The sequence below is a fragment of the Schistocerca nitens genome, chromosome 1, assembly GCF_023898315.1.
Source record: "Schistocerca nitens isolate TAMUIC-IGC-003100 chromosome 1, iqSchNite1.1, whole genome shotgun sequence".
Taxonomy (NCBI): Eukaryota; Metazoa; Arthropoda; class Insecta; order Orthoptera; family Acrididae; genus Schistocerca; species Schistocerca nitens.
The window spans coordinates 1,178,660,554-1,178,931,571 of NC_064614.1; the positions used below are offsets into that span (position 1 = coordinate 1,178,660,554).

At 43.8% G+C, this 271,018-nt stretch overlaps 1 protein-coding gene across 1 annotated transcript; it reads right to left on the reverse strand.

The window, feature by feature from the left end:
* Nucleotides 1-27,432: 27,432 nt before the first annotated feature.
* Nucleotides 27,433-201,989, reverse strand: LOC126233235 (sodium/potassium-transporting ATPase subunit alpha-like). Its single transcript, XM_049942852.1, has 9 exons — nt 201,829-201,989; nt 185,221-185,584; nt 148,052-148,882; nt 135,063-135,398; nt 92,822-93,366; nt 68,299-68,516; nt 59,530-59,684; nt 38,457-38,729; nt 27,433-27,840 (listed from the first exon to the last, which is right to left on the reverse strand). Exons 1-9 carry the CDS (start codon nt 201,987-201,989, stop codon nt 27,433-27,435), a joined length of 3,291 nt encoding a protein of 1,096 aa, XP_049798809.1.
* Nucleotides 201,990-271,018: the final 69,029 nt, after the last annotated feature.

Sequence of the window (271,018 nt, forward strand, 5' to 3'; positions counted from 1 at the left end):
GCAATTTCTCATAGAAGATGGGTTAAGGAAAGGCAAAATTAACGTTCATAGCATTTGTAGACTTGAAAGAGAAAGCATTTGACAATGTTGACTGGAATACTCTGTTTCAAATTCTATAGGTGGCAGGATTAAAATACAGGGAGCGAAAGGCTATTTAAAATTCGTAACCAGAGGGCAGTTATAAGAGTCGAGGGGCATGAAAGGGAAACAGTGGTTGGGAAGGGAGTGATACAGGGTTGCAGCCTATCCCCGATGTTATTCGATCTACATATTGAGGAAGCAGTAAAGGAAACAAAAGAAAAATTTGGATAAGGGAATAAATGAAAACTTTAAGATATGCTGATGACATTGTAATTCTGTTAGAGACAGCAAAGGACTTGGAACAGCAGCTGCCCGCAATGGACAGTGTCTTGAAAGGAGGATATAAGATGAACATCAACAAAAGCAAAACCGGCATAATGGAATGTAGTCGAATTAAATCAGGTGATGTTAAGGAAACTGTCTTAGGAAATGAGACACTTAAAGTGGTTTGCTGTTTGGGCAGCAAAATAACTGATGACGGTCGAAGTAGAGAGGATATAAAATGTCAAAAATGGCTCTGAGCACTATGGGACTGAACATCCATGGTCATCATTCCCCTAGAACTTAGAACTACTTAAACCTAACTAACCTAAGGACATCACACAACACCCACTCATCACGAGGCAGAGAAAATCCCTGACCGATGTAAAATGTCGACTGACAATGGCAAGAAAAGCATTCCTGAAAAGAGAGATTTTTTAATATGGAGTATAGATTTAAGTTTCAGGAAGTCTTTTCTAAAAGTATTTGTATGGTGTGTAGCCATGTATGGAAGTGAAACATGGACGATAAACAGTTTACACAAGATGAGAATTGAGGCTTTTGAAATGTGGTGCTACAGAAGAATGCTGAAGATTAGATGAGTACATAAGTAATTAATAAGGAGATACCGAATAGAACTGAAAAGGCAAGAAATTTGTAGCACAACCTGAGTAGAAGAAGGAATCGGTTGATGAGACACATTCTGAGTCATCAAGGCATCACCAATTTAGTACTGGAGGGAAGCGTGTGGGGTAAAAATCGTAGAGGAAGACCAAGAGATGAATACAGTAAGCAGATTCAGAAGTAAGTTGCAATAGTTACTCGGATGTGAAGAGGGTTACTCAGGATTGAGTAGATGGAGAGCTGCATCAAACCAGTCTACAGACTGAAGACTACATCAAAAACACTTAGAAAATCATTAACATACAGATTAAAATGTAGTGGTCCCACGATACTGCTCGTAGTTTCCGTCTCCTGGTAACCATGAAGTGCTGACATTTGGCCCTACATGTACGTCGTGAAAGTTCCGTCCGTTAGGTATTAGTGTATGGGACGTCAGAGAACCCACCATCGATTTGCTTGCCTATGAGACCATTATGTATGATAGGGTTTTGTTGGCGTAGCAGGTATGTATTACGTTCCAATTCTAGGAGACGTTTTGCTGTGGAATGGTGGTTTCTGAATCTGAATCGTTCCAGCTTCAGGATATCATAGTTGATACAGTATCTGGTGAGCTGCTCAGAGTATTTAGTGGGCTGATGGATCTATAACTACATCTACATCTACATCTACATTTATACTCCGCAAGCCACCCAACGGTGTGTGGCGGAGGGCACTTTACGAGCCACTGTCATTACCTCCCTTTCCTGTTCCAGTCGCGTATGGTTCGCGGGAAGAACGACTGTCTGAAAGCCTCCGTGCGCGCTCTAATCTCTCTAATTTTACATTCGTGATCTCCTCGGGAGGTATAAGTAGGGGGAAGCAATATATTCGATACCTCATCCAGAAACGCACCCTCTCGAAACCTGGCGAGCAAGCTACACCGCGATGCAGAGCGCCTGTCTTGCAGAGTCTGCCACTTGAGTTTGTTAAACATCTCCGTAACGCTATCACGGTTACCAAATAACCCTGTGATGTAACGCGCCGCTCTTCTTTGGATCTTCTCTATCTCCTCCGTCAACCCGATCTGGTACGGATCCCACACTGATGAGCAATACTCAAGTATAGGTCGAACGAGTGTTTTGTAAGCCACCTCCTTTGTTGATGGACTACATTTTCTAAGCACTCTCCCAATGAATCTGAACCTGGTACCCGCCTTACCAACAGCTGCCCTTTCCTGTCTTCCTGAGAATCAGAACCTTGGCCGCCTTCCAAAAGACAGGAAGGTGTTGGCGTCAGCATTCATGAAGCTTCTAAGATAAGCTAATGATTTTTCAGTGAACTTCTTGAACACTCGATTTTGAATACCGCCTGTGCCAGAAGCTTTTCTGGCATTTTCTTTTTTTTTCTTTTTTGATAGTTCATATGATTTCATGTATTGCGGCACCTCTAAGGTCTTCTTGAGTTACACTAAATGTATTCACAGTTGCGAATACAAACAGCCATCAGCTGTATAAAGGAATGAGACAATCAAAATTTGTGGCGGACGGCGACTGGAACCCATACGTGCCGCTTTACTCGAGCAATCACCTTAACCTCTTTTTTTTTTTTTCCTCTTCATTTTGTTCGTTATTGTTATCATTATTTGATTTCGGTGGACGTCACATAACACTCTGTCAGGTTTATCGTTGATAATTTCAGTAAGTTTTTTTAATGCACATGGTATCCAGCCCTGTGACTGAACACGCTGAGCTACCGTACCGCCGGGCGGGGTAGCGGTGCGGTCTCAGGCGCTTTGCCGCGGTTCACGCGGCTTCCCCCGTCGGAGGTTCGAGTCCTCCCTCGGGCATGGGTGTGTATGTTGTCCTTAGCGTAAGTTACTTTAAATTAGATTAAGTAGTGTGTAAGCCTAGGGAGCAATGACCTGAGCGGTTTGGTCCCATAGAACTTAGCACAAATTTCCAAATAGCTACCTTACCGAGTGCACTACTCACGGCCATACCCTAACTTCCATGTGTCATCGTTCAATCGTCGTCACAACCTGAACTCCTAAATATTATGTAATTCCTCTACAGGGCTTAGCTAGTTGTCGCTGCCTGGCGTCGGCGGATAAATATGATATTGCATTGCCTGAGTTGTTAAGACGTACGACGCAATGTTCCTTCGGACACGCATGCATGCCCGAAGGAACCGGTACTGCGGTGACTACAGCTGTCCGTATTCGCAGTTGCGTATACCATCACGATATACGCTGAGGTGACAAAAGTCGTGGGATACTTCCTTCTGCCCGCGTAATGCAGCAACTCCACGTGGCATGGACTCAGCAAGTCGTTGGAAGTTTCGTACAGAAATACTGAGCCACACTACCTCTATAGTCGGCAGTCGTCCATAGTTGCGAAAGTGTTACCGGTGCAGGTTTTTGAGCGCGGTTGACATCTCAATTATATCCAATGAATGTTCGATGGGTCGTCATATATTCGTTCGAGTTGTCCAGAATGTTCTTCAAATCAATCGCGAACAGTGGTGGTCTGGTGACGTGGCTCGTTGTCATGCATAAAAATTGCATCGCTATTTGGGAACATGAAGTCCAGAATGGCTGCAAATGGTCTCCAAGTAGCCGAACATAACCATTTCCATTCAAACACGAAACACAGCCCACACCATCATCCACTTGTACAGTGTCTTGTAGACAAATTGGGTTCATGGCTTCGTGGGGTCTGCACCACAGTCGAACCCGACCATCAGCTCTTACCAACTGAAATCTGGACTCATCTGACGAGGCCATAGTTTTCCAGTCGCCTAGGGTACAACTGATACGGTCACGAGCCTTTTTCTTTTTGTCATCAGTCTCATCCTGTCCCTTCTCCTTATCAGTGTTTTCAAAATATTCCTTTCCTCTCCGATTCTGCGTAGAACCTCCTCATTCCTTACCTTATCAGTCCACCTAATTTTCAACATTCGTCTATAGCACCACATCTCAAATGCTTCGATTCTCTTCTGTTCCGGTTTTCCCACAGTCCATGTTTCACTACCATACAATGCTGTACTCCAGACGTACATCTTCAGAAATTTCTTCCTCTAATTAAGGCCTGTATTTGATATTAGTGGACTTCTCTTGGCCAGAAATGCCTTTTTTGCCATAGCAAGTCTGCTTTTGATGTCCTCCTTGCTCCGTCCGTCATTGGTTATTTTACTGCCTAGGTAGCAGAATTCCTTAACTTCATTGACTTCGTGACCATCAATCCTGATGTTAAGTTTCTCGCTGTTCTCATTTCTACTACTTCTCATTACCTTCGTCTTTCTCCGATTTACTCTCAAACCATACTGTGTACTCATTAGACTGTTCATTCCGTTCAGCAGATCATTTAATTCTTCTTCACTTTCACTCAGGATAGCAACGTCATCAGCGAATGCCAAATTTCGCGGCACTGTCCTAACGGATAAATTCTGCCAACGTCCCGCACTAATTTCCACAGTTACTTGACGCAGTGTTGTTTGTCTGTTAGTACCGGCCACTGTACACAAAGCCACTGCTCTCGATCGTTAACCGAAGGCCGTCGGCCACTGCGTTCTCGGTGGTGAGAGGTAATACATGAAATTTGGTATTCTCGTACACTCTGGACACTATGGATCTCGGAATATTGAATTCCCTATGGATTTCCGAAATGTAATGTGCCATGCATCGCTCACTACCATTCCTTATTCAAAATCTGTTAATTCCCGTCGTGCGGCCATTATCACGTCGGAAATCTTTTTCCACGAATCACCTGAATATAAATGACAGCTGAGCCAGTGCACTGGCTTTTCATACCTTGTATACACGATACTACCACCATCTTTATACATGCATATCGCTATCCCATGCGTTGACTCCGCGTTCAACGCGCCCAATTCAGACCCACAATCGCTGGGCTGGGTCCCACGCCCCGCTGAGTTGCATGCTGCCATCTCCGTTACGGATGTTGTTAGTGATTTTTAACTCGATAGCTTCTTCACCTGCACAGTACCAGATGCTGTTAGTCGGAGCGAAGTCAGAGGTTTCGTCGAATCTGATCCAGCGACTGTATCTAGAACATGCTTAGCTCAAGCGGATTCTTCTGGGCAGCGTTGGCGATAAAAACCTCTCATGCTCCTTCCCGTTTGTTCTACACGTGACAATGGCCGCGGTTTGCTTGATCATAAGCTCGGGGCATCACAAGCCCGAGAACATTTTATGCCGGTATTTGCCTTAAACATTTAGGGAAATCTCAGGAAACCTATATCTGGTTGGCTGCACGTGTATGACTCATAAGTCCGCCGTCTTCCCGTATAAGTGTCGAGTGGTTTATCATTGCACCGCCTCAGTTGGTGCAGTTTTGAGGGTAGCCAGTTTGTTGTTTTGGCTTTATCACCCTCAGTGCTTCCTTTTAGTTGGTACATTATGTGGTACATCGTGACTGATTGTGAATGGGTGTTCGCGTCCCGTGACAGAGGGCAAGAAAGATAAATACCGAAAATGTTGTTTAGTGATAAAACTATGTAACAAGTCTATTATATTCTACTGAGAGTACGAACACTAACAGTCTGTGCTGCGCGCGTCAGTATTCTGTGCTGATACGAGTCGCGGAATCAACAAAGGTAACAAGCTACTTCTGTTTGAGATGTCAGGGCAGACGAATGTATTATAGATACGCGGAAAACGGGAATCTTAGGTTTTTAACGGCAGACATGTTGTACTTTTCAGTCACTGATATTTGTTAAAATACAGTATATACAGCAGGAAGAGTAATTTACGATTGTAAAAAGAAGACTTAAATTGTAAACAACGAAGACAATATAACGAAGTTTATTTAAAGGAATTAATGGTTCGCTGGTGTTTCATTTCACTGATCACTAAGCACGCAGCTCGCGTCCTAGTACAACTCGCATAAAATAACCGGACAGATGTGTATTGCAAATTTTTGGAGAACCTGCAGCTTACACGGTCAAACTCATTTTTGAAAATAAATTTCTAATAATTATAATAATTGCTCTAGACGTGATTCCTTGACCTCCAAAATCCAATGGGCAGTTCAAGAACAGACGCCGTGAGGTTTACGTAAAGACTGATCGCATTTTTTGGATTCTCAGCTTAATCATCAGACAAGTCAATCAACTACCGACTAATGAGCTCATCCTACACCGAGCTGGGCAATATAGTAATATGTCGACCTAGCACGAGGCCACGAGAAAGGAAGAAGTGTAGCTGAAGTAACGACCAGAAAGGAATTGAAGGATGACAGAAAAGAGAGAAATAAATAAAAAAGTACTGCTATTAAAAGGAAAGAGAAGTTAACGATTTTCAGTGTATTCTACACATATAAGGTATATGTACTAATACATGTGTGTTTTTTTTCATATAACCATCTGGTGGATGCAAAGAGGAAGTCGCTTTGCAGCCAGGTCCATCACAAACGAATTTCAGTCGCAGTGATCATCAGAAAGGCAGGCACATGCACAGGAATTTTTCTTCTGTAAAATCTGAATCGCTTGAACAGTTACGCTTTCAGCATTGAGCAGGAAATATACTTGCCATCTGTAGTTCCCACAGAACTGCGTTATAAATTTCATACTTCTTTCTGTGGATTAATTTAAGTGTTATTAGATATTCATGTTTGATCTGTGAAAATTTTCAGGATTATCTTTGTTTATCTCGGTACTAATTACACCTGCCTAATATGGTGTAGGGCCCCCGCGAGCACGCAGAAGTGCTAGAAGATGACGTGAGAAGGACTCGACTAATGTCTGAAGCTGTGCTGGAAGGAGCTGACGCCATGAATCCTGTAGGACTGTCCATAAACGCGTAAGAGTACGAGGGGGTGGATATCTCTTCCGAACAGCACGTTGCAAGGCATCCCAGAAATGTTCGATAATGTTCATGTCTGCGGAGTTTGGTGTCCAGCGGAAGTGTTTAAACTCAGAAGAGTGTTCCTGAAGCCACTCTGTAGCAATTCTGGACGTGTGGGGTATCGCATTGTCCTACTGGAATTGCCAAAGTCCATCGGAATGCACTATGGACAAGGATGGATTCAGGTGATCAGCCAGGATGCTTACGTACGTGTCACCTGTCAGAGTGGTATCTAGACGTATCAGGGATCCCATATTACTCCAACTGCACACGCCCCACACCATTACATAGCCTCCACCAGCTTGAATAGTACCCTGCTGACATGCAGGGCCCATTGACTCATTAGGTTGTCTCCATACCAGTACACGTCCATCCGATATAATCTGAAACGAGACTCGTCCGACCAGGCAATATGTTTCCAGTCAACAACAATCCAATGTCGGTGTTGACTGGCCCAGACGAGGCGTAAAGCTTTTATGTCGTGCAGTCATCAAGGTTACACGAGTGTGCCTTCGGCTACGAAAGCCCATATCGATGATGTTTGGTTGAACGGTTCGCACGCTGACACTTGGTGAAGGCCCAGCGCTGAAATCCTCAGCAATTTGCGTAATGGTTGCACATCTGTCACTTTGAACGATTCTCTTCAGTCGACGTTGGACTCGTTCTTACAGGATCTTTTCCCGGCCGCACCAATGTGGGAGATTTGATGTTTTACCGGATTCCTGGTTTTTATGGTACAAGCGTGAAATGGTGGTACGGAAAAATCCCCACTTCATCGCTACCTCGGAGATGAAGTGACCCATCGCTCGTGCCCCGACTATAAAACCACGTTCAAACTCACTTAAATATTGATAACCTGCCATTGTAGCAGCAGTAGCCGATCTAGCAAGTGCGCCAGACACTTCTTCTCGCATATAGGCGGTGGCGACCTCAGCGCCGTATTCTGCCTGTTCACATGGTTCAAATGGCTCTGAGCACTATGGGACTTAACATCTGAGGTCATCAGCCCCCTAGAACTTAGAACTACTTGAACCTAACCAACCTAAGGACATCACACACATCCATGCCCGAGGCAGGATTCGAACCTGAGACCGTAGCGGTCGCGCGGTTCCAGACTGAAGCGCCTAGAACCGCTCGGCCACTCCGGCCGGCCGGTTATGGTATTAAATAGACAAGAATATAAAATGGAGAACGAAAGACAAGCTAACATACAACCAATAGAAAAAAGGCGTAGCTTCGCAACCATTCACAACTAGTCAAGGAGAGGCAGATTCTTTGACTACCATTTTATAAAAGTTATCGCTTCTAGTATCTTAAACGAACAAACAGCAAAGTAAAAAAAACAAACAGAAGTGTCTTCTCATGTCGCGAGTAATTCAATTCAAATTACAGAAGTAGTGCAAAAGCTAGAAGAGATTTCTAAGCAGCTACCTGAACTTAAAAGAGTGCTGCGGAGATTTTCCGCAGGAAATACAGAAGATAAATCAAGAAATTTCAGACATTAATTCAAAGCAGGATGATGTCGAATCAGACTTAGGACAGAAACTATAAAGTATTTGTCTCAGGGAAACAAAACGCCAATAGAACAGAAGGTCAATGGACTTAAGCACACTCTTTCATAGCTGATGTCTGCTTGGGCTAGGACAAAGGAAAGCCAAGTTATGCATTCCGTAAATAAAAGCATATCTGAAACAATCGTGAATTTGTCGGCAGAAAATTTACCTGCTTATAGTTACACAAAACGCGAACTACAAGAAGTCAAAAGCAAATTAATTCCGATTTCTTGCCGTGGAAAACGCGGATATCAAATTCGATAGAATACGCGAGCAGAGAAGTGTAAGAATGACTGGGGGATAAAGGAAAGTCGCATTTCATTACGGTACACCGAGCAGCAATAGATTTCGCCCCACAGTTCGAAAACAAGTGAGGCGTCGTCACATCAGGTGATGGCAATAATCAACAGTTCGCGCAAGTTACACTACCTCCACAAATATTTACGCGGCAAAGTTAACGGGAGCGGAGTTAATAAAACACAGAGTACCAAACGTTCTTACCGGATGGAAAGAAAATGAATTCAATCGGGTTTATAGGTTGTTTTCGCAGTGTATTACCGAGATCACGGAATGAGAGACAGAAAATCAGTTACGTTCCCGGATGCTTACAAGGCGATAGTGCTCTGTGGGCAACAGATACCATAGATTGATGCGAAATTTAATGAGGAATTTGAGCGAGCTTTCCTCGCAGAATATTGGTACAGAGGAGTTCAAGAACGTGTCAGAAAAGGTCAACTGACAACAATTTTCATTTAGGAACGGCACATTACGTCGGTATCTCAATAAAGAAAGGTATTGGGATGATCCACTTCCACAAAGGGACATTTTACGAATTTTGAAATCTAAATTATCGTTTGATGTAAGAGCAAAATTTATTAATATTTCAGAGGAGAATTTATAAGATATTCTCTTAGTTCCTGATTCTATTGATTTAATACAAGAAAATGTCAGGAACAGGTCAGGCTGTAACAATCATCATGGACAGGGAAATGTGTACAATAACAACAATTGACAAATGAACCAACAGATACAGAACTCTAATGGAAATTTCTCTTCGCGGAAATCTTATAAGAAATCAAATGGAGAAAACAATCAGTTTAGTGTAAATCGTAATCGTCCAAATGGAGGAGAGAGAAGGTATAATCCAGCCTATAATTCAAATAATAATTGTCAGTAGTGGAATAAAACTAATAATGGTACTCCACAGTAACATTCATGACAAATAATGAGACTGATTGGAGAGCTCATCCCCCACCAATAATAAGCGAAGTAGTGGAGGAGGCAGCTAGGAATATTTAGCAAACACCATTAAACTTAATTCGACCGACTGGTGCCCCGAAGAAGCGATCGTGGGGAGAAGTAGGGGCTATGCTTCGAGCGTAAATTTTTTGAGATTCAGTGAGGGAAAAGATATCAGAGAGCAAATGTCAGATAGGATATCCAGCTGTACCTACATCAGGAATTAGAGCACTAGTTGAAGGTATACCAACAGTCATTACTTTGGACACAGGAGCGTCGATAAATGTGTTATCAGAAACATTATTCAAGAGGATTATGCTGATAAAAGATTAGTCTGTATTGGCAGCACAGAATTGCAGAATTATTGGGGCTGTTGGCACACTATCGCAGAATATCCAAGTACAAACGGAATCAAATATAAAGCTAAGAAATGCAGCATTGAAAGGCGTTCTTAGTACTAAAGTAATTATAGGGCCGACTGTATTTTGGAAGTAGAAGGGATCCGTGAGAAGGACGAAAAATAGACTTCCCAACGGGGAAAGTAAGATTCCGGATCGAGGGAGCTATAATTTCAATAGATTTTGTAAGAAGAGGTGGTACAAATTGGAAATATTGCCGAGATGAAAGGTATATACACTGCTCAACAAAAGTTTGGAATACTATCGTAAAATGTACTCTGCAGTACTACACGTCTCAATGACATAGACACTTAAAGCATTATTCAGTTTGAGCCCATATAGTGGACGGCGTTTACTACTGGCATGCTTTCTGGACATGTAAAGATACCGATGCGTCAGCGACAAACCGCGAGCAGTCCAGTGTCAACAACAACTTCATTCAGCTTGTGTTCAACAATGCAGTAACATACCACAGCAGTTTGATAGTGAGGATAGTGGCTTTTCTTTCAGCACGTCATACACAGCAAAATGTTGCCGATCGGTTACACGTCAGTCAAGCTGTGTGTCTAAGGTGTGGAGAAAGTGCAAAGAAAAGGGGAATGTGAACGACAGACCTCGCAGGGGTCGTGCTCGTATGACAGCAACAAAGCAGGGTCGTTTCCCTCCAGCTGTCGCGGTTCACAGGCGCCTAACATCAACTGCCAGAAATATTGGAAATGACTTCCACCGGGCAGTGAGGAATCGTATCTCAGGCGCAAACAGTGCGTAAAAGATTGCACCAGGGTGATCTTAATTGTAGAAGACTATTGAGAAGCTTTGCACTGAACCAACGGAACCGACGCAATCGAAGGACCTGGTCTCTTGCACATCGACATTGGACAATTGCAGAATGGAGTAATGTCATGTTTACTGAGGTAGGCTAGGATTGGTTCGTGACCGGACACGCTAGGGTTTGGAGAAGCGCTAGACGACACCAGGAACACCGATACGTTCAGGAAGGCCATCCGTTTGCTATAATGTTGGGACGAAAAATCCCTCTGATTCCTATCTACAACAATTTCACTGGTCCCCGATACCTCGTAGAGGTCCCACAGACGATTGTAAGTTCCTATAAACGTGAAGTCGGTGACAATTTCATCTTAGTCCATGACAATGCAAGACCTCACCATACTCTAGCAGTGTCCCGGTATCTTCAAAGATCGAACATCAACCGACTGCATTGTCCAGCACAGTCCCCAGGAATAAATGCAATTGAGCATGCGTGGGACCTGTTGAAGGTGGCCACAGCAGAGCGTCCAAATCCACCTGACAATCCTCTGGACTCACTGCAGCCGCCGTTGAGGAGTGGGATCTCATACCCCAAGGCAAACTCGTGATGGTCTTATCCAGAGGATAAGGAACTCATCCGTGTGCGGAGAGGACATACTCACTACTAAAGGCTGATAATCATCATCATGAGATTTTCACTGTTTTTGTTTTTAAGATGTACAGTTAGGGGAAATCCTGCTTTGTTTTGTAATGACTTTTTGTAACTAACCAAAATCGTTTCTGTTTTCAGAAGGAATTGTTTTCATATCGTTGATAAGATATTGTAAAAACCTCAGTGGGTGTATTATAAGAAATAATTGTAGTAAACTCTATGATATTCGAAATTTATGTGGTGGTCTGCACAAAAAAAATTGTCTGTAGCATAACACAACAAAAATTGTCTGTCGCACAGAAACAACAATTAAACCATCTTCTCTCAGAATACTCCACCGTTTTCGAGGAAAGACCAGGAACAATGAAGGAAAATACCTGTCTTTTCGATATTTTTCCCCGTGAACGATTTTGTCACAGTATCTATAGAGTTCCTTGGCATCAACGACCAGCAGCCATATTATGTTTTGGTCTCTAGAGTCCTTACTCGGCATGGACAGGTTATGAATTATTTCCCTTATTGTACAGTGATTGCGTTTCTGCGTGTAAATAAATCAGAGAATTCATCGAGTCAGCGAAGAATCTTCAGTGGGGGCTCGGCAGAACGAGTGATTGCACAATCGTACATTTCGTGTCGTGAGCAAAACTATCTAGAAATTTCTGGAGGGCACAGCGACAACTGGAAGTCTTCATGCGAGTGTCTCCAGTACTTTCTGTCCACTGAATGTGCTCATCCAAAGTCACACCACGTTCTTTACTATTTTCAGCTACGGTTTTGGGATGCCATGAAGAAAATTAAGAGGCAGTTTATTGGACACCTCCTCGCATTTACCTTATACCCTGAGTCTTCAACCGTTTAGATACTAAAGACAGATCATCATTTATGTGGATGATAGCAGTATTGATACACCAGGTATGACACTTATATAAGGACAGAAGTGTAGTAGAAGTGAAACTTACGGGAGGGCAGACTCGACAAAATGTCACTGACAGACAAGGAGAACTATGGCTGGTCCTGGACCGACCCCTGTGGAACTCCTGGGGAAACATCATTCCAGGACGACTTTTCATTCCCACAGAACTTACGCTGCTTGTTTCTCAAGTAGCTTCCAACTCAATTCAGTTAACTATCTGAAAATCTATTTTTATCATCATTACGTTAAAGTTGGCTGTAACAAATGATATGCGTAGTCTAGTTGTGTTAATTTTCTGGACTCACGGTTGTCTGTAATACAAAGGGCGTTCAAAAAGTTTTGCACAATCGTCTCCAATTTTTTTTAATTTTTTGCAGGAGGGGAATGAATTTTTTTATGAACATACTTGGAACATTTAGCTATAAGTTGGTGTATAAAAGTATTTTGTTTTATTTACAGGTGAGTCATAGTGGACCGTGAAGTAGATATCAGGTTGCGACAACGGTCGGTGACGGAGTTCCTCTTCAAGACCGGTGGTGACCCTGCCACATCGATTCACAGGAAGTTGCTCCCTGTTTATGTGGAGGACACAGTGGATCGCAGCAGTATTCAGCGGTGGTTGCATAGGTTTAAAGAAGGTGATTCTCTCTACTGGACAATCCACGATGTGGTAGACCATCGACGGCAGTGAGTGATGTGAATAAGGAGACCATTGATCAAATCATCTAAAATGACAGATGCGCGGGTTCCCGGGTTCGATTCCCGGCGGGGTCAGGGATTTTCTCTGCCTCGTGATGGCTGGGTGTTGTGTGCTGTCCTTAGGTTAGTTAGGTTTAAGTAGTTCTAAGTTCTAGGGGACTTATGACCACAGCAGTTGAGTCCCATAGTGCTCAGAGCCATTTTTGACAGATGCGTCACGACACGTCAGTTTGCTGAAATGACTCGTTTGTCATTGAGCAGTGTGGTATCAGTGGTACTGTCACTTTCTTCTTCAGTAGTGGTCAATCCAAGGATTGGTTTGCAACAGCTACAATGGCAGCTTGTCTCCATTCTGTGCGTCTTTCAGCTTTTCTCTTCATTTCTTTATAGGTGTTACATCCCACATCTTTCACGATTTGATCCATGTACCTCAGTCGTGGTCTTCCTCTTGGTCTTTTTCCCTCGACATATCCCTCTATGATTGTGTTCAGGAGTCCTTTATGTCTTAATAGATGGCCTGTAAATTGCACTCTTCTTTTAACAATGAAACTCCAGAAGCTTCTCTTCTCACCTGCTCTTTCCAGAACCACTTCGTTTGTGACCTTGTCGATACATTTTATTTTGAGCATGCGTCTATAGCACCACATTTCAAAAGAATTTAGCTTCTGGTCTTCCTCTGTCCCGAGAGTCCATGTTTCACACCCATAGCATTCCACACTCCACACATATGATTTAAAAAATGATTTCCGAAAAATCTGTACACGTTGGGTGCCTAGATTATTGACAAGAGAAATGAAAACGATGAGGAAGAATGTGTGCGAGGGTCTCGTAAAGACCTTTACTGAAGAGTGGAAACAGTGTTTGGCGGTATCATAACCCAGGATGAAACACGGTTGTTTTTGTCCGAACCTGAGAGCAAAACCCAATCCATGGAGTGGCGTCATCCGGGTTCCCTCGGAAGAAGAAACCAAGACTTTCAAGAGCAGCAGGCCGAAAGGTGATGGCCTCATTTTTCTGAGATCAGTGTGGTGTCATTTTCATTGACTTTTTGGAACCTGGCTGCACAATTAACCGGGACCGTTATTGTCTGTCATTGGCCAAGTTGCGACGTGCCATCAAGACCCACAGATCATAGCTTCAGGGTCAGCTCATCAAACTACACCATGACGATACCAAACCCCATACAGCCCTTATGACGCAGGAGAAAATCAGGAAAATGGGTTGGAAAATTGTACCTCATCCTCCCTACAGTCCGGACTTGGCTCCGTTTGATTTTTACCTCTTTGGTCGTCTGAAGGTCCACCTGCGCGGTAAAACATTTGATAGTGAGAAAGACCTTATTTCCTGTGTCAAGCGATGGTGTAAAAGTCAATCCCCAGAATTTTACCAAACTGCAATTACATCATGGAAAGAACGTTGGGCCAGATGCGTCACAGCAGATGGAGGCTACATTGAGTAGACTCAATGTACAGCTAAATGTTCCAAGTATGTTCACAAAAAATTCTACTCTACTCCTGCAAAAAATAAAAAATTAGAGACGACTGTGAAAAACTTTTTGAACGCCCTTTGTATATTTTAGGTCGCCAGTTACTTTAATTAGTGCAGTGTTTGTGCATGAAAACTGAACTGTATTTGTCATATAAACTGAATTTATGTAAGCATTCACTATTTGCTTAGATCGAACACGTAATAGATAATCTACACAAATACACACAAATCTTAAAAATGCATTATGTATGTATGTTCCACTTCTCCTCCTAAATCACTGGACTGATATCAACTAAATTTGGTACACATATCATTTACCGTCTGGAAAGAATCACTCAGAGAGAAAGGAAACCACCCACTTGTCAAAGGGACGGTGGGGGAGAGGGGGTTGGGTGAAAAGCAGACTACCTATATTTTAGTAATCCAGAATCTGAGGATGGGAGCTTACAGACGTGCAACAAACTTCGCACATAATTTCAAACGAAACTCTCATACGACCACCACAAAATTATAAGAGGAAAAGCGTTTATCGCTTACTACATTTTCGCTGTTCGCAGTAAAACTGCCACATGAAGCATAACGCTGTGATTTATTATTTCTTTGCTGTTAACTCTATTTGCAACACATTTTACGGAGGGTATCCACATACTCCACCGAAAGCACCTACAAAAACATATCATTGTACGACACATAGTTCAGGAGAAAATGGTTCAAATGGCTCTGAGCACTATGGGACTCAACTTCTGAGGTCATTAGTCCCCTAGAACTTAGAACTAGTTGAACCTAACTAACTAACATCCATGCCCGAGGCAGGATTCGAACCTGCGACCGTAGCGGTCTCACGGTTCCAGACTGCAGCGCCTAGAACCGCTCGGCCACTCCGGCCGGCTACCAATGGGTGTACCTGTGAAATTATATCACTCTACAGCACATAATTCATAAACATTGAGCTGCGTGAAAAAGAAACTGCAGGGCGGAATTCGCTAGACATACAAGGGAAATATTTGTGGGAATACGGGTGAAATAGCTTAGATATGTGTGAAATGTATTTCACACGTGCATATGCTGGCAAAGCTATGGATAAAAACTCATTCTGAACCTCTGGAACGATTTCAAACAAATTTGGTACACATATTAGTTACCGTTTGGAGAGATATACTGTAGGAGTATGAACCACCAATTTCCAATTTCCTATTGCGGTTGATAGTGTGGAGTGAGGAGGGAGGAGGAGCAGAAGATGGACAGAGAAAGCAAAAAGGAAAAAAAAATGGTTCAAATGGCTCCAAGCACTATGGGACTTACCATCTGAGGTCATGTCCCCTAGGCTTAGACCTACGTAAATCCAACTAACCTAAGGACATCACACACATCCATGCCCGAGGCAGGATTCGATCCTGCGACAGTAGCAGCAGCGTAGTTCCGGACTGAGGCGCATAGAACCGCTCGACCACAGCGGCCGGCAAGGGAAAAGGAGAATATGGATAGAAACAGTTGCAGGAAGAGGCAGACAGAGAAATGGTGGATGAGGAGATGAACAGAAGAGGGGGAGGGGACGAAATGGACAGAGAAATGGGAAAAGAGGAAATGCACAGAAAGAAGAAAGAACAGGAGATAAACAAAGAAAGGACAGGGAGGAGATGAAAAGGGACAGAGGAGGAGGAGAGAGACAGAGACAGGGGTTGGAAGAGATAGGCACAGAGATGGAGGAGATGAACAGACAAAGGGGGAGGAGGGAATGGACAGACAGAGGCGAGATGAGGAGATGGACAGACAGAGGAGCAAGAGGAGGTGGACACAGGCTAAATGAGGAGGACACAGAGTGAGGATCAAGAGGAGACGGACAGAAAGGCGAGATGAGGAGATGGACAGAGAGATGGGGGGGGGGTGGAGGATATGGAGTTAGAGGGAGCAGTAGGAGGTGGACAGAGGGGGGAAGGAGTAGATGGACAGAGTGGGAGGACCAAATTGGTAGAGAATCAGGAGGAGGTGGACAGAAAGTGGCGAAGGGGGTGGAGAAAGTAGCAGAGAGATGAGGTGATGGAGTTTGACAGAGAGAGTGGGAAGGAAGAAATACGTACCTCGGCAATAGCGTGTATTCAGCTACTAATCCATAAAATAAAATTAAATCTTACTTCACTTAACGTACTGTAGCAGTTTCCTTACTGTTGCAGATGACTACTCTTTAACAGCAGCCACATAGATTCAACTAGTGCTGCAAGTACAGTATGACGACGTTATAGTCATGTTTCACAGTAAAGTCTGTAAACTTCGTCAGGAAAATGGCAGTCGCCACACAGCTTGGCTTCGTAGACTTACCATCGAAACAGCTATTTCAACAGTGAACGTCAATTATGATACTAACGTAAGGACAAAACAACACCCAGTCTCCGAACGGGGAAAATCTCTGACACAATCTACTGCGCTGTCTTCGCAGCTTCCCAAGTGGACTCATTACTTAAATTTTGTAGCGTGTTGTCGTCACACTACACAATCTCTTTTCAGTCACTTCCATGATCTTCGTAGGTTAAGCTATTATTATTACCATTAGTAATAGTAGTAGTCGTCAGTTTTATTATTGTTGTTTTTATTCCTGGCTGGATGTAGCTCTGCATTTCAGGCTGTCCTGTGAAAACATCTTCATACATTTAAATCTGCTGACTGTAGTGAAGCCTTGGTCTCGTCGAAAATTTTTTCGCTCCTCCACCCTCCTCTCTCACTCACTCTCTCTCTCTCTCTCTCTCTCTCTCTCTCTCTCTCTCTCTCTCTCTCACACACACACACACACATTTCTCTCCATTGCCAAACTGACGACTTCTTGATGAGTAATTATACATCGTGTCAGTCGATCCTTTCTTTTTCTCAAGTTGTACCTTACCTTTATTTTCTCCGCAATTCGATATTCGGTGCTTCCTTATTATTAGTAGATCTGTCCATCTAATCTTCAGAATTTTTCTGTAGCATCACATTTCAAAAGATTCTATTCTCTTCTCGTATGAAATGCTTATCGTCGACCTTTAACTTCCGTACATGGCTATACTCTAGAGAAATATGTTCAGAAGGACTTCCTAGCAGTAAAATTTAATTCAATGTTAATAAATTTGTCTTTTCAGATTATCTTCCTACTATTGTCAGCGTATTTATATCCCCTCTACTTCGGTCATCGTCTACTGCATTTAGTGTGATTTCCTAATCTAATTCCACTGATAATCACCATGTTGAATGGCATAAAAAAACAACAACTACTTCCTAATCTAATTCCTCAGCACTGCCTAATTTAATTTCGCTAACTGCTATTGCCCTTGTTTTATATTTGATGTTTCTTTTATAATGCGTTGCAAAACACAACTAATTCCGTTCAACTGCTTTCCTAGTCCTTTTCCGTTCCTGACAAAATTACGATGTCATTGGCATAACATAAAGTTTATATTTTCACCCTTACGTTTCCGCATTTCTCTTTAGTTCCTTCACTACTTGCTCAATGTACAAATACAGTAACGTCATGGACTAGAAAACAGTCTGACTCTGTTCTGAACCACTGCTTCCGTTTGATGTCCATGTCCTTCAACTCTCTTAACAGCAGTCCAGTTTGTGTACAAGTTGCAAATAACCTTTCGCTCCCTTATTTTATCCCTACCGGCTTCGGAATATGAAAGCGTGTATTCACGTCAACATTGTCAAAATCTGTCTCTAAGTCTACAAAATCTGTAAACGTAATTTTGTCATCTTAACCTTTTTTCTAAGTTACGTCGTAGGGTCGGTGTTGCCTCGCGTGTTCCTGCATGCCTCCGGAATCCAGACTGATCTTCCTTGAGATCGGCTTCTACCAGCTTTTCCATTCTTTCGTAAAGAATTCGGATCAGCAATTTGTAACCGTGAACTATTAAACTGACGGTTAGGTAATATTCACAGTTAAGATACTACATCTGTTACTTAATAAACTTTTCTTATTTTAGCATGTCCGTACTTTTCAGTCGTCATTGCAAAAAAGTATATTTTTCTGACCTACGTTTATCAAATATTACGCGTTTAACAGAATAACTTAGGTCCTTTTCTTTCACATAAGCTCATGCGCGCTTATAGTTCTTACGTAGCATATACAATATGTCCAAATTTTATTTTTTGTATAGCTCAAGGAATAAACCAAACTCCCTGTGTCTGATAGCTGCATATACTTCACACTATATGTTTTCAGTACATTACTTCTTTTCATATCTGCATGTTACCAGTAGATGGCAGCATCTGCTTAGAGAAAGCAACATGTCTTAAGGTAATTTATGTTTGTTTTTGGTAATTTTGAATTAGGATGTGTTTGCAACACGCTGTGATACGCTAATATATCATACACTGAAGAATGATTGTTTACTTTATCACAACAATACAGCTATACAGGGTGAGTCAGAAGGAAAGGTACATGCTTTCAAGGGTTATAGTGGTAGCGTCACATGAACGTATGTCCTGTTATTAAAAGCTTACGAGGAAAATAATGAAAACAGGTGGGAACAAGACAAGTGCAGGTGACGGCAAATGAAACAGTGTTGTCTCACAAAATATGTTCCGAAGTCCACCGTGAACGCAGATGCATTTTGCAGCTGTTGCAGAGAACTGCTCATCTGAGCTCATTCTTATGGTCCTTTACTTGAGCTCACGCATGTAAAATACGAAGGAGAATTTCCTCCTTTGTTTCCGCTCTGCTCTTATAGACTTCGTTCTTAAGCCAAGCAGTGATCTAACGGAGTAAGATCGGGTGACCTCAGTGGCCACGATATGACGCCATGACGACCCAGGATACGTTTCATACATACATACATACATAAAACCTTGTTCCTTAGATCATGAATACGACATTTCGTAATGATGTGGAACGTGTCACTTTGATATAAATTTTCTTTACACAAAATAATTAACTAATTAATTAATTTTTTTACAGTTACCACTTCATATCTAAGAATTCATCTATTGAGTAGAAGGAGTTGTCATTCAGAAATTCTTTTAATTGGCTTTTAAATGTTGGTTGGCTATCTGTCAGACTTTTAATACTATTTGGCAAATGACCAAAGACTTTTGTGGCAGCATAATTCATCCCTTTCTGTGCCAAAGTGAGATTTAATCCAGAATAGTGAATATCATCCTTTCTTCTAGTGTTGTAGCCTTGCACTTCGCTGATGTTTTTGAATTGGGATGGGCTATTAATGACAAACATCATAACTGAATATATGTATTGCGAAGGTACTATGAATATCGCGAGTTCCTTAAATAAATGTCTGCAAGGTGATCTTGGGAGGGCTTCAACTATTATTCTGATTACACGCTTTCGTGCAATGAATACTTTCTCTCTTAATGACGAATTGCCCCAAAATATGATACCATATGAAAGTAGTGAACGAAAATAGGTATTGTAGGCTAATTTACTAATATGTTTATCACCAAAATTTGCAATAACCCTGATAGCATAAGTAGCTGAACCTAACTGTTTCTGCAGATAATCGATGTGTTTCTTCCAATTCAATTTCTCACCAATGCATACACCCAGAAAGTTTGAGTATTCTGACTCAGCAACAGACTTCCGTTCATAGTCTATATTTATCAATGGTGTTACCCATTTACTGTACAGAATTGTGTAAACTGTGTTTTCTCAAACTTTAGTGCGAGTCCACTTTCAGAGACCCACGTAATAATTTTCTGAAATACGTTACTTGCAATTTCCTCAGTTGATTCTTGCTTCTTGGGTGTGATTACTATACTTGTATCATCAGCAAAAAGAAATAGCTCTGCATCTTCATGAATACAGCGTGGCAAGTTGTTAATATACGTTAAGAACAATAAGGGACTCAAGACTGAACCCTGTGGGACACCATTCTTCATGACTCCCCACTTAGAGGACTCTGCTGGTTTTTGCAGACTATCTGTACTCTTAATTTCGAACTTCTGCATTCTTCCAGTTAAGTATGAATTAAATCATTTGTGCACTGTCCCACTCATACCACAATACTTAAGCTTATATAGAAGAATTTTATGATTCACTCGATCAAATCCTTTGAGAGATCACAAAATATCCCAATGGGTGATGTTCAGTTATTCAACACATTTAACATTTGATCAGTAAAAGCATATATAGCATTTTCTGTTGAAAAGCCTTTCTGAAAACCTAATTGACATTTTGTTAGTACTTCATTTTTACAAATGTGTGATGCTACTCTTGAATATATTACTTTTTAAAGAATTTTGGATAAAGCTGTCAGAAGTGAGATTGGGTGGTAGTTGTTAGCATCAGGTCTATCCCCTTTTTTATGCAATGGTTTGACAATAGCGTATTTGAGTCTATCTGGAAAAATGCCCTGTTTCAGTGAGCTGCTCCATATGCGGCTGAGAATCCTACTTATTTTTTGGGAACAAGCTTTTACTACTCTGTTGGAAACGCCATCAATTCCATGTGAGCTTTTACTTTTGAGTGAATTTATTATTTTCCTAATTTCAGTAGGAGAGGTGGGCTGAATTTCAGTTTTACCAAATTGCATAGGTATTGCCTCTTCCATGTACTGCATTGCATTTTCTAATGAATAGCTGGATCCTATTTTCTCTAAAACACTTAATAATTATTAAAAATGTTTTCTACTTCTGACTTCTTGTTAACAAACTTTTTATTGTGTTTCATAGAAATACAGTCTTCCTGTGCTCTCAGTTGCACTGTTTTCCTTTTCACAATATTCCAAATTGTTTTAATTTTATTATTAGATGTGCTAATCTCAGATATAATGCATATACTTCTGGGCTTTTTAAAAACTTTTTTATACAGTGCAGTACTTTTTATAATGTTTTACTGTTTCGGGATCATTACTCCACCTAGTTATAAGATACATTTCCCTTTTCTGTTTACAAGATTTTTTATTCCTTTAGTAAGCCATGGCTTTTCACATGGTTTCTTACAATTACATTTCACTGTTTTCTTAGGGAAACTGTTTTCAAATATACTCATAAAGGTATCATGAAATAGGTTAAATTTTAAATTAACATCATGTTCCCCGTGCACCTCATCCCAGTCTGATTGTTGCAAGCTTTCCCTAAAATTTTGAATTGTTAAATTGTTAATGGGAAGCACTATTTTGGAACACTGTTTTGCATTACTGTATGGAGCTATATCTTATATTGTAACTAGCTGTGCATCATGATAAGACAGACCAGTCTTAACAAGAAAAGTTCTGTGAGGTTCTGTGTCACTGGTCGCATATGCAAGATCTCTATTGTGCTGAGAGTGCATACGACGTCGTGTTACCAAAAGGAATTTCCTCCACACATTTTGAAGGAAATGAAGATACTGTACCCCATGCAGACCGTCATTTAAAACAACTGGACCGATGAGTTGGTCATCAATAATACCATTCCACATGTTCACTGAGAAACGTCATTGAAGGTTTGTCTCCATGGACAACTCTTCATAGTGTAATGTCGCTTTGTTTACATTCGCACGTAAGTGCTGGCGAAGGACATGCGACTTATGCTCGTGATTTTCAAATATATATATGTCGGTTACAGTTAAGAAAAGGGCAGATGCTCATTTGAAGTTTTTTGTTCGCAATCACGAATACTATCACCCCTCAAACCACGTACCTTTCCTCCTGACTCACCTAGCATATTTTTTTCGATGTAGCGCTGGGGCTGCGATTGGCATAGACCTATTCTTTCACATTCCTGTGGCACTGATTTGTCAATTTTTAGATGTTCATTAATCAGTTTTCTCAGTATTGCACATATTTCAGCTATTTTCTAACACAAAATACACTCAGGTTTAGAATAAACAGAGTGGCTTGAACAACTAGAGGTAGGGCGTTCATATTCACAGGACATGCACATTAGTATGTCATGCAGACATGATTAGCATTTGAATACTGTGGGCCTGTGAGTTCAACATCGATATCACCACCCATCGGTAAAATGTGCCTGCGACTCTCGTCGCTATAAATCGAATATAATGGATGAGTATTGAGCTGTTGTACTGCTAACCACAGCTACTCAAAGCTCCCAGGAAGCTAGGGATCTTTGCTGATGGACAAACTTCTCTTTGGTACATAATTTCAATTTCAACTAAAGAACAAATTTCAGAATAACAATATAAAATTTTAATTCGGACCTTTGTCCTCTTAGGAAAATATACAACTGGCTTTCACAAATGGCAGATGCTTCTACTAAAAATTCTAAATTATTCATACCCGTTAAGCTAATGAATTTAACAAATGTAAAAGCAAACAAATTCAGAATCTTAAAAACTTTGATTTAAATCAGTTGCTAGCTGCATCAACAAATGAAAAGGACAGCTCCTAAGAAATGACTGGATGTTGCCTTGTAAACATATTCATGAGAAAGGTTATCAACACCAACTGAAATACAGCAATAATAGAACGTTTAAGCGAATTGCTTAGTTGGTAAGGGCTCCGCATGGACGCACAGTGAGGCTGCTGTCAAGCAGGACGCCAGCACCACTGCCAGGGAAGCAACGGCCGGGTCCGCGCGGCAAGGCAAACTGACAGCCGGCCAAACAAGAAAGAGCGCTTCCAAAATCTGTAAAAAAAACTAAAACTAAAGTTAGAATACGCAATGACAGACCAAGTACACAAAAAGGAATACATTAGTACAGGATCCAAAGAGGGCGTGAAAGTAAGACGGGCTGGCTCAAGTGACAATGTCTAATCCTACAAAAGACCTTTTAAGGCTTATCGGTGGTCACAATGAAACTGACTTAACACAAGCTCTGCCCGTCATATCTAAAACCAAAACTGGGAGAGGAGCACACTAAGTAACATACTACATCAAATTAACACTGCATGGAACCTTTAAAAACAAGCAGTAAAACTCTATTCCCTTTAGCATTTGCCGAAATACTTAGACACTTGGAAGCCTTAGACTTCGTAACTTCAGTGTAACACTCTCTTATTCAGAACCATCCTTAACTATACCCGGCAGATACAACATGAAACCATAAGTTTCACAAATCTTCACAGGATAACAGCAGAATACGAATCATACGTAACTTAATGCTTCCAGTTACGCGATGAGAAGATGTGCAGCCTGAGATGACGGACTCGACACCGTTTCGCACGCAAACGCGCCGTCTAATCAGCGCCGTCCACCCGGCGCACGGCAAGGACGGCGAGGCCCAGGCACAGCGGATAGAGACGAGGGTCTGTCTAGAAAACATGTTGAGTCGTTGAACGCCGATCGGAGACGGAGCACTCGGCCACGCCAAGCCGGAAAACCAAAGGCGGAACAGACGGAGATACAAGACCAGGCGAGTGTCGATATCAGCGACGCAAGTGGAACATAACTAGCGCCAGTCGCGACGGCTCAAGTATGAGTTGGGAAGACGTGCGGGATGTCTCGCAGACGTATACGCGAACGGTACCATCAAATCAGTGAGTCTGAAAGAGGGCGCATTATTAGAATGAGAGAATGTGATGCATCCATCCTGGAAGATGCTGCTCTTGTAGGATCAAGTGTTTCGGTAGTGCATTGGGTGTGTGCAGAATGGTTAACGGAACGCCATAGAACATGACGAGATGGGCCAGGTCGCACCACCCAGACCACCTCCCGAGAAGATCGTCACCTCATTCGAAAGGCATTGCAGGAGAGATCTGCGTCCTCCACGGTTCTGGCGTAGTAGTGGAACAGTGTAACATGTCGTACACTATCAGGGATGAAAGTACGTCGCCGTTTATTACGTCTTGGGTTATATGCGCGTCGTCCACATCTCCGCCTACCTTTGAAGAATGTAGAGAAGCATGGTAGAGGGCAATGGTGTATGGAACGTCGTCATTGGCGACAGGATGGCATCGTGTAGCGTTTTCGGACGAATACAGGTCCTGTTTGTTTGAAAATGATGGCCCCATTTTGGTTCGACGCAGACAGGGGACACAGGATCACAATGACTGCATTCGCACAAGATGCACAGCACCAACTCCAGAGCTTGTGGTTGTCGTGTCCCACTGACGAGTCCTGAGAGGGAGTGGAAGGATTGTTAGAATGCGCGTCAAAGAACTTACTTGGCAGGAGGTCTCGTGGTTGTGGTCTGCTTTCTGTGCACTTGCGTCACTGAACAGAGGGCTGTAGGGTGAGTTAGAATACGGAACTCGGCTGGGATCTCGGGGTACACTAGATGCAATCATAAATCATTGCATGAGGACATGTACACTGGAAACACCCCTGGCACATCCGTTTTATAAATAGTTCTATATATAAAGTCTACTAACTGCCTTCTTAGTAGTGTAACTTCTCATAGCGTCGGGCATGGATGTGTGTGATGTCCTTAGGTTAGTTAGGTTTAAGTAGTTCTAAGTCTAGGGGACTGATGACCTCAGATGTTAAATCCCATAGTGCTTAGAGCCATTTGAACCATTTTGAACCCAATATAGCTGAGGCAGGCGCACCAGACTAAGTGTTGACTACTTGTAAATGAGTCTAAGTCTCCTCGTGGTTACGCAGCACTGCACTACAATCTCACAGCATCATAGCTCCAGCTAAATCATAACTGACCAGCTGCTCCATCACTGCCTCAACAGCATCGCGGCTAGCCTTTTTATAGGCGGCAGTGCACCCGGCACGACTTGTTCTAGAAGTTTCCAGTACTCTCGAGCATTTCATGTGTGTCACGCAGTAGCACGTGATGCCTACGTGATGAACAGGCTATGTTCGCTGTGTCCAAGGGTTGTGGCTTGGAACGGCTCTCGAGCCTCGTGATGCGGCATAGTCCATTCTTGTTAACAGAGTAAACATTACACATAAGCTACGTCCGGTCACGTCCGCCTCGCTGATAGCAAGAATTTCCAAGCCTACATCTTACTGGGTTTTTAACCCTGTTTTCTATCATTCGCGACATGGTGTGGGATGCTATTTGTTACAACCACAAATCACTGTTGGTGCATGTCCAGGGCACTGAGACCAGTGTGGCGTACGTGAATGACATGCTGCGACCCGAAGCCATACCCTGCCAGATGCTATTTTTCAGCAAGACAATGCAGGACTACACGTTGCTGCACGGACACGTACCTTCTTGATGTCACAGGATGTCAGTCCTTTCTTCTGGCCCGCGAGATCACCAGACTTGTCGCCAATCAAAAATGTGTGGCATATGGTGAAATGACGGATGAAGTGTTGGGACCCAGTGCCAACCACCACAGATGAACTTTGAAACCAGGTGAATGCAGCATGGATGGCTATACCACAGGACACCATTCGCGCCTTATACGCGTCGATGCCATCACACACGGAACAACTCACTGTAGACCCTGTGCCTACTAGGCAACAGACTCGTGCTGGACCGAGGTGACTCAAGTGCTAATCGTTTGTGCAGAACATACCAATGTACATGTTCTAACGTGCCTGGCTGAATCCTTGTATTAGTGCGTCTTAAAGTTCACGTCACAACCGGATGTAGTGAAACATTTCCTCACCCAGTAGTGCGCAGTGTTCCTGACCTACCTTGCTTTGCTTATTCAATATTGTCTTCCCAATAGCTGCGTCCGTCTAACCCAAATCACACTGCAATTAAGAAGCCAGGATCCTACATTATGTTTTCCAAAATCAAAAGTCAAGACCGTATTCATTGTTGAACACTTATGACAACCACAGTGCGATTTATTTATCACTCACACACACAATATTCATGTGACCAGGCCTCTTACACTTAATAATCGTCACATTAGGTAGGTCAAAAACTTCCAGTCTTTAACAATGTTCACAATACGCGTTAAATGTTCAAAGCCGAATACAATTACACTTTTTTGGTACCGACCGGAAAAGTTAACCAACTTACCGCACTTTTGCTCCATGAGAATCTGACCGAGAACTAACTGAGAACTGCACCAGCTCGGACCTTATATGTCTTGTGCTTGAGTATTTGACTGTTTCTGTTAATATATTATAGTTTATAATTTCCCAGGGTTAAAATTATCCTTTCTAATTGGTTTTGAAGTTAACTATTGGGTTTTATTACTTAAATAACATGAATGAGCTGTATCAATTTAAATACGCAGAACTAACTTATGCATCCGCAGTGGGAAGTCCCGACTTATAACCATGGCAGCCCTCTTGAACAATAATTTTTACTTGTACTTAATTCTTGATTAATGCACTTAAAAAGTTGAGACTGGAGTTATTTTACGTAGAAAAATGAAGGTAGCAAAAGTATCAAAACAGATCTCGGAATTATTCAGTAGTTTGGTCACAACTGGCACTGAAAGTCATACAGGCTACAGATTTCAAGTCTTAATATCTATTTAAATAACAGACTTTAGGTTAATTTAAATACTTTGCTGGAATCAGTAAAATTTAAGCTTTCTTTTGGATGCATTCTTATAGCTGAATTCGATCTATCAGCTCACTCGAATTTTACTTAATATGTATTGCACAATATACGTCATTGTTCATAACTTTTTATAGGATGCATTTTCAATAAAACTAATTAGCTCATTACTTTCAGAACAGACATTAGAATGTACTGAAATAATAGATTTTACTAGGGGAATTTTATTTAAACTATTTCTGAATTCTGTGCTATGAGGCTGAAGGCCACAGAATCTGTAGTCGGAATCTGAGTAGTGAAAATGAAAAAAAAAAAAAAATAAAAGTTCATCGCTTAACTAAGTTACTGAAGGAGTGTAAAAGCAAAACAGGATAGCAGTGGGCAACCCTGCTTCGTTACAATGTCCCTTGAATATGAACGCCCTGTCTCCAGTCGTGCAAGGTGTTCTGTTTTTCTGAATATGTGCCAATTTTTTTTCAATCAAACAAATTTTTAATTTAGAGTTTTAATCTTATTTTTACCAAAATATTGCATCGAGATCTAATACAAAATGTTCCTCCATAACTGGCTAGGATAAGTAATGAAAACATTAGAATGAATAACGTTATGTGTTGTCCCCGCGGCGTCAGTAGTAGAACTCGCGGTCCACCCAGCCGCCCGGGTGCTTGCGGATGAGGTAGCGGCGCACCTCGTCGTAGAAGAGGATGAGTAGCGCCCAGGGCACGCCGCACAACCACAGCTCGGGCCGCAGCGGGCGCAGGCGCAGCGTCGTGTTGACGCCGGGCGTGTACACCATGAAGCACGCCATGGCCGAGCACACGAGCAGGCCCAGGTTGAGCGGCCAGTTGCGCATGCCCTGCTGCAGCAGCGACACCTTGCGCGTCTTGCAGATGAGCAGGTCGGCCCACTGCACCACCACGATGGCCACGAAGAACGCCGTGTGGCACATGTACTCCAGGTCCTTGCGCGCCTCGAACGTCCACTCGCGGCCCCACGAGTCCTGCAGGTCCTTGATGCCCTTCGCGTTCCACTCCTGCCGAACAAATTTTTTTCTGTATCGTAATTTCATCCCCCTCGCCCCATATGTAAAGGAAATAAAGACAAAATTTGGGGCTGCCTTTTATTTTAAATTAAAAATCAAAGACTAACAGCTACAGCACTTCGAGCACTGCATTTTCACGTAAAAAGTGAATGAACTGCACAAGACTGAGAGATATTGCTTGAATTACGTAACCATTACGGCACCTCAACTCAACCTCTCGATACCAGCAATATTCTACTGTGTTTCTTCAAAGTAGTTGACATATTTCTGAGACAACATTCAGATTTGATTTCATTAATGTAGAGGTACTTTGATACATCGATGTGTTTGTATTGCAATGATATTATTCTTATGTGTATTCTTTCTTTTGTCACTATGATCTTTGACGTACTTGTAACTCTTGATTTTTGGGCGCGTAAGCAGAGAGTTAGAGACTGGAGACTTGGAAAGTCAAGTCTTGGACGTCATGTTGGAAAGACGCATATTGTAGTCAGCTTATAAAATGTGAACTTTAACAGTGAGGAAGATATTTTCGTTTTGTATTGTGAAGTGATGTTTTGTGTGTTACGTGATATTGCAATAAAAGCAATAAAAAGAAAGTGTAACTTAAATTCGGACTGCTGATTACTTTTTTCACATCACCATTGTCCTGCAAAAGTGTAATCAACAAGAATGGTTTGTGAAATACATCTATAAAACTTTTGAATATCGCAGAATAAAAACCTAGGCCTCTTTGCATCCGAGCTTGGAATCATCACCACCTAGATTTTCGACGATTGAGCCATGATTTTACAACGAGACCAGCGTGGGAAATACGAAAAGATGTGTGCCTAGTTTATTTATTCTTACATGAAATGACTTTATTAACTGTCCTCAATGACACCTGCCACATAATAACTTTGTTGTTGCCCGAAAATGCAGTATTTAGCAGCGTAAGCTACACAACGATCATTATTAAATTTTGACCTTTGTTGTGGTAGGGTTGTTAGATGCTGTAGCAGAGAGTATATTCTATTGGTTTGAGGGCTATGGGTAGGAAGATAGGGGTGTGTTACAGAGAGAAGCAATGGAGAAGGGATTTAGGAACCGAAGTGGATGGTGAGAAATACAGTCTGTGGGAAACGCAGAGGATGAGGCATACTGTCATGTAGGTGGGGCAGTGGTTGCAAGAGGAAAGGGATGGGGTTGGATGGAGACGGAAAGGAGAGAGGAGCCCAGACGTGGATTGGGAGAAAAGAAATGATAGTTAAATCGAGATCTTAAGCTGTGGACACGCGTTGCTATACATCAAGGGGGACAGTTGAAAATGTGTGTCCAGACCGGGACTCGAACCCGTGATCTCCTACTTACAAGGCAGACGCTCTATCCATTTGAGCCACCAAGGGACAGAGGATACAGCTACTGCAGGGATTTATCACTTGCACACTCCCCGTGAGACCCACATGTCCGAAAGAACAGATATCATCTTCATATGGATTGGGACAGGTCGGGAAAAGTTAAAGTTCCTGGGAGGGATAAAGATCAGGGCGGATCTCATTCTATGGGAGAGGGAGTTCGTTGAAATTGCGTTGGAATAGGATATGGAGTGTGTGGAGGTGTATAGATGGAGGGATGTGTTTGTGAAGACGTGGTTGCGTATTATGGTTGCTAGAGAGGAGACAATGGGGTTATTGGAAACTAGTGCGTGGACAGTATAGGAGATGCGTAGGTATTCGATATCGGTGAGGTGGGGTGGGAATTTGATGAGACGGTAGAGGAACCATGTGGCATGTGGGGGAAGGTAAACGGACGTGGAAAATGAGACGGAGTGCATGGTGGAGGGGTGTAATCCCGAAGTTCGGCCTGTTTTAGTAGTTTCAGTCTATTGTGTGCTTTCTGTTTGACGATCAGTAGGTGAGTGTTCCACGTTAGTTGACGGTCGAGGGTTAGTCAAATGGTTCAAATGGCTCTGAGCACTATGGGACTTAACATCTGAGGTCATCAGTCCCCTAGAACTTAGAACTACTTAAATCTAACTAACCTAAGGACATCACACACATCCATGCCCAAGGCAGGATTCGAACCTGCGACCGTAGCAGCCTCGTGGTTCCGGACTGAAGCGCCTAGAACCGCTCGGCCACCGCGGCTGGAGAGAGGGTTAGTCCAAGGTGTAAAATTAGCTGGATAGGACGGTTGTAAATGGTGAGGTAGAAGCTGCACAAACCAAACGCATCGAGTTATAAGAGCTGTATCCGATAGTCGGCGAGGTACTTCCACATTCTACGGAACACGTTGGCGATATTTCGCTATGACATGCAACATGTCAATCTCTTTTTAAAAATCGTGTGTTTTATCGTTCAAAATATAGCTAAATTATTATCGTTCTCAAAATATACACTGATTATATCATTCAAAGCATCGTTGAACATACTTGATGTTCTCGGAACACTTATCGCTTTCATTCTCTACGACTTTCGTCACGAAAGCAAATCATTGTCAAAGAAGTAAACAGAAATATGGAGGCAGTAGTGTCTCGCTGCAGTGGATACTGTAACATCACAGTTGTATTTGTTTTAGAACCACAGTTTCTTATAACTTCTCAAATGACTCCAAATTCGCCACCGACGATTTCGAATTCAACATTACGTCATGCAATTAATCCCATGGGTTATATAGCTGTAAAATTTGGTAACGCTTCTGCATTTATCTGCTTCTTTCACAATATCTTCTCGCAACGAGATGGTGTACTGTATACGTTATACAGATAATGTATCTGACGAATGATGATGCCAACGCAACTTCAACCGACTCTCCCCTCCCAGGTAATGAAATCCGCTCCGATATTTATGCATCCTACCAGCTACAGCTTTTCCTGCTAATTTCATCTCCCTTTCCATTTCCCCTCTCCTGATACCTCGGTCCTGCCCACTCACCGGTCTGATCCCTCCTTTCCGGCTTCCCTAGTACACACCTTACCAATTACCCTCATTGTATAGATACCACACAACGGCTTATAAATTTATTCCCACCATAATCCAAACGCTTGATCTCCCCATAGATTCTTCACCATGCAAAGGTCTTTCAACTGTGAAGGGAAAGTGATGCGAAATGCTTCATTTTAACAAACGTTGGCGTTTCATTTTCATTTTGAAGTTTTAAATGTCCATTTTTGTATTTTTATCATTATCTGTAAGACTTTTTATTTTACTCTTTAATCTTTAAACTAAATAAACGACTCTGTATATTTGTAATCAACTCTACATTCAATTTGAAAATATTTTTAACTTATTGCATCTATAAATATGTTTTCTCATTTCTTTATTAACTTTTGTAAATGCTCCAGGCTGAAGAGTTGGGTGGACACTGCTGGCAGCCCCCCCCCCCTCCCCTCTTCCCCCATCCCTCCCATATGTAACGAGGGGAGATGAAATAACAAAAAGGAAAAAAATGCTTACGTGAGCCTTAGAGCTCACATCTTTCTTACTCAATTCATTTTTGACAAGTGCTGGCGTCTCAACACGTGAGCGCTTTTCGATTAATTATTAACCCGAACTATTCATGGATTTACTGCGAAACACATAAGTATTTTGTAAGTGGTATGTGTAACTTTTAAGTATATACTCATTCCAGCTTTGAGCAGTTAATATGACTTAATGCCCAAACTGAAATCTTGGAAATTGCAGTAAATACTTCAGCCAATGGTGAATATGACGTAATTTAAAAAATTTCACGACGCTGTGATTACACAATAAATACAATTGTGATGTTATAGTGCCTACTGAAATGAGGTACTACTACATCAGTGTCTTTTCGTTACTTTTACAAAAGTTAGTTGCATTCCTGTCGAAGGCAATTTTCGATATTGATAAAAGTTCAGTCTTTCATAGAGAATCGACGCAACAAAATGGTTCAAATTGCTCTGAGCACTATGGGACTTAACTTCTAAGGTCATCAGTCACCTAGAACTTAGAACTACTTAAACTTAACTAACCTAAGGACATCACACACATCCATGCCCGAGGCAGGATTCGAACCCGCGACCGTAGCAGTCGCGCGGTTTCGGACTGAAGCGCCCAGAACCGCTCGGCCACCGCGGCCGGCTAATCGACGCAACAAGCTCACTGCGAGCAGTTAATACAACAAGGGCCATTCTCAACTCGCAGCTCAATAAAGATCTCATCTACACTATTTCATGCATTACACTCTTCAGATATGCGATATCACATTGTTTCTTCATATTTTGTGGTGTCATCTTCTCACGTTGCACAAATCTCATCTCAGAATACATAAAATAATTCCCTTGTTCCTACCACAAATTCGCTGAGCTACAGTTTCTGCTCACATCCTTGCATTTCATTTATAATTCACTCACGAAACAGGTAGCTTCAAAACCCTCGTTCGATCGTTCTTGAATACAGTATAACAGTGTGGTACTGTTAACAGATAGGATCAATGAAGGACACGGAAAATGTCGAATAAAAGCTTGTTTCGTGGTATGGGTAAAGTAAGTATCACAGTTTCGCGGAAATGGTCGCCCAGATGCACTTGCCCAGTTCGTAGACGTCCGTTTAGCTGGAGTATAGCCATCAGTGGACTGCTGATTTCTCTTCCCCATCGGTCGCAAAGCCTTGGCCTGCCAAAAATTTCTTCATGGGAACAAACAAATGAAAGCCCAACGGTGCACGATGCGAATTGTATGGTGGACGCTGGAGCACCTCCCACCAAATTTGGGCGATTTTCTCACGAACTAGAGCAGCAACATGGGGGCGAGCATTGTCTTGAAGAAGTCTGATATCATCAGCATTAATGTTGTGGCGTTTGTCATGAATGGCACGACGCAACTTAACTGAAGTTTTAATGTAGGTTGTGGCATTGACAGTGGTCCCGCATTCAGCAAAGTCCACCAATAACACGCCACGCATATCCCAGAACTCTGTCACAAGGAATTCGTAGCAGGTTAAGGCAATTTGAATTTTGTTCGTCCTGGGGAGCCAGCACGTTCCCATTGCATAGAAAGGCCTGCTTGTTTTCGGGCGTGTAGTGGTACGCCCACGACTCATCACCAGTGATGAAGTCCACACCGATAGCTAAGTGGTCAGCGTGACGGATTGCCGTCCTATGGGCCCGGGTTCGATTTCCGGCTGGGTCGGGGACTTTCTCCGCTCAGGGACTGGGTGCTGTGCTGTGTTCATCATCATTTCATCCATTTCCGGCGCGCAGGTCGCCCAATGTGGCGTCAAATGTAATAAGACCTGCACCAAGGCGGTCGGACGTGCGCTGCAAGGGGCCTCCCGGCCAATGACGCCAAACGCTCATTTCCATTTACCAGTGATGATTCCTTTCATAAAGTCACGCCCTTCCGGGGCATAAACGAGTTAAGTGATCCAAGCTTGTCATCGTTCGCTGGCCCTTGTAATTGTCTGTCAGGTTCATGGGCACCCAGCGAGCACAAACTTTACACGAAATTTCAGCGTATCATTAACGTCATCGTACACCGCACCATAGGAAATACTGAACTGCTGCGATAACGTGCGCAGCTGCAGACGGCGGTCGTTCAAAACTGCTGCCTCAATGGCTCCGACAGTCTGCGGGATTGCAACTACACTCCTGGAAATTGAAATAAGAACACCGTGAATTCATTGTCCCAGGAAGGGGAAACTTTATTGACACATTCCTGGGGTCAGATACATCACATGATCACACTGACAGAACCACAGGCACATAGACACAGGCAACAGAGCATGCACAATGTCGACACTAGTACAGTGTATATCCACCTTTCGCAGAAATGCAGGCTGCTATTCTCCCATGGAGACGATCGTAGAGATGCTGGATGTAGTCCTGTGGAACGGCTTGCCATGCCATTTCCACCTGGCGCCTCAGCTGGACTAGCGTTCGTGCTGGACGTGCAGACCGCGTGAGACGACGCTTCATCCAGTCCCAAACATGCTCAATGGGGGACAGATCCGGAGATCTTGCTGGCCAGGGTAGAGCACGTTGGGTGGCACGGGATACATGCGGACGTGCATTGTCCTGTTGGAACAGCAAGTTCCCTTGCCGGTCTAGGAATGGTAGAACGATGGGATCGATGACGGTTTGGATGTACCGTGCACTGTTCAGTGTCCCCTCGACGATCACCAGTGGTGTACGGCCAGTGTAGGAGATCGCTCCCCACACCATGATGCCGGGTGTTGGCCCTGTGTGCCTCGGTCGTATGCAGTCCTGTTTGTGGCGCTCACCTGCACGGCGCCAAACACGCATACGACCATTATTGGCACCAAGGCAGAAGCGACTCTCATCGCTGAAGACGACACGTCTCCATTCGTCCCTCCATTCACGCCTGTCGCGACACCACTGGAGGCGGGCTGCACGATGTTGGGGTGTGAGCGGAAGACGGCCTAACGGTGTGCGGGACCGTAGCCCAGCTTCATGGAGACGGTTGCGAATGGTCCTCGCCGATACCCCAGGAGCAACAGTGTCCCTAATTTGCTGGGAAGTGGCGGTGCGGTCCCCTACGGCACTGCGTAGGATCCTACGGTCTTGGCGTGCATCCGTGCGTCGCTGCGGTCCGGTCCCAGGTCGACGGGCACGTGCACCTTCCGCCGACCACTGGCGACAACATCGATGTACTGTGGAGACCTCACGCCCCACGTGTTGAGCAATTCGGCGGTACGTCCACCCGGCCTCCCGCATGCCCACTATACGCCCTCGCTCAAAGTCCGTCAACTGCACATACGGTTCACGTCCACGCTGTCGCGGCATGCTACCAGTGTTAAAGACTGCGATGGAGCTCCGTATGCCACGGCAAACCGGCTGACACTGACGGCGGCGGTGCACAAATGCTGCGCAGCTAGCGCCATTCGACGGCCAACACCGCGGTTCCTGGTGTGTCCGCTGTGCCGTGCGTGTGATCATTGCTTGTACAGCCCTCTCGCAGTGTCCAGAGCAAGTATGGTGGGTCTGACACACCGGTGTCAGTGTGTTCTTTTTTCCATTTCCAGGAGTGTATAACCGGCCGCCTGGAGCGTGGCGAATCACTAAGTTTCACACGGCCCTCTTTGAAGAATGCACACCACATCACTTAAAATTTCCAGGATCATAATGCACACCACCTGGAGACATTGCTACCGTCCGTACAGACGTCTCCATACACGTAACGCATGTCCCAGTGAATTTAACTCGATTTATGCCCTTTGGTCCATAAATATCGAACTACACGTCGCTGCTCTTCACATGTTGACGTCAGTAACATTTGCGCCATTTTCGTTTCGCAGTTCAGGCTTCTTTCGTTAGAGATACTTATGAAAACAAAATATCCTCTGTAGCGCAAACTTCAGACTGTATCGTCGTGAAATTTCAAGACTCCACATGGAATACCAGGAGAGAGAAAAATGCGTATTTGTGTGTTACTTTCCGATCCTACCTCGTATTTATTCTAATCTCCTTTCAGCCCATCTCCTCCTCCCCCTATCTGCGTCCATCTCTGTCTTCTCCCTCCCGTTTTCTCTCCACGTCGTGACCCCTACCCCATAGGAGGCGGCTGGTTCTTACCCTCTCAGTACTTCCTTCCTGACAATAAGTGGTAAGAAATCGATCCGGGGGTTTAGGAGGAGCTTTTCACCGGTAGCTTTTCCCAAGTATGCACGTGTCACATATATTTATGTATATTTAATATATTCACACATACTTGTACACATTGTTCACCTGTACCTCCAGCGAATTTCACCCTGCAGTTTCGTTTTCACTCAACTCTATGATTATTACGTCAAATCTTTTCAACTATGTGTCATACAATGATATAATTTTGTAGGTACATTCAGCGGAATATGTGGATACTCCTGCGAAAAGTGTTGTGAATAGAGTTAATGGTAAAGTAGTAATAAATTTGAACGTCATGCTTGATGCGATAGTTTATCATGCATTCAGTTGTATCACCTGAACTTTGTGTCACATGCAGTGGTATGTGTGAATCCTGCCTGCAAAACATGTCACGAATACAGCCCTCTTAGAGCTGTGTTAAATCAAACATACTCCCATCCTGTAATGTTTGTTATGCTGTTGAGGTATACAATGTGGGAAGCTGAGTAGAAATGCACTTCTGGAGTTATTTTCTGCCATGGTCTTGCAGATATTATTTCAAAACTGAATAGGTACTGGTTAGAAAGATAGAATTAATCAGATAAATATAGTATTACGTCACGTCAGAGCTGAGTTTTACCTATCTTGTGGAAGTGACGTCTTTCGAGTTTATAAGGAAACGAAAAAAAAGAGTGAAGCATCTTTCAATATTTCACATTGATGGTAAAGGATCAATTAAACTGAAGTAAACCACTTTAGTGGCAAAGCTTTCTTTTCGTGAATACAATGTTCTCAGGCTTCCAGCTCCATCAAGTGGTTAAAACACCGTGAGCTTTCGTCTAAGCACTTACTGGCACCCCGTCGGAGGTTCGAGTCTTCTCTCGGGGATGGGTGTGTGTGCAGTCCTTAGCTAAGTTAGTTTAAGTAAGATTAAGTAGTGTGTACGCTTAGGGACCGATGACCTCAGAAGTTTGGTCCCATAAGACCTTACCACAAATTTCCATTTTTTTACTTATTGGCAGTTGTCAAGTGGAACGATTCCTGATTAAGTTTCTTTTCCTATATTGTTATTCCCCCCACCGCCACATGTGTGGGGAGGGGGGGGAGGGGACTGGCAGCAGTACAGTCAACACACTCTTCAGCCAGTAGACATTATTCTCTAACTCAGGCGCTGAACATAAAGCAAGGATAAATATTTACCATGAATTATTTTAAAAAATGATGTTAATGGGAGAAAGTACGAAATAATCTGTCTTCAGAAATAGTTTAAAAATAGTGATGAAAATGTGGACAGACAGCACAGTTAAACCAGCTGAAGAACACCTGAAGAAAGTTGAAGACCTGAGAAAAACACTTGAAAAACACTGAAAACAACAGAAGAGAGAGAGGCGGTTGAAAACGAAGCACTGTAGACGTTTCCTAAAACTGGAAAAGGACCTGCCCTGGGATGGTTGATTATTGATGAAAAGAAATGTTGGTATGGAGGGAGATACGAGAGTGGTAGTGATGATGACTGAGAACTGGTGAGAGGTGATGACGAGACAGGGGTGGCTGTGGAGGACAAGAAGAGAGGTGTAGCTGGTATTGGGTTCCATAAATTTGAGGAGAACAGATAGTGGGGATGACAGGGAAAAGGAGGAGTCGTATCGGGAGACAATGAGAAGGGAGCCTTTGGGAGAGGGGGGTTGGATAGGTTGCCGTGGATTCGGAGTTGGTAGGACGGGAATATGTCAGGGTAGAATTTGTGATCTGGGAGAGGGAGCAGTCGAAATTTCTTTGGGAGAGGCCGTGGAGGGTGTGCAGGTGGAGGGTTGGTGGGATGTGTGTGTAGAAGCGCGACAGCGAAAGGAGAGGTAACAGAATAGGACTGCTGGAGTCGAGTTTATGCATGGTGTAGGTTGTTCGTAGGTGTTTGATGTGTGAATAGAGGTGGGAATTTGATGAGTTGGTAAAGGATTCTTGTGGGGGAAGCGAGGCGGAAAACTTGGCGTTGGAGGATATGGAGAAACTTGTAGAGCTTGAGTGGAGCGGATATCGATTCAACATTTCCTGATGAGCCGCTGTGCAGTCTACAAGGACTCTACGAGCTTCTGGCTGTGACGCAGCGATTGCGAGGTTGAAGCAGGCGCAGTAAACACGTTTGCTTATGAGTACCACTGACGTCACATCCGGCAGCTAGAGAGTATATGAGGGCGTACAGCCAATCTATCAGCAGTTACTCCACTTGACAACGACGAAGAAGCGCTTGCTCGAAAACTGGTCGTATTTTAACCACTTGACGCTGCAGGAAGCCCAAGAACATTTTATTAAATATTACCCCCGCTGCATTCGTACATTTTCTTTTCTTGCTTCTGGTCAAAGGCGCACACGACAGCGTCAATGACTCAAAGATTCATTTTTTTTATTGGATTTTGACTTGTAAGACACAAATATGAAATTGTAGACTGTGGTCTTGCTATATTGTCACATGTTATTCATCTAGCGAAAGGTAACATTAGCATTCTTTTTATTTTTTCAATAAATCACTGCACACGGTGTATGGCGACAGCTTTTAGCTTCCACGAAATTCTCTTGCTTGTTGTCTAGGCGACAAATCTAACAACGTTGAATCTGCACTGCAGTTAGCGGTTACATTAATACAACTCACAGTTTGAAGCGTTAGTTCCTTTCACTTTGTTATAGGCACGATCTTGATGGGAAAATCAGGGAAATCCGAGCCCATTCTGGCACTTGCTAACTTTCATTCTTCCCGCACACTATTCGCGATTGGAACAGGACAGGTAGCAATTGTGAGTGGTACTACAGGTATGAACCCTCCGCAACACACTGTCGGGTGAGTAGCAGAAAACTGGTGTATTGCCGGCCGCTGGGGCCGAGCGGCTCTACGCGCTGCTGCTACAGTCGCAGGTTCGAATCCTGCATCGGGATGTATGTGATATCCTTAGGTTAGTTAGGATAAAGTAGAGGACTGATGACCTCAGATGTTAAGTCCCATAGAGCTCAGATCCATTTTGAACAGGTCTATTCCGAGTAGCGGAGAGCGGTGTTACCTCGAGGAGGCCGAAGAGGCGGCAGGGCATGAAGCCGTTGAGTGCCATGACTGTGAAGTAGGCGAAGAAGCCGGCGGCAGCCTGCAGCTGCCCGATGTGTAGGTATGCGATGCAGATGAGGCGCGAGTTCACCAGCTTGTCGTGCACCGGGTCCCGCGGCCGGCGCGTCATTATGTCCTGCTCCGCCTGCTCGTACGCCAGCGAGATGGCCGGCCACAGGTCGGTGCCGATGTTGATGCACAGGATCGCCATTATGCCCAGAGGCAGCGGCACCTGCAACCGACACATCTGTACGAATCGAGACATAAAGGAATTAGTAACATTAGCTGGCAGTGGGCACTGGTTTGTGTCAATGTGGCAAGTTGAAAATTTGTGCCAGACGGTTTCGAATCAGGTGTCGTATCCGCGGACCCAACCGAATAGCGCGCGCGCCCTGCCGTCGCATCGCTCGCCACAGTTTCCAGTCGCGACCGCAGGCGGCGCATGGCGTTGCCGCCGACCGAAGACGTCGCGCCATTGCCGAGCTGGGGCGTACAGCGCCCTCTGGCTACACGATATAACAGGAGCGCTGGCCCCGAATCAGGGAGTTGCAGACAACTCTTTGCAGTCGTCAGTAACGTCGTTCGTTGTCTGGTTAGCTAGCTCGCTGTGTGATTCAGTATTGTATAATGACTTAGGCCACGAATCGGGAATATTCTTTGGACACTCTTCGCTGTCAATAAAGCTAACAAGGGAACCTCCCCATCGCACCCCCCTCAGATTTAGTTATAAGTTCGCACAGTGGATAGGCCTTGAAAAACTGAACACACATCAATCGAGAAAACAGGAAGAAGTTGTGTGGTAATATGAAAAAATGAGCAAAATATATAAACTTAGTAGTTCATGAGGAAGATATTTAACGTCAAGGCTAGCGTGACCTCAGGAGCGCCGTGGTCTCGTGGTTAGCGTGAGCAGCTGCGGAACGAGTGGTCCTTGGTTCAAGTCTTCCCTGGAGTGAAAATTTTAATTTTTTATGTTCAGTTTATGTGACAAACTACTATGTTTTCATCAGTTTTTTGGGAGTGATTATCACATCCACAAGAAAACCTAAATCGGGCAAGGTAGAAGAATCTTTTTACCCATTCGCCAAGTGTATAAGTTAGGTGGGTCGACAACAAATTCCTGTCATGTGACGCACATGCCGTCACCAGTGTCGTATAGAATATATCAGACGTGTTTTTCTGTGGAGGAATCGGTTGACCTATGACCTTGCGATCAAATGTTTTCGGTTCCCATTTGAGAGGCACGTTCTTTCGTCTACTAATCGCACGGTTTTGCGGTGCTGTCGCAAAACAGAGACACTGAACTTATTACAGTGAAGAGTGACGTCAATGAACGAATGGACAGATCATAACTTTGCTAAAATAAAGAAAGTAAATTTTTCACTCGAGGGATGACTTGAACCAAGGACCTCTCGCTCCGTAGCTGCTCACGCTAACCACGGGACCACGGCGATACTGTGCCTATGCTCTCCTTGATATTGCTTATGTTGGACATGGACTACTCTGTTTGTATATTTTGCTTATTTTTTTCATAGTTCCACACAACTTCTTCCTGTTTTCTCGATTGATCTTTGTTCAGTTTTTCAAGGCCTAGCCACTGTGCCAACTTATAACTAAATCTGAGGGGGGTGCGATGGGGAGGTTCCCTTGTAAGTAACTGTTTTATACTAGCTTGCGCTTATTTGTCACTAATCGTTTTCCTGCCACCAGATTTTAGTCACAAACTGGTCACGTCGTACTCCATATCCAAATTATGGTTGCCACGCCCGGGCAGCCATAAAACCAGGATCTCCTGCTTAACAGGCAGATGCGCTGACCACTACGCCTTCCGGACAGAGTGGTCACCAAAACCACAAAGACTGCCCTAGCACCCTCCCGTTAGACCGAAATTCTCAACTTACGCGACACACTACTCACTTAGTGCCGCTGCTCATTAGCCGAAGGAACAGATACCACATACGTAATTAAGGCGATGATGGCCAATGATCTCCTCAGTGCCGATGCGCACCAGGCTCGAACTCTTACGGTAATCGGCGGAGCCGGCCGGTGTGGCCGTGCAGTTCTAGGCGCTTCAGTCTGGAACCGCGCGACCGCTACGGTCGCAGGTTCGAATCCTGCCTCGGGCACGGATGTGCGTGATGTCCTTAGGTTAGTTAGGTTTACGTAGTTCTAGGGGGCTGATGTGCTCAGATGTTAAGTCCCATAGTGCTCAGAGCCATTTGAGCCATTGAATCGGCGGAAATGCCGCGGGTAATGAGAATAATGGCTAAGGGACTCTACATCAGGAGCGTGTGGCATAAGTTGAGTATTTGGCACTGAGGGGAGGCGTCGTAGGGTAGTCCATGCATTTACCATTTCAAGATGCTACTCCAGGAGGGTGTAAAATGAATGTGCGCAACGGAAAATAATAAACGCTAAAATGAAGATTTGGCCCTGTCTGACTACCCCCTGAAGCAGATCTTAGGATCTCTTAATTCTATAAATTACAATGTAAACATAAATAAAAGATGAAGGCAACTAATCCTACTAAATGATAAACGTTGTTCCTGCTTATATATTTATTGTAGATTAAAAAAACCTTTATTTTACAAAGTTAACATTTCCTAAGTAAAATTACTGATCAGCTCTGCCCCTTATTATGACTGCGCGGTCTAATATCAGTAACGCGAAATGACTGTCATCATCTACGTACCAAACACTAGAAGACACTACTTTCAAAGATGATCTAAGGTGGTGTGGAACCTCAGTGATCACAGCTGCTTAGCTTTTATAGCCATAATAAGCCGAAGCAATTTGCGATATCACCATATGTACTGCGTGAGCTCTGTCGAAGTGATGGTTATCGTACTCGTCTGCAACGATGGAAGAACTCCAGCCTCAAATAAACTCTTTCAAACACTAGGACGGCAAAAGGCGGTCCTCTGACTAATATAGTCTAGTACTGTCTTCTCCTTTCTGTGTTCTACAGACGAGAAACGCGAACTCGCAGCCACAAGGACGGAATTCAGATAACGTGTCAACGTTCTCTCAATTAGTGAACACTGTGTACTCAACGACGACTTCCAACACTCACATCAAGTCCAGAATCGTATAGGTTCGCCTTCACTGAAAGTTTGCGAGGAAATATCTATACTCGTACAATGGTACGCTTCTGAGTAAAAACCCTTGGAAATAACCCAGCCTGCGTGGTTTCCGAGGTGCCGCTTCTTCGCTCCTCTCACCTGCATCCAAGATTTGCAGAGTTCGGAAGTATTGTCGTGTTATCCTTCCGGCCCTGCTACAACAGCAGCCGGTAGCGGCCGGTCGCCACTGTATTGTGTCGTCGCGCTCCGATATCCGGACTGTCCCTCTCGGCGCTTCCTGTGTGGAGCTGAACCACCACACCTGTGTGGGCCTTCCACCCAGGGCTTCAGTTCCGCCTGCCGTTTCATCTCCACTGGCGTTCCAACCTCCACTAGTATAGGCAATCGTTCATTACGCCATTCTGTAACAAAGACACTCCGCCACCTTTCATGCAATAAGCGTTAACAATTATTTACAAGGCGTACGTGACAATGTCAGTCTCCTTTATATATTCATATATACGATGTACAATCTATCAAATGATGTCTAGTTGTGGTTGTAGTTCATGGCAAAGTATGTGGATGAGTTCTTGTGCGAAATTATAGCCATCTTAGGCGATGACCGCTGTGTCTGTATGGCGTAGTAGTCAGCGCGTCTGCCTAGCAAACAGGAGACTCGGCTTCCAATCCTGGTCTAGCTCAAGTTTTCAACTTGCGTCATTGATGAAACTTCCTGGCAGATTAAAACTGTGTGCCCGACCGAGACTCGAACTCGGGACCTGTGCCTTTCGCGGGCAAGTGCTCTACCAACTGAGCTACCGAAGCACGACTCACGCCCGGTACTCACAGCTTTACTTCCGCCAGTACCTCGTCTCCGAGTCTCGGTCGGGCACACAGTTTTAATCTGCCAGGAAGTTTCATATCAGCGCACACTCCGCTGCAGAGTGAAAATCTCATTCTTGCGTCATTTATATATAAATCAATTACCACTGGTAGTTAATGTCATTAATTTCTTTGTGTCCTGATTCATAGTGGCTGCATGGATCAAAATGGTGTTTGTTCCACAGTGTTCTCAAAATGATACACCTAACGTGGTGAACAGCAACATTTCATTCCCGAAGGTTGGTCTCCGACAAAGGACCCCTAGTTTTAAAATGAAGCTACATGAAAAGAAAGGTCGGCAGAATAATTCTGTAAAGTCACTTTTTAATTTTTTTAAGTAGAACTCCGAATTCAATAATACGAGATAGTTTCATTTTGTCGCCGTGCTACGACGGAAAATTAAGCTGAGACAATAAAAGACCCAGAGACATCTAAGGACAATCATTTTATAATTACTAACAAAGAAGAATATGTTTGTCTTCTTGAGTACATAAAAAGAATTATGTCTATTTGATGTTATTTTATTATTCTGTTGAATGTCGCCCAACTTTACGACAGTTGTATACAACGTTCTGAAAAATAATAATCCTTCTAAGCATTGATCATGTCGTGATAACTACTCGAAAAGTACCTTTCAAAAAATATTAGCGAGAAAATTAATTCGGTAATGTTAAATGTGGCCGTCTGTAAAAGGGAACCGATTCGAATCGTGTAGAAATTTAGAGCAGCATTTAGCTCTAGTTAATTCACTACCATTTTTAAAACAGAACCTGCAAATTAAGAAACTAAGTCCGAATACAGCAAAAAATGGTTCAAATGGCTCTGAGCACTATCGAAATTAACATCTGAGGTCATCAGTCCCCTAGAACTTAGAACTACTTAAGCCTAACTAACCTAAGAACATCACACACATCAATGTCCGAGGCAGGATTCGAACTTGTGACTGTAGCGCCCAATATAGCATTAAATGAGATTTTCATGTAAGGAATACCGGTCACGCAGATATTTAATGGATCGATTGCATAAAGATTATGAGCCTAGTTGATATTATATAATTTCAATATAACTCAATGATACCTCACTGCCATTTTAAAGAAGTAATATCCACTGCAGCCATTGCACCTCGATGAAGACAAGGATCAGTTTCATTTTTTTTATATAGCCTAAAGTTTCTATCGTAAATTTTGACTCAGGAATGGTGGAAACTAATTATTCAAGTAACAACAGGCTATATTAAAATGCAACAAATGGTATGCTTAGTGTGAAGGCTGTAACTATTTTATATAGACAAATCGTCCGCCCCCGGTAGCTGAACGCCGGCACGGTAGCTCAGCGTATTCGGTTAGCTACTCTCTGTAATAAACTGAGTGAACGAATCAACGAAGAACCTAAACGGGTGTCATCGCACGTCTGCCCCGAACAAATTCAACGAACAATATAGAACAAAATGAGATCAACGAAAAAGAAATGGTCAGCGTGACGGATTGTCAATCCTCTGGGCCCGGGGATGGGTCGGGGAATTTCCTCCGCCCAGGGACTGGGTGTTGTGCTGTCCTCATCATCATCCTATCATCCTCATCGACTGCAGGTCGCCGAAGTGGCGTCAAATTGAAAGACCGGCACCCGGCGAACGGTCTGCCAGACGGGGTGCCCTAGCCATACGAATAAATAAAACAGACATTTCGAAATAGTCACTACGAAAGCTGCTAGCAGATAGCACGATACGCTGTAAAGCTCCTATAGTATCAGTATGTATGAATAAGCTCGTCCTCTAAAAGCAATTTCTTGCGGTCACATCAGAGCTTTTCACAATGTGCACCGCTCTCAACAGAGACGAGGTGCAAACTAACAGTGAAATTTGGCATTACATCTTATAAAACTTCCTGGCAGATTAAAACTGTGTGCCCGACCGAGACTCGAACTCGCGACCTTTGCCTTTCGCGAGCAAGTGCTCTACCATCTGAGCTACCGAAGCACGACTCACGCCCGGTCTCACAGCTTCACTTCTGCCAGTGTCTCGTCCCCTACCTTCCAAACCGAGTTCGAGTCTCGATCGGGCACACAGTTTTAATCTGCCAGGAAGTTTCATATCAGCGCACACTCCGCTGGATTACATCTTATAGTATCTGGTCCGAAATGGATTCAGTTGACACACACATCAACGACTGAAGTCCGCTCAGCGTGGTGGAATAGTTCCGGTAGACAACATCTTTCGATGTATCCCACAAAACGTAGCGACAAAGCGTCAGGTATGGTAGGATGGAGCCCAATCCAAGCATGCGTCAGTAAATTTGCGATAATCCAACGCATGGACTCAATTTTCCGAAGTATACATCAGGAAACCACGCGTTCGATGCGATGTGGTCGGGCCCCACCTTGTATTAAGAGCACTCAGTGCCTCGTCGATCCTTCAACGCTTGCTGTATGGCGAGGCGTTGTTCCTGAACTTCTGCGGAAAGTTTTGCTACTTATCGGTTCTCATACGAAAATTGGTTCGATAATGGTTCTGATGCATACCGAAGTCCAAACAGTAACTTTCGGGGAGTGTAGTAGTTCCACTTCTCCAAACAGATGGGGCTTTTCGAAAGGCCAAAATTTCCATTTTGGGGGATTCCATTCAGGTGGAAGTGTGTTTCGTCTGTGAACCAGATGTAACCGATACGAAATCTTTCATAACAATGACTGTGAAAATCTGGTTCGCAAAGTCTGTCCTTGGAGGGCAAAGGCGCGACCTGGTGACTCTTGTATGAGTGCTGGCCTGCCGGGGTGGCCGAGCGGTTCTAGGCGCTACAGTCTGGAACCGCGCGACCGCTACGGTCGCTGGTTCGATACCTGCCTCGGGCATGGATGTGTGTGATGTCCTTAGGTTAGTTAGGTTTAAGTGGTTCTAAGTCTAGGGGACTGATGATCTGAGAAGTTAAGTTGCATAGTGCTCAGAGCCATTTGAACCATTTTTATGAGTGCTGAAACGCTTCAAACCATTGCCTGTTGTACTTCTTCGGAAGGAAATACCGATGATTGTGGCAGTGTGGGATCTACCATACTTTTACTTCTGGACCGGAATTTCCCCCTGATACAGATCTATTCGTAAAAACCAGTACTTACATATGTACACAACGGATACTAATTAATTAAATTTTGGCCCTAAAGTGGATCTGAAGTTGGCACTCCGACATAAATCGATATATATCATGTGCAATATTCCACAAATAAAAGTGAAAACGTATATGTCGTGTGACTAGGGCCTCCCGTCGGGTAGACCGTTCGCTGGGTGCAAGTCTTTCGATTTGACGCCACTTCGGTGAGGTGCGCGTACATGGGGATGAGATGATGGTGATTAGGACAACGCAAAACGCAGTCCCTGAGCGGAGAAAATCTGCGACCTGGCCGGGAATCGAACCAGGGCCCTTAGGATTGACATTCTTTCGCGCTGACCACTCAAATACCGGGGGCGGACACAAATAAAAGTAGAACTGCAAAATTAAGTGACTAGAGGAAATATTAATGTTAAAATGAGAGAAGTTTCACTATAGCAGATAACTTTATTTACACTCCTGGAAATGGAAAATAGAACACATTGACACCGGTGTGTCAGACCCACCATACTTGCTCCGGACACTGCGAGAGGGCTGTACAAGCAATGATCACATGCACGGCACAGCGGACACACCAGGAACCGCGATGTTGGCCGTCGAATGGCGCTAGCTGCGCAGCATTTGTGCACCGCCGCCGTCAGTGTCAGCCAGTTTGCCGTGGCATACGGAGCTCCATCGCAGTCTTTAACACTGGTAGCATGCCGCGACAGCGTGGACGTGAACCGTATGTGCAGTTGACGGACTTTGAGCGAGGGCGTATAGTGGGCATGCGGGAGGCCGGGTGGACGTACCGCCGAATTGCTCAACACGTGGGGCGTGAGGTCTCCACAGTACATCGATGTTGTCGCCAGTGGTCGGCGGAAGGTGCACGTGCCCGTCGACCTGGGACCGGACCGCAGCGACGCACGGATGCACGCCAAGACCGTAGGATCCTACGCAGTGCCGTAGGGGACCGCACTGCCACTTCCCAGCGAATTAGGAACACTGTTGCTCCTGGGGTATCGGCGAGGACCATTCGCAACCGTCTCCATGAAGCTGGGCTACGGTCCCGCACACCGTTAGGCCGTCTTCCGCTCACGCCCCAACATCGTGCAGCCCGCCTCCAGTGGTGTCGCGACAGGCGTGAATGGAGGGACGAATGGAGACGTGTCGTCTTCAGCGATGAGAGTCGCTTCTGCCTTGGTGCCAATGATGGTCGTATGCGTGTTTGGCACCGTGCAGGTGAGCGCCACAATCAGGACTGCATACGACCGAGGCACACAGGGCCAACACCCGGCATCATGGTGTGGGGAGCGATCTCCTACACTGGCCGTACACCACTGGTGATCGTCGAGGGGACACTGAATAGTGCACGGTACATCCAAACCGTCATCGAACCCATCGTTCTACCATTCCTAGACCGGCAAGGGAACTTGCTGTTCCAACAGGACAACGCACGTCCGCATGTATCCCGTGCCACCCAACGTGCTCTAGAAGGTGTAAGTCAACTACCCTGGCCAGCAAGATCTCCGGATCTGTCCCCCATTGAGCATGTTTGGGACTGGATGAAGCGTCGTCTCACGCGGTCTGCACGTCCAGCACGAACGCTGGTCCAACTGAGGCGCCAGGTGGAAATGGCATGGCAAGCCGTTCCACAGGACTACATCCAGCATCTCTACGATCGTCTCCATGGGAGAATAGCAGCCTGCATTGCTGCGAAAGGTGGATATACACTGTACTAGTGCCGACATTGTGCATGCTCTGTTGCCTGTGTCTATGTGCCTGTGGTTCTGTCAGTGTGATCATGTGATGTATCTGACCCCAGGAATGTGTCAATAAAGTTTCCCCTTCCTGGGACAATGAATTCACGGTGTTCTTATTTCAATTTCCAGGAGTGTATATAAAAACATGTGAGAATAGTGTTTTTGTCGTAAGCAAAATAAAACGAAATTAGTTCACATATTGGCTGCAGTACATGCAACAGCTGATCGGCTGCTGCTGCTGAATTTGAGGCAGGCTACGATGAGAGTTAATAGCAAAACTGTGGAATTCCCTAAAGCCACAGCTGCGAGTGTATTTACCACAGCCCGTTACCGTCGTGTGGGCTTAGTGCTCACATCCAAACCTCCAGATGTCAGCCTCTCGCAAGGGAACCTCCCCATCGCACCCCCCTCAGATTTAGTTAGAAGTTGGCACAGGGATAGGCCTTGAAAAACTGAACACAGATCAATCGAGAAAACAGGAAGAAGTTGTGTGGAACTATGAAAAAAATCAGCAAAATATACAAACTGAGTAGGCCATGCGCAAGGTTGGCAACATCTAGGAGACTGTCAGCTTGCGAGCGCCATGGTCCCGTGGTTAGCGTGAGCAACTGCGGAACGAGAGGTCTTTGGTTCAAATCTTCTCTCGAGTGAAAACTTTAATTTTTTATTTTCAGACAATTATTAAAGTTCAGGCACTCACACATAATCAACTTCGCTCTCCAAAATTCCAGGACATGTTTAGATTTGCTTAGACATATGCAGGATTTGACGGTCTACACACGGAAACATCTGAAAACGTAAAAAAACATATGTTTTGACAGAGCACAGGGAAAACTGTGCGACTGTGAAACTGTTGCACTCATTTGTTCAGTTTATGTGACAAACTCTTATGTTTTCATCAGTTTTTTGGGAGTGATTATCACATCCACAAGAAAACCTAAATCGGGCAAGGTAGAAGAATCTTTTTGCTCATTCGCCAAGTGTACAAGTTAGGTGGGTCGACAACATATTCCTGTCATGTGACGCACATGCCGTCACCAGTGTCGTATAGAATATATCAGACGTGTTTTCCTGTGGAGGAATCGGTTGACCTATGACCTTGCGATCAAATGTTTTCGGTTCCCATTGGAGAGGCACGTCCTTTCGTCTACTAATCGTACGGTTTTGCGGTGCGGTCGCAAAACACAGACACTAAACTTATTACAGTGAACAGAGACGTCAATGAATGAACGGACAGATCGTAACTTTGCGAAAATAAAGAAAATAAAATTTTCACTCGAGGGAGGACGCGAACCAAGAACCTCTCGTTCCACAGCCGTTCACTCTAACCACGGGACCACGGCGCTCCTCGGCTCACATTGTCCTTGATGTTGCCTATCTTGCACATGGACTACTCAGTTTGTATATTTTGCTTATTTTTTCATAGTTTCACACAACTTCTTCCTGTTTTCTCGATTCAGCTGTGTTCAGTTTTTCAAGGCCTATCCACTGCGTCAATTTATAACGAAGTCTGAGGGGGGTGCGATGGGTAGGTTCCCTTGTCAGATCGATACCAAACGTTGTATGTCGATAGAGTATCAACCAAAACTCCGATTGAGTTTGTACTGTGCGCTTTCATCCAGCAGAACGGCCGCAAATATTAATCAAAAGTAAAACCAGAACTACGGTCGACAGGAACAGCGTAATTGTGAGTAACTAACGTGTGTAGCTTACATGGGGAATTTTGTAGAGCGTTGGATCGTCGTGCCAAGAATTCCGGGTTCAAATCTCAATAATGACAATTTTTTTACTGTAGCGTCATTTGGGGCAACATGTGTATGACATATAAAAGGGATGTTTGCAGTTTACAGCAAAGTTCTCTTGGCATTTTGCTTTCGCTTCGTTTCTTTGAAACTGGTAAACCTATAGAGTACATTTATAATTTCGCAAAATATATACTCAGAACAGAAAAATAACGAAACACACATACATACACACACACACACACACACACACACACACACACACACACACACACACACACACAGTCTCGTTCATTCAGGAACAATGGCTTCACAAGAATGGTTCGATACGAAGAAATGTGTGAAGCAAATTACATATAACAATTTCAAGCTTAAACAGAAAAAAAAAATCGTCAGTGGGGTTAGAACGCTGAATCTTTGGTACGACGACCTCACGCTCTGTCAACTCACCCACACGAGATCTACGAACAATTACTCACAGATACGCTTTTCTTGTGCTTCGTAGTTCTGATGTTACTTTCAGCACTTTCCCGTCCGCACGTCTCGTACAAATTTATTCGCTTGGCGCCGGCAGCGCTAACTCGGATTACTTGGCTTGTCGCCGGCCGCTTGTCACCTTTCCGTTGATGACAAGCTTCAAACACATTGACTTTTGCGCGCTTTAATTTTCCGGAAATCCTCTATTTTGCCGTATCGTTCCATAAAGTCGAATTTTCTTTTCAAGTAACTTCTCTGCAAGTTCTACACTGTTATAATAATTATCCATTCAGAGGTGACGCCACTTTCCATCAGAAGGTGTTAATAGTTCCATCACTGTTCTTGCTAAAGATTGTCCAGCGTCGGAATATATCTTGAATGAGGAAAAGTATTCTGTAATCGAATCACACAAAATTCAAATGAGTATGCCGTATTTCGTAATTTTCGACGGATTGTTAACTTTAAAATTTAATCGTCCACGCCATCATCAATTGAGATGTTTTGACTTAAATTAAAAATTTCTTTAAACTTTTGCACTTTGACAAGCCGGTCGGTATTATCCGGTTTATTGTTGCTGTCGGAAAAATTTAAAATTGATAATATTTGTCTGAATCGGTTGCGGGATATGGTTTTGCGAAATATCGGTGTGTCTATCAACGGATTCGTTGACCAATAATCATCGATTCTTGCTTTTTTTACAATTCCCATAAGGATAGCAAGCCCAAACCATTTTCTAAGTTCGGGTTCCGTAACGTCGACAAATTTGTCATTTTTTAAAATCCAGTTTCCTTCTATTGCAATTTTGACTGTAGTACTTGTTGGTTTCGTTGCTAATACACTCCTGGAAATGGAAAAAAGAACACATTGACACCGGTGTGTCAGACCCACCATACTTGCTCCGGACACTGCGAGAGGGCTGTACAAGCAATGATCACACGCACGGCACAGCGGACACACCAGGAACCGCGGTGTTGGCCGTCGAATGGCGCTAGCTGCGCAGCATTTGTGCACCGCCGCCGTCAGTGTCAGCCAGTTTGCCGTGGCATACGGAGCTCCATCGCAGTCTTTAACACTGGTAGCATGCCGCGACAGCGTGGACGTGAACCGTATGTGCAGTTGACGGACTTTGAGCGAGGGCGTATAGTGGGCATGCGGGAGGCCGGGTGGACGTACCGCCGAATTGCTCAACACGTGGGGCGTGAGGTCTCCACAGTACATCGATGTTGTCGCCAGTGGTCGGCGGAAGGTGCACGTGCCCGTCGACCTGGGACCGGACCGCAGCGACGCACGGATGCACGCCAAGACCGTAGGATCCTACGCAGTGCCGTAGGGGACCGCACCGCCACTTCCCAGCGAATTAGGAACACTGTTGCTCCTGGGGTATCGGCGAGGACCATTCGCAACCGTCTCCATGAAGCTGGGCTACGGTCCCGCACACCGTTAGGCCGTCTTCCGCTCACGCCCCAACATCGTGCAGCCCGCCTCCAGTGGTGTCGCGACAGGCGTGAATGGAGGGACGAATGGAGACGTGTCGTCTTCAGCGATGAGAGTCGCTTCTGCCTTGGTGCCAATGATGGTCGTATGCGTGTTTGGCACCGTGCAGGTGAGCGCCACAATCAGGACTGCATACGACCGAGGCACACAGGGCCAACACCCGGCATCATGGTGTGGGGAGCGATCTCCTACACTGGCCGTACACCACTGGTGATCGTCGAGGGGACACTGAATAGTGCACGGTACATCCAAACCGTCATCGAACCCATCGTTCTACCATTCCTAGACCGGCAAGGGAACTTGCTGTTCCAACAGGACAATGCACGTCCGCATGTATCCCGTGCCACCCAACGTGCTCTAGAAGGTGTAAGTCAACTACCCTGGCCAGCAAGATCTCCGGATCTGTCCCCCATTGAGCATGTTTGGGACTGGATGAAGCGTCGTCTCACGCGGTCTGCACGTCCAGCACGAACGCTGGTCCAACTGAGGCGCCAGGTGGAAATGGCATGGCAAGCCGTTCCACAGGACTACATCCAGCATCTCTACGATCGTCTCCATGGGAGAATAGCAGCCTGCATTGCTGCGAAAGGTGGATATACACTGTACTAGTGCCGACATTGTGCATGCTCTGTTGCCTGTGTCTATGTGCCTGTGGTTCTGTCAGTGTGATCATGTGATGTATCTGACCCCAGGAATGTGTCAATAAAGTTTCCCCTTCCTGGGACAATGAATTCACGGTGTTCTTATTTCAATTTCCAGGAGTGTATATTCAAATACGCTCTGTGTATCTTTGGGAAATATGTTTGGACCCGGGGATCCTTCAAATTTATTATTGGTCCTTGGTAAATCAAAGTATGACCACTCTACACTGCCTTCTTCATCTGATTCAGCAGAATCAGTTGGCAACCGTAGCGTTCGCCGAATTATTCTTTGACGTATTTGACTATCTTCCTACGATTCTGCTTCACTTTCATTTTTTTGATATCCAATGTCTTCTTCCCAATCGTCCAAGTCGTCTGGAACGTCAGATAAGACGTCCGAGAATTCATCGCAAACAACTCCTATTGTCTCTCTCGTCCACCATGATGAAAGGACACAAGTACTTACAAAAACAAAACACTTGCTGACGTGTCTAACTTATTGTTACCTAAACGAAACACCAACAGAATGCAAAAGATACTAACGTGCTGTCGCCGGCCACTGAGAGATACTATGCAGACGACACGACTGTGGTGTCGCCGGCCACTGAGAGATACTATGCAGACGACACGACTGTGGTGTCGCCGGCCGCTGAGAGATACTATGCACACGACACGTGGTGTCGCCGGACGGCATAGTGTTAATGATCGTCTACTGCCTTTCTACTGGACGACAGCACAGAACACGATCAGTGTTTTGGTTGATACTCTATCGACGTACAACGTTTGCTACCGATTTGAGTATCTGACATCTGGAGGTTTGGGTGCTCTACGCTGTGATGAGTTGCAAATCAGTGACGAGGACTGCCTGCGTTCTGTCACAAACGCCGGACCCTGTCGTCACTAAGGACTCTCCGCCTCGGCTTCTCGCCACAGACTCTCCTCTCTGAATCTCCTCAGCGAGCGCATTGCGCTTCCAAATTACTCCATGTTGACTTCCAACAACGTATATCAACCAGTAGCAAGCAGCGATAAATTTCCATGCCAATCACATAAACGAACATTCCCAGCTTCTTTGCCTCCAGCTGACGGGCAGAAGCCTCTCTCCCGAAAGAGTTGCTTGCCGCCATAGAGGTGTCTCGTTGCGTTTTCTGACGTCACCATCTGATTTCCAATCACGATGCTCGCTTCTTGCGCGTTCGGGAAATAACTAGCCGTGAGAACCAAAACGAAAACAGAAAAATATTCTGTCTACGTGCGGGACATTCTATCGGCCACCCCGCTGTGCGCGTGCAGTAATTACTTGGAAACGGAATGAAGTATGTTTCGCAGGACAGAGCGGATCATGTTGTGCAAAGGAGCCAAGGTCAATTACTGCTAGTTATACAAAAACACACAACTTTATTGCTCAAACCAATGCACAGTTTTCTCTTTAAAATAACAAAGATCAGTTCACGTCCGAGGGCCCAAGTAACATCTCCAGAATAAGTTTAAATAATTGCTTTTAAAACACCAGGATTTAGAGTAACGGTTGAAGGCCTTACTTAAGTAAAATTACAGTATCTCCTCCGCTAAAGGCCGAATTAATATTTCAGATCAGCCAAGGAAATTCTTTAAAAGCCAAGCATTGACAAATTCCGGCTAAAGGCCACATTAAGGAAAATTGAAGTTAATTCTTCGGCTGAAAGCCCAATTAAAAAAGTTTCTTACATAATAAAAGAGAGAATTTAAAGGTAAGCCTTTACACAGTACAACAGAAAATAATCTTAAGACAACTTGAAGTATATTGTTGGCTGAAAGTGCAAGCAATTACTCAAGAATAATTGAAGACAACCTTACGATAAACATTTACAGAAAACAGGTGAAGGCCGTTTCAAGAATTCAAAATAAATAAAGAGAAACCTTACAGACAAGAATGCTAAAGCCACAGATTCTGAAACAAACACGGATGAAGGCCTAAATACAGATCAACAAGAATTGTAAACGAGATACGGCTGAAGGCCTAATGTTAAAGTTCGGCTCAAGGTCATATACTAAACATAAAACAAACTAATTTAATACACAGCTGAAGGGCTGGCACAGTAACTGCGACCAAATAAAATGACAATCACAAACAACAAACAGTGGTGCTCAGAAGTGTTCCAAGGGTCGGCCTGGAGAGGAAACTCTAACCACAGTTTAGGTGAGACAGACAGCCAAACATAACACTAAACAATCGGGTTGCAGCACGACCTACAGACGGCTGACGAACCAACCAACCGCCTAATCAATTCCCTTCTACCCAACCAACAGCACGACAACCAAAGGTACCAGCGAAGACGAGGATCGCAGCAGGATTAAGTGTTCATAATTAGCGTGTAAACACAGTCAAGGCAGAATAAACACTCAAAGAGAAAAAGAGAACAACACCAAGCTGTCGAACTACACGCTGTGCCGGATAGCATCAACACGGCGAGGAAAACACACAGCTGCTCAAATGGCTCTGAGCACTATGGGACTTAACATCTGAGGTCATCAGTCCCCTAGAACTTAGAACTACTTAAGCCTAACTAAGCTAAGGACATCATACACATCCATGCCCGAGGCAGGATTCGAAACTGCGACCGTAGCAGCAGCGCGGTTCCAGATTGAAGCGCCTAGAACCGCTCTGCCACACGGGCCGGCACACACTGCTGCAAAACTACGCTAATGACCAGGGCAGGTAACCGGAACGTCAACGGCTACAAGGCAGAAGATACCGCTGGTGCACTTCACTAATAAATTATAATCATTTCAAAGGTTAAACACCACACAGGGAGACGGCTTGCAAAATTTTGCCGACTCCAACACCATCACGTTGCTGCTTGCGGGGACAGCCCATGAGACAACAACCAGCGGTCAACGAAGAGATGTCACAACGGTCGAGCTTTCACGATAGGTCTACTGATTACTCAACTCCAGTATGCAGGTGCGGTGGGCGACGAACTTAGCAGTTCCCGCAGCTAGTGCCGCACAACTCCGACCGCGCGTGCACGCCGCCAGCGGCCCCTGCCTGAGCACACGCTACAGAGACTTCCTCGCTGCTCCTCCGTAACCGACCAACTCCACACACACAATGACACGGAAATATAACTGCCACACCAAAGAAGTTACAGCAGTACCAGTATCGATAAACGCTTCTACTGCCATTCATGGTGGCAAGTGAGTAATTCGTTCAGATAGTAACTGAGGGAGGAATAAGACGCCACTCGATGGTGACAAAATGCCCAAAAGGAAAAACGGCATTAACGGGAGCCGACCACGGCTCACGGAACTTTCACAATGGCTGTAGATGCGGATATCTGAAGCCAGGTGTTCGTCCATTCAGCCCACAGATGCCGAAAGAGTCTGAAAACAGTCGTCTTCTGGCATAAAACATTTTGGATGGCTCCTGCCCAGCACAGGGCGCGACCCCTGCGGCTTGCTGTACACACTGACAGGCTATTGGACGGACAGTGGAGCCTGCCGGCGCCGCCCTACCGCAGCCAGGTCCCGTTGGGCCAAGCTGCTGACTGTCTCCCCCCCTCTTACGGAAAGAGCCGCGCAACCTTCAACTGGTGTACGGACGGCCGGTGCTTCTGCGAACACCTTCCTGGCCGTCGCTTTCCGAAAACACCTCACGGTAACGCCCTTCCCCCTGCACATAGCAGCAGCAAGACACTCCCAGGGAATAATAGACAAACGAAGGAAGGATGCATAACCTCGTGATTAACCAGAGCAACTAAATACGAACCCTCTAACTGTGCAGTCACTGTTACACCAAACACACCTCATCACAATACTGATAAGCAACCCCGTAATGATCGCAATTATGAAAGAGCCGTAGTCCAAATGGACCTGCCATCTTTCAATTGGTTTTCCCATCAGGTTGTTTTGCAACATCAAATCATCTTTGAAAACTGCGTCTTGTTGCTCTAATATGATGTTCTAATCTGTGTCACCCTAAGACCAGAAAAGCACATTGTTTAATGCAAAACATGCGTCTAGTGTCTTCTTTCCATCTGTTAGCCTCATTCCACATTTCATCTGTGGGAGTGATCCTTCTGATCTTAGGAATCCTAATTATAGGAACTACGTTGTTGGTGATTGCAGCGCCATCTGTTTGTAGATTTTGTAACTACCATTTCGAAACTTGTATATAAAAATTTTATAGCTTTAATAATAAACATGCCATTTGTTACATTCTTCTATTGATCATTGTATTCATATTATCTAGTTTTAAAATCAGGGAGTCCTTTGTTGGACAAATTGTAAACGAACCTGACACCAGTGAAAGTACATGACAGTACAAGTATAAAGGTTCCAGTAATCATGGGTCCACAAACCAGACGGAGACTTTGTAAGTAGGCTGTTTGTTTTCTTATTGGCAACGTTACGTAGCGCTCTGTATGAAAATCACTGGCTGTGCTGTGTGCAGTCTGTGGCTAGTTTGCATTGTTGTCTGCCATTGTAGTGTTGGGCAGCTGGATGTGAACAGCACGTAGCGTTGCGCAGTTGGAGGTGAGCCGCCAGCAGTGGTGGATGTGGGGAGAGAGATGGCGGAGTTTTGAAATTTGTAATACTGGATATCATGAAGTGCTATATATATATTATGACTATTAATACATTTTGTTCTCTATCAAAATCTTTCATTTGCTAACTATGCCTATCAGTAGTTAGTGCCTTCAGTAGTTTGAATCTTTTATTTAGCTGGCAGTAGTGGCGCTCGCTGTATTGCAGTAGTTCGAGTAACGAAGATTTTTGGTGAGGTAAGTGATTTGTGAAAGGTATAGGTTAATGTTAGTCAGGGCCATTCTTTTTTAGGGATTTTTGAAAGTCAGATTGCGTTGCGCTAAAAATATTGTGTGTCAGTTTAAGCACAATCATGTATAATTGTTCAAAGGGGACGTTTCATAACTTAATCGAAACGTTTGCATTCCAAATAGATTTGTATTAGCTAGGACAATGTTTCGTACGGAACTCAGTGAAAACTCGTAACTACACATGCCCAATTACTTCCTCGATGACTCATATCTGAAGCTATGTTTATTACAACATTTTTCTTTCTATTATCATCTATTGTAGTAGATACGCACGGTATGAGATGACCTTCACTCTCAGCACCAGGCTGCACATCTGGGGTTAGGCTAGTTATCCTCAAGGTCACCCCCGGTCCCCTCCCAACCAGGGAAGCATGACACATGTGAGGTATACTCAACGTCACCCAGGGGAATCTCCATTCTACCACCACACCTAGGGAAATTGCATGAGGGATATTAATGCTATATTCAAGGTCACCCAAGGGATCCTCCATCGTACCAACACACTTAGGGTAATTGCACCGGATATATTCAAGGTTATAACGTAACTTGATACTGGTCACCTTGAATATACCTTGTACAATTGCCTAAGATGCTTAGGCAGGATGGGGGCTCCCATGGGTGATCTTGAATATAACTCACTTCGACTGCGAGGTGATTCCCTGGGTGGTGGTGGTGGGGGGGGGGGGGGGGGAGGATGGGAGTGGAGGGTGACCTTGAATTTTTTAACTACCCTCAGAGTATAACATGACACCAAATGAGTAGCGTGAGACCAGATGAATAACCAGATACTACTCAAGGTCAGGGTCATCTAGTGCACGCCCTGCATATCTACACTCCTGGAAATTGAAATAAGAACACCGTGAATTCATTGTCCCAGGAAGGGGAAACTTTATTGACACATTCCTGGGGTCAGATACATCACATGATCACACTGACAGAACCACAGGCACATAGACACAGGCAACAGAGCATGCACAATGTCGGCACTAGTACAGTGTATATCCACCTTTCGCAGCAATGCAGGCTGCTATTCTCCCATGGAGACGATCGTAGAGATGCTGGATGTAGTCCTGTGGAACGGCTTGCCATGCCATTTCCACCTGGCGCCTCAGCTGGACCAGCGTTCGTGCTGGACGTGCAGACCGCGTGAGACGACGCTTCATCCAGTCCCAAACATGCTCAATGGGGGACAGATCCGGAGATCCTGCTGGCCAGGGTAGTTGACTTACACCTTCTAGAGCACGTTGGGTGGCACGGGATACATGCGGACGTGCATTGTCCTGGTGGAACAGCAAGTTCCCTTGCCGGTCTAGGAATGGTAGAACGATGGGTTCGATGACGGTTTGGATGTACCGTGCACTATTCAGTGTCCCCTCGACGATCACCAGTGGTGTATGGCCAGTGTAGGAGATCGCTCCCCACACCATGATGCCGGGTGTTGGCCCTGTGTGCCTCGGTCGTATGCAGTCCTGATTGTGGCGCTCACCTGCACGGCGCCAAACACGCATACGACCATCATTGGCACCAAGGCAGAAGCGACTCTCATCACTGAAGACGACACGTCTCCATTCGTCCCTCCATTCACGCCTGTCGCGACACCACTGGAGGCGGGCTGCACGATGTTGGGGCGTGAGCGGAAGACGGCCTAACGGTGTGCGGGACCGTAGCCCAGCTTCATGGAGACGGTTGCGAATGGTCCTCGCCGATACCCCAGGAGCAACAGTGTCCCTAATTTGCTGGGAAGTGGCGGTGCGGTCCCCTACGGCACTGCGTAGGATCCTACGGTCTTGGCGTGCATCCGTGCGTCGCTGCGGTCCGGTCCCAGGTCGACGGGCACGTGCACCTTCCGCCGACCACTGGCGACAACATCGATGTACTGTGGAGACCTCACGCCCCACGTGTTGAGCAATTCGGCGGTACGTCCACCCGGCCTCCCGCATGCCCACTATACGCCCTCGCTCAAAGTCCGTCAACTGCACATACGGTTCACGTCCACGCTGTCGCGGCATGCTACCAGTGTTAAAGACTGCGATGGAGCTCCGTATGCCACGGCAAACTGGCTGACACTGACGGCGGCGGTGCACAAATGCTGCGCAGCTAGCCCCATTCGACGGCCAACACCGCGGGTCCTGGTGTGTCCGCTGTGCCGTGCGTGTGATCATTGCTTGTACAGCCCTCTCGCAGTGTCCGGAGCAAGTATGGTGGGTCTGACACACCGGTGTCAATGTGTTCTTTTTTCCATTTCCAGGAGTGTATTTACTTTCGGCCTTGTCAGTTTCCCGCATTAATTATGTTACACACTGTATATCTTTGTTTGTGATGTAACTGGCAACCTATCTTTACAAACAGTCTTTCACTCTACAGTGGACTGGGAACTGTATTGAAATTTCCACTCCAGACCGGTTCTCAAACCAGGAATCTCGTCTACCATACAAAAAGTTCACTTTGTCTGAGCACCACTCACGAACCGATATGGCACATGGTTTTTTTTTATCTGAAAGTAAGTTGCAAAAAAGTACACACTCCGGCTGTGGCTAAGACATTTCTTTATAGTACCCTGTGTTTAGGAACGAAAGTTGAACAAGGTACGTAGCAGAGCGCCTCTGGAGTTTAGAAAGTAGCAGAGTGATACAGGTACAACGAAAGTTACAAAAAGGAGTGAAGTGTTCTTCCTGGGTAGCTCAATCAGGTAATAGCACAGTTGACCAAAGACAAGAGTGAGAGTCTGACTGCTGCTGTGGCAAACAGTTTTACTCTGACTAGAAGGCACTGTTGACGTAGGGAAAGAAGATTAGAATTTAACATCTAGCGAACAGTGAGAGCCATCAAGGACTGAACACACCGTCAGACTGGAAATGAAATCGATCGTATTCTATTGAAGGAACCATCCCGACATTTTCTCTCAACGTTTCAGAGACACCACAGAAAACCTAATTCTGGATGACCCAATGAGGATTTTAACTTACTCCTCCCAAAAGGGAGTCAAGTGCATGCTACGTTCCGATTGACTATACATCTGAGAGCAGTAGTAAGAAACACACAGAAGTTTAAGAAGTGAGCTGGACAGAAAAAAATATTACCTTGGCGAGGACGCTAACGGCGAAAGGAAGCATCTCTGGCGTGTTGGAGGTCAATGTGTATGCAATGGATTTCTTGAGGTTGTCAAAAATCACACGACCCTCCTCCACGCCTGTGACGATGGTAGCGAAGTTGTCATCAAGCAAAATCATGTCTGCTGCCTGGTGAGACAGAAAATAATTTTCTTTTTACGAGCTTATTCCGGCACATATTAGTATCTAAGTCTAAAGTAAACTCTATTTTCTCTTAATTGATATAGATACAGTAAGTACGAAGAACTCGAGCAAGGAATAAGTTTCGGACAGCAGCAAAAAATGTTTATCTTGAGAACAATGATAAAATTAACGTTTTCTTCCTCATACTTACCATCTGTTTCTTTACTATCTTTTTGTTTTAAATAATTACTTGAAATATTATCCCAAGATTGATGTCAGTAATTGTGGATCAGACAGAAGGATTATCTGTCTTCATGAATGTAACTACCTTCTCGCACTAATAACTGATTCCGAATACGGATTTAATTTCATATAAGAATTGTTTTTAAGAGCTTTCACATTTTGCGGTAAAGTAATTTCTTCAATTTTAACTAACATGAATTACCATCAACAAAAGTTTTTCAATATATAACTATCGATTCTGAAAATACATATTAACTTCTTAATTTTGTTTTTATATTTTCGTAAACATGACCTGTAGCATTTCGATTCCTGACGACACATCTGTGGTACATCAGTTTTCATTAAGAAATTCTATTGTTTTATGTTACTCAACTAATATTAATTCATTTCAGTAGTGTAGTAAACGGAAAAATTCCCATGAACGACGAGATCTTCGGAATAAGTGGGAATTTAAGTATCTTTGTTTTGAATCAAATTATCTGTTTAAAATGTATTAATGGTACTGGTGTGCAATTTTATAGACCAACAATCGTAATTACGAACAATACAAATCAAAATATTAAGATTATTAATTACAATTAACCACTCTTAATTATCATATAGTGAGTAATTTGGTTAATGTTGTATAAAACTGGTACACCATTAACATTATTATATTTTAAGCAGATTACTGTATTTCATGGTTCACAGTAAAAGTACTTTGTTTCATACTTTTCTTGGAAATTTTGATATTCACAAATAATTTTTCGTTTACTGCTACCACGACGTCGGGAGTCCAGTTCCCAAGACTGCACCCAGTATCCGATATCACCGCCTTCTTGATGTTCAGAAGACTGTTCACCGCCTGTCCATATCCTGATATCCAGTTTAATTTGCTTTGCATTTCATGGGTGGAATGAACCAGCAATAGCAGGTTGTCGGCTTACACTGTATACCAGAAAGTGATGTCCCACAGTGTGATGCCAGATAGCCTGAGGTTTACACCACCGAGGACTGGCTCACGCATGATTGCATAAAGGTAGGCAGAAAGGGGGCAATTTTGTCATAGAGACCGCTCAATGAGTATTGGGCCCACCGTACATCTGTTGGCCTGGCTCTGAGAGCTGGCAGCTCCCAAAAGGGTCCACAGGATCTTGATGAGGCTTTGAGGAAATACCATCTGATCCATCTCTTAACAGGAGGAAGTTATGGTGCATCCTACTGAAGGGCTGATCGAAATCTATGGGGACGATGGGCGCTTTCATGGAGCACACCGAGGCGATCACTATTAAGTTCCTGTAGTTGCGGGTAGCCATTTATGTGGTGCCATCTCCCCTCTACGACGTCCGATTTGGTATGAGTATCAACGGCAACGTCGTCTTAATGCAGCTTGCCAAGAGTCTGGCGAACATCTTACAGTCGGAGTTCAACATTGTAAGTGGCCAATAGTCATTGACTGATTGCCTGCCTGTTGGCTTCTGAACCAGTACCTCAAGTCCTTAAACAAAAGTAGGTGGTACACTGCAGTCCAGGGGCACGAGTCTGCCGAACATTGAAATCCACTGGGGCGTCATGAAGCAATGAAAGGTCTGGTAAAACTCGATTGGTAATCCATCAGGCCCTCAACATTTATTAACTGCACCCTGGTCAAAGAGTCCCACGCCTCTTCAAGCGAGATTTCCTTCGTTAATGAAGTCACTGTCGGCCTGTCAATAGTGTGTGTCACTTACTGTAACACTTCCACAGTGGCTTCATCTTCTATGGTTCTTTCCCAATAAAGATGACGAAAATGATCCTGTATGCCTTTCACAATGGTTGCTTGTGTTGTATAGAAGCGACCAACTCGCGCTGTAAGGCATGTGATTAACCAGCAGCGATGTTAGGGCATGTCCACCACGATGTGGTGCATAAGTGGGTACCCCTGTGACCGTTCGGTTGTGTCGCCGCGAGCGAACTTAGGCGCCTTGTAAACAGCATTTTGTCTATATAGTATGTGAGCCCCGATGCGGTGTCGGTTTCGTCGTCTGTCCGGTGATGGGAGTAAAGTGTTGTATGTTCCTGAGCAATGCACAGTAAAAATCCAGGATCTGTCGGTGACACGCAGCCGTGTCCTTCGCAAATGGCACAAGTGTCTTGCAGATTGCTAGTTTGGCGCAGAGGAGCAACCGCGCCAAAGTAGAGAGGCATCGGGAGTGACGTTGTTAACTGTTGGCCCAAAATGTAGCGACGTGCTGACGGCAGTCCATGTCCTGTAGGTGAGACACTGTGTTCAAAAATGGTTCAAATGGCTCTGAGCACTATGGGACTCAACTGCTGAGGTCATTAGTCCCCTAGAACTTAGAACTAGTTAAACCTAACTAACCTAAGGACATCACACACATCCATGCCCGAGGCAGGATTCGAACCTGCGACCGTAGCGGTCTCGCGGTTCCAGACTGCAGCGCCAGAACCGCGCGGCCACTTCGGCCGGCGAGACACTGTGTTCAAACCGTCCTAGGAAAAAGGGGGCAACTTAGAATATTTACATTATAATTACAATCAATTATATACAGTCAGAAATGAATACGCTATTACAGATTAAATATAGTTCTGCAATGAATCTTGTTGTTGTTGTGGTATGCAGTCCTGAGACTGGTTTGATGCAGCTCTCCATGCTACTCTATCCTGTGCAAGCTTCTTCATCTCCCAGTACCTAGTGCAACCTACATCATTCTGAATCTGCTTAGTGTATTCATCTCTTGGTCTCCCTCTACGATTTTTACCCTCCACGCTGCCCTCCAATGCTAAATTTGTGATCCCTTGATGCCTCAAAACATGTCCTACCAACCGATCCCTTCTTCTAGTCAAGTTGTGCCACAAACTTCTCTTCCCCCAATCCTATTCAATACCTCCTCATTAGTTACGTGATCTACCCACCTTATCTTCAGCATTCTTCTGTAGCACCACATTTCGAAAGCTTCTATTCTCTTCTTGTCCAAACTATTTATCGTCCATGTTTCACTTCCATACATGGCTACACTCCATACAAATACTTTCAGAAACGACTTCCTAACACTTAAATCTATACTCGATGTTAACAAATTTCTCTTCTTCAGAAGCGATTTCCTTGCCATTGCCAGTCTACATTTGATATCCTCTCTACTTCGACCATCATCAATTATTTTACTCCCTAAATAGCAAAACTCCTTTACTACTTTAAGCGTCTCATTTCCTAATCTAATCCCCTCAGCATCACCCGATTTAATTTGACTACATTCCATTATCCTCGTTTTGCTTTTGTTGATGTTCATCTTATATCCTCCTTTCAAGACACTGTCCATTCCGTTCAACTGCTCTTCCAAGTCCTTTGCTGTCTCTGACAGAATTACAATCTTACTTATTCATAATCAGAAGTACAGTACAAGGCATCAACGAATATTATACATCGAAAAAATTTGGATGTTGCAGAAGGTATTTCCCCTGCATTTTCGGTGTTACACAAGCTGAAGATTAGTATTGGAGTGGGATTCGAACCCAGGTTTCCTACTTACTAGGCAGATGTGCTGACCACTACGCCATCCAGACACAGTGGTCACAGGAACTGGACGGACTACCCTAGCATGCCTCCTGTCTGACCCAAATTCTCAAGTGATACCATTCACTCCTGATGCTGTGCTCCTTCTCACTAGCCTCATTACTTGCGGCATTTCGCCGATTCTTGTAAGAGTTCGGGCCTGTTGTGCATCTGCTCTGAAGGGACCATTGGCTGCCATCAAAACTGGAAATTTTTGCTAAGGACTATGGGACCAAGCTGCTGAGGTTATCGGTCCCTAGGCTTACGTACTACTTAATCTAACTTAAACTAACGTACGCTAAGGACAACACACACACCCATGCCCGACGGAGGACTCGAACCTCCGACGGAGGAAGCTGCGCACACCGTGACAAGACGCCTCAGTTCGCACGGCTAACCCGCGCGGCCGGCTGCCATCACCTGAATTTTATATGTGGTGTCTGTTCTTTCGGACATTTGCCGGTCTAGCACAAATTTTCAACTTGGCCCATTGATATAAATAAATGCCCACTGTTAATTCGTTTTTGTCTTGATTCAGAGTGGCTGGAGGATCAAAATTGCGTTTGCTGTTTTGGACATGTCCAAAATAACTAACAACACGTATATAAATAATTATGATTCGGCAAGCTCTTATTTGGAGGTGTGATGGTACTTAATGTTGGAGTACAATGGGCAGCTGACGTACTTTGTTGAGGACTGGATACCTCATAACTTAGATCCATTTTTTTGCCACATGTTTTCCTTAACACATTTCTCATTGTCTTTGAGAGTTGCTTTCCATTAGACTGGTCTAAATGGGGTACTAGGAATAGTAGTCAGCCTGGTGGCTGACTAGTGGAATAAGGATATCATGTAGAACAAAGCGGGAATTATTAGACCGCTCAGCTAATCCCGCGCGACTGCTAGGAAGGCAAAGAGTATGTGGTATGCAAATAGAATAGATAAGTCACAGGGTAAAATTAAAATCATGTGGTCAGTTGTGAGGGAAGTGTCTGGTCAGCAGCACAAGATCGACGATATAAAGTCAGTTCGTAGTAAAAACATTTCTGTTGCTGATAAATCGGATATATGAACGGTATTTAACAATCACTTTCTGAGCATTGCTGGAGAATTAAATAAAAATTTAGTTTCTACATATAACTCTCGTGGCAAATGCCTTTCCGCGATTGATGTCTGAAATACTCCTATGTGATACAGACAAGGGGGAGACTGAGTCAATAATTAAATCACTGAAGACTAAGGAGTCTCATGGATACGAAGGAGTGCCCTGCAGATTATTAAAGTACTGTGCTGCACATGTTAGCCCTTTACTTAGCCATATTTGTAATTTTTCCTTTAGGAGTGGTCAGTTTCCTGAACGATTAAAGTACTCAGTAGTAAAACTGAGCCGGCCGGTGTGGCCGAGCGGTTCTAGGCGCTTTAGTCCGGAACCGCGCGACTGCTATGGTCGCAGGTTCGAATCCTGCCTCGGGCATGGATGTGTGTGATGTCCTTAGGTTAGTTAGGTTTAAGTAGTTCTAAGTTATAGGGGACTGATGACCTTAGATATTAAGTCCCATAGTGCTCAGAGCCATTTGAACCATTTTTGAAGTAAAGCCGCTTTATGAAATGAGGGAAAGGGAAACGTAGATTTAGACCTGTTTCTATGCCTTAACTGTTTGCTAAAGTTATTGAAAAGGCGGTGTATGTAAGGATAATTGATCATTTTATATCACACGATTTGCCATTAAATGTACAGTTCGGCTTTAGAAGTCGTTTAACAACTCAAAATGCTATATTTTCTTTTCTCTGTGAGGTACTGGATGGGTTAAACAAAAGGTTTCAAACGCTAGGCAATTTTTTTGATTTAACTAAGGCGTTTGATTGTGTTGATCACAAAATATTGCTCCGGAAGTTGAACCATTACAGAATACGGGGAGTAGCTCACGATTGGTTCACCTCTTACTTTAACAACAGACAGCAAAAGGTCATTATTCACAGTGTTGAGAATAACAGTGATGTGGGGTCTGAGTGGCGTACGGTCAAGTGTGTGTGTGTGTGTGGGGGGGGGGGGGGGGGGGGATGCCCCAGCGCTCTGTGTTGGGGCCACTCCTGTTCCTTAGTTATATAAATGATATGCCCTCTAGTATTATGGGTAACTCTAAAACATATGTTTCCTGATGACGTTAGCTTGGTAGTAAAGGATGCGTGCAAAATTTGCTCGGTTTCAAATAGTACAGTTCATGGCATAAGTTCATGGCTTGTGGAAAATAAACTACGCTAAATCACAGTAAGACTCAGTTTTTACAGTTTATAACACACAATTCACCAAAACCCGACGTTTTAATTTCACAGAATGGGCATTTGATTAGTGAAACTGAACAGTTCAAATTTCTAGGTGTTCAGATAGATAGTAAACTGTCGTGGAAAGCTCACGTTGAGGATCATTTTCAAAGACTTAATACTGCCATTTTTACTATTCGTACGGTATCTGAAGTGAGTGATCGTTCGACACGAAAATTAATCTACTTTGCTTATTTTCATTCGTTTATGTCGTATGGTATTATATTTTGGGGTAACTCTTCCCATTCTAAAAGCATATTTTTGGCTCAGAAACGGGCGGTTCGGGCAATAACTGGTGTAAGTTCACGAATCTCTTCGCGACCCCTGTTCACGAGTCTGTTTATTTTGACATTAGCATCTCAATATATATATTCCTTCCTGTCATTTGTTGTTAACAGTATTAGCTTATTCTCAAGAATAAGCAGCTTTCACTCAGTTAATACTCGGCAGAAATGAAACCTGCATTTGGATCGGACTTCCTTAACTCTTGTGCAGAAAGGTGTGCAGTATACTGCTGCATCCATTTTCAATAGGCTACCACTCGAATTCAAAAATCTTAGGAGTAATTCACGCGCTTTCAAATCTAAACTGAAGCGTTTCCTCATGGGTCACTCCATCTATTCTGTCGAGGAGTTCCTTGAAAAATTAAGTTGATTCTTGATGTATTGTAATTCTTCAAGCTTTCCCGCTGAGGCGTTGTCATGTTGATTAATCGAGTTTCTGCCGGTTATTCGCGTCTTTCCTGCACGATATTTCAACTGCGCGACTCGCAGTCTTCTTCAGGTGTTCTCTGATACTGATTCCAGTGTGTAACGAGTCCGGTATTTATGCCTACGTTGTGCTAGGCGTTCCCTCTGCCGTCCGCTCCGCGTCTGGCGCTCTGTCCGTGGTGTGCGCCGACCAATAGCAACGGCTGTAGCATTTTCCTCTAGCCGCGGCTCTTCCGAACGCTGTACGCGTACTTTGTGGTTAATATCCATTGTCAATATAGCTGAGTTAAGTTCTGAATGGCCTCCACGCTGTGCTAGACGTTTTATGTTCCGATTGTCGTCGTTTTAGTCCTCCTGTGAATTAGGACGTTATGTTACCGTGGTGTGTCGTGTTAGGCGTTCCGTCCGTAGTTCTTGCCCCCCAGGAGCGGCTTTAGCGTCATTTTCAGACCGATTGTGTTCAAATCGTGGCTCGAGACTAGTAAGACCGTCCTCCGATACTTTGTTGTCTGAGGTGCCATTTCATGTACGTCCTTAGTTACATGTACTGGGCTGTCATCTCTAATTCCATCCTTATTCTTGTGTCCCTTGGGGTCAGGATGTTGTCTTCAGAAGATCGAGTGCTTGTTGTATTAAAATACTAAAACCCCGCCTCGATTGCGAAAAAAGTATCTAGTGTAAAGTGTTAACCCAGGTTTCGGCGTCGATAACTACACCTTCTTCAGAACAACAAGAAAACCCACAAGTGCCTAAGAAGATCTTTGTCAATGATTAAAAGAACACCATAGCTCTACACTTATAAACGAAAAAGAAAAGGAAAACACAGACAGTACATATGTACAAAGACAAAACCATTACTTAACTTAATGGTGTACGCTTCACCTCACACCGGCCTATGTTCGATGGGCCATGACCCGCCATAAACTGCAGCTACAAACGGTCGCTCACTTACAAGCCTGACCCGCTATGTATGCACATTCGCAAGACAAGGGAAGTTACTTGAATGCGCATGCGCATACGAATACGAGAAAGTTTATACATGGGTCGGGGCTAAATAGCTAAATAGCTTGCGCATGTGCATACATAGCGGGTCAGGCTTGTAAGTGAGCGACCGTTTGTAGCTGCAGTTTATGGCGGGTCATGGCCCATCGAACATAGGCCGGTGTGAGGTGGAGCGTACACCATTTAGTTAAGTAGTGGTTTTGTCTTTATAGATATGTACTGTTTGTGTTTTCCTTTTCTTTGTCGTTTATAAGTGTATAGCTTTGGTGTTCTTTTAATCATTGACAATGGTCTTCTTAGGCACTTGTGGGTTTTATTGTTGTTCTGAAGAATGTGTAGTTATCTACGCCGAAACCTGGGTTGATACTTAACACTAGGTACTTTTTTCGCAATCGAGGCGGGTTTTTAGTTTTTTAACATATTAACCAACGATTGCTGGCGCGCTGCGATGTTGAAGGTTCTTAAGCTTGTTGTAATGTTGATTGCGTTTACTTAAACTTATGGACTGACTTTTTTCGGTTTCATAAACATTTTATTTTTCTCTGTTTTTACTTTTATGTTGTAATTTCATGTACTGACGCGTTCCATGACCTTGGAGATTTACTCCTCAATTTGGTCCTACGAAACTTGACGTGTAAATAAATACATAAAGAGAAGATATTTGGGGAACTTTTGGATACCACCTAACGTGTATTCCACACTGTCTGAGCAAGTGCTAATTAAGCTGCACGTGTAGAGGGCGCACAGACATCTACTTGGTACGCCTGGCGTTCGTTTCTAGGGCTGGGCTGGCTGCGGTGCTGTCACCTGCCTGCTTGGCGACGTCTGAGCCGGTGATGCCCATGGCGACGCCGATGTCGGCCTGCTTGAGCGCGGGCGCGTCGTTGACGCCGTCCCCGGTGACGGCCACGATGTAGCCCAGGCGCTGGCAGCTCTCCACGATGCTCAGCTTCTGCGTGGGCGACGTGCGCGCGAACACGAACTCGTCGTACGTGCTCAGGATGTTGTCCAGCTCCTCCGACGACCTGTGCGCCACGGCACACTGTCATGACGTATGCCCATCACATTCTCACAAATCTTGCAAACTAGAGAAAACTGAAACGCACCTTCAAGCAATAGCATAAAATGTATGAATTTTTAATCATACACATTGACGGAAACAGATGTCACTAGTTCGATTACAAAATTTAAAAAAAAATGCATCTAACAATGAATCATAGCATAATTGACCGTATCCGTCGTGTATCCGAAAAATAAATATTTTAAATGTGAACCAACTCTGTTTTTATCGAACGATGTAAGAGCACCATTACTGAATCAGTTACATTTTCTTGATGATGTTGTTGTGGTCTTCAGTCCTAAGACTGGTTTGATGGAGCTCTCCATGCTACCCTATCCTGTGCAAGCTTCTTCATCTCCCAGTACTTACTGCATCCTACATCATTCTGAATCTGCTTAGTTTATTCATCTCTTGTCCTCTCTCTACGATTTTAACCCTCCATACTGCCCTCCAATACTAAATTGGTGATCCCTTGATCCCTCAGAACATGACCTACCAACCGATCCCTTCTTCTAGTCAAGTTGTGCCACAAACTCCTCTTCTCCCCAGTTCTATTCAATACCTCCTCATTAGTTATGTGATCTACCATCCAGTCTTCAGCATTCTTCTGTATCACCACATTTCGAAAGCATGTGTTCTCTTCTTGTCTAAACTATTGATCGTCCATGTCTCACTTCCATACATGGCTGCACTCCACACAAATACTTTCAGAATCGTATTGCTAACACTTAAATCTATATTCGATGTTAACATATTTCTCTTCTTCAGAAACGCTTTCCTTGCCATTGCCAGTCTACATATTATATCCTCTCTACTTCGACCATCATCAGTTATTTGCTCCCCAAATAGCAAAACTCCTTTACTACTTTAAGTATCTCATTTCCTAATCTAATTCCCTGCGCATCACCCGACTTAATTCGACTACATTCCATTATCCTCGTTTTGCTTTTCTTGATGTTCATCTTATATCCTCCTTTCAAGACACTGTCCTTTGCTGTTTCTGACAGAATTACAATATCATCGGCGAACCTCAAAGTTTTTATTACTTCTCCATGGATTTTAATACCTACTCCGAATTTTTCTTTTGTTTCCTTTACTGATTGATCAATACGCAGATTGAATAACATAGGGGATAGGCTATAACCCTGTCTCACTCCCTTCCCAACCACTGCTTCCCTTTCATGCCCCTCGACTCTTATAACTGCCATCTGATTTCTGTACAAATTGTAAATAGCCTTTCGCCCCCTGTATTTTACCCCTGCCACCTTTAGAATTTGAAAGAGAGTATTCCATTCAACATTGTCAAAAGCTTTCTCTAAGTCTACAAATGCTAGACATGTATGTTTGCCTTAACTGATCTTCCCCGCGGTCAGCTTCTAATAGTTTTTCCATTCGTATAACCATGTATTCACCTGACCGAAAGTCTTGTTCCTCCTGCCACCGAACTTCACTAATTCCCACCATATCTAACTTTAACCTATCCATTTCCCTTTTTACATTTTCTAACCTACCTGCCCGATTAAGGGATCTGACATTCCACGCTCCGATCTGTAGAACGCCAGTTTTGATATCACAAGTATATTTTCTTTGAATTTTTATACACATCAAAAAAAGTTTTGCGTCACCCCTGTTCCTAGAACTCCTGAAGATAGACGTTGACTTTGGATATTTTATCACATACACAGTCCCTTTGACTGTTCAGAGATGTCACTAAACCTGCCCAAAGATGTACACACCGTGCATGAGCAGCGCCTATTAGACGGAGGGGTCCGACAGCCTATTAGTTACAGTCAACAGACAACACGTCGGAGAGAGAATGCTGATCCAGGAGAATCAGATTTGGGCAACGAAACGGGGAAGATCCCAGTAAATGATACAATCAAAAATCTTGAGTTTTCAGGAACGAAGGAAAACTTTCAGAGGGTAAGTACATGGAACGGAAAGGACGGGCTTTTTGGTGTTTGAAGAACAGAATGAAATGGACATTTTATCATTACTGCAGTTGCTAAGTTTTACAATCTGCTTGAAAAAAATAAGTGAAAAATCTTAGAATAAGGTCTTTTTTCTTGAGAAAGCAACAAATATGCATGGTAAAGTTATGTATTTAGCAGAGTTTTTAGTTGTTTCGTTTTTAACTCATACATTACCACAGTATTGTCACACTAATCAAAGTACCAGAATGGTTTCTTGACGATCAGCAGTGCGAAAATCAGTAGCAGGAGCAGTACTGCGTACAGGATATTTCATCAGATCATCATAGGAATACCTGCATTCATAAGGAACATAATGAAGTAAACGTTTAATGCCTTACACTTCGTTCCTGTTAGTAGCCACTCGTCCAGTGTACGCCCTTCAAAATTAAAAACAACAGACACTTCCGGAAATAAAAGATCAATTGTATGCTTTTGTAATCCCTTGTATTCAGAACCCACCACACAATGTTTAGAATACATAAAGGAACATGGATGGAGCCTGGCTATCAGGAATAACAACAGTTGAACATCAAAAAGCGAAACGGAACACGTAGTGCATTAGGCATTTTACAGATGGCACGCGAAGATGATCACCATTGAATGGGAATTATTGCAGTAGCAAAGCACTTTCAAAAATGTCGCCGCTGTAAGGAAGTCGCAAAAAGACATTTACAATGTGTGGAACGAAGCTGTTGTCAATCAGAAGATGTATCTATCTGTATAGAATCTGGTACAATTCTTAACTCATGTTCTTAAAATTTGAAGTAAGGCCGTTTCAAAAATGACAGTATCAAATATTGTTGCTATCCCGTTGCATCTCGAAATCCTCACGATCGCCAAGCGAAAGAAATGGCGCTTGCAATCGGGAGACATTACTAAACTGTTCGAAGTAATTGTGGTGAACGCCTACAGCGAAACCCGGTCGGGACGAAGTGGCTGTTCTGAAATCTCACAGAATGAGGCTGAAATGATTGCGCTCAGTAGTTTTAAAGATGAACTGGCGCCACTCTCCAGTAAACATATGGCCTCCAAAAAAATAGTGTCGTTGTGAAACTGGTGGTTGGGGAAACGGTTAGATCTTGAAACGTCCCCTTTGAAAAATTATGTGTGACTGTGCTGGTAAACTTTTACGTTATTTGATGTTCAAACAGCTGAGCAAAACTGAACGTACTCAAACAGTTTTCTCTTTACTTATTCTGATCATCACTAAACTGACACAATATTTTTAGCGCAACGCAATCTGACTTTCAATAATCCCTACAAAATAATGGCCCTGACTAACAATAACCTATACCTTTCATGAATCACTTACCGCACAAAAATCTTCGTTACTCGAACTACTGCAATACAGCGAGCGCCAATATTGCCAGCTAAATAAAAAATTCTAACTGCTGAAGGCACTACTGATAGGCATAGTTAGGAAATGAAAGATTTTGATAGAGAACAAACAATGTATTTACCTTAATAGTGTTCAATAGTCATCATATATATATCTATCAATTCATGACATACATCTTTACAAATTTACTCTTTCTGATGGACACACGTCCAGATCATCCGCTCTTAAAATTCTGCCATATCTCTCCCCGCATCCACCACTGCTGGCGGCTCGCCTCCAACTACGCAACGCTACGCGCTGTTCACATCCAACTGCCCAACACTACAATAGCAAATATTCTAACAATGCCAACCAGCCACAGACTGCACACAGCGCAGTCAGTGATTTTCATACAAAGCGCCACGTGGCGTTACCAACATAAAAACCTAAACAGCCTACTTACAATCTTATCTGCAGGGCCATGTAAACTGACCGCTTCCCTTATGTCCTAGTGATTTCCTACGCTGGTGCAGCCTCAAAACCGTTGGAATAGAGGACTTTCCTTCATTCATGTACAACAAATGACCTAGAGAACCCTCGATTCATACTTAAATCTTCTTTTTCACGTTTCTTGCCACCTTGAGCAAATTATCATCTGCTCTAAAACTTACAGCAACCGAAACCTGTTTACCGACTTCGGCCCTCTGTAAGTCGGAAATTATTATTATAAAATTTATTTTTCCTTTGGAATTTCTTTACCGATTTAATTCACAACTGATTTTTTTATGTGATTTGAAATAAAATTCCAGTGTACGTTATGAATACAGTAACGGTTTCAGAATGAGATTTTCACTCTGCAGTCCGCAGCTTGTGGTCGTGCGGTAGCGTTCTCGCTTCCCACGCCCGGGTTCGATTCCCGGCGGGGTCAGGGATTTTCTCTGCCTCGTGATGACTGCGTGTTGTGTGATGTCCTTAGGTTAGTTAGGTTTAAGTAGTTCTAAGTTCTAGGGGACTGATGACCATAGATGTTAAGTCCCATAGTGCTCAGAGCCATTTGAACAATTTTTTCACTCTGCAGCGGAGTGTGCGCTGATATGAAACTTCCTGGCAGATTAAAACTGTGTGCCGGACCGAGACTCGAACACGGGACGAGTCCCGAGTTCGTGTCTCGGTCCGGCACACAGTTTTAATCTGCCAGGAAGTTTCACAGTAGCGGTTTTGTTCAAAAAAACTGATTAAACAGTTTATTATTTCGAAGGTAATCTCCGTAACTGTGGTAGATTTATTCCACCGTGGGACAAGCAGATCAGTCCTTTCACGGAAAAATGTTTTTGATTGCCTTCGGTACCGTGACTGTACCCGAACCCAGGAGTGCAGCTCTTGGTCTGAAGCAAGTCGGCTGCGACCAATGTCTTTCTTCGGTGTTCAGAAAATATGGATATCGCATGAGGAGAGATAGAGACTGTATGCAGAGTGGTAAACGGCTTCCAAGCATGGCCCCTGTAGCATTGTCGAAACAACCTTTGCCAGACGTGGATGGGCATTATTCTGCAACACAATGATACTGTCTGTTAGAATCCCTGGATATGTGGACTTAATGGTGCGCTTCACTTCTTGCACAGAGTGCAGTGTTCGCTATTCGTTAATTGTGGCGCCGTGTTCCAGAAATTCAATGAGCAGTGGGTCCTTTCAGTCAAAGCAATAGGCCATCGTCACTTTCCCAGAGTTGGCGTCCTTATTGTTTCGACTACGCTACAAAAGTTTCGCTGGGAAGGCTCTGTATATACTCTGTTCCATACAGGCCCGATCTCTCCCCATACGATTTTTTTTTTTTTTTTTTGAGCTCTTAAGAAAGACATTCGTGGCCGTCAATTTGCTTCGGACGAGGAGGTGCAAGCTTGCGTACGATCATGTTTCTGTAGGCAACTGCAAACGGGTTTCCATGAAAGCAATGGCCATCTTGTCTCAAAGTGGAATAAATGTATTAACAGTTATGGCGTTTACTTTTCAAATAATAAACAGTTGACTTACTTTCCACCTGTTTCGTTCTCATTTGACTGCCCCTTTTACTTACTGATTACTCTTCGACTTATCCTTTGTCGTCAACTCATCCTTCGTTCCTGCAACTGTGCATTCGCCACAGCCAGTGATGTTCTTGGGAGGTTGTTACAGTGTATTCGATGGTCCATACTTGATTGGACTGAGTATTATGCTGCCATTTGTCTTCCCATTTAGCCGGCCGCGGTGGTCTCGCGGTTCTAGGCGCGCAGTCCGGAACCGTGCGACTGCTACGGTCGCAGGTTCGAATCCTGCCTCGGGCATGGATGTGTGTGATGTCTTTAGGTTAGTTAGGTTTAAGTAGTTCTAAGTTCTAGGGGACTGATGACCACAGCAGTTGAGTCCCATAGTGCTCAGAGCCATTTGAACCATATTCCCATTTCTTCATTATGTGACGTCAAATGTGTTTCCTTAAGTCAGGGAGTGGAATATATTATCCTAGCGTTTCCATCCTCGTTGCTTCTTTCGCTAGTTTTTCAACTCATTACGTGGAATGCTCATGTGCCTTAGCGCCCAGAGAAAACTTGTGGATATCCCTGTGCTATGGAGGGCATAATTTGGTAATGTATGGTAGAGACCAGTGGATGCTTTGTCTAGCACCTGTGTGTTGTTTGTAAAACACTCAGCCGGCTGGAGTGGCCGTGCGGTTCTAGGTGCTACAGTCTGAAGCCGAGCGACCGCTACGGTCGCAGGTTCGAATCCTGCCTCAGGCATGGATGTGTGTGATGTCCTTAGGTCAGTTAGGTTTAATTAGTTCTAAGTTCTAGGCGATTGATGACCTGAGAAGTTAAGTAGCATAGTGCTCAGAGCCATTTGAACCATTTAAACCATTAAAACACTCAAAACTTCGCTGCGTATAATGAAATTCTATCGAAGGAAAGTCATTATGTTTTGCAGTGCTCTATGGATGACTGTTCACTTAAATGGTTTAAATGGCTCTAAGCATTATGGGACTTAACATCTGAGGTCATCAGTCCCCTAGAACTTAGAACTACTTAAACCTAACTAACCTAAGGACACCACACACATCCATGCCCGAGGCAGGATTCGAACCTGTGACCGTAGCGGTCGCGCGGTTCTAGACTGAAGCGCCTAGAACCGCTCGGCCACACCGGCCGGCGGCTGTTAACTCAACAGTACAAATTTTGCATGACATACGCATAACCAACTCGTTTATTATCTATGCATCCGTCGGTGTAAAGGAAATTCAAATATGAATATTCTCGGATGACTGAATAAACTGCACAGCGATGAAAGTTGGGAGCTACGTTGTATATGGTCTTTGGTATCGTACCATTAGTCCATTGTCATTGCTAGTTGATGAACATACAATGTACGTGTTTGTGAGTGGGAGTTCTGCAAACAGATAATCCGAGGAAGTTAAAAACGTCGGAGGTCTTGCAGCCGTGACTGTTGCTAGCCGCTCTGTTCGAAGGCCATTCACGAGGAAGCGGGTCACTGGATTGCGTAGTAAAACAGGATTTGCGTTTGGCTAGTCGTGACTGCGTAGTTAAATGAATTTTGTCGCTATGATATTTTTGCTGGTGGTCTTCCCCCGTCTACAAGACGACTACAGACTCGGCTCGTTCTGGAATCAGCAGTTGTCAACTGGACGCCATCATGGTGGACAGGGTCTAATAGTTTACGAAAACGCCGCCCACAGAATCGCGGTTTGGGGAACTCTAGGTGCTCGGTTCCTAATTGAATTAGCAAAATGGGGTAATAAGTTTTTGATTTAACCCAGACCAGCGGCCATTTGTACAGCCATTCGACCGTGTTATTGTACCTATTTTACAGTGTATTAAGCGTCCGGCCCCGGTAGCTGAGTGGTCAGCGCGACCCAGTGTCAGTCCAAAGGACCCGTGTCCGATTACCGGCTGGGTCGGAGATTTTCTCCGCTCAGGGACTGGGTGTTGTGTTCTGCTAATCATCATCATTTCATCTCCATTGACGCGCAAATCGCCGAACTATCGTCAGATCGAAAGAGTTGCACCCGGCGAACGGTCTATCCGACGGAAGGCCCTAGTCACACGACATTTACATTTAGTGTATTAAGCAATGTTTGAACGACGACCTGTACCTGGCGCCCAAACAAATCGTGTAAAACGATTAATTCATTTTGCAAAAAAATTTTAATTAGAAACTAACGCTCAGTTAATGGCACCATTTTTATGTGCGCCGTTCGGATTTTACGTACAGAAGGAGTCACCTTTAAATAACTCAGAATTGGAGCGTGACTGATAGTTCAAAGATGGTCCAACGGTGTATCAGACCTTGGTCTAAGATAAGCTTTAACCGTTTGAAAAAAAACCTCTCGGTTCATTTGGATTTACCCTGAAAAGAAAAACGTCTTCCTGGGAGGCTTTTGAAGGGCACCTCTTGTATGATTCATGTCTGTGCGAATTTGTTCAGATTTTGTAAGAATGTACAAAAATAGATATAATCACGACATTTAAATCAAAACATCTTGACACTTTCGGGCATTAGTCAACTCTAATTCTCCAGCGCAGTGAGCTCTATTAGCTGCAGGTGTTGGCGGAACTGCATTTAGTAATTTATAGGCTAAATTCCTGATCCTCTGTTCAAAATCCAGGAAGACTCCCCAGTCATGATAAACAATACGTTGTATATAATATCATATGGCTGAAGAGCATGTAAGTTTTTCTGGGAGTGTAAAATTCCTGGGAGTAGATTTATTGCTTGGGGGGGGGGGGGGGGCGAAGCTGAAACAGTATTTTGACTTTCAAGTGAGTTGGAGTTGATTTTTTCCCCTAGTGGACCATTTCTCCCTCAAGCCCATCCCCTGTTACATGTATGGTGAGGGATGTAAGAAGAGGAAGTATCAGAGAGTGTGGATGCATGCATCCTAAACTTGAAAGACACATTTTGTCATAATTGCACGTCATCATGATATATCGCATGTCGAGTGACGTGATGGCAAGTTTGACGTCGGATGACACACGACAAAAGAAATATTTTTTCATGTGACATAATTACGTTCCGATTTTTTTCCTTTCCTTGTACCGCTAAACCTAACTTGTTGCCAAATTTCGTGATTCTGCGTCAATGGGAGGTATGGTGTGGATTTTAATGAGTGAGGTTGGAAATATTAAAATGTGCGACATAAACGGCCTTGGTTTTGATTGCACTGCCTTAGAAGCTTAACTTTTTTACACCACCAAAGGGCCATAGTGCCTAATATGTGATATAAATTTCAACTTGATGCGTCTACCCAGTCCTGGCAAAAAGTGGTCTTACCATATGGAAGAACAGACAATCTGATAATAATTGACAAAAAAATATGTTTCGCGTGATGTAATTACACATTAACAATTTTCCAATTTTATCCTTTGGTTGTACAATGAAACCTTATTTCTTGCCAAATTCCGTCATTCTAGGTCAACAGGTTCTGATGAATGAGTTTTCGAGTATCAAAATATGCGACGTGAATGGCCGTATTTTTTTACTGCGTTACTTACAATCTTACATTTTTTACACCGCTAAGGGACAATAGGTGTTACTACGGGACAGAAATTCCAATTTGATACGTCTACCCCTCACAGAGAAAAGGGACTTTAACAATCAGATAGAGAAAGAGCGACAGACAGACTGACGGACAACAAATTAATACGATAAGGTTTCCGTTTTTACCGATTGAAGTCCGAAACTCTAAAAAAGCGTGCATATGTCAAGGTATTTGATTTAAACGTGTTTGAAGCTGGCAGATAAGTCGAAAAGTTAGTTACCTTATTTTTACATCCATAAATCTCTCCAGGAAATATTCGTCCTTTTTTAGGATTCCGTGTCTCAGTCTGTAAAAACGGAACCTTCATAGCATCACTTTGTTGTCCGTCTGTCTGTGTGTCTGTCTGAGCGACTGTTAGGAACGATTTTTCTCTGCAGGAAGTAGACGTCTTAAGTTCAAATTTGTGTGACGTAGTAAGGTCAGTGCTCCCTTGGCTGTGAAAAATTTTAAGCCTCTGAGTCAATGCAGTCAAAAGATACGGTAATTTATGTCACATATTTTCACACTCGCAAACTGACTCATCAAAACCTACAGGGTACTTCCCGTTGACCTATAATCATAAAGTTTGGCAAAAAGGAAGATTTCACAGAACAACCTAACGAAAAAAATCTGAAAACTGTAAATCTGTAATTATATCAAACAAAAACGTTTTTTCTCATTTCTTATATGACCCTCTGTGTGCTGTCCGGGTAGACCTCTGAAGTTGAAATTTGTGTCACATACGAAGACCTACGGTCTCTTAGCGGTGCAAAACATTGATCTCCTAAGCCATTGCAGTCAAAAAATGCGGCCATTTATGTCGTATATTTTGATACTCTCAATCTCACTCATCAAAACCCACAGGGCGCTTCCCGTTGATCTACATCTACACATCTACATGGTTACTCTGCAATTCACACTTAAGTGCTTGGCAGAGGATTCATCGAACCATTTTCTTACTACTTCTCTACCATTCCACACTCTAATGGCGCATGGGAAAAAGGAACACGTAAATCTTTCCGTTCGAGCTCTGATTCCTCTTATTTTAATTATGATGATCATTTCTTCCTACGTAGGTGAGTGTCAACAAAATACTTTCGCGTTTGGAAGAGAAAATTGGTGAGTGAAATTTCGTAAATAGATCTCGCCGCAAAGAAAACCGCCTTTGTTTCAGTGACTGCCACCCCAACTCGCGTATCGTATCAGTGACACTCTCACCCCTATTTCGCGATAACACGAAACGAGCTGCCCTTCTTTGCTCTTTTTCGATGTCCTCCGTCAATCCTACCTGGTAAGGATCCCACACCGCTCAGCAATATTCCAGCAGAGGACGGACAAGTGTAATGTAGGCTGTCTCTTTAGTGGGTTTGTCGCGTCTTCTAAGTGTTCTGCCAACAAAGCGCAGTCTTTGTTTCGCCTTCCCTACAATATTATCTATGTGGTCTTTCCAATTTAAGTTGCTCGTAATTGTAATTCCTAGGTATTTAGTCGAATTGACACGCCTTGGATTTGTGCTATTTATCGTATACCCAAAATTTATCGGATTTCTTTCAGTATCCACGTGGATAACCTCGTACTTTTCTTTGTTTAGTGCCAATTGCCACTTTTCGCACCATACAGAAATTCTCTCTAGATCATTTTGTAATTGGAATTGATGGTCTGATGATTTTACTAGACGGTAAATTACACCGCATCTGCAAACAGCCTAAGGGGGCTGCTCATATTATCACCTAGATCATTTATGTAAATCAGGAACACTAGAGGGCCTGTGACACTACCTTGCGGAACGCCAGATATCACTGTTGTTCAACTCGATGATTTACCGTCTATCACTACGAACTGTGACTTCTGAGAGGAAATCACGAATCCAGTCACACAACTGAGACGATACTCCATATGCACGCAATTTGATTAATAGTCACTTGTGAGGAACGGTATCAAAAGCGTTCTGGAAATCTAGGGATATGGAATCAATCTGTGATCCCTTGTCGGCAGCACTCATTACTTCATGGGAATAAAGAGCTAGCTGTATTGCACAAGAACGATATTTTCTGAATATGTGTTGGTTATGTATCAATAAGCCATTTTCTTCAAGGTGATTCATAATGTTCTAGTACAGTATATGCTCCAAAATCCCACTACAAATTGAGGTCAGTGATATGGGTCTGTAATTCAATGGGTTATTCCTATTTCCTTTCTTGGTGTCAGTGATATGGGTCTGTAATTCAATGAGTTACTCCTATTTCCTTTCATGGTGTGACCTGTGCTACTTTCCTATCTTTAGGATGATATCTTTCGTCAAGTGAGCGGTTGTATATGATTGCTAAGAAAGGTGTTATTGTGTCTGCCTGGAAGGAACCTGATTGGTATACCATCTGGACCGGAAAACTTGCCTTCCTTAAGTGATTTAGTCATTTGAGTTGTTCCGCAACATCTAAGGTATCTACTTTTATGTCACTCACGCTGACTGCTGTTCTGGTTTCGAATTCTGGAATATTTACTTCGTCTTCTTTCGTGAAGGAATTACGGAAAACTGTATTTAGTCACTCCGTTTTAGTGACACCATCATCGGTATCATTTCCAACGCTATCGCGCAGTGACGGTATTGACTGTTTTTTTGCCACTGGTGTACTTTATATACGACCAGAATCTCTTTGGGTTTTCTACCATATTTTGAGACAATGTTTCATTGCGGAAACTATTAAAAGCATCTCGCATTGACCTCCGAACTAAATTTCCAGCTTCCGTGAAACTTAGCCGGTCTTGAGGATTTTGCGTTCTTCTGATTTGGCATGCCTTTTTCGTTGCTTCTGCAACAGTGTTCTGACGTGTTTTGTGTGCCGTGGTGGATAAGTCCCGTCTCTTATTAACTTATGCGGTATGAATCTAGCTATTTCTGTCGATACTGTTCTCTTTGAATTTGAGCCATATCTGGTCTACACTTACATATTTAACTTGGAAGGAATGGAGACTCTCTCTTAGGAAGGTATCAAGCGAATTTTTATCTGCTGTTTTAAATAGATATGTTTTGCGTTAATTTTAGTGGTTTTTGTTGAAACGGTTTTGAGCCTCGCTACAATGACCTTGTGTTCACTAATCCCTGTATCCGTCATGACGCTCTCTATCAGATCAGGATTATTTGTGGCTAAGAGGTCAAGTGTATTTTAGAAACCATTTACAATTCGTGTGGGCTCATGAACTAACTGTTCAAAGTAATTCTCAGAGAAAGCATTTAGTACAATTTCGGAAGATATTTACTCTCTACCACCGGCTTTGAACATGTACTTTCGCCAACAAATCGAGGGTAGATTGAAGTCTCCACCAATTATAAGTGTATGAGTGGGGTACTTATTTGTAATGAGATTCAAGTTTTCTTTCAACCGCTCAGCTATTATATCATCTGAGTCGGGAGGTCGGTAGAAGGAGCCAATTATTATTTTGGTACGGCTGTTAAGTATAGCCTCTACCCACAGTAATTCGCAGAAACTATCTATCTCAACTTCACTACAAGATAAACTACTACCTACAGACACAAACACACCACTACCTACTTTATTTAATCTATCCTTTCTGAACATGGTTTGCGCCTCTGTAAAAATTTCGGCAGAGTTAATCTCCGACTTAAGCCACCTTTCTGTCGCTATAACGACTACAACTTCAGTGCTTTCTATCAGCGGTTGAAGCTCTGGTACTTTTCCAACATAGCTACGACAATTTACGACTACGATACCGACTGTTGCTTGGTCGATTCTCGTCGTTTCTTTTCCCTGTACCCTTTGAGGCTGGAGCCCTTTTTGATCTTTCCCGAGACTGTCTAACCTAAAAAATCGCCCAGTCCACGCCACACAGCCCCTGCTACCCGTGTTAGCCACCTCCTGTGTGTAGTGGACATCTGACCTATACTATTGGCCATTAAAATTGCTACACCAAGAAAAAATGCAGATGATAAACGGGTATTCATTGGACAAATGTATTATACTAGAACTGACATGTGATTACATTTTCACGCAGTTTGGGTGCATAGATCCTGAGAAATCAGTACCCAGAACAACCACCTCTGGCAGTAATAACGGCCTTGATACGCCTGTGCATTGAATCAAACACAGCTTGGATGGCGTGTACAGGTACAGCTGCCAATGCAGCCTCAACACGGTACCACAGTTCATCAAGAGTAGTGACTGGCGTATTGTGACGAGGCAGTTGCTCGGCCACCATTGACCATACGTTTTCAATTGGTGAGAGATCTGGAGAATGTGCTGACCAGGGCAGTAGTGGAACATTTTCTGTATCCAGAAACGCCCGTACAGGACCTGCAACATGCGGTCGTCCATTATCCTGCTGAACTGTAGGGTTTCACAGGGATCGAATTAAGGGTAGAGCCACGGGTCGTAACACATCTGAAATGTAACGTCCACTCTACTAAGTGCCGTCAATGCGAACAAGAGGTGACAGAGACGTGTAATCAATGGCATCCCATACCATCACGCCGGGTGACGAATACACACTTCCAATGTGCTTTCACCGCCATGTCGCCAAACACGGATGCGACCATCATGATGTTGCAAACAGACCCTGGATTCATCCGGAAAAATGACGTTTTGCCATTCGTGCACCCAGGTTCGTCGTTGAGTACATCATCGCAGGCGCTCCTGTCTGTGATGCAGCGTCAAGGGTAACCGCAGGTATGGTCTCCGAGCTCATAGTCCATGCTGCTGCAAACATCGTGGAACTGTTCGTGCAGGTGGTTGTTGTCTTGCAAACGTCCCCATCTGTTGACTCAGGGATCGAGACGTGGCTGCACGATGCGTTACAGCGATGCGGATAAGATGCCTGTCATCTCGACCGCTAGTGATACGAGGCCGTTGGGATCCAGCACAGCCTTCCGTATTACCCTCCTGAACCCACCGATTCCATATTGTGCTAACAGTCATTGGATCTCGACCAACGCGAGCAGCAATGTCGCCATACGATAAACCGCAATCGCGATAGGTTACAATCCGACCTTTATCAAAGTCGGAAACGTAATGGTACGCATTTCTCCTCCTTACACGAGGCATCACAACAACGTTTCACCAGGCAACGCCGGTCAACTGCTGTTTGTGTATGAGAAATCGGTTAGAAACTTTCCTCGTGTCAGCACGTTGTAGGTGTCGCCTCCGGCGCCAACCTTGTGTGAATGCTCTGAAAAGCTAATCATTTAGATACCACAGCATCTTCTTCCTGTCGGTTAAATTTCGCGTCTGTAGCGCGGAATCTTCGTGGTGTAGCAATTTTAATGGCCAGTAGTGTACTTAGCGGAACCCGGTACCCCACCACCTTATCGCGTAAGTCGAGGAATGTGCAGCCTACACGGTCACAGAAACGTCTGAGCCTCTGATTCAGACCCTCCACTCGGCCCTGTACTAAAGGTACGCAATCGGTCCTGTTGACGATGCTACAGATGATGAGCTGTGCCTTCATTTCGCTAGCAACACTGGCCGTTTCACCAACTCAGCTAGCCGCCCGAAACCAGAGAGAATCTCTTCCGATCCATAACGACACACGTCATTAGTGCCGACATGGGCTACCACCTGCAGTTGGCTGCACCCTGTACCCTTCATGGCATCCGGAAGGATGCTTTCCACATCTTGGATGACTTCCCCCGGTATGCACACGGGGTGCACATTGGCTTTCTTCCCGTCCTTAGCTGCCATATCCCTAAGGGGCTCCATCACCCGCCCAACGTTGGAGCTGCGAATGATAAGCAATCCCACCCGGGCCTCTAAGGAAGACCGAACACTGCCGCAAGAGGCGAGGCAGCCCTTGCTGGCTCAGAAGTACTTTTAGCAGCTGGTAGTACCTCAAACCTGTTACGGAGGCGTAAGAGTACAGCCTTGCGGCCAGCACCAACTTTCGCATTCCGCCCAGGGATTCGCGACCCCGCCACGGTTCGCCAATCGCCGTCGACCGGCAGTGACGTCCGAATCCGAGGGCGCAGAAGCATGAGAGATCCCAGACGATGCTACAGGTTCCAGAGGCGCCAAGGCGCTCGCCTGGTGCGTCCCATTGTCACCGCTGCCCAGGGCAACAGCTTGGAGCCTGCCGACCACGGTCAACACAGCTTCCAGCTGTTTACGGACGGTGGCGAATTCCCCCTGAATCCGTACACAATAGGTGCAGCCCCTATCCATCGCTAACAATTTTTTTCCCTCTCTTTTATCTCACAAGCCGTTCAAAACAAACACATGACTGACTGCTACGCGAATTTACACTATATGGGTACTAAAACGAAATGCTACAGCTCTCAAATACTATAATACGCCCGAAATTTGTGAATTAAGCTATGCAGGTACCCAAAAACACGCAAAGAAATTAAGAATTAAACTATAAAGCAAATAAGTGAGCTAAGAGTGCGACTTGTTGCTGGCTGCTGCTTATCCAACGGCGGCAGGGAGCTCACTGGCTGTGACCAACCGACACTGGCCGTTCAAAACCACGAAATTTGGCGAGAAGCAAGGCATGACAGCACAAGTACATAAAACGCTCCTAAACTGTTAATTTGTGATTAGATCACACGAAAAAAAAATATTTCTTTTGTCATTATTTCTTATCCGATTTCAAGCTTGAGATTATAACATTCTCAAAAACTTGTGGAATCCCTGCGGCCGACATCTTGCAATAACAAAGTTGATAAAAGGCAAAAATTGTCAATGAGCTCGATTCGCGGAGTGTGTAAACTGTCTATATAGGCAAGGTGATTTTTTCCACCGTGTACAAACTCTAGGGACTGATCAATAAGAAGATACGGAACAAAAAAGGTCTAATGAACTTATGTCCGGAAATTCATTTTTTCCATGCTAGAGACCATTTATACAATCAAAGTTTGTTACGGCGACTGCGGTCTAATATGAGCTGTACCATGCAGCCATAGTTGCAGTATGTGTTGAAAATTGTTTCCATGTGGCTCAACGCATGCGTCTACGCGCTGCAGCATTCTATGTCTCACATATTAACATCGGCCAGGATGCATCCGAACAGTGCCAAAGGCAGCATGAATACGCTGCTTTATTGTCTCCACATATGGAATGGCCTTTGTATACAAGAAACTTTTGGGATGGCCCGATAACCAAAAATAACACGGGTTGAGGTCCGGTGAACGAGCAGGCCATCCAACTGGACCCCCTAGTCCCATCCATCGATCAGGGAAGACACTATTGAGATGCGTCCGGACGTCAGCGGCGAATTGGGATGGAGCGCCATCTTGTAGCAGTCACATAACCCTTCAAATCATCAATGGCACTTCTTCCAGCAGCGGAGGAAAAGTCACCCGCAAGAAACAGCGATAGTTGCGGCCTTATTGGCGACGTGGAAGGAAGACTGGTGCCAAAATATGGTCGCCAATTATCCCAGCCCACACATACCGGCTGCACCGATGCTGATGATTCACTGTCACCATACCATGGAGGTTCTGCATAGCGTTCTATAGATGACTGTTATGAAAGTTTAAGATACCACTCCGCGTAAAGGTGGCCTCATTTTGAATAGCATCGATGACACAATTCCCGGAATCGTGGTTGCCTGGAGAAGAAACCAGTGACAAAACTGCTCACGGCGTGAGAAGTCTGTCGCTAGTAAGCCCTGCACACTGTAAGTGAAAGGGTAGTAACAATTGTCGAGAATGTTCCACACGGTCGTCTGACATACCCTGTACTCGCGGGCCATCTACAGATGATAGGCAAAATTATTTGAATACCTGTACTTACTTGGGAATGGTTTATTAGTAATGTGTAGGACCCCAATTTGCCCGTAATACAGCTGCGATTCTTCCTATAATACTGGCATATAATGACTGTATAGTTTCCACTGGAATGTTATTACACTCTTCGATCCGAACCTCTTCTAACTCCTGAAGTGACGAGGGAGGAGGAAATCTGCTCCGGAGTTTGCGCTCCAGTACGGCCCAAATGGGTTCGATATATGTTCAAGTGCGGGGACTGTGCTGGCCACAGAAGACGCTGCATTACAGTTGCATGCCCGTCATACCACGATTCTACTGTCTTGACTGTGTGAATGGGTGTATTGTCGTCCTGAAATATGGCATCATTGTTGGAATCATGGGGTGCACCTGATTAACTAAAATGTTCACATAATCGTTGGCTGTAGCACGACCTTTGAGAGTAATGAGACCAGGAGAATGTCATGACTAGACCACGGATTTTAGGTAAAAACCTATTTTGTTCCTGAGTTCCTATTTGCATAAAAATTTGTACTTATGCGTTTCATGACTATTTACACTTAATAGCGTTAATTCTATAGGACCTAAAAATGCCTATTTCGACGTTAGTGCCTATTTTTGCCTATTTCGGCTTTAATATCCTAAAAAGTGCGTATTTCATCATGTAAGACAGTGGCTCCAAGTTTTTGCACACTATACAACAGATGGAAAAAAATATTTTCTGCCCAGCGTGCAGCAAGGTGGCTAGTTGATATGCGCTCATGCTTCGTATTTGCCTAACACTTCGGTCCTTTTTATTTTTTTTATATCGCTATCCCTGTTAATACCAAATACTCTTTATAGGTGTTTTATTATTCATATGTAAAAAATAGATCACGGATCATAGGTTTTAACCTATTTTTTTTCCTAAGCTCGAACTTGCAAATAAGTTGGTACTTATGCATTTCATGACTAACTAAACTGAATACCGTTAGTTCTATAGGACCTAAAATTGCGTATTTCGACGCTGACGCCTAATTTTGCTTATTTAGGCATCAAAATCCTAAAAAGTACCTATTTCGTTAATCTGACATAGAGTTCTTGTGTTTTCAAAGATTAGAAAAAGGAAGTAAACTTAGGGCTTTACGTCTCGTCGAAGGCGAATGTCGTTAGAGACTGTTTACAATTCCTTTGCTTGCCTTACTACCAACAGTACTCGGCAGGGTTGAATGGTCATCCATCCAAGTACGCGCCGAGCGCGACAGTGCTTAACTTCGGTGAGCGATTGGGAACCGGTCAAAGATTTGAGTTACACATTAGAATCGAACTTTGGGAGTACTAAATGTTATATTTCAAGATATTTCGTTCCTAGGATTCTGGCCAGCTGTGTATTTTCGCAAAGAAACGGTTTCATAGGCCTTAAGCTGAGCACGGATTAAAAAATCACAATGGTAATCGTAGACGCCCTCTATAGCTAAATTACTGCCCTTCGCGCATTTTCTCGCTGCTGTCTACAGGCAGTCCTATCAAACTACTCTGTTTCGTGAAAGGTATTATACGCGAATTTTCCGGTTCGAAAAATAATTTCCCAGTAGTGAGATGGTTTCATCTGAAGCACCGGTAGATTCCATTCGCTTGTTCAGAAGGGGCGGCCGTCTGTCAGGTGCCGTATGTCCAGCAACGAGTACGGTACTTCCCCTACCGCTCCCATGCACCGCGGAAAAAAAAGGTCATCGTTCACCTTTTCCCTGCGGAAACAAATCAGTACATTGTGTAGCGACCGACGTGTTAAGTGTTACTGACGTTCTAAGTGCAAAATAAATTCTAGTTTCTGTGTGAGAATACTACGCCATGCCGAAAACAGCTAGTTCAAAGTCTACTCATATAAGGCAGTGGCTGCAAGTTTTTCCGCATTATACAACAGATGGGAAAATTATTTTCTGCGAAGCATGCAAAAAGGAGGTTAGTTCATGTTTTGCTTTGACTTCTTATTTTCCTGTCATTCAGGATTCTTTTTTATCGCTATCCTTTAGTAATACGAAATACTCTTTATATGCGATTCTAAACTGCATTTCCCTTTTCTCTCGTATTAGGTTTCGAGTGTTAAGAAATCTCACTTAACTCAGCATGTAGATGGAATCGCACATAAAGCTATTGAACGAAAGTCAAAATTGAAGCAGACTCTTTTAACCAATAAATCTGGTGAATCCTCCGGAAAAAAACAAGTTCTTCAGTAATTTGTGTCATTCACTTGTGGCAGCAAACATCCCCTTTCGGAAAATAGAAAACCCTATTTTCAGAGGTTTTCTTGAGAAATACTGCCATCAATCTATTCCTACAGAGTCAACTTTACGTAAGAATTATGTGGATTCAGCTTACAATGCTGCATTGCACAGAATCCGAGATGATGTTGGAGCATCTTGTATATGGATTTCTGTGGATGAAACTACTGACAGTCTTGGCCGTTACATTGCAAACCTGATTATTGGCAAGCTAGATCCAGATGCTCCATCCAGGGCTCATTTGATTTACTCAAAACAGCTTGCAAAAACTAACCAACAAACAATAGCACAGTTTGTGAACAATGGGCTTAAGGTGCTACACCCAAACGGAGTGGATCAGAATAAGGTGCTTCTGGCCGTCACTGATGCTGCTGCACATATGATAGCAGCGTTTCAACTATTAAAAGTATTCTACCCATTAATGCTGCACGTAACTTGTGTAGTGCATGGGATCAACCGCATAGCAGAGCAAGTAAGGCTACAATTTCCTAAAGTAAATAAAGTAATATCAATGGTGAAGAAAATTTTTGTTAAGGCACCATCAAGAATACAGGCATTCAAAGAACAGCTTCCAGGTGTTTCATTGCCGCCAGAGCCTGTTGTCACCCGCTGGGGCACGTGGCTGATAGCAGCAGAATACATTAGAACGCATCTCAGAGGGTGGTCGAAAATATACCAGAGGATGCCGCATCCGTAACTGCAGAAATAGAGTTACTCAAAGATTCTTCTTTAAAACGGGACTTACCTTGCATTAGGGCCCACTACACATTTATGGCAAGAATAATTTCGCAATTAGAAGGTTCAGGGAGACCTATCTACGACAATATTTCTTTGCTTGAAGAAGTCAAAATGAAAATTAATGAAACGCCAGGTGAAGTAGGGGAAAAAGTACGGGCAAAAATGCAAACGGTTTTGCTGAAGAACACTGGCCTGAAGGAGTTGTGTGCAGCTGCCGACATACTTAGTGGAAAATCCAGCACTCCTGACTGCAGCATTCCTGTCCAACATGTGCCGAAAATGAAGTACGCCCCTGTCACATCTGTTGATGTAGAACGTTCTTTTTCAGTGTATAAATTGATTCTGACTGACAAGGGCCGCAGTTTTTCACTAGAAAACCTAGAAAAGATTTTAGTTATTTATTGTGCAGCCAACTATGGTCAGAATATGTGAAACTACGAATGTATTAATTAAACCATTGCCACATCTTTTTTACGGAGATTTTTATCTTGCAGGACCTCAAAAATATTTGGAGTTATGTTCAACATTAATGTTGTAGATTGCTGTGCTCTGTAACTGTGTAAATATTCATTCTTCTTGTCTTAATGGTTCAAAATGGCTCTGAGCACTATGGGACTCAACTGCTGAGGTCATTAGTCCCCTAGAACTTAGAACTAGTTAAACCTAACTAACCTAAGGACATCACACACATCCATGCCCGAGGCAGGATTCGAACCTGCGACCGTAGCGGTCTCGCGGTTCCAGACTGCAGCGCCTTTAACCGCGCGGCCACTTCGTCCGGCCTTGTCTTAATGACTAATACGATGTTCATACTGTCAACACTGTGTATTTTTATTTATTTTTATTTTCTCTGCATCATTTTTATTAGAGCCTATTTTAGATTTTATATAGCCTAAATGAACTACTGAAGGAGCCTATTTTAGGTGCCTAAAATACACTTTTTTACGACCTAAAAATCCGTGGTCTAGTCATGACATGACTACCCACACCACCACACTTCACCTCCATGCTTAACCGTTGGAATCAAGCAATCAGGGTTGTAGGCTTCTTTTGGCGTTCTCCAGAAGTAAACCCGGCCCGATGTTGGAAATGATCATATGTGTGTTTCCACTGATCAGCCGTCTGACACCATGTTTTACACTTCTTTGCGTTGGTTGTCGTCACTAATGGTTTCGGTATAGCAGCTCGTCCATGAATATTCGGTTTAGGGAGTTCTCGGCGGACAGTGTCGATAGATACGGGGTCTCGAAGATGGCTATTGAGGTCTTCAGTCACTCTAGCCGCCGTAGTTTTGTGTCGTTCTGACGCAACTCGTGTTAGCGTACGACGATCTCTGTCATTTAGTTTTGATTTGCGCCCACTATTATGTCTACACAATGATGTCTTTTCATATGTTGTGTAGGCTGACATGACTGTTGAAACAGATGCTCTTGAAACATTCAATAAGGTGGTTGTCTCGGTTACTGATGATCCAGCGAATCAGGCCCCCACTATCTGCCCTCTTTGGAACTCCGTCAGCTCTTTCAGTCCACGTCGACCTCGGCCTCTGAATGCAAATACGAACTATACACTGCTCGTAAACAACCAGTACCGATGCCTAGTCCGTACTGAACACGCACAATCCAGCGCGACACGTGCCTTATCTGCGTTGTTGACAGTCAAACACAACCAACCCATTACTACCACTGTTAACACTATTTTACCTATTCCCTGTACCTGGAACTGGCACGGCGTTCGCCTTCCACAGTGTTAATCACATTTTCCTCCAAACCTGGTGTCCGAACATTTCGGGTACGTTCTTCAGGGAAAATTTGGAAATTTGTGGTAAGATCTTACAGGACTAAACTGTTAAGGTCATCGGTCCCTGAGCTTACACATTACTTAATCTAGCTTATACTAACTTACATTAGGGACAACACACACACCCATGCCTGAGGGAGGACTCGAACCTCCTCCGGGGGAGCCGCGTGGACCGTGACGGAACCCCCAGACCGCGCCACTACCCCGCACGGCCATTCTTCATGATTTCCTGCTTCCTGAAACGACCATGTCTCAGACAAACGGCGAAATACTGTTGCAAACATTGAATGTTGTGGATGTTGTGGGCGTGGATAGGTCTCATGACACAATCTTGCAGCCCGCTGCTCGTTACCATTTGCCTTTCCGTAAGTAAACGCCACGTCAGTAAACTCTCGATTCGAATACGGAATCATTGTGTACAACACTGTATCACATCCACTACAAGGTGAGTCAACAAGAGAAGTGAATCAGCCACAACATTACCAATTACTATGGCAGGAGATGGCCCTAAGGCGTGATGTGTGAGGAACAGTATCACCCTCTAGGAGGAATCCATACATACTGTAACTGTGGCTGCACGGTACAGTGCGTATTAGACCACAGTCTCTGTAACAAAGTATGATTGAATAAATGGTCTGTAGCATGGAAATCATGAATTTCCAGACATAAGTTCATTAGGCATTTTTTCTTCCTCATCCTCTCATCGATCAATCCCTAGAGTCTGTACATGGTGGAAATAATCACCCCGTATAATTAAGTTTTTACAGAATCCACAGTGCGCAAGTTCTGCTGGTATCTCGCCAATTTTTACTGTGTTATGATTGGAGCATTTTCCATTCTGGTATTTGTGTTGACAGTGCCGCTGACCCACAGTCCAGATGGGGCAAATGTTCAGATAGGCAGTTACCAGTCGTTGTGTTGATGGTGCAGCTGACCCACAGTCTAGATGGGACAAACCTTCAGGTAGACATTTACCAGTCTTTGTGTTGATGGTGTGGCTGACCCACAGTCCCAATAGGACAGACTATCAGGTAGGCTGTTACCAGTCTTTGTGTTGACGGTGCAGCTGACCCATAGTCCAGATGGGAGAAACTTTCAGGGAGGCAGTTACGAGTCTTTGTGTTGATGGTGCAACTGACCCACAGTCAAGATGGGGCAAACTTATAGATGGGCAGCTACCAGTCTGTGTTGACAGTGCAGCTGACCCACAGCCCAGATGGGACAAATGTTCAGGTAGGCAGTTACCAGTTTTTGTGTTGATGGTGCAACTGACCCACAGTCAAGATGGGACAAACTAGCAGATAGGCAGTTACCAGTCTGTGTTGACGGTGCAGCTGACCCACAGCCCAGATGGGACAAATGTTCAGGTAGGCAGTTACCAGTCTTTGTGTTGACAGTGCAGCTGACTCATAGTCGAGATGGGGTAAATGTTCATGTAGGCAGTTACAAGTCTTTGTATTGATGGTGCAATTGACCCACAGTCCAGATGGGACAAACATTCGAGTAGGCTGTTACGAGTCTTTGTGTTGATGGTGCGTCTGACCCACAGTCCAGATGGGACAAATGTTCAGGTAGACAGTTACCAGTCTTTGTGTTGACGGTGCAGCTGACCCACAGTCCTGATGGGACAAAGTTTCAGGTAGACAGTTACGAGTCTTTGTGTTGATGGTGCAGCTGATCCACAGTCGAGATGGGACAGATTTACAGGTAGGCAGTTACCAGTCTTTGTGTTAATGGTGCAGCTGACCCACGGTTTAGATGGGGCAAATGTTACGGTAGGCAGTTACCAGTCTTTGTGTTGATGGTGCAGCCGATCCACAGTCCAGATGGGACAAACGTTCGAATAGACACTTACGAGTCGTTGTGTTGATGGTGCAGCTGACCCACACTCCCGACAGGACAAACTTTCAGGTAGGCAGTTACTAGTCTTTGCATTGACAGTGCAGCTGACCCACAGTCAAGATGGGACAACCTTTCAGGTATGCAGTTACCAGTCTTTGTGTTGATGGTGCAGCTGACCCACAGTCCAGATGGGACAAATGTTCAGGTAGACAGTTACCAGTCTTTGTGTTGACAGTGCAGCTGACCCACAGTCCTGATGGGACAAAGTTTCAGGTAGACAGTTACGAGTCTTTGTATTGATTGTGCAGCTGATCCACAGTGGAGATGGGACAGATTTTCAGGTAGGCAGTTACCAGTCTTTGTGTTGATGGTGCAGCTGACCCACGGTTTAGATGGGGCAAATGTTCAAGCAGCAGTTACCAGTCTTTTTGTTGATGGTGCAGCCGACCCACAGTCCAGATGGGACAAACGTTCGAATAGACACTTACGAGTCTTTGTGTTGATGGTGCAGCTGACCCACACTCCCGACAGGACAAACTTTCAGGTAGGCAGTTACTAGTCTTTGCATTGACAGTGCAGCTGACCCACAGTCAAGATGGGACAACCTTTCAGGTATGCACTTACCAGTCTTTGTGTTGATGGTGCAGCTGACCCACAGTCCAGATGGGACAAATGTTCAGGTAGACAGTTACCAGTCTTTGTGTTGACAGTGCAGCTGACCCACAGTCCTGATGGGACAAAGTTTCAGGTAGACAGTTACGAGTCTTTGTGTTGATGGTGCAGCTGATCCACAGTCGAGATGGGACAGATTTTCAGGTAGACAGTTACCAGTCTTTGTGTTGATGATGCAGCTGACCCACGGTTTAGATGGGGCAAATGTTCAGGTAGGCAGTTACCAGGGACAAACATTCGAGTAGACAGTTACGAGTCTTTGTGTTGACGGTGCAGCTGACCCACGGTCCAGACGGGACGGACGTTCAGGTAGGCAGTTACCAGTCTTTGTGTTGATGGAGCAGCCGAGCCACTGTCCAGACAGTAAAAACGTTCAGCTAGGCAGTTACCAGTCGCGGAGGTCGTCGCCATGTATGAGGGCGGCGGTGCGCGGCTGGGAGGTGAGCGGGAACGGCAGCGAGCCCTGGCGCGACAGCTGGTCCTGCTGCGGGAAGAAGGACGCCTGCCGGCCCGGCGCGGTGAGCGGCGGCCAGTTGGAGTCGCGGGTCGGCCGCTCCGACAGCAACGACGGCTGTCGCGAGATGCCCGCGTACGGCTCGTAGACGGTCGAGGGGTGGCGCGCCGCCACGGAGGTGCCGAGGTCCTGCAGCAGCGAGGGGTGGCGCGCGACCGCCTGCACCAGGCCCGGCGCCTGCCCGGGCAGGTCCTGGTGGGAGCCGCCGGGCGTCTGGCCGCCGTGCGGCAGCTGGTGCCCCGAGCCGGCGGGCGTCGGCGTGCCGTGCGCCCCCTCCGCGTACCGCCGCGCCGCCCCCGAGTCGAAGCTGTGTTGCACCGTGAAGATGCCCACGGCGCGCGCGATCGCCGCCGCCGTCGTGGGGTGGTCGCCCGTCACCATGATCACGCGGATGCCCGCCGACCGGCACTTGCGCACCGCCTGCACACGCGCCGTACACGGCTCGAGAAAAGTCCGTATTATACGAGCGACTTTCTGCCGGGAAGCGTCTATTCCTTGCTCCCTCGCGTCGACTAATCGCTCGTAAATCGACAGTGAAACTAGTCGCGAGGGGTCAGTGACGTCAACGATCGACTGACTGCCGGCGGTGGAGTCCTAGGCTGCGGTCACAGTGGCTTCGATACCGGTCGATTCCGCCGACGACCGACGTCCCCCGGAGACGGCCGATCTTTTCAAATCAGTACGCCACTACGTGCGCGGTCACACTATAGCCGATCTAATCTCCCGAACATCCAGACTTCGGACGACAACCGATAAAATTAAAATAATTTTGTTTTCTTCAGTGAAATCGAACGACATTTTCGCACACGAAATATGGAGCGCGTGAAAGTGATAAGTTTAGTCCAGGGACAAAGAATCGAGTGAAATTTTTTTAAGTGCATTATCTGAAAACTGCCTCGAGCAGTTAAACAGAGAACCGACTCGAGGCGATAACATATTAGACCTTCTGGTGACAAACAGACCCGAACTATTTGAAGCAGTTAACGCAGAACAAGGAATCAGCGATCATAAAGCGGTTCATCGTCGGTGATTTCAGCCGCAAATGGAAATATTAAAAAAGGTAGGAAGATTTTTCTGTTTAGCAAAAGTGACAAAAATCAGATTTTAGAGTACTTGACGGCTCAACACAAAAGTTTTATCTCGAGTGCAGATAGCGTTGAGGATCAGTCGAAAAAGTTAAAAACCATCGTACAATATGCATTAGACGAGTATCTGCCAAGCAATATCGTAAGAGATGGAAAAGAGCCACCGTGGTACAACAACCGAGTTAGAAAACTGCTACGGATGGAAAGGGAACTTCACAGCAAACATAAACATAGCCAAAGTCTTGCAGACAAACAAAAATTACACGAATAGAAATGTGGTGTGAGGAGGGCTATGCGAGAGGCGTTCAGTGAATTCGAAAGTAAAGTTATATGTACTGACATGGCAGAAAATCCTAAGAAATTTTGTTCTTATGTCAAAGCGGTAGGTGGATCAAAACAAAACGTCCAGACACTATCTGACCAAAATGTTACTGAAACAGAGGATTACAGACTAAAGGTCGAAAAACGAAATGTCTTTTTCCAAAGCTGTTTCACAGAGGAAGACTGCACTGTAGTTCCTTCTTTAGATTGTCGCACATATGACAAAATGGTAGATATCGAAATAGATGACAGAGAGATAGAAAAACAATTAAAATCGCTCAAAAGAGGAAAGGTCGCTGGACCTGATGGGATACCAGTTCGATTTTACACAGAGTACACGAAGCACCTTGTCCCCCTTCTTACAGCGGTGTACCGTAGGTCTCTAGAAGAGCGTAGCGTTCCAAAAGATTGGAAAAGGGTACAGGCCATCCCCGTTTTCAAGAAGGGACGTCGAACAGATGTGCAGAACTATAGACCTATATCTCTAACGTCGATTAGTTGTAGAATTCTGGGACACGTATTATGTTTGAGCACAATGACTTTTCTGGAGACTAGAAATCTAATCTCTATGAATCAGCATGGGTTTCGAAAAAGACGATCGTGTGAAACCCAGCTCGCGCTATTTGTCCACTAGACTCAGAGGGCCATTGACACGGGTTCCCGGGTAGATGCCGTGTTTCTTGACTTCTGCAAAGCGTTTGATACAGTTCCCCATAGTCGTTTAATGAAAAAAGTAAGACCATATGGACTATCAGACCAACTGTGTGATTGGATTGAAGAGTTCCTAGATAACAGAACGCAGCATGTCATTCCCAATGGTGAGAAGTCTTCCGAAGTAAGAGTGATTTCAGGTGCGCCGCAGGAGAGTGTCGTAGGACCGTTGATGTTCACAATATATATAAATGATATTGTGGATAGCATCGGAAGTTCACTGAGGCTTTTTGCGGGTGATGCTGTAGTATATCGAGAGGTTGTAACAATGGAAAATTTTACTGAAATGCAGGCGGATCTGCAACGAATTGACGCATGGTGCAGGGAATGGCAATTGAATCTCAATGTAGACAAGAGTAATGTGCTGCGAATAGATAGAAAGAAAGATCCTTTATCATTTAGCTGCAATATAGCAGGTCAGCAACTGGAAGCAGTTAATTCCATAAATTATCTGGGAGTAGGCATTAGGGTGATTTAAAATGGAATGACCATACAAAATTAATCGTCGGTAAAGCAGATGCCAGACTGAGATTCATTGGAAGAATCCTAAAGAAAAGCTGTCCGAAAACAAAGGAGGTATGTTACAGTACACTTGTTCGCTCAGTGTTTGAATACTGCTCACCGGTGTGGGATCCGTACTAGATAGGGTTGATAGAAGAGATAGAGAAGATCCAACGGAGAGCAGCGCGATTCGTTACAGGATCATTTAGTTATCGCGAAAGCGTTACTGATATGATAGATAAACTCCAGTGGAAGACTCTGCAACAGGGACGCTCAGTAGCTAGGCACGGGCTTTTGTTGAAGTTTCGAGAACATACCTTCACCGAGGAGTCAAGCAGTATATTGCTCCCTCCTACGTATATCTTGCGAAGAGACCATGAGGATAAAATCAGAGAGGTTAGAACCCACATAGAAGCATACCGACAATCCTTCTTTCCACGAACAATACGAGACTGGAATAGAAGGGAGAACCGATAAGAGGTACTCAAGGTACCCTCCGCCACACACTGTCAGGTGGCATGCGGAGTATAGATGTAGACGTAGATGAGATGTAGAAAGACTGAGTTTGTGGCATCCTGAGGATCAAAATATCACAAGCGGGATATAGTTCGGAATCTATGGACTGAAATCGCAAATCGCGTGTTTCCTCAAATAGGCAAAATCTTTATCGGTCATTTTAGGCATAGAGTATGCTGTGTCGTCCGAACAAGATACAGTCAGGGCTAAAGCACAACAGGCGCAAAGATGCGAGCCGGTGTCAGTGCCCCTATTGTGCGAGTTCCACCAGGCCCACGATGGCGCTGAGGATGAAGATATCGACTTCGCCTCGGTCAGTTGCCGGCCGCGTACAAGCCGCCAATGACCGGACGACAACGAACAGGAGCCTACTCGGAAGACAGAAGAGCAGCTCTCGCCCACTTGGATATACATCATCGTCCAGGGCTGACCAGACAGGGAACGTCGTTTAGTGAACTCTTAGAATTGAACAAACAGTTGTAAATTGCATTTTCTATGTACTGTGAAGTCTACTTGCGATTATTTACACTTTGCCAATGAGGGCCTTTATTGTGTTATACTACAAGCAGTGTTGCAGACGTAATTATTCGACAAGCCACAAAGATAAGATAACCTTTTAACTCATTGGTGTGACTTTGTTACTAATTTGTTGGAGTGTTGTAGAAACTTCGTTCTCCCATCCTGTTACCTGGCCCTGGAGCATAGCTGTGTAATAGTGGCAGGGAGAAATTGTCTTAGCTGTGTACTGCACCAGAAGCCGTTTCACCAACTCACAAACTCGGTCTACCGTAGTAACGGAAACTCGGCTTCCACTGCAGTAGCGGCGATGCCTTTACAGACCTAGCGACGAAGGTTTACGAAACATTATAACATCAAAAAGTAATTTTTTCAAGTGAAAATGGTGGCATATCTTATACGCTTATAGCTGCTGTATTGGGTCTTTTTGTGGTAGCTTGTCATTCGTTGTCTACATGTTATTATCACTGCTTACTAGCGTTTCATGTCAGTAGGACACTGATACTATTAATATGAAGTGGTTTGGAAATGTGGTGTACGGTATGTATTTCCACTTTTAAGTGCTGTAGGATATCAGAGTATCTTATGCCACATTTCTTGCTTGTCGTTCTCTTGTGCGATAAATGACAGTCACTGAACGTTAACTGATGTACGTCTGCATAACGTTAAACAAATACAGCGAAACAGCTTGTTTATAACTTGCTTTTCAAGGACACCTCGAATTATCTCGAGTTGATAACAGAACGTTTCCCTCGTCATCTCATATATTCGTAAAACTTGTCTGGTTATTCCGATAACTGAGAGGACAGAATCCATAGTACTTGCCACTTTCTTTACGAGACAGGAAAGCCCATTCACATGCATTCGGCGTCTCTTTTTAACGGATGAAGCCGCTAAGCAGCACTCATATCAAAGCACAGAGGCGTCGTGGGGTCCACCCCACAGTACAAGGTTCAAATCTAACCTACTTCATACATAGAACAGATTCTAACGTAACCTAACCTCCTTTGACCCTGCCAAAAATTTGACGAAGGAGATCGGACGCATTATGACCACGCTATCGGCCGATGTTATGGGGCGACTTCTGGCGGCGTCTGACGATAGTTGTCGGTGCCACTGTGATCGCAGCCTAGTATCTCGAGTATGCTGTAAACTGCGCATGCGCGGAAACGGCAGAATGTGGCACTGACATCCGAACTTAACTATGCTCGCTAAGGGTGGGCAAACAATACTCGCGTTCGAACAGGCTCGAGATTTCCCGATACGCCGCAGAGTTCGATACAATACAGAGCTCGTTCGAACAATAATGTAACATTTGACTGGAGCGGCGTGGCTCCGGGGGATACGCAAGAAACTGCAGACTAGCACAACAACAGACTGTGGCTTCGCTTATCATGTAAAATTTGACAATCTCGTGAAACTTTGTAGGGAACAGCATTAATTCCTATACTGTACAAACTCCTATTGTGTCTCAAGCCGGCCGCGGTGGTCTAGCGGTTCTGGCGCTGCAGTCCGGAACCGCGGGACTGCTACGGTCGCAGGTTCGAATCCTGCCTCGGGCATGGGTGTGTGTGATGTCCTTAGGTTAGTTAGGTTTAAGTAGTTCTAAGTTCTAGGGGACTTATGACCTAAGATGTTGAGTCCCATAGTGCTCAGAGCCATTTTTTTTTGTCTCAAAAAATTTCCAATGTGATTTGTCATAAACTGCCTGTATGTGTGGATATATAAATAGTTACCCTGATTTTTATGTGTGGATATATAAATAGTTACCCGAAAAGACAAAAACTAAAATGTTCTCTAAAAATGTTACTTCAATGAACCCAGTGCAATATCTTATTAGTTTACGAGAAATGGTTCTGATTTACCAAGTGTAGAGCGATAAGGAGGACGCTATGACAGTTTTGATTTATTCAAGATGGCAGCTCTTCCTGGATGGTCCCACTACCTCCGATTCCTGGTGGGAGGGGGGGAGGGGGTGGATGTGGGAACGTCACGTTGATGACCCCCACTCTTCCTTTCCCCCACTTTCCCTCCCCCCTCTCCCACTTCCGTTCTCTCCTTCCCCACTTCCCTTCTCCTCCTCCACTTGTGAATTGGTGGGAACATTTAATCTGTGCTGAGCTGCTGGAGAGGAAGGACTGTGTTAATTTATTTATGTATGTATTATCCTGCTGGAAGAATTTTCCTAGCAGCCTTACTGCTTGAAATTCAAATAAACTCAGCTGCTTAAAATTTGTGGGAACAAAGGCTACAGAGTAACGACATAAGTTATTTATTTATTTTTGATGGAAATTCTGTTCAGTTGACGAGATGTTGGTGTTGGACAGAGAGGAGCTTAATTAGTGTATTACCTGCAAGCATATAGCTGAAGACTGCATCCGTAGCCTCCTATATGTTGAGTGGTACTTAAGATAGGTAAATAAATTAGTGAAATCAATGTGAAGTGAAGTAGAAATTAGAAAATAAATGAAAAACTTAGGTAAGTTTAGAAGAATTACACACTGGCAAACAGCAGACAGAGCAGCATGGCAACGGCCGGCGCTTGCAAGGCAGCTCGTTCAGGAGAAGCCATCGCCCTACCCACATAAGCGGAAGCTGTCAATTCAGCCGTCAGGGCATCGCCCGACCGGCTCACGTGTTTCTCAATTGTCACATGTGATCAAAGGCCCTCGCCTACGTTCCAAGAGCCAAAGACCGACGTTAAGAAGATTCTTCGAGAAGCTTTTCAACGTGACAGAAGATGCAATGACCGTGAAGCCATTCACCTCCAGTGAACTGAAGTAAATAAATACGTCAGACGCAGTGGGCCCGAGAGTAGTTTTCAGTTTAGATTCGGTGCTGAAGACCGTCATGCAGGAAGAGACTACATCGTACACAGAAGCACCGAGTCCGCCGCTGTAATGGAATAGCAAGCAGCAGCCTCGCCGCCAGAAGACAGAAGTTAGAAGGTATTTGAAGACTGATTTTTACGTACCCGGGTGACTCGTGAGGACGGGAAAGAGACGGCCTCACATCAGCAGTCACCTGTGAGCTGGTGATGATCTGTCAGCCGAAGACTGGCAAGGTGGAGTCCGTTGTTCGAGTCCGGGACACTGGCCTTCCCCCGCCGCGCCGCTCCGCTGGCCGACGCACAACACTGTCACACGCGGCCGCATAGAGAGAGAAACACTGTGACACCACATTCAAGGTATCACCATCCGATTCACGACTTCGTTCTCAATAATTAAACGGGCCACAGCACGATGAGCGTCTCGTGTCAACTGGGCGAAACGGCGACACGAGATAGACACCGACAGGCGTAATCAGACGCCGCCGCCGCCGCAGCAGAAGGCTTCGCAAGCGACACAGTTGTCGCACTCCGAGCCAGAACAATCCAGTAAGGAAATAATTGTACAAATCTTTCAATAAAAGTTGTGTAAAATGCTGTTTCATTCTACCTCATACCCGAGCCAAGGAAGAACCGACCCTGCCCACATGTTGTTAAGAGAGAAAAAGTAAATTATTTAGTGTTTTGCACCCTGACATAATGCTTTAGAATCAAATGCCCTTTGCAGTAATGCTCATCCCGACAATTGACTAGCATCAAAAGAGAAAACCCAGTTACATATACAAGGAATGGAAGGAGTTGACAATGGATGAGCGTAGGAGGAATACTTTTCAGTAAATAATGCTGATTCAGCAGGATGGACTGAGAATGCATTTCGCAACTCATAGACGCTACTGCCTGTGCAGGAACTGTCACCATTACTTCGCTTAAATCTGGAAAATGTAGACAACTGCCTTACACGAACACTTTTTGACTAGTATGATGAATCCTTGTGTGCAGGAGAACAACTTTCTTCTGTTAATTAATTCATGGAGAACATAAAAGTCCACAGTTTATGACGAGATTTTTCAAGATGAAAAATTGTTGCCATCATGCAGTATTAAAGCGATTGCCCCTCAAGTGCACTCCGCTAGTGCAATCCTGTGGTGTCGGCTTTTATAGTCTTGCGTGAAGACTATGTGGGTGGGTTACTCGTCCACCTAGGCCTGGTATTGAGGAGAGGTGAATTGGCCTGCGTGGGTCCAGGGCCGAGGGCACATCACATCCACCACCGACCAGCCAGGTGCAGGGAATAGCGCAACCGGATGTGGGTAAACCCCAAATCTGGGAATTTCGATGACGGTCATCTCTCTTACTAGGGGAGGTCGCCAATTGTGAAATTCAGATTCGATTCATACTGCGCGTAATAAAAGCTCATGGCCAGAGGTGTAATGTGGCAAAGCACCAAGATGCACTTCTTAGCCGTCGTCGAGAAAATCGACAGTTAAAAGAAACCGTTGCGGTGAAATACTCTCTACGATTAATAATTTTTTACAGCGTCGTGGCGCAGCGGTGAGCGCTCGGGTTCGTAATCCGAAGGTCGCCGGATCGAATCTGGCGCCATGCAACTTTTTTTTTTAGTATTTGATTTTTGTAATTCAAATGTGAATATGTACACGCACACACACACACACACACACACACACACACACACACACACACACACACACACACATATATATATATATATATATATATATATATATATATATATATATATATAATTCCCGGCAAACAATTGCAACAATTATGCATATAATAAGTTGTTGAAAGTCGTTTGTCGTCGAAAAACTGGCGACTTCGAACATCATTATGTTTTCCGCAAACAAAGTTGTATTTGACAAATGTTATTAATTGCCTTCATAATGTTAACCACGTATAGTTAACGGAAGACGTAGAAACGATATTCCGAAACGAATACGTATAGCGTAAGTCAAACGTTCGAATTAGAATAGAGACCCCACCAACACAAATTCGCTGTGGCAGGTATGAAATATAAACTCCTTTACTCGCTCGTTACACTTGAAGGACAGATGTTGAATGGGCCGAAACGAGCCGCCGCATAACAGCGTAGTTGCCTACTAACTTTGAAAGAAGGTACGAGGGCTATTCCGAAAGTAAGGTCCGATCGGTCACGAAATGGAAACGACTATGAAAATCCGATAAAGCTTTGCACAGATGTGTTGGGTAGTGTCTCTAGTATAACCCCAGTTAGCATCACGTCGCTCTTCTCATTTCTGAGCTCGCAGTGAGTGCGTAAAGATGTCTAGAAAATAGTGTCTGCCGCCAAGTACGGGGGCCTGGTGAGAAATTTCCCCTGAAGCTATGCAGCTAACATTACATAACTGTCGTGCTGTTTCGTCTTCAAGACAATTCTCAGCCGCATTCTGCAGGGGCAATGAAGATGCTCCTGCATCGTACAGCCCGTAATTGTCTCCTTCTGAGTTTCAGCTCAGGTCACATGAACCGCTGGTTATGAAGACAACATTTCGGTACAAGACAACGAGCCGTAGGCCAGCGTAGAGAATTGGCGGAGAGCACTGGCGGCTGCCTTCTATAGCGAGGGTATGGGAAAGTTGGTACAACGCTACGATACACGTCTAAGTCGGGTCGGCGACTATGGAGATAAGTAGCTGCAAGGTGTATCTAACTGTTGCAAATAAAACATTTTTGATTTTTACCGTGGTTTCCATTTCGCGACCTATCGGACCTTACTTTCGGAATAGCCCTCGTAGATGCGGTCCCTAGCGCAACTTATAACATCGTCGAAAATCAGTGCGGACGGGAGACCTTTGGTACACCCTGTTAAAAAAACGGAAAAATGGAGGCGGTGCAATTGGAGAGCGATCCGCCTTCACCAACATGCATAAGCAATTCATTAATAGTTTGTGTATATATATATATATATATATATATATATATATATATATATATATATTTGAATTACAAAAAAGTAATAATAAAAAAAAGTTGCATGGCGTGAGATTCGATCCGCCGACCTTCGGATTACGAACCCGAGCGCTTACCGCTGCGCCACGACGCTGTAAAAAATTGTTAATCGTAGAGAGTATTTCACCGCAACGGTTTCTTTTAACTGTCGATTTTCTCGACAACGGCTGAGAAGTGCATCTTGGTGCTTTGCCACATTACACCTCTGGCCATGAGCTTTTATTACGTGCAGTATGAATCGAATCTGAATTTCACAATTGGCGGCCTCCCCTTGTTAGTAGAATGTGGAATAACAAGCAATGGCGGCCTTTGAGCAAACTGAAAGATGGCTTCTAACAGCTTTTTCAGAATCTGTAATAATTTACAGTCAAACATTAATGTAAATCTGAATACGTCGGCGATTCCACAAAAAATTAAGTGCATCCAATGATACAACAATATTTTTAAACAACAAAAGTTAACACTTTACAATGACTATGTAAGGTGGCGTTATTTTGCAACTTACAAAACGCGTTTACATCCAGTACGACATAAATAAGCCCCTTCAGTGATAGAAAAGACAGGTTTGTGCTCGTTCATTAAATGTATGTGATCGACATCGTCTAGTGCACTTAATTTATTGTACAATATCTGCATGTTGTGTGACTGGGAAACAAGCAGAGCTGTGAAACTCGTGGTAGAACGGAAGGACACAGGAAATGTCGTGTTGGCAGAAGAGCCAACACCGTGTTACTAGTGGAGGCCGAAATGCACGCGTTTTAGCTCACGTAGGCTGGCGTGAGGAGGGAAGAACTATACTGACGTGAGGTCTGGAACATGACAAGGAATTATAATTCAGAAAGCGGACGTAATTAGTTTGATAATTAACTTTAATCCATTAATGATGAACGTAGCTCTTGACGGTACATGAGTCACATTATTATCTGTCAGGATACATAGTAACTGAATATGGCGCCTTGCTAGGTCGTAGCAAATGACGTAGCTGAAGGCTATGCTAAACTGTCGTCTCTGCAAATGAGAGCGTATGTAGTCAGTGAACCATCGCTAGCAAAGTCGGCTGTACAACTGGGGCGAATGCTAGGGAGTCTCTCTAAACTAGGCCTGCTGTGTGGCGGCGCTCGGTCTGCAATCACTGATAGTGGCGACACTCGGGTCCGACGTATACTAACGGACAGCGGCCGATTTAAAGGCTACCACCGAGCAAGAGGCGGTGACACCACAGGAAGCTCACACATTCCTTCGGAAAATAGGACGGCACAGGCGCTTCCACTAATCCCGGGTCCCGCCCGTGATCTGGACCACCTGCAAAACGGGAACACGTGGCTGGCAAGCAGGCGCGAGAAAACGGAAAACGGCCTGGTCAGCCAAAAACACATGGCGGCAGGTATGCCCTACGGACATAGAAAGAACTTCCAGAAACTTTGATCTGGACTCTGAACTGCGATTGGTCGGAAAGGTGATTCGCCACCCAAATTTAAGGGGGAGAAGAGACTTTGAGCAACGAAAAGAGGAGAGAAAAGGGAGTTTTTGTGGGGTCGTGAAGAGGAGAGTCGTCTTGGAGGTCCACAGCAGTCGATGGACGTCTTCGGCTGTAGTTTTGGTGAAGCACAATTTTGCTACTATCTCGCTGAGGCGAGAAGTTCTGCATTTACAGCTTCTAATCATTACGGTGATCTTGCTTATGCACCAGCGTGTGGGAAACTGAATTTACATTGGTCAATCACGTGTTGCACTCCGTTCTGCACTGAGGTTTTGCACTGCTGATTGAAATAGTAGTTCCTTCTTGCTGTTCAGTTCAACGGGGGATGTCAGTTACTCCGTGCCTAATCACACATCGCGAGCACATTAAATGGCAGAGCCAGACAGTTTAAGGGCCAATATTAATACAGGGAGAACCTGAGATTTGTAATCAATATTTAGTTTCCTTAAATTGTTTTTATGATGAATAAATATGTTAAAACCACAACATTTATCCTTTAGTAGATAGTATTTTCCTGTACCAATTAATCTTATCTCTTGTGTACATTTTATATCTTATTCGTTAAAAGAGGGACTGGATTTTCTCGGCTTATCCTGACATTCTATCGTATCGATAGGATAAGACTGGGAAACGGGTAGGTTACGACATGACAATTTACATAATTATTGAGAATAACGTACTCCTACTGGGGGACGTATAAGTGTCAGGACGACTTCAGTAGCGTTAAAATGTCCATAGTGCAAATTATGACTTGTGCATACTCATGGCAGGTCTCCGCCATTAGTAGGCAGTAGAAGTGGAAGTACGTTAGAAGTAAATACATTCACAATGAACATCTGAATCAACGACTTTTAAATGCATCTTGAGATTTCAACAAACGATATCTCAGATGATAGCATTGCACAGTAGCTATCATCACTGAAAGCCACTCATCTGTATCTATTTTCTATATTGACTTATGACGCCTTTTATTCTTTTTTATTATGCTAATGTTTGTCAGAACATCATATTCTCCACAGTTACACAGCAAATGAATACAACATGAATACTTCGTATTTTGTCACACTTGTGTATTTATTTAAATAACAGTTTACTATTTTGCCAGTAATTTTATTGAATTGTTGATTCCAAGTGGCATTTGTGCTACTTCAGAAGTGTTCAGTCCTATGTGTTAGCAGACACCACACTTGAAGGACAGATGTTGAATGGGCCGAAACGAGCCGCCGCATAACAGCGTAGTTGCCTACTAACTTTGAAAGAAGGTACGAGGGCTATTCCGAAAGTAAGGTCCGATCGGTCACGAAATGGAAACGACTATGAAAATCCGATAAAGCTTTGCACAGATGTGTTGGGTAGTGTCTCTAGTATAACCCCAGTTAGCATCACGTCGCTCTTCTCATTTCTGAGCTCGCAGTGAGTGCGTAAAGATGTCTAGAAAATAGTGTCTGCCGCCAAGTACGGGGGCCTGGTGAGAAATTTCCCCTGAAGCTATGCAGCTAACATTACATAACTGTCGTGCTGTTTCGTCTTCAAGACAATTCTCAGCCGCATTCTGCAGGGGCAATGAAGATGCTCCTGCATCGTACAGCCCGTAATTGTCTCCTTCTGAGTTTCAGCTCAGGTCACATGAACCGCTGGTTATGAAGACAACATTTCGGTACAAGACAACGAGCCGTAGGCCAGCGTAGAGAATTGGCGGAGAGCACTGGCGGCTGCCTTCTATAGCGAGGGTATGGGAAAGTTGGTACAACGCTACGATACACGTCTAAGTCGGGTCGGCGACTATGGAGATAAGTAGCTGCAAGGTGTATCTAACTGTTGCAAATAAAACATTTTTGATTTTTACCGTGGTTTCCATTTCGCGACCTATCGGACCTTACTTTCGGAATAGCCCTCGTAGATGCGGTCCCTAGCGCAACTTATAACATCGTCGAAAATCAGTGCGGACGGGAGACCTTTGGTACACCCTGTTAAAAAAACGGAAAAATGGAGGCGGTGCAATTGGAGAGCGATCCGCCTTCACCAACATGCATAAGCAATTCATTAATAGTTTGTGTATATATATATATATATATTTGAATTACAAAAAAGTAATAATAAAAAAAAGTTGCATGGCGTGAGATTCGATCCGCCGACCTTCGGATTACGAACCCGAGCGCTTACCGCTGCGCCACGACGCTGTAAAAAATTGTTAATCGTAGAGAGTATTTCACCGCAACGGTTTCTTTTAACTGTCGATTTTCTCGACAACGGCTGAGAAGTGCATCTTGGTGCTTTGCCACATTACACCTCTGGCCATGAGCTTTTATTACGTGCAGTATGAATCGAATCTGAATTTCACAATTGGCGGCCTCCCCTTGTTAGTAGAATGTGGAATAATAAGCAATGGCGGCCTTTGAGCAAACTGAAAGATGGCTTCTAACAGCTTTTTCAGAATCTGTAATAATTTACAGTCAAACATTAATGTAAATCTGAATACGTCGGCGATTCCACAAAAAATTAAGTGCATCCAATGATACAACAATATTTTTAAACAACAAAAGTTAACACTTTACAATGACTATGTAAGGTGGCGTTATTTTGCAACTTACAAAACGCGTTTACATCCAGTACGACATAAATAAGCCCCTTCAGTGATAGAAAAGACAGGTTTGTGCTCGTTCATTAAATGTATGTGATCGACATCGTCTAGTGCACTTAATTTATTGTACAATATCTGCATGTTGTGTGACTGGGAAACAAGCAGAGCTGTGAAACTCGTGGTAGAACGGAAGGACACAGGAAATGTCGTGTTGGCAGAAGAGCCAACACCGTGTTACTAGTGGAGGCCGAAATGCACGCGTTTTAGCTCACGTAGGCTGGCGTGAGGAGGGAAGAACTATACTGACGTGAGGTCTGGAACATGACAAGGAATTATAATTCAGAAAGCGGACGTAATTAGTTTGATAATTAACTTTAATCCATTAATGATGAACGTAGCTCTTGACGGTACATGAGTCACATTATTATCTGTCAGGATACATAGTAACTGAATATGGCGCCTTGCTAGGTCGTAGCAAATGACGTAGCTGAAGGCTATGCTAAACTGTCGTCTCTGCAAATGAGAGCGTATGTAGTCAGTGAACCATCGCTAGCAAAGTCGGCTGTACAACTGGGGCGAATGCTAGGGAGTCTCTCTAAACTAGGCCTGCTGTGTGGCGGCGCTCGGTCTGCAATCACTGATAGTGGCGACACTCGGGTCCGACGTATACTAACGGACAGCGGCCGATTTAAAGGCTACCACCGAGCAAGAGGCGGTGACACCACAGGAAGCTCACACATTCCTTCGGAAAATAGGACGGCACAGGCGCTTCCACTAATCCCGGGTCCCGCCCGTGATCTGGACCACCTGCAAAACGGGAACACGTGGCTGGCAAGCAGGCGCGAGAAAACGGAAAACGGCCTGGTCAGCCAAAAACACATGGCGGCAGGTATGCCCTACGGACATAGAAAGAACTTCCAGAAACTTTGATCTGGACTCTGAACTGCGATTGGTCGGAAAGGTGATTCGCCACCCAAATTTAAGGGGGAGAAGAGACTTTGAGCAACGAAAAGAGGAGAGAAAAGGGAGTTTTTGTGGGGTCGTGAAGAGGAGAGTCGTCTTGGAGGTCCACAGCAGTCGATGGACGTCTTCGGCTGTAGTTTTGGTGAAGCACAATTTTGCTACTATCTCGCTGAGGCGAGAAGTTCTGCATTTACAGCTTCTAATCATTACGGTGATCTTGCTTATGCACCAGCGTGTGGGAAACTGAATTTACATTGGTCAATCACGTGTTGCACTCCGTTCTGCACTGAGGTTTTGCACTGCTGATTGAAATAGTAGTTCCTTCTTGCTGTTCAGTTCAACGGGGGATGTCAGTTACTCCGTGCCTAATCACACATCGCGAGCACATTAAATGGCAGAGCCAGACAGTTTAAGGGCCAATATTAATACAGGGAGAACCTGAGATTTGTAATCAATATTTAGTTTCCTTAAATTGTTTTTATGATGAATAAATATGTTAAAACCACAACATTTATCCTTTAGTAGATAGTATTTTCCTGTACCAATTAATCTTATCTCTTGTGTACATTTTATATCTTATTCGTTAAAAGAGGGACTGGATTTTCTCGGCTTATCCTGACATTCTATCGTATCGATAGGATAAGACTGGGAAACGGGTAGGTTACGACATGACAATTTACATAATTATTGAGAATAACGTACTCCTACTGGGGGACGTATAAGTGTCAGGACGACTTCAGTAGCGTTAAAATGTCCATAGTGCAAATTATGACTTGTGCATACTCATGGCAGGTCTCCGCCATTAGTAGGCAGTAGAAGTGGAAGTACGTTAGAAGTAAATACATTCACAATGAACATCTGAATCAACGACTTTTAAATGCATCTTGAGATTTCAACAAACGATATCTCAGATGATAGCATTGCACAGTAGCTATCATCACTGAAAGCCACTCATCTGTATCTATTTTCTATATTGACTTATGACGCCTTTTATTCTTTTTTATTATGCTAATGTTTGTCAGAACATCATATTCTCCACAGTTACACAGCAAATGAATACAACATGAATACCTCGTATTTTGTCACACTTGTGTATTTATTTAAATAACAGTTTACTATTTTGCCAGTAATTTTATTGAATTGTTGATTCCAAGTGGCATTTGTGCTACTTCAGAAGTGTTCAGTCCTATGTGTTAGCAGACACCACAGTTGAAAAGGGAATCAAAAGACGCTTCTGTGAAGTAGACATAAAGAACTCTTTAACGATAATTCTTTGTCATTTAATGTGCGTGCACTTGCTCAAGAACGCTGTATCATTTATTAATGATGAAATCTTTTATTTATATTTATTGTGCATAATCTGAGAGTTACTGAATCTTTACATATTGTTGAAATATATTAGTTTAGTATGAGTAATTGGTCATGTTGAGCCAGATCACATCTGTAGAGCTGAAGAGCGATGTATTTTTGGTGAGACGGTCTTCAACCACTGGAAGAATAGACAGTAGTGGTGCACTACGGTAGTTAAGTGGAAACTTGAGAGCAGAGCTTAAGGGGGCCATTCTGGACACTTTTATGGTTGTTCTTGAAGAAGGCAGACCAGGCTGTGATATAGCGCTTCATTCGGTCATGTGGCTGATAAATTCTGGGCGGTCAGCAGCTGCTACGAGACGTTAACTTTTAAGGACATTTTTACGTTTGTGCTGGAAGTAGATAGACCTGCCTGTAGTAACGTGCGTGAGTCGGACTTACAGGTGTTTCCGGTCTTGCAGAAAGATGCAATACGACCTGACGATCATAAATTAACAATTGCAGTTGTGTATCAGGCTATCTCGCCGATTTATTATCTGTTATTGGACGAAAAATATATTAGATTTTACCAGAGATTTTCTCTTGTCTGTAGCTTCCCTCTGTTGTCCTATTTATTGTGTTAATTAACAATCAATTGAACCCCTGCTATAACAGAATTGGTCCAGTGCCAGCCACAGAGGAGACAGCAACCGACAGGTAGGTGAATGAAAAGCCTCACTTCTTGTAGAGAAAGAGAGAAATCGTCTCCACAAGTAATTACTTTTCCTCATCTCTGCCAATGAACCTTCGCTGATACACCATCGTCTACAGCAACCAACAACCGCTTCATACTGCTGGTTACGCCACACCTTCCTGACACTGACATGCTCCAGAAGTTTCCACGCGATCCAGAAACATCACTGTTACCGTGGAACCAGCAGGGAGAAGCAGTATTTAACTACGACAGAACAAGCGTCAGCGAGAGCGCATCGCTAGTTCCTGCTACTAATAAGGCAAGTACACCATTCGCTTGTTACATATTTTTTACGAGCTTCAAACAAGAGCGACTTATTTTCAGTTATCTGGGTAGTTACTAGTCTATTTTTTAATCTCTTGCGTGTTTGAGTGCTCACTAGGCACAACCTTTTATTTCAATAACAGTGTAGTGTACATAACCGCCGTTGCTATCGACCGTCGTATCGTATAGGCTTTTGTTTGTTTGGTTAGAACAGCTCAATGTTGGTTACACCATCAGTGAGATAGCAGTTCGATCTCCCGCTGCTAATAAGGCGAGTAAACCGTTCGTTTGTTGAATATTTTTATGAGCTTCAAACAGGAGCGACTGCAGTAATGGATAGGAACTTTGATTGTTGTGTACAGATGCGAGCTGAGTTGGCGTCCTTCGCTCACAGCTCCAGGCTGCTTTGGCTTCCGTCACACATCTTGAGTCTGCTGCCAAGGGGCGTCACTGTGGGGGATCAGACGTGGGGCTGTGAGGGACGTCGAGCACGTCCGGTGTGTTCTCTGATTGGTCCACTGCTGTGGCCGCCCCGGGTACTGCCATCTTACACAAATCGAAAAAAGTGGTCCAACTAAAACATTCGTATTTCTTTACGTACTACATGAGTACGTAATAAAAATGGGGGTTCCTATTTAAAAGCCCGTATCTCGTGGTCGTGCGGTAGCGTTCTCGCTTCCCACGCCCGCGTTCCCGGGTTCGATTCCCGGCAGGGTCAGGGATTTTCTCTGCCTCGTGATGGCTGGGTGTTGTGTGATGTCCTTAGGTTAGTTAGGTTTAAGTAGTTCTAAGTTCTAGGGGACTGATGACCATAGCTGTTAAGTCCCATAGTGCTCAGAGCCATTTGAACCATTTTTTGAACCTATTTAAAAAAAACCTATTTGATATCCGTTTGACCTATGGCAGCGCCATCTAGAGGTACAACCATAGCACTATCTGGTTTCCTCCTTCAAGCTAGACAAGTTTCGTTCTTTGTAGTTTTTTCGTTTGACGCTTATTTCGTGAGATATTTGGCCCGGTCACTATCAATGGACCACCCTGTATACGACATAAATTAATAAGTGATGGTACTGATCCACCATGGTACACAAAACGGGTCAGATCGTTGTTGGAGAAGCAACGAAAAAAGCATGCCAAATTTAAAAGAATGCAAAATCCCCAAGATTGGCAAAGTTTTGCAGAAGTTCGAAATATAGTGCATGCTTCAGTGCTATAGTGCATAATTTCCACAATGAAACTCTGTCTCAGAATCTGGCAGAAAACCCAGAGATGCTGGTCATATATAAAGCACACCAGTGGCAAGACGCAATCAATACCTTCACTGCGCGATAACAACGGTGAAATGACTGATGACAGTGCCACTAAAGCAGAGTTATTAAACACGGTTTTGCGAAACTCCCTCACCAAAGTAGACGAAGTAAATACTCCTGAATTCCAATCAAGAACAACTGCCAAGATGAGTAACATAGAAGTAGAAATCCTCGGTGTAGCAAAGCAGCTTAAATCACTTAATAAAGGCCAGGCCTCGGGTCCAGACTGTATACCAGTCAGGTTCCTTTCAGAGTATGCTGATGCAATAGCTCCACATTTAGCAATAATGTAGAACCGCTCGCTCACAGAAGGTTCCGTACCTAAAGAATGGAAAATTGCTCAAGTCACACCAATGCCCCAAAACGGAAACAGGAGTAATCCGCTGAATTACAGGCCCATATCACTAACGTCGATTTGCAGTAGGGTTTTGGAACATATACAGTGTTCGTACATTATGAATTACCTCGAAGAAAACGATTTATTGACACAGTCAGCACGGATTCAGCAAACATCATTCTTGCGAAACACAACTAGCTCTTTATACTCATGAAGTAATAAGTGCTATCGACAGGGGATGTCTAATTGATTCCATATTTTTAGATTTCCAGAAGGCTTTCGACACCGTTCCTCACAAGCGTCTTCTAATCAACCTGGTGCCTACGGAGTATCGCCTCAGTTGTGCGACTGAATTCGTGATTTCCTCTCAGAAAGGTCACAGTTCGTAGCAATAGACGGAAAGTCATCGAGTAAATTAGAAGTAATATCCGGCGATCCCCAAGGAAGTGTTATAGGCCCTCTATTGTTCCTGATCTGTATTAACGAGATAGGAGACAATCTGAGTAACCGTCTTAGACTGTTTGCAGACGATGGTGTCATTTACGGTCTTGTAAAGCCACCAGATGATCAAAACGACTTGCAAAATGATTTAGATAAGATATCTGTATGATGCGAAAAGTGGCAATTGACCCTGAATAAGGAAGAGTGTGAAGTTACTCACATGAGTACTACAAGAAATCAGCTAAATTTCGATTACGCGATAAGTCACACAAATCTGAAGGCTGTAAATTCAACTAAATACTTAGGGATTACAATTACAAGTAACCTAAATTGGAACGATCACATAGATAACATTGCGGGTAGAGCAAACCAAAGACTGCGATTCACTGGCAGAACACTTAGAAGGTGCAACAGGTCTATCAAAGAGACTGCTTACACTACGATTGTCCGCCGTATTCTGGAGTACTGCTGTGCGGTGTGGGATCCGCATCAGGTGGGACTGACGGATGACATCGAAAAAGTACAACGAAGTTCAAATGGCTCTGAGCACTATGGGACTCAACTGCTGAGGTCATTAGTCCCCTAGAACTTAGAACTAGTTAAACCTAACTAACCTAAGGACATCACACACATCCATGCCCGAGGCAGGATTCGAACCTGCGACCGTAGCGGTCTCGCGGTTCCAGACTGCAGCGCCAGAACCGCGCGGCCACTTCGGCCGGCTACAACGAAGTGCATCTCGTTTTGTATTATCGCGAAATAGGGGAGATAGTGTCAAAGACATGATACGTGAATTGGAGCGGCAATCATTACAACAAAGGCGTTTTTCGTTGCGACGGGATCTTCTCATGAAATTTCAATGACCAGTTTTCTCCACCGATTGCGAAAACTTTCTGTTGGCACCCACGTACATAGGGAGAAATGATCATCACGATAAAATAAGAGAAAACAGGGGTCGCACATAAAAATTTAAGTGCTCGTTTTTCCCGCGTGCCGTTCGAGAGTGGCACGGTAGAGAGACAGCTTGAAGGTGGTTCACTGAATTCTCTGCCAGGCACTTTATTGTGAATAGCAGAGTAATCACGTAGATGTAGAGCTCCTTGTCGTCCGGCCAGCTAGGAGCAGTATGTGACACCTGTCGGAGCCGTCGCCAGAATTCTGCCGTCACCGGGTCGCGAACCAAAAGCAGAAGCCTGTCTGCCCAGCCCATGCGGCCAACACTCCGCCAGCTGCCCGCCCAGAGGTCGACATCGGCCTAAGACACCGTCGTGCCACGGCGACGCCGAGGCCTCCCCTACAGACTGAACACACTGCTGGTCGGTCTCGCTCCGAACCGCAGCCGAACGGATCTGAGTCGGCGCACGGATCGAAGCTCCACTCTGCGCCCCTGGCTGGATGTGTTCCAATCTCTGTGTTCCCCTACAGTTTTTACCTCTACAGCTCCGTCTAGTACCATGGAGGTCATTCCCTCATGAATACGTGTCCTATCATCCTGTCCCTTCTCCTTATCAGTGTTTTCCATATATTCCTTTCTTCTCCGATTCTCCACAGAACGTCCTCATTCATTACCTTGTCAGCCCACCTGTAGCACCACATCTCAAATGCTTCTATTCTCTTCTGTTCCGGTTATCCCACTGTCCATGTTTCACTACCATACAATGCTGTAGTCCAGACGTAAATTCTCAAAAAATTCTTCCTCAAATTAAGGCCGATATTTGAAATTAGTAGACTTCTCTTGGCCAGAAATGCCGTTTTTGCCATTGATAGCCTGCTTTTGATGTCCTCCTTGCACCGTCCATTACTCGTTATTTTACGCGCGGCCGCTACGGTCGCAGGTTCGAATCCTGCCTCGGGCATGGATGTGTGTGATGTCCTTAGGTTAGTTAGGTTTAAGTAGTTCTAAGTTCTAGGGGACTGATGACCTTAGAAGTTAAGTCCCATAGGGCTCAGAGCCATTTGAACCATTTGAACTCGTTATTTTACTGCCTACCTAGCAGAATTCCTTAACTTCATCTACTTCGAGACCATCGATCCTGATATTAAGTTTCTCGCTGTTCTAATTTCTACTCCTTCTTATTACCTTCGTCTTTCTTCGATTTACTCTCAGTCTATACTCTGTATTCATTAGACTGTTCATTCCATTCAGCAGATCATGTAATTCTTCTTCACTTTTACTCAGGATAGCTATGCCATCAGTGAATCGTGTTACCTTTCACCTCGAATTTTAATTCTATTCCTGAACCTTTCTTTAATTTCCATCATTGCTTCTTCGATGTATAGATTGAACAGAAGGGACGAAAGAATATCCCTGTCTTCCAACCTTTTTAATATGAGCACTTCGTACTTGGTCGTCCGCTCTTGTTATACCCTCTTGCCTCTTGCACATATTGTATATGACCCGTCTCTCCCCATAGCTTACCACTATTTTTCTCCGAATTTCGAACATCTTGCACCATTTTTCAGATCGACGAATCCTATGAACGTGTCTTGACTTTTCTTTGGTCTTGCTTCATTATTAACCGCAACGTCAGAATTGCCTCTCTCGTGCCTTTACCTTTCCTAAAGCCAAACTAATTGTCATCTAGCGCATCCTCAATTTTCTTTTCCATTATTTTGTATATTATTCTTGTCAGCAACTTGGATGCATGAGCTGTTAAGCTGATTGCGCGATAATTCTCGCTCTTGTCAGCTCTTGCCGTCTTCAGAATTGTACGGATGATGTTTTTCCGAATGTCAGATGGTACGTCTCCAGGCTCATACATTCTACACACCAACGTGAATAGTCGTTTTGCTGCCACTTCCTCAACGATTTTAGAAGTTTTATGGAATGTTATCCATCCCTTCTGCCTTATTTGATCTTAAATCCTCTAAAGCTCTTAAATTCTACTTCTAACACAGGGTCTCTTATCTCTTCTAAATCGACTCCTGTTTCTTCTTCTATCACATCAGACAAATATTCCCCCTCACAGAGGCTTTCAATGTATTCTTTCCACCTACCCGCTCTCTCGTCTGCATTTAACAGTGGAATTCCCATTGCACTCTTAATGTTATCACCATTGCGTTTAATGTCACCGCAGGTTGTTTTGATTTTCCTGTATGCTGAGTCAGTCCTACAGACAATCATTTCTTTTTCGATTTCTTCACATTTTTCATGCAGCTATTTCGTCTTAGCTTCTCTGCACTTCCTATTTATTTCGTTCCTCAGCGACTTGTATTTCTGTATTCCTGATTTTCCCGGAACATGTTTGTACTTCCTCCTTTCATCAATCAACTGAAGTACTTCTTCTGTTACCCATGGTTTCTTCGCTGCTACCTTCTTTGTACCTATGTTTTCCTTCCAAACTTCTGTGATGGCACTTTTTAGAGATGTCCATTCTTCTTCAACTGTATTGCCTACTGCGCTATTCCTTATTGCTGTATCTATAGCGTTAGAGAACTTCAAACGTATCTCGTCAGTCCTTAGTACTTCCGTATCCCACTTCTTTGCGTATTGATTCTTCCTGACTAATGTCTTGAACTTCAGCCTATTCATCACTACTATATTGTGATCTGAATCTATATATGCTCCTGGGTACGCCTTACAATCCAGTATCTGATTTCGGAATCTCTGTCTGACCATGATGTAATCTAATTGAAATCTTCCCGTATCTCTCGGCCTTTTCCAAGTATACCTCCTCCTCTTGTGATTCTTGAACAGGGTATTCGCTATTACTAGCTGAAACTTGTTAGAGAACTCAATTAGTCTTTCTCCTCTTTCAATCCTCGTCCCAAGCCCATATTCTCCCGTAACCTTTTCTTCTACTCCTTCCCCTACAACTGCATTCCAGTCGCCCATGACTATTAGATTTTCTTCCCCCTTTACATACTTCATTACCCTTTCAATATCCTCATACACTTTCTCTATCTGTTCATCTTCAGCTTGCGACGTCGGCATGTATACCTGAACTATCGTTGTCGGTGTTGGTCTGCTGTCGATTTTGATTAGAACAACCCGGTCACTGAACTGTTCACAGTAACACACCCTCTGCCCTACCTTCCTATTCATAACGAATCCTACCCCCGTTATACAATTTTCTGCTGCTGTTGATATTCCCCTATACTCATCTGACCAGAAATCCTTGTGTTCTTTCCACTTCAGTTCACTGACCCCTACTATATCTAGATTGAGCCTTTGCATTTCCATTTTCAGATTTTCTAGTTTCCCTACCACATTCAAGCTTCTGAAATTCCACGCCCCGACTCGTAGAATATTATTATTTCGTTGATTATTCAGTCTTTTTCTCATGGTAACCCCCCCCCTCCCCCCGCCCCTCTTAGCAGTCCACTCCCGGAGATCCGAATGGGGGACTATTCCGGAATCTTTTGCTAAAGGAGAATCAACATGACACTTCTTCAATTACAGGCCCCATGTCCTGTGGATACACGTTACGTGTCTTTAATGTAGTAATATCCATTGTCTTCTCATTCTTCATGCCGTTGATCTTTGTTGATTGTTCCGCCTTCAGGGGCAGTTTCCCACCGCTAGGAGAAGAGAGTGCCCTGAACCTCTGTCCGTTCTTCCGCCCTCATTCACAACGCCGTGGGAGAATGAGGGTGACATCTCACGCCGGAAGGCCTCGGCCGTCAGTGCTCATTATTAATCAAAATTTTAACAGCGGCGGTATTTGAACCCAGGACCTAAGACGTTTTGATTACAAATCAAAGACGCTGCCTCAAGACCCTTTTTTTTTAATTATCAGATTGACTTGGTATTTTCATGAAAATCAGACAACCATAGAAAATCATCATTTAATATCAGCTTCAAAAGGAAAATCAACAAATTAGTTCAACCACAAACAATTATTAAATTCTGAAGGGGAAGAATAACCCATTATCCCATTCTTCTTGTCAGTTTTTTAAATATACATGTAGACGAGAAAAAGTGTCAAAACAAAGCTACAAGGGAGGGGACTCAAGCTCAGGGAAGAAACAGTGATCACAGGGGAGCTTAACCATCACCCTGACGGTTAAACACAAGAAAAAGCATATTCGCTAAAAGCGTTCGGAATCGTGGCAACCGCTGCCATTTCCAATGCGCAGTTGTCAGATAATGGTGAAAAACGCGAGGATCTGGGTAATTCCCGCCTTCAACGACATGGTGAACATAGTAACCCAAGAGCCAGACAATCGTGTTCGTTTTCGTCTGAGCAAAAAAGGATAGGTCAGGTTGTAGGATAATGTCGTCTGGGAAAGCCGTTTAAGGCCCTCGAGTAAGGAAAGCTAATTGACGGCAGACGCAGAGCGAATGATCCCGTCCGCAAGCAACAAGCCTGTGAAGTAAGGTGTCAGTTTGATGACATTCCTCACACCGATCAGTCGGACGAAGGTCAATACGAAAAAGACGACACCAGTAGGTATCAGACGGTGAATGACCTTATACCACGTTGAATCAATCTCCATCGGCAATACAGGAAGACTAAGATGAGATCAGACCGTTTTCCAAGGCGTTGACGGGGAAGCAAGTTCAACAGAAGAAAGGGCACATGCTGCACCCCAACGGGGTGATAGCATGTTGGTATTAATATGCGTCATAGAAAGTATATTAGCACCTAAGATACCGATAATCAGAAAATATTCACGAATGTGCCGCAATTTAGGATTAATCCGTCCAACATCAACAGGAGGGGCCAGACAGACCGGCCGAAGGCGGGAAAGTAAACGAGAGGTAACTGAATGCGGAGCCCGCGTAGAGGTTAAAACATTGCGGCGGGCAAATAAGATGGATGTCTTCACTTTGATATCGGAGGGATCCAATCCTCCAAGCTTTCGAGGACTGGCCACTACCTCATACGAAAGATATGGCGGCTCCACAGGAATCGACCAGACAGCTGTTTTAGTCTGCGGGCCATCATCGCGGGAAGCGGGAAGACCCGCGCAACGTAATGTACTTTACTAAAGGCATAGGTTTCTAAAACCCGTACCTTGTGAAGGAGGCTAAGGGGACGGCGTTCATGTTCAAGGATCGCCCCGTGAACACGACTCGTATCCTCACGCAAATTTAATGTCGCCATTTTGATCGGATTACGATCCACTAAGAACCCTAAGGTCTAATGGCGATTGACGACCGTCGCCCAAGGAATGACGACATGATCGAAGCCTCTCAACGGTAGGAACATGCATTTCCGATCATTAATGCGAGCACCAGCAAGACGACAAAATGAATCCAAGGTTTCCTTAAGCCTCGGTATGTCCTCGAAATGTCGTACTAAAGCCATGACGTCATCGGCGTATGCACGGACCGAAAAAAGTTCGCCCACTATAGTCCAGCCACGTAACTGCATGGCTAGGCGGTGAAGTAATGACTATAAGAACAAGACAAAAAGGGACGTGGATAAGGGGCTTCCCTGGGGTAAACCCCGTTTGATCGATATCAGGGGGGTAGGAAGACCGTTCACAATCACCGAGACGCTGATACCGGTAAAAATGCGAGTTAAGCCGACACCGGTGAGAACTCTCGTTAAAAAATCATGGCTGACACGATCAAACGTTTTTTGGAAATCAAGATAAAGGAAATCCCCTGGGATATTAGCGGCAGCCGCTACCGAAATTACATCGCGACATTCGAGAACAGAAGTCAGTATCGTGCGTCCAGGCACACAGCTTTGGTGGGCGGCAATAATGGTATCGAGCAGCTTAGAGAGACGGATATTAATTACTCGAGCGACAATTTTATAATCGAAGTTAAGGAGAGTAATAGGACGGAGGGAATCAATCGCAGGTCGACCTGTGGATTTCGGGAGGAGGACCAGTTCACCTTCCTGAAAAGGAGCAGGACGTGAGGCTCCCCGCATCACTTCATTTACCATTGACGTTAAGGTGTCACCAATGAGTGGCCAAAATTGAACATAAAACTCCTTAGGAATACCGACTAATCAAGGCGACTTGAGGGACTGAGGTCCTGTAACAACATTATATATATCATCCTTGTGAAATGGACACAGAAAGGCGACGTTTAATTGAGGAGTGACGACGCGATGCAGCAAGGATGTAAAGTCGTCGAGAGAGTTTTCAGCCGGGACATGGGTATTGGACAGATCAGTAAAATAGGTGTAAATAAAGTCGGAAATGTCACGGTGAGAGGTGAACATGCGATCGTCAGCGGTTGTGAGAGAGGCGCGCCCGTAAACGGACTAGATGGTGTAGTGACGTCGACGGCCGGAGTGGCCGAGCGGTTCTAGGCGCTTCAGTCTGGAACCGCGTGACCGCTACGGTCGCAGGTTCGAATCCTGCCTCGGGCATGGATGTGTGTGATGTCCTTAGGTTAGTTAGCTTTAAGTAGTTCTAAGTTCTAGGGGACTGATGACCACAGATGTTAGGTCCCATAGTGCTCAGAGCCATTTGAACCATTTTTTTTTGTTTTGTTTTTTGACCTACATTTCCACCGACTAAATACCACTGTAGACCTGTCAGCGGTGCTGAGCAGACCAGCATTCCTTTCGAAAGTGATGTATGTCTCCATAAGGAAGATAAAGTCAATGTTGTATGAATTCATGTAAATGATATGCAAATAACGAGTAAATCGCAAGTGCGCACCATGGTTGAAATACTCGAGGCTGGCGTACACACATACATTCAAGACACGACAGTCACAAAAACTTTTAGTTCGGGAGAGGCAAACCTCACGCCAGGAGACCAGTTCCTTCAGAGGATGAGTCAACCTATCTACGTCGGCTGGCGACGGCCCGTAGAGCAGACAGAGTTTGCCTGAGTGAAAGGGAGAACGACCCCGTGTTCGGCTTAAAAGCAAATTCCGCTACATTGTGTGGGAGCGCCCAGCCTCCGCATTCTTTACAAACATGGCATGCAGTTCCAGAGGTTTTCACAGGGAGACAGCAAACGCCAAACGCCAATGCTACAGATTTCCGGATTGGTCGCCTTAAACGAAACGTCATTCTCCCGTTTTAGAAGAGCAATGCTGATTGGCAGACGATATTCCTGACGCCTTTAGCTGAAGGAGTAATGGAAGAGACCGAAAGATATATATAGCCGGCCGCGGTGGTCTTGTGGTTCTAGGCGCGCAGTCCGGAACCGTGCGACTGCTACGGTCGCAGGTTCGAATCCTGCCTCGGGCATGGATGTTTGTGATGTCCTTAGGTTAGTTAGGTTTAAGTAGTACTAAGTTCTAGGGGACTAATGACCACAGCAGTTGAGTCCCATAGTGCTCAGAGCCATTTGAACCATTTTTTTTAACCGAAAGATATACCCCTTCACGTCTGGCGTGGAGAGGGGCCATTCCACTGTCGCTCTTGGAGCGAGAACACGTAACGAGAACGTGTGCGCTCGTACGTGTACTGAGAGCGAGGAACAAGTCTCTCCTCAGTACTTCACTGGGAGAGCACCTCTGTCGAGAGCAAATCGGAGTGCGACTCTATATTGAGTCCTTGTGATTAAGCGTTGTTCATTGTGTTGGCTGCCACACTTATTGTGCGGTGTGAACGGACAGAGTTATAGGTAAACGCCTGCGAGCGAATTTTTGAGTGGCATCGCGGTGGACTGGTTATCTGACTGGTGTACCACGCCAATAGTTAGACTAGGGGTGAATAGAAATCCTTGACTTCATCAAGGCATAGGGAGAGTTTGATTGGCGATGGTCAATCCAGATAGAAAGAGATAGTTGTGTTATTTGTCAGCAGCGAGCGGCGCAGACAGCAGTCATCGCAGCTTACGGTATTGTGCGCTACAGCTCTTGCGATCCCCATATTTGCTCCACAACAGTACACTTCACTGCATTTCACACGCAACAGCCTTGACCATACCCATCAACGTTCTAATGGATAATTATTCAAGTTGAGTGGGCGCGGCTCACAGCCATTCTGCCAAGTCAATAACAATCTTAAACTTTGTATAGAAATTTCGTTAGCGAATCCTATCCTTGAGAGGTAACTTCATATTCCGAAAAGAACCAGGATATAACTTGTTAAATTCATAACTAAAAGTGCCATTGTGATTTCTCAGAATTTTTGCAAAATAAATAATAATTTTCTTTAGTTTCATGTTTGTCTTACACTAACTAGCACTACTCCAATACCCAAGTACCTCACTAGTTACGTAAGAAATTTTGTGAATTTTTGTGTCATTTCCTTACAGCAGACGACTCCAGAAGATATTTATTTATTGCTGAAAGTTTTTCAGGCATTTCTCTTTAGAACTTTAGGAGCGCCTGTCTGACTTCTGTAGTAGTGTGGGGATGGAAATTGCATGTTGCAGGAGCCACAGGATAAAGGGTACATCTCAGATTAATCCGTTGCGCAGAATGACAGAATAGCACCCACACGCTCACAATGTATCTCCAAAGAACCGGGCTGGACGTGAGGCAAGGATTTGTCGAAGGTGAAGCTGACAGTAGCTGCACGCGGAAGTTTCGTGGGAGCCGTGGTGGACATCACGGCGCGAGACGACGCCGCGACAGGAAGTGCCGCACGAACACCAAACACTGACCGACAACCAGCGATGCGACGCGCACCGAGACCAACACGACACTAAACGGACACGAGGAAAACACGCAGCGCTAAGGTAGAGGTGGAACTAATAGCACAACCTAGCCGCCCGACGCGCGAAGCAGGAATGAGACCATGGGTGGATTACGATTCAGATATGTTCGGTAGAGTTCAAAAAATGGTTCAAATGGCTCTGAGCACTATGGGACTTAACATCTATGGTCATCAGTCCCCTAGAACTTAGAACTACTTTAACCTAACCAACCCAAGGACATCACACAACACCCAGTCATCACGAGGCAGAGAAAATCCCTGACCCCGCCGGGAATCGAACCCGGGAACCTGGGCGCGGGAAACGAGAACGTGGTAGAGTTTATGTCAGGCGATCAAGGTGCCAAATCACTGGCTCGAATCGTCCAAAACTTTCTTCAAACCAGTTGCGAACAGTTGTGGCCCGTGGATATGGCGCATTGCATCCATAAAAATGAAGTCCCTGAGTGCAGCGTGAATATTATGTAAATGTGCTCCAAGGTTCAGCCGGCTGTATGGGCAGTTGCTCCGTCCTGTTGGAAGTAACCGTAGGTTTTTTCCTCCTTCGTTATGCTGCCACAGATTCACGTCCGATTGTGTCCACTCGTACGGGCCACTTTTATCTGCCCCACCCTGTGTATGTCGATCCTTTTGTAAAAAGGACAGTCCGTCATGACTTCGCTTTCGACGTTCATGCTAACAACTACAAAGTAGACAGCTTGTAATACTGTTATGAAGGTTTAATGGATCGTATAAAAAGTAACTGGTGTTTAATCGTATATTTCCGCACAAAAGGAACGCCAAGTGTAATATTATCACAGCAGACAGGGGAATTAATGTTCGAACTAGGATCTGCCACAGTGTGTACACGGGGAAGCACAGTGATCCTACGTAGGATTAATAGATGAACGTCTAGTGCGTCCAACCATACTTCTCGTAGCTGAATTGTAGCAAATTTGCTTGCGTCGCATCTTGTAGACGTTGTCCCACTTGGTTTCTTCTCCGTCCGTCGCGAGTTCTACTGCTTGTCTTTAATAATGTGACAGTTGGGTGGGTACGTTTCAATGCTAAGCACAATAAAACTCGTAAAATGTTAGGATTCCAACTAATTTTATTGTATTTCGCTAATTGTACAATTAGTATAACAATTTCTAGAGGAAGTCTATCGTTAATATTTATAACAAGATTCCTGGACATTAATCATTAGTTCCCGAGGATCGCAAAAGTCACAACAGTACTTCACAGGTCTTAGAATCAACGTGAGATCTCACAAATATTTTTTCCGAGGCAAATTTAACGATTAATTCCGCCTGTAGGCTAGTTTGTATTTCACACAGTAGTTCGCGTTCATAGACTGACTTGTGTTATCACAACATCGCACAAGTACCTCATAGGAGGCAATTTTTTTAACAAACTGTCCGTCTTTAGATGACATTAAATTTGAGACACAGATCCACGTAATACCTCTTCGGAAACCAATCGTAGACCAGTAGTGAGGTATCTCACCAGGTTGACCCCTGCGCTCTCAGGATGCATTTGTGACTGGTCCATCCTTTCCATCAATAAGCACTGACAGTAACTAAAATTTTCTGATGAATTGAGTGATATTGAAGTCATTATTTACATCTTGTCAATGGAAGTAACTTCATTAGCACGGTTGCAACTGGACATTAATAAATAAACAGTGAATATAAATAATGAAAGACTCACTCCTTGGCGTCCAGCGTTGTAGGTCTAATCCCAGCTGTCTCTCTCTGCTCCAGTACGATAAGGCTATTGCTCGCCCGGCCGTTCTCGCGCTACGCGACCATCTGGCGCGTCGTTCAATGAGTCTGCTTTATAATCTTACCATGCATTAAAACATGGCACCAATATGGCAGTGACGTGACATAAACGGCACGAGCTCTCACAACAGTCGCAGTTTTGGTCCTGACGTGTAAACGAAAAGGACTACTCGTGACAGAAGCGTCTCAGTACAGGGATAAAACGCCAGGGGCACTGCAGTCGACCTGTCACTAACACAAGAAAGCCGATCGTGTCAAAGGACGTTAAGACTGTGCGTGTATTGAGACGCTGGTGGTTAGTTCATCTGTGCCGCGTGCTGTTGAAGGTCAGCGCAGGTCTGCTACCTGCGTATTGTTATGCAGGGCTTGTGGCGGTGGCGCAACGTCCATCCGCCTGCTCGGGGAAGTATGTTTGCTCGCCAGAACATTGATACGATATCGGGACAATTAACAGAACGAACGCATAAAGTACCTTTCCTGTACGGCAAACGGCATTCTGATTGGCCAGCCGCTGTGGGAGAGCGGTTCTAGGCGCTCCAGTCCGGATCCACGCTGCCGCTACGGTCGCAGGTTCGAATCCTGCCTCGGTCATGGATGTGTTTGATGTCCTTAGGTTAGTTAGGTTTAAGTAGTTCTACGTCTAGGGGACTGATGACCTCAGGGGTTAGGTCCCATAGTGCTCAGAGCCATTTGAACCATCCTGATTGTCTGAACAAAACTCTGAATGGCTCAGTATGGAAAAGGATAGCTGAAGAAAGGATTTATTCTAAGGGCAAGTAAACAGAATTTATTTATTTCTAACAATGCTCGCCCTTTGATGATTACGAATTTATTTATTTACTCTAACTCTCCTGACCCACAAACCACAGTCGGTTTTCGGCCTTAACAAGTACTCTCCTGCACAGCCTTCCATCGTTGGCATCTTCTTACCTTGCTCTATTGTGCTTACCGATTACTATTCGTTTCTGATTTGCTTCTTTGCATTTAGTTACGTCCGATTGCCATTTATTTCTTCACGTCGAATTCCCGGGGCGATCACTGCCAGAGAGAGATCGTTGCCGGACTGCATGCACTTGCTATCCAGTCAGGACATTCACTTTTGCGACCTTCCTTGATTTAATGCTTGTGATTTCATAAAAAGGGGTCGGCCCAAAATAACTATTTGACTGTTAAGTGAAATACAAACTGTTACTCTACGCACAACGGATAAAGCATGGGAGGGCTCAAGCAACCTAGAAAGTTAGTGGGTATTTCCATTACAGTCAGATACGATCTATCTTTCATTTACTTTACCAAACATCCATGCTGATTGATTACCTTTCATCAATTGGGATGGAAATGGAAATGCCGTGTGGCTAGGGCCTCCTTTCGGATAGACCGTCCGCCTGGTGAAAGTCTTTCGAGTTGACGCCACTTCTGCGACTTGCGTGTCGATGCGGATGAAATGATAATGATAAGGACAACACAGCACCTAGTTCCTGAGCGGAGAAAATCTCCGACCCAGCCGGGAATCTCTGTCCTACTGCTCTTCTGCACACGTACCCAAAGTCAAAACAAACACTCATTCTATAATGTATAACAACTTAATAAGGATAAAAGAAAGGAAATGAATAATGAAATAATTAAATAAATAAACGCAGCGGCGCCCATCCCTTTCCAAAATGCTCACTGTATCACATTGACTTACTACCATTAATAATCCGCCATAGAAAATTGCTTTCACAGGGTACAATGTGACACTTTAATGACGTGTAGATCCTTGGCCACTTGGTCTCATCATCTCATTTTCAATCTGCCCGAAAGTATTCCTCCTTTTGATTTAACACTACTAAACGCTAAGAACTGCCAGTTTGCTGACAACTAACTGTGGAGTACACACGCAAACTTCACCACATTGTCTTCGGTCCGTATTTTACATGCGAAAGCATTTCTGAATACCCGAATTTTTTTTTCTAACAGACCAAAAGCACATGCTCGATACTATCCGCAATTGATAAGTTTGTTGGAATACTCGTCAGAAACCTGCTGCTGCATTAAATGTCGCGCTACATTTTCAACCAATGGAAGTACCTCGTCCTCCACTACAGCATACTACATTATTTCCCTTTGGCCGCTTATTTAAGATGTTCCATACTGTACCTTTGCACCTAATTAAATATTTACTAACACATATAACTACCAAGCAGGGAAGCAGTGGTTGGGAAAGGAGTGAGACAGGGTTGTAGCCTCTCCCCGATGTTATTCAATCTGTATATCGAGCAAGCAGTAAAGGAAACAAAAGAAGAATTCGGATTAGGTATTAAAATTCATGGAGAAGAAGTAAAAACTTTGAGGTTCGCCGATGACATTGTAATTCTGTCAGAGACAGCAAAGGACTTGGAAGAGCAGTTGAACGGAATGGACAGTGTCTTGAAAGGAGGATATAAGATGAACATCAACAAAAGCAAAACGAGGATAATGGAATGTAGTCAAATTAAATCGGGTGATGCTGAGGGGATTAGATTAGGAAATGAGACACTTAAAGTAGTGAAGGGGTTTTGCTATTTAGGGAGTAAAATAACTGATGATGGTCGAAGTAGAGAGGATATAAAATGTAGACGCAATGGCAAGGAAATCGTTTCTGAAGAAGAGAAATTTGTTAACATCGAGTATAGATTTAAGTGTCAGGAAGTCGTTTCTGAAAGTATTTGTATGGAGTGTAGCCATGTATGGGAGTGAAACATGGACGATAACCAGTTTGGACAAGAAGAGAATAGAAGCTTTCGAAATGTGGTGCTACAGAAGAATGCTGAAGATAAGGTGGGTAGATCACGTAACTAATTAGGAGGTATTGAATAGGATTGGGGAGAAGAGAAGTTTGTGGCACAACTTGACTAGAAGAAGGGATCGGTTGATAGGACATGTTTTGAGGCATCAAGGGATCACAAATTTAGCATTGGAGGGCAGCGTGGAGGGTAAAAATCGTAGAGGGAGACCAAGAGATCAATACACTAAGCAGATTCAGAAGGATGTAGGTTGCAGTAGGTACTGGGAGATGAAGAGGCTTGCACAGGATAGAGTGGCATGGAGAGCTGCATCAAACCAGTCTCAGAACTGAAGACCACAACAACAACAACATAACTACCAAAAGAACCTACTGGACGTACGTCAGTTGTAGTAAAGCCACAGTCTGCATACTGTAGAACTGAAAAATTATTTTTGTAGCTGTGAAAATGAGAGGATGGTGTAGCAGGTTTAATCACGATAACGTGTTTCTCACCCACTGCTGCGAAAAGGACCAGAACTGCCGCCTCCGGCTGGTGACTGTTACCATTCGGGGATATTGAGTATTGTAGCTGCGCCAGTTCCGTACGCCACAGTGCACACCGCTAGCCTGTGCTGGCTTTAAAGTTCTGAAAGCCTCTCTCTGTAGCCGAATCGGTATGCATGCGACAACATGCGTACCTAATATGTTCCAAAACGCCAAAAAGACACCGCATAAAAACGGGATTTTCCGGTGCTCACATATCGGGTTCTATTGGTGACAAAAAGGTAGGTAATCGGTTTTGGATAGCCCTTCGGCTAGAGAGTATTTGTATACCCAACAAAACGATCGTTTTAGTGTCGCTATTCTACAGTACAGTAAAGGGAGAAAATCGGTTAGTTCACGGAGGTTCCTCAGAAAACCCCACAAAAAAGGTTTTTAATTATGTTTTCGTCGTCAACAGCGTACTAAAAAGCCAGTCTAGGATTCCAAGAAGGCTACGCACAGCAAATGTATCACATTTTTTCAGTGTATTCCTAAGTTACTGATCTTGAAAAACCTTGAAAATTTTTATCATATCTTTATCCGTTTTCGAGTTACAGAGGTTCAAAGCTACCCTACTTACACATGTAAAATACGCACGTAAAATCCATTGTGAGGTAATGACAGAATTTGTAAACTGACATAACACGGAGAAGTATGCTGTAAAGTTTTTCAGTTATCAAGTGTGAATCCCATGTTGTAGTACAATCAAAATTTTTTTGTACGTAAAATACTGTCTGAGGTGTAAAGATAGTTTTGCGGTATGTCAGTTTCACATAAGTAAACTATCTAAATCTTAATGACCAATAAATTTCTTTTCATGTGAATTACATGCCCTGCTGCAGCAGAGAAAAGGAAACCAGTGGGAAAATGCTCCTATGGGAGCACAGAAAACGCGATTAAAAAAAAAAAAACTCCGACTGAAAAGTGGGGTACTAGGTGCCACGTTCTATCTTCCTCAACATCTTTAAAAATTTTGCCATTCAAATATATTCGTGTATTTTTGTGCTGAGAGGGAAGAAGATAATGGCAGTAAGAAAGAGGCCGAAAAGTAATAAATACTGGAAGATAGTAAACGATGGCTGTGTCATAGAAAGAGTGAACGAGACAATGGGAGTGTGGGATAAAGTGGCAGTGGAACATGGGATTGCAGAACCCTTCGGCGTACAATTCACTTCGTCTGCTCAGAGCTGAAAGCGGCTATGGATGTGAAAGAAAGTGGCGACCTTGTCAAAGGACAGTTCTTCCTCCCTTATTCTGCATCGGATGCTGCGTTAACACAAATTCCCTAAGAACATTATACAAAGAGCGCGGCATAGAATGCAAACAATATAAAGTGGTCGTCCCATCACTATACTGTCACAACCATCTACATCATCATAGATGAGGAGCTATGACCATTCGTTCATCTTCGCTAATGTGAAACACACCTCCTCTACTGAGCAAGTGTTTATAGCTATTAAGGTACGCACTTTAGAGCTCACGTTTATTGGACATTTTTTCTGGTTGTTGCCCACACTACCACTGCTGAAAGTTACCAACCCTACACTCTACGCAACACAAGAACCGGTACATGTATTCAACTGTCAGAGGTATCAGAACGGTTTTCGTTTATAACTTTCGACTCGTTCGTTTCCGGTACAGGGATCCTTACTTCAAATTAATACATTTATCGTTCTCCATCATCCTAGAAAGTCTGTAACATCATCACGAAATCACCCCGTGTATACGTACATTTAAGACGCTCGCGCCTATAACTTTGACGCTCTGTAGTCTCGTTGTATGACGTTTCCGGACATGGGTTCCTGTTCAAAATACGGTGTACTCACTCCCCTCTACAAGGCCTAGAAGTCTGTAACGGAAATTTCCGACGACCCTCTATATGTTCATATAAGCCGGTGATATACCCTTCCTCCATGAAACTAGAGAAGACCTTGAAGCGATGTTAATTAAAATGGATAAAGTATGGTGAAAATATAATATGAAAATAAATAAGCGCAAACAAAGTGATGACATGTGATAACAAAGGGAAAGCCACAGTCCGTATTTTCGTCTAGTAACGAGCTTCTTGAGTTGACTCATTTACTTGACTCAAGTCAGATGAGTACGGATTGACGGAGCAAAGCAGAAGGCAGAAGTATAAAAGATCAAGTAAGATCTGCTTCCACCAACAAGAAGAAAATCTCAATTTCATATAACACCAATCTTGAAATCAGAAAAATGCTTCTCAGGCCTTATTTTTGGATAGTGATATTTAATAATGTGGACTGACATGGTTACAAACGAAGAGGTTCTTAAAAGAATGGATGACAAGGGGAGTCTGTGGAAATCAGTTGCCAAAAGAAGTGAGCAACGTACTGGCCGTCTAATGAGCCACGTGGGACTTCTGAACACAGCGATAGATGGGTATGATAATGGAGAGAGATCTAAAGGAAGACCACTACTGAGATAGACACAATTATGAAAGATGTGCTATGTAAGACCTACAGCGGAATTAAGAGCAAATTGGTGAGACGTGAAAAGTGGATATCTGTTGGCGAATCATTCCTCGGATAGAACACTACAGAAGAGAAGAACTCGGTAGGATTTTAGCAACGATGTATGTCAAAAGAAGAACAGAAAATAATGTAAATTTTTTGAAAACATTATCAGCGATCTTTTATTAATATGATAATTGAAAAACAGTCTTGATCGCAAATTTCTTTTAATCGGAGTGACCGGTTTCAATCCTTAAGGATCATCTTCAGACTATGAAATAACATACGTACAGATAGAGGGATCCTTACAGTATCGTATATACACTGAAATACAATTACAAACCACATATACCCAGAATGGCAAGGTGGACTTCCATGGAGCAAGCTGCACCGACCCACGACGCTAAACTGACTGCTAAATGGATAGGCAGGGAGTGGTCTTAAATAGCACTAGTCCCGCTCACCGTTCTGTGTATGACATCAGTGCTAACCAATCAGAAGTATAGTGAGTATTACTATCATAAAATGTATTACAATAGTCTAAGATTTGAAGAAAAGTTATAGTTAAAATACGTCGTTGGTTTGCTATGAAATATCTATTTGTCAGAATATAAAATATGGTCAATAATTAGCTTAAAATAAACTAGTCTAGGCTGCCTTCTGTTATCCGTTCCGTAAAATACGTGTTGTTGGCAAAGATATATGGAATAGCTGTCGAAGGTTGCTGTAGCGATAGAGAGAAGCTACTAGCAAAGATAATTTATATAGACGTTGAAGGTTGCCGTAGAAACGGCGTCCTCTATCGATGCGATATTCTGAAAAGTTGGCACAGAGCGCTGTAACGACAGCAAAGACGATTTATGTAGACGTTAAGGGATGCCGTAAAGACGGCGTCCTCTATCAATATGACACGTCAAAAATAAATAGAAAATATAGTAGTGAATATAATAGTCGTTAAAGATTATTCACAGTAATATGAATGAAGCGAAACATGGCGCGTTAGTTAACAAGCGATCTTGGGCAATGTGTAGGAAGGAAACACAGATACTGTTGGAATTGTGTGTCGGCGCAAAGTGCACTGTGTAAAATAGACCTCTTTGGCATTGTCTAACACTCTTTGTGTGCGCTAATTATTCTGTTGTGTTCGCTGTAAATTTTTTTGTTCTTGAATGTGCAAATATAGTTATTAGTAAAATGTCCTTTTTTTCTCCTTAATACTTATTCAGCTGCGCAAATTCCAATAGATACAAAGGGCAGCCTAAGGTTTTATACATATAGAGCTCCATTTCATCACGTGTTAAACACGAAATGGTTATAAATTCATATAGTAGATAATATTATGTAAAGTAATGAAGACGAGAAATAACCTATGCAACATTAAAGGATACAAAATCCTTTAAAAGGAGACTGTTAGTGAAAAAACAGTTTGTTAAGAACGAAAGGGGGCAGGGGGTTGGGAACAAAACATTAAGAATACTGACATAACAGCAGTGTTAAATATGAAGACACTATAACGTCATTAATCATACGAAAATGCTAATGATAAAATTACGAGTCAGCATTATTTGTTTAAAAAGAATGTAAACTAAAACATAGACTGGAGAAAAAACGAAAGAGCAGTCAAAATTATAACAAGTCTTCAAAAATATCAAAGAAATATTTTTCCCTTAAATCAAGCTGCTTGTTCAATAAAGCTGTCAAGTGCGTAAATTTATATTTCTTCTAGTTAATTTAATAAAGGTCCTTTAGGGGCAATGTGGAGAATTTTTAAATTATTTTGGATTGACCCTTCAGAGTGATCACAGTCTTTTAAATGTTGGCCCAATAAAGATTTACCTCGACTAGCACCTGAGGTGTGTTCTTTAAAACGTACGGCAAAATTACGACCTGTCTACCCAATATATTGTTTTTCACAATCATTACATAAGATTTTATAAACGCCAGAATTTTCATATTTGATGTCATTTAGACCAATGGTATCTCTGAGTCGATTCGATACTGTAAGGATCCCTCTATTTGTACGTATGTTATTTCAGAGTCTGAAGATGTTCCTTAAGGACAGAAACCGGTCACTCCGATTAAAAGAAATTTTCGATCAAGACTATTTTTCAACTATCATAGAAATTAATGTATATTTTTGTTGTGGATTAGTATGATATGAACGTAGAAGAATCGTTCAATTGGTGGTAACCTACTTCTGACGAGAAACGCTGAAGAGGTTTAGTTCATTGTCCAACTGTATCCGGCAGAGCTGTCTGGAGGTTCTTGTAGTGTCGTAGCTTCTGAACACTCCTGGTGCCTCGAAGATTTCTGGGGGCGCCGCGAGCGGCGCTTTGAAGATCGCCGCCAGTGAAGAACCTCAAAGCCGCAGACCAATGAAGATGACGCGGGCGGTGTACAAGAGGCGGCCAGCTGGGCGTCAGACTGCTAGTTCAAGACCATTTCTAGTTCCTAGTTGCTGCCGAACGTTACACCGAGTTGCTGATAGCTCCGCCGGTAAATATGCAATGTGCTTAGACGCACGCCCATGTCGGACCTCTGTTTATGGCTAGTCATTTCTGCCACAGATTGGCAACAGCGTATCTCCTTTCGCACTAGCTGAGTACGGTAGAAACCCACTATTCCGATCTCGGATGGTCCGACTGCCCTCACAGTCCGACCATCCATTTTCCGGTGTTTGTTTGGACATGCTATTGACTCATCGTCTGCGACACGGGTCAGTAGGCAGCTGACTGATGATTGGTGCGGTAGTTCGATCAGCTTTACTATGAAATAACTATTTCTAACTCGATCAATAACTGTTACTGTGCACACAGACTTTTTATAAAAATGTGACAGTGTTCTTCATACGTATTAAAGTGTCTAAAATTAAACATAAACATGAGACACTGTATTCAGCGGGGAAACGGAAAGTACTTTTAATGCTAGACAGAGACGAGTCTGCACACTGCAAGTGTGGTAGATGTTGGAGTAACAACTATTAAAGACTGGAGAAAAAATAGGAAAACTCTTGGAAGTCACACAATGACGACTGATAATAAGAACGAACTGAAAACATGCAAGACTTTCAATTACCACAAAAGGAAAATTCCAAACAATGCTTCGTGGGTGTGGTCTGAACAGAAGAGAAGAAAAAGAACTTGGTCATCCGGACTAATCATGACAGAAAAGTCACTGATTTGGACGAAAAATTAGATGGAGGCTATGAAAATGAAAAGTTTACTGCGAGTGAAAGGTGGCCATATCGGTGGATTAAAACGACATGACGTTCGAAATGTAATTCATTCCAACGAGAAGCTGTCTGCTTGGAAGGAATGTGCCAATGAATTTGTTTCAAAATTTGAAAACTTTATTATAGAGCTTAAGCTGTTCTCTGATCAAGTGCATAACATTCGTGAATCTGACTTAAACTACAAAATGCTCCCTGCAAGAACTTTAACTGCATACAGTGACTCTGTTGTGCGTCAATGCAGTCCTGTCATAAGCTACGTACAGTTGTTAAACTTTCACTCACAGTAACAATATTTTGCCTTACGATACAAATGTATTTTCGAGTTCGGGCACTACTGTACATTGCATTTTGGCGTAATATATTTTAGTGTGTCGACAATTTCCTTCCTGTGTTTTTACTTTATAACACAGTGCGACAGTGAAATTTACAGCAGAATAAAAATACGAGGTTGTTATGTAGTTCAGTGCCCTGACGATCATGGTGAAATCCATTGTTCGCTATCAAAAGCGTGAAATCTTATGGGACAACAGCTAAGGCCGTCAGTCCCTAAGCTTACACACTATTTAACCTAAATTATCCTAAGGACAAACACACACACCCATGCCCGAGGGAGGACTTGAACCTCCGCCGGGACCAGCCGCACAGTCCATGACTGCAGCGCCTCAGACCGCTCGGCTAATCGCACGCGAGGGTTCGCTACCACCTAAACTTTTTTCTCGGAACGCAATTTTATCTTCGCTCGACTGCGTTATTTATGTTGTCACTGCGCTTGTCACAATCTGTTATTTTAGGAAAGTTATTGCCTACGATTGTTGTTCAAGTTTTTCCAGTTCTTTTAGAGGCTGGTTGCATTGAAGCGACCCATCTAAGCCATTTGCCATTCCAGAGTTGTCGAGGGAACCTAGATTTCACAGTACAGACTACTAGTTTTGTTTGATGGAAGTAAAAGGAAACTCGAGTACACCAAACACACAGTTTTTTATCAAAATTTGGGAAGATGGTCACCAAATCTTTTGGCGGATTACTGCTGGGCAACTCATACAATAAGTTTCACCATCCATCCACAGACGGAAAATTTCCAGGGAAAGTTTCTAACTTGTAAGTAAATTTCAAGCTTTATTTAGCTTTCTCGATGTTATTTTCATTTTATTTTATATTTTGTAATACAACCGATTAATTTTATTACTTGACCGGTATATTAATCAACTACAGATTCCTCCTCTATTTTTACTGAATCGTTTCGGTGTTTCGCGATAGTGGTATATATGCCACATCTTTTCCGGAAAAACTAGTACATGATGGAACATTTCTGATTTCATCTCCGCTATCAGCGTATGTGATTTAGTAAAGAAGACGTACTTTCATCTCACGCCAAGACAGAGAGTTCAAATTTGGTGCACTGTGTAATCCGACTTGTTTTACATCCCGACCATGCTCCCGATCCATCTACATCTACATCTACATTTATACTCCGCAAGCCACCCAACGGTGTGTGGCGGAGGGCATTTTACGTGCCACTGTCATTACCTCCCTTTCCTGTTCCAGTCACGTATGGTTCGCGAGAAGAACGACTGCCAGGAAGCCTCCGTGCGCGCTCGAATTTCTCTAATTTTACATTCATGATCTTCTCGGGATGTATAAGTAGGGGGAAGCGATATATACGATGCCTCATACAGAAACGCACCCTCTCGAAACCTGGACAGCAAGCTGCACCGCGATGCAGAGCGCCTCTCCTGCAGAGTTTACCACTTGAGTTTGTTAAACACCTCCGTAACGCTATCACGCTTACCAAATAACCCTGTGACGAAACGCGCCTCTCTTCTTTGGATCTTCTCTACCTCCTCCGTCAACCCGACCTGGTACGGATCCCACACTGATGGGCAATACTCAAGTATAGGTCGAACGAGTGTTTTGTGAGCCACCTCCTTTGTTGATGGACTACATTTTCTAAGGACTCTGCCAATGAATCTCAGCCTGGCACCCGCCTTACCAACAATTAATTTCATATGATCCCATATGGAACGTGTGATGTGCGTACTGTAAGACCTTCGGTACACACACCATCAGATTATTTGACTTGTCGCTCTAACGAAGTAGGCGAGTGTCAGCAATATGTCTCGTGGTCTTATTGTGGCGTGTTTATCTTCTGCCGTTAGGTCAGACGATAGAAATGCCACTTGCACGCTTAGAGTAGCAGATTGACGGTGACCAACTTTAAACAGAACTTGATTAATTTTCACACTCATTTATTAAAATAATAAAAATCATAGACATTGCATAACTTGATTGTGGATGCTGTTTACGATTGACAATCTGAAGTTCCTTTGGTCTTATTCTCACATGTCTCTGATACTTGACAAAGTGTCTATTCATTTATCTTCATGGATATGTACAGGAATATGGCAATCTTATTAGGCGCAGACTGAAACTTGACTATAGACTGGTACAGACAAATACATACTAATGCAGACTGACTAATCGGAGGTCTGTACATTCGTTATAATACCTCGAGCGTTCAGGTATCACTGCGCGAATGTGATCCGCGAGGAGAAAAGGTTCTACGTTAGCAGCAATCTCATTGGCTGCGTTACATATTAATACGCGGATCGGCGGAAGCAGAATTTGGTCCATCTCTAATACAGCGCCATCTCGTAGTGTGGAGACGGACGAGCGCTGCACCTGCGCTGTTGTGCTTAGCGGGGCGCGCTCTAGTGGGAAAGTTGTGTACGCGCTGACTACACAGAACTATGTACACAACAGAACGGATCAGTGAGGTTCTACCATACATCTGCAATTTTTTTACCTAATCTTTTGCTTGCCTGTCCAGATTCGTACAGCGACGGACATCTCTGGCCACCTTCCACAAACTTATCATTAGCAATGAAGACATATCAGTGGAGTAGCTAAAACATAGCGGCCGCCGACTCGCATCGTAACGAATCTCACCTCGAGAACTCCGGGCCGCGGTGGATCGACGAGCGACATGAAGCCCACGAAGCGCATGCCCGTCTGCGGGAAGTTCTGCTTCTCGGCGTCGAAGACGTATCCGCGCTTGTAGGTGTCTGGGGGCAGCGCCAGGTCGCAGAAGCCGAGCACGCGCTCGCCCATGGCCATCATCTGGCCGTAGGCCTCCTGGCAGGCCAACCTCCACTTTTGGTCCATGGCGTGCTCCTCTTCCCCCATCATCACCCTGGTGCAGCGCTCCAGCAGCCGCTCCGGGGCGCCCTTCATCACCATCAGGTACTCCGAGGGCCCGTCCTCCTTCGTCCGGTGCACCGACACCTGCAAAGCCACATCGCGTTCATTATGTAAGCACGAATTTTCTTGAGACGGAGAAGCTTATGTCCAAGAAACATTACGGTTTTAGAAAGCACCGCTAGTGCATAACTCAGCTTGCCCCTTTCTCACATAATATACTGCGAACTATGGATGAAGGGCAAAAGGCACATTCTATATTTCTAGATTTCCGGAAAGCGATTGACACGGTGCCCCAGTGCAGGTACGAGTGTACAGAATAGGGTCCCAGATATGTGTGTAGCTCGAAGACTCCTTAAATAATACACTACTAGCCATTAAAATTGGTGCACCAAGAAGAAATACAGATGATAAATGGGTATTCATTGGACAAATATATTATACTAGAACTGACATGTGATTACATTTTCACGCAATTTGGGTGCATAGATCCTGAGAAATCAGTACCCAGAACAACCACCTCTGGCCGTAATAACGGTCTTCATACGCCTGGGCATTGACTCAAACAGAGCTTGGATGGCGTGTACAGGTACAGCTGCCCATGCAGCTTCAACACGATACCACAGTTCATAAAGAGTAGAGACTAGCGTATTGTGACGAGCCAGTTGCTCGCCCACGATTGACCAGACGTTTTCAATTGGTGAGAGAAATGGAGAAAGTGCTGGCGAGGGCAGCAGTCGAACATTTTCTGTCCCAGATAGGCACGTACAGGACCTGCAACATGCGGTCGTGCATTATCCTGCAGAAATGTAGGGTTTCGCAGGGATCGAATGAAGGGTAGAGTCACGCGTCGTGACACATCTGAAATATAACGTCCACTGTTCAAAGTGCCGTCAATGCGAACAAGAGGTGACCGACACGTGTAACCAATGGCACCCCATACCATCGCGCCGGGTGATACGCCAGTATGGCGATGAAGAATACACGCTTCCAATGTGCGTCCACCGCGATGTCGCCAAACACGGATGCGACCATCATGATGCTGTAAACAGAACCTGGATTCATCCGAAAAAATGACGTTGTGCCATTCGTGCACCCAGGTTCGTCGTTGAGTAAACCATCGCAGGTGCTCCTGCCTGTGATGCAGTGGCAAGGGTAACCGCAGCCATGACCTCCGAGCTGAATAGTCCGTGCTGCTGCAAACGTCATCGAACTGTTGGTGCAGATGGTTGTTGTCTTGCAAACGTCCGCACCTGTTGACTCAGGGATCGAGACGTGGCTGCACGATCCGTTACAGCCACGCGGATAAGATGATGCCTGTCATCTCGACTGCTAGTGATACGAGGCCGTTGTGATCCAGTACGGCGTTCCGTATTACCCTCCCGAACCCACCGATTCCATATTCTGCTAACAGTCATTGGATCTCGACCAACGCGAGCAGCAATGTCGCGATACGATAAACCGCAATCGCGATAGGCTACAATCCGACCTTTATCAAAGTCGGAAACGTGATGGTACGCATTTCTCCTCCTTACACGAGGCATCACAACAACGTTTCACCAGGCAACGCCGGTCAACTGGTGTTTGTGTACAAGATATCGGTTGGAAACTTTCCTCACGTCAGCACGTTGTAGGTGTCGCCACCGGCACCAACCTTGTGTGAATGCTCTGAAAAACTAATCATTTGCATATCACAGCATCTTCTTCCTGTCGGTTAAATTTCGCGTCTGTAGCACGTCATCTTCGTGGTGCAGCAATTTTAATGGGCAGTAGTGTAGAACCTAGTATGTTCTCTACGGTGAGTGTTCATCAGACACGAGGGTGTCGCCAGGAAGTGTGATGGGGAAGTATGAGAGGATCGCTGTTGTTCTCTGTATATACAAATGATTTGGCGACAGGGTGGGCAGCAATCTGCTGTCGTTTGCTGATAATGTTGTGGGGCACGGGGTGATTGTTGAATGATATAAAGATGACTTAGACAAAATTTGTAGTTGCGTTAAAAAATGGCAGTTAGCTCTAGATGTAGAAAAATGTAGGTTAATGCAGATGAGTAGGAAAAACAAACTCGTAACGTTCGGACGCAGCGTTAGTAGTGTCCTGCCTGATACAGTTTAAATATCTGGGCGTAATGTTGCAAAGCAGTATGAAATAGAACGAGCATGTGAGAACAGATGAAGCGAAGGCGAGTGCTTGACTTCTGTTTATTGGGAGAATTTTAGGAAATTGCGGTTCATTTGTAAAGGTGACCGCACAAACGACACTTGTGAGAGCTGTTACTGAGTAGTGTTCGAGTGTTTGGGATCCCCGCCAGGTCGGATTAAAGGAATACATCGAATCAGTACAGAGGCGGGTGCTAGATTTGTTACCGGTAGCTTCGAATAATTCGGAAGTGTTCCGGAGATGCTTCGGGAAGTCAAATGGGAATCCGTCGAAGGAAAGCGACGTTCTTTTCGAGGAACACTCCTGAGAAAATTTAGAGAACCGGCATTTGGAGCTGAGTGCAAAATGATTCTACTGCCGCCAACATACATTTCGTCCAAGGACCGCGAAGATAAGATACTTGCTCAGACGTGGGCATATACACACTAGTTTTTCCCTCTCTCTACTTACGAGTGGAAAACGACTTTTAGTGGTACCGGGTACCCTCCGCTTGCGGAGTATGTGCAGACGTAGATGCGCACTTGGAGAATGTCAGGCAATTGGTAATATTTTTTCTCTTGTTGTGAATCACATTCTGTTACCTAGTGTTCCAAAATAAGCCGCATATTCTCATATTAATACAGCCATCATACATACGATATTTAGCTACAGTACAACTGCCCCATCATCACCTATGTAGTTCTTTCATGGAACTGCCCCTCTCAAATTTTACCACTTATTCGAAACCGTAGATCATATTGCATTCAGCATAGCCTTCTATATGTGACATCCTCCCACACTTGCATTCTGCACCAAATTTCCTACATCTTTTCAAACACCTCAAGTAATTTCGTCTGTCCTATTTTCCCAGCAAAATGGAAACCTCCTACCTCCTGTACAATCCTACCTTTAGAACTCTGACCTAATACGCACCTGTGTCACAACGTTGCAGTGCTCCTTAAATGTCATGAATTTTTCCCTTTCCAGGGTAATTTCGACGTCCTTCCCCTCCAAGAGAAGACATTCTCGAGGCCTATTCATATACCATTCTACCTACTTCTTACTATTCACACCCTGTCTCTGGACCCCCTCTAAAACTCATTACAAGTTCATTTGCATATCACTTCTTTTCTAATCCCTTCTGCGTCAAGATCAGTTACTGAGAAACCACAGTACCCTAATCCTTACGGGATTCAGGACTACGCACATTAAAAACATCTCATCAAGTTCGTCTATGCACGGGGAAGTCAGCGCTCGTGCAGTCGCACGTCGCACCGGCATTCCATACACTACTGTTTGGTTGGCACTTAGGCGTACCCTCCGATGCTATCCGTACAAAATCCATAGGCATCATGAACTGTTACCTGGCGATTTAGTGAAGCGGAGGGCATTTGCGGTGTGGGCGTTTCAAAAGATGGCGGAAGGTGTCGATTGGTTGAGTAACGTGTTGTGGACCGACGAAGCTCATTTCACGCTCCGAGGGTCTGTCAACGACCACAACTGCAGAATTTGGGCTACCGAAAATCCTAGAACTGTTGTGGAAACTCCATTGCACGACGAGAAAGTCACGGTATGGATTGGATTTACCACAACTACCGTTACAGGGCCTTTTTTCTTCGAAGAAATGCGTGATTCTGGTTTTGTAACTGCTACCGTGACGTCTGAGAGGTAAGCCGATATGTTACAGAATCGCATCATCCCCAGCCTGGCTGATAAACACCTGCTGGAACATACAATGTTCATGCAGGATGGCGCTCCACCCCATATTGCTAGACGCGTGAAAGATCTCTTGCGCGCGTCGTTTGGTGATGATCGTGTGCTCAGCCGCCACTTTCGTCATGCTTGGCCTCCCAGGTCCTTGAAGTCGCAAGTGTATCGTGATCGACCGACATCTCTAGGGATGCTGAAAGACAACATCTGACGCCAATGCCTCACCATAACTCTGGACGTGCTTTACAGCGCTGTTATTCCTCGACTACAGCTGTTGTTGAGGATTGATGGTGGACATATTGAGCATTTCCTGTAAAGAACATCATCTTTGCTTTGTCTTTCTTTGTTATGCTAATTATTGCTGTTCTGATCAGACGAAGCGCCATCTGTCGGACATTTTTTGAACTTTTGTATTTTTTTGGTTCTAATAAAACCCTATTTCATTTCAAGCATGTGTGGCAATTTGTACCCTCTCTATCTACATTATTCCGTGATATATTCAGTTTTCTAATTTATACTGACTTTTTGATCACCGGGTATTTTAGTTTATTCAAAGGTTGAATAGCAACAACATGACCGCTGTTGTTCCAGTTCCTTCCGTGGAACGGAAATAACAGATAGATAAAAACAAAATCAAATTAATGTTGCTGTAAAACGAAGTGAGGTGGCTCAGTGATGAAGATACTAGACTCACATCCTGTAGAACTGCCATTAACAGGTTTCTCCTTAGTTTTTACTTTAAGTTCTTTTGTAGTTTACCTTTATTATTTCTTCTGGAAGTAAACACGTCATTGTAAGATGGGTAGAGTAACTAATTATTAAAACATGGGAGCAGTGTCTGACATGGGCAAAGACCGACAGCATCATTCGGCGACGAATGACCGAATAAGTTGTAACATATCTTGTCGGGAATGATCACAACATACATTAAAACAATTGACCATTGATCAGAATTGCTGATTGCTATAGAGAAAGCACAAATTAATGACTGAATTCAATATTCGTTTCGGCACTGTGTTTCCTCACAACGATTCGCTGTCCCCTCCTGATTTCTGTGGCAAAAACTCTTGTAAATTATCCAATTTGGAGGAGGTAAAATTTAAAAATAATCGCAAGAATTCTTAACAGATATCATATTTAATTACTCTAAAACGAGAAAACAAAATTATTATCACTCATCTTATACAGCATGTCTGTTCGCTAAGGCAGAGCACGAGAGAATGCCAAAGGAAGAGAGAGTGGGGTCGTACTCTTAAGCCAAAAGAAGAAAAAAATTTCCGTACTCTAGTCTGTTTGAGAAAAGGGCCATTTCAATATTCCTAATCATCGATAAATCTCCGTTACGGTGTCACAGAATACGTTTATTATTATAGACAGAGACCAGTACAGAAAAAAACATGCACAGGAGACTTGCTCTTTACAAACATTAACGAAAATCTTGTTGAAGATTAAAGAAAATATATGGTTTCTCCAATAAGTAACAGCCAGCAGACGACACCAGTCGTCTAGTCGGTCAACTCCACCAGATCAGCTTACGATTCTAAGTCCACTGTCATGGTGACAACGGGGAGTCCTCCCTCTGGGGCCACAGCAGCTCCGACCTTCTGCCTTCGAAAACAGCGGTTCGCATCCAGGGCAGTACTGCAGCCTTCCCTCCACACCACAGCGAGCTCCTAACCCAGTAGCCGTGGCTGCCTACGGGGATTTAGCGGACACACGTACGCTAGCACCACCCACTCGGGACCGCATAATGCTGACTCGTGCACTTGCTGCTGAGTGAGGTGAATAGCCGCGCGGGATTAGCCGAGCGGTCTCAGGCGCTGCAGTCATGGACTGTGCGGCTGGTCCTGGCGGAGGTTCTAGTCCTCCCTCGGGCATGGGTGTGTGTCTGTCCTTAGGATAATTTAGGTTAAGTGGTGTGTAAGCTTAAGGACTGAGGACCTTAGCAGTTAAGTCCCATAAGATTTCACATCTGAGGTGAACAGTGTCAGCAAAGCAGGACGTGGACGTCTGACGGACATCACAACGCGCGGCCTTCCGACGTCACCACATGGCCCGTGGACCATGCGCCTGCAGAGGGCGAATTCACAGCACTCCTACGTTGTAGTCCAAGGCGAATAAAATACGTTGCATCTTGCAGCTGTGTCTCCCTAGACACCCCCAACCAGCACGTCCGCCTTCAAAATCTGCCACTCCAGCACATCTGCAACGTAGTGGCCCCTTTCAACCCTGGGTTGCTGTACCACTCTGAGCAAGACTGTTGCCTCTTGTAATAGCTGCACGTCTACAATGGGAAAATTTAACTCATTTGTCTAAGACAATTAGAAACTATAGTGGATACATTCGCTCTCCCTCTCCCATCACACGCTGTGTATTACTGTGACTGAGACAAAATATAACTTACTTACCAAGTTGCGTGTGGCCTCATATAAAAAAGCAAAAAATGGATGTTGGACTTATGCATAAATTATATTCTGAACAAATGAGAAACCTAAGCTACTAGTGCCCATGTGGTGTGGAGAAACAGACCATTAGGCGTATGATGCAAAGTGAAATATGACGAAACTGGAATGTCTACATTAGCCGCAATCGAACATTGACATAAATTCAACGACAATAAGTGAGAATTGATGCCGCGCCGGGACTCGAACCAGCATTTCCTGCTTTACACGAGCGGTCACCTTCACGGTTTTTTTTTTTCATTATTGTTCGTTCTGTTTGATCGTAGCGGACGTCACATGAGATATCCGTTGAAATTCGTTGTTGATCCCTTCTCTCAGTTGTTTTATTACAGAGACTAGCCTGCTCTCCGACCGAACACGCTGAACTACCGTGCCGGCTATCGTTTCAGCTATCTAAGCATGCTTTCCGTCCAACCCAAATTCCTAACTTGCCACACACTACATACGTAGTGTCCCCATCCATTACTCGCATTACTCGGTCATGGACTGTGCGGCTGGTCCCGGCGGAGGTTCGAGTCCTCCCTCGGGCATGGGTGTGTGTTTGTCCTTAGGATAAGTAGTGTGCAAGCTTAGGGACTGATGAACTTAGCAGTTAAGTCCCATAAGATTTCACACACATTTTGAGCATTGCTCGAAGCCTCACACTGATTCCTGCAAGAGGTCGGACGAGGGGTGCGTCTGTACTGAATGAAAATCAGATGTCGTCAAGGCACATATCAAGTGCGGTGTCTATTTTTTTCGGACAGTCCCGAAAGAACAGGTACCACACATATAAAGTGAAATGAAATGGCCTGTCTCGCAGAGTCTTTAAAAAAATTTATGTTCATACATGTTGTGGAATAATGATCTTGAAATATCGGACTGTTATAATTCAGTATGGTTTCTTGGCGATGGAAATTCTCCCAAGGAGTTTTTTTTTCACTTCCAACACTTAAGAAAGCAGTGACTTCAAATGTGACCGAGCTTTCCTGTAAAATTAATCAAAAATGGTTCAAATGGCTCTAAGGACTATTGGACTTAACATCTGAGGACATCAGTCCCGTAGACGTAGAACTACTTAAACCTAACTAACCTAAGGACATCACACACATCCATTCCCGATCCAGGATTCGAACCTGCGACCGTAGCAGCAGCGCGGTTGCGGACTGAGGCGCCTAGAACCGCTCGGTCACATCGTCCGGCTAAAATTAATCGGTCGAGGTTTACCTGAAAACAACGGTAAAGTGCAAAATGCACCGTGAATGTACGGTGATTAAAGACATGTTAAATAGAAGGCACTGATGTACCATAATTAAGCGTCGGCTATATTTTACACCAATAATTAACTATGAAAAGGTATTGCGCAAAGATAAGTGTTGTTGTGGCGTAACAAGACAGCCACGCCACTCGGAAGTAGCCGAAAGGCACGCGCTAAGCTCACGCAGATGGGCGTGTGGTCTGAAACAGGATACGTAATGAATGCTATAAAGAAAAGTACGTAGCTGCTGGAATACTTAACTTTAATCCATCATTGTTGTACATCGCTCTTGACGATACAAGTGAGACTCTGTAGATCATGCAATGTAATACTAAAGGCGCCTTGCTAGGTCGTAGCCATTGACTTAGCTGAAGGCTATTCTAACTATCTGCTCTGCAAATGAGCGAGGCTTCGTCAGTGTGCATCGCTAACTAAGTCGTCCGTACAACTGGGGCGAGTGCTAGTAAGTCTCTCGAGACCTGCCGTGTGGTGGCGCTCGGTCTGCGATCACTGTCAGTGGCGACACGCGGGTCCGACATGTACTAATGGACCGCGGCCGATTTAAAGCTACCACCTAGCAAGTGTGGTGTCTGGCGGTGACACCACAAGTGTCATATACGTTAAAGGTTGAGCAAAACCAAATACGCACACGAATTCATATTGTTGGATCATATTAAAATGAATCTGACTCATTTTGTGGAAGAGAATTGGATTCAATTCCACACGTCTTGTAACGTTCACAGTTGTCTCAATGAAGAATGCTGGTTCAAACCAAGCATGGTTCACATAATATGCTAACCTGAACGTAGGCTCACCAGACAAGATATTAGTCACCTGCTTAAAAGAACATAATTACTGTTCAGCGCGCCCTCGAATATAAGAACTTAAGTTTTTCCAATTCAACACTCCGAGGAAGGCTACATCTACATCTACGTGATTACTCTGCTATTCACAATAAAGTGCCTGGCAGAGGGTTCAATGAACCACCTTCAAGCTGTCTCTCTACCGTTCCACTCTCAAACGGCACGCAGGAAAAACGAGCACTTAAGTTTTACTGTGCGAGCCCTGATTTCTCTTATTTCATCGTGATGATCATTTCTCCCTATGTAGGTGGGTGCCAACAGAATGTTTTCGCAATCGGAGGAGAACACTGGCGATTGAAATTTCCTGAGAAGATCCCGTCGCAACGAAAACCGCCTTTCTTTCAATGATTGCCACTCCAATACACGTATCATGTCTGTGACACTATCTCCCCTATTTCACGATAATACAAAATGAGCTGCCCTTCTTTGTACTTTTTCAGTGTCATCCGTCAGTCCCACCTGATGCGGGTCCCACACCGCACAGCAATATTCCAGAATAGGGCGGACAAGCGTGGTGTAAGCTGTCTCTTTGGTAAGTGTTCTGCCAATGAATCGCAGTCTTTGGTTTGCTCTACACACAATATTATCTATGTGATCGTTCCAATTTAGGTTGTTTGTAATTGTAACCCCTTAGTATTTAATTGAATTTACAGCCTTCAGATTTGTGTGACTTATCGCGTAATCGAAATTTAGCTGATTTCTTGTAGTGCTCATGTGAATAACTTCACACTTTTCCTTATTCAGGGTCACCTGCCACTTTTCCGCACCATACAGATATCTTATCTAAATCATTTTGCAAGTCGTTTTGATCATCTGATGACTTTACATGACGGTAAATTTCAGCATCATCTGCAAACAATCGAAGACGGCTACACAGAGTGTCTCCTATGTCGTTAGTATAGATCAGGAACAATAGAGGGCCTATAACACTTTCTTGGAGAACCCCGGATATTACTTATGTTTTACTCGATGACTTTCCGTCTATTACTATGAACTGTGATCTTTCTGACAGGAAAACACGAATCCAGTCGTACAACTGAGGCGATACTCCTTAGGTACGCAGTTTGGTTAGAAGAAGCTTGTGAGGAACGGTGTCGAAAGCCTTCTGGAAATCTAAAAATCAATTGGACATCCCCTGTCGATAGCACTGATTACTTCTTGAGTATCAAGAGCTATTTGTGTTTCACAAGAACGATATTTTCTGAAACCATGATGACTATGTGGCAATAAATAGTTTTCTTCGAGGTACTTCATAATGTTCGAATACAGTATATTTTCCAAAACCCTACTGTAAATCGATGATATAGGCCGGTAATTCAGCGGATTACTCCTACTTCCCTTTTTGGATATTGGTGTGACTTGAGCAATTTTCTAGTCTTTAGGTACAGATCTTCCTGTGAGCGAGTGGTTGTATATAGTTGCTAAATATGGAGCTATTGTATCAGCATACTCTTATAGGAATATGACTGAAATACAATCTGGACCGGAGGTCTTGCCTGTATTAAGTGATGTAAGCTGCCTCGTTACTCCGAGGATATATACTTCTATCTCAAGGCTATTTGCAACAGAGTCCAAAACGTTGGAAAATTTGACATGCTGACTATAGGGCCACATACCTTGAAGAATTTTGTTGACAGAGAGTGCGACCATATTGTGGGTTGGTAGTTTTTCAGGTTGGCATGGGCTGCGTGGTAGTTTGTTATACTTATCGTCATGCCACCTGAACAGTCCTTTCATACGCAATGAATGTTGCTTACTGAATATGCGGTCGCCATTAACTATTATTATTCACGGTCCAGCTAGTCTGAGCCCTGAATCCGTGGGCTTTCTTCCTCGAAGTTGGCACAGACTTTGCCTCCCAACAGGCTGCAGATGAAGCTGCTGAAAATTAACTTTTCGTTCTCACTCACTCGACCACATAAATAAAACTACGAGTCAATACGTGAAAAATGAGGACAGCTACCAACTTGTATAATGTGTCTCCGTACTATGGATATATATTGAACTCGATAATTTACAATTTCAGTACATGTATTATCTTTGACATTTCGCGTTCTTAGATTTCACGGAGCTTTTTCTTCCGCACCGCCCGCTCCATGGAATTTCTATCTCCACCTTAGAAGACAGGATCGTCTGACTGCTACCCATTTCGATACAGTCACTGGATCGTTAGCTCTAGTATGAGAACGTACGATTTAAAGCACTTCTCAGCAGTTGCTGCCTCTGGAACACGGGATCCCGGGTTCGTTTCCCGGGCGGCCTGGGGACTCGGTATTTGTGTTGTCCTCATCATCTCATCATCATTCGGGAAGTGCCGAGACTAGAAATGGAAAGATTTGGAACTTGTACGACCGCTGATGACCACGATATTGAGCGTCCCACAAACCAACATCATCATCCTCATCCAAACAGTTGGGTGGTCACCACTTATCGTCTGCTCTATCACGAACATCTTTTCTCTGGCATATGTATTTAAGGATATGATAGCTCTGATTCGAGGAGTGGCATGTATCACCACAGGTTTACATACAGGGTGTAAATTTTAAGTTGACAAACCAGAATAACGCGAAAAATAAGCTCCACACGAAAAAATGTGTAGAATCCGAAGTTGATTATTTTCGAGGTTATAATCTACTGGTGTTAAAATAAGCCTGCCACCCCAGCCCCCTGGAGTGGGAGGCAACTTTAAAATTTCAAGTGGGAAACCCCATATTTTATTGCAGAATCATATTCTAGATAAAAAACTACGTACATTTTGTCTTAATCATTTGTTTTCATTCTTGGTAGTTGGCGCTCTAATTCAAGAAAATCCATGTTCTCATTTTTGCTTGGAAAATGGTTACGGACAAATAAAAAATACTTATTTACACTATTGGCCATTAAAATTGGTACACCACGAAGATGACGTGCTACAGACGCGAAATTTAACCGACAGGAAGAAGATGCTGTGATATGCAAATGATTAGCTTTTCAGAGCATTCACACAAGGTTGGCGCCGGTGGCGACACCTGCAACGTGCTGACATGAGGAAAGTTTCCAACCGATTTCTCATACACAAACAGCAGTTGACCGGCGTTGCCTGGCGAAACGTTGTTGTGATGCATCGTGTAAGGAGGAGAAATGCTTACCATCACGTTTCCGACTTTGATAAAGGTCGCATTGTAGCCTATCGTGATTGCGGTTTATCGTATTGCGACATTACAGCATCATGATGGTCGCATCCGTGTTTGGCGACATCGCGGTGAACGCACATTGGAAGCGTGTATTCCTCAACGCCATACTGGCTTATCACCCGGCGTAATGGTATGGGGTGCCATTGGTTACAGTCTCGGTCACCTCTTGTTCGCATTGATGACACTTTGAACAGTGGACGTTACATTTCAGATGTGTTAGGACCCATGGCTCTACCTTTCATTCGATCCCTGCGAACGCCTACATTTCAGCAGGATAATGCACGACCGCATGTTGCAGGTCCTATACGGGCCTTTCTGAATACAGAAAATGTTCGAGTGCTGCCCTGGCCAGCACATTCTCCAGATCTCTCTCCAACTGAAAACGTCTGGTCAATGGTGGCCGAGCAACTGGCTCGTCACAATACGCCAGTCACTACTGTTGATGAACTGTACTATCGTGCTGAAGCTGCATGGGCAACTGTACCTGTACACGCCATCCGAGCTCTGTTTCACTCAATGCCCAGGCGTATCAAGGCCGTTATTACGGCCAGAGGTGGTTGTTCCGGGTACTGATTTCTCGGGATTTATGCACCCAAATTGCGTGAAAATGTAATCACATGTCAGTTCTAGTATAATATATTTGTCCAATGAATACCCGTTTATCATCTGCATTTCTTCTTGGTGTAGCAATTTTAATGGCCAGTAGTGTACTATGCTAAAACTCTCCCTCTCTCCCCATAGGGTGGGGTTTGAGAGAGAGAGGACCCAAACAAAACTTATTCCAATCTGCGGAAAAAATTAGTATTTGGGTCAACGTCTGTAAATCTCTAATTCCTCTCTCTCAGACCGCACCCTATGGGGAGAGAGGGAGAGTTTTAGTTTTAGCGAATCAAAATTTACGAAGTAAATAAGTATTTTTTATTTATCCGTAAACATTTTCCACGCAGAAATGAGAACATTGTTTTTCTTGAATTACAGCGCCAACTACCAAGAATCAAAACAAATGTTTAAGACAAAACGAGCATAGTTTTTTATGTAGAATCTGATTCTGCAAATAATAAACTGTGGATTCTTCACATTTTTTTCGAGTTATTCTGGTCTGTCAACTTAAAATTTACACCCTGTATATAGAAAATGAGACGTTGTGGTCGAGTACCTGGTACTTCGTGTCTGACGAGAAGGGTATCTCGAAGACCTTCTGATGCTGTTGGCGGTACTCTTCGACGCCGCCGAGGGCTGCCTCGAGGAACTTGAGGATGGCGGTCTCCGAGGCATCGCCGAAGACGCGGCGGGCGTACACGGGCAGGTCCAGCTGCTCCGCGTCGAACTCCGCGCGGCTGCACAGCATGGCGACGCGCGCCAGCGCGAGGAACTGCTCGTCGGCGACGTCGAGGTTGTCGAAGCGCGGCTCGGCGCTCGTGTCCACGGCCATCACCTCGCCCTCGAACCACACGTGCGACACCGTCATGCGGTTCTGCGTGAGCGTGCCCGTCTTGTCGGAGCAGATGACGGACGTCGAGCCCAGCGTCTCGACCGCCTCCAGGTGCTTGACGAGGCAGTTCTTGCGCGCCATGCGCTGCGCCGACAGCGTCAGGCAGACCGTGACGGTGACGAGCAGGCCCTCGGGCACGTTGGCCACGATGATGCCGATCAGGATGACGACGGCGTCCAGCCAGTGGTAGCCCATGCTGAGCGACAGCGCGCCGATGACGAAGCCGGCGGCGATGGCGACCCACGTGATGAGCCGCACGAAGTGCTTGATCTCGCGCGCGATCGGCGTCTCGGCCGACTTCAGCCCCGACGTCAGTTCGGCGATGCGGCCCATGGCGCTGGAGTCGCCGCAGCTGACGACGACGCCGCGTCCCGTGCCCGACACCACCAGCGTCGAGTAGAAGGCCATGTTGTGCGTGTTGAACGGCACGTCGCTCGTCGGCTCCGTCGTGCGCGGCTGCGGCTCCGACTCTCCCGTCAGCGACGAGTTGTCTACCTGCACAAGAGCAAAACTTTTCTGAAATTCATATCCCACTAACCCTCTCTGCCCGAAGTTCTGCATAAAATCATTAAATCTAACAAAGTCATCTGTTCGAGCTGAAACGATTTTCCTGTGGTATTGATCCCTGCAAAAAGGTGGTGAGCCAGATCCTGGTCGATCATCAACGATCGGCTTGTCATCTTTGGCGCGTCCCCGTGCATGAGCATCTTTGCGTTTTCGGCAGGGGCGCGCGGGACGGCGAGAGGCAGTCGGTTTGGGGCGGCCGGTGAGACTGGGGAGTTGTGGCTCGGGCGTAAGAACATGTGTGGTGTCTGTTACGCTGGGGCTGTTTGCTAACCGTGAAACTCCTGCGGCAGTTACTGGTTGCCTGGAAGGCATATCATATAAACTGTGCCAAGCCTCGCACTGAGAGCGGAGTCCGGAGTTGGTGTTGGCCTAGATGTTTGTACAAATTGAGGTGCCTGTGCGAGAAGCACGGCGTGGGCCTGTTGGTTGCTTCGTCCTTCTGGCAGCCACCGCAACCTGTCAGGAAGATCGCAGTTCGTAGTAATAGACGGAAAATCATCGAGTAAAACTGAAGTGATATCAGGTGTTCCCCAGGCAAGCGTCCTAGGACCTCTGCTGTTCCTGATCTATATAAATGACCTGGGTGACAATCTGAGCAGTTCTCTTAGGTTGTTCGCCGATGATGCTGTAATTTACCGTCTAGTAAGGTCATTCGAAGACCAGTATCAGTTGCAAAGCGATTTAGAAAAGATTGCAGTATGGTGTGGCAGGTGGCAGTTGACGCTAAATAACGAAAAGTGTGAGGTGATCCACATGAGTTCCAAAAGAAATCCGTTGGAATTCGATTACTCGATAAATAGTACAATTCTCAAGGCTGTCAATTCAACTAAGTACCTGGGTGTTAAAATTACGAACAACTTCAGTTGGAAAGACCACATAGACAATATTGTGGGGAAGGCGAGCCAAAGGTTGCGTTTCATTGGCAGGACACTTAGAAGATGCAACAAGTCCACTAAAGAGACAGCTTACACTACACTCGTTCGTCCTCTGTTAGAATATTGCTGCGCGGTGTGCGATCCTTACCAGGTGGGACTGACGGAGGACATCGAAAAGGTGCAAAAAAGGGCAGCTCGTTTTGTATTATCACGTAATAGGGGAGAGAGTGTGGCAGATATGATACGCGAGTTGGGATGGAAGTCATTAAAGCAAAAACGTTTTTCGTCGCGGCGAGATCTATTTACGAAATTTCAGTCACCAACTTTCTCTACTGAATGCGAAAATATTTTGCTGAGCTCAAGCTACATAGGTAGGAATGATCATCAAAATAAAATAAGAGAAATCAGAGCTCGAACAGAAAGGTTTAGGTGTTCGTTTTTCCCGCGCGCTGTTCGGGAGTGGTATGGTAGAGAGATAGTATGATTGTGGTTCGATGAACCCTCTGCCAAGCACTTAAATGTGAACTGCAGAGTAATCATGTAGATGTAGATGTAGATGTTCGGCCGGAATGTATACAGTTTGTGGTGAGCATAGTGTGAACAAGTTCTCGTAGGATGTGCTCCCAGCCTGACTTTTAGCCTGTGTTATTTGTGGGTGCCGACCACTTGTCTGTTACTGCTTCCGGGTGTCCTATAAGATTTCACAGCAAAACTGTGTTTTTGTGGCATTCTGTGTTTCTGGCTCAGCCTCCGCCAAGAAAGGGCAAAGATTTGGAATTCCTTAATGCTGTAATTTAAACATATAAAAAATTATTCTTTCAGAATAAACGCCTGTTTCTTTGGGACACTGCAGTTCAAACAGGAGTGGCGTAATGTTAATCGTCAAATTAAGTGTATTTAATGTCTTGCAGTTTTCTGGGGCACGCAGCTGTGTTATTGAAGTCACTTTGAAGTGTTCTGTCGGGTGAATGACTGCTCCCCACTTCAGTATGTTCTTTTGAGTAGTATTATAAGGTTTTCTGGATATTTGTCAGTGGGGTGTATTGATCAAATTTTGTTTTTCTCTTTCTTTCTAATTACGATGAATTGTTTAGTTTACCTGGTTATTGGCTTAACTCGCGCTTCACGCACTAAATTAGCTGATATTGAAATTATTTTTTTTATTTTTTATTCCTGTTTAATGTCAGACGGATTCAAATGTAACTTCATTTATGTTATTTGAAATAAATGTGTTGGATTGACCTTAATGAATTATGTGCAATCGAAGTAAGGGACCCAGTCCTTCATTAGTGCTTAACAGTGGCGTGTGGTTCGGGTTGTGAGCACCGTGCACGGACCAGGTGGGAATTTAAGGAGATGGGACCTGGATAAACTGACTAAACCAGAGGTTGTACAGAGTTTCAGGGAGAGCATAAGGGAACAATTGACAGGAATGGGGGAAAGAAATACAGTAGAAGAAGAATGGGTAGCTTTGAGGGATGAAGTAGTGAAGGCAGCAGAGGATCAAGCAGGTAAAAAGACGAGGGCTGGTAGCAATCCTTGGGTAACATAAGAAATATTGAATTTAATTGATGAAAGGAGAAAATATAAAAATGCAATAAATGAAGCAGGCAAAAAGGAATACAAACGTCTCAAAAATGATATCGACAGGAAGTGCAAAACGGCTAAGCAGGGATGGCTAGAGGACAAATGTAAGGATGTAGAGGCTTATCTCACTAGGGGTAAGATGAATACTGCCTACAGGAAAATTAAAGAGAACTTTGGAAAAAAGAGAACCACTTGTATGAATATCAAGAGCTCAGATGGAAACCCGGTTCTAAGCAAAGAAGGGAAAGCAGAAAGGTGGAAGGAGTATATAGAGGGTCTACTCAAGGGCGATGTACTTAAGGACAAAATTATGGAAATGGAAGAGGATGTAGGTGAAGATGAAATGGAAGATACGATACTGCGTGAGGAGTTTGACAGAGCACTGAAAGACCTAAGTCGAAACAAGGCCCCGGGAGTAGACAACATTCCATTAGAACTACTGACAGCCTTGGGAGAGCCAGTCCTGACAAAACTCTACCATCTGGTGAGCAAGATGTATGAGACAGGCGAAATACCCTCAGACTTCAAGAAGAATATAACAATTCCAATCCCAAAGAAAGCAGGTGCCCACAGATGTAAAAATTACCGAGCTATCAGTTTAATAAGCCGCGGCTGCAAAATACTAAAGCGAATTCTTTACAGGCGAATGGAAAAACTGGTAGAAGCGGACCTCGGGGAAGATCAGTTTGGATTCCGTAGAAATATTGGAACATGTGAGGCAATACTGATCCTACGACTTATCTTAGAAGCTAGATTAAGGAAAGGCAAACCTACGTTTCTAGCATTTGTAGACTTAGAGAAAGCTTTTGACAATGTTAACTGGAATACTCTCTTTCAAATTCTGAAGGTGTCAGGGGTAAAATACAGGAAGCGAAAGGCTATTTACAATTTGTACAGAAACCAGATGGCAGTTATAATAGTCGATGGACATGGAAGGGAAGCAGTGGTTGGGAAAGGAGCGAGACAAGGTTGTAGCCTCTACCCCATGTTATTCAATCTGTATATTGAGCAAGCAGTAAAGGAAACAAAAGAAAAATTCGGAGTAGGTGTTAAAATCCATGGAGAAGAAATAAAAACTTTGAGGTTAGCCGATGACGTTGTAATTCTGCCAGAGTCAGCATAGGACTTGGAAGAGCAGTTGAACCGAATGGACAGTATCTTGAAAGGAGAATATAAGATGAACATTAACAAAAGCAAATTGAAGATATTGGAATGTAGTCGAATGAAATCGGGTGATGCTGAGGGAATTAGATTAGGAAATGAGACACTTAAAGTAGTAAAGGAGTTTTGCTATTTGGGGAGCAAAATAACTGATGATAGTCGAAGTAGAGAGAATATAAAATGTAAACTGACAACGGCAAGGAAAGGGTTTCTGAAGAAGAGAAATTTGTTAGCATCGAGTATAGATTTAAGTGTCAGGAAGTCGTTTCTGAAAGTATTTGTATGGAGTGTAGCCACGTATGGAAGTGAAAAAGGGACGATAAATAGTTTGGACAAGAAAAGAATAGAAGCTTTCTAAATGCGGTGCTACAGAAGATCAGATGGGCAGATCACATAACGTATGAGGGGGTATTGAATATAATTGGAGAGAAGAGAAATTTGTGGCACAACTTCACTAGAAGAAGTGATAGTTGGTAGGGCATATTCTGAGGCATCAAGGGGTCACCAATTTGGTATTGGAGGGCAGCGTGGAGGGTAAAAATCGTAGAGGGAGACCAAGAGATGAATACACTAAACAGATTCAGAAGGATGTAGGCTGTAGGACGTACTGGGAGATGAAGAAGCTTGCACAGGATAGAGTAGCATGGAGAGCTGCATCAACCCAGGCTCAGGACTGAAGACCACAACAACACATTGATCCCTGCACTTTATGATCAATAGCCAAATAACTGATCTCGTCAGAAGTAGACTCAGTAAATTCGCTTGACATTTTTCCATTTCTAAGTAAAGATTAATGTTCGTAATTTGAATAATAATGTTCTCAGTAGTATTTGAAATGATGACATGTGCTTACGGACGTAAGACTCAGTCATCTTTCATATAGCGACAATTAGTGATAAGCCAAAATTCTTATAATGAATGAAACTACGCAATAAAACAATAGCAGATCATAGAAAAAAGGAATGATCCTCAGTCTAGTCTCTGATATACCACGTCTTTTAAACAACCTTTAAAGTCACCAAAACATGGAAGCTGTGGTATCGATAGCTACGATGTGACAACGTAGGTGCGCTCTGCTAGGCTGGCACTACGACACCGACACAGACGACAGCGCCCTCTAGCCAGCACTGTGCAGCTCTACGAGCGCCGCTTCAGATTCAGCCCATTTGATTCCGAGTAGACGAGCAAACAACATTGTTTCTATTTCATAGTGGGCGAGCCACTACAGATTTTGCCTTTGTAACTTCTAGCCGAAGTTAGATTTGATTGATGTACAGCTTCGCACCTACGTGCTCATCTCAGCCAAAGTTAAGTTACAATTTATGTATTCATATTCTTCCTATAGTAAAGGTGCTTTAAATTTACACGCAGTACCGAAGTACTTCACCTTTTCCTGCTCCTACTCGCGTCCTTCGCTCTCTACCTATTTTGCAGAAGCAGTTCACAGGAGCAGACACACGCGCCGTCTACCAGGCGGGATACAAAAGAAGCAATATTTGATTTCAAGCGACACAGAATTTAAGAAACTTCATAAATGAACAACCAATTAACTTTGCTGAAGTTTATATCACACTACAAAGCTCAGGCGGCGCAGAATCCGGTAAAACTCGCATTTTCCTTCAAACTCGCTACATTGAGGATTATTCGAGATAAGTGCAAATGTTATTACGTCGTAAATGACTCATTCAAAACGCAGCAGATTCACAACTTCGTCGTCCTCAAAATTCCACGTTTGTTTTTATACTGCCAGATGAATTAGATAACACGAAAAGCGCTACAGGTTTCAGGAATATATGACAAAATTCAGTGTTGAAAAGATCGCCCAAAGTGCAATACACTAGTCAAATTACATGTACTACTTACAAAAGAGTTTGTAAAACCATACGTGCATATTTAAGCACCAGTACTACAACACCAGATTTATGTACAACACATATAATTATGCACACTAAATTTCATGCCTATTGTAAACTCTTCTTAACATTTCTACCCAAACTTAATACCGTAAAGAACCAACTGACTTTGGTTTTGTATTTCGACGTAACTGTCATCAAGGAGTGTGACTCAATGAAATTTAAAATCTTTATTTGACTCGTCAAGCCGCAGTCACTAAAACAATGAAACTTTTAAAACGTTACATAACTAGTTCGACGTATTGTGTCGTCTTTTTCAAAGGTAATCACAAATTTGGAAAACTGCAAATACAACCATACCTCTTCCAAATATTACGAAAAATACACTGAAACCACTAAAGTGAAGAAAAAGCGGCAGAAATGGGTCGCAAGACGTCATGGCAGTTTTTGGTTCATCCGTCATTTCACACCTTAATGCAGTGTAGATCAAAACTGCATCGGGATGAAAGATATTATATGCTCCTGCGTTACATCCTGTAGTGATGCAACGACCATTTTGCAAACAAAGGCTCACACGTCTTAATTTTATAACGTGCATCAAGGCCAAAACTGGAACACAGCACGTAATCCTACTGCTTTCTGCTAATCAAATCTTACGAAGACGATACACTCCCATTTGGGGCTAACACAAGACCAATCTCAGTGCGTCGATACTAGCTAGTTATGTAACCTTTTGAAAATGGTTCAAATGGCTCTGAGCACTATGGGACTTAACATCTGTGGTCATCAATCCCCTAGAACTTAGAACTACTTAAACCTAACTAACCTAAGGACATCACACACATCCATCCCCGAGGCAGGATTCGAACCTGCGACCGTAGCAGTCGCGCGGTTCCGGACTGAGCGCCTAGAACCGCTAGACCACCGCGGCCGGCTAACCTTTTGAAAATTCCATTGTTTTAGTGACTGTGTCTTGACGACCGTTTGGTGGTGTCAAACAAACGTTTTCAGTTCACTTTGAGATTATTTCAAAGACCCCAAGAATTTATGAATCGAGAGGCACTACTAAAGTGAATGTTCCCGAGATCAGTCGTATGTGTAATTGGCTCTGTAAGAAGATAGTGCAATACTAAAAAATGTTTTGCGATGTAGAAGTTGGATAGTAGAAAAGTACAAACTTATTAACATTCATGTGGGCACACAGCGATCTTACATCACCGGGACTTCATCTTGCATATCTCACGCCAACTGAGAGCACACACGACATGCAGACAAGAATACTGACTAAACCTCACAGGGTGCTAAGCCATTATTACCGTAAAATTGGGTTAACGGGGTAACTTCAAACGATTTTCAGTTATCTTGAAACTTCCTGGCAGATTAAAACTGTGTGCTGGACTGAGACTCGAACTCAAGACCTTTGCCTTTCGCGGGCAAGTGCTCTACCATCTGAGCTACCCAAGCACGACTCAGGCCCCGTCCTCACAGCTTTACTTCCGCCAGTACCTCGTCTCCTACCTTCCAAACTTCACAGAAGCTCTCCTGCGAACCTTGCAGAACTAGCACTCCTGGAAGAAAGGATATTGCGGAGACATGGCTTAGCCACAGCCTTGGGGATGTTTCCAGAATGAGATTTTCACGCTGCAGCGGAGTGTGCGCTGATATGAAACTTCCAGGAGTGCTAGTTCTACAAGGTTCGCAGGAGCGCTTCTGTGAAGTTTGGAAAGTAGGCGACGAGGTACTGGCGGAAGTACGAGGGGCGTTCAGAAAGTAAGCTCCGATCGGTCGCGAAATGGAAACGACTATGAAAATCCGATAAAGCTTTGCACAGATGTGATGGGTAGTGTCTCTAGTATAACCCCAGTTAGCATCACGTCGCTCTTCTCATTTCTGCGCTCGCAGTGAGTGCGTAAAGATGTCTAGAAAATAGTGTCTGCCGCCAAGTACGAGGGCCTGGTGAGAAATTTCGCCTGAAGCTATGCAGCTAACATTACATAACTGTCGTGCTGTTTCTTCTTCAAGACAATTCTCAGCCGCATTCTGCAGGGGCAATGAAGATGCTCCTGCATCGTTTTCAAATGGAAATGTGAGATTACCCTCAATACAGTCCGCAATTGTCTCCCCCTGAGTTTCATCTCTGGTCACATGAACCGCTGTCTTTGAAGACAACATTTTGACACAGACAACGAGGTATAGGCCAGCGTGGAGAATTGGCGGAAAGCACTGGCGGCTGCCTTCTATGATGAGGCTATTGAAAAGTTGGTACAACGCTATGACAAAAGTCTAAGTCAGAACGGCGACTACGTAGAGAAGTAGCTGAAAGGTGTAGCTAATTGTTACAAGTAAAACATTTCTGATGTTCACTGTGGTTTCAATTTGGCAATCAATCGGAACTTACTTTCTGAACAGGCCTCGTAAATCTGTGAGGAGGGGGCGTGAGTCGTGTTTGGGTAGCTCAGACGGCCTAGTGCGGCAGGTGCTGGCTTACCTCTTGCGAGTTACGGCGGAGCATATATCTGCATGCACGTTATTGTATCCGGATGAGACATTTTACCCCAAGACTCGGACCAACTCCGTCCTGGATGCGTGGACATGAGGTCCATTAGCTCTATCGTGACGGACACAAGAATTTACTTGACTTCTGGCTCTATTTGCAAGAAAGACATCATGCTATTTCCGGGCATACCAGATATCGACAATGCTTCGCAAACTACCTATGGAGTGCCTTTCACAGCCCGCCGTGTAGCTGGAATGTTCCAGGCAGCGGTAGATGAGGTCAGAACGTAATGCAAACGATCATATACTGAACTATCTTTATCAGTGGGCGAAGTCACTGGGAAGCCTAACTACGAAGTGGTAGCTTTCTTTTCATGTTATTTATGTTTACAATCTTCGATGGTGTCTTCATTCTGTTTTAGTTTTCCAGGCTTGATTAACTATGACTGTTCGCACATTGATATCTATATAAAAGAAAAAATTAAAAATAAATAAATAAATCAAAACAACAACAAAATTTAAAAAATACCTTCCGCACCCTACTAGAAATACCCTTCCCACCTTCCTTTCATCGTGTTATTTGTGGGTTGGCTCACACACGTTAGTCCCGTATAGTGTAGTAGCTTCACATTTTAGATTGGGGGTGGTTATGTATAGTTAGGAAGGCAACGCCTGAAGAGATAACAGTTCATTTTTGTTTCGCAGGGACACAAGTGGCGGTGCCCCGTAGGGATGGCTATGATTTTCTTTTATTTCATATATTAGATAAAAAAAGGCTACGAAAAAAGAAAAAAAAACAAGAACAAAAAACACGGTAGAGCACTTGCCCGCGAAAGGCAAAGGCCCCGAGTTCAAGTCTCGGTCCGGCACACAGTTTTAATTTTCCAGAAAATTTCATATCAGCGCACACTCCACTGCAGAGTGAAAATATCGTTCTGAAGTTATCTCGTTACTAGCGTCCCGTCACGGTATGCGTAATGTAACTGTAGGCTTCGGGCTAGATTCTGAACAATCGTATGATGAGCAGCAGTTTTAGCACGAAACAAAGAAAATGAATGAAATTACTATCTTCTAGCTATCGTTTATATTGTTGACGATTTTAGACATTAAAATTTACCTTTGGAAAAAACTTTTCTACCAGCCAACGTACAGCCGTGCTCAAAAGTATCCGAACGACCTGAATTGCATTTCGCCTGATTCGCATGCAACCGGCATAACGCAGCTATCAGGTCCTCTAAACGCTCCTTGGTACAGTCGTTTGACTATTGAAAATGGTTCCAACAAGTCACCACTAGTAAACACTGCTCTGTATCGCAATAACTCAAGAAGTAAAGTAATACCACGATACTACAAATATCAGGGAACATCTTATCACAGATATGACTGTCCTTAAGGCTTGTAAGCTCACATTTATTACAATAAATGACATAACTGAAATGTTACCACTCTCATTATTACGTCAGATAGGTAATGCACATAGTAAGTTCGTCGTATTCATGATTTACTCTTGAAAGTAACATACTGTACTTATTATTTAACACAAAATGACATTAAAAATTTAAGTTATTTACGAGCTGCTAGTTGAGAATATGTATGAACTTCAAATGACACGACGAACCGTCTCGTTCTGCATATGGATTCAAACCCAGGTCATGCAGGCTAAGCAAAGATTTCGTGACTGACGGAAACTAACAGTCATTCCTGATTAGGCATACAGAGAGTGATATACCTCGATTTTAGACAGTATCAGTTAACAAATATCAACTTTAAATTACATAACGCAGACATTTTTAACGGACGCGAATTCCTACCCACCATCTACTGTCCCTGTTAACGAACTACGAGAGATGTTAAATATTGCTTCTTCACAAGTAACTTACTTTATATGCCGTGAGGTAAAGCTTTGTGTTGGACAAGGATTCGAACCCAGAACCTAATCGGATTGATATTGAAAGATAATCAACTGTGACATATCGGATTTTCTCGGCAGTAGCTAATGTTGTAACTGAAATGACGAGACGAAACATTAATTTTTTCCTTCCCAGGACTCCAACCGGCACCTATCGCTGTTATATTCTAGAGAAAACGAACGTTAAATATAGGTTTGTTCCAACAGCAGTGGCATGTGAGCATGTTTGAACTAGAAATAATATGACGAAGAGTCCACCAGTAGCTCGGAATAACATCTTGAACTTACAGTGATCCCGCAAATACACTCCTGGAAATTGAAATAAGAACACCGTGAATTCATTGTCCCAGGAAGGGGAAACTTTATTGACACATTCCTGGGGTCAGATACATCACACGATCACACTGACAGAACCACAGGCACATAGACACAGGCAACAGAGCATGCACAATGTCGGCACTAGTACAGTGTATATCCACCTTTCGCAGCAATGCAGGCTGCTATTCTCCCAAGGAGACGATCGTAGAGATGCTGGATGGAGTCCTGTGGAACGGCTTGCCATGCCATTTCCACCTGGCGCCTCAGTTGGACCAGCGTTCGTGCTGGACGTGCAGACCGCGTGAGACGACGCTTCATCCAGTCCCAAACATGCTCAATGGGGGACAGATCCGGAGATCTTGCTGGCCAGGGTAGTTGACTTACACCTTCTAGAGCACGTTGGGTGGCACGGGATACATGCGGACGTGCATTGTCCTGTTGGAACAGCAAGTTCCCTTGCCGGTCTAGGAATGGTAGAACGATGGGTTCGATGACGGTTTGGATGTACCGTGCACTATTCAGTGTCCCCTCGACGATCACCAGTGGTGTACGGCCAGTGTAGGAGATCGCTCCCCACACCATGATGCCGGGTGTTGGCCCTGTGTGCCTCGGTCGTATGCAGTCCTGATTGTGGCGCTCACCTGCACGGCGCCAAACACGCATACGACCATCATTGGCACCAAGGCAGAAGCGACTCTCATCGCTGAAGACGACACGTCTCCATTCGTCCCTCCATTCACGCCTGTCGCGACACCACTGGAGGCGGGCTGCACGATGTTGGGGCGTGAGCGGAAGACGGCCTAACGGTGTGCGGGACCGTAGCCCAGCTTCATGGAGACGGTTGCGAATGGTCCTCGCCGATACCCCAGGAGCAACAGTGTCCCTAATTTGCTGGGAAGTGGCGGTGCGGTCCCCTACGGCACTGCGTAGGATCCTACGGTCTTGGCGGGCATCCGTGCGTCGCTGCGGTCCGGTCCCAGGTCGACGGGCACGTGCACCTTCCGCCGACCACTGGCGACAACATCGATGTACTGTGGAGACCTCACGCCCCACGTGTTGCGCAATTCGGCGGTACGTCCACCCGGCCTCCCGCATGCCCACTATACGCCCTCGCTCGAAGTCCGTCAACTGCAAATACGGTTCACGTCCACGCTGTCGCGGCATGCTACCAGTGTTAAAGACTGCGATGGAGCTCCGTATGCCACGTCAAACTGGCTGACACTGACGGCGGCGGTGCACAAATGCTGCGCAGCTAGCGCCATTCGACGGCCAACACCGCGGTTCCTGGTGTGTCCGCTGTGCCGTGCGTGTGATCATTGCTTGTACAGCCCTCTCGCAGTGTCCGGAGCAAGTATGGTGGGTCTGACACACCGGTGTCAATGTGTTCTTTTTTCCATTTCCAGGAGTGTAGTTCTGTGTCTCACTGGGAGTCAAAAACGTCCAATATCGTTAGTGTTGACAACGAATGATAATACATTAAACATCAAAATTATTATCCACCAGCAGATAAGTGTTCTCATGCTAGTGCTTGATAAAACATAATGAAATCTTTAGTGCCGGACCAGGATTCGAACCCATTCACGCGCAACATGTGGAGATGTTGAGGAATCTGCAGTTTTGAACAAACAACAAATTGTAGCCGAGCTGTATTGTCACGAAGGGATCAAATTCCGCTTTAAGGGCGGTCTGAGTTGCATTCCCAGTTCAGAACCAATTTTATCGACATACAGAAGCTCAAATAAAATATGGAATAAGTGTCCTGTGACCCTCCATAGCGTTTGTTTCGTCACTAGACATAAATAACTAGTATAAGAAAGGTTACTAGTGATAGAGTTTCTACTTGTCGCCACTCCAGACTTTATTGTGGTTCAAACTAACGTCTACTTGGTAGAGAAGGAATATCATTTTTAATGTGAATTTCAGACCACAGTGGCATTATATCTTCTTCACTTGGTGTAGGCAGAAGAGAATGGAATCTGTCTCTCCCTATATAAAATCATTGACAGGAGGTGGAATCGAACCCAGACTGTAGGTTTATGAAGCTGGCATTAGTCCAACAGACTACCAAATGCCATTCTCTGTGACGCATTTTTCTATCGTAACGCCGTTGCGCCACACTGGATGAGAATTCTGACACACAAGCTCCCTGTAGTAATTTGCAGCATGTTCAGTAAATTCATTTACTTCGTTGACCGAATCACCATGAACTAGCTGCCTCGGCTACCCAGTGCATACATTCGACTCTATTTTGTAATCACCGAAATAAAATCACGTAATTGCCACCTACACAGGACAGCCAACAGTGTAGGATGTAGAAATTTAAATAGGAAGTGTTCCTTTCCACTTGAGCTACTCTATGCGCTTTCTGTGGGAAGTTTGTTTTACAACCTTCGTATCTGGATAATGAGCTTTTTCCTATTTGAGATATCTGTGAACGTTGCTGCGGAAGACGATTTAAGAAGAAACTAAATTCCTTCAGCTACGACAATGTTTAAGGGAATAGTCTTAACGGCACTAAATCGTGGTTTGCGGATCGTTTACCGGCCGCATTTCGCTGTTTGGAAGGCAAAAAGCTTACTGACAAATTTCACAGAAGGAAAAGGGGGACGAAATGTCTCCCACTGGAAGGTCATGTTGTTTTATTTAAATGATTACAAAATCAGGTAAAACGAACAGTCAGGTTGTCAGTATAAGCACGTTACTGTTGTCAGTATGATGTTGCACTGCCCAGGCAGTGATAACCGGCCCGTTTAGGTCAGGCATATTATATACAGAAGTGGAAGAGAGAGCAGCACTAAATTCTACAACCTGTATGCATTGCATACACACAGAAATTACTGTTACAGTGTACTTATGGAGCCAAATGAGTGAATTGCGTATGTTCCAGTCAGAGAGAGCACTGGCAAATAGTCTTCGCTACATTAGGTTACTTAAACCGGTGTCACTCTGAACTAGAATTTAAGGTCAGCGTCTAAGTGTACGGTCACTGAGTTGGATGCGAGTTTTGCAACTGTGAAATACTTTCCTACATTATAGAAGGATAGCTTAGAATGAAAATCTTTCTGTTCATTGCAAAGGAAAACAATTTTCTAAAGCATTGTCTGTCATACACAACTTGAAACAGATCATGTCGATCAAATCATATGGAAGAACTGACGGCGACGAATATCGGAAGGCAGTAAGATCTCTTGCCTTTTGGTTTAGCAAAACTCGATAGCCATTTCTAGGCGCAAGTAAATGAAGAAAGGCAGCGCGTTTTTGTTATCAAGTAACGTCTTCACTAATTACTTTAGTTTTAATGTAATCCTCGAGTAATTGCTGATGTTTGATATTAACATGAAAAGGATCCCGAAGACAGAGAAAGAACCTGTTCTTGGGAAACTACTTCTATAATGACCAAAAGGCTTTAAATGAGCTTCAAGCACATGTGTTCCAGCAGCGGTATAAAAAATATGATAGTAATAATGACGGTAATAATCGAATTATCCGGTAACTGCACACTTCACAGTGGATTTTCTCGAACTAAGAAATTTGCTGAATTTGTGAAAATGTCAAAATGGCTAGCCTATGATGCCTAGAAGAGTCTTCACATCCTGCTGACATGAGAATAGCATAATCTCCGCGTCCGAAGCTTGCTTCTACTTAACCATTGAATAGACTCGCATTTTTTTCCACCGTGACTAATTTTGTAAGCTAGGCACATCATTAGTTACAGCACACTCCTGGGGCTGGGAAATGTGGCTACAATGGTCTGGTGGAACGAACTATCTCAGGTGCAATGCGTTGGTTCAGGCATTTACTTTCAAGAGTCACAAACAGATTTGCTTTGCTTCTGATAACCTCAAGAGAAAGACGTTATAATCCAGAATCCGCATTAAACATCACGTTCCTTCATTACCAACTGGGCAGAGCCGGTTTACGTTGGGAAATGAGATAGCGGAAGTCATGGTAAACAGAAATACAGTCGCCAATAAACTTACGTACATTAGAAAATTTTATTTTATTTGATTAACCGATAGCCATTTAAAGGAACAGGGCTATTATTTTACTGATACTTGATTGAACTAGAGACGTTGAAAATTTGGTGCTGGGCTGTGATTCGAATTCGTATCTCCTCTTTCGACGATCTGAATCTCTCGGAACAGTGTATTTCAATCATTTCGTTCCTTTTCCAAGACTGCAATCTTCTCTAGGTCTCCTCCAAAGGTAAGTATGTGGGTACGAATACTGATCCAATACACAAATATTCATAATAATAATATTTCAAGCCCTATCACGTGCTTACCGGCCTGCTTGTGAAAATTAACGTGGATTTTTAATGTCTGTTTATGTGTTGCCAACAATCGCATTGGGTGCCGTTATTTCTGGTCAAACACGCACAATCTTACTGTTGGTGAGTAAGCAGCTGATACTTAAGCTATATTCGTGGGTCCACGGTAGGTGTGCAGTTCGATTGTCGCTTAGGCACGAAAGTTTGTATCCTTATTTTAGATTCAAACACCTAGCAGCTGGTAAGAAAAACCTATACGTAACATTTGATTTTACTTAGTTAACAATCCGATTATGTGTTGGGTTCGTATCTCCGTCACAGAACTCCACATCATGCACTTCGTCTTTAAATGCATGCACACTTTGTTACTTCAGAATGGAGGTATATCAGACATCTTTCGTGGTTAGTTAACAGGGACGAAGTGTCTTGATAGGAGTTCCGGTTTATTACAAAAATTTTCGTCTTTTATTGTCAAGTTTAGATTTTTGGTTAGTGGAATTGGCAAAAGTTTAGGTAATTCATGGCTCTTCATTGCTATTTCTCAATATGACATGATTAGATTACATAACATTAGATTAATTCTTGTTCCATAGATCATGAATACGACATTTCGTAATGATGTGGAACGTGTTTACTCTCTCTCTCTCTCTCTCTCTCTCTCTCTCTCTGTCACGCGCGCGCGCACACACACACACACACACACACACACACACACACACACACACACACATTTTTTTTTATTTGTTTGTTGTGCTCGACTATCAGCGAGGCACGAAAATTTCTGTGAATGAGGTCTTAGTTTTGAGTACACTTACGAAAGAAATATAAAAACAACTATGAGAGTTACTGACTTATGATGCTTAGTTTGCAGTCAGTTCTGAGTATTAGTAGTAACTACGCTCCAATCCCTAAACCTAGTTACAGAAATGCGAATCAGACGCATTACGTATTCCAGGCCGTAGCAAATGGTTCAAATGGCTCTGAGCACTATGGGACTCAACTGCTGTGGTCATAAGTCCCCTAGAACTTAGAACTACTTAAACCTAACTAACCTAAGGACAGCACACAACACCCAGCCATCATGAGGCAGAGAAAATCCCTGACCCCGCCGGGAATCGAACCCGGGAACCCGGGCGTGGGAAGCGAGAACGCTACCGCACGACCACGAGATGCGGGCAGGCCGTAGTAGCCGCGACTTGGAGACGCCAGCTATGGTCACTTCCCAGCCCGCTGTAGGATCACATCGGTTCGTCTTCTTCCTGCTGGTACTGTAACTGAGATTTGGCAACAAGGCAGGGTATGTTTGGCAACTCTGGTTGACGAGTTACTTCCTGGTGTGCACGGAAATAAGCCTCAAAGTTCACTTGACTTTACCTGTCATTTCCATTGAATAATCTAAGATATTAATGGTTGAAGTGTAATAAAAGATTGTAAATTTACGGCTTTCAGCCCAGGAAAGTCGTTGCACGTAGAAATCGCAACTAATCTCGCCCTTTAAATAGCGGTTTACAAGTTCTAGCACCCATTGCCGTCGTAAGACGAAGCTCAGACATATACCTCTTCGCCAGCTGTTTGGTAACGTGCTGACCTGTAAAAAAGCGTCTGTTACGGTTCGCAGTTCCAGTCTCACTGACTGTAACGTTTTTACCCCTTCTTTGGAAGAGCTACAAGCAGTCAGATCAAACATCGATAAGGAAATCGCAAGAAAATACTTTCGGCTCATAGTGCAATGGTGAAAATCTTACAATGCTGCACAACAGGTAACGCCTCATTCCACTGCTGGCAAGCAAATTTTGGGTTCTAGGAATATGTAACTTTATTTATGAAATGTCACGTTTTTATACCCCTTGAGTATGTCACAGCATACCAATAAAACACAGACCCAATCAAAATCTAAATGAGTAGTATTTTACTAATTCAAAAATGGCTCTGAGCACTATAGGACTCAACTTCTGAGGTCATTAGTCCCCTAGAACTTAGAACTAGTTAAACCTAACTAACCTAAGGACATCACAAACATCCATGCCCGAGGCAGGATTCGAACCGGCGACCGTAGCGGTCTTGCGGTTCCAGACTGCAGCGCCTTTAACCGCACGGTCACTTCGGCCGGCTTTACTAATTCGTGTCCATAGAGGCATGCTTGTGTACAGAAACTCAGTTTTATTAAAACAGACTTTCGTCGTAAGGTTATCACGGGCAGTTTTATTTCATTTCTTATAATACAGTGCACAATTTTCGTAAGTTTTCCTTTAGTGTTGTAAAAACAATAGTAAACATGAGAGAGATATTAATCAACAAGGACATATGCGAATTTTCTGATGTTATCTATAACAGTCTGACAATGCACATGCAGTTTATTGATTACATGCAAGTAGAAAACTTGTTCTGAGTTAAAGCTGTCAAACAAGGTTTGAAGAAGAATAAAATGCCACTACCACACGACAGCTAATGTAGAAAATACTTTTCTGACGTATTTTGGCAGATGCGCTCTCCCCATGCATAATACAAAAGTTTCGAGATGCATCCGCTGCCTGGCTGTCTATTAAACCTGAAAGGAACAAAATGTCGCAGAAGTTAGCACTTTTTTGATATGCGACTATTTTGGGTTGAAAAGTGAAGGGAATTATGTTCAAAGTTCCTTTAGATTGATAACTTTAGCAGACAGCAGAATTGCGTGTTAAAAAACGTTGCACTGAATGTACTCGAACTCGCGGCATTTTATCTACGGTGCGCCACACTTACCATTATGCTACTAGCTCACACGTAGCTGCAACAGCTCCAGAACTCAACAACAATTCCTCCAGAACTTCTGCATTCCACTGCGCTGTGAGATAATGGTTCAAATGGCTCTGAGCACTATGGGACTCAACTGCTGAGGTCATTAGTCCCCTAGAACTTAGAACTAGTTAAACCTAACTAACCTAAGGACATCACAAACATCCATGCCCGAGGCAGGATTCGAACCTGCGACCGTAGCGGTCCTGCGGTTCCAGACTGCAGCGCCTTTAACCGCACGGCCACTTCGGCCGGCTGTTGTGAGATAATGCATATGGCCAGGTCTAGACTTCTGAGAGACGGATACAGCTTTTCTTTTGCACTGCACGACGTTTTCAACAAACAGAAAGCGCAATAGAGTAGCTCAAGTGAATAGGAACACTTCCTATTTAAATTTCTACATCCTACACTGTTGGCTGTCCTGTGTAGGTGGCAATTACGTGATTTTATTTCGGTGATTACAAAATAGAGTCGAATGTATGCACTGGGTAGCCGAGGCAGCTAGTTCATGGTGATTCGGTCAACGAAGTAAATGAATTTACTGAACATGCTGCAAATTACTACAGGGAGCTTGTGTGTCAGAATTCTCATCCAGTGTGGCGCAACGGCGTTACGATAGAAAAATGCGTCACAGAGAATGGCATTTGGTGGTCTGTTGGACTAATGCCAGCTTCATAAACCTACAGTCTGGGTTCGATTCCACCTCCTGTCAATGATTTTATATAGGGAGAGACAGATTCCATTCTCTTCTGCCTACACCAAGTGAAGAAGATATAATGCCACTGTGGTCTGAAATTCACATTAAAAATGATATTCCTTCTCTACCAAGTAGACGTTAGTTTGAACCACAATAAAGTCTGGAGTGGCGACAAGTAGAAACTCTATCACTAGTAACCTTTCTTATACTAGTTATTTATGTCTAGTGACGAAACAAACGCTATGGAGGGTCACAGGACACTTATTCCATCTTTTATTTGAGCTTCTGTATGTCGATAAAATTGGTTCTGAACTGGGAATGCAACTCAGACCGCCCTTAAAGCGGAATTTGATCCCTTCGTGACAATACAGCTCGGCTACAATTTGTTGTTTGTTCAAAACTGCAGATTCCTCAACATCTCCACATGTTGCGCGTGAATGGGTTCGAATCCTGGTCCGGCACTAAAGATTTCATTATGTTTTATCAAGCACTAGCATGAGAACACCTATCTGCTGGTGGATAATAATTTTGATGTTTAATGTATTATCATTCGTTGTCAACACTAACGATATTGGACGTTTTTGACTCCCAGTGAGACACAGAACTATTTGCGGGATCACTGTAAGTTCAAGATGTTATTCCGAGCTGCTAGTGGAAAAAAATTCGGTAGCTGACGTCTCTTTGTGTGTAGTCAACAACGATATGTGTGAGGCTCTATTCCCAGTGAGCACTGAACTCTTCGTCATATTATTTCTAATTCAAACATGCTCACATGTCGCTGCTGTTGGAACAAACCCATATATAACGTTCGTTTTCTCTAGAATATAACAGCGATATGTGCCGGGTTGGAGTCCTGGGAAGGAAAAAAATTAATGTTTCGTCTCGTCATTTCAGTTAAAACATCTAGCTACTGTCGAGAGAATGCGATATGTCACAGTTGATTGTGTTTCGATATCAATCCGATTAGGTTCTGGGTTCGAATCCTTGTCCAACACTAAGCTTTACCTCACGGCATATAAAGTAAGTTACTTGTGAAGAAGCAATATTTAACATCTCTCGTAGTTCGTTAACAGGGACAGTAGATGGTGGGTAGGAATTCGCGTCCGTTAAAAATGTCTGCGTTATGTAATTTAAAGTTGATATTTGTTAACTGACACTGTCTAAAATCGAGGTATATCACTCTCTGTATGCCTAATCAGGAATGACTGTTAGTTTCCGTCAGTCACGAAATCTTTGCTTAGACTGCATGACCTGGGTTTGAATCCATATGCAGAACGAGACGGTTCTTCGTGTCATTTGAAGATCATACATATTCTCAACTAACAGCTCGTAAATAACTTAAATTTTTAATGTCATTTTGTGTTAAATAATAAGTACAGTATGTTACTTTCAAGAGTAAATCATGAATACGACGAACTTACTACGTGCATTACCTATCTGACGTAATAATGAGAGTGGTAACATTTCAGGTATGTCAATTAATGTAATAAATGTGTGCTTACAAGCCTTAAGGACAGTCTAATCTGTGATAGGGCGTTCCCTGATATTTGTAGTATCGTGGTATTACTTTACTTCTTGAGTTATTGCGATACAGAGCAGTGTTTTCTAGTGGTGACTTGTTGGAACCATTTTCAATAGTCAAACGACTGTACTAAGGAGCGATTAGAGGACCTGATAGACAGCTGCGTTATGCCGGTTGCATGCGAATCAGGCGTAATGCAATTCAGGTCGTTCGGATACTTTTGAGCACGACTGTACTTTGTGTAAACACAGGCTTAGCCTATCTTGTTGCTAATGGTGTCACATCAACAATTCTTTGTTATCTCGTGGTTTTGTTTAAAGTTCCTTTTTTTCATGATTCCATGTCGGAAGTGAGGTAATCAAAAACAACTACAAGTATTTTACATTCACTTAAAAACTGTTGAGGGCAGCATTGATCAAGAGGATTTTTGCGCTGATGACTATAGTGCAGTAATACTCTAGAACTGAATTTAAAGATCGCCGAGGAAAAATGAGAGGAAATATAATCCTTCACAATTTCAAAATCTAAATGTGAGTGATTTTGTTGTAGTGCCCTTAAGTTCAATTAAGGTTCAAAGAACGAAGCTTCGAACAGGTTTTATGCTAAAATTAAAAAATGAAAAAAAAAAAACCTTGGATAGTGGCATTTTTAGTTTTCAACATTATGAAGCAATTTAATGCGCCATAGCTGTGATGGAATTACTAAAGTGACCCATCCCTACATTCCTGGATTCCTCAGACTGCGCAGTACAATAGTTAATAATTTTGTAGATACATTATTTTTATACGTTTTTAAAAACTTTTCTACAGTGTTACTAAAAGAATGCTTTCTTCACGATTGCGTGACATGTGAATAAGTTTATTCAAGTGCTATGCGATATGCAGTATTTTTGGTCTTTCCGTCGTGTGCAAAAACGAAAAATTTTTCGTCTGTTCCATGCGTCAGCATGCAACATGTAATTAACAATGTGAAAATCATGGATTTTCCACATTTAATCCACACGCTTGACGCGACTGTAATGTGCTTTGGTAACTGTCACTGAGCATGCTAGGCGAACGGGAAATTGTAGTCGCTTAAAGTGGAACGGCATGCCGGCGGGAATGATAGAAATACATGGAATTCACACATCTCCGTTTGAGAACTGTTGCCTCAATGACGTTTAGCATAACGTTTTTGATGCGCGAGCCTGATTCCATTGCGAAGTCGAGGTGGATTATTGTTCCGCAAAAGAGTTACTGGTGGCTAGATTCTGAGTGACTATGTATGTGATGTGACACCAGGAAGATCCAGCGAATTCAAAAACTCTCTTTTGTTAACCCTTTGAGTCGCAATAACAATTTTTAATTTTTTTTTTTTTTTTTGCGCAGTTGACCTTTGTTATCATAGCAAGCAACAAATATAAGAGGAAATTAGCAAAAAGTAAACAATCAATTGTTTTAAGGAGATGACTTCAATTTGGAACCACTGGGACATACTATTTTCAGTCACATATCATTTAGTGTGATACACTTGAAAGCAATCTTGCGTTTTTCCTAGACACAATCCCACATCTCGGAACTCCCGCGAAGTCATAACACCACAAACAAATTATAGTCCTAAATAACAGGCTAAAATGGGCCTTACATTCGTACTTCAAAACAAAATTAATAAAATGGTCGTTTCCGGCAGAAACCACTGGTACTCATAGAGTTAAACAAACTGTTACACAGAAGTATCAACATGTGAGAGCTTACAGAAATTACGCCATACAGAAGGCGAAATGTCGAGAATTGCGCTATTGTCTTTCTTGCAGTCTATTTTAAAGGAAAAGCAGTACACTGTTGCCTGATACCTATATAGCTGCAAATCTTCTCAAAAAAAAATTATTTTTATACGGATAAGGATAAGTTAGTTATCTTTTCATCCGTATGTTTGTTGCGTCATAACTCCGCCCCTTCCAGAGGGAGAATCCAGCGACCGATTCACTGGATTAGCTCACCCAAAATATATAACATGATGTGATACATGAAAGGTATACGCAGCTGCGAATAAGGACAAACATCTTCTGTATAATGGAATGACGACAATGAAAATTTGTGCCGGACCAGGACACGGGCCCGGATTTCCCACTTATAGCGAGCGGTCACCTTACCATTTTTTTCTTCCAAACAAGATCAAATAATGATTCGCATCAACATCAATAACAAACAAAACGTAAACGGAAGTTAGAACACCCTCCTGGCGGAACAAACAAAATGGCATCAGTGCGCCGCCAGCTCGTGAGTAGACGCACTCAGAATCCAAAAGCAGTCAGGCACGTTCCGGGCACATCTTATCGAAAAATATTCCGTTTTTTCGATACACTGTTCCGAGTCCCGGTATTTCACACTCACATTGAGATCACGTCCTATCCGTGTCACGACAACTGCATGGGGGTCCCAAGAGGGCAGTACCGAAAAAGTTTGCACAGTATTAACGGTATCTCGAATTGCGTGTGAGAAAGGTTTAGCGATCTTGCAGGAACGTCCAAAAATCAAGGACGCTCTTATCGCCTCCATGAAAGACATGAGAGATCGATAGATCTTTTATCCAATTCACTGCGTTGGTCATCGTGCATGAGAAATAGGTCTCATATGGGAACGGTAGTGACTTCGGTGCAATGGCATGAGGAGTCGTACATAAAAGAAAGGCAAGCATTTTCCGAATCAGCTGCCACACCTCTGCAGAAGATCGATACATTAGTCGACGTTTATCCGTGTCAGGCGTCTGAAACTGGGGGGCAAAATGTCGAATCTGTCATGTTAATGGCATGTAGATGAAGTTGTGTCATGTATTTCCCGTTAACAACCAGATACTAGGTCGCACGAGCATTCGTGTTGAGGAGGACATGATCATAGAAACCCAGGCTACAGGCCATTTGAGTGTACGATACCGTCTTTCCACCACATTCGGGGCATGGTCTCTCGTAATTAGGCGATAAATATCACGTGTCTTTGTATTCCTGGTACAAGGCAAGTCGGTATGGACAAAACTGGATTCGATGGAGAAGGTCCTGACATGTGAGAGGGACTTACAAATATGTGCTACTGCAACGGACGCCACTCGGGAGGCAATGGCCAGTTCATCAATCAGGCTTCCCGTTAATCCAGTTCACTGGAGGAACCACGATTTAACCATCGTACTTACACAAAGGACAGCTGCTCCGCTGCTGTATGGACATTGACAAGATTGAGGCCTCCATCTCGAAGAGAAAGAGTTAACATGTCATAACGAACTCTGATTATAAGTCCCACGCTTAGAAGGTAGCCAGTCGCCGCCTGCAGCGTGTGTGCTGTTGCCTTTGGTATCGGTAAAATCTGTGCCAGATGGGGTAGCCGTGGAGCCTGCTAAGTGTTAACAAAATCCACCCATTGTGTCATGCCTAATGCACGCAGGAGATTTCCATGAATGTTCGAGCGTAGCACTTGAAGGAGGTATTTATAGTTAAGCCAGGGCGATTGCCGTGTATCACGTGTGAAGGTGATCTCCAGACATTTAGGCTTTCCAGTAATGGCGATGGGGCCACACCTCCTGCTGAAAGACCTCTGCCAACGATCATTAGCACCAGACTTCGTCAGATTCACATGGCGTCCTGCAGCAGTCTCATAATTGTTGATCCATTCCAGCGCCTCTCGCACTTAATCCCCCAGTTGAACCAACACCAAGTCATCCACATATGAACTCCGTGAACCATGTAACAGTGGTTCAATGGCGATGGCATTAAGAGGCAACGACAGCGGGCATCGCCGGCAGACTGACCACATGATAATAATAAATGCGCAGTGGAAGCCCATCCTGTGAGCTTGTCGCGGAATTGCGACTACTGGGACACTCATTGGGGCAGGAAGAGTAGCAGCGTAAAGGAGTGTCATCCATCAGGTGGATCCCCATCCAGCACCCCAGTCGATTAGTAGTCGTGGGTTGGAGCAACTGCTCTCACAGCGATGCGTATTTCGTCTTTTACATCATTAGACCACGCACAAGTTGAAAGGAGTCTACTGGGGCACCCTTGTATGTGGCACCAGAATAAGATAAGAATAATAAATAATTTTAAATGAAACTAGAATACTATAAACGATGAATGTGTCTGATAGGCTCGATAATGAGTGTCTGTGATAGGCTGTGCGACTTAGTGTTGGAGTAACAGAGAGCTTGGCGCACAGTTGTAGGTACCTGTCTGTGAGGGAAAGACGATGGAGTAGGCAGTTTTTGTGGTGTGCCGTGTGAACCCACCAAGTGTTAGGTTAGTTTAGGTATGTTTAGTTTAGGTATGTCAACGTTGTTGAACTTGGAACAGAAGTCTTCATGCAAGCAAGGTAAAGACGTTAAAAAATTATGATTTCTGTTTCTGCCAGTGCGTCAGTATATCAGTATAAATGAGTTGGCTGATAATTTGTAATTATTGAGTAATCCCAGAATGTACATTTTGCTAAAAATGCTAGTTATAGGCTATATTTCATTTCTGTAATGCTTCTAAGATTTATTAACAGAGCAATATTTAATTTGATGATTTGCAATTATGTTGGATTAATGAAGTTGGATAATACTGCTGTTTAAATCTCATTGTGGATCAATTAGTAAAATGTAACTTCAATTGTCTGATGTTTTTGAAAAGACAAACTTAACGTGCAATATAATTTTGCAAAAAAAAGAAAATTCAGTGTTAGTAATTCACCATAATCAGTACCGCCTCCCTGTCCAGGTCATATGTTTTTCAAAGAAGTTGGGTTTTCATAAAGATTTTCATTTATCAGCCAAAAGAATTTCATGTGCATTTCAAGTATTATGAGGACGGCGGTTCAATCCCGCCTCCAGCCATCCTGATTTAGGTTTTCCGTGATTTCCCTAAATCGTTTCAGGCAAATGCCGGGATGGTTCCTTTGAAAGGGCACGGCCGATTTCCTTCCCTAACCCGAGCTTGCGCTCCGTCTCTAATGACCTCGTTGTCGACGGGATGTTAAACACTAACCTCCTCCTCATCCCCATTTCAAGTATTATGGCCAGCATTGCACACTCGTGAGCCTGTAGCTAGCATATTTTTGTTTTTCATGAGAGACCAGAATATATAGCGTTGCTCCGTTGCTTCTCTAGAGGTAAGAAGACAATTTAATTTCTTAGTTATGTGCACAGGGACCAAAGTTATCAGTTTTGAAAAGGGCCGGAGGATTCAGTGCCTAAGGGGCTGAATATATTTTGCAGTGACTGCATTTATTTGTTGGTACTAGGAGTTGCATTGCCCAATCGATTTGTATTACGTTTTGCTAACAATAACAGAGTAAGCACACCACTTGCAGTTACAACACGCTATACGATAATTCGAGTTTTGTATACATTCTGTAGTTCAGACTTCATTCAACGTAATCAAAACAAATTAATTATTAAAGGAAGTTAGACTTCCATTCCACAATTCTGACATTCATTCAACGTAATCGTAAAGTTTTATATATTTTTTAAAGATCATGATAAAGTGCGTTGATGATGTGCGTCCAACAGAGCGCCTGTCGAGTCTGAAGGCATTTTTGTGTCCCCAGTGGAATAGTGGTGCTGGCCCAACTGCTGTTCAACGTCCATATGCCAACACCGGGTGTGTGCAATGGTCGTTTCGGCTCTGACAGGCAGTGGGCTTGTTGTTTCGCCACAGCATCATCCACTGGGAGACGATCTTAGCAGATGGATCCTCATCGTCTTGAGACTGTGTCCGGCAGGTGTCGTAAAGAGTGATCCAACATTCCTAACGCCTTTCCAGTGACTGTTGCTTACATACGTGGTCTTCAGTGTATGAAGACGCCTGGTGACCCTGACAGTCAGGCTCAAAAGCAGTAATAGGCGTGACCATAAAGTCAAGGTCTATGCTCTCCAGTGGAGATTGCTCACCACAGCATAAAACAGACAGTAGAGGAGGGGGAAAAGGTTAAATGTCATTCTGAGCACAACACACTGAGGTGGTAATGGAGACAGCAATGGCTCAGTGGTAGGAGTCAGTGTGAACCTCAGCCAGAGGTAGTTTTGCAGAACCTTGACAAAGATCAGTGGGAGGATTGTCAGTGCAGTCGTGACCCATTCATCCCCAGGTGGTAACTGTATGATCCTGCAGTGCATAAACTGGAATGGATTTGTACTTCTTGACCACATCCTGAGCACATCTTTGGCTGGCCATTATAAATTATAATGGCATAGAACCCGCCAATACATCAGGAGGATGGCACATGTTTTGTCAGCTTGGTGTGGATCTGTCGAACATCATTGAGAACTGGATGTGTAGTAAACTAAGCCCACTTCTCAGCTGTATGGGTAATCACGCTCCCATAGGGGCAAACTGCAGGTATCACCACCTCTGACGGACATGAAAACGGAGTCTGGCATGTTCCACGGTTATGTCACTGATGTGTCCATCAGAGTGATGGAATTTAAGAGTACATCTAGTTGCTTGTAGAATTCTGTCACACAGTTCTTCATTAATCAGTTTCACACACTACACTTCTCACTATAAACAGGTGTGTGCCAACAAGAACATTATAATGTCTTCAGTAAACCCTTGATAAACTGTTCAATTTCAGGTGCCTTGGGTCGTGTATATTCAGTCGAAAATTTGGTCTTCAGTGTCGATTGTCAGTAGGTGTAAGCCATTGTCTTTCTAAGAAAATTTAGTGTGGTAAGACAGCTGAATCCCGTGAACAACTCTGTGTGAGCTGCGTGGTAAGGACGTAAAGAAGACATCCTTGCCACTACGCTACCAAAGGCAGACTGCTGCCATTACGTTATCCGAGCATGACTCATGGTCACACCCAGATTTCCGTATGTCGTCAACCATGTGTCTACAACCTGCACTCGTACATTCATTATGTACATTCCTGTGAATGGGAGACACTTTAATTTAAAGTCGCTTGCCCGGTGTCAGCGGGTAAATATAGTATTGCAGTACGTGTGTTGTTTCAGAAGTTCAAATGGTTCAAATGGCTCTGAGCACTATGGGACTTAACATCTGAGGTCATCAGTCCCCTAGAACTTGGAACTACTTAAACCTAGTAACCTAAGGACATCACACACATCCATGCCCGAGGCAGGATTCGAAGCTGCGACCGTAGCGGTCGCGCGGTTCCAGACTGTAGCGCCTAGAACCGCTCGACCACTCCGGCCAGCTGTTTCAGAAGTACGATGCACTGTTCCTTCAGATATGGATGTATCTCCGAAGGAACAGGCACTGTGGTGTCTACAGCTATTACGGAATACACTTATCACGAGCGGTCGCCTTACCATTTGGCTATCTGAGCATGGCTCACAGGCAGACCCAAACTTCCACATGTCGTCGTTATGGACAACAACATGCAATCTTTCACCTTATGTAATTCAAGATCTGGCACAAATGTTCATTCTCTTCATTCCACTATACAGCTGTGAATTTTTATATAGATTCCTATATATCATTGTAAGCAATATGTGGTGTGAATATGTTTGCGATTTCAAGCTAGGTGGTTGAATGGTAGTGGAAGTGGATTTCAGTGTGTTGTTAACATCTGACTCTATATAGACTCACTGACAATCAGACATACTCGTACCTCCTCATAAATTGATAATTTTTTTACGATTGCCAGACATCTGCATTGCCCACATCCTTCCTATATAGCAGGGTTCTGATGGCAGACAATTAAGACTTGGACTGCATTGGCATGCTCGTCATTAGCTGGTTTATACGAGGCATCCGATTCGATCAGTGGACAGATCTCATATTAATGTCTGTCTCCAGTTTGATATTGCACCATCTCGATAATTCCTGACGATCTGGGTTTGCAAAAGCACTCAGTCAGCGAGTCAGTAGTGTCGCAATCTCAGATGTGTCACTCACTTGGCAGAAATTCGTGTGTGCTTTTCTCAGGAGAGGTTGAGGCTTGGAAGAATGACTAGTCTGCGACCTCCTGTTTGTTGCTACGCGAATCGACGTGTGTGTCCTATTACGCCAAACAAATACCCTACAGAGTTGTAATTAACTGACATAGTTGGCATGAAGAGAGCGGTATGTAAACTTGAATGCTGTAGGTTTTTATTGATACTCGGAATACCAAGGAAGAGGGGTAGTTTAGCCCACCTTTTGAAAGTATAGTAATCTAGTCAGTTTCTTTATATTTTAAAATTTTGAATAAATATTTATCGTGTTTGATAATTCTTCTGCTAGGTTCCTTATATGTTTTAAATATTTCACCTAAACTCCTCCCAGTAGTAGATGTCACATTACCCATTGAAGGGTTCGGTGCCTTACTTATACATCAGTATCTCCGGTCCCTTACTTACACACCAATACCTCCTTACAAAGTACGACGAGAATAAAGGTCAACAACAATTGATGAAATTTGCACTTTTTGTATTTTTCCGTTGATCATAAAGTCAGTACAACACGTTATTGGAACTGTGTTGATGTCGCTAAGAATATGCTAAAAGGTATTTTCAGGTTGTGGACCCTGATTACACATCAGTACCTGTCTAAAAAATATAATTCAATAACAATTAACGAATTTTTTTAAAAAAATTTCCGGTTTGGCACAAATAACGCCCCCCCCCCCCCCTTGGTAATACGCGTTAAGTAAAATGCCTTGGTATTGCTGGAGTTAAAACCTTTATTTGCAAAAGGTTGGAGTGTGGGAAAAAGTGATTACTAGAGTCAACCGCTTAAACGCTTAGCCGCTTGAAATTAGTGACTTTCAGTGTTGACATCGTTATGGAAATGTCAACTTACAAATAAAATCGTGTTTATAATCTACATTTGTGAAATATTCTATGCAAACGTTGTTGTAGCGAATTGAATGTCACATAAGTCGTACTCCCCGGCCATAATGTCAGTCAAAATTTCACTGCCATTGTGGCAATGCAGGATGACTTAAACGGTTGAGACTAGTACTCACTATTTTCTATATCGTGATTTTGGTAAAAAAAAAAAAATTTAATAAAAAATCTACAGCATTCTACAACGTCAGAGTATGACCCTTTAATATGTACAGGGTGGTCAGAAATTCCCGTTACAAACTTCTAGGACTTATAGTTGGGAGTGAGTACATAATATTTTGAACAGGAACCATGTTCAGAAACGTACCATTTCCGTGCTACAACCATTTGAAAACGTGTTGCTAATGCGACCGTTTTTACAAGTAGTTGACTGGGCGTGATCCAGTAAATCACTTGTTTTACGGTTCCACTCATTAATAGACAATGAGACTGCTCGTGTACCTGTTGTACGGGTTCTCATCAACGTGATGCACTAACGCCTCTTTCAGTTCTGGCGTGTGGGGTTCCCTGGAGCGCCACAGTCACGCCTCCTGCTGGTGTAGATACCATTTCTCGAAACGGCTGCGTGATTGTGGCGAAAAGGGTACGCAATGTAGTCTGAAGTTGTGGAGAACTGTCTTCATAAAGGCGACGAGCAGCTCTTCTATAGCCGTGAGCTTCGCCATTCAGGAAGATCACGTCGGTGTTTTCTGCAAACTTGTACTCAGCCATGTTGCTCCAGCACTGACAGACGCGTGAATGGCGATCAGCCAGATCAGTGAGGTAGGATAGGATGTCAGATGACGTCAGCCGATCTGACGTAAGCACCCATCACTATGACTATCCTGTTGCAAACCTACCTAGCAAACATGTTTTCAAACGCCTGTAGCACGCAAACGTTACGTTTCTGGACATATGTTCCTATTCAAAATATTACGTACTCACTCCCCTCTACAAGTCCTACAAGTTTGTAACGGGAATTTCCAACCACCCTGTATATACAGGGTGGTCCATTGATCGTGACCGGGCCAAATATCTCACGACATAAGCGTCAAACGAAAAAACTACAAAGAACGAAACTTGTCTAGCTTGAAGGAGGAAACCAGATGGCGCTATGGTTGGCCCGCTAGATGGCGCTGCCATAGGTCAAACGGATATCAACTGCGTTTTTTAAATAGGAACTCCCACTTTTTATTACATATTCGTGTAGTACGTAAAGAACATGAATCTTTTAGTTGGACCACTTTCTTCGCTTTGTGATAGATGGCGCTGTAATAGTCACAAACATATGGCTCACAATTTTAGACGAACAGTTGGTAACAGGTACGTTTTTTAAATTAAAATACAGAATGTAGGTACGTTTGAACATTTTATTTCGGTTGTTCCAGTGTGATACATGTACCTTTGTGATCTTATCATTTCTGAGAATGCATGCTATTACAGCGTGATTACCTGTAAATACCACATTAATGCAATAAATGCTCAAAATGACGTCCGTCAACTTCAATGCATTTGGCAATACGTGTAACGACATTCCTCTCAACAGCGAGTAGTTCGCCTTCGGTAATGTTCGCACATGCATTGACAATGCGCTGACGCACGTTGTCAGGAGTCGTCGGTGGATCAAGATAGCAAATATCCTTCAACTTTCCCCACAGAAAGAAATCCGGGGACGTCAGATCCGGTGAACGTGCGGGCCGTGATGCTTCGACGACCAATCCACCTGTCATGAAATATGCTATTCAATACCGCTTCAACCACACGCGAGCTATGTGCCGGACATCCATCATGTTGGAAGTACATCGCCATTCTCTCATTTAGTGAAACATCTTGTAGTAACATCGGTAGAACATTACGTAGGAAATCAGCATACATTGCACCATTTAGATTGCCATCGATAAAATGGGGGCCAATTATCCTTCCTCCCATAATGCCACACCATACATTAACCCGCCAAGGTCGCTGATGTTCCACTTGTCGCAGCCATCGTGGATTTTCCGTTGCCCAATAGTGTATATTATGCCGGTTTACGTTACCGCTGTTGGTGAATGACGCTTCGTCGCTAAATAGAACGCGTGCAAAAAATCTGTTATTGTCCCGTAATTTCTCTTGTGACCAGTGGCAGAACTGTACACGACGTTCAAAGTCGTCGCCATGCAATTCCTGGTGCATAGAAATATGGTACGGGTGTAATCGATGTTGATGTAGCATTCTCAACACCGACGTTTTTGAGATTCCCGATTCTCGCGCCGTTTGTCTGCTACTGATGTGCGGATTCGCTGCGACAGCAGCTAAAACACCAACTTGGGCATCATCATTTGTTGCAGGTCGTGGTTGACGTTTCACATGTGGGTGAACACTTCCTGTTTCCTTAAATAACGTAAGTATCCGGCGAACGGTCCAGACACTGGATGATGTCGTCCAGGATACCGAGCTGCATACATAGCACAAGCCCGTTGGACCTTTTGATCACAATAGCCATACATCAACACGATATCGACCTGTTCCGAAATTGGTAAACGGTCCATTTCAACACGGGTAATACACTCCTGGAAATGGAAAAAAGAACACATTGACACCGGTGTGCCAGACCCACCATACTTGCTCCGGACACTGCGAGAGGGCTGTACAAGCAATGATCACACGCACGGCACAGCGGACACACCAGGAACCGCGGTGTTGGCCGTCGAATGGCGCTAGCTGCGCAGCATTTGTGCACCGCCGCCGTCAGTGTCAGCCAGTTTGCCGTGGCATACGGAGCTTCATCGCAGTCTTTAACACTGGTAGCATGCCGCGACAGCGTGGACGTGAACCGTATGTGCAGTTGACGGACTTTGAGCGAGGGCGTATAGTGGGCATGCGGGAGGCCGGGTGGACGTACCGCCGAATTGCTCAACACGTGGGGCGTGAGGTCTCCACAGTACATCGATGTTGTCGCCAGTGGTCGGCGGAAGGTGCACGTGCCCGTCGACCTGGGACCGGACCGCAGCGACGCACGGATGCACGCCAAGACCGTAGGATCCTACGCAGTGCCGTAGGGGACCGCACCGCCACTTCCCAGCAAATTAGGGACACTGTTGCTCCTGGGGTATCGGCGAGGACCATTCGCAACCGTCTCCATGAAGCTGGGCTACGGTCCCGCACACCGTTAGGCCGTCTTCCGCTCACGCCCCAACATCGTGCAGCCCGCCTCCAGTGGTGTCGCGACAGGCGTGAATGGAGGGACGAATGGAGACGTGTCGTCTTCAGCGATGAGAGTCGCTTCTGCCTTGGTGCCAATGATGGTCGTATGCGTGTTTGGCGCCGTGCAGGTGAGCGCCACAATCAGGACTGCATACGACCGAGGCACACAGGGCCAACACCCGGCATCATGGTGTGGGGAGCGATCTCCTACACTGGCCGTACACCACTGGTGATCGTCGAGGGGACACTGAATAGTGCACGGTACATCCAAACCGTCATGGAACCCATCGTTCTACCATTCCTAGACCGGCAAGGGAAGTTGCTGTTTCAACAGGACAATGCACGTCCGCATGTATCCCGTGCCACCCACGTGCTCTAGAAGGTGTAAGTCAACTACCCTGGCCAGCAAGATCTCCGGATCTGTCCCCCATTGAGCATGTTTGGGACTGGATGAAGCGTCGTCTCACGCGGTCTGCACGTCCAGCACGAACGCTGGTCCAACTGAGGCGCCAGGTGGAAATGGCATGGCAAGCCGTTCCACAGGACTACATCCAGCATCTCTACGATCGTCTCCATGGGAGAATAGCAGCCTGCATTGCTGCGAAAGGTGGATATACACTGTACTAGTGCCGACATTGTGCATGCTCTGTTGCCTGTGTCTATGTGCCTGTGGTTCTGTCAGTGTGATCATGTGATGTATCTGACCCCAGGAATGTGTCAATAAAGTTTCCCCTTCCTGGGACAATGAATTCACGGTGTTCTTATTTCAATTTCCAGGAGTGTATATCACGAAACAAATGCCGTCCGCACTGGCGGAATGTTACGTGATACCACGTACTTATATGTTTGTGACTATTACAGTGCCATCTATCACAAAGCGAAAAAAGAGGTCCAAGTAAAACATTTATATTTCTTTACGTACTACACCAATATGTAAAAAAATGGGGTTCCTATTTTTAAAAAACGGCAGCTGATATTCGTTTGACCCATGGCATCTAGCGGGCCAACCATAGTGCCATCTGGTTTCCCCCTTCAAGCTAGACGAGTTTCGTTCTTTGTAGTTTTTTCGTTTGACGCTTATTTCGTGAGATATTTGGCCCGGTCACTATCAATGGACCACCCTGTATACACTGTAAACGATAACAGTCCTGTCACGCCAATGTGGGATACTCCGGAAATTACATCTGTCGATTTCGTTCCGTAAGAGCTACATGTTGAGTTCTGTCTACAAGGAAGCCTTATATGCAATCGCAAATCTGGTCAGATACTCGTTAGCCACGTATTTATTTTTTTTTCATTGAATGGCAGTACTGTTGATTGGCAGTGCGGCACAGTGTCAAATTCGTTCCTAAAGTCATACAATACGGCATCAGCTTGAGTGGCGTTGTCTACAGCGCTATGGATCTCATGGAGGAACAAAGCCAGCTTAATTTCACAAGATGTCTGTCTTTGCGTAATCTATGTTGATTTTTACAGAGGAGATTTTAATTCTCCAAAAACGCCACACGGACGTCATTGGCTCCTTCTGTCTGTTGTCATCACGAACGCTTAGTACAGATCATGCCTATTCATAGCTTCCAAATATTTAACGCACGTGCTCATAGGCGGATGAACGGAGGCAGTGCAAGAACTCAGAGGACGTGTTTTCTTGTAGCATCGGTTTATTTGTTGCACAGTCTTATACTTAGAGGCTGTTTGCCAAAAAATCAGCTATAATTATAGCAAATTACATAAAATGCTCAATACTTTGCTGGTAATTGTGTAAATTAACATACGGTACTTAAAGGCAGAAATTTTAGACCATTAATTATAGTAACATTGGATACCATTTTCTGGTTGGATAACACCCTATCAGATACTCAATTCGCTTACAAGAATAGCTAGACTAACATTTTTCCGTAATTTTGCAGAATTTACCATGTCGTCATTTATTTATATACACGCACTGTAATGTCCAAGTATTATGTGTTAATATTTCCCCTCATTCTGCAGTGTACGCCATGATGTGATTAGTTTGGACAAACCGTAACGTCAAAGTGCCTTACCTTGTAAATCACGGTAAAACTTGCAGCAATTTTTACGTAGAATAGTTCTGCTATTGATGGCCTTCTCACTACAGCGTTCGAACCTAGTATGTCACTGGAATAATAATAAAATTAATTTGTTATTATTACTTGTAAGAAGTACTTGCACTCTGATCCTCCACTACAGAGCGCAGACATCTAATGGACAGCAAATCGTTCAGGAGCAGTGGGAAATTGCCGTTATTGGCCAAGGTCACGGCGTTGACAAGCGACTGGCCGAGAGCAAAGTGGTCGATGAAGGAGTTGTTGAGGAGAGGGGAGAAGAGGAGTGGGAAGAGCAGAGGGGAAGGGCGAAGAGGCTAGGAGAGGAGCATCGAGGTAGGAGACGCGAGGAGAAGAGAGACGAGGTGAGTTTGGATAGGGAAGAAGGGGGAGGAGAGGGCAGACTTAACGGGGGTGGGGCTGGGTGGGGTCAGGTGAGCGAAGGGAAGGGGAGGTTCTCTCTTCAGAGATGAGATTTCTAACATTTCCGTAGGATGCTCTGAATATGCACGATCTATACTATGCATTAGTTATCATAATAGATGAAGGAAGCCATACACGTCCATATGCCGTTTCTGGAGAACGAAAATGGCCTCTACAAAAATCAACACAAATTCTGCAAACAGATGAACATAAGCTACCTATTTTTAATATAAATAAGATATAAATGTGTATGTTGTATATAAAGGGGAACGTTGTTATCAAAAATCTCAAAAAGTACTCAACAGATCTACTTCAAATTTTTACATATTTCTGCAGTAAAAGTTTGGAGATGTAAAGGCTCTGTATATAAGCGAAACATTGTTAACAAACTGGAAAATTACGTACATTTGACTTATTGGCTTATATTACAATACTGCTACAGAATCTGAATTTGCATTAACAATAAACAAGGCTCAAGATCACGCGCGACTTCCTGCGATGCTCTTGGCAGGATAGTTTCTCTGTCCAATTTAAACGCCTTACGGCGTCTTGTCTGTTTAGCGCCCTCTATTTAGGACGGCCGCGGCTCGGGAGGTAGGGGAGACTCGGTCAGGATAGTGACGGAGGCTCGGTCGGCGGCAGTGACAGAGGGAGGACAGCGGACTGAGCATCGCGCCTAGGTCGGACTCGTGTCTATTTCGAATCCTGGGGACAGCGCGGGAGTTTACTCTGGCGTGCATATTAACAGTGAGCTTCTGGACTTTAAATGGTGAGCTATTTTGTGGTGCCACTGCTCCGTGTAGCCACTTTGATTTTCGCTACTCATTCCTTAAATCACTTGGACGTGGGTTCGGGATACTTGGTATTGCAAGTCCATGTAACTGCGCTGTGCCCTGGTTCCGTTGCATAAAAAGTGTGGCCGATATTCGGCGATTCCTTTTTTTTGTTATTATTGTTAATATGTTAAGTGATCAGTTTCATGAATCGGAGTTTATTCTCTGTATAAAACTTCAGCCGCCGATTTAAATTGGAATTGCCTGCTTCCTTTTGGTTGGCAACTACAATAGTAACAATTTTGCGCTGTCGAACAGTGCTTTGGTATGTAAGGTTGTGGGCGGATTGTCCGGTCATTATCACCTTGAGCTAGTTGTGGTTTACAGATTTATCAAGTGACATTTCACGTCATTGGAAATTGTGTAATGAACTAGTTACTGCGGTTGTCACACTAGAACATTTAACATATCTTCCTGCTTTTGGCGCTACCCAGCGCTTGGCTGTTGGGTTTAGTATTTTAGTGAACTGTGTATTAATATTGGGTTTGTGTGTTGTAGTAGCTGTTATTGGTGTGCGCACGACCTCCTGCCTGTTGTTGTCACTTGAGGTCTCGAGCACGGAACTCAGACGACAAACGTCGAGATTGCGCTGATTGCTTTGTAGCTCTTTCAGGCTATCATAACATCATATTACCGAATATTTTCCATAATAATTCATGTATTTATGAGATCTTGCTCTTTGAGTATTTTATGAAACCTAATAGCTTTTATAAATTGTTATTTTTCATATTTACAAGGCCTGATAATTGGCTAATGAGCTCAGACCTGTAGTTACGAATATGTTAAAGTTATATTTGTGTGAAGTAATTTTTTTATTAATTTAAAGTAGGGGCCATAAGGCTGTTTTTGTTTTAAATATTTTTGAACTATTCTCATTGCTTTCGGTGTAGATCACTGCCATTTGCAAATACTAATTAATCATTGTGTTGTTATCAGTTCTCTGTCTTAATTAACGTGATGAAATAAATTTTTGTGTCCTCCAATGGGGTCAGCATTCCACTCCAGCAGCCCGTGTGCTCTGCTACCAGTCCTAAACCTTACAAATCATAGAGAGTGAGGAAGAGGAGACGGAAAGAGGGGTTGGTGGAAATGGATACAGGAGGTGAGGACAAAGAGAGGGCGCAGGAGAAGATTGAAAGAGAGGAGGGAGCAGAATTTGGACAGAGAAAAGGAGAAAGAGAGGGGCAGGAGGTGGTAGAGTGAGCGGGGATAGGAGTTGTTGGACAGAGAGAGGGGTTAGAAGTTGATGGACAGAGAGAGGTGTTCGGAGTTGATGGACAGAGAGACGGGTTAGGATATGATGAGCGGAGAGGGAAACGAGGAGGAGATGGACAAAAGGAGGGGGAGGAGGAGATAGAAAGTGACAAGGGGGAGGAGGGGGGGAGACTAGGGCCTATATTCGATTTTCATACAAATTAGAAACGTGTGCTTTCGTTTTTCATTCTCTTCCATTTCACTAGACGGAGCCAGAGTAACACGTGGCAGGGAGCGACTAGTAAATAAGTAACTAAAGCGAGACGGGTGACCTTGAGGCCCTGGCACTCGATGATGCGCATGTCGGCCGGCACCTTGTCGCCCGCCCTGAGGTCGACCACGTCTCCCAGCACGATGTCCTCGGCGGACACGACCAGCTTGCGGCCGTCGCGGATGACGGTGGCCTGCTCGGGCAGCATGCTCTGGAACGCCTCCAGCACCTTGCCGCTCTTGCTCTGCTGGTAGTGCGTGAAGAGCCCCGTGATGATGACCACCGTGACCAGCACCACGCCCAGGTACAGGTGGTCGTAGTCCGCCTCGATGCTCTGGATGCTGAACGTGATGAAGCACAGCAGCGAGCCCACCCACAGCATCACCGCGAAGCCGCCGAAGAAGTTCTTCAGGAATCTGATGAACCTGTAAAGCGTGCCAACCGTGACCAACTTGTCCCAATTTCCTACCTTCCCGCACCATAACAATGAGTCAAATTACTTAGACGCCTCTGAGAGGAGCGTCTGGTATGTGCAAATAAGTCAGCGAAAGATGGAAGTGACTTTAGGGTCTAACGTCACGTAATTAGGGACGGAGCACAAACTCGGAATTAACGTAAAATGGGGAAAGGAATCGTGCGCGCCATTTCAACGGAACCATCCTGCATTTATTTATTTAGCGTATGGCTAATACAGACATATCATGAAATTACATGTACATATGTACATATTGACACACAAGAAACTTAAGTTTGTCTTTACAACTGAATATCCAGTCCTTCAATCCAGCGCACTGCATCTGGAGTTGCTAGCAGGAAGTCCTCTTTGGCGCCGTGATAGGCTCGAATCCTGCATTCACTGACAATATGGTGAACAGTCTGGTATGGAGCCCCGCAGTCACAAGCTGGATCAGGCAGCTTCTTCCACTTAAAGAGAGCATCCCTGCATCGCCCATGGCTGGTACGGATTCTGTTGAGAGTAGACCAGGTCTTGCGTGGTAAGTCGAATCCATTTGGAAGTTTAGCACCTGAGAAGATGTTATGCAGGTGCACATCTGTCACTGCTTCCCACCGACCTTTCCATTCTTCAAGGGGTTTGAAATTCTTAGCAACCATGTCAGCAGCATCGCGCAGAGTTGGATGACGTGACTTCAGTCTCTTGCGATTTAAAAGTGGCAGGTCGCTATGCACGGGTACGTTAGAATTCCTGGAGATCTTGTGGAATTCTCTCATAAGGGCAGTACATCTGCGTAGATCAGGAGGCATTATACCGGTTAACAGTGGAAGCCAATAAACTGGAGTAGATCTGATTGTGCCAGATATTATGCGTATTGTCGTATTCAGCTGGGTATCAACAAGCCTTGTATGATGACTATTCATCCAAACAGGTGCACAATACTCAGCACTTGAGTATACCAAGCCCAGAGCTGAAGTTCGCAGGGTGGTTGCTGAAGATCCCCAGGTAGTTCCGCATAGCTTATGGAGGATGTTGTTTCGAGTCCTCAGCTTTTGAGCTAAGTTCAGAAGGTGTTGTTTGAAGCATAGTGTACGATCCAGGATGACACCAAGATATTTTGGGTTCCAATTGTGACGAAGAATTCTGCCTCTGAAACTTACCTCCAGTTTTACGTTCGCCAACTGGTTATTTAGATGGAAGCAACACAAAAAAAATGGTTCAAATGGCTCTGAGCACTATGGGACTTAACATCTTAGGTCATCAGTCCCCTAGAACTTAGAACTACTTAAACCTAACTAACCTAAGGACATCACACACATCCATGCCCGAGGCAGGATTCGAACCTGCGACCGTAGCAGCCCCGCGGTTCCGGACTGCAGCGCTAGAACCGCACGGCCACCGCGGCCGGCGAAGCTACACACTTCTACACTTCTATTTTACTCACACTGGGTTGGAGTCTCCAGATTTTGAAGTAATTGTCTAATGCAGACAGGTCATTGGCTAAAATCTCTTCTGTTGTCTTCATTTCCTGGTGTTTGACGGCTAGAGCAAGGTCATCGGCATAGCAGTATTTTCTGGACAAAGTGTCAGGTAGATCAGATAGATATAGGTTGAACAGTAAGGGTGAGAGAACTGATCCTTGAGGCAATCCGTTGTTCAGCTTCCTCTCCTTACTTATGTTGCTTCCAGTGATTACCTGGAACTTCCGATCGCTTAGCATGCTGTTAATCAGTCGAGCCATTGTTATGCAGGGTATGATGCGGAGAAATTTGTAGATAAGGCCTTCCCTCCACGCAGTGTCGAAGGCGGCAGTTAGATCAACAAATGCCACAGATGTTTTCTGCTTCATTTGGTATCCTGACTCTATGAAGGATGTGAGAGACAATACTTGGTCGCAGCAGCTACGCCCTGGTCTGAAGCCTGCCTGGTCAACTGGAACGTTCTCTAAGATAGCGCTACTTATTCTGTTATATATTAGCCTTTCAAAAAGCTTGTAGCAGCAGCTGAGAAGGGAAATGGGGCGATAGTTTTCTACCTTGTTGCTGGGTTTGACAGGTTTCAGAACAGATATTATCTTCACCTTTTTAAACTCAGATGGAAGTTGACCAGTCAGCAGGATGTCAGTGAAGAATTCTGCCAGCCATTTCTTAGCTTTTCCTCCCATATGGATCAGGAATTCTGGGTGGATACCATCGAATCCAGGTGCCTTAAGAGGTTTGAGGTCCTTCAGTCCAGAGTCAATGTCTGAAACGGTGAAGGGATGGGTATACTCAGATGAGGGAGATGCCTTCTTTTTCAGGTCACGAAGCTGTCACCGGATGTGTCTTGCATGTTTCTTGTCAGGAGGTACTCTTGAGGTAGTAATGATGTGGGAAGCAATTTGGTCTGGTGTTACTTCGGAATTTTTTCTGCATGCTGGTGCACTTCCTCCCAGTTTTCTCAGAAGACTCCATGCTTTCCTGCTCGAGTGGGTAAAGTCCATAGTTTTGACTGTTTCTGCCCATTTCTGTCTCCGAGACATGTCCAAGCTGGACAATAGTTCCGTAGCTATCTCTGGGTCACCACTTTGCTGGAAGTATTGGTACAGTGTTTCACTTTCCTCATTCCATCCTGGAACATATTCTTTTCGGTATCCTCTTGGCATACACTTTTTAGCTGTTGCTGTTACTGCACCAATGAAGCGTTGATAGTTATTATGTGATGGAGGTATCCATCGAATGGTCTTATCCAGTTCCGTTGAAAACTTCATCCAGTCGGCTTTCTGGAAATTCCATCGAGCATGCGGAGTTGATCGTATGACAGGAACAGTGCAGCCAATTTGTATTATTACAGGTCTGTGTTGGCTGTGAGGAAAGGCATCTATCACTTTCCTTGTGGTGTTGATGGGAAAGCCAGTTTCGTTGCAGCTAACAAAGCATAAGTCAGGATTTTAATCCTTGTCCCAAGCAGCTGACCTGAAAGTGCCTTGATCTTTGGCATCAAACACTAGATGAAGATTATTCTCTTCGATCCATTCTGCAAGCATGCTCCCATTTTCATCATTTTGAGAGTACTTCCAAAGTTCATGGTGACTATTGAAGTCTCCTATGTAAATTGCAGGATGTTCTGCCGTGTGTAGGACAAAATCGGGCCATGTTGTTTTGGGTGGTTTGTAAATATTTGTAATAGTAATGCCGTGCAATTGTATGACAACTGTATGTATATCTGCCTCCACACTTACAGAAATCAGTGAAGCTTCGTTTATGTTGTTACGGACATACGTAGCAATTCCATACACCTCGTGGTAAGTTACACCAAGTGCAGAATATCCAGGAATTCGACCTCGGCTTCGGAATATTTCTTCGCTGGAAACACGAGTTTCTTGAATGGCGACGACATCGATATTGTTGTCCAGCAAAAATGTTGACAGGTAGTCACACTTTGCCCTGCTAATGCTTTCGATATTCAGTTGAAGGAGTCTGATAGTTGGTCCTATGTTTCTTGTTAATGAGCTCTGAAAAGAGCTATTTCCGCTATTTAGTTGATATGTCACTGCCAGGAGATCCTATGGATAGTCTGGCTGCCTGTAATCACTGTTGCTCAATTAGCACCACCCAGGAGGCACGTGTAGGACATTTTAAGGTTAAACCTACGGACGTGAGCAACGCTACCTCCCACCATCCTGCAATTTGCCTGGAACGGGTTAGGAAAATCACGAAAAATCTGTATCGAGGTGGTCGAAGTAGAATTTTAATCGACGTCCTAACAAATGTGAATCCAATGTGCTAAACATTTCTCCGCGTCGCTCGGTTCATAAGTCAACAGTAATCACTTCGTTTAACATAGTCGTTTACTACAACAGAACGAGTTAAATTTACAATAATGTATAACCCAGCCAATATGAATTATCTTACAACCGATTACAGTTTAGAACCCATGTGAAGATTCTAACTGAGGAACAGGAGGAGTATCAAGGGTTGCTCAACAAAGTTTTTTGATTTACTCTTAAATTCCGTTATCTGTGACAGACAGGTCTTCATTACATCTGTACTTGCCTGTTTCACTCTTTTCGCGAATTCTTTGTAGATATTGTATTCAACCTTGACTTTATAACTGTTCTTTTGATTGTTTATGAATATATGAGAAATTCTGGCAACAATGAAGCACATTAATGAGTGTGTATACCGTTTATAAATTTCTTAAGACCTTCTGCCACTAACATCAGATTTAATTCTTATGACACAATACTGTATTCTGAAAAACTTTTTTCTTTTTTTTTGAGTTTCGAAGAAAACTGTGACTTAACAATGAACAGAAATGTGCAGAATAATCTAGTTTCTCCAGTTTTACCTCGCTTATACTTTTTTCCTTCCTCGCCACAAATGTGACTACTAACTCGCTTCGCTGTATCTATGTGTAAGCTTTTTCAATTTATATTGTGCTATTTCCGTATTTTCAAAACCAGGACGTGCTCATTATTTTTGTAATTCAGTTTTTCTATGAATTATGAACGATTCCTTTAAAAAAAAAAATGGCTCACTCGTTTACACTGAATCAGAATTTAATAATAATGTTTGCTTTAAATGATCTGTTTATGTTTTCAAATATTTTTTTACTTGTTCGCTCTGTAGTAGGTCTATTCCTAAAATTCTATACGCAGAAAGGAGGATAAAATTTGTGATTTGCGACATTGTAAGTGAAAGATTCTTAACATACGGTATATACGAGGGCGCGCTAAAAAGTAATGCCTCGGAATTTTTTATACGAATATTCTTAAAGAATTTTAAATAAAACAAACTTTATTGACATACTTCTCATCTACATATTTATTTATCAACATAGTTACCCTCGCGACGATCACAGTTGTTCCTCATGAGACACCAGTTAGCTGATGCCGTCACTGTAGAATGTCTCGCTTTGTTGAGTGAGCCACAACCTGCCTGCACCACTTCATCACTATCAAAGTGAAATCCTCGAACGTGTTATTCAAGTTTTGGAAATAGGTGAAAATCGTATGGGGCCAAGTCGAGGCTGTATGGAGGATGGTCGAGACAGTGAACGACTCCATCACTTTCCTAGAAATCCTACAAACCAGAGAATTGAAACGCAACAGCCTAAAATGTATAAATTTTTACTCATACCCACTGACGGAAATAGAAGGTGCTACACCATGGGTCACTAGTTCCATTCCGAAATAAAAAAAAAAGTATACTTCAATAGTGGATCTGGGAGACCAGCCAAGGATCTCTATATTGCTCCAGGTATTTTCGGTGTGAATTGTAGTATGGGATCTTGTACGAGGGCATGGTGAAAAGTAATGCCTCGGAATATTTTATGTAAATACTTTCAAAGATTATTAAATAAAACAAAAATTATTAACAGTCTACATCTTTATCTACATATTTAGTCCTCAACATAATCACTCTGGCCGAACAAGTTTTTCCCAAAGAGAGTTGTTAATACCGTCACTGCAGAATGTCTGACTTCGTTGACGGATAATAATAATAATTATTATTATTATTATTATTAACGATTAACTACCAGTAACAAGCCTCAAAAAAAATTATTTTAGGTAGTAATTCACGCTTTCCCAAAATGAGCGGCATTGTTTACCACAGCTTTATAAAAGCAGCAGATTTATTTTCAACTTTTCTATTTATTTAAAAAACTGTTATATGGCCGTACATCTAAATTTGTCACTAAAATCGCTTGATGAACCCGAAAGACCGCAGAAGTAGTTTCATCTTATCACGCAAATGGTTCAACTGCAACCCTTAAGAAATTACACTGTTTCCTTTTTATAACGTCACAAATATAATCCAAAAGTAAGAGTGGGGAAACTGTTAATAATGTGTCTGACAAAGGTCTGGCTGTGTCTTTCTTCAGGTTGTAACAGTAAACAGCCTGAGAATGTCCGCATTATCAGCGTACGTAACGGTTCTTTTACAACTGAAAATAGTCTTATAACGTCATCTCAACCTAATTCACCTCAAATGAGTACTGTGGCTGAAGCACATAGGAATTTAGCTATCCTGTTCGGTTACTGCACCCCAAACACAGTGCGTGTGAGACAAGAAACTCGTACTCGCGAAGTGTCTCCACATCAAAGCCCCGTCCTGTTATTCAGATTTAGGTATTTCGTGCATAGACCGCATCACTTCCTATGGAAGCTGATTTGTTCGTTATGCAAAGCCACAAACGACTGTTTCCAAACTTTAATTAGGTTAACTGTTTCCCCGTTTCCAACAATGTCGATACAGAATAGCATTACACTTCCTTCTCCCTAGTTTGAAACTCATACGGTGCAGTCGCACCGATTCAAGGCAACCGTTGCCTTGTGTGTGATAATCACAATGTTAAGGACGTTTGAGTGCCAAGTAACTTTCCCAGAATAGCATCTGAAGCTTTACTAGTTTACGCCTATCAGTCCTTCTGATTTAGTTCTTTAATGGAAGTTTTCTCGCTTGTGTTCCCAATATCTTTCGTGCAACATTTCGGACAGATGAAATTCGAATACACAGCTGCAGGCTAGGAAGGAGCACGAATTTCTTTTACTATGAAATGTGTGACTGCTGATCACAATGTACACCCTCTTAAAAAGGCAGCAACGACACTGATTTCCCTAAATGTAGCAAACCATGAACTAGTTACCTTTTACATGGATGCTGTTCTAAATATGAGGTGAAATGCAACAAAAGCATTGAGTTTAGTAAGTCATTAGACACGCAGATGTTTATTCTACATAATGTGTCGTGATACTCCATTAAAGTACTTTCTGCAGTATTGCTACACGGAAACCTTTAATGCTAATGTATATTTTGCACCAATCCTTCATGAATGGACGACACAAAAGCTATTTATGCCTACAACGAATACTGAAATGATTTATCGAGAATTCTGAACATTGTCGTTAAGTGTAAAGTTCTCATATTCACATTCACCTAAACCATCATTAGCACGATTTAGTAGTCATCACCATCACTACCACAATGAATTCATTGAACAATGCGCCGTTAATACTCATTAAAGTCGATTTCCGTTCCACACGTTCGTGAACAACTGAATGAGTATACACATTTCAACATATTCCTAAAAAAACACTCCGTCTTCAGGTCACAAGTGGCCCATCGGGACCATCCGACCGCCGTGTCATCCTCAACTGAGGATGTGAATAGGAGGGGCATGTGAGCACACCGCTCTCCCGGTCGTTATGATGGTTTTCTGTGACCGGAGCCGCTACTATTCGCTCGAGTAGCTCCTCAGTTGGCATCACGAGGCTGAGTGCACCCCTAAAAACGGAAACAGCGCATAGCGGCCCGGATGGTCACCCATCCAAGTGCCGGCCACGCCCGACAGCGCTTAACTTCGGTGCTCTGACGGGAACCGACGTATCCACTGCGGCAAGGCCGTTGCCCTTACCACATATTCCTAAGTCACTTTTTGAATCTACGTCTGCATATATATTCTGCAAACCATTGTTAAGATCATGGCAAAGTATATATAGCATTGATCATCTGGGCTTTATCCCATCCCATCCACTACAGATCGCAGGAAGAGTGATGCCTCTGTGAGTGCTGTAATTACTGTAATCCCTATGTAAGCGGCACGTAAGGCATTGTAGTATATTTCTAGATTCATCACTTAAAGTTGATTCTAGAAACGTTCCAAGTACGTTTTCTCGGCATAGTTTGCGCCTATCTCCAAGCGTTTGCTAGTTCAGCAGTTCAGTTCCTTCAGCATCTCCGTCACTCTCCTACTGGTCAAACAAACCTGTGGCCATTCGTTCTGCCCTTCTCCGTATTTGTTCAATAACCCCTATCAGTCCTATTTGGTAAGGGCCCCACACACGTGAGTAATATTTGTATTGGTTGGGGAGAGAGATGTATGCAGTAATTGTCGTTAAACCGCGCCAAAAATTGTCTGCCCAGGAACGCGCCCATGCATAGATGTGTGCGTGTTAAGAACGTTGTGGCAGATTTAAAACATGAGATTCATATTAATGTCTTTTAGTTGAATGTGCAGCCTAGAAATTTACCTTTTCGCCCCAATGATGTACAATAATGCCGTCGTAGCTGCGGCGGCTGTTCTCTCTTTGTGTTGTGTCCGTTTAAAAATCTTAGTACTTGTCGCACCGGGAGAAGGCAATGAAAACTTGCGACTTCCGCATATTACAGCTTTTACTTAACACAATACTGAAAGAGCGCTATTACAGATGTCTTTCTCGCACCAACTCAAAAAGACCGACAGACACCGATATCGGTGAAAAAAAATAGACAAATGAAGTACTTAAAATTATTACTATTTCTGCTTATCAACTTTCCGTTAGCGTAGATATAATCGTGGCAACGGCCTTGCCGCAGTGGTAACACCGGTTCCCGTCAAATCACCGAAGTTGAGCGCTGTCGGGCTGAGATAACACTTGGATGGCTGACCATTCGGTATGCCGAGAACTGTTGGCAAGCGAGGTACACTCAGCTCTTGTGAGGCAAACTGAGGAGCTACTTGACTGAGAAGTAGCGCTCCGGTCTTGTAAACTGTCATACGGCCGGGAGAGCGGTGTGCTGACCACATGCCCCTCCATATCCGCACCCAGTGACACCCATGGGCTGAGGATGACAAGACGGCCGGTCGGTGCCGTCGGTGCCGTTGGGCCTTCATGGCCTGTTCGGGCGGAGTTTAGGTTTTTTAGTTTTTTAGTATATATAATTGTACATCCCTACGATGTCTTTGCCGTACGGACACGGTGCGATTTTTTTTATATATTTTAGGCCGTTTAAAGAACCTGCACATATTCCAATACTAATCGAAGGAGTCTCTTTTGTAGACTGATTGCATTTCCCTAGTATTCTACTAATGAATCGCAGTCTGCCATCTGATCTACCTATTACTGCATCTATGTGAACACATCATTTTATATCCCAACAAATTATTATATCCAAATTTGTACGAGCTGACGTATTCCAACTGTGACCCACTGACGCTAGAGTCGTAGGATACTACTTTTCTCGTTTTAATAAGTGCACAATTTTACATTCCTGAAAATTTAAAGCACACTGCCAATCTTTGCACCATTTTGAAATCTCATCAAGATCTGATAATATTTGCACTTGTTATTTCAGACAGTATTCCGTTACAGATGACTGCGTCGTCTGCAAAAACACTGTGGTTACTCTCAATATTGTCTGCGAGGTCAGTTATATACATTACGAACAGCAAGGGTCCCAACAAGTGGGCCACATCCGAAGTTACTTCTACATCTGTCGATGACTTTCCATCCAAGGTACGCTGTTGCCTCTTCTCTACCAAAAACTCCTCTATCCATTCACTAATTTCGCTTGACACCCATGCGATTGTATTTCTGATAATAAACGTAACTGTGGTACTGGGTCAGACGCTTTTCTGAAATCTAGAGATACTGTAGCTGCCTGACTGTTTTGCTCCATGGCTTTCAGTACGTTACGTGAGAAAAATGCTCGTTGCGTTAACATGTTCGACTTTTGCGTAATCCATGATGGCTGGCATGGACTGACATGGAGATCATTCTGTTCGAAGTACCACTTTACATTTGAGCTCAGAATATATTCTAAGATTTTGTAACAAATGGATATCAAAGATATTGGACGGTATATTTGTGGATTACTTTTGCTGCCTTTCTTGTAGACTGACGGATCATCTTAGCTGTCTTTCAACTAATGGGCACCGCTTTTTGTGCAAGGGATGTATGGTAAATTGTGGTTAAAAGAGGGAGATCTCAGACAACATTCAGTACAGAATCTGATGAGAACTCCACTGGGCCCTAGGGCTTTACCCATTTTAACGATTTCAACTGTTTCGAAATGCCACCGACTCTATTATCTATTTCATTCATCTTTGTAATAGTGATATAATCAATTTGGGGCAATATTCATGGGTTTTCCTTTGTAAGACAACGCTTTAAAACGGGATTAAGCGTTTCTGATTTTGCTTTGCTACACTCAATTTCTGTTCCTGTCTCTTCTGTTAGTGACTGGACACTAACTATATTTGCACAAAGCAGCGCTTATACACGACCGGAATTTCTTTTGGGTGTTGTGAAAAATATTTTGATAATATTCTGCTACAGTAGTCACGGGAAACTTCGAGCATTGCTCACTTGACAGCCAAACGTGTCTCATTCAACATCTCGTGCTTTTTTTTCACTTATTATGCACTAGTACTTGTTTCTTAAGAACTTTCTTTACAATGATTGCATACTGTGAAGGGTTTTTCCCATCAAGAACTCTTTTCTGGCTACATATCTATCCTGTCCATTGTCAAATATTCTATTAAACTTCAGCCATAGTTCCTCTACACGCTCCTGTCCAGAGCAAAGCGTTTCAAGCTGCTCACTGAGGATGACAATGTTACATGACCGTTTTTTTCAAAATCAGACTCCATTAAACTAATACACACAGAAATCTAAATTAATTTGCAACTAGAAATGAGATTACAAGTATGGGTAAAGTTAATATCGCCGCGCGGAGTAGTCGCATGGTCTTGGGTGCCTTGCCACGGTTCGCGCTGCTCCTCCCGGCGGAGGTTCGAGTCCTCCCTCGGGCATGTGTGTGTGTGTGTGTGTGTGTGTGTGTGTGTGTGTGTGTGTGTGTAGTCCTCATTGTACGTTAGCTTAAGACAGATTAAGTAATCTGTAAGCCTAGGGACCGATGATCTCAGCAGTTTGGTCCCACAGGAATTTACCGAATTTTTTTTTTAAAAAAAAAGAAAAAGTGAATACCAATCAGTACCATACTTAACTCCCGGATTTCCATAGCAATTTCTTATTCTGAAGGACTGATTACGTGTGTAGTAGGGAATCCTTCGGTCTGCATGTTGAGCAGAAGCCAATCAAACATGCGCGAGTGAGTCAGTGTCCGGACATTATGGGGGCCTGCAGCCTTCTTCCTTTTAACGTAGGGAGTTCGCCTGCGCCAAGGACAGAGGGTGCGAGCTAACAATGATGGGGAGCACAGAATCGCAAGACCATGTCCCCTGCAGGAAGCCAGTATTCTGGGAAGCGCTAGGCCCAGGACGGTGCAAAGGTAAGATCTCTGATGTGCTTAACAAAAAGGCATACGCAGGCATTAGGCTGGCACAAAGTTCGTGCAATTGTTGTTAACTCTGCTAATAAACAGTGTGATCAGCTACCATTGGATAATATAAATAAATTCTGGAACTGGAGAAACAAAGTCACTTGTGTGTACATGGAGAAGGCCTGGTTTCTGAGCTCCAGCGCAAAACTCTCCACGACTGGTTAACGATATTAAAATTGAGTATGGAAAGGAGATTGTTTCATTGTTGGAATTGACTTTATTGTTTGACATTCGGAAGAATCGCTGTCATTGGTGATCAACATCATGCGCAACGCTCACACCCAAAAAGACAAAGTGGAAGTTGTTCTTGTTGCTGGGAGCACTCTGTTGAACTTACTTTCACCTGAGCGTCAGCAGGGGATGCTTTAAGCGAAAGACCGACTTCGATTCTGGACTTTGAGGGAGAACGTCATTTGGTGCAGGCCAGACTGCAAAATTTTCAGCCACCACCACCGCCATTCGCGGGAACTGGTAACACTAAGTATGGTGAGCAACTGTAGTATTCGCAGAGTGAGCTGTAGAATGTATGTGATGATTTCAGACTGATGAAAATGAATGCTCCAAACTAGCTGAAATATGGTAATATGTATACGAGGGTTGGAACTTTAGTAGTGGCAACTACTTATTTACAGCTCGTACAAAATAGGTAAGTGTTTCAAAGTTTTACTAACCTTCAAAGTAGTCACCAGCATTGTGTATAACTCGTTGCCAGCGATGTGGAAGTCGTAGGATACTCTTAGCAGTGCCAGTTATGTTGACAGTTCGAGCGGCGCGGTCTATTGCCCGACGAATTTGTAGCAGTTCTGAAGCGAGTGCCGTGAAGCGTTTCCTTCAGTTTAGAAATCGAGTTGAACTCACGGGAGCTTAAGTCAGGGGAGTGCAGTAGGTGATATAGCACTTAGCAGCCCCATGAGTCAAACAAATCAGTAACAGCTTGCACTGTACGTACTTGAGCATTGTCCTGCAAAATGATGGTCAGGTCCTGCAGAAAGTGTGATCACTTCTAAGCTGGTCGCAGGTTGTGTTCCAAAAATGAACAGCATAGAGACAGAAGTGATGACACTTTCTGCAGGACCTGACCATCATTTTGCAAGACAATGCTCAAGCACATACAGTGCAAGCTGTTACTGATTTGTTCGACCAGTTGGGCTGCTAAGTGCTATACCACCTACTGCACTCCCCTGATTTAAGGCTGCGTGAGTTCAACTCGATTTCTAAACTGAAGGAAACACTTCACGGCACTCGCTTCAGAACTGCTACAAATGTGTCGGGCAATAGACCGCGCCGCTCGAACTGTCAACACAACTGGCACTGCTAAGAGTACCGGTATCCTACGACTTCCACATCGCTGGCAACGGGTTATACACAATGCTCGTGACTACTTTGAAAGCCGGCCGAGGTGGCCGAGCGGTTCTAGGCGCTACAGTCTGGAACCGCACGACCACTACGGTCGCAGGTTCGAATCCTGCCTCGGGAGTGGATGTGTATGATGTCCTTAGGTTAACAAACTGCCTATTGGCTTCTGTCTCGGGTTCTTCGGCCGACGTTCACCTAATGATTTTTGTGACGTTTCGCCAGCACGAGTGGCTGGCATTGTCAAAGCTTCACCCTCCATTGCCGGTGGTGAACTGGAGCCGAGCTCGCGGCCGCAGACTATATGTACGTGTCATTCCGACATAAACTTTTCCGCATGTGCATTGTATACTGGACGATCCATTAACACCAGGATCATTAGCATAAGCGACATTGCAGGTTGGGGCAGGTGGAGAAATCGGCCGTGGCAGAGCACGCACTGAATGAGATCGACCACGTAATAAAATTCGCCGACACGGAAGTTCTGGCTGTAGAGAAGCACTATCACACGCGCTTGTTTAGAGAAGCTGTAGAAATACAAAAACACGCGAACAGTTTCAACAAGAAAGAGGAAAGCCTTAAGGTAAACGGATCCTGGCTTCCCGTACTGCAGCGAACGACCGTCGCAGGTAGCAAGAGGAGAACCGCACCGGAAATGACCGCGGAGAAGCCCTCGGACGTTGGCGCGCCAGGTACATACGAGGTGTGGCTAGAAAAAAACCGGACTAGTACTGGTGAAACAATAAAACGAATGCAATAAGGAGTCGCGTGGCCTGTCACGTGACTCTCGCTCCCCCTACTGCTAGAGTTTCATCTGCCTCCTGCACTCAGTCTGCCCGTGGCGTCTGTTTTAAGTAGTTGACGTTTTGTCTGTGCGTCGGAAAATGTTGAGTGTACAGAAAGAACAGCGTGTTAACATCAAATTTTGTTTCAAACTAGGAAAATCTGCAAGTGAAACGTTTGTAATGTTACAACAAGTGTACGGCGATGATTGTTTATCGCGAACACAAGTGTTTGAGTGGTTTAAACGATTTAAAGATGGCCGCGAAGACACCAGTGATGACACTCGCACTGGCAGACCATTGTCAGCAAAAACTGATGCAAACATTGAAAAAATCGGTAAACTTGTTCGACACTTTCCTTGTCAACTCCTGTTAACTCGGACACTGCTCTGATTATTAAACGGCGATCTTGTCGAACAAGTTTACCGATTTTTTCAATGTTTGCATCAGTTTTTGCTGACAATGGTCTGCCAGTGCGAGTGTCATCACTGGTGTCTTCGCGGCCATCTTTAAATCGTTTAAACCACTCAAACACTTGTGTTCGCGATAAACAATCATCGCCGTACACTTGTTGTAACATTACAAACGTTTCACTTGCAGATTTTCCTAGTTTGAAACAAAATTTGATGTTAACACGCTGTTCTTTCTGTACACTCAACATTTTCCGACGCACAGAAAAAAACAGACGCCACGGGCAGACTGAGTGCAGGAGGCAGATGAAACTCGAGCAGTAGGCGGAGCGAGAGTCACGTGACAGGCCACGCGACTTTCAGCCTTATTGCATTCGCTTTATTGTTTCACCAGTACTAGTCCGGTTTTTTTCTAGCCACACCTCGTATAGTCTGCGGCCGCGAGCTCGGCTCCAGTTCACCACCGGCAATGGAGGGTGAAGCTTTGACAATGCCAGCCACTCGTGCTGGCGAAACGTCAGAAAAAACATTAGATGAACGTCGGCCGAAGAACCCGAGACAGAAGCCAATAGGCAGTTTGTCAACAAGTGGCCACGAAAGCCTTAACAATTTTGTGTCCTTAGGTTAGTTAGGTTTAAGTACTTCTAAGTTCTAGGGGACTGATGACCTCAGAAGTTACATCCCATAGTGCTCAGAGCGATTTTGAACTACTTTGAAAGTCAGTAAAACTTTGAAACATGCATTTTTTTACAAGCTGTAAATAAATAGTTGGCACTATTAAAGTTCCAACTCTCGTATTTCTTTAAATACTGTACACTTGAGGCCTGTTTCGGCTTATTACCGTTGTCAAGAGACGTCTAGATGGAAAAGACGATCATAATAACATCTGTAGTAAATTTTCCCTGACATGTCTTCGTAAGAATATTACTTTTTGTTGTTACAAAACGTAAAAATACGTTTTTGTCAGTTATTTCGACAGTTCAGTTTTGACTCTTCTCTACTGGTGGTCCAGTTGTATTGCCACTACGCGCACCTGATCTAAATCCCCTGGATTTCTTCCTGTGGGGACTCCTGAAGGAGCATGTATACCCTACTCCGCCGTCGATTGTGGAAGAGGCCGGCCGAAGTGGCCGTGCGGTTAAAGGCGCTGCAGCCTGGAACCGCGAGACCGCTACGGTCGCAGGTTCGAATCCTGCCTCGGGTATGGATGTTTGTGATGTCATTAGGTTAGTTAGGTTTAACTAGTTCTAAGTTCTAGGGGACTAATGACCTCAGCAGTTGAGTCCCATAGTGCTCAGAACCATTTGAACCATTTTGATTGTGGAAGAATTGGTAGCGCGTGTTCATGCTGCTCTTGTTACTGTGGATGCAGCTTTACTGCGAAGGGTCCAGAGCTGTATGATCCGGAGGGTTGCGCAATGTTTGGACATGTAGGGAGGTCGCTTTGAGCATCTGTTGTTCTGAGAACAATGTATTCTGTTGTGAAGGTTATGCAGTCATTAATATGGACATTATTATTGTCACTGGTTGCTAACGTGTGACATCTGGATCCTCATGTTACATGTGTATAAATCACAAGTAGATGTTGTGTTATTGTAGAGTGCTGTCATCTTTACCATCTCGAAATTGATATTGTTTTTGTAGTTTTTCTGTCCTATGACAGGTAATTTGTTTCAACAGTCTGTTACTTATTTGTCTAACCACGTATTTGTTATGTTCAGCGTTACAAAATGTTGTAAATTTAGGATACATGTGACCTAAGAATCAGTGTATATTACAGTATGCAATGTCAGAATGAAATTAGTAAATATAAAAAAAAATGCCCCGCACTCGAGGATCGAACCATCGACCTCCCGCATCGAAACCCCACAACCCTATCCACTGTCCAATTGTACAGCAATAGCCCTAAACGCTAATAGAGGTAGTTACCATACATGTGGTTACAGTGTTGCCGGATTTCCACTCTTTAACGTCCTTTTCCTGCCGGATGTACTCGCCGTAAGAATGTCGCTGGCATGTGAGGAATCGCGCTGTGAAGTCCGAGAGCGCGAATTTCGCTTCACCCTGTATATGGAGTTGAAGTATTGGAAGTGCGCCGCGCTGTTTTGTCGAGTGCGTAGTTGTTTACCATTTCCCTCTTCCTCAGCGGTCCGCCTCGACAGCCGAGTGGACGCTGGCACAGTAGCTCAGCGTGTTCGGTCAGAGGGCTGCTCGCCCTCTGTAATAAAAAACAGAGTAAAGGAATCAACGATCAACTTGAACGTCCCCCAGACCAAACGCAACGAACAATACCGAAAAAAGTGGTCAGCGTGACGGGGTGCCGTCCTACGGGTCCGGGTTCGATTCCCGGCTGGGTCGGGGATTTTCTCCGCTCAGGGCCTGAATGTTGTGTTGTCTTCATCATCATTTCATCCCCATCCGAAGCGCAGGTCGCCCAATGTGGCGTCGAATGTAATAAGACCTGCACCAAGACGGCCGGACCTGCCCCGTAAGGGGCCTCCCAGCCAATGACGCCAAACGCTCATTTCCATTTTTCTTCTTCAGCTTATTACCACCGTGCTGCCCTACGTACTCACGACTTACTTGTTCTCCTGCGGCGGTCTCTTGAGCTTGTTGGGCCCGTACATGGAGAGCAGCAGCGCGGCACGCTCGTCGCTTAGTCCGTTGTCTGGGTCTGTGTGATGCCGCTGGTAGAAGATCCGCAGCGGGATCAGGTGGTCGTCGATGAACACCTCACGGTTCATCTCGATCGATTACTCAGCGCTGCAACACAAATACATTTCTTATTTCTCGAACAATAAACTGAATCGGGTACAACTCCTCACTACTTACTGCAAGTATATTTTTTATTTTTTAAATGAAAGTGGTCATTGTGAGTGCAGCACTATGAAGGAGTTTCACTGCTCTCTGTACATCATCAGATATGCTCTAAGATCTGGGAAAATAGTTTGATAAAGTAGACAATAGACAAATCAGATGAAAGGCACCCTTACTCTTCTAGTCAGAAGCACCCAAGATCTCATCTTTACACTTATAATATCTACTCAAAAAGTCGTCTTCCTCGTCGGCGACATCAGTAAGGGTTAAACCACCTCTTGTCTTTTCTTTCCTCAGCTATTTAGCTCTTTCCATGTTTTTTTCCACCAACCCATCGCCCTTATTTCTTCTATTGTCTTATATTTCAGAAATATTAAATGAAACAACAAGTTTACTGTTACCAGTTACCGTTTTATTTATTTCCACGAGGCGTTTCAAAGGTTTAAGCCTCCATCATCGGGTGGATTTACATTAGTTAGTATGGCATTTGTGTGTGTGTTGTTACGATTTTTTGGAGGAACTTGTGACACTGCCTCCAGTAGTCACAGGTTCCTTTCGCTGTCGTAACACATCACATGTATGCTGTCACATTTGTAAACAAACCTCCAAAAAATCGTAGCACAACACACACACAAATGCCATACTAACTAATGTAAATCCACTCGATGATGGAGGTTTAATCCTTTGAAACGCGTCGTGGAAAGAAATAAAACGGTGACTGGTAACAGTAAACTTGTTGTTTCATTTGATGTCAGTAACAGTCACGGTAAAGCCTAACCTAAAATGTTCTTCAGAAATATCTTTTGTACTGTTTACATGCTTTGTTATTACACGCTCTTTCCGTTCGTTGTCGCGCTGTGCTATTCCTTTGTTCAGGTTAAACATATTTAATTCCATCCTGATATCTTCATTTCTCTTTCTGTCAGGTAACGTGCAGCCAGTACCACACTCAGCGGTCTCATCTGTGCACTTTCTACAGGGTGATCAAAAAGTCAGTACAAATTTGAAAACTTAATAAACCACAGAATAATGTAGATAGAGGGGTAAAAATTGACACACATGCTTAGAATGACATGGGGTTTTATTAGAGCAAAAAAGAAAACAAAGCTCACAAAATGTCCGACAGATGGCGCTGGACAGCAAAACTGCTACCGTGACGCGTGAGAGGAACGCCGATATGTTACAGAATCGCATCATCCCCAGCCTGGCTGATAAACACCTGCTGGAACGTAAGAAGTTTATGCAGGATGGCGCTCCACCCCATATTGCTAGACGCGTGAAAGATCTTGCGCGCGTCGTTTGGTGACGATCGTGTGCTCAGCCGCCACTTTCGTCATGCTTGGCCTCCCAGGTCTCCAGACCTCAGTCCGTGCGATTATTGGCTTTGCGGTTACCTGAAGTCGCAAGTGTATCGTGATCGACCGACTCTTCTAGGGATACTGAAAGACAACATCCGACACCAAAGCCTCACCATAACTCCGGACATGCTTTACAGTGCTGTTCACAACATTATTCCTCGACTACAGCTATTGTTGAGGAATGATGCTGGACATATTGAGCATTTCCCGTAAAGAACATTATCTTTGCTTTGTCTTACTTTGTTATACTAATTATTGATACTCTGATCAGATGAAGCGCCATCTGTCGGACATTTTTTGAACGTTTGTATTTTTTTGGTTCTAATAAAACCCCATGTCATTCCAAGGATGTGAGTCAATTTGTACCTCTCTATCTAATTTATTCCGTGATTTATTCAGTTTTCAAATTTATACTGACTTTTTGATCACCCGGTATATTTCTGAAATCTCGTTTAGTAACCGTCAAACGTGTACAACCATACAACGGTATTTGCACTACCATTACTACAGTGACGTACTCATTTTTCCTGCTACTTTTAAAATACCGCTTGACTGATAAATATTGGGATATCAGTAGTTTTAGACTCACGATATCATTTGATAATTATCCAAGACGAAGCAAATTTTTACAAAGGTTGAGCAAAAAATAAGATCTCGAATGCTATATTTTTTGACTGGGAGTAGACATTTGACAGAGCTGGAAGAGTTGAATTCCTGGGGTTCCTACATGAAAATGGAGTTAGTCATGTTTTATGTAGAGCGATTGGGAGCCTTGCCCAAAGTATGGGAATTAAATATGAACAGAAAATCATTAGATGAAAACCGTTCAATAAACCAGCCTGGATGTTGCAAGCAGTTCAAATGTCTCTGAGCACTATGGGACTTAACATCTGAGGCCATCAGTCCTCTAGAACTTAGAACTACTTAAATCTAACTAACCTAAGTACATCACACACATCCATGCCCGAGGCAGGATTCGAAGCTGCGACTGTAGCGGTCACGAGTTTCCAGACTGAAGGGCCTAGAACCACTCAGCCACACTAGCCGGGTGCAAGCAGTCTTGTTATTGTAGCCTACAGTGAAGAAACTCTCCAGCCCAATTCCAAAGTCTGGGTGAAGGAGTTAAGGAAGGATTGCAGTTATCAGAAGCACAAATCCATGATTATAGGCAAAACGGAAGACAAGACACCGCCATCGAAAGAAAGCCACTAGATATGGTTCGTAAATTTAAGTGCTTGTGTTCTGTCGTCGGTGCTGATGGTAAGATGAAAGAAGACATCAGGGCCGGCCGCTGTGTCCCAGTGGTTCTAGGCGCTTCAGTCCGGAACCGCGCTCCTGCTACGGTCGCAGGTTCGAATCCTGCCTCGGGCATGGATGTGTGTGATGACCTTAGGTTAGTTACGTTTAAGTAGTTCTAAGTCTAGGGGACTGATGACCTCAGATGTTAAGTCCCATAGTGCGTAGAGCCATTTGAACCATTTTTTGAAGACATCAGGAAAGAATCACCAAATTAGGCAGTGTGTTTTATGAGCGCTAAACAGATCTAAGGCTGCTGTCTATCTGTAATTGTATTCCACTGAAGCACCACTGCCCGACAGACATCTAGCATGGCTGAATGACATTTTGAGAAATACTAAAATGTAGACTTTCACGGCCGGAAATATCATGTCCACTATAATTATCCGGGCTGTTATGCCGTGGTCGGTTAATGAATTCTGTGTCGATTCCCAAAGTTGCGTCTCCGACTGCGGGAGACATCTTCAATGGGGTCCGTAGCTCGATGGAAGGTCCAATACACCCACTGGCTCGCTACTGACTGCCGCTAAATTCCGTATCCACGCGCTCCCGCGCCGCGGCGTGACGTCACGTGTTTTGAAAACGTCGGTGCAATTGGCCGCTGTCCGTCGCCGTCGATCGCCGTTGCCATCACCCAGTAGTGGACGGGTGGTACACATCTTCTTTAGCACCGGCATCCATACACCGTTTAATTTCGCGCCCTCCTCCTTTCGGTTGAAATTATTTGGGTGTTTAGCGATTTCGATTGCCTCCCCGTAGAGCCTTTCGTAATATCCGCTTGTGGCCGCTAGTACTTGCGTCTCCTCGAAACGAATATTGTGGTTCCCTGGCTGGAAAGCATGCTCCGCAACAGCTGATCGTTCCGTTTCTCCTCTTCTACAATTTCCCTTGTGCTCTTCCAAACGTTTAGAAACAGTTCTTTTAGTGGTACCCACATAAACATCACCACAGCTACATGGGGTCCTATACACTCCAGCTTTTTCCAATGGTTTGCGAGCGTCCTTGGCAGGCTTAAGGTATTCCTGTATCTTCCTGGTGGGCTTGTAAATAACGGTAATATTCCGCTTCGTCAAGATCCTCCCTACTCTTTCCGTTACATTTTTAACAAACGGCAGGAAAACCTTAGATTTTGCAGTAGCCTGTACGTCAGTGTGATTTCTGCGTGGCTGCCTCAACGCACGTTTTATTTCGGCGGACGAATATCCGTTCTTCATTAGTGCATTGTGGAGATGTTCCATCTCAGCGTCGAGCAACTCAGGTTCACAAATATTTCTAGCTCTGTCCGCTAACGTCTTGATAACACCCCGCTTCTGTTGTGGGTGGTGGTTCGAATCCCGGTGCAAATAACGGTCCGTGTGCGTGGGTTTGCGGTATACTGAGTGGCCCAAACTACCATTTTCGTTTCTAAAAACAAGCACATCGAGGAAATGTAATTTGCCGTCTACCTCCTCCTCCATTGTAAACTGAATTCTCGTGTTTATGCTGTTCAGATGTTCGTGGAACCGGCTTAGGTCCTCCCTACCATGTCTCCACAGCACAAACGTGTCATCCACGTATCGGAACCATACATTTGGTTTTTTGCTGGCAGTACCTAAGGCCTGTTCTTCGAATTTCTCCATAAAGAAGTTTGCAATTACGGGACTTAGGGGGCTTCCCATAGCCACGCCATCCGTTTGCTCATAAAACTGTTCATTCCACTTGAAATATGTGGTCGTCAAACAACACTTAAACAGTTCTGAAATGTCGGCAGGAAAAATTCGATCCAGCTGTTCCAATACATCATTAAGTGGAACCATGGTAAACAGCGATACCACATCGAAGCTGACCAATATGTCCTCCGGCTGGATCGCTATGCCATTCAATCTGCTGATGAAATGTGTCGAATTCTTTATATAAGAGTCCGAACGGCCAACATGTGGTTTTAACAGCGTAGTCAAAAACTTGGCTAACGAATAGGTGGGCGTACCAATGGCACTTAGTATCGGTCTTAACGGCACATTTTCTTTATGAATTTTGGGCAATCCATAAAGGCTCGGTGGTAGCGCAACCGAATTGCAGAGACCTTTCTGTGCACTTTCTTCAATGGAGGACTTTTTTATTAACCGCGACACAGTTCTGAGAACGTTGTTAGTGGGGTCCTTATTCAGCTTCCTGTTTAGATTTCCAGGGAATAATAGAGAGAGACATAGATGAATTAGTTACGAATCTTGTTCGTGAGAAGCTAGGCGTGCAGGTGGCAGTGGCACTGAATGACAATGACAGAAGTCAAGAAAAGAAAATTGAGAATGCGCTAGGTGACGATCAGTTTGGCTTTAGGAAAAGTAAAGGGACGAGAGAGGCAATTCTGACGTTACGACTAATAATGGAAGCAAGGCTAAAGAAAAATCAAGACACTTTCATAGGATTTGTCGACCTGGAAAAAGCGTTCGACAATATAAAATGGTGCAAGCTGTTCGAGATTCTGAAAAAAGTAGGGGTAAGGTATAGGGAGAGACGGGTCATATACAATATGTACAACAACCAAGAGGGAATAATAAGAGTGGACGATCAAGAACGAAGTGCTCGTATTAAGAAGGGTGTAAGACAAGGCTGTAGCCTTTCGCCCCTAATCTTCAATCTGTACATCGAGGAAGCAATGATGGAAATAAAAGAAAGGTTCAGGAGTGGAATTAAAATTCAAGGTGAAAGGATATCAATGATACGATTCGCTGATGACATTGCTATCCTGAGTGAAAGTGAAGAAGAATTAAATGATCTGCTGAACGGAATGAACAGTCTAATGAGTACACAGTATGGTTTGAGAGTAAATCGGAGAAAGACGAAGGTAATGAGAAGTAGTAGAAATGAGAACAGCGAGAAACTTAACATCAGGATTTATGGTCACGAAGTCAATGAAGTTAAGGAATTCTGCTACCTAGGCAGTAAAATAACCAATGACGGACGGAGCAAGGAGGACATCAAAAGCAGACTCGCTATGGCAAAAAAGGCATTTCTGGCCAAAAGAAGTCTACTAATATCAAATACCGGCCTTAATTTGAGGAAGAAATTTCTGAGGATGTACGTCTGGAGTACAGCATTGTATGGTAGTGAAACATGGACTGTGGGAAAACCGGAACAGAAGAGAATCGAAGCATTTGAGATGTGGTGCTATAGACGAATGTTGAAAATTAGGTGGACTGATAAGGTAAGGAATGAGGAGGTTCTACACAGAATCGGAGAGGAAAGGAATATGTGGAAAACACTGATAAGGAGAAGGGACAGGATGATAGGACATCTGCTAAGACACGAGGGAATGACTTCCATGGTACTAGAGGGAGCTGTAGAGGGCAAAAACTGTAGAGGAAGACAGAGATTGGAATACGTCAAGCAAATAACTGAGGACGTAGGTTGCAAGTGCTACTCTGAGAAGAAGAGGTTAGCACAGGAAAGGAATTCGTGGCGGGCCGCATCAAATCAGTCAGTAGACTGATGACCAAAAAAAAAACCTAAGGACACCACACACATCCATGCCCGAGGCAGGATTCGAACCTGCCACCGTAGCGATCTCGCGTTTCCAGACTGGAGCGCCTAGAACCGCTCGGCCACTTCGGCCGGCCGACAAAATCTGCCTCCTCCCTGAAGAGACGTGCCACTTTCACTACCTGGAACCCATGTTCCACTACCTCAACGAGCTTCGCTATGCTCTATTCCACCGCAAGCGCTGATCCAGCAAGGGCAACCTCACAAGCTCTGATCCTGAACTCACCAAACTCCAGCAAATGCTCAGTCTCTGCCAGCTCATCTCGACGAGTTCCGTCACGTTTCCCAATACAGAGACAGCCATGTAATACTTCTGTTGGAGACTTGGCTTAAACCAAGTTCGATAAATCTTCTAAGACATGACAGACGTAAAAAACGAGGGGGTGGAGTATGGGCATATATACGCTCTGATTTGTCATCTACTGTGCTACAAACAACCAACAATGATTAAGCTAAACGAGTGCAATATGTGTTCATAGATATCAAATCCCTTAACAAAATGTGCCTGACATGTGTCTTCTAAGAGCATATAATTCTAACTGGTGACACTAACGTGAATTTTCTATACACTATTCCTTCCAGTGTAAAATTTGCCGCTACTTCAGCTTGCTCCTGCCCGTCATACGAACAGAATTCACACTTTCATACATTTAGTTGCAACGAGATCCCCCAACAGAGTAATTCATAGCTGCCAAATATCTGCACTTGGCATGTCTGTCCATGACAATTCTCATAACGTACTCGCTGGAATGTCCCAGAAAGAAAACACAACTGACTACATACCGAGATTTCGAACACATTAATTTATCTGAACTTGCAACTGAGACACAAGAAAAAGCTTGGGGGTCGTCTTCTACTCATTTCTTGTGCATAAATGAAAAGCTTAATAGAATTACTAGCAAATTTACTGAATTATATGACAAATACGTTTCCCTAAAGACAGGAAAAGTAAGAGGAAAACCTGCATTTTGACTAACTGAAGGATTAAAATAGCTCATCAATATCAGAAACTCTGTATATTGGCCATACAAACTGTGCCCCATGCCATAAACAGACCAGCCGTTCTATGGAAAAACCTGCGTGGTCTGTTTATAGGTAAAGTAAAAGTTGCAGCTGATCCCACTGTCCCAGCTGAAGAACTGAACTAGTACTTCACATTACCTACAACCACAGCTGAATCACAAACGAAACAGAACTCACTGATTACTTCATGGGTGTAAACATACTTTACAAACAACTAAAATTCTAAGGTAAATTCGTAAAAACTGTAATATCTAATCCAGAAATCTCTGTCGAGTATCATCGTGCATATCATTATGAGTATGTAAGGGTACTGTAAATCAAATAAAACGCAATTGGGCAGAAGCATATTGTAAATATTGCCAAAACGTTGTGTCTATCGATTTTTAAAATAAAACATTCGCCCAATACTGGGTTACGAGCGAGAATGGGGGTGAGGGGAACATTTGAGAAGTTAATCCTGAAAAACAAGTTTCTCTTTTTCTTCACAAAATGTACTTGTCATAATAACTGGTAGATTGTGTGAAGAAAAAGTAGAGTCAGAAAACTATTACTGTCTATTGACTTTCAATACAAGCTATTGGGCTACACATCATTCCATCACTGTGAAGAGCTCGCGGAGAAATGTAAAAGGAGCTGCACTCCAAGCAAACGACTTGGCCGTAGGATCTTTGTATTTCACATACGCAGTTTAACGCTGCATCGAAACGAAAAATCAGTGCAGTATAAAACTATGCTAGCCGCTAATTTACGGTCGTAATGCTGGGTTCTACACTGGGATGCCAAAGTTGACAGTCGGTTTTTCCGGAGTCACATTCATTCCGTAGAATGGATACATTCCTGAATAATTGTTTGTATCAGGAAAGAGCGAAATTTACTGCATTTCTTCTACTGATTTACGCTCTACCCACAAGATTCACTTTATGTAAAATGTAGACGAATATCTAAACATAACTAAAAGACACTTACTTTAATAACAGAAGTACGTACTTAATTATCTGCAAACATGTACATTCCTCTGTTGTTACAGATGACGTTGCGCGTTATCGTAAAACAGTGCGAAGCTTTTAGTGGAACAGAATACACAGATGCGTGATAAATGCCAAGAGCATTGAAGCTATAAAACGTCAAAGACTGTCTACTTCACAAACATATGTAGTCTCTTTCGTTGAATCAGAACTTACAACCAGCAATCTCTATGAGATCACTGCTTGCAACTTAATATGTTTACAATGGAGGTAAAAAAAGAAGAGAGTTGTCATTACGTCACAGACTTGCAGCCGATGTCCGCCATCTTAAGTAGCCCAAAACATTTGGTTCACCGCATTCATATCTCCATCGTTCACCTGATGCTCGTGACGTCACATTGCCGTGCCCGAGCCCAGTTTCGATCGTGGTGGGTGCTTTGACTGTGTGGAGACGTAGTTGTTTCACCAAAAATGTCAGCTTGCGTTGTTTACGGCTATACTAATCAATCCGATCGTAACAATCACAGTCGATTCGGGTCTAGTGAAGCAGGGGATACAACCCGTCGGCTTTGAACAATGACGTCATTCCTCAGTCATAGATAGTAATGTCTTCACTTCGAGGCATAGATAATAAAGCAGTTCTGTGTTCTAATAAGTGCTATCATTAAAATAATTGAATGTGAATCTAAAAGCGATCATTTATCTATATTTCACTATTTTGCCATATTTCACTTTCTTATTCCACCAATATGCTTCAGTAGCTGATAAGTGTTTTTTTGGTTTTTAAAAAAAATATCTCACGAGATAGAATAAACTGATCCTACTTCATTAAGCAGTCAATAAAAATACTAAACTAAAACATAACAGCAAAAGCGAAAATGGTAAACTGAAAATAGAATAGATTACGAAGACTTTGTAATCTATTCTATTTTCTGTTTACCATTTGCGCTTTTGCTGTTATGTTTTAGTTTAGTTTTTTATTGATTGCTTAATAAAGTAGATCAGTTTATTCTATCTCTTGAGATTTTTTTTTAAGCCAAAAAACACTTATCAGCTACTGAAGGGAGCTACAACACTAAGAAGAATCGCTTCTCGGCTTTTGACAAGATCAATGTGTAGTTAGTTCCCTTTCAACAAGTGAAACACAAAGATTAAATAAACAATCAAAACTTAAAATGAAACAGGTTGCAAATGTAACGTACGTGTATTTCCACCTATTCGTTACCAGTGTACATATATCGAGGTCAATGGAAGTCTGGTATACATATATTACATACGTAGGTCCTCCTGTCATCAGTAATACTGATATGTGCGTAAGAAAGGACTGTTAGTAATAGTGGAGACGAAATAAACAGCACATCTACAATTTGTATCCCATGTTCCACTTAGGGTTTACTGAAGCGGAGGATACATCGTTCAGGTGAAGAACAGGACAGTAATGCTAGTAAAAACGAAGAAATCGCCTTACGACAAACTCGTATTCCGGACTGTACTTAAGCAACACACTTCGAATCAGCTTTTAATTTGTATCGGGTGTTTCATTTGCGGTTTAGCGAAGCAGGGGATACATAGTTCAAGTGAACAACAGGACAGCAATGCCACTTGAAACTAAGAAATCGAGAACGCTGAACTTGTATCCCGTACTGCACTTACGCAATACAGTTCGAAAGACTTTCGAGATACAACTGACATACATGTAACGTGATGTATTCTTTGCTAGTAATTTCATTCATTTCTTTCCATTGTATTTTGCGCAGAAATACTAAGATACAAACACGCGTTATCGTTAACGTGAAAATACTACTGGCCCTTACATATGTGAAATTAAGTTTATCTCTCTCGCATTCCTTTGTTTCTCAACATTCTCCTCAGCTCTTTCATCTTTGTAATACATGCTCTCTGGCGACTTGTGACGTCATTGTTCAAAGCCGACGGGTTGTATCGCCTGTTACACTAGACCCGTCGATTCGTAAGCGGAGCCGTCCTAGCAATATTTTCTTTTGTATACATGAATTATGGGTGGACTGTTTACTTTTATCGTAGTGGTTTTATTTCTGCCATTTGACTTTAGATTTGCCTTACTTGACTCAGTGACCGTTCTTTCCCTTCTTTCCTGTGTTTTTCATTGCCTTCCAAATCACAGAAGCTCCTACCTTCGAGCCATACTGTATCAACGATCTCGTCCGCGCACAAGACACGGCTACGTAACCGCATTGATTGTTGGTGCAACATCTACGCCCTAAATTCCTCCCGCTGATAATTTTTCATTGTTCTCATTTCCTCCCCCTTTAAAAAGGATTCTGGCTAGGACAGCCAGAGACAGTGGTCATGTGTGTGTGAGTTTTAGTTGTTTGATTGTATGAATATGTATGTGTGCTTTGCTCCTTTGCTTTCTTTCTGAAGAAGGCTTTGGCTGAAAACTTATGAGAATACTCTTTTCGTCGTGCCTGCCTACTGCTCGGCATGTGAATAGTAATCTATCGATTTCACAGCCTAATTATTCCCCGATGAAGCTTGTTGTAAGTAAACCATTGCACTTCAACAGGAACAATGTTGTACATAATTACAATACCAGAAGTAAAAAATGACATTCATTACGCCACATTAAGGTTGTCTGTGGCACAAACAGGGGTTCACAATTCTTCAACCAAAAGTTTTGATCACCTACCCGTTTATATATAATGCCTGACAGGCGTCAAAGTAAAATTTGAAACTAAACTGAAAAAGTTTCTCTCTGAGAACTCGTATTCCACGGAAGATTACCTGTTACTGTAAGGCGTCAATGGTGATGGGTAGGAATTACTGACTAACACCTATCTGTCTTTAATTAAAAAACGAAAGAAACTAATAATTTACCAGCATTGAGGCATATTTATAAAAAAAATTGATCAGTATACAGTATACTGACTCGTTCCACAATATTACGATTTATCGTGAAATGATACATGGAACATGAAACTAACTAACTATTGGTATATCACAAAGCATGGTACAGGCTTATGTACTCTGAAAACTACAAAATGAAATTCAAACGTAAAATCAATCGATGATCAAAGTAGATTTACATTCCAATTATGCTATGTTTGGTTATTTCTCAAACACTGACAGAGAAATATTCCGAAGGAAAGAACCAAATAGGCCACTGTTGAAAAGGTAGGCGCACGCCTTACACAGGTTAGGAAATCATTAGTAAAAAAATTACTTTCGTACATGTAACAGCAAAATATCCATTTTTATTGGGTCTTGAGTGTTAATCACATTTATAGCATTACACAATGATGTTATTGGCCACACTCTGAATGACAAATCATAGATAAGATTTCAAAGTGAGAAGGTATGTAAACTACAGTGAAACTAATGGATAGACAGTATAATAAAACAGTAACTCTATTCTGCATGGAGGTATACCCCTATGCAGTTCTCTTTCTTTGGCATTTCCATAATCGTTCTGTTTGTTGACATGTACAAGATACGACAGCCTGCCTTGATTCTTTCCTCAGCCCACGCATTTATGGGCTAACGAAGAACACGTAAGTAAGAATTTTGCAAACGTGAACATTAAAAAATATTGTGAAAACGAGCTGAAAGTGACTAACAAGAAGCAGTTCCAGTAAGCAACCATTAAATTCGGAGTTCTAGCTTCATTTGCCGTCGATACAGATATAGCAAAAATGGAATAAAATGCATTACGAAAGCACCCTTTCATATCACATCCTTCTCGTCTTAGTTTTTCGAAACGCATCAACAAAAGCAAGTTACATGAACGAGGCCAAATGTGTCGTATTACTAAAGTAAATACGCATTCAAGAACAGAAAAACGTTCGAAATTGCCTTCCTGATAATATGTTATTCTGAAAGCACTGTAATTTTAATATTTCAAACAGTTGTTGCATGCACACGACAGAAATAATTGGCAAGAAGCAATCGCAAACAATATCTGCTAATTTTTTTGGCTACTTAGAATGGCGACAGGCCCCTCCAATTCTGGCTTCAAAATAACATAAATTGTAAGTCTGTAGTACCATCTCCTTTATTTTTTTACCTCCATGACATTTACTGGTACAACCATGAATACAATGCAGGAAAGCAGAAGAGAGATAGTCGAACTCGTAACTGAACAACAAAACAAATACTTGATAGTAGTTTCAGTACCTTGCTTACGAAAATATTACATATTACGATGGGACGAAGACAACAAATAAATAGAGCAATACGCACGCATTTTAATCGAAATCTTTCCCTCATGATTGTTGCTTAACAATATGAAAAATAATTCCCACTTATTACAAATCAAATGAGACGTTACTGCGATACTGAAAAGGCGACCCTTTATCTGGCAGAAATTAGTATTCTGTTATTTAGAATTAGACACTCGCAAATGTAAATTATAAGCTTCAATAGGACAATTTCCGCTAGTCCATACCCTATCTGTTTGCTCTGCATTACTTAGTAGAAAACACCGTGTGATATACAGAATAAAAATTTCTTTTTATTCCATTTAGATTTTGACGTTGCGTCACAGGCAAGCCTTCTAAAGACGTATAAAATTTATCTAATTTGATCGACTGTTGACATCTTTACGTAAACAAATAAACAAGTTGACAACTTTTCATCTGTTTTAGAGATCATGAAATCCTGCATATGATGCAAAGTAACCGAAGGGTGCCACGATATGCGACTCACTTGCAAGTCTCTTGCTCTCCGTAGTTTTATGAAAAGAATGGCGTCCATCCTCCAGTCTTGTAGAGCAAATTATGTTGCTGTTCTGTAAGATTGTGAAATTTTATGTTGCTTTTGCACGTAACAGGCAGCAGAATTAATAGACCGTATCTTTTGTGGGTGCATGTGACAAATTAGCAGAATTGGTATCCGTCACGGGAACCAATTTGCAACTGAAGTAATGTTTTCGTACGGACATGCAAATACGCAGCAGTACCACGCTATACATTTCAATTTAATCCTTTCACTCCCTTCCTACTCCCGTGTCTGTTTAATTGCTCGGACTCGAACGTCAGATTGTGGTCCATGTCAGTATTATACTCTTTGGTAATATTAGGTTATGAGTGTCTTTGATGACATTTGCCTGTTAACTGTGAGCAGTCGTTGTGCAACCTCTTATGTATTATATTTTACCTGATTGTTGTAGTTTATGACATTAGCCAAACTATTTTTATCTTACATATGTGTAGGTACCCATAAGGTTTACCTGTATAGAAAAAAAACTAAATTTATTCATTCATACAGGCGCCAGTTGAATGTGCCAAAGATATATTACTTGATATTACACCACATTAATGTAATTTGATAGGGTGGCGAAAAAATTAAAAACGCTATACCTTCAAATTTTTTAACACCAACTCTCTTGTTTTAATGCTTGTATAGTGTATGCAGAAACCATGGGCAGTAGATGCGCCGACGACAGGGCATACATGCGTGGGGAGAGCGATATTGGTGGGGGCTGTGGGCGGGTGATGTGAGGGAAATGCTGAGCTCTGGAGTCAAGCCTACACACACATTTTTTTGTAAATATTAAGCGGGGCACCTTCACGCTCACACTTTTATGGTGACCATTCAGAAAGATCTGTCACGTCTTCTTTTGTTAGTATCTAAAAAGAATTCCGTCGAAAATGCAGTGATTTATTTTCGCCTAGTCCGTTAAGCATTCGTAACTCTCAGAGAAGTATCACTAGTGGGGAATTTTGAGTAAAACCTGCACGTTTCTCTTGTTGCCATCTTAGAAAATGCTTCTTTTGCCAAAACGCAGCGGATTTTGCACCACAGTCTCGCCTCACTAACGTGTCGTGCAGACGCAACCGCGAGAGAATTCTGAAACAGTGTTTTATTAAGTGAGGAACTGCGAAAAAGTAAGGTCAGCATCTTATGAAAAAGCACATCCTCAGTACAAAATAAACATGTAATGACTTCACTTACGTTCTTCCAAAACGCATAGCAGTTCTCGTTTCACCAGCTGTCGTTGGTCCTTAAAAATTACATTCTTTCATCGGCAACGTTATTGGAGTAACGCGGTGGAGCCGTGAGTGGCTCGTGCTCATGCCCTTTATTGTTTTTCATCTTCTCTTTAAGATACATCTACATCTACACACATACTCTGCAAGCCACCGTACGGCGCGTGCCAGAGGGTACATTGTACCACAATTAGTCATTTCCTTTTCTGTTCCACTTGCATCTACATCTACATGACTACTCTGCAATTCACATTTAAGTGCTTGGCAGAGGGTTGGTCGAACCACAATCATACTATCTCTCTACCATTCCACTCCCGAACAGCGCGCGGGAAAAACGAACACCTAAACCTTTCTGTTCGAGCTCTGATTTCTCTTATTTTATTTTGATGATCACTCCTACCTATGTAGGTTGGGCTCAACAAAATATTTTCGCATTCGGAAGAGAAAGTTGGTGGCTGAAATTTCGTAAATAGATCTCGCCGCGACGAAAAACGTCTTTGCTTTAATGACTTCCATCCCAATTCGCGTATCATATCTGCCACACTCTCTCCCCTACTACGTGATAATACAAAACGAGCTGCCCTTTTTTGCACCCTTTCGATGTCCTCCGTCAATCCCACCTGGTAAGGATCCCACACCGTGCAGCAATATTCTAACAGAGGACGAACGAGTGTAGTGTAAGCTGTCTCTTTAGTGGACTTGTTGCATCTTCTAAGTGTCCTGCCAATGAAACGCAACCTTTGGCTCGCCTTCCCCACAATATTGTCTATGTGGTCTTTCCAACTGAAGTTGTTCGTAATTTTAACACCCAGGTACTTAGTTGAATTGACAGCCTTGAGAATTGTACTATTTATCGAGTAATCTAATTCCAACGGATTTCTTTTGGAACTCATGTGGATCACCTCACACTTTTCGTTATTTAGCGTCAACTGCCACCTGCCACACCATACAGCAATCTTTTCTAAATCGCTTTGCAACTAATACTGGTCTTCGGATGACCTTACTAGACGGTAAATTACAGCATCATCTGCGAACAACCTAAGAGAACTGCTCAGATCGTCACCCAGGTCATTTATATAGATGAGGAACAGCAGAGGTCCCAGGACGCTTCCCTGGGGAACACCTGACATCACTTCAGTTTTACTCGATGATTTTCCGTCTATTACTACGAACTGCGACCTTCCTGACAGGAAATCACGAATCCAGTAGCACAACTGAGACGATACCCCATAGGCCCGCAGTTTGATTAGAAGTCGCTTGTGAGGAACGGTGTCAAAAGCTTTCCGTAAATCTAGAAATACGGAATCAACTTGAGATCCCCTGTCGATAGCGGCCATTACTTCGTGCGAATAAAGAGCTAGCTGCGATGCACAAGAACGATGTTTTCTGAAACCATGCTGATTACGTATCAATAGATCGTTCCCTTCGAGGTGATCATAATGTTTGAATACAGTATATGCTCCAAAACCCTACTGCAAACCGACGTCAATGATATAGGTCTGTAGTTGGATGGATTACTCCTACTACCCTTCTTAAACACTGGTGCGACCTGAGCAATTTTCCAATCTGTAGGTGCAGATCTATCGGTGAGCGAGCGGTTGTATATGAGTGCTAAGTAGGGAGCTATTGTATCAGCGTAATCTGAAAGGAACCTAATCGGTATACAATCTGGACCTGAAGACTTGCCCGTATCAAGCGATTTGAGTTGCTTCGCAACCCCTAAGGTATCTACTTCTAAGAAACTCATGCTAGCAGCTGTTCGTGTTTCAAATTCTGGAATATTCCATTCATCTTCCCTGGTGAAGGAATTTCGGAAAACTGCGTTCAATAACTCCGCTTTAGCGGCACAGTCGTCGGTAACAGTACCATCGGCACTGCGCAGCGAAGGTATTGACTGCGTCTTGCCGCTTGTGTACTTTACATACAAGATACTATCGCCTCGTTTTCTTATTCGAATTACTGGCGCCTTTAAAAGTTCCTGTCTTACCTGCCCGTGAGTGGCAACAGCAGCGCTTATCGATAAGAGCACTGTTGTATTATCTTTGAAGCGACCAGTAGTATATTCGGCTCGTGGTGTGTTGGGAGCTCAGTAGGGCACGGAGCAGCAGTCGGGGACGGAGCAGCGGTTGGGGACGAAGGAGCGTCAGGCTCGGAGCGCAAGTGAGGTGCGGACAGCCAGTACTTGCCGACCGCTGGCGACACACAAGGACTGAAGAAGACTTGAGTCGGAACGACCACTGGTTGGTCGTTAGGTCGGTCATCTCATCGGCCGACGTGTATTTGGTCTTTTGTGTGGGGGGTTGGTCGGCTCCGGCGGGCCGCTGGTGGCGTGCATGCGCGGTCAGAGTTGTATGGCACTAGCTGCGAGAACTGCTAAGTTCTTCGTCCACCGCACCTGCATACTTGGGTGCACGAACTCCAAGTAAGGAGGCGGCTCTGGAAGCTCTCCGTTGCCGGAGAAGAGGCGAGCCGCAAAACGGCCCTTTCCAGGGAAAAATACGCCAATTATTAAGACATAATGCTGCTGAGATCCTCGTCTTTGCTGGTACCTTTCGTTGTTGTGCTGTTGGTGGGGTGAAACGGAATTTAATAGGCTGTTGGTTGGTTCGTCAGCCGTCCGTAGGTCTTGCTGCAACCCGATTGTTTAGTGTTACACTTGGCTGTCTGTCTCGCCTAACTGTGGTTAGAGTTTCCTGCCCAAGTCGACCCTTGGAACACTTCTGAGCACCACTGTTTGTGACTGTCATCTTATTTGGTCGCAGGTACTGTGCCAGGCCTTCAGCAGTGTATTAATATTGTTTGTTTTATGTTTAGTATATGGCCTTCAGCCGAACTTCATAACAACTTTAAGATTAGGCCTTCAGCCGTGTTTCACTTACAATTCTTGTTGCTCTGTATTTAGGCCTTCAGCCGCGTTTGTTTCAGACTCTGTGGCTTTAATATGTAAATCCTTGTCTGTAAGGTTTCTGTTTAATTATTTGAATTCTTGAAACAGCCTTCAGCTATGTTCAGTAAATGTTTATCTTAAGGTTGTCTTTAGTTATTCTTGATTAATTGCTTGGGCCTTCAGCCGATAAGATACTTCAAGTTATTTTAAGATGTTTTTCTGTTGTACTGTGTTAAGGCTTATTCTTAAAGTCTCTCTTTTATTATGTAAAGAAAATTTATTTAATTGGGCTTTCAGCTGAAGAATTAACTTGAATTTTCCTTAATATGGCGTTTAGCCAGAAGGTATTGTAATTTTACTTAAGTAAGGCCTTCAGCCGTTACTCTAAATCCTGGTATCTTAAAAGCAATCATCTTAAACTTATTCTGGAGATGTTACTTGGGCCCTCAGCCGTGAATTGATCCTTGTTGTTTTAAAGAGAAAACTGTGCGTTGGTTTGAGCAATAAAATTGTGAGTTCTTGTATAACTAACAGTAATTAACCTTGGCCCTTTTCCACAACCTGATCCGCTCTGTCCTGTGAAACCAGATTTCAGCGGTAGATAATAAAAATTTGCATAATAACCATATGAGAAAGTATTCTCCTCTTTTCGTGCTATCATTTGGCAGATTCTCATTTCGACATCTCAACCCGTTTATGAAATATGAGGAATGTTGTGGACTCTGCCTTTATTGGCGGTGCGATCGCAAATGAGTGCCCTGCGTCATATCAATTTTCTCGGGATTGGTGACAGAAACCTCCACCCAAGTCTAAAGAAAAATTCAGCATGTTAGATAAATTTCATTTGCAGCAACATATTACTTTCTCAAACTTGTTTTTACAGGAACTATTCGTTAAAAAAATTCTCATTTTTGCTTTACTTGTAGGTTTATATGATAACTTCATGATTATGTGACCATCGTTTCGTTAATGGTCATAGTTATTGTGATATTTATGTGGAAGTAAGACACTGCGGAAATTCAAAAGAGTTTTGCAATGAAAAATAGGTGTCGCTATGATTTTACCTTTGGTGTATATATATATATATATTGCAATATATACACCAAAGGTAAAATCATAGCGACAAATCATAGCGACACCTATTTTTATATATACACCAAAGGTAAAATCATAGCGACAAATCATAGCGACACCTATTTTTATATATACACCAAAGGTAAAATCATAGCGACAAATCATAGCGACACCTATTTTTCATTGCAAAACTTTTTTGAATTTCCGCAGTGTCTTACTTCCACATAAATATCACAATAACTATGACCATTAACGAAACGATGGTCACATAATCATGAAGTTATCATATAAACCTACAAGTAAAGCAAAAATGATAATTTTTTTAACGAATAGTTCCTGTAAAAACAAGTTTGAGAAAGACTGCAGGGCGTGGGCGTCGATTCTGTCTTCGCCCACCGGCCGAAGGGTGGCAAAAGTTGTCGGCTTCCCCTTGTGAACAAACGAATGAATTAGCCCAGCTATTTGCATGAAAACTGGTCACTGTGCATCGTCCATCGTATCGTGCGCCACCTATGACATAGCTCTTCTGTTGTTGCCGCCGTGGTGTACGGACGTAATTTGTTCCATATGGTCTCCTCTATGGACATCATGAACCATTGTCACATCTTCGGATGGACGGGAATAATCTTCAAGCAGTCGACAGCCACATAGTCATAGGCATTGTCGTACTATGAGAGAGAAGAGGTAATTATCATTAATAGGAAGAGAACTGCGCAAGTTAATTATTCCTAGGTCATGCTGCAGAAGATGGAAAGCAGTACCTGTCGTCAAGTCCAGCACGGCATGGCACATGACGCAAAACTTTGCAAATCGGCAGGCGCCGTTAATTATAATGTTATCGTCGCACCTCTCTCTATCGTGAGATTAATTGTACAGGGTGTCCCACTCAAACCTCCTTGATTTCAGAGACCCAGGGAAAAAAACTATAGTAAATACGACAATGAAAAATGCACCACATTGTAGAGAATTTATTTATTTATCATCAATACACCTCTACATGTGAACCATTTATAGCGCGAAGAATATGGAGTCTATATTCAATTTCTTGCAAAGTTCTTTGTAACATTTTCTCTGTTGTTAGTTTGGTCCATTTCCCCCCTTTTAAACCAACTAACCAATCTGTTATTGTTGTAATCGCATTAGTGATACGATGTCGCGACGAAGGAATATCGTCCACTTTAGTCGCATACACGCGGTCCTTCACGAATCCCCACATGAAGAAATCAAGCGGCGTAATGTCGTGTGAACGTGGTGGCCAGGCAATGGGCCCTCCGTGTCCGATCCAACTACTGGAAAATTTCCTATCCAGGAACTTGCGAACAGGTGTTGACCAATGCGGCGAAGCTCCATCTTGCTGAAAATGATTTTGGGTTGCAAGTCTTGTACCTGATGGTACACAAACTGCTCCAACATGTCCACATACACTGACCCATTCACTGTTCCTCAATGAAGAACGGTCCAACAATCCTGTTTTGCATTAGTCGCACCAGACATTTATTTTAGGGCTCTCACGAACATGTTCAATGACAATGTGCGGATTTTGCGAACCCCAAATCTGAACATTATGCCTGTCAACCTTTCCTGATAGATGAAAGATTGCCTCATTCCAGGAAGCTAGTAGCACCCATATCAATACGCTGCAGCATTTCTGCAGCAAATTGTTGTCGGCGTGGTTTGTCGTTCGGCGTCATATGTTGAAAAATTTGCACTTTGTAAGCACCATACGAAGACGCTGGTGAACTACACGATGCAATGTTGATCGAGGTACATCAAGTTGCTTGACGAATTGACTTACGTGGGCTTCTGAGAAACGTTTGTCTGATGTCCTCCACTGTCTCTTCTGAAACTCCGTAACGTGTCCTGCCAGAATGTTTCAGAACACTTGCCTTTGCCAGAAACTTCCTATACCAGTCCTTAATTGTTTTCACATCATGCGGATCATATCCGTACACACGACGATAATTTCTTTGCACAGTAATCGGTGATTTTGTTTCTGAAAACCACGCTTATGCTTGCGCGCACTGCTGTGCAATAGCCATTTTCGCTTCATACTCTGGCGACGATACTTGGCACATCTGATGCGGGAATATAAGTTCTTTGCGATGCTCTACAATGTGGTGCATTTTTCATTCTCGTATCTACTACGGTTTTTCTCTCCTGGATCCTTGACAGTAGGGAGGTCTGAGACATTTTTTTACACATAACATTGTGGAACGTCGTATTTGGTATGCTCAGAAGCAGGCGTTTTTCATCCACCCGATGTTCTGATTTGTAACTGCTGACTATGATTTGTAAGTGCTGACTATGATTTGATGTACATAAGTACAATTCTTACATTTTTCTTTTCTTTCTGTCTGTCTGTCTGTCTGTCTGTCTGTCTGTGTAGGTTACATATATTTTGATGATTATGGTTATAAAAACCGAAACCAGAAAGGAATAAAGTTGTATATGTATAGCTGATCGCTATAAAAATTCTTTTCTTAAGCTAAAATAAGAAATGAGGTTTCCTGCAGAATCTATGAGGAAAGGTATTTCTGGAAAATGGACGACCTTTCTAACACGACCACACACCCTCTGTGCAGAACCTGTGTACCTCACCTGTCTGCGTCTAGAGTGTCTCATATTCAAGCGCGAGAACGTTTTCCAAATTTTGTGCATCATGTATCTTAGGTGGGGCGTGGGTGCTAACCCAGTATTCACCTACCTGGATATAGGAAGCTATGTAAAAAACAGGTGCAGACTGGCCGGCTCACCAGGCCGCATCATTAACCCATGAGGCGAGTTCGATCGGGGCAGACTCACCTCTCTGAATCCCGGAAGCGCCGTGTTACCGTGCTTGGCTGATCGAGCTGGTTGATGGTGCAGTATAGTTCAGAAAATAGGCTGGACTGACAAGACAAAAAAATTGCCTGGTGCGAACAGGATTCGAGCTCTGGGGGATGTTCTGTACAAACTTGATTATACATATAGACAGTTGATCCTTTCTGGGAACAGAGTATCTCGACGGTTTTTGCTTGCTGTCGGTGTTGATACTGGCAAGGTATCGGTCCCGGGAATTGAAAGACTTCCGGCAATGTTTCAATTTTAAATTTGAAGGTGCATGACAGATGACAAAAGAAACTTGTTTTTCTTGTGACATAATTACAACTTAACAGCTTTCTAGTTCTTTCCTTCACTTGGACTGTGAAAAACCTTGTGTCTAGCAAAATTTCATGATTCTAGGTCAACAGGAACTTCCCTATAGGATTTGATGGTGAGTATCTGAATATCAGACTATGTGAGATAAATGACCGTATCTTTTGATTGCATTGACTTACAAGCGTAACGTTTTTACACCACCAAGGAATCATATACCTTAGTATGTGACATAAATTTCAACTTGATATGTCTATACATTACTGAGAGAAAGGGGTTTGGACGGACGGATGGACAAGCAGAGAGTTGGATAGCAAATGACAAAATTTTTTTTTTCGAATGAGATTATAACAAATTACCACTTATCTGATTTTTTCCTTTACTTGTACTAGAAAACCTTGCTTCTTGTCATATTTCCTGATGTTATGTCAATGGGAAGTACCATAGAGATTATGATGACTGGGTTTGCATCAAAGTATATGACATTACAATAACTTGGAAGCTCAAGTTTATTTGCAACACTAATGGCACATAAGTGTCAGTATATGACATTATTTCAACTTGATATGTATACCTATTCTTGAGAAAAAGGGTCTTAATAGAAGGATGGTCAGACAGTTGGATATCAAATGACAAAAAAAATTTCTTGGGACATAATTACAAATTGATACATTTTCGGTTCTTTTCCTTCAATTTTACTGTGAAACCTTGCTTCTCTCTACATTTCATAATTCTAGGCAATATGAAGTACCCTATAGGTTTTGATCTGTGAGATTGCGAGTGTGAAAATATGTGACATAAATGGGCATACCTTTTGACTGCAGTGAATTAAAAGCTTGCATTTACGAGGTGTGACAATAAAGTAATAGACTGATTTGCTTTGCAAGATGTGGCAACCTTTCAGACTTGTGTAGGCACAATATTTTTAACCTTCGTCTATAAGCTGCTTCTAGTCCAAGCGGCACATCGATGCAACTGCACTGTCGTGAGTTGTGCTGTAATAAGATAACACATGTTTGTGTCTCTCGTCACAGAAGTGGAACCGCATAATATTGCGCAACGGTATGCCATTTCTTTTTACGTTAAATTGGGTGAAAACGAGACGACAACTTATGGTAAGCTTCAGAAGGCTTTCGGAGAGGAGGTTATGTCAAGAGCTCAAGTTTTTCGTTGGCATAAAATGTTTAGTGGAGGCAGAACAAATGTTGAAGATGAAGACCGCAGTGGACGACCATCAACCTCAAGGACCTTCTTTGACTTCGTAAAAGAGTTCTTCGTGTCCATGCCAACATTGCTGATAATTGGATTCTGCATCACGATAATGCACCATTCCATACCGCTCTGTCAGTACAGCAATTTTTAAACTCAAAACAAATTTCAGTACTACCACAGCCACCTTATTTACCAGATATCGCTCCGTGCGACTTTTTCCTATTTCCAAGAGTCAAAACGGCGGTCAAGGGACACCATTTTCAAACAACACAAGATGTCCAAAAAGCTGTGACGAGGGTCTTGGAGGATATTACAGAAGATGAGTTCCAGAAATGTTACCATCAATGGCAAGTATCAGTATGTGACATAAATTTCAACTTTATATGTGCGCTCATTCCTGAAAAAAAGGATTATTAACACTCGGACAGACAGATAGACAAACGAACAACAAAGTGATCCTAAACGAATTCCATTTTTACCAGTTTAGGTACGAAGCTCTAAAAAGTAAGGCAATTGTCTACAGAATCGATGAGGAAAGGAGTACGTGAAAAATAGTAACAAAAAGTAGCGGCCACGACTCGTCTTGTGATCTAGACTAAATCACATCTTCAATAAAGAAAATATTTTCTAAATGCCTGCATCGCTTATCTGAGGAGGGACGTGGGTACGAGGTCGTATTCATCTCTTTGGATGTGGGAAACCGTAAAAATCATACGCATACTGGCCAGTCACCAGACATCATCATTAACCTGCGAGGCGGATTCAATCTGCGGCAGTCTCGTGTTAATACACTGAGAGAGGACAAGTCACTCTCACCGTGTTTCACGTTCAAGACTACTCTTTAATGTTGATTTTGCAACTAAGACATCATTTCTGTGAGACGACAGGAATATATCAACTCGAGCAAGCAGTGATAGAACCAGGTATATTGTTAATGCATGCGGGATCTTCGTGGTGGCTCTCCTCCGAATAGCATTCTCTGTGGTTGAGAACAAGCAGGCAGTTTGCTCATTTAACAGTAAATTTTGCAGTGGATGTTTGGGTCTTGGAAACCACTGCTATTAGTGAAAGGAGCACCTTGAAGTACTTGTCGGGAACAGAATACTGGTCCCAAGTATTTCTTGCACCAGTGTGTAGACAATGCTTTAGGCTAAAGAGACGATAAAGCTGTCTACCTGGATCTACCTGTTAGGCGTCTCTAGCCACGGCAAGGGCAGGGGTGTAAGAGAAATGTAGGTCGCCTGGGAACGTGTTTCAACAGTGCTGTAAACGCTCTTTGCGAACAGGGATGGCGGCCACGCAAATTCACTAGTTTGCATGGTCACCATAGACTAGGCACTGTAGAGGGAGCTGTCAGATGGTGTCATCCCTCTGGCTTCTGTGTAGAAGAAATTCATCAAAGACTATTCAGTGTTACATACACTCCTGGAAATTGAAATAGGAACACCGTGAATTCATTGTCCCAGGAAGGGGAAACTTTATTGACACATTCCTGGGGTCAGATACATCATATGATCACACTGACAGAACCACAGGCACATAGACACAGGCAACAGAGCATGCACAATGTCGGCACTAGTACAGTGTATATCCACCTTTCGCAGCAATGCAGGCTGCTATTCTCCGATGGAGACCATCGTAGAGATGCTGGATGTAGTCCTGTGGAACGGCTTGCCATGCCATTTCCACCTGGCGCCTCAGTTGGACCAGCGTTCGTGCTGGACGTGCAGACCGCGCGAGACGACGCTTCATCCAGTCCCAAACATGCTCAATGGGGGACAGATCCGGAGATCTTGCTGGCTAGGGTAGTTGACTTACACCTTCTAGAGCACGTTGGGTGGCACGGGATACATGCGGACGTGCATTGTCCTGTTGGAACAGCAAGTTCCCTTGCCGGTCTAGGAATGGTAGAACGATGGGTTCGATGACGGTTTGGATGTACCGTGCACTATTCAGTGTCCCCTCGACGATCACCAGTGGTGTACGGCCAGTGTAGGAGATCGCTCCCCACACCATGATGCCGGGTGTTGGCCCTGTGTGCCTCGGTCGTATGCAGTCCTGATTGTGGCGCTCACCTGCACGGCGCCAAACACGCATACGACCATCATTGGCACCAAGGCAGAAGCGACTCTCATCGCTGAAGACGACACGTCTCCATTCGTCCCTCCATTCACGCCTGTCGCGACACCACTGGAGGCGGGCTGCACGATGTTGGGGCGTGAGCGGAAGACGGCCTAACGGTGTGCGGGACCGTAGCCCAGCTTCATGGAGACGGTTGCGAATGGTCCTCGCCGATACCCCAGGAGCAACAGTGTCCCTAATTTGCTGGGAAGTGGCGGTGCGGTCCCCTACGGCACTGCGTAGGATCCTACGGTCTTGGCGTGCATCCGTGCGTCGCTGCGGTCCGGTCCCAGGTCGACGGGCACGTGCACCTTCCGCCGACCACTGGCGACAACATCGATGTACTGTGGAGACCTCACGCCCCACGTGTTGAGCAATTCGGCGGTACGTCCACCCGGCCTCCCGCATGCCCACTATACGCCCTCGCTCAAAGTCCGTCAACTGCACATACGGTTCACGTCCACGCTGTCGCGGCATGCTACCAGTGTTAAAGACTGCGATGGAGCTCCGTATGCCACGGCAAACTGGCTGACACTGACGGCGGCGGTGCACAAACGCTGCGCAGCTAGCGCCATTCGACGGCCAACACCGCGGTTCCTGGTGTGTCCGCTGTGCCGTGCGTGTGATCATTGCTTGTACAGCCCTCTCGCAGTGTCCGGAGCAAGTGTGGTGGGTCTGACACACCGGTGTCAATGTGTTCTTTTTTCCATTTCCAGGAGTGTATACACTAGGTAAAGGAGGCGGGTGTGGGTTTCACAGGAAACTCTGTATGATTAGAATTACACATAAAAATGTGTTTGTATGACAAGTTGTTCTTGTTTATATGTCAATATAACATATTCCACTGCTCTGTCTCCTCCCAGATAAATTTAGAAATACCACAGTAAATTTAGAGGTGCAAATGTATGACGCAAACAATAAATCGAGCAAAATAGCTTACAAAGAATGTAACAGAGACATTTCAAGCCAGTGTACTCTTGCAACACCAGGGCATAACTTCCATGGCACTGGAGGGAGCACTGCAGAGTAAGAAATGTAGAGGAAACCTATAACAAAGCTACATACCATGATCACATCTCACTCGTATAACCAATGATTTGGACAATAGCCATTACATTTATGGCACTTTAAGGCCAGTGGTCTTGTCGGTTCTTCTGGGTCTACATGATGTTATTTTCAACAAGATGCAAAACCGCCAGCTGCACGAGCTGTACTCACCTACCTTGCGTCAGAGGATTTTGGACTGGTGCTCTGACCAAAACATTCTCCAGATTGCTCACCCTTTGAAAATATCTGGTTATGTGCTACAGAGAGCCTGGTACGCCATTGCTCGCCGGCTACTACTTTGGCATAAAAATCTTCAAATGTGTGTGAAATCTTATGGGACTTAACTGCTGAGGTTATCAGTCCCTAAGCTTACACACTACTTAACCTAAGTTATCCTAAGGACAAACACACACACCCATGCCCGAGGGAGGACTCGAACCTCCGACGGGACCAGCCGCACAGTCCATGACTGCAGCGCCTTACACCGACTTTGGCGTACTCATAGATCTGAAGCAGCTATTAGTAAATAACGAAGTATCCTTGTTTCCGGCTCGGTACGTGCGGAATGTTGTTAGACCAGTTCCTTTGTCATTCTTGCAACAGGAAAGTGACGCATTGTTCCAACAGGACAATGGTCGCCCACACTTTCCCGTAAATCAGGTTACCTTCCTTTCAGAAGGCTGTTGCACTCAGCGACTGTTATATTGACTTGTAAATCATAGATTTCAGCTATCAGTCGTCCTTTGTAATTTTATGGCCAGATCTAGATTTCAGCTTTGTGATATTCGCTATTTTTGACTTCATTAAAACAGCAAATACGAGTAGTTAATACTTTCAGCCAGAAGGCAAATACTTGTTTATAAATAATGATTAATGTATAATGAGGCGTCGCATGGCGACGGTGGAATTTTCTATATAATGTAATTCGTCGTCTTTGGGCGGCAATAAAAACAAAAATACGGATAGATATGCGATCCTTCACTATTTTGTTCGCTGGAGAACTAATGAAGCCTTGAGCGCTAAAGACTTTTACTGTTTTTCTCAAGTAAGACGGACGCAGATTTGTGGTAGTCTGATCTAATTTTTACTAAATGTATAAAAACGTGTTATGTCTAAGTTTGAGTGAAGTGTAAAGAACTGTTATAACTTACTGTGACGACGCACGAGCGACTCAAAGAAGACAATGGCTATATAAAAGAGCGCTCAATGGACATGATACGGACATAAAAATCTACCGTCATTGTAGTACTAAGCTTAAGGTACGATATATGTTTTAGTTATAATAAATATTTGTTCTGGGAATACTGAATCATTTAGCAGTGCTCATTCCTATTATCTCCTCAGTATTATTTTCATTTTAATTATGCATTTTGCTAATATTACAGACACCAAGATCAGCAGTCCAATGTGCGTGTTACATTGACAAAAAGAAAACTGTTTTATCGTCTTCTTGCATCAGCTTTAATATTGAATTTCCCTTTTGTGTGATGTTACAGTTGTTTTTGCGCCCTTAAGAACTTTCTGGTCCCTTAGGAAATTGTTTTGTCATAACAATAACTTCACAACTGGGTATAATCGTATCTACGATCATGAAGTAATTAGAAAGACGATAACGCAATTTCTTAATCAATATCACGCTAGTTGTGACTGCCTCAAGCCACGCGAAACAGCAAGTAAAAAAACTATTCACATCTCATAATGCAATATTTTATGACAATGGTCAATCCATGATTCTTACGCCAATTGTGATTGATAAAACAGTAAGCTAAATCTCAATTTCCAACTTTCCATTGAATAACAACATCACTTTTATTTTGTAACATCACAGCTTGAAACTCGCCATTCTGAATGCACTATCCTTTTTCGATCAATGCATGTAATCCCTGTTAGTCGGGCTTCATCCACAGTTCACTGAATTCAATGAACTGTGGATGAAGCCCGACTAACAGGGATTACATGCATTGATCGAAAAAGGATAGTGCAATGAGAATGTCTAGTTTCTAGTTGAAATCTAGATCTGCCAATTAAATTTAAAAAGGACGACTGATAGCTGAAATCTATTATTTACAGGTCTCTCATAAATCTCAACATGCTTTTCAAAATGTGCAGAAACTTCATTGGCCAGCACGATTTCCAGACTTGTCTCCAATTGAGGACTTGTGGAAAATGATGGGACAAGAAGTGAGTCTTGTGACTCGTCAACCAAAATTCAAATGGTTCAAATGGCTCTAAGCACTATGGGACTTAACATCAGAGGTTATCAGTTCCTAGACGTAGAACTACTTAAACCTAACTAACCTAAGGACATCACACACAGCCATGCCCGAGGCAGGATTCGAACCTGCGACCGTAGGAACAGCGCGGTTCCGGGCTGAAGCGCCTAGAATCGATCGGCCACAGCGGCCGGCGACAGCCTCACAATCTCACCTCTACACTTTCAGTATTATTCACCATCAGGAATTATTACGCATATTGTTGATCCATAGCGACGCTTTAAGTGGTTTGACGCTATTGAAAATAGTGTTGATAGTAAGAATATCTTTGTCTGATTCCTGACTTTCACTCCGAATTTCTCATTATCCTCCTGAAATCAAGTGAAATCTTTTTTTTTTTTAATCGTTCTCCAGCGACAAGTAGATTAAGTGACTGACTTGTATCTCAAGCACTGAACTGATTTTATTGCAAAGGTGTAACATGAAGGACGTTTGTTATGAATGTTCTGCGTATTAAGCGAGGGTTGCGGAAAGTAGTTTTAACAGAGCACAAAAATATGCGAGATTCTGTCCCCTGTTAGTCCTCCTCAGCATTTGCTCTCGTGTCTATCACTGGTAGCGTGCCTTGCGTGTGTGTTGACCCGCGAACACCCTCCCCTAGTCGCGGAAGAGAAAGTTCCTTCCTCGGTCTAATCGCGTCATGAGGCTCAATGAATGTTGACCGCTGTGCCAAAATAATCGGCCGCGTGGGTCAATGCCGGCACGTGCGCTACGCACGTGTCTACGAGCGTTAGGGGTGGGCAGGGGGCGGGGGAAAGGGAGTTGGAGGAGCTCACAAGCGCAGCAGTTACGCCGTGTTTCCGAGAATGGCACGTTTAATTAACCATACCGGCGAATGCGAAACAAGCGAGAGAAGTCTGAAATCACTCGCGGCTTTCGACGAATACCAAAAATTAGCAAAAAGTCCGAAAAAGGCAGTTTTAGTTACGACTTGGCAATCTGTTCGCAGTAAATTCAGTAAAATCGAAGAAATTGTGTCCGTCCTACCCACAGAGAGTGATCCAGAAAGGAGCCGTGCAATTAATAGTGGATGTGTTCCTAGGAATTGAAATAGAGCCATTTGTATTCAAGATGTACAGTGTGTTAAAAAAAAACTCATCCGATTTTACTAGAAATGTTAGGTGTCAGGCAAATCCAACACCTTCCATAAAAACCCTGACATGATGAGCAAATCCAGTAATATGTCACATAGCTCCGAACAAATCGTGACATTAAATTAACCAAAGTAATACGAGTAACGAGTGAGCAAATGGAATACCACAGACTAACACAAGAATGCCTAAATGCATGTCATAACTTCCCACCGTGAGACAGACGCAGTTCCGAGGGGAGAAGCGAAAACAGAAGCCGAGAGCAGAACCGTGTTAAGCTAGAAGGCCCTACGATAAGGGACAGACACCCACGTCGCCAGCTAACCGCTAGGACCACCCCCCAGCCCATGTTAAAAGATAGAGCCCTCCAGAAGAACAGTATAGATCTTACGATAACACTAAAAGGGCCACACCAGCCGCAAGTTTTAGCGTGAGACTTTTTCGCGTCTCTGTTACGTTGCAAACTTTAAAAACATTGCCCCACCACGAAAAGTATAACGTTTCTCATTGGATGGACAGAATTTTTGTAGGCGGAGCTTAAGGTTAACATTGAGACCCTGATTGGTCAGATGAAAACACAGCCAGATATTTTTTTTAAACCAACTTCGGTAAATTGTACTAAGGAGAAGTTAGTAGAGAGTTGCTTCAGAGACGGTGAGCTGGATGGAGCTGCGCCGGCCGCCGCCCCCTGACGAACACCGACAAGGTAATGAACGCACGCGATGCCACATTTTTGAGTGCATAAGGCTTCACTCACAACTGCAGAAGTCTCATCTGTTACATCCCCTTTTTATGTAACACTTGTGTCGATCGTCAATTGAAGCTCATGGTATTCACATTTGCTACGTAAGTTAAAATCTGAAACGCGATGATTTTTCTGTTATATAATTATTGAGAAGCCACATCAGCCACTGTATTTTACGACAAGTTAGATAAGTAATTAAAGATAATTGAGGATCACTATAGACCATTTTGATAGTTTTCTCTTTTGTGAAACTTAATTTAAACCTAGATTATAGATGTGATATGGCATAGGTCACCCTTCGATCCATTGTAGAACTTGGAAACCCATTCAGGGAATATTCGTTCACATTTTTGTTGAACGCAGTTGGTTTTTATCATCCTGTATTAAAACATTTCCTTTTATCAATAGTGCAATTTATAAACAATGTTTTGTGAGTAGAATAAAATTTCCAATGGTAAACTTAACTGCCTTTTCGACGTTTTTTTACCAGCTAACTAAAAATAGGAAAGCCTTGAACCCCTTCCACTAAATTTAGTTAGTATCAAGATTCTTTCACAGGGAGTGCAGTGGAGCTGGAAACTAGAGATAAATATTAGGTTAAAATATACGGCTACAATTCTTTTTTATCTTCAAAACACCTGTCCGATTATCCTCCTCATTCTTGAGCTTGATTTCATAAATGAAAATTTTATGGTGATGGTCAATGCGTTGTTCTAGAACAACGCTGTCCAACTTTCTTTACGTGCTCGGGCACATTTGACTCACGAATAAAGTGGTATGGGCACAGCTGCCATGGCAGTCACTATTTCAGTATCATTACGAGGGCCTGCTGAAAAGTAATTCCTCTGATTTTTTTATTCCAGTCTCAGTAATAAGTGCTATCGACAGGGGATGTCAAATTGATTCCATATTTTTAGATTTCCAGACCGATCCTCACCAGCATCTTCTAACCAAACTGCGTGCCTACGGAGTGTCGCCTTAGTTGTGCGACTGGATTCGTGATTTCCTGTCAGAAAGGTCACAGTTCGTAGTAAAATACGGGAATTCATGGAGTAAAACAGAAGTAATATCCGGCGTTCCCCAAGGAAGGGTTATAGGTCCTCAATTGTTACTGATATATATTAACGACATAGGGGACAATCTGAATAGCCGTCTTAGATTGTTTGTAGGTGATGCTGTCATTTGCCATCTTGTAAAATCATCATATAATAAAAACGACTTGCAAAATGATTTAGGTAAGATATCTGTATGGTGCGAAAAGTGGCAATTCACCCTGAATAAAGAAAAGTGTGAAGTTATTCGCATGAGTACTATAAGAAATCAACTAAATGTCGATTACGCGATAAATCACACAAATCTGAATTGGAACGATCACATAGATAATATTGTGTGTAGAGCAAACCAAAGACTGCAATGCATTGGCAGAACACTTACTAAAGAGACTGCTTACACCACGCTTGTCCGCCCTATTCTGGAGTATTGCTATGCGGTGCGGGAACCGTATCAGGTGGGACTGACGGATGACATCAAAAAAGTACAAAGAAGGGCAGATCGTTTTGTAGTATGGCGAAATAGGGGAGATAGTGTCACAGACATGATACGTGTATTGGAGTGGCAATTATTAAAACAAAGGCGGTTTCCGTTTCGACGGGATCTTCTCATGAAATTTCAATCACCAGTTGGCTCCTCCGATTGCGAAAACATTCTGTTGGCATCCACCTACATAAGGAGAAGTGATCATCACGATAAAATAAGAGAAATCAGGGTTCACACAGAAAAATTTAAATTCTCGTTTTTCCCGCGTGCCGTTCGAGCGTGGAACGGTAGAGACAGCTTGAAGCTGGTTCATTGAACCCTCTGCCAGGCACTTTATTTTGAATAGCAGAGTAATCACATGGATGTAGATATGTAGATGTAGTATCGGTTGAGGTATTACATGTCTTGCATGTGACTCAGTCGACGTTCACGCTCCACTGACGGAGGTTTTCAACCCTCTGCCGCTAGAGGACTCAGAATTGTAGCGCGTAACATGGCGGTATGTAACGTAGAAACAGCGTGCTGTAATCGAGCTTTGAGTTCAGCGCAGATGGAACACTTCCTTCAGCATGATAACGCCAGAAAAGGATATTGCGGAGACATGGCTTAGCCACAGCCTGGGGGATGTTACCAGAATGAGATTTTCACAATGCAGGAAGTTTCATATCAGCGCGCACTCCGCTGCAGAGTGAAAATCTCATTCTGGAAACATCCCCCAGGCTGTGGCTAAGCCATGTCTCCGCAATATCCTTTCTTTCAGGAGTGCTAGTTCTGCAAGGTTCGCAGGAGAGCTTCTGTAAAGTTTGGAAGGTAGGAGACGAGGTACTGGCAGAAGTAAAGCTGTGAGTACCGGGCGTGAGTCTTGCTTCGGTAGCTCAGTTGGTAGAGCACTTGCCCGCGAAAGGCAAAAGGTCCCGAGTTCGAGTCTCGGTCGGGCACACAGTTTTAATCTGCCAGGAAGTTTCATATCAGCGCGCACTCCGCTGCAGAGTGAAAATCTCATTCTGGAAACATCCCCCAGGCTGTGGCTAAGCCAGGTCTCCGCAATATCCTTCCTTTCAGGAGTGCTAATTCTGCAAGTTTCGCAGGAGAGCTTCTGTAAAGTTTGGAATGTAGGAGACGAGGTACTGGCAGAAGTAAAGCTGTGAGTACCGGGCGTGAGTCGTGCTTCGTTAGCTCAGTTGGTAGAGCACTTGCCCGCGAAAGGCAAAAGGTCCCGAGTTCGAGTATCGGGCGGGCACACAGTTTTAATCTGCCAGGAAGTTCCAAACTGATCTCTCTTTGGGAGAAATGTGTTCGTCGCCAGGGTTATTATGTTGAGATATAAATATGTAGACACGAAGAACAAAGATGCACAATACTAATAAAGTTTGTTTTATTTAAAACGCCTGAACAGATTTCACATATAAAATTCCGAGGCACTACTTTACAGCACGCCCTTTTACAACTACTACTACAAATGTGTAATGCTGTGAAAGTATTGCCTAGAATTTTAATTAGAACTGCTTAGATTTCCAACTTACATAATTAATATGAGGTTTGGCGCTGCATGTTCGCTATAAATACAGAAAACTGTATTGTATAGCTGGAAGAAACTGTTTTTAATGCGTCATCTGGATGTTAGTCTGTCAGGATGGATCGGTATTTTCACGTATTCTTCGAGATGCTCACAGATGAAAGTGTGACCCCACAGAGATATCTCGAACCAAAACAGGAACAAGTTTTTAAAGTAATACCAACGATCATCGGAAATTTATTCCTGTAGACTTGAATCCAGAAATTGTTTGGAATAGCAAAACATGATTTCAAAGAAATATCTTTTTGAAAACTTAAAATTTCTGCTTCTCATTCGTTTATACTACAATTTTCGAGAAACTTGCACATCCTACCTCCAAGTTCAGTAATGTCAACTGCAACAAATGAGTTATTGATAAATATAACCGCTAGTTCAAGTGTTGAAAACTGACTAAACCTTTTGCTAAATTCTGTAACTAGGGTTTCAAGGTATTTGGCACAAAATAGATAGTCACATTCGCCGACATTTACAGTTTACATGATTGAAAGGGAATTTGATTTGAAATGTGAAATGTGCACTCATTATTTTTAGTCTACTTTGAAAAGCATTTACATGGCTCAAATGTTGCAATTGGTAGTTTAGCCCTTTTAATTCTGAGGTGATGTCTGCCAACAATACTAAATCTAGGATTTGATATAATCCATTATGGAGTCGAGGTAGCAGTTGTCGTTATACTGGTTATCACTGTTAGCATTCAACCGCGATTCTTATACATATTTTAACAACGCGTTTCAAGAGACAATGTTCTCGTCATCAGGTTGTAAAATCTATGTCATGAAATTAAACGGACTAAAAAGACAAAATACCATCACCAATAGGTGGGATGTCCATAGAGTAAAACAGAATTAAAAGTATATTGGACTGTGGGTCCTCGTCTTACAAGATGACGAGGACCCACAGTCCAATATACTTTTAATTCTTGAATATCAAGAGCTCAGATGGAAGCCCAGTTGTAAGCAAAGAAGGGAAAGCAGGAAGGTGGAAGGAGTATATAGAGGGTCTATACAAGGGCGATGTACTTGAGGACAATATTATGGAAATGGAAGAGGATGTAGATGAAGATGAAATGGGAGACATGACACCGCTTGAAGAGTTTGTCAGAGCACTGAAAGACCTAAGTCGAAACAAGGCCACGGGAGTAGACAACATTCCATTAGAACTACTGACGGCCTTGGGAGAGCCAGTCCTGACAAAACTCTACCATCTGGTGAGCAAGATGTATGAGACAGGTGAAATACCCTCAGACTTCAAGAAGAATATAATAATTCCAATCCCAAGGGAAGCAGGTGTTGACAGATGTGAAAATTACCGAACTATCAGTTTAATAAGTCACAGCTGCAAAATACTAACGCGAATTCTTTACAGACGAATGGAAAAACTGGTAGAAGCCGACCTCGGCGAGGATCAGTTTGGATTCCGCAGAAATGTTGGAACACGTGAGACAATACTGACCCTACGACTTATCTATAGTCCGCAGCTCGTGGTCGTGCGGTAGCGTTCTCGCTGCCCGCGCCCGGGTTCCCGGGTTCGATTCCCGGCGGGGTCAGGGATTTTCTCTGCCTCGTGATGACTGGGTGTTGTGTGATGTCCTTAGGTTAGTTAGGTTTAAGTAGTTCTGAGTTCTAGGGGACTGATGACCATAGATGTTAAGTCCCATAGTGCTCAGAGCCATTTGAACCATTTTTGAACTTATCTTAGAAAATAGATTAAGGAAAGGCAAACCTACGTTTCTAGCATTTGTAGACTTAGAGAAAGCTTTTGACAATGTTGACTGGAACACTCTTTCAAATTCTAAATGTGGCAGGAGTAAAATACACGGAGCGAAAAGCTATTTGCAATTTGTACAGAAACCAGATGGCAGTTATAAGAGTCGAGGGGCATGAAAGGGAAGCAGTGGTTGGGAAGGGTGTGAAACAGGGTTGTAGCCTGTCCCCGATGTTATTCAATATGTATATTGAGCAAGCAGTAAATGAAACAAAAATAAAAATTCGGAGTAGGTATTAAAGTCCATGGAGAAGAAATAAAAACGTTGAGGTTCGCCGATGACATAGTAATTCTGTCAGAGACAGCAAAGGACTTGGAAGAGCAGCTGAACGGAATGGACAGTGTCTTGAAAGGAGGATATAAGATGAACATCAACAAAAGCAAAACGAGGGTAATGGAATGAAGTCAAATTAAGTCGGGTGATGCTGAGGGAATTAGAATAGGAAATGAGACACTTAAAGTAGTAAAGGAGTTTTGCTATTTGGGGAGCAAAATAACTGAGGATGGTCGAAGTAGAGAGGATATAAAATGTAGACTGGCAATGGCAAGGAAAGTGTTTCTGAAGAAGAGAAATTTGTTAACCTCGAGTATAGATTTAAGTGTCAGGAAGTCGTTTCTGAAAGTATTTGTATGGAGTGTAGCCATGTATGGAAGTGAAACATGGACGATAAATAGTTTGGACAAGAAGAGAATAGAAGCTTTCGAAATGTGGTGCTACAGAAGAATGCTGAAGATTAGGTGGGTAGACCACATAACTAATGAGGAGGTACTGAATAGAATTGGGGAGAAGAGAAGTTTGTGGCACAACTTAACAAGAAGAAGGGACCGGTTGGTAGGACATGTTCTGAGGCATCAAGGGATCACAAATTTAGCGTTGGAGGGCAGTGTGGAGGGTAAAAATCGTAGAGGGACACCAAGAGATGAATACACTAAGCAGATTCAGAAGGATGTAGGCTGCAGTAGGTACTGGGAGATGAAGAAGCTTGCACAGGATAGAGTAGCATGGAGAGCTGCATCAAACCAGTCTCAGGAGTGAAGACAACAACAACAAACATGCACACACGTTCCACAGAACTTCAGCTTGTCTGTAGTCCTCTATGAACGCTAAATACTTATCGTTCGACCCGCTCCACATTTTCGAATTTACCACTGCCGCACAGAAAATGTCGCACACGAATCCACTTAGCTACGGCACATTGCCGCAACTTGCGGCATGACGGACGCTGTTGTCTTAGCCGCTTGAAACATGCGACAACGTTGGCCACGTAGCATGCGGCACTGTTGCATGCCTCAGTGTTGCAAGATGTTGCCGCAGCGTAAACGAGACTTAAGTGTTTCCAATCATACGACACGCCTACTGTCACTAATGTGTGACACACCAGACGTGTTTTCTGGTGGAGGATTCGACTGACTTTGCCGCCTTGTCATCAAAAATTTGCGGTTCCCATTCGAAACTTCCTTTGAGCTGCTGAGAGAATAGCTGTGCAGAATCAACTGTCATTATACACTGCTGGCCACCGTAAATGCAACACCAAGAAAGACAAGAGGTAGCACAACAAAATTTATTTTGTAGATAACATGTTGACCAAGTACCAAATGATTACGTTTACAGACGTCTGTGAAATGTGGTTCCTGCCAGAATCAGTAGCCAGAGTAGCCGCCATTGTTGGAGATCAGCGCTGCCACACGTCTCGGCATTGAGTCAAAGAGACGTTGGATGTGTTCCTGGGGTACAGCAGCCCAAGCAGCTTCCACACGTTGCCAAAGATCATCTGGTGTGGCAGCTGTGGATGTAATCTGGGTCACTCGTTGAGCAAGCATGGGCCACATGTTTTCTATCGGCGAAAGATCCGGAGAGCGAGCCGGCCAGGGAAGCAATTCAATCTGGTTATTGACGAAGAACCTTTGGACGATGCGTGCCACGTGTGGTCGCGCATTATCCTGTTGAAATATGGCTGTGGCCGAGCCCTGAAGGTAAGGAAGGACAACTGGCTCCAGCACCTCGGATATGTAGCGCCGGCTATTTAAAGTACTGGCAATGCGTACTAGAGGCGTGCGAGAGTAATATCCAATACCGTCCCATACCATAATACCCGGTGCAAGACCAGTGTGGCAGTGCATAATGCAGCTGTCCAGCATCCTCTCTCCACGGTGTCTCCACACTCGAATCCGACCATCGTGGTGCTGCAGACAGAAGCGTGCCTCGTCAGTAAAGACAACGTCATTCCATTCTGCCGTCCACATCCGTCTGTCATCACACCATTGGCGACGGAGACGTCTGTCGTTCTGCGTCAATGGTAGACGAAGCAGTGGACGTCTTGCGGACAGACCACTCTGCTGTAAACGGCGTCGAATGGTACGCGCAGACACTGGATGATGCGTTACAGACGCAATGTGCTTTGCTATGGTTCGGGATGTCACTGAGCGATCCGTCACTGCCATGCGCACAATTTGCCTATCAGCACGTGCAGTGGTGCACCGAGGTGAATGCGATCGACCACGTCGGTCCGTCGTACCCTCCTGCATCCAACGGCCACATATCCGCATTACAGTTGTTTGGTTTCGTCCAACACGACTAGCGATTTCTCTGTATGATAATCCACAATCTCGGTAAGCCACTATCCTTCCTCTGTCGAACTCGGATACTTGATCAAAAGATGTTCGCTGTTGTCTACGAGGCATAACTGATCGTCTTGTGAAACAACCACAAGGTAAACACACGTGCCTAACGTACATTCGTCGAAATCGCCAAGCCTTAAATGGCGCTATGAGGTGGCGCCACAGGCGCGCGTGATGTGCGTCTGCGCTGAAATTCTAATCAGTTGCATATCTCATCGCTGCAAACCCATGGTGTAAATTTCACTTGATTCGGATGCTTCCTTCAGGGTGTTGCATTTGCGGTGGCCAGCAGTGTAGGTCAGTTCCTCTTAGACCTTGCTGTCGCAAATGGACGTTACACCACGACACAGACACAAATCTCAATATAGTGCACTGCGGGGTGGGGGGGTGGGAGGTGGGGGATGGGGGGAATTTTGGTTCGAGGGAGGTTTGAATACGGCTCGCTCGGTTGGCAGTTCAACACCGTGAACGTGTATCCACGAACCATTGCGCTTTCAGGGTGCTCTATATTATACTTCTTGTCGTTGGCGCTTTCAATGGTTCTATTTTTTTTTTCCAGGTTCCGACGGGCTGTCCACTGGGCCCTCTTACCATTACATCTGATCGGAATCCAATGGGGAGTATCCCTTATTAGTAGCGTCGTGTTAGGTAGACGTATTTTCGCATTGCGGCCTTCCGTGATATGGTTGATGCAACTCTGCAGATTCACTGAGTCTCGGCCGAAGCTCAATGTGCGATTCTTAAAAAGAAATGCCGCAGAATCACAGTTGCAGAAAATGAAATCGTGTGAACTTGGTGGCGTGTATGCGTGGGACCCGCCATCGGAGACTGCGAGCGATCGGGCGCTGGTGGAAGGTTTAAAAGTGCCGTCTGCCACGCAGCTGTGTGTTGGGTGTGGCACGCGGGGTGCGGTGCAAATACGCCGTCGATACCACACATTAACAAGTCTATCACAAACCCCTACACAAGGAAAAATCACGTGCTATGTGACGAACCAAACTTGGAGACCAGCGGCGCAATGCAAGATCCGTACACCACTTACGGACGATCCATGCTTGTTAAAAAATACACTTATGTTTCGGAGTCAGTGGAGGGCTGCTTCACCCATTGAAAAATTAAATTTTCGACATATGTATGCAGACTGAAGCGGTGAATGAAAATTTGTATCATGGCCACGTTTCGAACCCAGGTGTCTTGCTCGCTAGGAAGATGTGCTAACCACTACGCAACCCTGGCACAGTGGCTTTGTACAATTGCTCCCACCACCCTACAACGCCTCCGTTCTCATTCTAAATTCCCATTCACGCCTCAGTAGTAAAGGTTAGCGCATTGCCTAGTGAGCAGGAGAACCGCGTTCGAACCCCAGCCTTGGTACCCATTTTCATTCGTCGCTTCAGTCTGCATATACAGGGTCGTCCATTGATAGTGACCGGGCCAAATATCTCACGAAATAAGCATCGAACGAAAAAACTACGAAGAACAAAACTCGTCTAACTTGAAGGGGGAAACCAGATGCCGATATGGTTGGCCCGCTAGATGGCGCTGCCATAGGTCAAATTGCGTTTTTTAAAAATAGGGACCCCCATTTTTTATTACATATTCGTGGAGTACGTAAAGAAATATGAATGTTTTAGTTGGACCATTTTTTTCACTTTGTGGTAGATGGCGCTGTAATAGTCACAAACGTATAAGTACGTGGTATCACGTAACATTCCGCCAGTGCGGACGGTATTCGCATCGTGATACATTACCTGTGTTGACATAGACCGTTTACCAATTGCGGAGAAGGTCGATATCGTGTTGATGTATGGCTATTGTGATCAAAATGCCCAACGGGCGTGTGCTATGTATGCTGCCCGGTATCCTGGACGACATCATCCGAGTGTCCAGACTGTTCGCCGGATAGTTACGTTATTTAAGGAAACAGGAAGTGTTCATCCACATGTGAAACGTCAACCACGACCTGCAACAAATGATGATGCCTAAGTAGGTGTTTTAACGGCTGTCGCGGCTAATCCGCACATCAGTAGCAGACAAATTGCGCGAGAATCGGGAATCTCAAAAACTTCGGTGTTGAGAATGCTACATCTACATCGATGGCACCCGTACCATATTTCTATGCACCAGGTATTGCATGGCGACGACTTTGAACGTCGTGTACAGTTCTGCCACTGGTCACAAGAGAAATTACGGGACGATGACAGATTTTTTGCACGCGTTCTATTTAGCGACGGAGCGTCATTCACCAACAGCGGTAACATAAACCGGCATAATATACACAATTGGGCAACGGAAAATCCACGATGGCTGCGACAAGTGGAACATCAGCGATCTTGGCGGGTTAATGTATGGTGCGGCATTATGGGAGGAAGGATAATTGGCCCCCATTTTATCGATGACAATCTAAATGGGGCAATGTATGCTGATTTCCTACGTAATGTTCTACCGATGTTACTACAAGATGTTTCACTTCATGACAGAATGGCGATGTACTTCCAACATGATGGATGTCCAGCACATAGGTCGCGTGCAGTTGAAGCGGTATTGAATAGCATATTTCATGACAGGTGGATTGGTCGTCGAAGCACCATACCGTGGCCCGCACGTTCTCCGGATCTGGCGTGCCCGCATTTCTTTCTGTGGGGAGAGTTGAAGGATATTTGCTATCGTGATCCACCGACAACGCCTGACAACATGCGTCAGCGCATTGTCAATGCATGTGCGAACATTACCGAAGGCGAACTACTCGCTGTTGAGAGGAATGTCGTTCCACGTATTGCCAAATGCATTGAGGTTGACGGACATCATTGAGCATTTATTGTATTAATGTGGTATTTTCAGGTAACCACGCTGTAACAGCATGTGTTAAGAGAAATGATAAGTTCACAAAGGTACATGTATCACATTGGAACAACCGAAATAAAATGTTCAAACGTACCTACGTTCTGTATTTTAATTTAAAAACCTACCTGTTACTAACTGTTCGTCTAAACTTGTGAGCCATATGTTTGTGACTGTTACAGCGCCATCTATCACAAAGCGAAAAAAGTGGTCCAACTAAAACATTCATATTTCTGTACGTACGACACGAATATGTAATAAAAAAATGGGGGTTCCTATTTAAAAAACGCAGTCGATATCTGTTTGAATGGCAGCGCCATCTGGTTTCTGCCTTCGAGCTAGACAAGTTTCATTATTTGTAGTTTTTTCGTTTGACGCTTATTTCGTGAGATATTTGGCCCGGTCACGATCAATGGACCACTCTGTATACATCATAGATAGGTTTGTGCCAACTTTGTTCCTCACATACTTGTGTTTTGGCGCTTCACTTTTCCACTTAAATGGGATGAAGCCTCGTCACTGAACACTAAACGTGAAGGAAAATTTTCTACCAATTCCACATCCAGAATGAATTTAGAGAACTCTACTGGTTGTTGCTTATCACTTTCATGAAGTGCTTTTAGGAACTGAATCATGTATCGTTTGAAATGTAATATTGTCGCCGCAAAGTAGGCCAGGCAGACACTTGGGGAATGGCACGACGAGCAGACTTCGGAGGACTTCGAGTAAAACTCTGCTGAACGCTCTCTACTTCTTAAATGAGCACACGGTGTTGACTTGTCCCCCTTTCATAAACAACCAGTGTCTTGAAACTACCTGGGAAATCTTCGAATGCTTTTAGCTGTAGGAGGTGCAGCGCCATACCGTCGACGAAACTTATGCAGCACAGTTGCAACTGAATTGTACCTGTTGAATTGGGAAACATGGAACGCCTATTGGCACTGCATTAAGACCATCTAGACTCTACCGCACTGGGTAATGCACGAATGGGTGAAAATACTGCACTAGGGACAACCCAAACGACAAACACGTGAACCAGCATTCTTACAACTGGTGTCAACGTAAATTTTTAGTTTCGAGGAATATGTTAAAATTTATTCCAAGTTTCGTGTAAATCGGATGAATCTTTTTGAAGAACCTTCTATATTAATCCACTCATATTCAGAGAAAACAGAACACCTTGAACGACTAGAGACAGAACGTTAGTCTTTATAGTTCATGTACGTTAGCATGTTCCGCAGAAATGATTAGCATTTCAGTCAAGTCGGTTCAGCATGCATCATATTGCCTAGTAGGCTTAGGGACCACCATTGGCCCTGATATCTTGTTCCATGCGTGATGTCATCGAAGCGTCCTGTGGTATAGCCATCTACGGGTTCCAAAGTTCATCGGTGGTGGTAGTCACAGGGTCACAGCACTGCACTCGTCGTTTGACCATATCCCACACATTTTCGATTGGCAACAATTCTGGTGATACGGCGGCTGAGGGCAAAAGGCTGACATTCTGTGACACCAACAAGGCATGTGTTCGTGCAGCAACATGTGGTCGTGCATTATCCTGCTGAAAAATGGCATCAGGGGTGTTGCGCAGAAAAGGTATAGCTGCGGATCACAGGATTTCATTCACGTAGGTCACACTGGTCACAGTTCCCTGCACACGCACCAACAATGATTTGTGGTTGTAACCAATAGCGTCCCACACTATAAGCCCTCGAGTTGGTGCTGTATGCCTTGTGCGAATGCAAGCACTGTGATTCCGCTCCCTCTGTCTGCAGCGAAACAAAATGCGACCATCATTTTCAAACAAACAGAACCTGGACTCTTCCGAAAACTCTACCCGATGCAATTCCTGTCCCCACTGAAGACGTTCCATACACCATTGCCATCTACCATGTTTCTGCACATTCTTCAAAGGTAGGAGGAGAATTGGACGACGCGTGTAACCCATACCATAATAAAAAGCGACGGACTGTCATCCCTGATAATGTACAATATACTACACTGTTCCACTATTGCTCCAGAGCTGAGGAGGACGCAGATCTGTCCTGCAGTGCTATTCGGATGAGGTGTTGATCTTCTCGTAGGGTGGTCTGGGCGGTGCGACCTGACCCATCTCGTCGTGTTCTACAGCCTTCCGTGAACCATTCTGCGCACACTCGTTGCACACACTCGTCCCACACGATCAGCAATTTTTCGGATGGATGCATCACATTTTCTCATTCTAATAATGGGCACTCTTTAAACTCACTGATGTGACGGTACGGTTCGCGCATACATCTGCGTGGCATCGTGCGCCTCTGCTGAAGTTACACTGATCCATTACCTTCGGTTTATAGTGACAACGAGAGCCGCAGGCATTTTTTACCGGTAGGTGGTGTCGTTCCGCGATATCGATGTTGACGTTGAACCCGCGGGCCGACATTGGTCAAATGCTAAACATTTCTGCAGAACCGGCCGGTGTGGCCGTGCGGTTCTAGGCGCTTCAGTCTGGAACCGCGTGACTGCTACGGTCGCCGGTTCGAATCCTGCCTCGGGCATGGATGTGTGCGATGTCCTTAGGTTAGTTAGGTTTAAGTAGTTCTAAGTTCGAGGGGACTGATGACCACAGATGTTAAGTCCCATTGTGCTCAGAGCCACTTTGAACCATTTCTGCAGAACATACTAACATACATGTCCTGTGAATATGAGGGTCCTATTTCTAATAATTCGAGGTGCTCTGTTTTTTTTTTCTGAACATTGGGAAAAGTTGCAATTTCGTGATGGATGTGTGTGTGTGTACCTTGGCGGATAAGACATGATTTGTGGGGATTAAGATGAGAGAATGGTCTCATGCAAGCATTACTCTGGAATGCCTCGAAGAATTTCGACAAAAACTGATAGAGGAGAGCAGGGAAAAGTGGACAGGTTAACATACTCCCATCTTTTGAGCTGAGCAGCAATAGATCGAGATATATAGAAATGTCTGACTATAATCTGCAGCTACTGTCATTTAATACCGAATAGTTTAATTACCTCAGAATCAAATTAAGTACATTAAACAATTGAATTTTCACGAAGGGGGAATATGGCCACTTTGACCGGCATGAGCGGGCAGAGGACACTTAGTTTTAAACTCAATAATAATGTATGGAAACTGTTTTAACAAAGAAATAAATACATTTGATTACGAAACATGTTTCGAATTACACTTCTCACAAATAAAAGTTAAACTGTGTTCCTCAACTCCTGTACAGAGTTCGTGGGCCCAGAGGGGGCACATTTGCCAATAAATCCACTCATTTTCTGACTCTGAATTTGAAAATTTTTTTCCCAGTACATGCAGTTCCGCCTTCATCAATGTCGTCAAGAAACAGCTCTTCTGGCGTTGGGTTTCCTGCCCTTTGCACTCTTCTTCTCACTGCCTTTCTCGTCTGCAGCTGCTTTTCGTTTTTCCTGATTTATGCTTTCCTTTCCTTCGCTTTCTTTATTTGCCACATCTATATCTCTCCGTTGCTTTTACGTTTCCCCTACGTGAAATGGCCAGAAGCCATGGCCAACATACAGTGTGTTAACTGTAAAACGGCCGAGTTGTGAGGGGAGTGCGGGGAGGAGGAAGCAAGCATTGGCTGGCGAGGGAAGGGGAGGGGAGCCGTTGGGAAAGGGGGGGACAAGGCACGCCTACCAGTTGCAGTGCTGGCACTACAAATTGCACGTCATGCTTACACGAAAGCAGACGAAAGGCTTAGAATTAAAACTCGCTTTAAATGTTGCTCGTAAACGAAACTGAAATAGTCGTGTACATTAAAATCTTATATACACTCCTGGAAATTGAAATAAGAACACCGTGAATTCATTGTCCCAGGAAGGGGAAACTTTATTGACACATTCCTGGGGTCAGATACATCACATGATCACACTGACAGAACCACAGGCACATAGACACAGGCAACAGAGCATGCACAATGTCGGCACTAGTACAGTGTATATCCACCTTTCGCAGCAATGCAGGCTGCTATTCTCCCATGGAGACGATCGTAGAGATGCTGGATGTAGTCCTGTGGAACGGCTTGCCATGCCATTTCCACCTGGCGCCTCAGTTGGACCAGCGTTCGTGCTGGACGTGCAGACCGCGTGAGACGACGCTTCATCCAGTCCCAAACATGCTCAATGGGGGACAGATCCGGAGATCTTGCTGGCCAGGGTAGTTGACTTACACCTTCTAGAGCACGTTGGGTGGCACGGGATACATGCGGACGTGCATTGTCCTGTTGGAACAGCAAGTTCCCTTGCCGGTCTAGGAATGGTAGAACGATGGGTTCGATGACGGTTTGGATGTACCGTGCACTATTCAGTGTCCCCTCGACGATCACCAGTGGTGTACGGCCAGTGTAGGAGATCGCTCCCCACACCATGATGCCGGGTGTTGGCCCTGTGTGCCTCGGTCGTATGCAGTCCTGATTGTGGCGCTCACCTGCACGGCGCCAAACACGCATACGACCATCATTGGCACCAAGGCAGAAGCGACTCTCATCGCTGAAGACGACACGTCTCCATTCGTCCCTCCATTCACGCCTGTCGCGACACCACTGGAGGCGGGCTGCACGACGTTGGGGCGTGAGCGGAAGACGGCCTAACGGTGTGCGGGACCGTAGCCCAGCTTCATGGAGACGGTTGCGAATGGTCCTCGCCGATACCCCAGGAGCAACAGTGTCCCTAGTTTGCTGGGAAGTGGCGGTGCGGTCCCCTACGGCACTGCGTAGGATCCTACGGTCTTGGCGTGCATCCGTGCGTCGCTGCGGTCCGGTCCCAGGTCGACGGGCACGTGCACCTTCCGCCGACCACTGGCGACAACATCGATGTACTGTGGAGACCTCACGCCCCACGTGTTGAGCAATTCGGCGGTACGTCCACCCGGCCTCCCGCATGCCCGCTATACGCCCTCGCTCAAAGTCCGTCAACTGCACATACGGTTCACGTCCACGCTGTCGCGGCATGCTACCAGTGTTAAAGGCTGCGATGGAGCTCCGTATGCCACGGCAAACTGGCTGACACTGACGGCGGCGGTGCACAAATGCTGCGCAGCTAGCGCCATTCGACGGCCAACACCGCGGGTCCTGGTGTGTCCGCTGTGCCGTGCGTGTGATCATTGCTTGTACAGCCCTCTCGCAGTGTCCGGAGCAAGTATGGTGGGTCTGACACACCGGTGTCAATGTGTTCTTTTTTCCATTTCCAGGAGTGTATATAAAAGTGAATGTATGTATGTTTGTCTACTATGCGCTCACAAACCATTCGTCCGATTGCAATGAAACTACTGGTTTCCTTCTAACCGTAGGCCTACCGGTAGGGGTTGTTGGCGACTCCCGAGATGGGCCAGCAACTGCCTCTTCACTCATTTTGATAATGTTTAGCACAACTGCACAATAAAAACATGCAGAAAAGTACAGCGCAAAACAATAACGAAGCAGACGACAATGGCTACCTTGTACAACACAGTCAGCTATGTAATGTTGGCAGCAGTAGAAACTGCGTGCCTACCGAAGCCTCCCGACGTTTACCGACTTCTACGGATTCAGGACTAGGGAGAGGTCTGCCATCTAAAAGTTTACACACTGTAGTCGCTTTGCCCTCATTAACAACATTACGTAAAAGCTCTAAATTCAGTAACTAATCATATACATTTATGATATCCAATCACAGTTCGTATATACAGTTTCGATTAGTGCTTTTACAGTCTTTCCAGAATTATCGGCAACAGAGAGTAAACCCGTCGGGCCTTATCAGTACTGAAATGATAATTAAATCAAGACCCTAAGCTGTCTACAGGCGTTGATATACATCAACGAGGAGAGTTGAAAATGTGTGCCCCGACCGGTACTCGAACCCGGGATCTCCTGCTTACACGGCAGACGCTCTACCCATCTTTTTTCTTTTTTTTCATTTTGTTCGTTATGGTTCGTTGTATTTCGTCGTAGCGAACGTCAGATGACATCCGTTGAAGCACGTTGTTGCAGAGACCAGCCAGTTCTCTGACCGAACACGCTGAGCTCCAGTGGCGGCATACATCTGAGCCATCGAGGGCACGGAGGATAGTGCGACTGCAGGGATTTACCCGTTGCACGCTCCCCGTGAGACCCACATTTCTAACTTAATGTCCACACTCTACATTCATAGTGCCCCTGCCCATTACACTTGTAAGTAGGCTGATTAGGTTTTTTTAATGGTAACGCCACGTAGCGCTCTGTATGAAAATCACTGGCTGTGCTGTGTGTAGTCTGTGGCTGGTTTGCATTGTTGTTGGCCATTGTAGTGTTGGGCAGTTGGCTGTTAACAGCGCGTAGCGTTGCGCAGTTGGAGGTGAGCCGCCAGCAGTGGTGGATGTGGGGAGTGAGATGGCGGAGTTTTGAGAATGGATGATCTGGACAGAGATAGTAAATTTGTAACATTGGATATCATGGACTGACATAGATATTATGATTTTTGAACACTATTAAGGTAAATACATTGTTTGTTCTCTATCAAAATCTTTCATTTGCTAACTATGCCTATCAGTAGTTAGTGCCTTCAGTAGTTTGAATCTTTTATTTAGCTGGCAGTAGTGGCGCTCGCTGTATTGCAGTAGTTCGAGTAACGAAGATTTTTGGTGAGGTAAGTGATTTGTGAAAGGTATAGGATAATGTTCGTCAGGGCCATTCTTTTGTAGGGATTTTTCAAAGTCAGATTGCGTTGCGCTAAAAATATTGTGTGTCTGTTTAGTGTTGATCAGAATAGGTAAAGAGCGAAATGTCTGAGTGCGTTCAGTTCTGCTCAGCTGTTTGAAAAACAAATAATTTAAGAGGTTTATCAGCACAGGCATTCATTAATTTTTCTAAGGGGACGTTTCACACTCATTACTCGCGGCAGACAATCTTACTGAGTCCCGTAAGCCGGCCGCGGTGGTCTAGCGGTTCTGGCGCTGCAGTCCGGAACCGCGGGACTGCTACGGTCGCAGGTTCGAATCCTGCCTCGGGCATGGGTGTGTGTGATGTCCTTAGGTTAGTTAGGTTTAAGTAGTTCTAAGTTCTAGGGGACTTACGACCTAAGATGTTGAGTCCCATAGTGCTCAGAGCCATTTGAACCATTTTTCTGAGTCCCGTAAGAGTTCGGGCAATACGTGTGCATCCAGCAGAGAAGAAGAATGTCATTGGCCGGTTAGCCTTAACTTTATGAAGATGGTATCTGTTCTTTCGGACATGTCCGAAAGAACAGATACCATCTTCATATACTTATCAATATTGTCCCATTGACTCTCCACCCTCCAGATTTTTTACTGTAGTGTATTGGTGACCCTAACACCAACTATCTTCTGGCCATTTGCTACACATCATTTCCTTAACCAATAAGCAACAGCACTGTACCTAACGAAATTATCTAAAATTTAAAGCAAGATGCAAAAAGTTATCAAAACAGCAAAAGAAAGTATTTAATTTTTTGTCAACGATGTCTCAACTCTGTAAGAGAAACAACATGATTTTCAACGTGTACTTATCCACTTGAATCATCTATGTAAACAACACTATACTGGAATGTCCAAAACCAGGATGGTAGTGACAACATTCTGGAGCACTAATTCGGTCCGAATAATAAATACTGCGTGCAACATGATTTTGGACCTATTAACAACATGCAGACACTTCAGCTGCCGCACTAGTCAGACTGTAGTGAGGACCTATATAAAAATGAAACTTGGAAGTAAAAAAAAATTAAATGTGTGACTAGGGCCTCCCGTCGGGTAGACCGTTCGCCGGGTTTCGATTTAACGCCACTTCGGCGACTTGCGCGTCGATGGGGATGATTAGGACAACACAACACTCAGTCCCTGAGCGGAGAAAATCTCCGACCCAGCCGGGAATCGAACCCGGGCCCTTAGGATTCACATTCTGTCGCGCTGACCACTTTTTTTTTTGCATTTTTTCGTTGTTGATGGTTGTGTTTGGTCGTTGCGGATGTCACATGACATCTGTTCACTCAGTTTTTTAATACAGAGGCCAACCAGCTCTCTGACTGAACTCTATGAGCTACCGTGCCGGCGTCCACTCAGCTACCGGGGGCGGACAACTTGGAAGTATTCGGGCAAATTATAAAATATCTCCAGGTAAGAAACAGATGTAAAATTTTATAGCACTATAGCTCTTACGGGAGCTCTTCAGATAAAAGACAGAGAGCAGAAATAAAATGTTTGAGGAGTACGAGTGTAAGATGTTACACTAGAGCTGATGGCACAAGAAATGAAAACACTGCGAAACGATCTAGAAATACAGTCAATTCAAAATGAGCAGTCTAAATATTGCAACGTCCGGTACAACAGATGAATTCAAACCCGTTGTTATAAAAGGGCCTAACACGAGACCCCTAAACAATATGCGAAGACGCAACAAGCTTAAAGTCTAATCCGTGGAGTAGCGACGTAGGAAAACGTGATAATTATGGTGGTGATGACGGCAATGGCTACAACGAATTACACGATTCGTTAGAAATTTGCTTTATGAGAATGGTCTGCTGACCGCTTGCATGACGGGCGTTCACCGTGTCTAGCTCTTGGTCGAAATCTAATTTAGGAACCGGAAGTGGAGAGAAAGAGGGGTCATAACGCTGGGCTTGGATACTGAAGCGCCAGAAAAGCAACTGAAATCCGCACAGAAGCTGGCTAGGCTTCGTCATACGAGGCTACGACCCGCTAACGAGCGACAGCTCGCTATAGTAGATGCAGATGAACTGGTAAAAGCACACCCCGGAAACGTCGGTTGACTCTAGTTCGCTAAAAGGGCTCAACAGAGCGGACAATCAGCGACCACGACCTCTGAAGGCACCCAATCTGTGCCGGAAACTCGGGACCAGAGAGAAAAATGCACAAATGCACTCGCTTGTTAGTTTTTTATTTCAAAGAGCGATGAAAATTTGTATTAGCGGGACGTGTTGAGCTAGTGCAGTTAGGAGTTCATCGCCCTCGGTTAACAGTGTCCGCTGTGCGCTGCATTCATCTCTCGCAGAACGGGGGCAACTTCTGAACCCTTTATTAAATTATCTCGCGTGCACGAAGTCAGTCTTCGGCAACTTCGGAGTCCACGGCAGGAGGGTGACACTGTTTTGCTGTTCGAAACTGGGTCATCAGCCAAAACGAGCAACCACGCGGAACGGTCTACGAAGAATTCAGCGAACAACAATTCATCAACTATATTTGTACACTGGAGCATTCTTAAATTAATATATTGTTGAAAACTAGCGTCGAAGACAAGGCGACGAACACCTTTGTGAAGGACTGAGCTAACTAGAATGAGGACGAATGTGTTTCCGGATGTCAGGGAGTGCAGATCTAGTTGCTTATTTTATTTGTAATTATGACAGATGAGTTTTTATAAATTCAATTTTGTTTTTTAAAAGCATATTAATTTTGGTATGTAAGACAACCGTATTACGTGAATCTATATTAAGCTGAGCGATGTATCTTTAGGAGGATGGACCTGATTTTTATTAACGTTGTTATGCGTTGTGGGTGATGATTTCGTCAGCTGCAAAAACAAAACAGAAAACACGTTTAGTTAGTTTATTCCTCCACAGATCATTTATAAATCTGTTCAAAATGTCAGTTTAATACAAAGAGATAAGCAATTAAAAAGTTCATTGCTGCCATATAATTACAGACGAATTTAGCTGAAGAGGAATTTATATGTTATGAACGATGCCATTTTTGTTTACCCACGCTATTTGTAAATAAGATAACCAATGACCTTAAAGCCGGCCGTTGTGGCCGAGCGGTTCTAGGCGCTTCAGTCCGGAACCGCGCTGCTGTTACGGTCGCAGGTTCGAATCCTGCCTGAGGCATGGATGTGTGTGATGTCCTTAGGGTTTTTTTTTTTTTTTTTTTTTTTTTTTTTTTTTTTTTTTTTTTGTCGTCTACTGACTGGTTTGATGCGGCCCGCCACGAATTCCTTTCCTGTGCTAACCTCTTCATCTCAGAGTAGCACTTGCAACCTACGTCCTCAATTATTTACTTGACGTATTCCAATCTCTGTCTTCCTCTACAGTTTTTGCTCTCTACAGCTCCCTCTAGTACCATGGAAGTCATTCCCTCATGTCTTAGCAGATGTCCTATCATCCTGTCCCTTCTCCTTATCAGTGTTTTCCACATATTCCTTTCCTCTCCGATTCTGCGTGGAACCTCCTCATTCCTTATCTTATCAGTCCACCTAATTTTCAACATTCGTCTATAGCACCACATCTCAAATGCTTCAATTCTCTTCTCTTCCGGTTTTCCCACAGTCCATGTTTCGCTGCCATACAATGCTGTACTCCAGACGTACATCTTTAGAAATTTCTTCCTCAAATTAAGGCCGCTATTTGATATTAGTAGACTTCTCTTGTCCAGAAATCCCTTTTTTGCCATAGCGAGTCTGCTTTTGATGTCCTCCTTGCTCCGTCCGTCATTGGTTATTTTACTGCCTAGGTAGCAGAATTCCTTAACTTCATTGACTTCGTGACCATCAATCCTGATGTTAAGTTTCTCGCTGTTCTCATTTCTACTACTTCTCATTACCTTCGTCTTTCTCCGATTTACTCTCAAACCATACTGTGTACTCATTAGACTGTTCATTCCGTTCAGCAGATCATTTAATTGTTCTTCACTTTCACTCAGGATAGCAATGTCATCAGCGAATCGTATCATTGATATCCTTTCAAGATTGAAGAGTAGGGGCGAAAGACTACAGCCTTGTCTTACACCCTTCTTAATACGAGCACTTCGTTCCTGATCGTCCACTCTTATTATTCCCTCTTGGTTGTTGTACATATTGTATATGACCCGTCTCTCCCTATAGCTTACCCCTACTTTTTTCAGAACCTCAACAGCTTGCACCATTTTATATTGTCGAACGCTTTTTCCAGGTCGACAAATCCTATGAAAGTGTCTTGATTTTTCTTTAGCCTTGCTTCCATTATTAGCCGTAACGTCAGAATTGCCTCTCTCGTCCCTTTACTTTTCCTAAAGCCAACTGATCGTCACCTAGCGCATTCACAATTTTCTTTTCCATTCTTCTGTATATTATTCTTGTAAGCAGCTTCGATGCATGAGCTGTTAAGCTGATTGTGCGAAAATTCTCGCACTTGTCAGCTCTTGCCGTCTTCGGAATTGTGTGGATGATGCTTTTCCGAAAGTCAGATGGTATGTCGCCAGACTCATATTCTACACACCAACGTGAATAGTCGTTTTGTTGCCACTTCCCCCAATGATTTTAGAAATTCTGATGGAATGTTATCTATCCCTTCTGTCTTATTTGACCGTAAGTCCTCCAAAGCTCTTATAAATTCCGATTCTAATACTGGGTCCCCTATCTCTTCTAAATCGACTCCTGTTTCTTCTTCTATCGCATCAGACAAATCTTCACCCTCAGAGGCTTTCAATGTATTTTTTCCACCTATCTGCTCTCTCCTCTGCATTTAACAGTGGAATTCCCGTTGCACTCTTAATGTTACCACCGTTGCTTTTAATGTCACCCAAGGTTGTTTTGACTTTCCTGTATGCTGAGTCTGTCCTTCCGACAATCATATCTTTTTCGATGTCTTCACATTCATCCTGCAGCCATTTTGTCTTAGCTTCCCTGCACTTCCTATTTATTTCATTCCTCAGCGACTTGTACTTCTGTATTCCTGATTTTCCCGGAACATGTTTGTACTTCCTCCTTTCATCAATCAACTGAAGTATTTCTTCTGTTACCCATGGTTTCTTCGCAGCTACCTTCTTTGTACCTATGTTTTCCTTCCCAACTTCTGTGATTGCCCTTTTTAGAGATGTCCATTCCTCTTCAAGTGTACTGCCTACTGCGCTATTCCTTATTGCTGTACCTATAGCGTTAGAGAACTTCAAACGTATCTCGTCATTTCTTAGTACTTCCGTATCCCACTTCTTTGCGTATTGATTCTTCCTGACTAATGTCAGGATCTTCAGCCTACTCTTCATCACTACTATATTGTGATCTGAGTCTATATCTGCTCCTGGGTACGCCTTACAATCCAGTATCTGATTTCGGAATCTCTGTCTGACCATGATGTAATCTAATTGAAATCTTCCCGTATCTCCCGGCCTTTTCCAAGTATACCTCCTCCTCTTGTGATTCTTGAACAGGGTATTCGCTATTACTAGCTGAAACTTGTTACAGAACTCAATTAGTCTTTCTCCTCTTTCATTCCTTGTCCCAAGCCCATATTCTAATGTAACCCTTTCTTCTACTCCTTCCCCTACAACTGCATTCCAGTCGCCCATGACTATTAGATTTTCGTCCCCCTTTACATACTGCATTACCCTTTCAATATCCTCATACACTTTCTCTATCTGTTCATCTTCAGGTTGCGACGTCGGCATGTATACCTGAACTATCGTTGTCGGTGTTGGTCTGCTGTCGATTCTGATTAGAACAACCCGGTCACTGAACTGTTCACAGTAACACACCCTCTGCCCTACCTTCCTATTCATAACGAATCCTACACCTGTTATACCATTTTCTGCTGCTGTTGATATTACCCGATACTCATCTGACCAGAAATCCTTGTCTTCCTTCCACTTCACTTCACTGACCCCTACTATATCTGGATTGAGCCTTTGCATTTCCCTTTTCAGATTTTCTAGTTTCCCTACCACGTTCAAGCTTCTGACATTCCACGCCCCGACTCGTAGAACGTTATCCTTTCGTTGATTATTCAATCTTTTTCTCATGGTAACCTCCCCCTTGGCAGTCCCCTCCCGGAGATCCTAATGGGGGACTATTCCGGAATCTTTTGGCAATGGAGAGATCATCATGACACTTCTTCAATTACAGGCCTCATGTCCTGTGGATACACGTTACGTGTCTTTAATGCAGTGGTTTCCATTGCCTTCTGCATCCTCATGTCGTTGAGCATTGCTGATTCTTCCGCCTTTAGGGGCAATTTCCCACCCCTAGGACAAGAGAGTGCCCTGGACCTCTATCCGCTCCTCCGCCCTCTTTGACAAGGCCGTTGGCAGAATGAGGCTGACTTCTTATGCCGGAAGTCTTCGGCCGCCAATGCTGATTATCAAAATTTAGGCAGTGACGGGGATCGAACCCGGGACCGAAGACGTTTTGATTATGAACCAAAGACGCTACCCCCCCCCTTTTTTTTTTTTTTTTTTTGTTGGCAAGTAGTGAACAGAAATTTTATGGTGCACAAAAGACTATCACTTCATTGTTGAAGGAAAGTTGCTCCGCTGCTCTGCGAGAGAAGGAAAATGTTAAAACGAAAATCGGGAAGAAAAAAATGCCTTCTGCATTTGTGAGCATCTGAATAGTATCTTAAAATTCCGACAAGAACTAAAGTCCCAGGAAGCAAATAGGATTCATACATACAGGTCACTGGCAACCTCTGCTATCCGAAATATTGTATTTGAAGCATTTAACCGTTAATTATGATTTTCAGCATATTTCCAAATATTCTCCTGTAGTCACAATGCTGGCTCATTTTAAAGTGTTCAATTTCTACGTAAGAATAATAGTCTATGAAAGTAGCATGCCTATTCTGCATAATAAACGATGCTGTGTGGCCCATGATCCACGTTGCAGCGTTGTTTTTTGCTCGTGGATATCTCAGTTTTTGTGGCTGAATGATCTCTAAAAGGTCTACACCACTGGGCGTCGTACGGTCTATCACCGACAATCGTTGACGAAGAAATGTAGTGATTTCTTCTGCATGTCCGCACGTGAACCTATGAATAAGCGTATCGACTCTTCCACATGCGTCACAGTTGGGCGTTGGCTGAAGGCCTATTTTATGTAGCTTTTCATTCGTTGCTACTTTATCGTTGACTGTTAGATACCAGTTGGCTATGACGCGTGATGGTAACATGTCGCTGTGCACATTCCGCCATACTATACTCCAATGTGTATGTGGATGTGTTTCTTCGAGACGATTCCTGTGGTTTGTTGTCATGAGAAGGTCATAAAGCTTCCTGTGCGTCGGGCTTCCGTTATCGACGATGTTGTGTCGAATGTAGCTCATTTCCATGTAGTACAGTCGCACATGTCGATAAGAAAGTGGAATGCCGGCGATATTAACAGGTGGGTCAAGGCTTTGAGGCTTCCACCGCTGAATGAGGTTTCTGATGATACTTGCCCTCCGGGTATGAAACTCCTTCCTGATGCGATTTAGGAGCAGGGTGACACATTTTTTGTGTACTTGAATGAGGTTAAGGCCACCTTTGGACGAAGGTAAGGTTAAGGTATCGAATTGAACTTTGAAAATGTGCCCCCTAAAAAGAAACCAACATAACGCTTGTTGTATACTCTTGGCTAGCTGGTCGGAGATCGGAAGAATTTGCGCCAAATAATTCATCTTGCTCGTAATGGCGATCTCGATGGTAGTATGTTCAAGTCACGGTCGGAGCGAAGTATCAAAGCAGCACGTAAGTTATTAAGCATGTGTGACCAGTTCTTCGTCAGGAATTTGTCTGGTTTGGCCTCAAAGGTAACACCGAGGGTTGTGTGATAATCCTTAACCTTGCACCAGGTAACATGGGATATGTCTCCGATACCGCCACCGATCTGCAAAGCTGTGGTTTTAGTTCTATTTAGTATTGCTCCTGAAAGAAACGTGAATGTTTGTAAAAGAGTTTCCGCTGACAGAAGTTGTTGCGATGATGACACAGTTACGCATATATCGTCAGCATACGCAATGCAAGGGATAGTGACTGACTCGACGCTAAGCCCGATCCCGCTATGCGCTAAGTTGTTCAGTAGCGGCTCTACTGCAATGGCGTACAAAATCATTGACAGAGGACAGCCTTGGCGGAGAGACTGCTCAATGGAAACTTCTTTTGTAAATTGGCCATTAATGAGAATCCGTGAAGAGGCGTTTGTAGTAAGTTTGCGAATTAATTCTATGAGATGAGGTCCAAATCCTGGTTTCTTCATGCTTTTAAAGAGGAAGTCATGACGTACACGGTCATAAGCCTTCTCAAAATCTAGAAAGATGAGAGCGCCCTGTCCTTTGGTTTCAGCATATGAACAGATGATGTCCCTCAAATCGCAGGCAGCTGAGATTGCACTTCGGCCTTGCACTGCACTGTACTGGTAACTGCATAAAACCTTGTACATAACGGTTTGCATCCTTAGCTTAATCGATCTGGTGATGATTTTGAAATCGGCATTCAGGAGTGTGATGGGTCGCATGTTTTCGACCTTCCTGCTGTTCCCTTTTTTCGGTAAGGGCAAGATGATACCTTCCGTAAATGCCTTGGGTATGACTTCCAGGTGCCAGAGTTCATTCGCTATCTCGAGGAGTGTCGGACCGAGGAGGTTCCAGTATCGCTGGTAAAACTCAGCGCTGAGACCGTCGGGTCCTGGTGATTTCCCTTTCTTTGCACTGTGGACCGCCAGTCGGATTTAGTCTTCTGTGAAAACAGATTCCAGATTTGCATTATCCTGTTGCGACAAGCGACAGCTCAAGGTCCTAAGAAAATCGTCGCACGAGTGTTCATCAACGGATTGCTTCTTGTAAAGTTGACTATAATAGTCGTAGACGTGCGAGATGATGTCACGTTGCTTCGTGATGGCATTCTCAGCCTCATCAACGACGGCTTCAGTCAACATGGCTTTACACCGTTTCGTCGTTCTCAGGATTTGGTACAGAGAGGCCCGTTCTTCGGCGGCAACGTCCTTGGGGTGGGCTCGCACGATGATGCCTTGCATTCGTTGGCGTTGTATCGCCGTGATTTTCGCTTTATATGGTTTGATCTTTACGTCGATATCGCGAGAAGGATTGTTAGTGCGACTGTACAGTTCTCTCAAACAGCGATAATAAAATTCAATAGTCCGTTTCTGCCAGAAGCTTTTTTGTCGGGCGTAGCTCATGAGGGTGAGGCGTAATTTAGGCTTAGCACACTGAATCCACCACTGTAGAACGCTAGCGTAACGACGTCGGTGCCGCTGGAGCTGTTGCCACGTTATGTTCACCTCCTCTTCAAGTTGGGCATCCTGCAGAAGGCTGACATTCAATTTCCAGTAGCCTTTCCCGCTGTAGATTTGCTGGCGTTGTAGGTTAAGGTAACACTGATATGCACAATGGTCGGAGATGTTGACAGGAGCTATGTCACAGTTCACAGTGTGTCGCTGGAGGGCATCGGACACACAGATCCTACCCAGCCGACTGGCAGAATGACTGGTTACGAAGGTGTACGCTACCCGTTCACGTTGCAGTTGTTCCCATGTATCGTGAAGACGCATGCCATGAATTAAATGTTCAAGTTCGATACATCTGTTCGTGTTAGGAGTTTGGTCTCTGTCGTTAAGCACACAACTGAAGTCACCACCCAGGATGAGATGTGCACGATAAGCGCTAAGAAGAATAGGAACCTCATTTTTATAAAATTTTGAACGATCTCTCTTATGAGTGCTACCTGAGGGGGCGTACACGTTAACAAACTGCACACCATTCACTCGAAGAGAAATGCCACGACCACTTGGCAACCGCTGCACATCCGTAAAGGGTATACCGTCGCGCGGAAGTATGGCAGCGCCTACAGCATCCTGGAGATTGATGTTATCAATAAGAAGTAACCGGGCACTTCTAAGACTGTCACTACCTCCTGTAGGAGGGCAATGTCAACGCTGGTACCATACAAGAAATCAGTTGACGAACGGAGTTTCACCGCACTTTGAATTCTATTGACGTTAAGTGTGGTAACGTTGTAGGTTTGGCTGTCGTACATGATGGGTCAGAGGACAATGAGCTCTGAGTGTTGGATCGTCCTTCTCGACGGCTTGTAACCAAATTCGTTGGTAACGTCTGGAGTACGAAGCGAAATGTCAAAACCAATAACGGGTCAGGGAGTGGAAAGGTCGCAGCGCAGTGGTCATGCGCGAGAGCAGCTGCTGGTGCATCTCCCCGTCCTGCCGCCACCACAGCTCATTGCTGTCGGGGTGCTTCGCGGTGCGCGCGCCGCCCTGCCCGCCACCGCCGGCTGAGTCTGTCAACGTGGTCGCGTCCGCCTGGCCACCACGCGGGGCTGCGACTGACGTCACCGAGTTCCTGCGGGAGCGCTGCTGCAGCTGCTCGCTACTCTGTTCGCTCTTCCTCTTAGCCGTTACGGTGCTCTGTCCCCTCTTAGCGCTCAGTAGTGCCTTCAGGTGTTTGGTTTGTTCACGAATGCGTTCTTGCCTCGCGGTGTCCTCGCAGCGCACGGGGCAAGATGATTGAGGTTCAGTCTCGCTGCCATTTTTTGACATGTGTACGGGTCTCAAATCATCCGACTTTTCCTCTTTGCTACCATTCCCTTTGCTTCTCCTTCGGCGGTCTTTCTTCGTTTCTGCTGCAGTCTCTACCGACAGGGGTGGTTCAGGCAAACTGATCTGCACCCGCTCCTGTATCTCACACGGCTTAGTGTCAAATGTGGCTGGCGCATCGTTGGTATCCAGCGGTAACTGCCCCGGTGAGGATGACGGTGCCGAATCGACGTCCGTCCTACCGCGAATGTCTTTGACACTGCATTCCACCTGAACTGGCATCTCCGCCTCGCTAACATTTTCCGGCTGCCGGGGTGGTGGTACAGTCCCCGCGACTACCTCACTCAATAGCGGAACAAGCTTTTCACTACCGTCTGCAGGACGTTCCCGTGGAAGTTGAAATGGACGTCTACGTGTGCAGTTCATCCGCAGATGTTCTGTTGAATGGCAGATCGAACAGGTAGGGGGTTGTCCAATGTAAGTTACCTGTGCGCGACAGCCGCCAATGGTAACATACGAAGGTATATGCTTTTTGAAGTCTACACGTACACTTCGCACCCCGCTGTTAACTTGGTAGCGATATGCACTCGACCACTTTTCATTTGTAACTGACAAAACAGCGCCGTACAGTGACAGAACGTGCAATCAGATCATTAGGGCACTCAGGTGGCACATTAAATACCCTGACGGTTCTCACTCCGTATCCCAAAGGCACGATTTGGACATTACTAATACTGCCATCATTATGACGAAATGGTCTCACACCCGCATGCTCCTCAACGAATTTCTCATAAGTGTCACTCGAAATAAATTTGATAAATAACGAGTACTGCACAAAGTCCAACTGGAACGTGTCGACTATATCTTCAGGCAATTTCAAATCCTCAAAAATCCACTCATGAATTTCAAACGCCGTCGGTCGCAAGGCAGAGCGATCGAAAACACACTGAACGCTGTTCGCTCTGTTAATTGTCGTCATCGTACTTACAACAGTGGTACAGAAACAAACGTTAACAGCGCTCGCACACGCTGCTCAGCTCTCCGCCTCAGCACTGCTCGCGACGTAAACAGAGGCCCGCGCGACCGCCCGTCACCGCGCGATGTGCACTGGCCGAGTGCCGGAACACGACTGTGACCCCTAGACCACGGGTACTCCTTAGGTTAGTTAGGTTTAAGTAGTTCTAAGTTAGGGGACTGATGACCACCGATGTTAAGTCCCATAGTGCTCAGAGCCATTTGAACCATTTTCGAATGACCTCAAAGATACTGGTGCACTAATTATCCATACTGCTTCACTGGCCATTACTTTCAATTGACACACGCACACGCGCACACGCGCACACGCGGCGCGAGCGCGAGCATGCGCATACACACGCTACACTACGCTGCACACATTAAAACAATTCAATGCACACAACACATTTTTTCGCCTGACATCGGGATCCCGACGAGACCTATTGCTCTCATATTACGATCTTTATCTTTTGCATTTTTCTGAAAATCTAGGTCAGCATCCTTCCATACGTGAACGAAATGTGGAGCTAAGCGAAATGGAATATCTTAGATACAGATCAGAAGATTTTACAGTAATATGCGCTATATTTTGACTGTATACTAGAGAAGAGAATGACAGAGGTGCTCATTACCATTTTATGTTAATTTTTTTTTTGAGTCATCAGTCTTCTGACTGGTTTCTTGCGGTCCGCCACGAATTTCTCTCCTGTGCCAACCTCTTCATCTCAGAATAGCACTTGCAACCTATGTCCTCAATCATCTGCTGGATATATTCCAATCTCTTTCTTCCTTTAGAGTTATTGCCCTCTACAGCTCCCTCTAGTACCATGGAAATCAGTCCCTGATGTCTTACCACATGCCTTATCTTGTCTCTTCTCCTTGTCGGTGTTTTCCACATCTTCCTTTCCTCTCCGTTTCTGCACATAACCTCCTCATTCCTTACCTTATCAGTCCACCTAATTACCTACATTCGTCTGTAGCACCACATCTCAAATGCTTCGATTCTCTTCTGTTCTAGTTTTCCCACAGCCCATGTTTCACTACCATACAGTGCTATGCTCCAGACGTATATTCTCAGAAATTTCTTCCTCAAATTAATGCCTATGTTTGATACTAGTAGACTTCTCTTGGCCAGGAATGCCCTTTTTTCCAGTGCTAGTCAGCTTTTGATGTCCTCCTTGCTTCGTTCGTCACTGGTTATTTTGCTGCCTACGTAGCAGAATTCCTTAACTTCATCTACTTCGTAACCATCAATTTTTATGTTAAGTTTCTCTCTGTTCTCATTTCTGCTATTTCTCATTACTTTCGTCCTTCGATTTACTCTCAATCCATATTCTGTACTCGTTAGACAGTCCATTCCATTCAACAGGTCCTATAATTCTTCTTCACTTTAACTGAGAGTGGCAATGGCATCAGCGAATCTTATCATTGATATCCTTTCAGCTTGGATTTTATCCCACTCTTGAACCTTCCTTGTATTTCCGTCATTGTTTCCTCTCAAGATATGTATCTTTAAAAACAGAGGCGTAAGACTACATCCCTGTCTCAAACATTTTTAATCTGTACTCTTCGTACTTGGTCGTCCATCCTTTTTACTCCCTCTTGATTGTTGTACATCATTGTATATTACCTGTCTCTCCCTATAGCTTACCCCTATTTTTCTCAGAATTTCGAACTTCTTGCACCATTTTATATTGTCGAAAAGCTTTTTCTAGGTCGAAAAATCCTATGAACGTGTCTTGATTTTTCTTTAGTCTTGCTTCCATTATCAACCGCAACGTTAGAATTGCATCTCTGGTGCCTTTACATTTCCTAAAGCCAAACGGATCGTCATCTAACATATCCTCAATTGTCTTTTCCATTCTTATGTGTATTATTCTTGCCAGCAACTTGGATGCACGACCTGTTCAGCAGATTGTGCTAATTCTCGCACTTGTCAGTCCTTGCAGTCTTCGAAATGCTGTGGATGACATTTTTCGTAAGTCTGACGGTATATTGCCAGACTCATACATTCTACACACCAACGTGAATAGTTGTTTTGTATCCATTTCCCCTAATAATTTTAGAAATTTTGATAGAATGTTATCGATCCCTTCTGCCTTATTTGACTTTAAGGCCTCCAAAGCTCTCTTAAATTCTGATTCTAATACTCAATCGCCTATCTATTCTAAATCGACTCCTGTTTCTTAATCAGACAAATGTTCCCCATCATAGAGGCCTTCAATGTACGCTTTCCATCTATCCGCTCTCTCCTCGCATTTAACAATGAAATTCCGGTTGCACTATTAATATTACCACCCCTGCTTTTAATTTCACCTAAGGTTAGTTTGTCTTCCTATATGCTGCGTCAGTCCTTCCCACTATCGTTTCCTTTTCGATTTCTTCTCATTTTTCATGTAGCCATTTCGTCTTAGCTTCCCAGCACTTTCTATTTATTTCGTTCACAGAGGCTTGTGTTTCTGTTTTCCTGAGTTTCCCCGAACATTTTTGTATTTCCTGCTTTTGTCGATCAGCTGAAGTATTTCTTCTGTTACCCATGGATTCCTCGCAATTAGCTTCTTTGTACCTATGTTTTTCTTTCCAGCGTCTGTAATTGCCCTTTTTACGGATGTCCATTCCTCTTCAACTGTACTGCCTGCTGGATTATTCTTTATTGCTGTATCTACAGCCTTAGAGAACTTCAAGTATATCTCGCCATTCCTTAGTACTTCCGTATCCCACTTCTTTGCGTATTGATTCTTCCTGACTAATGTCTTGAACTTCAGCCTACTCTTCATCACTACTATATTGTGATCTGAGTCTATATCTGCTCCTGGGTACGCCTTACAATCCAGTATCTGATTTCGGAATTTCTGTCTGGCAATGATGTAATCTAACTAAAAATTTCCTGTATCGCCCTGTCTTTTCCAAGTACACGTCCTCCTATTGCGATTCTTGAACAGAGTATTCCATATTACTATCTGAAATTTATTACAGAACTGAATTAGTCTTTCTCCTCTCTCATTCCTTGCCCACCCCCATATTCTCCCGTAACCTTTTCTTCTACTTCTTCTCCTACAACTGCATTCCAGTCCCTCATTAGTATTAGATTTAGATCTCCCTTTACATACTGTGTTACCCTTCAAATATCCTCACATACTTTCTCTATCTCTTCATTTTCAGCTTGCTATGTCGAAATGTATACCTGAACTATCGTTGTCGGTTTGGTTTGCCGTCGATTTTTATAAGGATAACCTTATCACTGAACTGTTCATAGTAACACACTCTCTGCCCTACCTTCCTGTTCATAACGAATCCTACTACCGTTACACCATTTTCGCTGCTGTTGATATTACCCGATACTCATCTGACCACAAATCCTTGTCTTCTTTCCACTTCACTTCACTGACACCAACTATTTCTAGATTGAGCCTTTGCATTTCCCTTTTCAAATTTTCTAGCTTCCCTACCACATTCAGGCTTCTGACATTCCACGCCCCTTTCGTTGATTATTGAATCTTTTTCTCATGGTCAACTCCCCCTTGGCAGTCCCCTCCCCGAGATCCGAAGGGGGGACTATTCCGGAATCTTTTGCCAATGCAAAGATCATCAAGACATTTTTTTCAGTTACAGGCCACATGTCCTTGGGTTGTTTGCTGGAGGAGACCAAACAGCAAGGTCATCGGTGTCATTGGGTTAGGGAAGGAGGGGGAAGGAGGTCGGCCATGCCCTCTCAAAGGTACCCTCCCGGCATTTGCCTGGAGCGATTTAGGGAAATCATGGAAAATCTAAATCAGGATGGCTGGATGAGGGATTGAACCGTCGTCCTCCCAAATGCGAGTCCTGTTTGCTAACCCCTGTGCCACCTTGATTGGTTGCCACATGTCCTATTGATACACATTATGTGTCTCTAATGCAGTGTTTTCCATTACCTTCTGTATTCTCATGCCGTTTAGCATTACTGATTCTTCTGCCTTTAGGGCACATAATTTTTTAGCAGTCCCTATTCTGGGTTCAATAAATATACCTTGACGGTTGAAGTATGTGTTATTTAATATGTACGGTTTAACATACCTTCAAATATTTGGATTTTATTTGTCTTGCTGTGAGTGATGGCAAGAGGTGCCGTATTAAAACTCTGAGAGAATTTTCCAAGTGATTTATTATTTCGAACTACAGTGCCTTTGTTCCTCTTGGTCTGCGTCACAGGGCCCCGCAATGCTGAGGAAGCAACCCAGCGGCACATGTAATGCAACACTGCGTCGTGCCAGCCTTGTACGCCAGCAGAGTTGTGGCATTGTCAGGATGCTGGGAGTTGGCTCAGCCCCCTGCCTCCCTGCCGACTCAGCGCCGCTCGGTGTGAGCTGCAGGCGGCCAGTTGCGTCCTTTTTCTCGCCAGCGTGGTCGAGATCGCAGCGACGACAAGCGCCTGTGATCCGGCGTCCAAATCTGTGGTCCTCGCCTCAGGATGTCTCCGGCGTGTATCGGGAACCGAGATGACTACCCGCGGTAGCTAGCCGAACAGTGGCCCGCTGCTGGCTGGCTGCGGACCCCACGTCAGCCTCAGAGGGTCGAACCAATGACCCACTGTGGACTGGGACGCTGGAGCCCCATCTGTTGCTGCGTGTAACTGGTGGTGTAACATGCCCCATCGTCCAGCTGCTACACTTGAATGAATCTCATTTGAAAATGGCACCTATTTATACTCGGCTGTGCGCCTCTGTTTTGCCAAGCACGCCACTTCCTATCACGTACTCATAACATGCTAGGTTGGCCAGTGGGCCCCTTCTGCCTGCTACTTGCGCCATGGAAACTGCTGTGTGTGCCCTCTCTGGCAGTTCTACGCCCCTATGGCCTCTATTTGCCTTTGCAACTGCTGGTATGTGTAACTCACTTACAACTGGATCGATGTAACAAGGATTTAACAAATAAAATTACTTACAGGGAAAGCAAGCAAGCACCAGACTGTCTTTCACTGAATGAATAGCAAGAAAGTATAGTTTGTAGTTCATCTACGCGAGAGGTTTCCTGCAAAACATTCTTCCAACCAGTTCTTGAACATCGTTCTTCCACCATCGGTATCATTAAAGTTGGGTTATGGAAGAGAGATCGAAAATCAGAGAGCTTCATGATTCGTTCAGGTTTATTTAATCAGTACAGAAACTCTCAACAATACCCTAAGCGGTAGATTCCCATATACATGATTACGAAATCGGATAATTTCGGTCTAATACGGAGACATATCAACAATCGGTTCCGCGTTACAATAGCGAAAGGAATAGAAACTAAGAGTATCTCCCACTACACAGTAAGACGTCTTGTAGTGCACGTATGGAGATGTGTTACCAATAACTATGCAGAACATCGTTCTAGGTCTCATGCTTCCCCATACCTTTATATACTCACCCCTGAAATACTACGAAACCCTCCCCTCTCCCCACCGATTTTTTAAAGAATCAATGTTCCACCTATAAAACAGCTTCAAACGCCTGATTACGTCAGAAAAGCTAGTAATTCGCACATCTCAATATTTGCGACTGAATTATTGCCGTACACTAATAAAATTTTGCGAATATAATTCTTAATAAAGAAGTAATTAACTGAAACGTCAAGCTTGATTCTGACGTTTAACTGCATGAGCAAGAAAAATATGGTAAGTGATAAAGTTTTTCTCCTTCCTACATTTACATTCTACTGGCCCTACTGCGCAATGTGTATCTTTTGAGGATAATGTATAATTATAATTCCAAGTGCGAAGCTAAGTGTGATTGCTTTTATTTTTACAACAGGCCTGTTTCGGCTGGATTGCTATCATCAAGTTATCTGTAAGTAAATGGTGCATAATTTAGGTACATTATCTCTGATTCTAAAGGTAATTATTATTTGCAAATAATTGAGGACATAGGCTGCAAGTGCTACTCTGAGATGAAGAGGTTAGCACAGGAAAGGAATTCGTGGCGGGCCGCATCAAACCAGTCAGTAGACTGATGACCAAAAAACAAAAAAAAAGTAATTATTAAGTGCATTTCGTTATTATATATTTTCACACACATCTTATGGTTTTGACGTCCATACGATATTGATGGTTCTGTCACTGCACTTACTAGTTAATTACATTCCTATGGTGTTATTGAAGTAATAATGGTTGTTTGTCACATTATCTAACTTGTAATTTATGTAGTTGTCAGATAATACTCTTTATATTAATATTTTCGTAACAGCTTGTTCGACAACAATCCAACGATACCATATCGTTCCAGGCAGTTCTATTTATTATTACTGCAGGTACTAATCTTTGCTCTATTACACTTTTTTCTATGTGCTATATCTATATAATTTCTTTTTTGTAACTGTACATATTTTTCAACTTTATGTATTATTTACAAGTTTTGGTAGTGTCATTTTCTTTGTTATGTTATTACTTATTTTACTCCTTATTTGAATGTCCATGTGACATCGCTGGATACTGTCATAGTGTATTTCCATTGACGAATTTCAGTATAGGCTATGTTTAGTCTTATGCTTTCCTTCGTATTCAGTTATAAATGGAATCAAACATTTCTTTCTTGTTATTTTTGTGCTCTATGCCATTTTGATCTTTTTAGGTATGTATTACTGTCTATTTGTTTCCAACGATGCTGTATGATAGTAGTTTTCTCTGTTTGAATCTGTATCTTGTTGTGAATTTAGCTATAATGTTGTCACTGGTTGTCTCCTATGATTCGTTTTATGTATCTATCCATTGTCCTGATGGATAATTTTAATAAAGATTCCTATGTATTGTTTGTGTTTCAGGTCAGTTTGCTCATTTAGTGTTTTCTGCTGATTGAATCTGTAATCTAAGATTGTGTCTTGTTTGGTATGTATATCTTCCACTTCGTGTTTTGCAATAGTGTATTAAATTTGTTAGAAATCTTTTCTAGACATTTAGTTGGCATATATGTAAATTTTGGTTTTACTAGTAATTTTCTTGTGAGTGTTATTTCTTTTTGTGTTGTGGATTGTGCCAGTTTGATGTATTTATTATTTAGTTGAATGATTATGTGTGGAGTGTAATCATTTTGTTGTGTCTAGTTTTGTAGGATTTTAATCTCTCTTCTTATGGTGTCTTGTTGTAGTGGTAGCTTTATTGTTCTGTTAATCATGGCCTGAAAGTACATGTATGTATGCACTTTTGGGTGACACGAACTTCAGTTAATATTATTACCTATTGCAGTGGTCTTCCAGTAAATTTCAAATTTGTGCTTGTTGTTAATGTTGTTTACGGTTAGGTCAATAAAATTTATTTCTTTGTTTCCTGTCTCTACTGTAAATTTTATTTTAGAGATCAGTGTATTCAGTGCCTCTAGCATATTTCCCTCTAGCATATTTAAGAATATATCCACCACTGTACCAGCTGTGCAGCATGCTATGGCCACTCCCTATTTTTATTGTTAAATTTAAAGTAGATTTATAGTAGCACTAATTTTAGTAAGTGTATTGTTTGGTTAGTGCCTATTATGGAGGTTTTTCTGTATTGTATTATGGTGATTGTTTCATAAACCGGAATATTAATGTAAAGATCTGTAATATTGAATGATACAAATTTTCCATTTCTTGGTATTTTTATGTCTTATTTTTTGTGTTAATGATATTGTATTTCTTACTGTATATTTTTTATTATATGTATAGAATTTTGTTAGAAGGCTGTTTAACTTATCACTAGTAAGATGTGTAAGGCTACCTATGCTATCTACTACTGGGCAGATTGGAGCTAATGGTTTACTAATTTTCAGTTGTCCATGTAGTTTAGGTGTTATGGGGTTCATTACTATACATGATCATATTTCATAGTCTGTTAGGACTACATTGTTCGACAATTTTCCTCGTTTGTGCTGCGTTTATGTTTTGAGGATCCCTGTTTATTTGTGCGATGTTGTTCGCGTCAAAGAAATCTTTTACTTTTTGTATGTACTCGTTTTGCTATGATTAACTAAGCTAATACCTGTGTCTGCCTTTATTGCTATAGTGTTGATAATTTATGTTTGATCTGGTGTATTGTTAAATGGTCTGTATTCTTTTTGTTTTGTAACTGTTTGTAGGTCATTTTTATTAACTTCTTTAATTGTTATTTCGATTTGTTGGTTCTCTAGTATTTTAGCAAAATCTATTGCTACTGTTTACTTATTAGTTGCTGCATGGGGAATGAACTTACGATAGTAAATCAGGTGGCTCAGTACGGATTAAAAGTTGCTTGACATTCGTCAGTGGCCGTAAATCCAGCATTGTCTGGACGTTATATGACGTCGGCCGGATTCCTGAGATGCTGAGGTTATGTCACAGATATTCCACTTCTCCGTGTTACAATGAAGATCTGTGACGTGGAGGATGGAGAAAAGAGAGTCTAGGTTATCAGGTTGTTCTTGTGGGGACCGTCCCGTAATGACGACGTCATCGAGGAAGTTAGCTGTGCCCAGCACTTCCCACGCAACTTGTTCCAAATATCGCTGGAGTGCTAGCAGTCACAAAGGGAAAGCGGTTGTAGCGGAAGGGACCGAAAGGTGAGTCGATTGCTAGCAAAGTGCGCGATGCTTGATCCAGCAGAAGCTGTAGATATCAGTCCTTGAGGCCAATTTTCGCGAAGCTCTTGCCCGTAGTCGATCGTATAAGAATCTCGTCTATCTTTTGGATAGGGTAAGCACCCACAGTGGATTGTGCATTAATTATGTTCTTGAAATCGCCACACATGCGGAGGGAGCCCTCTGGCCCATCGACCACCACCATGGGTGTTGCCCACTGACTATTGGAAACAGCTGTCAAAATGCTGGCGTCTTGCAAACGTTGAAGCTCCATCTGTAACTTATACCTCAGGGCCAATAGGACATTCCAGCCCTTGAAAAAGCTGGGCGTGGCCGTTGGGAGGAGGATGCTATGTGCTTCAAATCGCACGACGCCCCTAATAGAAGACTGGAACACTGAATGATGTTTCTCATGAAGAGTGTGGAAGTATGGATTGTCTGTGCCTGGCTGGACGCTACTGGTCGAATTGTGCACTTCCAAAACGGCGAAGAGGTCAAGTCCTAATGTGTCCATCGACAAGGAGGCGCTCTTTACAGGTCGTGATCCCGCAGTTGGAAGAGGCCTTTTATCTGTCCCACCACCGCCACTATGTCATTGCCGTAACTGCAGAGGCGCTGGGAGGCTGGTTGCATTGGAGGCGAGCCCAACTGTCAGTAGGTGTTCCACTTGATGATCGAGGTGGTAGAACTGGTTCCCATGTGTCAGTCGACACGGTGATCATTGACTAACACCTAGAGAAACATTTCTCCATCCCAGGCAGGAAGAACGGCGCAGACCTGAAGCACCTATGGGGCCAGCATGTCCGATTTCTCCGTCGAGAAAGTGTCCACTTGAGCCGAATCCACATACATCCTGGTGGAAACCCTGCAGATCTCTACTTTGTGACCCGTCTTGCCACAGGAGGCACATTTGGCACAACGAAACCGGCACTGGTGCCGCTGATGCATGTTGAAACAGTTAACGCAGCAGGGTAATTGTTGGGGGCAGTGGGCGGGGAATGCCAGTTTACCAATAGGTGGAGAATCCGTAGGGAGCAGGGGCCTCCGGGGAGGCAGGCAATGGGTAGGACGGGTCACATACTCATAGGCAGAAGAAGGATCCTGTACGGAAGCTAATGCACGGATAGCCAGAATGCTCGAAAAATCGGAAGACAAGCGTACAATGTGCAGTCTTCCAGTTGCAGTAAGTCTGTCTAAAGCCCCTTATCGGGTATATGTACCTGGATCATGTCCTGAACGAGTGACGCGGCGTAAGACTGTTTACAGGCTTGATGGGAGCACCGAAATTGGCATTCTCAAGAAAGGCCTTGGAGTGTCTCCATCCATCCCGGTGGGATTGACTCTTGCTTATGATAGCTGAAAAATTTGTGCCTTGTAGCTGCGAGTCAAAATATTCTTCAAAGTAATATTTTACTTTCTTGTATGATAGGACATGCGGTTCTAATTCAGGTTTCACTTGCTGCAGAAGTCAGTAAATCTATGGTCCACCATAGGCGAGGAGAAACGCTGTACGATGGGCGTTGCCTGAGATACGACAGAAAACGCTGCTCAAGGCGCGCCACGTGGTTCGCCCAAACATCCAGGGGTACACCTTGTACATATGCAAACCCATGATGCTTCAGTGTTTGTGGGGTTGCCGATGCCGTCAGGCGAACGGCAGTTACATGCCAGTACCCGCATTTCAACTTTACTGGGCCAACCCTGTTTAGATTCAGATGCTTATTAGTTTCGTTTGTGCGATTTTTTCTTAACATTTCACATATAGGGAGCGGTCTGTTTACTAGGTTCAGATCTTGTCAGCTTCTCAGGGGTGCGCTAAATACTCAATATTTGTAACTCAATTACACCTATTGAAACTGAGAACCCCTTTTGTTGCCGTGATACCTCCATCTCGAGTTGATGCTCGTCAGTCAATGAACTGACGGAAGGGAGAGAGTTGGTTGCCTCTGGGAGACCCCTAAAGGCAACCACATCAAACATGAACTTAACTACTGGCGCTAACGTACTTTCGATACATAATTAAAATTCCTTCAAGTTTCTGTCTTCATTCATGTAGAAGATAAAGTTTTGTGAAATGGGATGAATCTGTTTTGAACACATTACGTGAAAGAGAATCA

Bases quoted from the DNA above. Each gene is read 5' to 3' on its own strand.
- LOC126233235 (XM_049942852.1), bottom strand. From the start codon at position 201,989: ATGAACCGTGAGGTGTTCATCGACGACCACCTGATCCCGCTGCGGATC. The intron at 59,685-68,298 runs GTGACAGCACCG...CTCACCAGGCAG, and splicing joins AGACGTCGCCAAGCAGGCAG to CAGACATGATTTTGCTTGAT. The intron at 27,841-38,456 runs GTAACACCGCTC...TTTGTTCGGCAG, and splicing joins GCCTCTTCGGCCTCCTCGAG to GAGTGGAACGCGAAGGGCAT.